This window comes from Pseudopodoces humilis, chromosome 11 (assembly GCF_049639895.1).
Source record: "Pseudopodoces humilis isolate 2021_Gansu_Grassland_sample_001 chromosome 11, ASM4963989v1, whole genome shotgun sequence".
NCBI lineage: Eukaryota > Metazoa > Chordata > Aves > Passeriformes > Paridae > Pseudopodoces > Pseudopodoces humilis.
This window is the reverse complement of record NC_142210.1, coordinates 5,392,588-5,672,749: the sequence shown is the minus strand read 5'-3', so window position 1 is coordinate 5,672,749 and position 280,162 is coordinate 5,392,588. Positions and strand designations below refer to the sequence as shown.

General features: G+C 48.1%; 9 protein-coding genes across 22 annotated transcripts in view; 3 read left to right on the top strand and 6 right to left on the bottom strand.

The window, feature by feature from the left end:
• The window catches only part of C11H3orf70 (chromosome 11 C3orf70 homolog), a 20,453-nt gene extending 19,466 nt beyond the window's left edge, over nt 1-987 (bottom strand). The window contains exon 1 of the mRNA XM_005529545.3: nt 670-987. Within this exon, the coding sequence (XP_005529602.2) occupies nt 670-847 (178 nt within the window). The 5' untranslated portion in view covers nt 848-987. The remainder of the gene's footprint in view (nt 1-669) is intronic.
• Nucleotides 988-4,951: 3,964 nt separating this feature from the next.
• EHHADH (enoyl-CoA hydratase and 3-hydroxyacyl CoA dehydrogenase) lies at nt 4,952-30,509 on the bottom strand. Its single transcript, XM_005529544.3, has 7 exons — nt 30,404-30,509; nt 23,919-24,022; nt 23,003-23,175; nt 21,290-21,401; nt 20,965-21,069; nt 14,524-14,865; nt 4,952-7,405 (listed from the first exon to the last, which is right to left on the bottom strand). The coding sequence occupies exons 1-7, from the start codon at nt 30,472-30,474 to the stop codon at nt 6,135-6,137; spliced, it is 2,178 nt and encodes a 725-aa protein (XP_005529601.1). The 5' UTR covers nt 30,475-30,509; the 3' UTR covers nt 4,952-6,134.
• Nucleotides 30,510-36,784: 6,275 nt separating this feature from the next.
• Nucleotides 36,785-107,572, top strand: MAP3K13 (mitogen-activated protein kinase kinase kinase 13). Of its 3 annotated transcripts, XM_014258305.2 has the most exons (17): nt 36,785-36,888; nt 45,535-45,649; nt 61,977-62,123; nt 82,154-82,728; nt 88,933-89,116; nt 89,265-89,456; nt 90,296-90,454; nt 93,264-93,422; nt 94,743-94,851; nt 95,434-95,543; nt 96,684-96,800; nt 97,274-97,411; nt 98,387-99,116; nt 100,264-100,334; nt 103,053-103,350; nt 104,002-104,099; nt 104,188-107,572. In XM_014258305.2, exons 4-17 carry the CDS (start codon nt 82,227-82,229, stop codon nt 104,222-104,224), a joined length of 2,904 nt encoding a protein of 967 aa, XP_014113780.1. In that variant the 5' UTR covers nt 36,785-36,888; nt 45,535-45,649; nt 61,977-62,123; nt 82,154-82,226; the 3' UTR covers nt 104,225-107,572. The 3 variants fall into 3 exon arrangements, with proteins under 3 accessions (XP_014113780.1, XP_087917053.1, XP_087917052.1); XM_088060927.1 differs by lacking the exon at nt 61,977-62,123; XM_088060926.1 differs by lacking the exon at nt 45,535-45,649 and having other exon boundaries at nt 36,831-36,888.
• A 916-nt stretch (nt 107,573-108,488) lies between these two features.
• TMEM41A (transmembrane protein 41A) lies at nt 108,489-111,425 on the bottom strand. Its single transcript, XM_005529541.3, has 5 exons — nt 111,260-111,425; nt 111,030-111,183; nt 110,067-110,228; nt 109,413-109,551; nt 108,489-108,916 (listed from the first exon to the last, which is right to left on the bottom strand). The coding sequence occupies exons 1-5, from the start codon at nt 111,355-111,357 to the stop codon at nt 108,696-108,698; spliced, it is 774 nt and encodes a 257-aa protein (XP_005529598.1). The 5' UTR covers nt 111,358-111,425; the 3' UTR covers nt 108,489-108,695.
• A 286-nt stretch (nt 111,426-111,711) lies between these two features.
• LIPH (lipase H) lies at nt 111,712-124,153 on the bottom strand. 3 transcript variants are annotated; one of them, XM_014258302.2, is made up of 10 exons: nt 124,036-124,153; nt 119,727-120,094; nt 118,957-119,065; nt 118,770-118,871; nt 117,730-117,819; nt 116,453-116,620; nt 115,578-115,673; nt 114,574-114,685; nt 113,452-113,625; nt 111,712-111,862 (listed from the first exon to the last, which is right to left on the bottom strand). In XM_014258302.2, exons 1-10 carry the CDS (start codon nt 124,100-124,102, stop codon nt 111,790-111,792), a joined length of 1,359 nt encoding a protein of 452 aa, XP_014113777.1. In that variant the 5' UTR covers nt 124,103-124,153; the 3' UTR covers nt 111,712-111,789. The 3 variants fall into 3 exon arrangements, with proteins under 3 accessions (XP_014113777.1, XP_087917217.1, XP_087917216.1); XM_088061091.1 differs by lacking the exon at nt 116,453-116,620; XM_088061090.1 differs by lacking the exon at nt 118,770-118,871.
• Nucleotides 124,154-126,224: 2,071 nt separating this feature from the next.
• On the bottom strand, nt 126,225-129,819 carry ANAPC13 (anaphase promoting complex subunit 13). 2 transcript variants are annotated; one of them, XM_005529540.3, is made up of 3 exons: nt 129,731-129,819; nt 128,782-128,907; nt 126,225-126,678 (listed from the first exon to the last, which is right to left on the bottom strand). In XM_005529540.3, the coding sequence occupies exons 2-3, from the start codon at nt 128,878-128,880 to the stop codon at nt 126,553-126,555; spliced, it is 225 nt and encodes a 74-aa protein (XP_005529597.1). In that variant the 5' UTR covers nt 128,881-128,907; nt 129,731-129,819; the 3' UTR covers nt 126,225-126,552. The 2 variants fall into 2 exon arrangements, with proteins under 2 accessions (XP_005529597.1, XP_014113751.1); XM_014258276.2 differs by lacking the exon at nt 129,731-129,819 and adding an exon at nt 129,464-129,609.
• A 24-nt stretch (nt 129,820-129,843) lies between these two features.
• On the top strand, nt 129,844-151,438 carry CEP63 (centrosomal protein 63). Of its 9 annotated transcripts, none has more exons than XM_014258265.2 (16): nt 129,850-130,047; nt 130,801-130,931; nt 132,580-132,713; nt 134,277-134,457; nt 135,662-135,757; nt 137,883-137,999; nt 138,816-138,929; nt 141,287-141,520; nt 141,777-141,922; nt 142,650-142,784; nt 143,566-143,680; nt 145,536-145,733; nt 146,158-146,244; nt 147,754-147,953; nt 148,479-148,776; nt 150,926-151,438. In XM_014258265.2, exons 3-16 carry the CDS (start codon nt 132,670-132,672, stop codon nt 151,082-151,084), a joined length of 2,124 nt encoding a protein of 707 aa, XP_014113740.2. In that variant the 5' UTR covers nt 129,850-130,047; nt 130,801-130,931; nt 132,580-132,669; the 3' UTR covers nt 151,085-151,438. The 9 variants fall into 9 exon arrangements, with proteins under 9 accessions (XP_087917255.1, XP_014113740.2, XP_087917250.1 ...); XM_088061124.1 differs by lacking the exon at nt 130,801-130,931 and adding an exon at nt 130,433-130,566; XM_088061125.1 differs by lacking the exon at nt 130,801-130,931 and adding an exon at nt 130,394-130,542 and having other exon boundaries at nt 132,646-132,713.
• A 4,348-nt stretch (nt 151,439-155,786) lies between these two features.
• On the bottom strand, nt 155,787-186,217 carry KY (kyphoscoliosis peptidase). Its single transcript, XM_088061134.1, has 14 exons — nt 186,177-186,217; nt 180,498-180,547; nt 179,436-179,492; nt 170,926-170,988; nt 168,905-168,967; nt 167,260-167,334; nt 167,108-167,140; nt 166,456-166,506; nt 165,260-165,342; nt 164,791-164,899; nt 162,597-162,714; nt 158,292-158,480; nt 157,553-157,743; nt 155,787-156,694 (listed from the first exon to the last, which is right to left on the bottom strand). Exons 1-14 carry the CDS (start codon nt 186,215-186,217, stop codon nt 155,787-155,789), a joined length of 2,031 nt encoding a protein of 676 aa, XP_087917260.1.
• Nucleotides 186,218-202,467: 16,250 nt separating this feature from the next.
• On the top strand, nt 202,468-279,880 carry EPHB1 (EPH receptor B1). The gene is made up of 17 exons (XM_014258300.2): nt 202,468-202,600; nt 227,380-227,444; nt 231,312-231,993; nt 250,493-250,648; nt 253,235-253,570; nt 255,872-256,053; nt 257,679-257,841; nt 259,845-259,953; nt 260,161-260,225; nt 264,049-264,171; nt 265,263-265,510; nt 265,770-265,985; nt 268,083-268,232; nt 268,738-268,931; nt 269,380-269,535; nt 269,858-271,218; nt 279,546-279,880. Exons 1-16 carry the CDS (start codon nt 202,543-202,545, stop codon nt 269,964-269,966), a joined length of 3,012 nt encoding a protein of 1,003 aa, XP_014113775.1. The 5' UTR covers nt 202,468-202,542; the 3' UTR covers nt 269,967-271,218; nt 279,546-279,880.
• Nucleotides 279,881-280,162: the final 282 nt, after the last annotated feature.

The window sequence follows — 280,162 nt, the reverse complement described above, 5'->3', positions numbered from 1 at the left end:
CTGACCTCGCATCAACACGCTGCTGGGAAAGCCTGCTCTTCAAGGCTCTACATGATTAATTATTCATCAAACTATGTTTGGACATTCACAGTTCAATCTCAGCCTCCATGATTAGATACATCAGGATTGTGAATACCAATATTAAAGTAATTGGGCGCCTTTTCACCAGAGTTGGCTCAATACTAGATTTTGAAGCTATCTGCTATATATAGCCTAAAGCAGCTACCTCTCTGCTCAAAGGGGTTTATGCCTGTAAAAAGAAAACCATTAGCACCGAGAATGAAGTGGCTGATGCGAAGGACAGCGGTGCCCAGCCAATGCCACAGCCCATCCTTCGGCCGGCTCACAGGGGCGAGGGGCACTGGGACTCCAGGCCCCAAGAGAACTCTCTGGGCAGCATCTCTGGGCATCATCTGATGCCCCTACGGGAGCAGCGCCCGAGGTCCGGGTCCCACTGGGGCAGCCTCGGCACGGACAGCTCCGGGAGCGGGCTGCTCCCGGCCGCGGGACAGGACGGGACGGACAGGACAGGACGGGACGGGACACGACAGGACAGGACGGGACGGGACGGGATGGGACGGGCGGTGAAGCAGTGCGCGGGGACCGACAGGACATTCGGGACGGACAGGATCGCTCGCCCCCCGCCCGCTCCCTCGCCCCCTCACTCACAGTGGCACCATCCCAGGTGGCAGCACCAGTGCAGGCGGAAGCAGCGGCCGTGGCTGTGGGTGGCGCAGAGCGAGAGCCCGTCGCAGGGCTGGAAGTCGGGTCTGCCCGCGCAGCTGCGGGCGAGCGCCTGAGCCTCGTCCAGCTTCTCGCTCTTCGCCGCCGCCGCCGCCCCGCTCATGGCGCCGCCGCTCCGCCCGCAGCCCCCGCGCCGCAGCGGCCAGAGGAGGAGGAGGAGGAGAAGAAGGAGGAGGAGGAGGTTGAGGACGAGGAGGAGGAGAAGGAGGAGGAGAAGGCGCCGAGCCGCAGCGGGGACCGCCCGCTCGCCCAGCGCCGCGGGGGCAGCGCCGCGGGCAGGGCCCGGCCGCCCGCCCCGCCCCGCCCCGGCCCCGCAGCACCGCCCGCGGTACCCCGGTGGCTGCAGCGCCCGGTGGCGCTGTCCCGCGATGGCCGTACCTTCCGATGCCTCTGTCCCTCGATGACCATGCCCACGATGGCAGTGCCCTGCGGTGACCGTGGCCCCTTATAGCCGTGTCCACGACGGTCGTGCCCTCGATGGCAGTGTGCCTTGGCGGCCGTGTCCCCTCGATGGCTGTGCCCCCCATGGCTGTGGCCCCCGGCTGGGTGGGAGGGTGACCCGCGGGCTGCCCTGCGCGGCGGGGTGAGCCCGGCACGGTGCCCGAGGGCGCTGCCGGTAGCTGTGGGCCGCTGTGAGATTTCACTGCTTTCCCAAGGCACGGGCGGGAGCGGCCACCAGCCCCGGGCGAGTCAGCCCGGCTCCCAGCAGGGCTGGGGCCGGCTGTCAGGCTCCCCCGAGCACTCCCTCGGCCATGTGCAGCTCCTCTCCAGACACCACCGAGCTTGTTAAATGGGATCCGGTCACCCTGGCACCGGACAGCAGCCTCCGGGGAGTGTGGGCAGCAGGCAAGCAGCCTCGGTTACAAGCCATCTGGGGCGCTCCAAGCGTGCAGCTCTTTGCAAGTCTGTGAGACAGGTGGACACAGATCACCCCTGCAATGCCAGAGACAATTGAGCAGGGCACTGAGCTGCTTGCACACGTGGTCCACAGCTCATGCAGGTTTTAGTTGTTTATTTTTTTAATCATACTACTTAATCTAATTCAGAAACCCATTTATTTCTAAGCACACAGTGATTTAAAAAAACCCTGATAAACTTGTCTTTCATTTTGTAAAATAATCAGCAGACATACTTTTGATTAATAAACATATGAAAGTGTATTGTTATTTTCCAACAGTCATATCTTTAGGCCAAATTCAAGTTTGGATTTATCTTGAGCTGTGGCTACATTATTTGTTTCCTAAGTGTGGTGGTAGACTTGTTTCCCTGCTATGTTTGAAAGAAAACTGCAGTTTTATTGCTGCTCTGCTCAGCACTGGGAGTTGAAGTTAGCTTTCTGTTAGAACAGAAATCAAATGGTCATTTTCATAGTCCCTTATCTTTGTACAATACCCAATAGCTCTGTGTCAGAAACAGTCAAAACATTATTTTTCTGTGTTCTCCAGAATATTCCAAGACAGTTCATATGGGGGTCTGTCCTTGGATAGGTCCCAGAGATGTCCCCATCCTGTACACCCTCCTGAAGGCACGCTGAGAGAACCATTTGCTTCTTGCCAATAAGAAGGACTTAAGAACAGCCAAGTTGCTGGTATCTGGCTATAATCACACTTTATGGGTCAGATCAAGGGATGTGGGTCATAATGGCAGAGCACAGAGTTGCACTGAGGCTTCGAACCACCTCTATGATCCCTGACTTACAGTGCAGACCTGGTCTCTGCAGTGCTGCTGACCCTTCCTGCTCATCAACAGTCCCTTCCTGCAGCACCTCCTGACTTTGTCCCAGCTGTGCCCTCACCTCCTCGGATCTGGAATGGCTACACCATTAGACTCAGCCTATCTTGGAGGAGATGGGTGCCCAGTTGCACTGAGCAGGGGCTTTGGGCCTCCTTTGGCACTGGTCACCAGGTGTGGGACATCTTTACAGGTCTGCACATTTTAAATGTCTGCAGTGTTTATTAAAATGGAGAGTATTCTGACACTCCTGGAGGCTTATCTGCCTTTGTTTTGCCAAAATCCCACTGAAATCTGCAAACCTTTAGGACCTTGCTCAGCTGTTTGCAAACAGAGGAGAAACTGATTGCAAATCCAGGTGTTTCTTTGACACTGTCCTGATGTCCCCCTGTTCCCTGGAGCCTGCCAGCAGCAAACAAGGGATGCAGCTCAGCTCCCATGAGAGCCCTGGCCCAAGGAGGAATGACACTTCTACCTGCTGTCATGAAGTCCTTCCTCTCCAGCACTGTCTCACCTCCAGAAGTGCTCTCAGACCAGCCTGGACTGTCAGATCACTTTCTGTTCAAGAGAAATAAAGAAGGAAGGTGAAGTGTAGGTTATAGAAAGAGGGGTAGGTGTTTCTGGCAAGACCCAAGCACCGCATCCAATTTGGGTGTGCACTGCAGGACAGCACTTCTGAACAGCCTAAAGCAGGGAGCTCTCTGCCTCCCTTTGAAGGGCCAGTGCTGCAGGGGACTCTGATCAAAGCTAAGGCAATCCTCCCCTTTGGTGCACTCCCATTCGCTACTGTTTTGCACAATGCCTGTGGCTGATCAGAAAGTGGAGGCATCTGCTGCACTGGCAGAGTTCACCGACTTAATTAAAGATATCTAACAATCCTGCAGCTGCATGAGAGAGGCCACGGGTGCTCGCAGGGCTGACACTCAATCTCCTCGGACTGAAAGCAAGCATCATGCTGTTCAGAAAGCACAGACGTGCAGCCAGACACCACAAGAAAGCAAAAGCAGGGCCCAAAGATTAAGGATGGACTGGAGCCAGCTTGCACTGTGTGTCACCACAGCTTCACCATGCCAGAGAACTGTATAACCTCAGTTCATGGATACCTTGGAATAGTCAGACACACAGCAAGTGTGCAGAGCTGGGGACATTCCTCACTTGTAGGGATGATTTTACCTGGAAAACATTTTTAACAGATATTTCCCTAATAAATAAAAATGGTTAACTGGTTTTAAAAAGACAGGTGGGAAAACTAATCCTGTACCAAGTGGTTATCAAGTTCTCCTCTGCGCGAGGCTGTGTTCTCTCCTGATAAATGAAGAAACATTTCACTCACGGGTATATTTCTGGCATCACTGCACATTTGAGCTGATGGGGACTGTGCAAGGCTGTTAACAATTTACCGAAGAAGCTCACGGAACAGGCAGGTGGTTGCTGCTTGGGCTACTTGTCAGCAGGCACCAAGGGCTTTGGATCAGGCTGCCCTGCAGGGCTGAGGGCCAAGGAGCTGTGGTTGCCCCCCGGCGCGCTCTGCCCTGCCGGGAGCGGGGCAGGCCAGAGGCCAGGGCTCCCCGCACCGCCCCCGCCCTGCCGGGGCTGGCAATGTGGCCTGGCAGCTGCAGCAATGTCACCGCTGCTGCTGGGACGTCAGGCAGACAGAACGATCGATGCTGGGCTGCTTTGGTCGATGCGAATTTACAAATGAACTTCTGTCAGGAGAGACATTACTGGTGTGAACAACCTCTGTTCTCAGCAATTCCTGACGAGGGAAACGGACCCATCAAAGGCACCAGCACACAGGTGCTACAGGTGATGAGAAACATTTTCACCCCAGGGTAGAAGCTGGTGTTATCCTGGGATAACATTACTGCTCCAGAGGAAGGGCACGTCCTCTGCTCTGCAGCCTCCTGCTGCAAGAGAATTGCCGTTTTCCAAGTAATCCCCAGTGCAGGTGAACACCACAGCACAAGGCACAGGAGAAGGGAGATTAGCGTGGGTAGGGCATAGTGTCGGAGCTGTCCTGGGACGACAGACCAGCCATCAGCACAGCCAGGGATGTCGTGTAATGTGTCATGCAGAGCCTGCTTGTGTGGAAGTAGTGCTTCACCTCTGAGCCAAGAGGATCTCAGCTGTGGCACACGAGTGATTTGGGGCAAACTGCCAGGCCTAGAGTGACTCCTTCTCCAGTCCTGGAGAAAAGTCCTCCCAGGAACCAGGCACTTGGGTTGGCTTGTAACTCCTGATTGCTTTCCTGCCCTCAATTTTGCTCTCTCACCCACTGGTGGACAGGAGTAGACAAAGGGCAAAATAAAACATATTTAGACAAAAGAAGCATGCAGTCTTTTCAGACACAAACTCCTCCAGAAACAGGAAAATTGTCTAGTTCCACCATGCAGAGAAGGGATGGTGAAAAAACAAAAATCAAGCACGTTTGCTTTTTTTCCACCATCTCACATGATACCATATAATCCATCATTAGATAATCAAAGCAATTTTATTAAATTAAAATCAAAAGTTAAACATTCAATATTCCTGAGAAGGGAATACAGACCAACCTATTCCTCACACCAGACTGAAAGATACATTCACTAGACATGTGAAATGGGAGACTTTGTCCCAAAGCATCAAGTCTGGAGCTGGTTTGGCTCCCTCTCACTCTGCTCTGCCCTTTGCTAGAGATCTGCCACCTCCCTGCCTGCCTGCAAGCAGTGTCCCTGCCTGCACAGCTCTTGTGCTGTGCCCTTCCCAGTGCACTCTCTGATCATGTGACAACCTAGTCAGTGCCAGGCTGTGTTTCAAGCTGCTCAATTAGAGCCTGTTGAGCCCCAAGATCTGGTAGCTGTAGTCAAGCAAGATGAGAGGAGTGATGGCAACACATTTCCACACTGAAGAGATGCCAGAAGATGTTTCTGCTTGGACAAAGCTAGGTGGGGATAATGGCAACAGAGGATGGAGTCTGTATGCAGAAGGCCGGTCATGAGCCAACACCACAGGGTAGGCTAGTCAGGCTGATGGATTTGTGGCTTTCCTGGCATTTATTAGAGCCTCCTCTGCAGCAGAAAGAAGAGACAATACCAGGGGGCAGCAAGGGACTGCCCAGACCTGCTCTCTCCACTTCATTTGACTTTACCTCTGAAAGCTGCTACACCCTTGTGCCATCTGTCCCCCAGCAGCAGGAAGGGAGCAGGTTCCAGTTGGCTGGCTGCAGAAGAGCCACGGAATTGACGGGAGGTGGCTGCACAGGAAAGAACTGAAACAAACCAGGAAATAGGTTGAAGACAGGATTTGGTAGATCCAGCAGGTCTTGGTTGAACTGTGATGGTAATTTTCTTGTCTCCAGCCATTATTCGCATTGTGGGCTGTAAATGCTGTTCCCTGCCTTTCCCGAAGACAGACAGCAAGCAGTGCAAAGTGAGATGGGCCTTTACACAGCAGTGTGTGAAACAGTGGGTGAGGTTGGGCCTGATACAAAAGGATGGATTAAGGCAGTTGTGACCTACAGCAGGTGGGGGACTGAGATCAATTATTGGCCAAAATTATTCCCTGCAAAGGTCTCTGAAGGCCCGTGACTTTGTTTATGGGCCTGTAGCACTCTGGGTTTTATTGGAAGAGGCAGTGCAATTGAAGCACTGGTTTCATGAGATCAGCCTCCATCAGAGGAATCACAGCTTGGGGCTCTGCCGACTGAGGTAGGACATCCACTCCTTGAGGGGTGGATTCCCCACAGCCACCAGCTTTTTCAGAAAGGCACTGGGCCGTAGCCCAGGCACATCAGGGTGGGCCTCAGAGTATTTCTGCAGTTTAGCCAGCACGCGGGGAAGCCCCACAGTGGAGGCGTAGAACATGGGGCCACCCCTGTGCTTCGGCCACCCGTAGCCATTGATGTAAATGACATCCAGGTGCTCTGGGCCTGATGCTATTCCCTCAGCCAGGATGGCAAACCCCTCGTTGATGAGGGAAAACAGACACCGCTCCAGGATTTCCTCCTGGTCTATAAAGCGGGTCTTGATGTGATGGGTGTCTCTGTACTGAGACAGGAAGTTGTGGAGCCATGGGTCTGGCGTGGCTGTCCTGCCCCCAGCCTTCTCGTACTGGTACCAGCCTTTGCCGGTTTTCTGGCCGAAGCGGCCCTGCTCACACAGGAGGTCTGGCAGGGGGCTGTAGCGCTGGCCATGCCGCTGCCGGGCTGGTGTGCCTGCAGCGAGGGACGGCCCAGTCAGGCCCTGGTCCTTCCGAGACCTCCAGCCCACATCCAGCCCGGCAAGGTCAGACATGCGGAAAGGGCCTATCTTAAACCCAAAATCTTCAAGAACCTGATCTACTGCTTCTGGTCTGCTTCCTTCCTCTAAAAGGAAAACTGCTTGCTGTACGTATGGAAACATCATGCGATTCCCTACAAACCCAAAACAGTTCCCTACCACCACTCCAACTTTTTTCAGGGCTTTGGCCAGCTGCATAGCAGTGGCGATGGCAGTGGGGGACGTGTGGCGGCCATAGATGATTTCCAGCAGCCTCATCACATGGGCAGGGGAGAAGAAGTGGGTGCCAATGACCTGCTGTGGGCGGCTCGTGGCAGAAGCTATTTCGTCGATGTTCAGGGCTGATGTGTTTGTGCACAGCAAGGCTCCCGGCTTGCAGATCTTTGACAGCTTGTGGAATATTTCCTTCTTTAGTGCCATGTTCTCAAACACAGCCTCGATGACGAGGTCTACATCACGCATCAGATCAAAGTCCACAGTGAACTGGAGACGTGCAGGGTTATGGAAATCCAGGCTCTGGGCACCCCCCTCCATTTTCATAGCCTCCCGTTCCAAAAGGAGCATCACAGCTTTTCTTCCCTTGTTCAGATACTCCAGATTCTGCTCCATGGCTACCACAGGTATGTTGGCCTTAACCAGAGAAGTCACAATGCCTTGGCCCATTGTCCCCAGCCCTAGGGATAAAAGCAAGATAGAATCAAAGACTATGAACAGAAAATTAATCTCTTGACAGTAGCATTTCCTTTGTATCTCCAGGATAAAAAGTGGAGGCCTCTGGAAAACAAGTAGTGTAGACATAGAAAACAGATATTGAGGACTGGGAAAAAGTAGGGTGAATTTGCTCTTTCAGTGAGCATAAATGTTTGAAAAGAGGTAGCACAAAGGCAAGTTAGTACCCTCACAAGCTTATAAAATGCCAGTGGGATTCACCCAGTGTGCACTACCATGTAATTCATGTCTTATCTCTGCAAAGTTTTATACCTATGGAAACCAGGGTCATTGAGGAGTGAGAACCTGGGGATCAGAGAGAGAAGCTCTGAGTTACAGCTGAAACCCTGTTACTGCCTTCCGCAGGCAGGTTCAAAGCAAGATACCACCCTGAGGGTATCAGTGCCTCACTGTTCCTGTGAGAGGGTCTGTTATGGGCATTGGGCAGATATACCCCCCCAGAGAGTTTGACACCAGCAAAGTTCAAAGAGTTCGTTTCTCCCTCGTGCTCCCAAGCTTCCTCTTTGTCTCCCTCCTTTTCTCCCTCTGCGCTTCATTGAGTGATCTTTGAAGCAAAAAAAATTTTGGCTGCTATTTCTGTGAAGACTTGGATGCTGAACTGCTCTAAACTTTGTCTCTAATGTCTCACGTGTCTCTCAGTGCCTGGTCAAACTAGAACTAACACAGCATTCTTAATCTAGTTCCAACATCTTCTCTCTTCTTTTAAACCATGCTGCCACATCAGTAGCCTTTTGCCTGCTGTTCACTTTCTGTCAGGTATCTCTGCCCACCAGGAACTCTTCAAGTCCTCCAACACAGGCCATTCCTAACTTCTGAAGATTCTCAAAGTCAGTCTTTCTTGTCCAACCACACAGTTAAAACTCTTGCCAAGAATTCCCGTAACTGAGAATCCATTCATACTGTAATTTTTTCCTCCAGGATGCGTAAATGTGCTACCCCCAGCTCCATACCCCCAGGAATATCAGTGTAGAGATTACTGCCTTGATCCCTTGGACCAGTTCTATCCTCTGTGACATTAAATGAAGCTGCACTTTCCTGTGACACACAACCCACACCACTGATCCTGCTCTCCCACAGTGGAGGCTTTTCCAACTAAATTAATACAAACTAGTGAGGGAAGGTCAGCACAATTTTACCAGCTTTGAAAGCGCGAAGCTTCTGAATGGGAGGATTATTAATATCCTAAATAAAGCAGCAACCAAAGTATAGGTTTGTTATAATTCTGTAAAAATGATTTTTTTAATCTCAGGTTTACAAATGGATGTCAGCTCAACAAATAAACAGAAACAAGGGGATTAAAAATTTTGTCTAAATCAGCTTTGTAAAGAAGAGCTGAAATTATGTCATCATTTAAACAAATTCCAGCAGCCAAGGTCAGACAAGGTAGCATGTTTTTCCTGCATGCTGCACACTCTTGGTTTAGTTTTGCCCACCTTCAGCTTGTATGCACACAAGACATTTCAAACATTCCCTGCTTAGCCACCAGAAAATAGTTTTTACTGGCATCACTAGCTGGCAGCCTGCTTACAAACCATCATTACACTCCCAAGCAAGTGCTGAAGTTCCTTTCTAGGAAATTAGATTTTCTACTTCATAATCAAGTTCTGCTGAAAACTAATTTGAAAATAAATCTAGAATAGCATGAATCAACTCTTAGTAATTCAGTGTCTATGGTTTGCTGACTGAAAAAATGTGAACATGAGTAGCTGCTCCCACTGTGCTCACTCTCCAGAGCCTTTGATGTGGGACCAGGTATAATTAGGGACAAGTTTTCCCTGGCTTTGTTGAGCCACACGAGGTGCTTTCTTCCTGCAATGCAGGAGGGTAACTCACCCCCCAAACCCAGCTCTATCTGTCAGACTCTCTTTAGACATCAAGCTGAAGTGTTTGTGGTTCCACATAGCTCCCTCTTCAAGTCTCTTCCTTCCCACCATGGAGGCCAAGGGTTTCTCTCTAGAATTTCCAAGTTCTCCACACGTCCTAGGTCTTAGGCACTCCTGATCCTCCCAGCTTCAGTTTTGTGACTGAAATCTCAGTGATTCTCTTGCCATATGAACACACTGCCTTTTCCTAAATCGAAACCTCTTTTGAGAGCAGATGATCCCAAAGCTTGTTTCCCAGGGAAGCTCTGCAGTGGTGCCAGGTGATTCCCCTGGTTGCTTTCATCATGAGTACTCCATGTAGGTTTTAGCCATCCCATGAGAGACAGGCACACATGCTTGTAGTACTACGCTTTCTAGGCCACGGGAACAGGTTTATAGATAAGATATGAGCTTGCCAAGCTTGTTTCTGACCTAGAAAAGCTGTCTCTCAACTTCCTACAGAACTCTGCAATGGCCTGTATGAAATGATGTTTAATGAAGCTGGCAGAGAGAGTAATGAAAGCCCCAAGGGGTTTGTTACATTAGAGCTCGCACAGCATGATTCCCCTGGAAATATCTTCTAAAAGTGGACTATAAAACTAAGGAGAGCTTTGGCTATCTAGCAGCAAAAAAGGCATTTCTGAGGACTCCTCTTTTGCAACTCAGAAAGCCAAGTGATCTTGGGAAGATTATGGAATATGTTAGAGCAGAATAAAATGGCAGGGGATCATTAGGCCTTATATGTGTAAAAGGCTGTGGAAGAAAGAAGAAGGGAGATGTCTCATGCTCAGCTCAGATCACACAGACTGAAACATGGCGAGGAACTGCTCCAGAATTTCTGCTGTATGTTCCATTTTCTTACCCAATAGTGTTCTCCCTTCCCCCAAACCAGGAAAATCCCTATATTCTCATCTTCAATGCAGGGGACTATTTTCATGTGCAAGGCACATTTTTTCCAAAAAAGACTGAAAACTGCTTCAGGAGGCAAGAACAGTGCCCAGCCATCCTGGTCCTGGTCTTTTATTGTGAAATGAAGCTTTGACATATAATTAAAACTATACTTGTGCATATGTAATTTCAGGCCAAATATGGATATGACAAATCCATTTGCTGGGCAAGTTGAGTGAATAATGATGGTTAATTATTTATCTGTCATGTGAAGTACTTAGAATATGAAAAACCATACAAAACTAATTAAAGGACTTTAAAATACAAATTTCAAAACAAAAGAACTTGAAATATGTACAAGGCAGCTCATGTACTGTCACACATTACAGAAATACTGATCAGTGGAAAACACTCTGAACTATAATGAATATTTGGACGTTAAAATGCCTGGCTATTGAAATAATCCTTTATAGATTGGTAAAAATATGCAAGGACTATTCCTGTTTTCCTGATAAAAACAACAATAAGCACTTGGCAGTGATGGGCTGCTGCAGGCTGGGGCTGCTGCTTTCTCTGTTTCAGGGTATTGGTTTCAAGCAGAAATAATGTGATACTCCAGGCAAGCAGGGAACTGTGGGGAGATGTAGTTGCAAGGGACAGAGAGAAAAGAACCTTCTTTCTGGGTGCTGAGGAACCAGAGAAAGTAAAAAGAGGTGGGAGCTGAGAGTTCAGAACAACAAAAGCCAAGGAAACAAAAAGTCGACATGAAAAAGTCAACATGATCTGTCGCCGCGGCAATGATCTTCTCAGTTGATTCTCCCCGTGCAGCAATAAAAGATGGAAGCGGCAGCATAATGCAATATAGGTTTAGTGTGTGAAACTGCTCAGCTCTGTCTGTGGGAATGTGGGGCCTGCATGATTTCTGAAGAGCCTAAATTGAGGCAGCATCTTTCTCTGACTGCCCTCCTCTCTGCAGTCTCTCTCTGCAGAACAGAGACCCTGGGTCACCCAGGTAGACTCAATACTTGCATGGATGAGCAGCACTATTTTAAAAGTCCCTCAAAAATCATCCCTAGGATTTTGATTTTGGTGCTGCAGGGATGTACTTCAGATCAAAAATACGAAGTTACAAAACACTGTAGAGCATTGTATTGTGTGGAGAATGACTTTTTGTTAAAGTAGCCTGAAAGAAAAAATACAATTGTGTTGGCATGTTCTCTGCCTGTCTCTAACGGACTTACAATTTCACTTACATGAAAAGGCAAAATAGGAGGGAAACCTTCCAGAGGAAGGAAAAAAAGTACAACAAGATGCAGAAAGAAGTGATAGAAAGCAGTGACACTTTGGTGTGGGATTCAGGGTTAAAAGGAGGTCAATATCAAGAACCTCCAAGATAAGATATGTCACATGAAATGAAGTATGGCATAAACAAGAGCATAAGAAAAGCAAGCTCTACTGGTGGGATACAGGGGCTATGTAATGGGAGCAGTGATTCAGCAAGGACTGGAGTCTGGGTGAGTGTCAAGGCCCTGAGTGCACTGATGGAATTTAATGTGTCCCTGACCAGCCACACCTGGAGCCTCCACCCACCTGCACTGCCCATTGCCTCTGAGCCCTGTTTAAGCTCAGACCTGGGCTTGTACCCACTTCTTAAGCTTCCTTGGAGGAGTTCTGGTGGCTTGCTGTGGCTATGACCACTGTTGATCCAGACCTCAGCCTGCCTTCCTATCTTTACCTTGGACCTGCATTATTCTGGGAACTTTGCTTGATCACTTGTATTCCCAGTAGGTCCTGGCCATGACCTCTGGGCCTGCCCTACCTGCCTTGCCCAGGTACTGTAAATGTTGATGCAGCAGTAGATTGTGCTGCCATCCAGAGGGAGAAATGAGTGGACAGGACCTTCAGGAACAGGGAAGTGTAAAGGCCTGTATGTGGCGAGGAATGGTACATAGTGGGGGCTGGCTGCTGGGAAGCAGCTCCCCAGAAGAGGGTTTGGGAGTGCTGGTGGACTCCAGGTTGACTCTGAGCAGCAGTATGACCTTGTGGCAGAGAAGATCAATGGTATGTGGAGCTATGTCAGGAGGGGTCTTGCTGGAAGCTTGAGGGAAGTGATCCTGCCCCTCTACGTGGTAAGACCACAGCTGGAGTGCTGGGTCCACTTCTGGGCTCCCCAGTACAAGAGTGATATGGAATGATTGGGGTGAGTTCAGTGAAGGGCAAATATGATTAAGGGACTGGAGTATGTCTCATGAGGAAGGGCTAAGTGAGCCATGACTTCAGCACTGAGAAGGCTTGGGGGATCTCACCCATGTATATATAAACACCTCAGAGAATGGTATCTGGTAAAGGAGATGACACCAGACTCAAGTGGCCTCTGGTGATAAAACAAGAGGTTATGGGCACAAACTGAAACATGGGAGTTACATCTGAACAAAAGGAAACCATTATTTTTAGTGTGGGGCTGATTGAGCACTGGCACAAGTTGCCCAAAAAAGTTGTGGAGTCCTCCTCCTTGGAGATGTTCAAGAGCTGTCTGGACATAGTCCTGAGAAAGTGGCTCTAGGTGACCCCATGTGAGTAGAGATGTTGAACAAGATGCCATTTAGAGGTGCCTTCTTGTCTCAAGGATTCTGTTGTTCTGCCCCCATTATTGCCACTGGCTCCCCATCCTGGGGTGCAGCTGCTCCCTGCCAGGAGATAATTTACTGGCTGTGTTGGACCTGGCTAGTATCAAGGTTGGCAGTTACCCTGGGGATACTAAGCAGGAGCAAGGAAGAAACATCTTGGTACCTGATCTTGGTGTAATTACTCCTGGAATGCTGTTCTGACTTTGGCTATGCACATTTTATGAAGTGTTGAAAAATTTGGGAAAGTTCAGGGTGTGAAGACCAGAGAGTGACAGATTGTGCTTTGCAGTAGAAGTATCAAGGCACTTAGTTTATTTTATCTGAAGAAGGAGGAGTTAAATTGAGCATGGTCTGTAATCAGCTATGAAAACACTAAAATCTGGGGGTGAGGTTGGGGCAATCTCAGACTGTAATTCAGAAATCTGTCCAGAGATGAGTGGCAAATACTTAATTCAATGGAATAGACATGCAGCCCTGCCAATTCTGCCTGGATACAAAGTACAGATTATGTTTCTAGTAGAAACTTTCTAATAGAGGTTGCATTTGTCCTCAGAATTCCTTCTAGCTCAGTTACAGCCCCAAAATAGGCAGCTCAGCTCTAACAGCCCTTCTGGCTAAACTGTCACTGTGATTAGATCTTTGCAAGTGTGTTGTTCTGGCATGGTTTAGCAGCACAGAGCAGAGAATGTCCCTCCTGGTCACCTGGTCATTCCCCCAAACTCCACAGGAGCCCTCCTGTCAAAGCACACACTGCAGGACTGACCTGTCTGGGACTGACAAAAGTGCATGTCCAAACTTCTATGCTCTTCAAGTCACAGAATAAATTTGGTAATAATGAATGCCTCTTTACCTGAATGCTTTAACAGCCACAGATCCTTCTCACAGGGTTTGTGGACCAATGTTTAAAAAGCCATTTCTATTAAAAATATGGCATAGCAGCTAATGAAGAGAACTTTCAAAAAAATCTCTATGGCCTGAAATGAGTTGTCAGACAGCTCGAGAGCCCTGAGAAACACTCAGAAAAAAGAAAAAACAAAACAGTGTTGATCTGGTGAGATTTCCTTGAAACAGAATGGATGTTTTCCAAGTGCTCCATTACTTGTCTAACCATTTTTGAGTGCTACTATCAACAGCAAGAGCGGAAATATATATTTTTTTTAATCTCAGCAGTGCATTGAAGGTTTTATTTAAATTGCTCTTATAAAAAATTAATGAAGGCATTATCTTGCTGGGCTACAAAATGGCAGGAGTGGATCCCAGTGAGATGAAATCTTCTTAAAATACAGCTGTCAAAACATTTTTGTATTAATATATCCCTGAGTGACTCTGAGCACATGCACTTGCAGTACAAAACTAGACCAGGAGGAGGAGAATTTCCTACAGACCTGCTTCTAGAACGAAGCAAAGCCAGGTCTCGGTGTTTAAAAGGGAGCAGACTGCTTATGGTCCGCACACGAAGCTGACTCTGAAATAAAACAAAGCTATTCTTCCAAAGGAAGAGGCGACATCAGGCGCTAATCTAGCGGCATGCGAGCTGCCATCTGAATTTGGAGCTTCCCAGTGTAGTGACAACTTCAGCAGTGGGTGTGAAGTATCTGTGGCTGCGATGGGTGTGAGTGACTGCTGGGGACTCCCGGCTGAGCTGTTGGCTGCGGCACTCCCACCCCGGCAGCTCCCTGTCCTTACCTATGACGGCTGCCTGGCGCACGGGCTGCGGGGCAGCGCTGCTCCAGGAGGCTCCGCTGGGAGTTGCCCACCTGTGCACGGCTCTCTCGGCGAAGAAGGCGTACTGCAGCGCCTGGGCCTGCCCCGAGGTCAGCAGCACCCCGAACAGCTCCCGCTCCCGCCGCACCCCCTCGGCAAAGGGCCTCTCGGTGGCGGCTCGCACGGCCTGGAAGCACAGCTCCGGAGCCAGGCACCCCCGCGCCTGTTTCTTCACCTTCACGACAGCCTCCCGCAGAAACGCTTCCATGTTGGGCAGTCTGGGAACTGGCTTAAGGCTGAGCCTGCGGGGTCCCAGGGGCTGACCTGGTGGGAGAGAAATGGAGTTACAGAACAAAGCACCAGCATCTTTTCAGATGTAGCCTTTTCAGACTTCCAGACCCTTTTCTACGGGTTGGGAAGGCAGTCTGTCTCTTCTCCAACTTGCACTGCGTTAGGGCTTGCATGGCACAGTGAGCTGGGTCTAGAACTAAAGCTTCTGACATTTCTCCTTATTTCTGTTTGCTCTGACAATTACGATTTTTCAAGTCCCTTCTCAGACTTCAAAAAAAGTAAGGCTTTATTTTCAAAGTAATTCTCTCCTTCCTTTTCTCAGCTTCAGAGTGCCCTGACTTTCCAGTTCTCTCCCTCTACAGTCCCAGCTGCTACATTCATATGGAGCTTTCTATAGGCTTCATTAACAAAGCTTTCCTCCAGTATTGTTTAGTATTCAGGACCCAGTTGACACTAGCCAGAGGCATTCCAGCCACAGGCCTGACCCAGACATTGACAAGAGAGTGGAAAACACACCCTGACTTCTTCCCTGACTGAAGGAGCCCCTCAAGTCACTTTGGAACTAACCAAAAGGAGATCTCACTCAGCATGAGTTGGGCAGCAAATGAATAACAAGGGAAAGTTCATGTTTGTGTCAGCAAGGGATGAATCAAGCAGACACACAAATATGTGAAATTCATTACAGAGAGAGGTTGCTATGGTGATACCTAGAAAGGATCTTAATTGAGAGAACTTAGTTACATTTCAGATGCCAAAATCCTCTGTCTTCTTTGTAAGTACAGGCCTGGCCATACTCAGGAGTTCCTCTGCTCTTAATGGCAGCTTGCTCAATAAAGACCAGGGAGGATCAAGATCAGCAATTTGGAATGGATCCCCTTGATACTGCAAAGTTCTCACAAAGACCCTGCTGTCATCCCGACATATCCAGATAATTAACTGTAGCATGGCACTGCATGGATTGCTAGTGCTGTTCCCAGAAGCAGCCAGGACTGCCAGCAAAGTCAGGTGGTGGACTGAGAACCTTGTGCTGAAGCTCTCTGGGGACAATGTCTCATTGCTGTGGGCTCTTAGATGAACTCTGCCAGGGGGGCACACTTCCTTCCAAGGTGGCATATTGCATGCAGCAAGTCTTCCTGTTGTCTGAGCTAGGGCAGTGTCAATGCACCAGCAGAAGACTCAGGAAATCCTGCAGGGGATACTGAAGAGCAGGAATAATGACAGCATAGTTGCCTGAGGAACATGTCCTGACTCTAGCTCTTCCTCAAAGACTGAGCAATGCTTAGGAGAAACAGAAATACAAGTTTCCAGGATGAGTTATTAAACTGATTTCTTGTAATAAAAGGTCTTCAGAGCTCAGGTTTTTTAATTAAGCCTCTTAGTGAGCAAAAAAAGATGATCACTCACTGTGTAAGTAGCTTCTCTTGTAATCAGAGTTCATAAAAATGTTTTCACATTGACAGTGGATATATTTTGTATCAGCCAGTATTGCAGGATTTAGTCAGGATAATGTTTCTTTATTTTGGAATATTTTTTTTGCCTCTAAGTTTTTAACCCAGAAATGCTCTTTATCTGCAGCTCTTTATTTAGCATTTAAATAGTGGGTTATATTCCATCACAAGAGGAAAGCTTAGGCTTGTCCCAGAAAACTGATCTGATGGCTGGAAGATTGGGCAGATCAAGGGACTTCATATGACATCCAGTGGAAAGGGCTGGTAAAAATGGAATACCATTGGGAGCCTTTAAGCTTGGTCTTCAGACAGCAAATAATACTGTAAGCACAAATACTGATGGGGGGACAGAAGACAGTTCCTCAGACTGAAAAAAATAACTCAGGGTCCTGAAATAAAACTCCCATTTTAGCTGCAAACTAAATAGGTTTTCCACACCACCTCTATGCAGTATCATAGCTTCTGCAATGCCAATAAGAATACATGACATGTTTGTGATCAGGAAAGAATTATCAGAATCTAAATCTGGGAAGAAGAGATCAGTGTGGGACACCTGCAGCTTGATTTCTGAAAGCAAAGCAGCAGGGAGATGATGAACAGTGTCAGACATCAGTGCTGCAGGAAAAGCACTATCCACACATGAGATAACACAGACTCCTGCTTTGTTTGCAAGGTTTTTAGTCCAGGTGACACAAAGGACAGATTGAGTCTATAAAATTTCTGTCAGCAAATGCACCACATATGCATACAGTATCAAATATTATGTTATTTAAAGAAAGAAATATCATCCCAGAGTTGTAAACCCTTGGGATATTATGGGATGGCACATGCAAGAGAAAGGGCCAGCCTAATGTTCTTCCTTGTGCAGGGAACTGCTTGTGAATTTTTGAGGAATAAAGCTGAGCCTGGCCACTGCCCCTCAGGCTATCAGAGACAAGTCCAGGCCATATCAGACCTTTCACAAACTCAGTTTGTGTCCAAAGGACACTTGGCTAGGCCTCTGTCTAAGGAAGGTGTCAGCCAGAACCTTGAGCCCTGGGGAGAGATTAAAATGTTTTTTGATATTGTGCATCTTGGCAGAGATGATTCACAGAAAGGCTTTGCAGCTCTAAAGGAAAGCCTTTCCTCCAGCCTCCATTTCAAGGATGCAATTACCCACCAGCGGCATCTGTTCCGCCCCTGGCTTTGATGTGCCTCAGAAGGAACAACTGCTTCCTCTGCAGCAGCTCCCAATAGCTTACAGGCAGAAACTCATCTTTCCACACAGATTAATACCTGGGGGACTTGAGCTACTCCAAATTGCTCTGGTTTTCCTTGGCTCTTTGGTGCAAGGCATTGGTACTGCTTTGCTCTGAGGTCAATCAGCAGATGGGGTCAGAAAAACAAGGGGTGTATATGGAGAGTTTCAAAGTCTGCTCTGTAGAGGCCAAAAGCCAATTTCTCCTCCAGTTGAGGAAGACCAGAGCAGTCCAACAAGAAGTGGGCAGGATGAGCTGCAAGTTGCTGACTGCCACCAGCAGTTCCAGCCATTTGTCAATTTTGTGATGCCATCAGCTGGGAAAAGCCTGAAATGCAGCTTTGGATTACTGCAGTGATCATCAAGCACATTTAATGAAAGGACATTCTCCTTGTCCCCAAGGATTTAATTCCTGTCTATTCCTTTTTAAAAATGCCTTCAGAAGTGAAGATGTTTTCTTTAGCCTGGAGAAGCCAGTTTGCCTAGAGAGGTCAGGGAATTATTCTCACTTCCTATCTGCAATATATAAATACTGGCTTTCAATAAAAAATCTAACTCTGAATCAGTAATTGCCTCTGTGTATTCGTACACCCACTTACTGTTTCAGAGCATCTTTTGAAGGTGTTCTTCATTAGGAACAATCCATAAGAATGTATGGATGAGAATGCTCTCCCAACATGCCATAAAAGTAGCTCTGTCAGCTGTGTATCACAACACTAATCAAAGACCCCTGATACAGTAAGGCAGTCATTTGAGACTGATCTCTTGCCATGAGATACTGCAGCCCCAGCACTGAGAAAGCTTTAGAAGAAAATTATTTCTGAATTGATTCTTTGAGAGTTATCTTGCAGTACAGCCTTCCTAGGAATAGAAATTCCAGTGGTGACAACACTAGTTATTTAGCCAGACTGCTCTGTAAGAAGTCTGCAATTGTAGCTTCATGTTTAAAAAAAAATCTCATCAGAAACAAAATGCTGCATGCCACACAAAGCCAGCAGAATTTTGTGATGACATTTTTTTGGTACATTCACTTTGGTTTTATTATCTGAAAAACATTCACTGAAAACAGAACTCCATGTGAACAAACTCCAGACCAGCTATATAAGACTCTCATCTCTTCTGCAGCCCTGTTAGTGCTTGATGAATAAAGATGAAGGTGCTGCCTTGCCTTTGTGTGACAGGAAAATTACTAACTTTAGGCAAAGACCAAAGCAAGGAATGGCTCAAAAGGAGCATACAGGCCCTGGGTACACCAATCTTTCAAATTATTAGATAACCTGAGGGTAAATGGTGCATCAAAACTTGTCATGGTCTTCTGCTGGGTCTAATGAGAAATTTTTCAAGCAGGAAAGAAATAGATGAGCTGGCTCACCAGTGTTTTCACTGTTAAAACATGTATTTTAAATGCCAGTAAAGCTGTTGGAAAGAGTCTGAAAGCATTTTTAAAGTCCTGTGGGAGCTGATATATAGCATGATGTGAAACACCATCAATGATATTACTAATTTTTGTTGGGATAACTCAAACCAGCAATAAACAGATTGAAAACCTAATAATGAGTAAGACTGGGACAGGCTACCCTCTGGACATTCAGCCAGGATCCTTGTATGCTTATACAACTCAAAAAAAAATTTAAAATATTATTATTATTATTATTATTATTATTATTATTATTATTAATAATAATAATAATAATAATAATAATAATAATAATAATAATAATAATAATAATAATAATAATAATAATAATAATAATAATTGGTAGCTGCAATTTCCAAAGAAGAGGATGCTAAAGAACAGGATTTTGCTAGTATTGGTAGTGGATATAAGCTCCAGAAAGCAATTTACCCTGAGAAATACTGTGGTCAATGCTTCCTTCCTGAGGGTCTCCTCTAAGGCCAAGCTGGCTTTCACAACTGTCAGCCACTGCACAATGTCTGTCACGGAAGAAACAAACATGCAAATATCTAAACTTCACCCACTTGCACATAGCATTTGTTGAAATCCAGAATGTTTTCTGGTTTGCCAGTTCCAGCAATGTATCCATTACTCATTCATGACACACTGCTGCTGCTGCTGCCATCAGTACTGCCATAGATCTTGTGCAAAACATCATTCAGAGCCCAGAGGGTACATCACAGGGAGCACTGTTTGTTGGGTTAATTTGCCTAGAAGAGTGGTAATATTTCACTGCTCTCCCATCAGATGGAGAATTCTCATTCAAAACAGACAAACCCAGCAAACCAAAGTACCTTTGTTTTTCTTAGAAGCAGCAGTGAAATACATCACCCATCTCTTGCTAAGGAATTATATTTAGTCTGATGACATACAGGAAAAAGAAAAGAGGACTGCTTATGTCATTGATTCTGCACTAGAAAATGAAGCCCTAACATACTGTGGTATGAATACTGTGAGAAGGATGGGCATCTGCTATAGAAAACCCAGCCAAAGAATACCTTGGCAGCTCTCTGGTACATCTCAAGGTATGAGGAAGTATACAAGACACAGATATTTAAGAAGAGTCCATTCTTCGAAGTACCTTAAAATATAGTGCACTGTCATCTAGGACAAAGCTTAGGCTGCCTCAGCTTCTAGCATGGAGAAGGGGCCTTGTCTGTAGTGAAGTGAAGGAGCAAAACCAACACCCCAGCTTGGAAGAGCATTGCCTGTAAACGCCATGTGGTCAGAGCAGAAAGGCTATTTCACTTTCCTGCATTCATCTCATTGTGACAGAGCTCCAGATGAAATTCAGTGGTCTGGTTCCAGAGGTACAAGGAGGTCAGTAGTGGGAAAATGCCCTGTTTTCTTTCAAGGCAACATTCCTCATGCTGCACAAGTAATGTTCCTCTTCCTAAGTTAACTCCAGTGAATTTGATTCTGTTATTTCTAAGATGGGGAAAAAAATATCTCCCTATTCCTCCTATCTGCATTGGCCATTTTTTTTTTTACATGACACCCAAAGGATTAGGGACAGAGTCACTTGCAGACCATGGATCATTAAATTGAGCAGAGGATGTGCCAGCCCCTCCACTACAGGGAGAAAGTTATTTTTGCTCTGCCATTATGGATGGTGCAACCAGAATGTGCACAATGCCAGCTGGGATCCAGAACTATATATGGATAGAGCACTTATTCCCCAAAACCTGGAGAGTGCAGCATCCCAGAGGAGAATGTGAGTTTGGATATACAATTAAAAAGCAGGAGGACTTGATATGTATCTGTTCTCTGAATCTCACATGAACTTCTGCAGCTTTCGAGCATTTGATTTTTTTCACTTCAGATAACAGGAAGCAATTCTGCAATTCTGCAATTAATTCTATCTTACACGGATGCCAAAACTCAAGAATGGAGCATATAAATTGGAACAAACTGGCGGGTTTTGTTTTGACTCTTTTCAGCCCTGAAACATCACCAGTTATTTCCTGGCACTGCTACAATTTGTTCCTCACCAATCACTTTGTTTGCCAAATGGATTGCTGCCTCAATGGTGTTTTCTTCCACAATTTCATCAACCAAGCCCAGCTTCAGTGCTTCAGTTGCTGGAATGTGTTTTCCTGCCATAAAAAGAGAAATAAGGTGACTGCAGTGGAGCCTGATGTGCAATTTTGTTCTTTTCCATCTGAGCAAATAACTTGTGCAGTTGGTAATTAGCCCCTCATGGGTGGAAGGAAGTAGAATTACAATCCAAGCAGCTACACAGGTAAGAGATTCCTGGTTTTTAGACCAAGCTGGTATAATTCAATGCCATGTTCTTCTTACAGACACAGCACTCACCTGTAGTGATCATATCCAGAGCAGCTGGTACTCCAATCAGTCTGGGGAGTCGCTGGGTGCCTTCAGCACCTGGAAGTAACCCTATGGTGACCTCTGGCAATCCCATCCGAGCCTAAAATGAAGTAAAATTAAACAAAAAAAACGATTAGAAAGAGTGACAATTGCAAACTGAGCAACACAGAGGAAAGCCAAGCAGATGTGAGTCACATTGCTCCTCTAGGAAGACTCAGAATTTCTACATTGAAACTGTATCCTTGCTTTTTGCTACATTAAATATATAAGAAAAAAAGCACTTGACCATTTCAAGGATTTCTGTGTAAATGCACATTGAAAACATGACCTGTCAGAGGATTTCTGTGTTAGTGCAGCACTGGGGAAGAGCTGTAGGGCCAATAGCATTCCCTAGATTGACACGTGTCAATAATGCTTTCAAGTAGTTGTTACCAACTGTTGGAGGGCATGCTGGCTTAACTTTCATCTCCCTACTCTAGTTCTTGCAAGTTTAGTAAAGAGTTGGAAGGAACCTTAAAACCATCTTGTTTCACTACTTGCTATGGGCAGGGACACCTTCCATTACATGAGACTGCTCAGAGCCCCATCTAACCTGGCTTTGAACACCACTGAACTCTTTGCTAATCTTCCTTCAAACGTCTCTTGGTGAATTTGACATCTGGTAGTCACGGCAGATAAGCCAGGGACAGCAGGAAGTGTATGGAGGTCTTCTCTTAAAAAATTGTATCTAGATTTTTTTGCCTTTAAACAATAGTTTGCACATTTTCTATTAAGCTTTTAAGAGATTTTGAGTTACTTTAAGACCACTACTTATAGTTCCAGTAGTCATGGCACTTTATCATGTGGTTTAGTGGGCATGGTGGTAATTGGTCAAAGGTTAGACTTAGTGATCTTGAACGGCCTCTAAAAGAGGCGTCCAAATCCTCTTGGAGGTCTTTTCCAACCTTAATGATTCTGTGATTCCATGGCCCTCACCTTAGGTGGCACAGAGCATGATGTGGATTATCTCTTTATGCTGTTACAGCAACCCACACTGCCACAGAGAATGAGTCACTGCAGAAGTGAGGGGAGTGGCCCTGTCAGTGAGGAGTCTATTCAAGAAGACAGGTACTGCTCAAGGTGGTTCAGCATTCCTGAACCTTGAAGGAGGGGATTGAAGAAAAAAACCCAGATCATTGCTGAAGAGTCTTCAAGTTGTCTTTTGGTCAAAGTGGTCCTTGGGGACCCAGAGCTCACGAGGAATCCAACCATAAATGCTCCACGCTAGCTGAGATTCAACTACCTATAGAAACTAGGCCATGAGCAGAAAAGTGCAAAATTCACAGGGCGGGGGAAAAAAATAAATAAGAGAAAGTCACGCTGCATGAGTCAGTAAGATGCAGCTGTCTGCATCAGAATATAGATAATGAGACCTAGGGCAAATTAACATTTGGTTACTGAAGTTTCTATGCAGCCGTCTTATCATACTAGTTGCTTTATATTTAGAAATGACTTGAAATTAGTTAGTTAGTAAGACTTAGGAAAGATGTCAAGGGTGATGGCGTAGGTGAAGAACGTCTGAGTGCACAGCCTTGTATCCTACTGCTATAAAGCTGCTCTCCTCTGGGCAGTGTCCCAGGAAAGGCACCCTGTCCCTCTGCTCGTGCCATCTCTACCTGGCTCAGGGATGCCTTCAGCGGCCCCTCTGGCCCGCAGTATTACCTTCACGTGTGCAATGCGGTAGTGACAGCCCAGCGCCACCTCCAGGCCTCCTCCCAAAGCGACGCCTTCGATGGCCGCCACCACCGGCTTCTCAATGCTTTCGATGAGAGCCACGATGGGGCCCAGGGCAACTCCATGTCTCTTCGGAGAGGAAAATCCTCGGATGTCAGCTCCTGAGAGAGCACCAAGAGATTAGGAGGAATTAGTAGGCGAGGCGGTGACTGGAACAATCCTTCCCTCTGTGCTACTGGACACAGCTGCTCACAGATGCCCAAGTCCTTGCAGAGCATGCTGCTGGCAGGAGAGTGTTTAACAGGAATCAACCTGTTTTGGGACCATCTTCAAGGAACCCTGGATCCTTGATCCTGTTCACAGAGCTCCAAGGAAGGCTTAGTACAAAAATACAGAGTAACTGTAAGGATCATGAGGTCACTGCAGAAATTTGCAAACATTCTTGGTGTAATATTGAGCCTGCAATAGTTAAGTGGAAGTTACTAATAACAAGCAATGTAGAACTCCACAGAAATCCCCTAGCTTTTCAGACTTCTTCAGCTGGAGATCTGTTATTCACCACTGCCCAACCCCAGGCACATTCCATACACCAGAGCAGTGTGGTCCAGAGATTTTACATAAACAAAGCTATGGAGACTGAGGAAACACCAGGATGTTATGGAGTGGAGCAGCTGTCCCTCATTTCAGTAATTACAGACCAGCTCACTTCCGGCCTATTTCAAGGTCCAGCTTGTCATGTACCCCATGTCAATTCTGGCATAGCAAAATAGACAAAGCACCCTGTCTTGTGGCCATTTCCAGCCAAATCAGGACTTTTGTCAGCAATGTTACAAGGCAGAGAATCTTCAGATATGATGGGTAGAGATAGTTTAATCTTTTGCTCAGCCTGTGTTTGATGTCTTACCTGCACTGAATTTCCCATTTTCACCACAAATCATAACAGCTTTCACTGAGGGATCTGAATCTGCTTTCTTCAGTCCATCCTCTAAAGCCTGGAGAACTGCCAGACTGAAATAAAATGGAGATTCAGTGAGTAGCCATCAAATATATCCACCTTCTGAGAGGTTTATGTTATGAACACCGAGCAGCCCAGTGAAAATGAGCACCATGTCCAACAGGCCGTCCCCATGCCTGGCTGCTGCCATGGCTTCTCCAGGTGAATCTTGTCCTTAGTCTCCCTCTTACTCCAAGGACAAGCACCCAAACCCAACAGGCTGACTGCCAACCTGTCAGTCACTGCCTGGAGACTCATCTTCAGGCTATGACACTGCTGTTTCCACAATAAGCAGCACAGGGAAATGTTCTTTTGAAGATATCTTTATGAATTAAACATTCAGATTTTCAAGAAAACAGTTTAGCATAATTTAGAAGTAATTAATGCTAAACCACTGACAATCTAAGAACTTTTTGAAAGGAGCTCTAGGGATAAAAAAGTTACCTTTCAAACACCTGACACAGGCTCTGCTGATGTTAATAATGCTTTCACCTTGTGAAAATCTGCACCCAGGTCCAGACTTAAACTGGTGTGGGGTCCTGTCAAAGGGAATTTGAGCACGAAACACTACACAGAACATGTCTGGACTCATCTGAACAGGTAGCTCTGCAGACACCAGCAGTAAATGCAGCCAGCAAAGAATTAATGAAGAATTTAAAAATGGATCTGTAGAAACATAAATAGTGTTTTTTTTCAAATCAGATATTTAAAAAGTCTGACCCAACTGTATGTCCATTTCTCATTTGCCTCTTTAAAGCTAATTCATGTGTTTGTATGGATGGACTTGGAGAACCTAGTCTGTTTTAAAAGGTGGTAACAATAGTGATAGTAGGTAAAAATAGAAGCATTTACACTTTAATAATAGAAATATTAATACAAATTTTATGTGTATACAATTTAGATACTAAAATGTACTGATATACACATATACTCATAGAGTTTGTGAGAGACTGTTCTGTGTGCATGTGTAGAGATGCCTCTGATAAGAAAATCTGAGCCACAAGCAGTTGGAGGCTGGAGGAATATCCAAGTATCATCCACACTTGCCCAGACCTTTATAAAACCAGCTTTCCTTCCTAGACCTTCTCCAACCCTGAGCCCAGCTCCACATGTAAGCTTGGTGCTGAGGAAAAGGGAGAAGAGCTCTGTTGATGCCCATTGGAGAGGAGCAGTATTAATTACACAGAACTAATAAAAAGCCCTGAGGCACACTCAGCTTGTGCATGTTGCTCTGTGTATTAGAGGGTGTTTAGTCTAAAAAGGAAGTCATGAAGTAGATGAAAAACACATCATTGTACTCTTGTGTACAGACATTTTTACAGAGCAGTGCTTTCAGAAGTCACGTGGGGATCCATAGTCTGCAAAGGGAAACCTGTGAGCCCAGAGAGCTCCCAGTAAGCCAGATGTATGAAGGAATCCCAGCCAACCTCTGCATATTCCTCCTTCAAAATCAAAAATTAAAGACAAACCATAGGCAAAGTCTAACAATCAGGGCTGTTGACAGAGGAGGGTTTTCTAGGAGGGTCTCCAGTACCACTTGCTGCCTGTATAAGGCCTTGTTACAAGAAGGGTCAGTGGGAGCCCTGAGACCTGACAGCCAGAGACTGGGAGAAGTGTTATTTTTTGGAGAGAGAACAGTTATGTACCAATTGCCCAATCCAGACATCCAAGACAACTCTGATGTTAGTACTGGTTCTGAAGGCTGAAATTTAAAATGAGAATAATTTGGTAATGCCAAAGTAAAACTATGTGGTGAGCCAGTAAAGGTCCCTCCACTGCATGTAGGTCCACATAGCAGAACATGAAAACCTTTCCAAATTATATACACTAAATGTGTTTTAATAGGTTAAAAATTTGTGGTTTATCTCCCTCCTTCTGGCATACCTGTGGTTTCTGCTATTTGAGGAGCACTCACAGGCTGCACCCACTGCTTGCTGCTCTTTGAGTTCTGCTTGTGCATCAGTGATGAGCCAGGCCACAGCAATACCAAAATCACCCAGGGGCTGGCAGATAGCAGGGAAAGCCATTAGGAAATGTCATTACACACTACAAACCATGGTGCAAAGAGGGAGAAAAAACATGTTCCATGATCCAAACAAATGTGAAGTTACTAATTTGCAACTATTGTGTAGACAAATGGCACAATTCCATCAGGGACAGACAAGAAGCAATCAGTATTTCTGTGTCTGTTCCAGGCATGTGACCAACAGATGCAAAATGCCCATCTAGAAGGGTTGTCTGCAGCAAATGGAAAGGTTCAATGTTCTATGGAAGAAATCAGTTACAAGTCCTCAGTACTTACAACAACGTCTTACTACCAAAATAAAAACTAGTCATCAAGGCTGCCACAAAATCAGTTTGATACCTGCCTCACCTTCATTAACCTAACAGGACTGTTTATGGCAGTGAATAATTTGGTACTTGTGTAAATATCTCTTCTATTTCCATATAACTTTTTCCCAATGGGAATTTTTGTGGGATAAGCAGGAAGAAAGATCAGACTTTTTGAAGTTTCTTGTTTTCCTAAGATGGAGTGATAAGTTTGCCTTGGATATGTCACAGTCCAACACACAGACTGCACTGCTTTGTCACTCACATATTATAACTGGCAGTAAAAGATGTAATTTTCAATTAAAGCATCATAGTAAAATATATGACAGTAGAGTTATAAAAATGCTCAGGAGAATCCCATCTTCAAACTGCTAGAGCATTGAAGAAACAAAAAGTCACAGTAATTTTCATAAGTATTTCATTACTGTGACACTGTCATTCATTTAGCAGTAACAATGCAAAAATTCCCTCCATGCTTTCCAAGGTTGCATCCCATGCCATATAGTCAGTTCTACCATGGGTACTATTGTGACTGCAAAAAAAGTGATTCTGCCAAGGTGATTCCGTGTTCCAGGTTTCAGGAACTCAAAACAGGTGCTGTTAAAAAGTAGGGGCATACTAGAGCAAAAGAATATTCTTGGAGGTTACCATACCAGGTTGTTTTTCTTTTATGGAACTCATTGCAGTGATTCTGATGTGCTAGATTTGTAACAGGGTTTTATAATTTACCTTAATTATTTCACATTTTAGCTGGAGTTTGTGAATGTGAATTTCTTTCATTTTTTTTAAAAAAAGCAGTATAAGGCAATCCTGAAAATTGACTTAGTCATATTCAAAGAAGTGAGACTCAAATCCAACAGTGGAAAATGTCTACGTAAAACATGCAGGTCTGATCCTTTCCCTTTGTATTTTTCTTAGCTTCTAATATACTTTAAAAACCTGGAAATCCCAAACCTGGACAACAGTCCAGGCTCTCCCATTGTCACAGGCTTCCTTTCCTTTGGATAGCTTCCTGCAGTGTTTTTCTTTGAACTACCTGCTGGGTATTACATAATCTCCTACTTGGAACTGAGGATTTGTGTGCTGGAATTACCTGCTCTGTTCTCCCTTGCTTCAGTGTCAGATCCAGCTGTGTAGTAGCTCCTGTCACACATTGTTGTGACAGGTTGCTAATACAGCTTGTACGGTCCTGCACATAAATTAAGGCCAGAGCCAGAATGGCATCTTTTGGGTGGAATTTTAGTTGTTTTAGGGAGCAGATGCTTATTCATCCCAGATTTTTCTCTCTGTATCTCATCCTGATGAGGTGCTGATCACATGTAATCACATTCTCCCCGCGTTGCTACCTGTCTGAAACTGCAGCTTCTCTCATCTCCTTTACATTTCCTGATTTTTATGGTGATCAGGGTTAGAAGGACAATGCTGGCAGCCATGGAGAGCCTTTCCCAATCAAACCTGTTATGCTGTCACATTTCATAGCTCCACACGTAAGCTCCCCTATTGCACGGCCTCTCCTGTCCTCCCTGGAGCTTTTCTGTCCTTGTCAGCTCAAATGTTGAAATACTCCTTTAAGTCCTTCTAATTCCCAGTGCCAGCAGCCTGCCCCTGCTGAGAAGGGGTAGTCACTCCTTCCTTTTCCAAGTCTTGTCTTTCTGTTCCCCCAGACTCACAGACTTTGCATATGTAAATCCCTTCTCTCAATGCCACAATCTCGTAAATGTAGATCTCTAAATACTAAACTTCTGCAAGCCAGGAAAAAAGCCTCCAAACAAATCAAATCTGGCACATACCACCTCTGCTGGTGAAGAAAGCACTGAGCTTAAAGGGGAGTCTGTGTGGGAACCAAATTTGCTGCCAGAATCTCAAGTCAGCACACATTTCTCAGGAAAGCACTGCCCTGCAGGTATGAAGCAGAGGATGGTGTCAGACAGGAGAAAGCAAATTCCTGCCCACCAGTGGCTTCTAAAGTGCTAATGGCCAGTGTGATGGCCCAGGAGGGGGGAAATGGATAATGGGGAGAGGTAGGGGAGGCTGGAGCACAGCAGCAAAAACTCACCAGTCTTAAAAAAGCATTTGTGCCTGCTGTGAAATAAAATTTTCAGGATTGCAGGACGTGTCTCCTGTCTGTAACTTTCACTGCCTGCTATCACCTGTGCAGTCAAACGTTTCCAACAGCACTAATAAACCTGCTCCCTGTGGTCCAGTACAGAAATGTGCAGAAGCAGGAGGAGCACCCAGGGATCAGAGTGTGCTCTACCTTTCCTAGCTGCAGACAGATCTCAGCTAACACCTACCCGATGGCAAAGGTGTGAGAATTATGGGTCTCTTTTAAAACAGGTGTTACCCTAGCAGGCCACCAAAGACCACAGACATGTCTCAAGTTGTAATCTAATGGATCTGATCTGTCAGGGTCTTCCTTTACTGTGGGGCTGAGGGGCAGGACCACAACCACACTATCTGTCACCCTTGGTGTATCAGAACTGCACCTTGCTGTGAGGGCACTGCATGGCCAGGAGGAAAGGGCAGTAAAGGCAGAGATCTGTCCTGAAGAATTTCTTGTGCTGTTGCTGTTCAAAGGCAGAGGTGACTTTGGGTTTTCTTCAGGACTTCTCAAAAGAGGGGAGTTAATGTTCCTTAAGCACATATCTGTTACTGCTGATAGTTGGACTCAGTGATTTTAAAGGTCTTTTCATCCTCAGTGATACTATGATTCTTTAGGTCTGTATTTTGTATTTTTCATGGTAAGGATTGAAAATTTATTGTGAACACAGCCTGGAGATCATCTTAGACTGGTCTTGGGCACAGGAGGTCCAAAGGATGTCTTACACTGTACAGTTCTGGGAGTCCTACATGTCTGGTTCATCTAAACTCATCAAGTTACTCCCAGTTTCTCATGGTAATTACCTGAGCATGTGAAAATGTTCTTAGTGTACATCTAAACAAGCTGCAACAAAAAAGTGAGCACTGCCAGCTATTAATGTAGCCTTGTTACAGAAAAGCATTAGGTTTCATCTCCTTTTCATGTTCTTCCTTATCTCAGTGAGCTTCTTTCAAACAAATTTTCTCATTTATAAGTCAAGCACAGCTGCAGTGGGTTGTTTTTTGGCTTGTGAATACAGACTGAATATACACTGTGGTCACTGTTACTGAACAAATACAGCTGCTTAAAAAGGGTTTATGTGCTACTCAGAACTAAAAGAACTAAAACCCACAACTAATGTAAAGCCAAAAGCACATAAGTCCTTTTCAAGACACATGAAAAACTAAAATTTCTGAGGCTCCTACAGACTGGTGTTTGACCTTGTTTTTCACTGGCTCATGTTTGAGACTGCATGGGGCCCTTCTTGACCATGATCAGTATTTAGAGGTCAATTCCTTAATCGTTTTTAAAGGCCAAACAAACTGCTTTCTGATAGCCCTGGCTGGGTTTAATCCTGGTGCCAGCTCCTCTTGCTGAACCACGCCTGATATCCACAGAGCCCTTTGCCCTCTGCCCTGCACACACTTGGATAGTGCAGGGATTTGCCAGGCAAGCATTGAGCAGTGTGTGGGGCAGGCAATCAAACCAGGGAATCTGCCAATTGACTTGTACCAAACAGCGCTGAAGGCACCCCAGACTGAGTTAGCGCTGCTGTGCTGTCTTGCTGAAGCAGTGTCTTGATGTTTAAAGACTGGAAGGTGATGAGAAATAGGCAAAGTTTTTAAACATCCTCCAGGGGAGATGACAGAAAGTACGGTTTGCTGAGCCTGGCACCCCTCCTTCTGAAACCCCCCAACTAGAAATTATAAGAAGGAGCAGAAGTTATGGCAAAGTTCAGCATTTTTGCAAAGCGAGATCCAAGCTACCTCTGAAGGAGCTGCCCGGGCCCCTGAGAATACGGAGCGGTGTAGAAATCCCGGCTGAGGCTCTCTGGGGCCGCCCCCGCTCCGGGACCGGGCGGAGCCTCGCTCGGGCACGGAGAGAGGGAATGAGGTGAAAAGGAAGGAAATCGGAGAATCCCCCACCCGCTCACAAGGGTGTCCCCAGCCCCGGGCCGGCGCTTCCCGCGGGCTGCCGGCGGTACCTGAGAGCGTTGACCGGCGGGTTGCGGAGCCGGATGACGGCCACGGCCGAGCCCCTAGCGTAGTGCGCCATGCCGAGCGCTCCCGCTGTGTCCCCGTGTCCCCGGGCCAGCCCCCGGCGCGCCCCGCCCGCAGCCCGCCCTCAGTGCCCGGTCACCGCGGGGCTGGCCCCGGCCCCGGCCTGCAGAGAGCTGCCTCCGCTGGGCTTGCAAAATGCGGAATACGGAAATATTTCTTAAGAAAGGATGTTCATTAATGTTTGATCTTTGTAACTTTCAAGCCTAATCAACTAGGAAGGAGATTTGACCCGTGAAACAGGAGCTCGCAAGCTCTAAGTGATGTCCAGGTGTTGAAAAGAGAAATTCCATTTTGGTAGAATTGCCTTGTTAAGGTGTAGGGCTCCACATGCTTCAATGATCTCAGTCCTAGGGGGAAAGGTTGACAACATTTGGGAAGAAGGATGTGTGTGATGTGGCACTGAGAGTGGGCACACAGAATGCAGAGCTTAGCGGCCGCAAGGACATTTGCCAGAACCCCCAGAATAAGGAAGAAGCCAATAGAGCCACCCCAACAGTTGTACCGAAATCAGCTCTGATGGGTAAATGGTAATTTTGGCAGGGGCAGATCATGACCAGCGACTCACAGACCACTGACCCAAGAAACAGTGACCCAAAAGAAGAGGAATACTGGGCTAATTAGAATGAGAAATGAGGGAATCATTAATCAATAGAAGATAAACTACTAATTAATGAGAGAACAGTGTAACTTGCAGCCAATGAACATCAATACCTTCATTTGCTAAAATGTATAAGAAGTGAGAAGTTTTGATAGTTGTTGTGCTGGCTTTGTGGATTTGCCACCTAGCCTCCTTTCCGTATAGAAACGTAAATAAATCAAATACCTCAACTCAGTGTTGGATTGGAATCTTGTATGCTGGGTGAAAGAACCTATTCTGGGACAACACTGGGATTTAATGTGTGCTCCCAGTCAGGCTCTGTCCCCCTGGTCCCCTTGGGCACCACTTCACACCAGCCCCTCAGTTCTGTGCAGTGATGCTACTGTAAAACAAGCTGAGGGGTGGGGAGGAAACATAGTTTCTAATGTTACAACATGTATCTGTTGCTCTAAAATGTTATTTAAGGGAAAGAGAGGATTCTTGTCTACATATTATTATATTCTTATTTATATTTCTAAAATCTCCCCTTTATGTCTCTTGGCTTTTAAAAGTCAGTCCCTGGGCAGAATGGCTACAGCTCCTTCCCTGGTCTGGAACAGGTGTACACAATTTTAGAAATTGATTTACATGTACAGAAAGGTCCTTCACTCAAAGCAACCTTTATTGCTGCTTTTATATAACCTTTATTGTTATAGCTGTTGTGGTGTAGCACTCCAGCTCTTCTGGCATTTATTATATAATGTTACAATCCCCTACAAACTAGCAGTAATACTCTGGCATTTGCTTGTAAAGCTCCATGTTCTGGGAGTTAATAAAAATGGTCCAAGTGATGCCTTGGAGAGCTAGCTGGTCTGCTGAATTTTTATTAACCAGAATGAAACCAAAGATCACTCTAACTTGTACTTTGTGTTTATAATTTACAGGTCTGATCTACTTGTCCTTTAATAATATAACTGCTCTAGTTGTGATAAAACAACCCCATTTCAAGCCCTAATAAAATCAGAAGAAAGCAGTGTTTGGGAAGAGAGCTCATAGGAAAGAAACCCCAAAACAAATTTCTACATTGTCATGGAAAAGTTCAAGTAATATTTAAGGTTGTAGGCCTTGTGCCTGTCTTCTTTTCCCTTTTCCCTTCAAGATGAATGGAGTTTGGTAGTGAGAAGAAGAAAAGCATTTCAGTGTATACAGCAGAGAAATACTAAGCCTTGGAAGTTGTGCAATGACCAAGGGCAAAGGCCTGAGCTTAAATCCAGCTCCCAAACCAATGGGGAAAGATAAGTGCATGACATAGGCCCCAGTTATGCTTCTGCCTGTGTTTTCCTCTCCCAGCATTGCTTTTTTCACATAAATCAGACCCAAGGCTGTGCAGTTCTGCTACATCTGAGCCGATCTTGCACATGGGAAGGGTACAGGTTGCAGAGCCTGTCAGTGCACCTCATCTTGGCAAAATGTTATCAGGATGGTCCAGTTTGTTCCTGTAGCTTTTGTGTGGTTCCCCAAGAGGTTGTGCAGGTCTCTGTCAGCCCTGCTGTTCTAAAGCTGTGCAGGGGCTGCCTGGCAGTTTGTGCTTCACTGGAAAGCAGCTGTGGGCCATGGAACCACAGGACAAGGTGGCAGCTTTCTCTAGCCCTAGGCCTGCCAAAAGAAAAGAGATCTCACTATTCCAGATCCCTCTGGTTACTGGTCTTTTCACCATACATTAGAGAATAATGCCCAGAAAATACACCTAGCACCCACCTCTAGAAAAAGGCTTCTAAGACAGGAATAGCAAACCCTTAGAAACTCCAATACTAGAAGTGGGAATGAGAGTATTCACCAAAGGACAGATTTTAATGGATGTGAATGTTGTGCTTTGTCTTCCAAACCCTTCAGAAAGCATCACAGTAGAGGAAAGACTCCTGCTTCTTTCTGAACTGGAGCAACACAAATTCCTACAGCCCCCCGTGATCATCAGCTTGTGCAAGAAGTGCTGAATGATAAAAACAAGTGCTTTATTTCTAGGAGCCTCAGCTTAATTTTTCTTCCAGTGTATCAGTGCTGCAAGGTACTCCAGAAGAGGCAGCTTGATTTGCTCTAATCTTATTTACAATGAATAAAAAAATCCTGGAAAATGCTTTTTTTGGCAGCTGGACAAACCCTGTCCATTTCTGCACCCAGAGACACTGGAAAAGGTGAGTGCAGTAATGTCCCAGCTGGAGGAGTAGAGTATTTCTGTGGGAACAGCCTCTGAAGAACATGGACAGTTGTACTGTGCAATCTGAGAGGAGATTTGTGGTAAAGCTCACAGCCACAGTGCTGAGAGGGGCAGGAACTCTGAAAATTTACTGGTTCTTGTCATCAGCTAGTCTAAACTTCAGGCCTGAATTACACCTTGCTGTTGAAATGACAGCTTGGATGGCCAGCTAAATCCAACAAACACCATTTTCTGCTTTCTCTTTTACAGCTACGGTTTTTAATTTTTAGTTTTTCTCCCCTTAAGAATTATCTGTTGTAAAAATTGCTGTTGAACCTTTGTAACCTTTGTCTGGTCCTTTCATGTGTGGTAAAAGCCAATACTGGTAAACATTTGATCACAAAATAGTTTTCCAAGTCTCCTTTGGTTATCACACCCTTAGGAGGTGTCCTCTGATAACTTTAAGTTCCTTTTCCAAACTGTCCCCAAAACCCAGTCTCCCAGAGCCTCAGTGAGCTGGAGTTCAGTGCCTCAGGGCTGGCACAGGGAGCTCTCACAAAGGCACAGCTGGAGCAAGTGTGATAACTACAATGACACAGCAAGGCACATTGTGGGCCATGGAATATCATCCTATTTCAGAGTTTAAATTTCTGCTGAAGAGCCACAGCTTCTTTCAGCCGTGAAGGTTGTTTCAGCTTGATGTGATAAAGACATATTTAAAAACCTTTTTGTCCTAGCTGGGTATCCTTTGAGGGTACCTTTTTTTTTCTGTAGTAAAAAATAGGTTTTAAATGTCTTGGATTCTCTGCTTCCTGTTTTGTCTTGGGAAGTTAGGCTGGGCATAATTAAACGCATAGTTAACTTTGCCCCTGTTAATATATTCAATAACTTAAAACCTAGTATGCAGGTGGATAACAGCTGTATATCCAACTCTGCATTCCCCCTTAGAAATAAACAGCTCATTTTTGTTTAAAATACGTGTGTGCAGGTGTGGAGAGCAATGACAAAGCCCTGTGAGCACGACTTTAGCATGGAATCACAGACTGGTTTGGGTTGAAAGGGACCTTAGAGCTCATCTCATTCCATACCCTGACATGGCCAGGGACACCTTCCACCAGATTGCTCCAAGCCCTGTCCAACTGGGCTTGAAGGACTTTTGTCTTACTGAGGCTTTATTCTGCTCCTTGGCTTCTTGAAACCCAGGATTATCCCTCTAAAGCTCCCCATTGCATCAAACCTGGTCTGTATTTATGTATATTATAGCATCCAGCCCTGCAACAGCAAAGCCATGAGCAATTTTGCACACAAAGCTGGTCTGACAGATATGTTAGCAATGTACAAACTCCCAGCAATTCCCACCAAATGGATTGTCTGTTCTGTATTTATCTCACTCTGTATCACACTCGGCATTTAAGATCTAAATTGTCTTAAACAAAAATCGCCATTTCAAAGGTAGGACCTTGGTTTTTCCCTGACAGAACAAAGTGTGTTGGTTACTTTTAAAAATACAAGCCTATCTCATGACTTTTGAGCTCTGATATTTGCGTGGTTTCAAAGCAACACCTCCTGGCAAGCCGTGGTATTGCTTGTACAGGGAGAAACCTTCCTTGGGAAGGAATCATCGTGGGATGATACATGACAAACCAGGAATGCTGTGGAGTGGTAGAATCACAGGATGGTTTGAGCTGGAAGAGACTTTAAAACCCATGTCATTCCAACCTCCAGCCATGGGCAGGGACACCTTCCACTATCCCAGGTTATCCATGTGGCTCCATGCCCCATCCAACCTGGCCTTGGACATTTCCAGGGATGGGGCAGCCACAGCTTCTCTGAGAAACTGTTCCCGGACTATCAGTGACCTGTAGCAAAAACCTTTCCCTGCTTAGTGTGCACATCAGGGTGTGATGGATGTGGCTGTTCCAGGTTCCACTGGGGGAGAATAAAAGTTGGGAGCACGGTCCAGAATTCTTTAAAATGAGAGCACATATAAGCACTTAGTGCTGTCTGACAGGTATTGCTGTGCTTTTCCTTTGTGTGTGTGTGTGTGTGTATTTATATCACAGGTGCTGGTTTACAATGGGCAATATCACCACAACCATGCTCCTTATCCATAAAAGAGCAAAGCCAGCAAAGGATGCTTGCTGTCATCTCTATAAATAGTGAATGGATGTTAGTGCTCATCTTTGCCCTCTTAACTTCCTGTCTTTTCCCTGGCCCACCATAAAACTGACTGTAGAAGCAAGAAACAGAACCATGAAGTGAAATTTGGAGCAGTTTCAGAAAAATTCCTTAGTGCTCCAAGAATCCCATTCCTTGAGCACTAAATCAACGCGGGTGTCCTTAGGAGCAAACAAGAATACTACAGAAGACTTGGGAATGCCACAGGACAAAGAACAAGGTGACAGTGCCCTCGCTCACAGCATTACACATGGTTCAAGGTGCTGTTGTGCTGCACTGGCATCCCGTGGAACAATCCAACATGCTGGAACAAAGCGAGGAGTCAGGCTGAAAAACAGCAGGCGATGGCTGCAGAAGGCTGAGTCACAATAAAACAAACACAAGTCGCCGTAGGAGGAAATTTCTTGAAGGAGACTAACATTGCAATGAAGGTGATGAAAAGACACATGTAACCAATATGTTTTTCTGTTCTCCATTCCAGACTCGTTTGTGTCCAGTAGTAAACTACAGTGTTAAAAGTGTCTGCCAAAGCTTGGCACCTTAATATCTAGTTTGGCCACGCAAGGCTATAACCTAGTGTTGTGAGAACTGGCAGGTAATATCAGAATACTGAGGCTGCTGTCATCAAGTACTAGAAAACAGGGTAAACCTCAGGTAGCAAGTCGTAGTTTGGCCTCCCTTACCGCACTCAGCCACAAGTCTGGTGCTTGCCTGTCCGTACCGGCCCACACAGGTGATGCTGTAGTAATTCTCGGCAGCCCTGTCCGGGCCAGCTGGGATTCCTGCACACATCCCGCCCGGCCCAGGGCTGGTCGGGAGCACCTCAGGACGGCTCGAGGTGCCCGCCTCGACCAGGCCCTCGCGGTTCCGGCTCGAGGTTCTGCAGGTCCGGCCGTACTCGCCATACCCGGCCCCTCACGGGCTCCGCCCGCGGCTGCCTCACGCGTTCTCGCCCACCGCCTCAGGCCCCACAGAGCATTACACCACATCCACATGCACAGATCCCCCCAGCCCACAGATCCCCCCAGCTCAGAGATCCCTCCAGCCCTCAGACCCACCCCCCCCAGCCCTCAGACCCGCCCCCCCAGCCCTCAGACCCGCCCCCCCAGCCCACAGACCCCCCCCCAGCCCACAGAGACCCCGCCCGCTCCCCTGAGACATCCCCGCCTATGTCCCGAGGCCCCGCCTACACATTATTGACCCGCTCACGCTCCATCAGACCACGCCCTCGCCTTAAACCCCGCCCACGCCCCTCAGACCCCCACGCCCCATCTATCCACCCACACCCGCAGGCCCCGCCCACAATCTCAGCCCCGCCCACACACCTCATGCCTCACCCACACCCTCAGGCCCCGCCCCTGCTTTAAATCCCGCCTGCAGCTGGCGCGCGCCCGGAGGTGACGTTACGGGACCGGCGTGAGGCGGAGCGGTGGCACCAGTCGGGGACGCGGGGTGTGCAGGTAACGGGGAATTCGGGGGTACGGGCTGCGCAGGTAACGGGGAGCTCGGGGGTACGGGCTGCACAGGTATCGGGGAGCTCGGGGGTACGGGCTGCACAGGTAACGGGGAGCTCGGAGGTACGGGCTGCACAGGTAACGGGGAGCTCGGGGGTACGGGCTGCACAGGTAACGGGGAGCTCGGGGGTACGGGCTGCACAGGTAACGGGGAGCTCGGGGAGCGCGATGCTTAGGGAGCGCAGTGTCCGAATGACGGAGTGCTGAGGGAATGATGTGCCCCGGGAACGCGGTTCTCGGGGGTACGGAATGCTCGGGGAATGCTCCGGGAAGCGCGGGGTGCTGAGCGACACGGGATGCTCGGGGAATGGAGTGCCTGGCTTTCGGGGTGCTCAGGAAACCCCGCTCCTGCTTGCAGGCGCGGAGCTGTCGCGCTTGTATATTTGATATTACGAAGGGATTTTTTCCATTTTAAGAGAGCGGTCAGAGGTGCAGCCGTGGCCCCGGCCGCCGCTGAGGTGCTGGCGGTGCCTGTTGTGAGGCAGGTGAGCAGTCCCGGGGTGCTAGCGCTGCTTTCCGGGCAGCAGGAAGCGTTCCAGTCAGTCTCCAGACAACCTGGAGCAAATCCCGCCGGAGCTAAGCCTCTGATGTCTGTCCTAATCCTGTCTGGGGGCTGTTGACAATGGCAAAGACCAACACAGGCTCCAATGGTTTTGTGCCCTCTCCAGTAAACAAAAAAAAGTGTAGGAATTTTGATGCTTCTCGCATCAAAAGTGGCAGAAGTTTGGGAGAGTGGATGGGATAAGTTTAATGGCTGCTTCTCTTGGGCTATGTGGCTTAGCCCTGAGAAGTAGAGCTCTTAAACTAATGAGGGAAAGCAGGAACTGTAGTGCAGGACAAAGGAAATAGCTTCCCACTACTAAAGGGCGGGGATGGATGGGATATTGGGAAGAAATTCCTCCTTGTGAGGGAGGTGAGGCCTTGGCACAGGCTGCTCAGAGAAGCTGTGGCTGCTCCATCCATGGAAGTGTCCAAGGCCGGGTTGGACAGGGCTTGGAACAACCTGGGATAGTGGAAGGTGTCCCTGCTCGTGGCAGGAATGGGGAGAGCTTTAAAATTCCTTCCAATCCAAACCATTCCTCTTTTCTCTTTGTAGGGCAGGGCGCTTCACCAGGCACAATCTTGTACTGTGCCTCATTTTTGCTAAATGGATAGCGATTGGGTGTAAGTAACACCTCTATGAAAGTAACATGAAAATAAAACCTTTAGATAAAACGGACAGGATCCTGCTTCCTCTCTCATTTCAGCTCTATGAGAATTTTGCTACTGGAAAGTGCTGAGGCCTTGCTGTGAATTCACTGACAGTTGTTCGTTTGACCTGTAGTTTTACTGCTTCAGAGGTAGGCTGCTCTTAATATACTGATCTCATTCTCAAAGCAGAGCAGAAAAAATAAAGGTAAATATTCACTTCATTCACTCCATTCACTCCAAGATGGAGTGAAGTTGTGATCTTATTGCTCCAAGGAGGCATTTGAGCCGTGAAAACTTGAATTTTTGTGGTAACTTTATGGATCTGGAAGTGTGGAATTTCAGGAATGGGTTTGATATTACTGCTGGAAAGGGGAGCCCTGTGCACCTCTTTTCCATCCCTTTGCTTGTCTATTTTCTTTGCTCCTCAAATGCAGGTGTAAGTGGTGTGGTGGGCTGGACCCAGTGCCAAACCGGCAATTAGCACCATATGGGAGTTGAATCCATGGAGCTCTGTGCCTGTACATCCAACAGGGAGAGGCAGGCCCGCCCATTAGGCAGTGACAGGGATCCAAATCAGTTAAGCTGCTCCTGAAGGTGTTCCCCAAGGCTACACTTTGCTGGACTGTCCTGGTGTGTGTGGTTTGTCTTTTTGGTGGTTGTTGTTTTGTTTTGGATTTTTTTGGGGATGAAAGCTGTGCACTACTCCTTATTTCCAGATGTTCCTAATTTCCTCAGCCTCTTCATTCTACTCTTTCCCAGGAGAAATATTTTTGTTTCCTGAAAAAGTTTCCTTTTGGGTGCTGACCAAACTTCTGCCTGTGAAAGGTTAGAAATAGAAGAACTGGGGAATTTTTATAATGCTATCTGTGGTGGTTTTCACCCATAACTACATGGGAATCATTGCTTTAACAGATGTTCTGGTTTAAAGAGCAAAACCAGTTTTTGCTAAATGTAAAGGTGGGAGTGCTAACAACAAATAAAGAAATCACAGAGAACAGGTGGATAAAGAATAGAAACAGATGTAGGAAAGAAGGAATTACTCTCAGTTGCTCACTTTTGGCCTGAATTGTATTTTAACAGCTGTTTCTCACAGCAGAAGGCTCTCCATCCAAAAAGATAAAAGGTGAGACTATTGGCAAAAAATTATATCAGGTACATGCAGAGAATTTTTTTTTTTTTTTGTATAAACAGTTTTTTTACCCTCACTAAGACCAGGAGCAGTTAACCTGGAAAAAAATTACTTTTGTTTATTGTGTTATTTTAAAGTCTGTGTTAGTATAGCAGTTCATGCTTAGTGGCAATTAGTGAAGAAGAAATGCTTCTCCTTGTAATGTGCAAGACTTATATAAGCCTTTGTGACATAGATTAATTGCAATGTTAAAATACAACTTGTGGGACAAATGCTGAGTTTCCAGACCTTGGTGTGGTTTGTTTTTAAGTGCTTTTTGTCATGTGGCTCTTGCCCCTGCCCTGAACCTGGTCTGCAGTGTACACATCCCATTGTTTACATCTGCTTTGCTGGAAGCATTTTCCTTTAGTTCCCTTATTGAAATCACTTATGCTGGCTCTAACTGCTGTCCCTATAGAATTTTTCTTCACAAGTTCTCATGAAGAAGAGAGCTTGCCTGTTATTATTTTTTGTTAGAAATGGCTGCATAACCTTTTGCAAGTGACTATATCCAGTATTCCAGGTGGGTCTCAGCAGTGCCGAGGTCAAGTTAAATATTGACTTGTGTAGGACTTTGGTCTTGGGTAATCCCTGCTGAAGCTGCAGCCAGGAGAAAGGTGTTGTGGCAAAGATAGTCACTTTAAGCCACCCCCTCCCAAACTGAAGCCAGTCTGACTGTGGGGAATGGTCCTAGAGGAGACTCAAAATCCCCTAGAGTGTCCCCATGTCCAGGGCTGGGAGTCTGCATGATGTGAGGAGACAACCACATCTGTACCTGGCAGCAGTGACAGCCCCAGTCTGTCTCTGTACTGAAAAGGCTGGAATTTGGGGTCTCTCTGATGGTGCCACGTCTGGTGGTTTGTTCTAATCTTGCTCTTATTTGTATTTAACTGTCCCTCGAGCTGGAGGGAATTGTGTGTGCCAGGAGCCCAGCTGGCAGGAGGTCTCTGCTCTGGGACCATGGCTCCTACTACAGAAGGCTCTTTGTCCTTTATAGACACGTGATCCCTAGAAAAAAATAAACATTTCTCATTCTTGCAGAGATTTGCTCTCAGATATGAACTAAGCAATAACTGTTTCAGCACTTTCAGCCTGCTCCATCCTTCCTTGTGTTGTGGGCTGTTTTACAAAAGTCTAAAATCTGCTTGCTAAACTTTATTAGAAATAGAATTCCTCTGGGACTGACAAGATAAATTTTGTTCTTGGTGATGTAGCCTGTATCGTTCTTGACTGCTTTGCTGTGGAGAGCTCAGCAAGCAACATAGAGCTATATATTAAAGAAAACTAATTTTTCTCTAGCTAAGAGGCTTTCGAAGAGGTGGGAGACATCTTCGACTTTATTTGCTTGTGGGGAGCAGGAATTTCAAACTAATCAGAAAGTTTTAGCAAGAAAAAGAATATCCAGTCATATATGGTGCTTTAGGTAAAATAATTTTGCCATCCTTTAATAGTAAAATATTTTGAGCTGTTTATACCTGGGGGAATAAGTTATTTTATATCTGTGGTAAGTCTGTTTTCTGTCAGAATCTGGTTCTAGGAAGATTTTCATCCTGTGTTATTGGAAGAAGGTTGGGTCGGTCATGTGTCAACTTTGTTTACTATAAACTGAGGTTTCGATGGAAGAAACATTTTGTTTTAGACGCTGGATTGGGTTGCTGACTCCTGCTTTTTAACTTTCTATTTTTGAAACCATTTCCTTAAGTGTGATGGGTGTGAACTGAAGAACCTGTTGAGTTCTACGGTTGGCTCGAGTTTTTAGCATTCCTGTCAACTTTCTCCACTTTGTGAATGCAGTGTAGCAGTGTGACTCACTGTCAGGTGTGTGTCACGGATGTGTGGCTGTCTGGTGTGACTGAGGTCAAGGTTTAGGCTGAGCTCCAGATGGTGGCCAGAGGATTACTTTGAGAGCTAATTACAAGGCTTCTTTGTGTAAGTCTGAATAGTTACGTCACAAAGATATTCTTTAATGATTCATCAGGCAATTTAGTGGGGGAAATAGCCCACAAGTTTTTAACTCTCTGATGAGGTGTGTTTTGTCCTTAGCCTGCCTGGCTTGTGTTGAGCCGTACCCCAGCACTTGCAGGCTGATTTAATGGGCTTTCACTTCCTGACTCTGCCAATGGGTTCTCTGGCATCTCTGAACTCTGGATGTCTCTTTTTGTCTGCATGTGTGGCCTACATTTCTCCTTGCACCCACCTCTGGAGCAGGCAAGCTGCCGTGGTGTGGGCTGTGAACAAAGGCCTCTGCCTGTGGTTAGTTCAGGCGTGGACTCCCTTGAGTGAGCAAAGGCTATTTCTGGAGTTCCCTCGGGGAGAAGGTGATCAGGAATCCAATCTTGGAGCTGAGCAGAGGGGAGCACAGCAGTGTCAGCCTTGGTCAGTGAGCTGGGTCAGCTGCTGGTGGTAGTTCTGTCAGAGAGGATCCTGTCTCCTGCAGAAGGGCATTGGCAAGGTCACCTGACAGCAAAGTGCTGAGAAAACATTAATTTTACTCCATTGGTTTGTTACAGTCACCAAGAAACGCCTTGTCCACATTTCAGAGACTTGTGAGTTTTGGTTGCTCCTATCTTAGCTCAACAGATTTGCCCAACTCATGGATAAAGAACTTTGTCCCCAGCATCCATATCTCTGGATCAGTGTGCCAGCCTTTCTTGTGAGGTTTACATTGTCACTCTCTTGGTGCCACTACAGTTGTGACCTTTGGCTTGTGGCAGGATGGCTCAGTGCTAAGGGGGATGAAATTTCCTTGCAATGTTATCCTTCCCTGTGTCTTGGCTGCTCAGGTATCCCTCAAAGAGGAGTTTCCCACTGATGCTGTGTATCCAGCACTGCTGGTGGCTTCAGGTCAGCCTGACACCTACATGTTGGTGGAGCAAACAGAGTGCTGGGCTCTCATGCTGGTGGTGCCATGGACCTCAGCAGATGGCAGCTGGATGGTGGAGTTTTCATAGAATCATTTGTTTTCTACCTGTTTTCCTTGCAATCTGAACACTAAAGTTCACCATGTTGCTTGGCGGCATTGGGACACCGCTTTGGGAATAAGAATGTTTAGGAGTTGCTTTAGCTGTAGGGTTGCTGGAAGGATTCCTGTGTTCCTGGGCACAGGTCAGTGTGTCACATACCTGACACAGAGCACTGTGACCTCCCTGGTTCCCTTATAAACAGAGCTGTCCTTTAATGGGGTATTTACATTCCCCAAGGCACAGTGTCCTGGAGTTTCAGTGTGCTTGTCTGTCTGTACTGGGAGGAAATACCAGTGCTGGTTAACGGATTTAGTGTGTTCTCGTGGGTAGGGGCCCCTCCTGCAGCCTGGTGGGCAGAACAAGGGTTCTGTCTGTAAGCTACAAGTATTATTTTTGTGTTCAGTCATCCATTGCATGTTCCTGTGGGCAGGAGCTCTCTGGGCAGAGATAATCCAAACTGTTGATGTGCTCTGTGTAGTGCAGTCAAGAAGAGGAGCTCAGTGGACTGATGGGCAGTTGGCAGAGCACATACCTGTATAGAAGCCTCCTAGTGCTGAGGGCCTTAGGGAATGTTTGCACAGTCATTTTTCCCTGTGTCTAGGGCCGGAATGTACTGTCTGCAACAGAAAGTCACCATGATATCTCTTAAGAGGTAAACGGATTTGTATGGGTTTTCCTTTGCTTTGTCAGGGAATAGCTGGCCTTGGGGCCAGCCATGAGCTGACTGCTTTTCTGTGTTTCTGAACATACTGAAGCAGCAAAGATCAGTCCCCAGAATCCATGTGAGATTGAGTCAGGACCCTTTTCAGAACCCAGATTACCTTGAAGTCTCTGCTTTAATTTCCAAAGTAATTCAGTTCTCCTTTAAAAGATCTAAACCTAAGCCCTGGCTTCCTGGTTCATGGAGTGGGAGGCTATTGTGTACCTGACCTCAAACTGGCTGCTGCTCAAGGTTCTGCAACATGTGATGCCTGGCGTTGCATCAGGTGATGGATGGGGGATTTTGTTGATTCCCTCTTGGCCAAGGCATCCTTGAACCTTCTATTTTGAGACGCCCATATGGTTGCAGGACTGAAAGAAACACAAACTTCAGTGTTGCATCCCATGGGCTGGTTCTGGGAAGCTGTTGGCAATTACAGCAACAGCCCTTGCTTCTCCAGACTGTCACTAGAACCAGGAAAGGTGGTGGTAAAGAACCTGCTCAGCCTCTTTGTGCTCAATGAGCTCAGTGTTTTCTTTGGGGGTCACTTCATACTCCTTCATTTCCCTTCTTCCCCTGTAAGGCATGCTTTTTCCAAGGTTGTGCCCTAAGATTTCATTTAATTTTTGCTGAAACCTCACACCTCTGAGAAGGTGGTGCTAGACCACACCTGTTTTTCCATAATTAGAGGATTGAATCTTCCAGACATTCTCTGAAGCCACTGAGAGAGCAAGGCTATTGCCAGAATCACCTGGAAGTGCATTAGGGACTCTTAGGGGCTTCTTTATTCTCTGTGTGATGAGAGATATTCCTTGTCCTCCTTTCTCTCAGAGAAAGGGCTAACTCAGATTATGCTGATAGCATTAGCGAAGAACAATTCCAAGTCCGATATCACTCTACAGCAAAAACTTGGAGGTTTGTTGAGACACTCACCAGGCACTGGGACTTTGCAGGGTATCCCAGGAGTGAAACTGCATTTTGTGGAGCAAAATGTACTAAGAGTGAGGTTTGCAGGGGGGACTGATGCTTGTGTTTGAGAGAGCTGAAAGAAGGATCTCAAAGGCAGAGCTCTACACACACGTGCATGTGTGCAGTTACCTGAAGTTCAGGAGAGCTGCTTTTTAAACACTTTTCTTTAATCCCTCTTGTCTGTATGACACTCTGCTCTTTCTTTTGTAATTCTTGCAGCAAGCTGACAAGGACTGTGAATTTGGGATATGTGTAAAACCACTATACCTGTGAGCTTGCAAAGAGGTGTGGGACTTGTCCTGCAGATATTCCTAAAAAAGGAAACCCTTGGAGATACTTTGCATCTCCAGCAGTGAAGCATAAAAGTGGAAATGGACAGTAGATGCTGAGCTGTAATTATTGGGAAGCAGGAGTCTTTTCTAGGCTAGTGGGAATGTTCAGAGTGTGACCTGAGTAATCTGAAAGAGTCGAAGGGTTTCACTGCCTTGAGCAACTTTGTGACTCTTTAACAGATGTTTCCAAAAGGACACAACATTGATAACGGGAACTGCGGGATGCGCCACGTTGCAATTTTATCTGCCTAAGTAGCTGCTCATCCAATTCCATTAATGTTTGCATATTTAATAAACTTCTAATGTGGGATTTTAATGAGTTGGCAGTTATCTCTGAACACCCAGCAGCAGCAGCAGTCTCAAAGTTTAGGTGGCTCTCAAATGGAGATTTCTCTCACTTAGAAGGCATGTGGCCTTTCCTTGGGCAGTCAACACTTGGCAGGCTGTGGAATACTTTGATTTGGTTTGTATTGATGTACATCAACACTGAATTTTTAATTTGGATGGAGCCCTAGGGTTAAGTTTTTGGGGGAGGCATCTTTTTAGAAAGCCGGATGTAAGAGAAGTGACCTTGGTTAATCTTGTAACACACCATTTATCTTCTTGGGATGTTTCTTGCTAGTGATCTAGTTATTTTGGCTGCAAAATGGGACTGCCAGGGAAATTGCTTCTAACGTGGCGTTTGCTCATTTACACTCCCAGTGCTTTTGCTTTGCCTTTTCAGCCTAATTTTGCAAACGTATGTCCAGCTCCTCATAGTCCCAAGCAGGGCAAGAGGTGCCCTGGTTGTGCTGCACAGTTGGACCCAAGTGTCTCTGGTGAGGAGAAGGAAGGTAATCTGTCGTCAAGGGAACTGCAGCAAAATTCAGCAGAACAGTTCAGTGTTTATGCTTTTGAGATAAACTTGAGTGTAGTAAGTGTATGTCAGTATGTCAAATGTAGCAGGCAAGGTGAAAAGGGACTTTTGATAACACAGTGCAATTCTCAGTTCTGGCACCAGTATGACTTTAAGTAAGTCCCTTGCATGTTCCCAATCTTCAGGATGAATTCTCAGTATGCTGCTATGGATGGTAGATGTGTAAGCTGTGAGGGTGGCAAGGGTAAGGAAATAACTCCTTACAGCCTCCTTTGAGATAAGACAGCAGTAATTCAGTGACTGGACTATCAGATAGGTTTCAGGCATCCTTTCAGTGGGCCTGGTAGAAAGCAGGAAAAATTTAGTGTTTATCTGAGCTGTATTTTAAATTGAAGTTCTTTTTATATCTCCAGAACACCAGTTTGGGAGGAACAGCAAAGAGAGTTAAGGACAAAAGCTGATGGACCATTACATCTTCCAAAATGAGCCTTTTCACACTTTCCTACTGGAAAATAACATGTCCTGAAGGTGAGTAGGTTTTGTATGTGACAGATAAGCTGCCCGATGTCTTGGGCCTTGACCAAAGGCAGATCCACCCTCATCCCAGCTTGGCCTGACACTGCCTCTCTGGCTGGCACAACCCATGGAAACTTGCTTGTGAAAATGTGTATTTTATCACCAGGAGAAATAAGGAGAAATATTTTCCACTAATTAATTTTCATTGATTTAGAAGTCTTTGAAAAAGATGAAGTGCTTAGTGAAAGAGGTGAGCCATTGGGAACACAGATATTTTCTGGTGAGTGGAGAAAATGGTGTAATTGTTTTATTTGCATGTAAGACGAACTTTGGTTTAGTTTGGCGAGTGTATTAAATTACATAAGGCATTTTCAAGTTTTGTTTCAGTTGTACCTCAAATGATATTTTCAGTGTTCAGAAGAGCTGAAGAAGAGTTCTTGCTATCAAAGATGATAAAGTAATTTCCCCAAAGTAAAGAACATAATGCTTGAATGAAATTAAATCAGAATTGTATTTTGTAGAGTTTGTGGTATCTTTTATGTTATTTTTGTACTCAGCCCCTTGGGGCTGTAGGCAGTGACCGTACAGTTTTGTTTTAAAATCCTTTAGTAACAGAAATCAAAATGGGAAATGTTACATAAGTCCTGAACTCGACATAGAAATAAAACCAGCATTTCTGAGACAGTTAAGGTTTAAAATGTCTTGGTTTAGACTTTACTCTCACTTTAATAAATAACATAAAAGGAAGCCATGAGGTATGTAGGCCGAAGTTTGCCTGCTAAGCAGCATTAATTGATTTTTTTTTTTTTTTTTAATTAGGCTAATAAATTTGCCTTTCTGATGGCTTCTTCATTAATAATTATTTTTTCTTTTTTTTGTCATGAGCCAACTTGCAGCTCTGAGCTCAAAGACAGTAGTGGAGTGTAAATGGTGAAAAATAGGTGGTTATCAGTAGGCATTCTGCCTGCACAGAAATCGCTTGAAAATGTTCAGCACTGGTGTCATATGCCTTTTGTACATAAATGTGTACATAAATGTGATTTGTACATAAATTTGTGCACAAATGTGAGGAGAAAATCCCAGTAGAAGTTCAGCCTGGAGTGAACTCTTCATGTGCTTTTATAGATTTGAAGCCATGTGAGTTCCTTGAACATTTGTATATTTGGTAGCAGGGAGAGCCTCTCAGGAATGTAGGACTTGACAGGTACAAGAGGATGCAGTGTCAGGGGATTTTACTTGTTGAGGAAGAAAAGTCTTGTAGCTGGAGAGAAAAATACTGTTCACATTCATTGGTGCTCTTTGGTGTCTGCTATGATCTGCACAGTTCTGCATAAAAGGATGGAAGCTTGAAAGCCCCAAAGCAAAAGGTGTGACTGAGTTCTAAAAGCTCTCTTTCCTAAGTGCCTGTGTTTTCCAAGTGTCCTCTTCAGATGTTATCTGTGAACCTTTTGCCAAAAACCCCATAAAGCTGAGGAATCTCACTGTGAAATACCTTTTCTGGTGTAGTCTGTGTTTTGCTGTTGTGTGGATGTTCTCTGCCTTTTGCTTTCTCGTTTCCCGGTCAGTAAAAATCGTGACTTTACTGTGTGGAGAAAGATTGTGCAACAGAGTGAAGAGAGAGAGTGAAAAGAGGATATTTTTGCTGTTCTAAGGCTCCTTTGTTCTCAGAGGTCAGGAGGAGCTGAGCTCCAGTGATTTCATGCACTCTCCTATTACCTGTTCTCATGCTGGCCATAAGCCTAAAGGGACAGATCCTCCTCTGGATGAGTCATTAAATAAATATCAGGCTGTGCTGGTATTCCTGCTCTGAGTACTTGTGTGTTGTTTACTTGCTGTTTTCTTAGCTGCTATCACAACCCCAGCAGATTTTGTCAGTACAGGGACTTCTCACGGTGTGCAGCTGGGGAGAGGCACCTGCACTGGAGCCAGGAGCTGTTCCAGCCTTGTTCAAGGAGGGATTTTCAACAGTAGCTGGGAAACACTTGGAGATATTTCCAGTAAAACCGTTCTGGTTCTTGGCTCTTGATCAGAGGCGTCTTGCCAGATGTCCTGTGGGCTGGATGTGGTGCCTGCTCTGGCTGCATCCCTCCTGCAGGACAGGGCATGGGAAGAAAGTGCATCCCGTGGGAGCACTGGAGCACAGAGTGTTCAGAGCTGTCACTGGAGTGACAGTGTTTGTCAGCACTTGTCTCTTGGTTTGTTTCAGCAGTTTGTTCCTGCTGGGCTGCTGCAGGGAGGGCTGGAGCTCTGTCAGCTGTGCTTCTCCAGCAGCTGCTGCAGCCAGAGGTGGCTCAGGAATGATTGTAGAATCCTAGAACCATGAAATGGTTTGTGTTGGAAGGGACCTTAAAGCTCATCTAGCTCCAGCCCTCGTCACTCACTAGATCAGGTTGCTCAGGGCCCCATCCAGCCTGACCTTGAACAATTCCAGGGGTGTGGAAGCCACAACCTCTCTGGGTAACATTTGATGACATGGTGCATCTCTTGGCGGAGATTTGCAGCTTCCACGGGGACAGGTACACGGTGCTTCATGTGTTTGTGCTCACTGGGAAGCTCTACTAGCAAGGGATAAGTTATGCTATCCACTGGCCCACCCATCCACCATAAGACTGACTTGCAGTGTGCACACATTCTGATATTGGATAACCACTGGGTTTTGTCTGGAGTCTGGATTTGGGTCCATTTTTCATGTGAAAATTTGATTGTATCAGGCTTCCATCCTAACTCTAAAACCTTGACTAGGTGTAGAGGTCCCTGGTAGGTTCTTTCCTTGCCTGTCTGCCCCAGCTGAAAAAAACTGTAGATGTTGTGTGGATGCATTTAGAAAAATGTTTGATTATGTTCTGGTCATGTGTAACTTTTGGATACTGATTAGTAGATACAGGTGCAGCAATAAAGAAACTGTAAATTTGCTAGGTAGCATTGCAGGTAGTCTGCAGGTCCCTGTATCAAATAGGATTATATTGTTTCTCAAGCACATTGCACTTGTCATCTTGAAGCAGAATTACATTTCTATTAAAATAATGTTTGCTCAGTGCTTCCAGGTAAAGGAGAATTCAGCATTACTGATAAAGACCACAATCCACTTTTATTTAATTCATTTACTACTTGGCTTGGTCTCCATTCTCTGGTGCCTGAGCATTGCATTGTCTGCTATTTTGGAGTAGCTGTGTTTGGAAAGCTGCTCAGTTTTTTGTGTTCTGTTACCACAATTTTTTTTTGCATTGAAACCTAGCTACTGTCTTTGAGGTGATGCATCTTTTTTAATCTCTAATCTCTGCTTTCTCTTTTTCGGTTTATACAACCATGATAAAAGTTTATGCTGGGGTCAGTTTATGATAATACATTCCTTTTCTCCTTCCTTCAAGCCCCAGTGCAAATGAGGAAAGCTAAATTTACTGTCTGTTCTTCATGCCTTTTTGTCCAGCGCAGAAGAAAATTAAGCTATTTTGACCTTTCTTTGACACTTGTAGTCAGCAAAGATGAGGGCAAAGGCTTTGTAAAAGTAAATGAAATCAGTATTGTTTTCTTCTAAAATTGTTATTAATGTGCTATAGTGTGCTCCACTTAAAGTCCCAGCCTATGAAGGCGAATGCAGGCAATCCCAGCTGCTATTTCATCCACCTTCAAGGGTTTGTCGATCTTTGAAGTGCCCTGTGGCAGAGGTTTGAGTGAGTACCACACACCTCTGGTGAGCTCTGTCCTGTCTTTCTCCTGGCATTGCTGGTACTGCCAGAGCATCACCTGGGTGGAGCCTGAGCAGGGCTGGCTGAAATCAAGGGCCCTGCCACTGGTACACGGCATGGAGCAATTAACTGGATGGTTTCACAGAATCCCAGAATGGTTTGGAAGGGACTTTAAAAATCATCTCATCTTACCCCCTGCCATGGGCTGGGACACTTTACATTATCCCAGGTTACTCCAAGCCTTGTCCAGCCTGGCCTTGGGCACTTCCAGGGATCCAGGGGCAGCCGCAGCTTCTCTGGGCACCCTGTGCCAGGGCCTGCTACCCTCACAGGGAAGGATTTCTTCCTAACATCCTATCTAAATCTCTTGTCTTTTAGTTTGAAACCATTCCCCCTTGTCCTTGCATTCTCCATTGCAGCTGTAATTTAGGAGGAAAAAGACTGTGCATAGTTTACTACCCAAAACCTGATTGTGTGCTGCTACTTTGTATTTTTCTGTTGTACTTGAAAAATGGAGCTATGCACTATTAAATGGTTGTGCTCTGTCCTGAGAGGGAAGGTAAGAAGGGGAAAACTTAATTACTTGACAGAATGTTGCAGCAGTAGCAGAGGATGTTGTGTCTCAGTCCAGGTGATTTTCAGGTCTAATAGATCTCCTGCTTACATTTTGCATTTCTGCTTCTCTGCTGTTTATTTCCTAGACAGCTGTGCTTGCACTGGCTGCCTTATCTCAAGGGTGATTACACTGGTATCTTTATTTGCTCTGCCCTGCGCTGACACCAGCCCTCAGCCAACCCTCTCTGTTTCCAGCCTTAGGATGGGCAGAGTGGAAGCTGCAGAATCAGCTGGTACTCAATGCCTTGCTCATGGATGGGAGAATTTTGTTCACTGAGAAACTGGACAGCGTAACTTGGTGGTGAACTCAAACTGTGGTTGCTTGTCTCAGGCACAGGAAATGGAAACCAGCCCTTTTTCCTGATAGAAGAGTAGTTTCCAAACAGGTGGTGGCCCCAAGTAAAGGCTTTTCTGGATACACTCCTCTAGAAAGTCATAATACATTTATGCAGTGTGCTGTCTCTTGCAGTTAAAGTGATTGGCAGTTTTCGGGAATCTGAAAAATGCAAGGGATTTGCTTTATCACGGTACAGTACAGAAAATTTCCCTTTGCTGTTTCCCCACCAGAAATGGCACAGCTCTGTAACAGAGTAAGGTATAGGTCACTGCTCTGAAAAGAGCTTATCGCTTCAGAGATGCACATGGTGTTGCTCAAAAACTGCTGCTGCCATCAGCCAAACCAAATTTGTAGTTACATTGCTGTGAAAAATGGGGTTGTGCAGAAACAAATTTGCATCCCTTAAAGAAATTAATGGTGCCATGGTTTTGATATTGGACAATAGGTGATACAAAGTAAAGGTCAGAGTTTGAGATGAGTGCACCTAAAAATTCATTTCCTTTGGCATAGGTGGATGAATGTGATAGTTTAGATTAAAACAGAACAAGGGGGCTGTTGTGTAGCCAGTGTTTGAAAACCAGGCCTTTCAGCTCCATGCCTAAACTAGTGGATGCAATTATGCATTTCATTGGTCTGTAATATTTATTGAAGTTTCTGTTCTTTAGTGTGATAAATACTTTTGTATATTGCTTAAAAAGATGGGCAAAAAATACATCTTGTATAAGGAGTAACTCTGTTTTAAGGTTGGATAGAAATTTAGCTTACTGTGAGCTCTTGGAATGAATGCTGTTAAATGAGCTTTTCTGAATTTTCTTAACACTGAAGGATTTTTATACAGAAAGTTCTCATATATGTATGTATATATATGGCTAGAGACATGTCCAGTAAAAATGGGCAATTTGATTAAACCAGGAATTTAAGGAAGCATTAGAATGGTTGCCTGGGGCTTTAGTATGATTTTGCAGTGCTCTGGATGGTTAATACAGAATAGAGTAACTGCTAGGACAGAGAAGCCCAGAATAATTTTCCTTGTCCCAGTTAAGTCAAGAACTATTAGAGCAGTGGAAATTAGGTTTCAGCAAGAGGGGAAGAAAGGGTGAGGGACATGTCAGCTCTCAGTCTTGGTGGTGAGAAGGGATAGTACCAGAATTTGGAATGGAAGAAGGATGAATAACAGTTACTAGTGAAACAGACTAATGTTGTGTGTAAGTGCATTATAAGTGTTTTTCATTCTTTCTGGTGCTTTTTTTTTTAAAAAAAAAAGTCCCAAACTGAATATTTGCAGTAAGACATGGATGCTAAAGGAATATGGGATTTTCTTTGACATGCATGTTTGTCAGGAAAGGCTTTTTCTTGGCTTTCAAACCTGATGTTTGAGCCATTTTGAGTCATTTCTCTCCAATCAAGTCCCACTAAACTGTCCTACACTGGCCATGCTGGAGTTTGACCCTCATCCCAATGCTTTGCTTCCCTGGTGCTGGAAGCAGGGAGGGCACAGCAGCTCAGAGGCTCCAGTAAACCACTTTAACTGTCTAGCTTATACTTAAATGTTTGGAGGAGTGGCATCAAGTACTTTTTAGTACCTTTCCCACATTTTCCTAAGGTATATTTCTCTCCTGTCATGTCTTGAGGTGTTGGATTGTGACACTGTAGTAGAGGTAACATTTCTGAGCAGCATATTGAAGTACCAGGACCTTGACAAGGATTGTGTGAGAGGAATCTTTAACCTTCTCCCTGCAGCACCCTGTGGCTGTTCACTGGGAATTACTTAGGAAGCAGAATTTCTAGTCTCTTTTGGAAGTGCAAGTGTAACAAGACAACTGGGAAGAATGAGAAGGTGTTGTGGTGTTAGACAACAGTCCCATATGCAGCTGTGAAGGCTGCAACCAGGAACCATGATGTTTTCTGGCTGATAGCCTTCTAGTCCAAGGTGACCATCAATAAGAGACCTGTGAGAAGAAATGGGCTCCTTCCTAAAGGAGATGTTCTGCTCTGCTCTTCTTTGCAAGGAGCTAACTCAGCATGGTGCTTGAGGATTGATCTTCAGGACTAATTTCTGATAGTGCTTTATCTTTATTCTCCTATCAGCAGTCAGACTTCATAACCCTCCATACCTCATTCCATTATTCCCTTGGCCAAGGGAATGTTGGATGCAATACTCCTGAGCAGTTAATTTGATTGTTCTGCCCTGTCCTTTGCCTGTCTTTGGGGTGACCACAAGAACATGCATCAGTGTGTTCAAGCTTCCAGGAGATACTGCAGGGCCTAGAGAACATACTTCTACCCATTCTGAGCTGATGTGTCTGGAGCAAGAGGAGCTGTTCTCACACTTGGATAAAAATACAATCCCTTCTCTCACTCTCCCTGGTCATTATTTTGCAACATCAGGGTTAGTTTCTATGGTTTTCAGGTTAAAATACTTATGTTCCTGTGTAGTTGAGATTCATTATCTGTGCAATACATTGCTTTTAAACTACTGAGAGCAACGGCCCTGTGTCTGCAGGTCCTCCCTCCCCATGGAGTGGGAAGGAAGAACTTTGATCAGCCTGTTTGTTACAGAGGAGAGTAAAAGCAAACCCAGAGGGGAGGGCAAAAGGGACCATTAAATGTTATTTTCTTCTCTGCAAGATCCTCTCATGTGCGAAAGGAAATTGTTCTTGTCATCTCAGATGATTATATTCACAAAATCCAACCCCGAAATATCATCCCTGTATTAGACACTGACCATCTACAGTCAGAATCTTATTTTGTGCCTTTATTTTGATTACCTTTGTTACCTTAGGCACTTGGCAGGAGCAAAAAGCCTCATCATTCTGATTGCTTCAGTTTCCCAAGATGTCCTTTGAGAGAAAATGTTTCCTGAGCTTTGTTGCAACCTCTTAAGTAGAATTTGGTCTTTCTGGGAAATCATGTGAGATCAAGTGATTGCCTGGAGCAAGAGAAGGTACTGAAGCTGCAGTAGCAAAGACCTTGATATCAAAGGCCACCTGCTATTGCTCTCCATCTCTTCAGCCTTATGTTACCAAGTTATAAATTCACCCTGCCTTCCTACAGAATGGCTGGCAGCTACTCAGCAGGTGAACTGGGCTGTTTCTCAGGCAATTGTTCACATTTGTATCCCAGCCAGAAATTTCTTCCTGCATGAACTTTTGTCTAGTCTTCACAAGGCATACTGAGTTGTCTTTTGGCCTTCTTTCTGTGTGCTCCTTTTACTGTTTTCTTGGTTTTCCTGGTGTCAGTCAACAAATCCATATCAGTGTGTAGCTTTGACGTTCAGGTTTGCAGCCCAGCTTACACAGACACCTGGTAGGAGTAGAAAATACTGTACCACAGTAGAATTCTAATAGTTTTCTGTTTTTTCCCAAACCTTGGTTTATTGATCAGCTTGTATAAAGAATTTCTTATGAAAAACTTAAATGAACTCCTGAACACTTTCTTGTTGAAGAAAATAGAGAAAAATATCTTACTGTATATACTGATGTGGCTGAACTATACAGACACAGAGTATTGATTAACCTGGGTATTCTGCTCACAGTGTATATTTTCTTTACTGTGCTCAGTCAGAAATGCATTTCTAGCAAGCTGAGGTTGTATTTATGGAATAAACTGTGTCAGTGTTGTAATAGTAATGGAAAAATTTCTACTAGGATCACTGTCCACATCCAGGCCTGCAGTCCTGCGATCCATCTCTGTTGGTCTGGTCGCATACCCTTGTGGCCTTTCCTCACCTTGGATCTACAGCATGAAGGGCAGAGCATCTTTTCAGTAATTTTGTTTATAAGCAGCTTTTGTAGTTCAGTTTAGCATAGCTGTTCTAAAATGCTTTCTTTTCAGCCTGAACACAGATGTAGTGGCCCCGTCAATGCTGTGTAGGTTCAGCTATTGTGGTATATGCATGTGGCATTTTTTTCTTTGGTTTGTTTTATCTGCTTTTTGGCACAAGAGGGACTCCCCAGGTCCCCCTGCTGCCAGCGATTACAGACAGTTGCCAGTCCCCAGTGGGAATACATATTTCCAGCCAATATTTACAGCTGGTTCTGTCCTGGAGGGATGGAGCTGCTGCTGTCAGCTGGAGGTGAGGGAGGTTTCCTTTTGGCTCTCCAGTGAGAAGGGAGATGTAAAATGCAGCTCTGGTGATGGCTAGAAGGTGGTTTTGATGTTTTTTTGTTTTTTTTTTTATGGCTCAAGCTATTTAATGTGTCTGTGCTTTCCTCTGAGGCAGAGGGTCTTGGTTTGGGGAGTAACTGTGTCACCTCTGTCCTGTTAAGGAGGGAGCCTCCCTGTCACAAAGCGTGACTGGCCGAGTCTCCTGAGGTGTTCAGTGAGTCTGTCCAAGAGCTGCTTCCCTGGAGTGTTCTCCCTTCTGCAGCCTTGCCACGATACAAGGGTGAGGTCACCAGCCAGTGTTTGCTAAGAGATGGGACTGCTTCCCTTTCTTAGTGCCATCTATCTTGTAGATTCAGAGTGAGTTTCTCAGAAGAAAAAATGACATGGTTGTGTCACAGGAGATTGCAGTTACAGTAGAATCATATCGTAATGTGTCAGTGTAAGTTTTTAATGCTTTCTGTCATTTGAGTAGCAGCACAAACCAGCATTTCTCCTTGTCATCTGTATCTTTTTACTGTTGGACTTGGCTTATTTCTCCAGAGGCCTGCAAAGGTCATTGTTTTGCAAGGAGAAATGCCATGACATCAGCTTTTGGGAAGCTGAAAATCCAGAGCAGCCAGCAGTGACAGTTGAGGTCCTGCTTTATCTGAGGTGATACCTTCCTATGTCAGGTGTGTGTGTAAGAGTCCAGGGTGCTGTCCTGGCATTGCAAGGTTTTCCTCAGCAGCTTAATGCAGTGAAAAAGGGACTTCTGATGTGTCTGTACTTACAATGAGTAGTTATATCCTTGGAGGTTAATGGAGCTGTGCTATGAGTTTGCTTCCTCCTAATTTCTTTTCACATGCAGAAAACTACCTGTTGGTGTTTCATCTCATGGTCACTTCCTCAGATACAATCCCAGCTTTGAGAACAGTGCAAAATATAAGAATACTACTGTGTATGTTTTCAGATCTGTTTGTGCTTTTAAAAGAGAAAATCTGTACTGATGGATGACCTTCACTTGTTGTGGGGAGGTTTTCCAGAGGCTGGGCAGATTTCGGTAGCATTCGTCCTGCACTGTTCCCTGCCTTACCAGTGTGGATGAGGCTCTCCTACTGGGAGTGAGGAAGGCCTAAACCAAAGGGCTTCCTGCTCTCATTCCAAGCTTGTCCAGTCAGTTCTTAGGCATAGCTGGCTTTGGGATAAGTGTCATAATTCTAGTAAAACAGACTGCTGGGGTAAAATCTATGTCTAATCGAACTTTTGTGCTTGGATTTAGTGAAGCCACATTTCTCTTTAGGAGACTGGGAGGAAGACTAGATATGCTGGTGGAGACAGCAGAGGAGTTGTCTGAATTTCAGCAAGTAGATACAGATGCAGAAAAAAGAGTGAAGTTTGAGATGAGAAAGATATAAATAGGGAAAGGAAATAGGCTCCTCTCCGATTTTGAAGGGGAAAGAAGCAGGTAATGGTGATCAAGTCACAATCTAAGGGAAGTAAAGAGCAGGAAAGGGAAGAAGACTGGAACTGGAGATCTCTCAGGGGTCATAGAATGCATTAATTACTTTTTCAGACTCTTCTTGCTTTTTAGGCAGGAAGAAACACTAATTAGCAACTTTTTTTCAGGATTTATTTAACCAATTTGAGCTTACTGTTTTAAGTGGGATAGGAATAACTCAAGGAAGTGATGGGGAAAGAATGATCCTTAATGATAAATTTTATTCGTTGGGAAAGGAGCACAGGAAGAGAGTCAGTCCTTGTAAGACAGTTTTGCAAGAGGAACAGTTCCAGGTGGGTTCTTTTTCTGCTCCTAGGACTTGGAGGATCCATTTTCTTCTGTGTTTCCATGTGCCTCTTCCCTCTGTAGTTCTCCAGTTTCACAGTGTTCTTAGCAGGCAGCATTGCCTTTTATCAGTGATCTGCAGCCCTGGCTGCTTCCTCAGGTGTGGTGCAGTAGTTCTTGTTATCCCCTGCACTGTGCTGGGCTGACAGAGCTGTGAAATTGAGGGCTGGGAACACTCCAGAGCTCCATGTGTGCTGCTCACCCTCCTGCTACTGGCCCAAGCACAGAGAAGGAAGGGAGCTGAGTGTGTTGCTGGCTTGTGCAGCTCTGTCTGTAGTGTCAGGTATGAAAATCTCCCTGGTGCTTTTCTCCTATTTTATTTTTATACTTACATTCTCACTGTGTGTCATCTAGAAGTCAAAGCAGGAGTGTGCAGTTCAGCAACAGCAGCAGAACTGTGCTTACTACTTATCTGCTGCTTTGTTCAAATTAAACATTTATGGGGCCAGAGGCTCCTCACTGCTCCATCTCAAATCTTTCAGCCTCCAACACTATGATGACCTTTCTCTTTGGATTTTGACACAGCTCCTCTAAGAAATACGGTGAAATCAAATTATCCTCCACTGGCCTCTCTCCCCATCTTTCCTTTGTGTACCCAGTTTGCTTTTTTCCCTTGACCATGACATATGGGGGACAGCTGTTGGTAGAATCAATGCTTTTCTGTTCCCTGTGAGTTGAAGTTTCCCCTCCAGTCTGATGGGCAGAGATGTGCCCTCAGTTATTGGTACCTGTTTCTGTTCCCTGCTGTGTTCCAAGGTGGTGTGATTGGGTAGGAGGTCCTCACTCCTGGAAGCAGGGAATTACCCGATGCTGCAGCACATTGCCTGTTGATGCTCCAAGCTGTGTTGGCTGACTTGGTCTCCATGGAGAGCAGTGGATACTTTCCAAGGCCTGGATCTCATCTGCCCCTCCTTTGTGGTCTGGAGTGAAACCTGGGCAATAGTTCTGTTCCTTGGGCACACTGGAGTGGAGATAACTTTTGCAAAAAAAGAGTCCAGAGACTTTTACAGGACCTAGTGCTCAATTTTCCCTGCCAGAGCATGGTCTGCTTATTTGATTTAAGTCTTCTAGCTTAAAGCAGTGTTGCATGGATGCTGAAAGCCCACGCTCCTAAAATAGATCGAGTAGAACAAGCACTTTAGTGCTGACTCCTCTTCAGGAAAGGAGAGGGAAGGTAGCAATGAGCAGATGGCAGGTATTAGTCATATCACCTGATATATCTGAGCACCTCAGACCCCATGGGCACAAAGGTGATGGGGGAACCTAGAGGGAAGGAATCCTCCCAGCAAACCAGGCTGGCTGTTGGAGTTGCACAGGATACAAGCAGAGGGACCTGAGAAAATGAGGGGACTTGCAGCCAGGTGCTAACCTGAGGAAAGTAAGTTCACAGAGAGCCCTGGCCAGAGCCTGGGCCTACATTTACCTGCCCAGTTTTCCAAGCCATTCCCTCATGTATTTGACAAGCCCTCAGAGCACCACTCCTTGGGGCTTTGCTCCCTCTGCAGGGGGGGTAGAAAAAAGGTCCAGCTACCTCAGAAATAACTGAATTCCCCAATTTCAGGATCAGCTGGAATGACATTATCCTATCTTGTACATTCTAAATGCAGTACAGAAGCTGCTTGATCTTTTCCCATAATATCTAAACTGCCAGTGTGCACCTTGCAGTTGAGTTGGGCTGGCCCATCATCCCCTCCCTTCTCCAGGTCTTTGGTATCCACGTGTTGGCCCTGGCCCAGCTGGCAGTGGGCTCATAGGAGAGCCTGGAGATGTTCCCTCCTGCTGATGTGCTGGGAACACAGCGTGGAAATGAAATGTAGAATCTGTACAGTCCCTTATGAAGCAGTGGCTTCCAGCAAACCTGACACCATGGAGCAAGTGGGGCACAGAAGTGCCTGTGGAGGCAGCGTGGAAGTGCTGCACTTCCAGTTGCTTGCTCTGGCTGCAGTTTGTATAATCATTTACTTCAAACCCAGCCTGGTAAAAGGGCAGCTGTGGGCACAGTAATGGGAAGGGAGGTCCAAATTTGGGCTCTTTTGACTCCCCTGTGCAGAGATGGGGTCATCAGGAATCATAGCACTGGTATGTTCTCCCTGAAGAATGGCTGTATCTTTATTTTTTTACCCAGTTTGTTTTGGGTTTTTGTTCTAAATTTTCAACAGCAGAGGCTGAATGTGTGGTCTCCTTTTTTTTCTCTTTTGTTTCAACTTTTTGGCAATAATTCCTAAAGAGCTGTTCTGCTGGAGTTACTCCCATCATTTTTCACACTTGTGCTCAGCCCTCTGTGGAAGCCAAGCACCCTTGTGGGCCTCTGAACTACAAATCCCATTTTGGTGGCACCTTGCATCCTTGGGCTTCAGCTTCTGCCAAGCACCTAATGAATGTAGGAAGCGAGTAAAACACTTCTGCTATGATACATAAAGGGTTAAACTAAGTTCTGTTTATTAGTGTTGATGCTTTAAATTGTGCCAGAGCATTTGAAAATGCGGCAGTGGACAGGGCAGCAGGCAGTAAACACCGTTAAATGACAATACTGTTCAATATTTGCTGTTAATTGAGAGAGGCAGCAGCTGCTGGTATGCAGCTTCAGCCAGGATGAATTAGTAATGAGTCTGTAACTGGGCTTTTTTTTTTTTTCTGGTTTAAGGTTGCATCAGCCCTTTACAGTTCAGTAACATGGTTGGTTGGGATAGAAATAAAAATCATAGCATGCCCTAAACTGAAGATTTTGTTTTGTTTTTGTTTTCCAGTGAGTTGTCATGGAGCTTGGTGTCAGTGATAAATTTGGCAGCAGTAATAAAACTGCCTTGTATTTAAGGACCAAACTTAAAGATTTTGGTTAGCTTTTCCATCCCGTGTGGCAGCCTGTGGGAATGCAGCAGGCAAAGCAAGCACCTCCTTTGAAAGCAAGGGGCTCTCAGATGTTTTCAGTTCAAACAGGAGTTTTGGTGGAAGTTTCTTTGCTGGCACTGCTGCAGGTCATGGGGTATGAGAGAGTTCTCTCCCTTGCTGCAGGGGCAGGAGGAGAGGGAGCACTAATTCAACATTTCCCTTATTCTTTCCTTGCACTTTTGCCATGCATGTGTACTGAGATTAACCTTTGAAAACTTTGTGATAAGCTGTTATCAGCCAACAGTTATAACAGCAAACCTTCCTACCTTGCTGAGTTGGAATAGGGACTTCCTAAGGCTTCAGAGCCTGGGTTTGGAACAGGAACATCATTAATCCAGAGCAGCCAGGCTGGGGGCAAAGTTTTCTCTCTGAAGAAACCAGCCACAGCTGCTGCTTTCATGCTGTTTATGTAACCTGCCCTGTAAGTATTTATTTTGCACAAAACGCTTTATTTTGAGCTGTAGATGTTGTTGTGAAAGGTCAAAACTCTGTTCTAGTGGTTTTTAGCAGATCTGAAGTGGGGTACAGGAAATGAAATTCCAGCTCAGTTGAAAACAATGCCGACAGTCCTATTGATTTCAGCACAGCTCGGCTTTCACCACAAGTAGAAGAATTTCGAAGCAAATAATGTTTTGTTTGTTCAGTTCTTTAAACAAAAATCCATCTGCAGTGGTTTGCACTTGAATCCAAATAACTCGGAATTCTGCTGGTATTTCTGCGGGATGAAAGATAGGAGATTGAAAGAATTCTTTGGGTCCATGATTATTATGTTAAAAAATAAGAAGAAAATTAAATCAGCAGATGTGTTTGTACCCTTGTTCCCAGCTAGGGTGATATCTGTGTTGCACACCTTTGGCTTTTGGGTCTGTCCTGTTCACATGGGCAGTTTTTACCTAGTAAGTGCTTTTATGCATTCTTAAGAGCTTGAAGCTGCCACACACCATGCTGGCTTCTGGACTGGATTATAGAGGCATGAAATCTTTCAGGTTGGATGTGGGAAGCAAATGTTAAAAGCCAATTGAAGGCTATAAAAGGTGGTGGTAAATGGAACTTCAGGAAGAACTGAACTCATCTGGTGCTGAAAGTCCTCCAGTCCCACAAGTCCCTTCCCATTTAGGCACTGACCATTCCCGCCTTGGCTGCCAGTTATCAAATGGTGGTTTCAAACCTGTCCTTAAAAGCTGTATTTTTTTCATGTGAAATGCAGTAATTTATTCCAGTGGCATTTGGCCAACTTTGGGCATCTGGTGTCTCATGTTTTTTATGAACATCTCTCCAGTTTTCTCTGCTGTCTCCTATACACGTATATGATTTGTGCTTGCAAGGATAAGGTATTCCAATGCATTTTTTCCTATTTTGTGTGGTTTTGATTCTTTCAATCTTACTATTGTTTCATCTGTAGTATTGCTTACAGTGTTTATTTTCATAAGCAAGAAAATAAACCTTATGTTTACATGTACCATTTCCTGTCTTAAAATAGTGGTAAAAATTATAATTACTGGCTTTTGAGGCTTTCGTCATTGATTTAGTAGAACCATGTAATTTTCTTGTGAACAAATGTAAATATTTACATTTTAATACATAAAGTATAAACTCTAAAGTTTGTCTAATAAAACTGTTAAGATACTTGTAAGTTTACTCTAGGTTTTATTTGGAAATTGTTCTGTAATGAAAATAGTTTGTGCAGGCCTGGTATGGGGCCATAGATGCTACAAATTGGTACTTTCCAATGTGAGAATATTGTTATATCATCATCCTCCTGTTGTCCAAATGGAGCCTCTGAATGTAGCCTAACCCGAACCTCACAAGCTTTTCCTTATTGGGAATGTGGAATTACCTGTCCTGTTTTTGTGGCAAACCAGCAAAGATAAGGAGACATAAAAAATGAAATGACAGTGGTCACAAAACTTAGTGTTTTTCTCAAATACAATTGGCCCTTGCTTCTACCTAGCAAAAAATTAGGAATGTGCTGAGCTTCCCAAACTTTGGGAGTGGCCTTGAGAGCAGCTGAACTGTGGTGAGGAACGTGAGGCAGGTGGTGCCACATGGATTTTTTGTCTTAAGTCTCCTAATTCTGGCAATACACTGGTGCTGGTATTTCTAACCCTCCCCCTCAGTGTTGTAGTAGCTTGGTTGTGTCTGAAGGATGCTGAAGGATATGAGGAAAACCATACATGTGGGTAGAGAGAAACTCTTTTTAGACCAGGTAGTTCAGTGTCTGCATTAAAGTTCTGTAAGTTCAAGGTGTTGATTTCTCTTTAATTTTATGAAGGGCTGGGCTAAGTCTTGCAGCCTGTTAAATTTTGGGGGGGAGAGGGGCAGGGGGGTGGAAAAAAGGTGCAGAGGGCTCAAGACTGGGAGTCTCAGTAGTTGTCTCTCTCCTTGCATGTTTCTGGTGGTAACAGGAATAATATTTTGAGTTGTATGTAGGAGGACTGTAGTAAGTTATGCTTTTCTTAAAATTAGCTTAAAGTTAGGAAAACAAATAGGTTGGAGTTTGAGTATAGAATTAAGTGTAAAATATCATTAATAGATTACCTTGAAGTATGTTATTTTACAGTCTAATCCAATCCTGATGTAATTTTGTAATGTGGTAAGCTCTGAGCTCTTTTACTGGAGCTACTTGCTTAATTTAGATTAAAATTGTACCATAAAAGGATTATAGAGTGTGTGCCTGTGCTAAGAAAGGATGTACTAAATATGTTGAGGTATTTTTCTACTCCAGCTCCTTTTTGAAAGTGCATACTTAATTTTGGATGTTCTTTGCTGTCTTTGAATGTGCCACGTCACATCACGATGTGCTGAGGGGATGTGTTGGGTTGATCTTGGGAGCTTTTTTTCAATACACTTCAGCAGGGTTCTGAGCTTTCTTGTTCTTTCTAGAGAGAAGAATTCAGTACCAGACTGTCTTAAGCACTACCCATGGTGCAGCTTCTGAGGACAGCTTGATTTCTGTGACTTGAAGAAGGAGGCACATGTGCAGTGAGCCAAGAGGACATGGGCTTCCAGTGCTTCTGGAACAATGATCAGGTACAAGAATTGTTGAGATTTGAATTGTAGTAACTAGTCAGAAACTCAAAAAGATATCAAATTATAATGTGCTCACTCCTGCAGTTGTCCTTAAATTCTAAATAGACTTCCCTTTCTAAGGTAGGGATGAGCTGAGTTCACCTTCTTGCTATAAGTTGTGTCCAAAGCCATTTCCCTGCTGAGATTGCAGAGACCTGATGGGATCCAGCTCCCATGGGAGTAATAGGAAGGGATAAGTGCCAAAGGGGTGGGTGCATAGATGGAGGTGAAGTTAATCCTAGTGTTTACATTTTTCCAATAGAACTTGGAGTCTGAAAGCATTTGAATCTATTAATTCAGGTGTATTGATTTTGTGAGGGGATAGCTTTAGCATATCATTTCCCATTGTTGTAAGTACTTTTACATGGTATTTCCCTGGTGATTGGCTGGGGAAAGCAGATTCTCAGAGGAATCCAGCCTTTTGTAGCTGGAGTAGACACCAGCAAAGTTCCAGAAACGCAGAAATTCATGTTTTATTTGGGGTATTGCTTTCCTAAGAATATATTGTCTCTTGATTCTGTTTCATATATGCAGTTTTTCAGTTTAACCACATCTATTTTATATATTAAAAGTTAAGTGGTAAAACTTGCATGTTAGCAAACCACTTAGATCTGTCTGGATAAGAACTGAAAAGAAGCTAATTCTCTAAAAACTGTGTAAGCTTTGGGGAATTAGGTTTAGAAGACTATGTAAAAAATAGTTGCTTGTTTCTTTGTAGATGCTGCTTGAAAAATCATTTATTCTTTTCTATAAAACTAGCTAGAGTTTTCTTCAGTTAGTGGCTGGCTATCTGTGTAATGCTAGAAAATGTAGTTGTTTCGCTCAAGGAGACTGAAAATGGGCTTGTTCTACACATTTTCTTTACGTTTGTGAGATCTTTGTTGTATAGAGATGCTTCATGCAGAGAAAGCTACAGATACATAATTTTAGGATGTGCCTGAGCCATCTCTGAGTGGGATTGCAGGAAGATGTGAGATGGAGCTACATTTTGGGATTTGTTTCTTAATATAAAAGCTGTCAATTTTTACCCATTCTGTGAGGAGTGGTGGGTGCTGTAGAGGCAGAGCATCCATATATTTAGATTCTGGCTGTCTCTTGTTACGAGCTATAATTAAGGTGAAGTATTTTGCTGAAGAATTGAATTCTCCCTTGATTTGAACCTGGTTCCATCTCAGTGAAAGCAATTAGTTGCTTGAACCACCCTTGTCCTTGCTTCATCAGTGACAATTCATCAGTTGCTTCATCGACACTGTTGCTTCTAATTTATCTGATTTTTGTGGTTAATAGACAAGGCACTCTATATGGGAGTGCTCTGTATGACTGTGGTGAGTAGAGGAGGCTTGAGGATGGGAGGTCTGGCCCTAAGGGGGACTGTGGCATTTATAGAGGACTGGAGGTTATAAAACACTCCCGCAAAGCCTTGGAAGGTCCCAGGGTTAATGCTTCAGCTGATGTGCTTTTGAACATGGCTCTCAGTCAGCCTCTCTTAGCCATGACTTGATTTACTAATGTGGTGCTGGTTTTCCCTGGATAGGCAAATCCTGTGCAATGCAAAGCTGGTGGTTTGAGCTGGAGTATTAGGACATTGGTGAAGTTTGAGGAACCCCTTGGGTGAAGTCTGTTTAACTTTTGGTTGTCCCTTAAGATCAGTTCTGTGATTTAATTCAGAAAATATTTGGGGCGCTGTGCACTGACCCCTTTGGGGTGCTTTCTCCATCCTACTGCAGTGTCCAATATTATGCTTGAAAATAAGGACCAAACCCCACTGCTGACAAATTCAGTGTTCTAAACTCCAATATTCTGCTAATCATGACAGTAACTATTTAAAGTGCTGTCAGAACTCATGAACTCTGAGTAATTCTGCGTCGTGATACCTCACACAGATCAAGAGGACTCTTACGGGGTCTGCAGTGAGCACTGGGGGAGAAGAAGTCTCTTGGGAGGGAGGGGGAAAAAAAAGCAGTGAGCTCTGAAGCAAAACCTACTGAAAGCTTCATGAGAGACATGGGTCTGGGAGGAAGATGCTGAGCAGGTTTTGTTTGCCTTGAGAATATTTACATAGAGCTGATCCACTCTTCTTGAAGGAACTTTATCACAGTACTACAGAGAAAACTGTTGGTACTAAATATAGAGCCTTATTCTGGCAGTCTCATGACTTGAGTTCTGCTATCTTAATGGGCTTTCAGCAGTTTCTGTAGGTTTTTTGGTAGAAAATCTGAATATTACTCCTCAAAAGGGTTGTGTAACAGTAGCAAGGACGGAATGTTTTAATTTGATGAGACCTTGCACTGCAAAAGATCAGAGGAATTTTTCAGCTTGTGCTGTTGCTGAAAAGCTTTCAGTGCTTCCATATCTTCACAGAAGATCCCTCAGAAGTTCCCAAAGTTCATCTTTTGCATCAAAGCAATATCACTATTGCTGTACAGTTTTTGTGAAATTAGTTGTTTCCTTTTTAATAGAGGAAACAAGTTCCTTACGCTGGTGCTTCCCTGGTTACCATTTAGAAAAGTTCTTCTCACAGCCAGAGTAATTTTTTCTTGTTGCACTTTGAGTCCATTGTTTTTCCTGTTCACTGTAGAATGTGGAATATGACTTCTCTCTTTCTTTGAAGAAACTGTTTCTGTATTTAGTTGAAACATATCATATCTCATTCTTAGCTTCTCATTTCACTCTGTCCAGACTGAGCCACCTCACTGAGTTACCTCCCCCATCCCTCAGAGCTCACCTGATGACCTCTTTGCCTTTGCTTGTCATTCTGGGGTGTCATTTCTCACATTCCCAGCAAGCCTTTCCCAAAAGTGGACTTTCCCAAAGGCTTCATCAAAACTGAGAGGATCAGGAATTTGTATTCCTGTCAATGGATAGAAGTTGCCTTGTTTGTGACAACTGGATATTTATAATTTGTGCTCAGTCTCTGATCCTCTCCATCCCCAATCCTTATCTACAGTGCAGCTGCTCAGCAGTTGTTTCTATATTTATGCAGGTGATTTTTTTTTTCTCTGAACAACACTTGACCTTGGGGAATTGGACTGAATTTTTTAATCACTTCTTCAGTTTCATTAATTCCTCCCTGCAATAGCTTCCCATTTATGCATGTCTTTTTGTGGCAATAACATAAGTTATAGGACTTTTCTTTCCACATGGCACTAATACTAAGGCTTTATCGTCAAGGTCTTGTTGCTTTTTGCAGGTTCCTCATCTGGTAGAGGAAAAGTGACAGTGGCTCAGCTGGCTTTACAAGTGCCCCTTATAACTGCTGTTGATGAATACTTATTTTTAAAATTCTTTTCTTCAGTATTTCTCACTGCTGGTAACCCTATTTGAGTTAATTACTGTTATGGAAGACGTGATTTCAGCCTGTTCTCTGGGAGGAACATTATTTTGTGCCTGTTTCCCTGAAGAAATAATCTGGTTTTCTCAAATGGCCTCTCCTCAGCTGGCCACCACCACTGTCACTGTGGGGAGGCTGTTGTTCACTTGCTTTCACTTCAGCAGCTATAATGTCTCTTATGTAGCACCGTTTTCCTTCCTGATGGAATTCCAGAGCTTCTCTTTATGCCTCAGGAGCTGGACTGCCATCCTTCACAAGAAGGTAGACTGAAAATGTAGTTTTTTGAACTTTCCCAGCCTCACCAGTGCATATTCTTAACATTACAGTGTTATGTCTCCTCCAAAAACTGCTGACTTGAACCACAAAGGCAGGGCTCACCTGGAAAAAAGAGGGGAAACCACTCAGAAACTCCTTAAAAAGGGAATCCTTACTAACCTCATGCCTAATCACATAATGCTTTTTGTCTTGTCATTGTCTTTTAGTGCCTTTAGTGTCTTTATTTTACTTTATTGTTAGCTCCTGGAGTGTTGCTGAGGGCAGTACAAGGTTAAAGAAAGCCCCCTTTTGGGGCTTTTTCTCTTTTCCTTTGGTCATGCTTCTCAGGTCTCAGTGCTGGTCCTGTTTTGTTCACCTGCCTCTGCAGGGAGGATTTCTCAGAGTCCCAGGTCTGGGCATATTCTAGATAAAATCCTAGATGATAAATGCATGCATTTAATTTCTGGTCTTAGTAAAATGCCATTGAGTTGATTTAAAATTGTGTTGTATTTTCCCTATTGAGTGTGTAAGAGAAATACAAAATCACACAGAAAAGAGAAAAGAATAAAACAAATTGGTCTGTACTACTGTGTTACATGTTCAATTTTTTTACAATATTCCAGTCTCCTGTAACTGATATTTCTGGAATGTGTGGGGCATCAAATAAGGTCTAGTCATAAATCTCTGTAAATAGCAAGTTTGGAAGGATGTGAAGTAGAAGCTTTGCTCCTTAAACAAGAGAAAGGTGAGTTGCACCAGGTCAGGTATGGACATAATGACAGCATGAACAAGAGTCTGATTCCATGATTCTGATTCCATGATTCTGATTCCTTCCTTCCTTCCTTCCTGGACACTCACAGCAGGGATGTGTGTCTAGGGCTGGGAAGAGTGGATTCAAAAGTTCATGGGTGTTTAGAACTTGACAATGAAATGTCCCTCTCAGCACCTTATCCATGCAAATATTTACCCAAACATTTGCCTGTTGGAGAATCATTTGCTGTCTCACTTCACTTATTTACTCATCCAGGTAGGAAGTTTTCACAGAGCAGTCCCTCTTGTGTCTCCAAGTGTGTGCTGAGTAGGTTTATTAACAGCCTTAGTGCTGCATAATTATGAAATTAACCTTTGAGTCACTCCCATCTCTTTTCTAATTTTCTGCTGTTGTCAGTGGAATATACCAGGGGAAGCGTTAAAGGTTTGCTTTGGGTTTGTGCTTCCCTGTGTTGCTGTTATGAGCCACTGTCAGAGCAGGGTCCTTGGATAACTCAGCCTTTGGTCCAAGGCAACAGAACCATCCCTTCTTGTCAAAGGTTGGCTTAGGATTTTTTCTCCAAATTGCCAAGGCCTATAAATAACAACGTATGCTATTTTTGAATATTGGCATAATATTGGTATTCTAAGTCTTCTGCAATTTTCGTTGTTCACCAGTTTATTAAAATTGAAGGTCACAGGATTGGAGAACTTGTTAAATGATTATTTTAGGACGAGGCTCAAATCAGTAGGATGTGCCAACTAGAAATGTTATGCCTAGTAGATGCTGTATAACATTCCTATTAGTTATTAATTGGCTTGGAAATACTTAATTATCTTGTATTTTTCAAATATGGTGAATAGTTAATTTTTAAAAATACTTTTAGCTTTCCTTTTTGCCCCATTGCCATCAGTTTGGCCTGTTACTTCTCTTACTGGCCTAGTTACTTGGTTGCCCATAGTTCCTTTCAGAAATCCTGCTGCCTGTCAACTTTTCACTGGCACTCTTGTGGTCCCTGAAGAACTTTGGATTTTTAGTATATTATACCCTTGTTGTATATAGCACATTTTCCTCTCTATTGTCACATTAATGATGAGCCAATAAATTGTATTTGGCATCTGATACTTGAGTTCCCTGCTTTTACCAATGATTTTGTCTGAGCGAGAGAGAGGAGAATAATTTCTTTCTTAATATTGATCAACTTATTTACTGATCAAAGGAGCTGTGTAATGTGTACTATGAAAATACTTATCTGGTTGCAACACAACATAATTGTGTAGCAGCCATCAATTTTAGGACAATATATGTGTTTTTTTTTATTTCACAATGAATTAAGATATTACCTTGTATTAAATTCATAACCTGTGTGTTTAAAAATTTTAACCTGAGCCATTGAGGTGTAGGTGACATCGAGTGTTGGGATACTGAGCCAAGCCACCATGGACAAGAAAATCTGAAATTCTATGCACAAGCTCTTTTCTTCTCCTGGAGTCTTCCTGGGGTTTTGTTCCCACTTATTTTCTCTGCTGGGTATTCTTTTTTTTTTTTAAATGTCACTGCAATTAACCCTTGGAAACCTCTGAAAATTATTTTCCTTTCTATTTTTATGCTGACTTTTCTTATTCTATAGCAATATTTCTTCTCTTCCGCTTCTTGCATGTGCTGCTGTGCTCCCCCTTCTAGTTCCTGAATTGATCCCTTTAGGGTAAGAGAGCAGATTAACATTTTTGCCTGTTTTGAAAATGTCAGGGAAATCTGGAAGCTGTTTCTATCTCGTGGTGGCGTAAAGCCGAGTGCTGGGCTCTGGAGGGCAGGTCAGGGAGTTAAAGCAGGTGCAGCTGGGATTTGAAATGGAGGCACCAAGTGATCCCTCTGGAGAAGAGGTATCTCTCCCTATCCCTCCACTCCTGGTTCCCCTTGGGTACAGGAGTGGTCAGGCTGCAGCAGTGGCATTGTCTGGGCAGAAATCTTACGCTTTGGTGACTTTTAGCTCTTAAAGAAAGAGATATTTCTAAAGCAAAATTAATTTGTGGTTTCTTTGATCTTGAAAGTAATAAGACATTTGCATTCCTTTTCATTTTCCCTAGCCAGATTTATAAGTCTCAATTCAGAAACCACAGCCCAAAATCCAAGCCCTGCTCCTCCTTGTGCAGAAGCTGGTATCAGTGGTGCTGGCTCACACGAGATCAAGTAGGCACAAAATCCCTGGTTTTTCGGCCCAGATCTGTGGTGTTGTTACATCCAGTCCTGGTTTATTTTGGGATGTTACCCACTTTCCATAAGGAAAGGTAGGATTGTCTCAGACATTCTTTTCAGATGTGCCCCACCAGAGTAAGTTTGGGGACTCCCTGCTTTGGCATAATTGGGTTTTCCTGCTGGTTAGGAAAAAGCATGGTGAAATATGGAAATTCTGTCTCTTAATAATTTTGAGGCTACAAATTGTTCAGAAGGAGTTTGAGGCCAAATTGATGAGTTTTGGTCACCCCTGAGATGGTGTAAGTGCAAAGCTTGCAACCCAGGTTATCCTTCAAACTTTGACCTTCATTCCTTGTCCTGCTCATCCCTCCATTCAATTTCAAAGATACAAAAAGAAGGCAGAACTTGTGCTCTTTCCCTGTCCACATCCAAGTGGATCACAGCTGCTCTTGCAGGCGGTCACCGGGACTCTGCCAAAGATTTGGGTGTCCTTGCCTCTGGTCTGCAGGGTAAAGTGTATTCCACTGGCTTGGGATTGGAGCTGGAGTGGAAATGGAAATGTGTGATGTGCCCATCATTCCTTAGCCCCGAATGTGAAACTCTGCCTGCCCTGATCTTTGTTCCTGGACGCTACCGAGGTTGTGAGCTTGTTCTCCCGCTGCCGGGAATGTTTGACTGGAGCTGAATGTGGGATTTTGTTAACGCTCCTATTTTTATTTTACTGGTGCTTTTGCATCGCTAATCAAACGCAAGCCTCCTATTGTTCTCCCGGCTTCTTCGTCGAGCTACATGTTTATATTTAGTTATTTTAATAATAATACGCAGGGTTTGTAATCCCGCAAGAAGCCGGGGCGGCGATGAACTGCTTTTCTGTTTGCCGAATGCATTGGGTTCCCGTGGCAGATGGCTGTTATTTGATCCGCCGCTGCTCGGGAGCGGCGGGGACTGGGGCTGCGGCGGGGACCGGGGCTGCGGAGATGCCCTGGGCCGGCGCCGCTCCCGGGGGGCTCGGGCCGCGGGTGCCCGGGGCGGGCGGGGACTGGCGGCCGCGCTCCCGGTGCGCAGCCCCCGCCGGGCTCCATCCAGCCCCATTTCCATCCATTCATGAATCCGTGACGTCAGCACGCTCGGTGCTTCTTTGCAGCAGGCTGCAGGATTGTGTGGGTGGAATTTCCTTTTATTTTGCAACACTTCCTTCTTTTTTTTTTTTCTTTTTTTTTCTTTTTTTTTTCTTTTTTTTTTTTTTTTTGCCTTCCATCTTTTTAAAACAAGAAAATGGAGCATCACATAGGGATTCTTCATCCTTGTGAGTATTTGGGGGGGAATGTGTTTCTGTGAGGGGTGTGTGTGTTTGTGTGTGGTGTTTCATGGTCAGCATTCCCCTTTCGCCATTTATTTCGGAAGGACAGATGGATGTTGCATTTGTGATGGGAAAGGGCTGAAAAAATGATGCTGAGGAAGGGAAGAGGAAACATGAAACCTTAATTTATCCATCACTGCATATGAATCCAAGAGCTGGCCTGGCCTTTGCCTGTCGATGTGCTGGACATTTTTCACTTGCAATTTTGCACGTTATCTTCTTGTGCCCCCCTTTTAAAGGGGAACGGAATAGCAATGGAGAATGGATATAAAGGGAATATACAGGCAATGACATAGGAATTACTAGATAGTGTAAAGAGGCAGAATTGTAATATTTGCTTTTTAGGGAATTGTAATTTTTTTTTTTCCTTGTGGGCTAATCAATTCGTCTTGTGCATTACACTGTTAAATAATTGAATTTTATTTCTGAGATGAAGGAGGTGCATTTTTCTTTCAATCAGCCGGGTAGGGATTTGCTCCTGTATTATTGAAAATAGCAGTTTGAGCTGTCTCTGATGTGCTGAACACATTTTTCACCCCTCATTTTCCTAATAAATGAGGGAGCTGGGAGTACCTGTGCAGTTAACGATACTGTTCACTGGGGCAAGATTTGTCATATTCCTGCTCACCTGAATGGGCATGATGTCATGTTTTCTCCCAATGAAAAGAGGAGCTGCTCTTTATTTTTGTTTTGGGGGGTGGTTTAGGTGCTGCAGTAGCTTAATCATATCCCTTAAGTAAATGAAAAATGGGATATTTTAAGTAGATCTGGAGAAAGATGACATCAGGCCCATGTGTTTGGATATACTGATTTTAGCAGTAGGCAATCTGTTCAGTAGAAGAAGATGAAGGAATGTATTTGGATCAATAATTTTGAGGGAAAAATATGAAAATGTTTCAAAGGAGAGAGATGCAGTCAGTCTGGCTGAGAAGTGTGGGCACTTTCCACGGTACCTGCTGTATGGGTAGTCACAGACACCTTAGGATACCCTAGAATGGGGAGGCTGGAGTTGTCATGGGTTTAAAAGTTTTTGTCACTATCCTTTTTGTTGTGCTCCTGAATGTATACGGGTTTTGTTTCTAGAGAGAGGCAGTCCTTTGAACCCTCTGTCTGTGACAGCCTTCCACTGAGAAACACAAATAAATTCAGATTTTGATGTAGTGGGGGGTTTGTTTGTTTGTTTGTTTTGCTCTAACACCAGTTTTGTTTCCGGTCTTTGGGGCCTGCAGTCTGAGTCTTTGATCTAGAACGGTCCTGTCATTCAGATTTGTCTTTGTCCCCTGCTGCCCGAGAGTTAAATTTATAGCTGGCATTCATTTTGACCCTAGTGCCTGGAATTAGCAAGTAACTTCTAGCACAGAATATATGGTGTGGACTCCCACTGTTCCCCAGCTATAGGTGAACTTGGGTTTAATCATTTTTGGGGTTTTTTTGGTTGCATTTTTAACCTCCCTTTTTCATCTCCTATTGTAAAGACTAGGTAAGTGGCTTATCTCCAGTGGATCAGAAAATTGAGTAATGGTTTATTTGAAAATCTCTTCCTAGGTAAGACCTTTCACAATTAGGAGTTATTTAAACATGGGTCTGCTCTAAGTAGTGGCAGGATAAGAAAAGTTTTAAGCATTTCCTGTTTGTTAGGACTTTATTTTTCATAGCAAATGTGAGATGGTGGCTGATTAGGCTTGAGTTGTTCCCACCTTGTACCTGTTCCAGGCTGTCTGCAGTTGAGATGTGGGGGGTGGATTTTCAAGAGTTTCAAGAGGCTTCTCAAAATGGCAGAGTTATTAAATAAAACTTTTTTTTTTTTTTAATATAAAAATAAAAGAAATCTGGCATGGCTTGTGTGAACAGATTTTAAATCAGTGCCGGTTGTCCTTCGGCTCTGGTCTTTGGGGCCAGGGCAGGCAGGGGAAAGTGCATTGAGCCTTCTAGCCAAGCTCTGACCTGAGATCCCAGTGGAGGAAGGGAGCAGCAGGTTGACTGCTTGTACAACTTCCAGTGAGTTCTCAGCCACAACTGAATCCAAATGAGTCAACTGAGGCAAATGTTACCTCTGAAGCTTTCAGGAGCTTGGCACTTCACCAAGCCCTGTCCAGCTTATGGGACTTTGCTTTTTATCCCTCCTTGGCAAATACATCCCGTGCAGGGGCTTAGGCTTTTGTAGGTTCCTGTTTTGTGACATTGGAGCAAATCAGTCTCATCTCCTGGGGAGTGGGGGGTAAATATTTCACCCAAAACACAGACTACTTAGGGCTGAATACCAAGTTGGCAGCTGGGCCAGGAGCAGCAGCTCTGTGTGTAGTTACTCCCACCCTTATAAATACTCAGTGTGTGCTTTGACCTTTGTGCTCTCTCCCTGCTACAACTTCAACTGAGAAGTTGGTGGTTGGAGGGAGTTCAAAGGCTTTGGCAACAGTTGGGTGTAGGCCAGGAGGAAGAGCAGATTTGTCTGTGTAAAGTCTGTGATTTATAACCCTGTGGTGAAGCTGTGATTGTTGGTGCTGTTCCCTCTGGAGCTGCTGGTAACATAGCACTGAGGTGCTGTGAGGGAAGGAAGGAGAAAGTCCTGGCAGGGGTGAGAGGCTGGAATTTTTCCAGCATGGTGGGCTGGAGGAATGGAGGTCTCTGTGCAGACATTCTGTTCATTCCAAGGATGCTTGTCCTTTCCTGAGCCCCATCTCTGTTGCCTTCTGGAGGTCACCAAAATCAGTGATGCAACTGTACAGCTGTGACTCTCCTGCTGAAACATGGGAGGTCCAGGCCTCACCATCCTCTGTGCCTGGAGAGATCCTCAGGTGTTGAGCTATCAGCTGCAGCCCAAGCGGTCTGGTTGGGGAGTGCTGAGTGCTGCTCTCTGCAGGGTTGGACGGCATGAGCCAGGCCTCAGAGCTCCTCTGGGCCACACCCCAGGGCGCACTGTTTGTGAGTTACCAGCGCGTAAAGCTGTAGTGGAGCAGGCTCACACCTCGAGCCCTGCGCTGTCTCTAATACAGGCTTACGAGAGGCTCCTGAGCAGGGCATTGTGCTGCCTCTGTCGAGGAGTAATCCTCTTTGCTCGTGTATGGTGCTTGCTAAATACAACTCAGTACTGCTGTCATTTCCCATCCGAGATCTGCCAGCTGGATTTCCAGCGTCCTTCCCCTGCCCAGCAGGTGCACCCAGGCATGGACCTGCTGTGGGACACAGGGGCCGGAGCACTGCACCTACCCCAGGAATTGTTCTACTTTCATGGAGAGCTGTTGAGTTACTTTAATACTGGGTATGAAGCACATAAGCTCTTAGTGCTGAGAGAAGTTTGTGTGAGTAGCATTTACATGTCAAATGTGCTTTGCAAATGTTGAATAATTCATATCTACTATAAAAATAAAAACAAGCGTGGGAGTGAGCGAGTTTACCTGAGACCAGTCTGACACCTCACGTGAATTAAAGTGAGACTTTGATTCATTCACTGGATTCCTGAAAGCGGCACTGCGATACTGATCTTCATCCTCAAAGATCTTTCTGATATTAATTAGTTTTAGTGCTACTCTTTGGAGGAAAATAGGGTGTTTCAGTTCTGTAAGGGGGGGAAATTGCAAAGTGTTGTTCATTGGTAGGACTGGAACGTTTGGTGCCTTCATGTGGCAATGTCAGTGGGGCTGTAAGGCCTCTGAGAACTAAACTGGAAATTTTTCTGGTGTTTGTTGTTGTAAAATATTTCAGTTTGAATGCTTAAATCTGTTGTTATTGTATAGTAATATAATATGTTGTATTAGTAATATAAAATATTGTATTAGTAATATAAAATATTATAATTATAATATGTTGTATAGTAATATAAAATGTTGTATAGTAATATAATAACATATAGTAACTGTATAGTAATATAATAACATATTGATCAATAATAATATGGGGATTGTCAATAAGGTAAAAGTGCAGAACTGGGCAGGATGAAGAGAAGAGGAACAGAGCCTGAAGCCTGTGACTGGGTTTGAAAAATTGTTTCCTGCTATGGAGACAGCTGGAAAGGCAGAAGAGAAGAGTGTAACTTAAGGTCATTTCTACATTTTAATCTGAGACAGATTTCAATAGTAATTCTGTAGTATAAAAGGCTAATCAGCATTTAGTCTGTCTTTATCCCAGCTGAATGTTTTCCAGTGCATTGATGGGCCTGTGATGAGGGTGTCAGTGATGAGACGGTGTGTGGAGCTGCTGGTGTTCCCTGGGTGCACGTAGCTCACGATGTGAAGCAGCCATGGGGAGGGGAGCAACGAGCAAATGGGTGACTTAGTTACGCTGATTTTTGTGAAGTGACTGCGTGGTCCTTGGTTTGTTTCCCTGCTCCCCAGAGGCAGGTGCTGGTGGGTTCCCCTTTCTCCCAGAACCGAGCACCTGGGCTTGGAGCCGGGCTGCTCTCCAGCAGGAACGTGCCGTCCCTGGTCCCTGCAGCCAATATGAGAGTCATTATGCAACACCACTTATTTCCTATGGCATCAGATTATGCAATTTCTGAGCAGAAGAATGCAAAGCCCTGGAAGAACACAGTAGCATTTTAGCAGATCCAAAAATACCTTCTGCAGGATAGAGGCAGCATTTCTGTGTGTAGTGCTGAAAATACGCTGTTACGTAAGGTGCTTATTTCCCAGCCGGTGCTTGGCAGGGCTGCCAGGTGAAGCAGGCCGTGCTCTCCCTGCCACTGGAAAGGTCTTCCTGCACTCAGAGGTGGCTGGATGGGCTCTTTGTCTCTCTTCTTCATCAAGATGAATTTTTATTGCTTTTTTTTTCTTCTCTTCCTTTTGAAAAAAAAAAAAATAAAAATAAGTGGATGCTTGATTTCTCTTTCCAAATCAAGCACTGCTTCACCACACCCTGCAAATTTGTGACCTTATGCTGAAGGAGGTTCTAGTGAAACATTTGTCTCATGGTGTCGGAGGTAGAAATTCATTCCCATGCTGAGAGCCAGGCAGATGCACACATTGCATGTGGGGATAAGAGTCACCAGTTCTTTTAAGGTGAAGTCTGCCTTGGAAATCTATTAAATTATTTTTGTAGGAGACAAGAGCATGCTAGGAAGGGGGATCTGGTTGATACAATCTGTTGGGATTTGGCAGGAATACTTACCAGAGACTCTTAAAGAGGCTAAACACCTATTAAATAACTGAGACACCAGGCTGGCAGACAGATTACTAGTTAATGATATGGAGTAAGAGTAGGGGTAAAAGGATGGTAGTGCTGAAACATTTTTCTCTGCTTTGGAGATGGCACTACTCATATTCTTCCCACCTTTTCTTCCCTTATTCAGATATTTTAGGAATATTCTGTTTAGGCTGTGAGACTGCACAAGGAAGATGTTTAGGGTAATGACTATGGAGGCCACCTGCAGGGAGTACTGGAAGGCTCCAGCAGACTTGGGTGATAAAATACCAGTTCAATTTAGTGTTGATTAAACACAATTCAATCTTAACATCCAGTCAGAATTGGGCTCTGATGGAGCTTTTCCTGCTCAAGAATGAGATCTTAGGTTGTAAGAGATCCATGGAAGTTAGCTCAGCATCCTGAAGAACCAGAATGATCATTGTGCCTTTGTGCATTTCTGTGGCATTCTGTCCTTTTTGGGAATCCTGGCTGTGGTCTGACTTCTTCAACTTTCCAGAGAAGCTGCCCCATCCCTGGAAGTGTTCAAGGCCAGGTTGGGTGGGGCTTGGAACAACCAGTCTGGGTTAGTAGAAGGTGTCCCTGCCATGAATTTTAAGGTTTTAATAGCTTTTTTCAACCCAGAGTACTCTGTGATTGTATGTTCTGTAACTCTAAGGTGATACAGGAAAAATGAAAAAAGAGGTGATCAAAAGCTCAGGGGAAGTTTCATATGGTGAGTGAGAAGGTCAAATGAGAATTGTTAGACTTGAGAAAAAGGAGTGGAGGATGGGATAATTTTTAAAATCACAGCTGGAATTAAAGAGATAATATATTCAGGTGTGACTGAAGCAGGGAACAACTGGCTGTTTGAAGAAAGAAAGGAATTAAGGGTATGCAGAGTGAAGAGCAGCTGGTGTTACCTTGTACAACACAGGGTTAAGCTACAAAACTCCCTGCCCCATAGCACAGTGTTTGTGGAAGTGCTCTGGTTAATAAAATTCCTTGACACATCTGCACAGGACCAGTTCTTTGTGTGCTGAGGCACAGACACCAGCACAGTGTGCTGTGAGCAGGGGGGAGCTCTGGCTGCCTGCACACCCTTCCCTTGGCTTTGCAGCAGGATGGGGGGGATGGATGAGCCTCCTGAGCTTCTGTGGCTTCATCCCACTGCTGCAGCCCAGGTGCCACTTCTTTCTCCTCAGCCAGGCTTGCTTGGGACGTGCAAGGTGCCAAGCAAACCTGCAGCTGGCTCTGCACAGAGCCGGAATTCAGCCGTTACGGATATTTCTTGGCTGGTACGTGGTGCTATTTTTGTCATTGTCAGAAAGGGTTCAGGCACAGAGATAGACAGGGTTCTCTTTCTCACTGGTACAACCACAGACAAAAGGATATCACAACTAAAATCACTTTTCCAGAAATTATGTGTCCCTGTTTTTGGATAGATGGAATATATTGAGTAAAGGCTAAATTAAATCATCACGAACTCAGGCTTTTGTTGTGATAACACAGATTACATTCAACATAGTTACATGTCTGTGGTCTCATGTGCTTAATGCCCATGACTATCTTAATATTCTATTAACATTTTAAATTTATGATGATTATGATAGTCATGAGCCCTAAGCAGTTGCTACCACATCACTCAGGTGAGAATTATAGTGTCTGCAAAAGAAAGTTGTCTTATGTTGAGTTGGCATCCAAATATTTATTGGAGAGAGGAAGTAAAAGTATGTGTTCAAGTCAGGATTCTTCAGGAGGTGCAGGAGTACTGTAGTGTTTATCTGACAACCTGAAGGAGCAGTGTAAAGCACAAAAAAGCCAGTGTGATAAGACTTCACTTTCCCAGGTCAATGTGCTGTTTGTTTATATGCAAAAATATAAACAGAGCTATGGTAGTGACAGAAAATCTCAGCTGGGTCAGATGAAGAATTTTCACTAGTTTTATCAGCAATTGATTATGTTCTGGTAATTTAATTGTAATATTTAAAGATAAGCTGGGGTGTGGCTTTCATGTGGGTATGAGATGGGAAGAAATGTTCTTCCTTGAAGGAGCAATGTGTCTTGAGAAGATTGATGGCTTAAAATCACCCAGGCTTTTGCCTTGGGGTACTCCATAGTTGACTTAGATGTTTGCCCATAGCCTGGGCTGGGTTATACCAAATTAATGTGAGCAAGCTTCATAGTGTAGTTTCTTATTTTTACAACCTAACAAAACAGATAATGTAACTTAAAAAAATGTAGTGTAATTAATTAATGTAATAATGTAATTTAAAAAAAAAAAAATTAATGCTCCTGAAAACAGTTTGCCTTTTGGTGATGTGTAACCCATTCTCCATTAATGAATCTACTTTTACTTGTTTGTTTTCAAAGCAACCATGCAAAGCAACCATACAAGCCTGTATTCCAAGTAATGTAAAAAGTGTGGCAGAAGAGGAGTATCTGATCCACTCATGTAGCATTTTCTTCATCAGGAGAACAGGAAAAGAAAGTCTGTTGTAATCCTGTGTAGTAAAACCACATGGTTCAAACCCCAAAGGTCAGAAGTGACAACAAAAGCTCTGGGACTTGCCAATTCAGCAGCTCTCAGTTGTTCCTGTGCTGGAGTTGTACAGTGATGGGAGAGGACTGTGCATCAATCTGTTGTAAAAATTCCTTGTAGAGTTTGAGAGAGAGAGAGTCACAAAGAGCAGGAGAACGTGATGTCTGTGCTTTATAGACACGCTTTTTGTGGTTTTGTTAGCTTTTAGAACATTTTTAAAGCATTGTCACAAGCCACTAGTCGAGATGATACATACATAAATTCCAGTCATGCTGTCAGTGAGGAAATGTGTAATTACCTTGTGCCTGCTGTAGCCAGGAGGAAATCACACTGAATACCGGGAAAAAGCAAGGGGACTACAGGGTTTGGCTGTAAGTAGTGATCTGGGCAGAAATCTCCTCTGTCCGTGGTAGTTCCATGTACCAGCTGGATAATTTCTGCCAGCAGCTGTGTTTCAGCCCCTAAACATGGATCAGACAATTGCTTTTATCCCCTTTGCATGTTGGAAGTGCAAGCAGAGATTATGCTTCACTGGCTAAGATAGAAATAGCATTCAAGGAAGCAAACTTGGTGTTACTGGAGACTTGGGCTGTCAGGAGACTGAGCGGTGGCCTCTGTGCCTACATCACCTTTCCAGCACACTGACTTTTTGTTTGGTTTGGTTTGTGTGCTGTATCTGGAATGCTGTGTCTGATTTGCCACTCAGTCTTTAGCACAGCTCTTTAATGGAGAAGCTTCAGTAATGGTTCACAGAAGGCATTGTGTTAACTCAGCTGCAAACCTGGCCATTGCTTTGACACTCTTACGAATATTGAACTTGTGTAGGCAGCCATGTGCTTTGGTGGCTCCTGGGGAGTGTGAGGACATTTCCTGGATGGCTGTTTCCAGGGACAGGCACATTACCAGGCAAGGTGAGAGTGTACCTTGGTAGCTGATCCACCCAATTGGTGGTTCAAGTAAACTCTCACTTTTCTATAGTTTCAAACTGAATTTTGGGCTGTCCGACATGTTGAGGTACAGCCTCACTCTTCTGAGAAGAGGTGCATTTCATGCTGCTCTTGTCTGGAGGCGGTGGGATTTTGCCTGGAAAAAATACTTTGCATGGAAATGGAGTCATTTATGAGAAGCTGTGATCGTACAAAATTACACCGAGCCTTGAGTCTCCTTCCAGTCAGAAGAGAAATTTGTTAGTGCAGAGTGCATGAACTCATCAAAACAGTTCAAATCCAAGGGTCTGCCTTCAAGTCTGTGTGTGCAGCAGCACTTTGTGAAGTCTCAATCTCTTAAATATGCACAGTCCTCCCACACATGGAGCTTCCAGCTTTTGACTGGGAGGCTGCTGCAGCAGGAGCATCAATCACTTGGGTAGAAATAGCACCGCCCTTGGCTATGCCTTTCCCTAGAAAAGCTAAAGATGCACATGCAGAGCACAGACATGGGATCCCAGGCTGGCTTGTGTTGGAAGGGACTTTAAAAATCATCCAGTTCCAACCTCCTGCCATGGGCAGGGACACTTTCCACAGTCCCAGGTTGCTCCAAGCCCCATCCAGCCTGGCCTTGGACTCTTTCAGGGATCCAGGGGTGACTTCTGCCGGGGCTTGCCCACTCCCACAGTGAGCAATTTATTATTATATAATAATTATCAATTTATTATCTAAACTAAACATGCCCTCCTTCAGCTGAATTCTGTTCCTCCTTGTCCTGTCACTGCATACCTATGAATGCATCCTGAATGTATGGATGTCTGGATGTCTGGATATAATGAAACCTCAGACTTTCAAGAAAATGTTTTTGTTTGCCTTTTCTTTTATTGGGAAGTGTTCAGCATAAAAATCTCAGTCTTTTGGTACTATGACTAAAAGAATAGTGGCAGCATGACAATAAAACTTGGAAGATGCTCTTCTTCCCTTGTTTCAAGAAGATGGTGAGATCTAAACCAACCTATTTTCATTAGATTGAATCACATTTCGCTAAGGCAAGAGGTTGCACAGTGCAGAATTTACTGCAATAGAAGAAAATTAAAAGAATTAATTTCCCCCAACAAGTCAGCACTGATGTAGTGTGGCAGAAATCACCTTCTACCCCTCTCAGGGTTTCTGCACCATTTTGCTTCAAATTGGCTTGATGGGTAGTTTTTTAAAAGAAGTTCTGTTGTTTCATGCTCTCCAAACAATGAGTTTTGCTACACCTCTGAAAATAAGGCTGCTTATGTAAGGGCTTAAATACGGCGGTATCATGCCAGTTTGAAAGTAATTCCATAACTTCTATGTGCCTTCTCTCCCCATGAAGCACGTACAGGAGCATGTAAAGTGTCAGGACATGGTGCCTAAAGGCTTTTTTTGTTTGAAACATCTCAGTGTTGGAGAAGGCAATTTAATCTGGGAGAACAGACCTGATATCCCCAAGTCTGGAGCTTTGTTCTTGGCTGAGCTGTGTAGTGAGGAGCTGCTCATTCCCTGTTAAATTTCCACGATCAAACATTCTGGAGGCAGAAAACTAAAAATGTGAAAGCAAAGCCTTACACACTCTAGTAGTGTACTCTTGAGAGTCACATAACAGCAAAGTTATTTTATCCTCCAAGTCTGATTTAATCCTTAATGCACTTTCCAATACTTAAATTTGAGATATTTTGGGACACTGTTAACTCAAATTCTAGCCTTTACATTTGGGTTTCTTGCAGGACACATGGCTGATGTTTTATTTGCATTGCTTAATATTCTACATTTAGAATATTAAGCAGACTTTAGATGTTAGAAAAAAGCAGATACCTCTCTAGGAACATTTTGCTCTTGTTTAAACAATCACTTGTCACTCCCTGACTTTAGGTAATGAGCAGAGGCTGTGCCCAGGAACACTGAGTTGAGCTAGGCCTGGTGTTTTTCTAAAATTCTGTTCAGATCTGAAGCATGTTCTTACCAATAACAAAATCTGCAATAATATAACAACTGCTGCTAGTAGTATTTGTACTATGAGGTCACACTGCAGCTTCCCACACTGGTGAATTGGTCATGGTAATGCTGGTCACTGGCAGGTCAGGAATAACCAACTCTCCAGCTTCCCATATGAGTCTGCTTCAGCTCCTGTACTGGTTTGGGCTGTGCTGCGGCCTCTGCCTCACTTGCTGTTTTGCTTTCTTTTAAACAACAAAGTTTTCAGCCTATATAAAGCTTTTCTGCAAACCCCATGTGATCAGGCAGGATACAGGAAGGTAATCCAGGTTCCTGGCTGTTCCTGTTTGTTGCTGGAGAGGGGCTGAAGCCCAGGGCAGGAGCATTTCACCCTGCAGGCTGAAGGGCTTATCTCTCCTCTCTGCAGTGACCTCATCCTGAGGAGCTATGGCACTGAGCTGTTCCCTTGCCATTGGCTGTGTCCTGCCTGGCCACCTCTTTCTCCCTTCCAATGGCTGTTTGCAGAGCCTGGAAATTTGTACCTGCTATAACTGATCTTACTTTTTAACAAAATACTTCCTGTTAAGGCCTTTTTATTTTTACCCCACTCTCAGCGTCTTCTGGGATTTAAAACTGGACTTTGTTCCATGTTGCAGGCTGAATTCACTTAATTACTTGTGGCCCAGCATTAGAGCCTGTTGTTTCAGAAGGGACTATCCCGAAGCTGTTTTAGCAGTGGGCAGCATGACCCCCAGCTGTCAACCTGGCTCTGTGGGAACGTGGCACCAGCATGGGTCATGGAAAAAAGACCTCTCAGTAGAGCATGTAGCGAGAGATGGTGGCACTTCTGAAAAGGGATCTCAGCTCTTGTTTTATCTGCACCCTCCCAGAAGCTCATGCCAGGTTGAAGTGGAGAGCAGTGGTGGGAGATCAGCAAGGAAGGTCTGCTGTTCTGTGAAACTCTCCAAGTTTTACTTGCTTATGAGGGCGATATGGATGTGGTTAGAAAATTGAACATATCTTGCCATAATGGACATGGAGGGTCAGTCAAAGGTCTGGAATGGTCATAACTAGGTGGGACTCTGAGGGAGCAGCCATAAACCATCCCTTGGTGGAATCAAGGTACCTGTATCAAAGGGCTCTGTTTCTCTAACTCTGTCTTGAGGGTTTGCAGAGGGATCCTGAGCTTGTGGGCTGTTCCAGGCCCAGGAACACTGGTGGGACTCAAACCATAGCTAAGTTGGGGCCAGCTTCAGCCTGATAATGCTATAGGAACTCTCTGCAAAGAATCTTTCACGACTTTGACCTTTAGGCTCTTGCTTAAAATTGTGGTGTTTGTTTACTGGGCAATTCCTGCAGTAGGTTACCGAGAGTATTGCCTGAGTGGAGTTTCTGTTGGAACCATTTATATTTTTTTTAGGGCAGTAATTATTTACTAAGTATCAGTGGCTGTCTGGAAAGTCTGGTTAATTATCAGCCCACCTCAGTGAAACTACAGGCAATGAAAATACTTAAATAAAAAATTGAAGTTGTTCTTTTTCCTCTTGTTTCAGGTACTGGGCCCACATGTCACATGTGAGTTGTGTCCTACAAATGCTCTGAGCACCCCTTTGGGCCGTCTCCTTGATGCACACTCACGGCATCATGGCCAGCACTCAGGAGCGCCTGAGCCTGTCTTCCTCTCCCAACTCCATCGGCAAAGCGTTCTGTGAGGACAAAGACTTGGGGAGGTTCCCCGACGAGCACCCCGCAGCCGGGAGCCACGCGTCCCCTGAGCTTCTGGAGGACGTGCGGGAGCGGGGCTCGCTGCCGGCCGAGCTGCTGGAGGGTGTGAGCAGCCCGGGCACGGCGGCCGTGTTGACCAGCATCAGCGAGGACGCCCGCGACCAGTTTGAGAACAGCGTGCTGCAGCTGCGGGAGCAGGACGAGCCCGAGCCGGGGCTGCCGCAGGGCACGCGCAGCCCGGGAGACGGCGACACCGGCGGTGCCACCGATGATGTGAAGGTCCAGTTCAACCGGACGGGCAGCGGCAGCGGCGGCTTCCTCGAGGGGCTCTTCGGGTGCCTGCGGCCCGTGTGGAACATCATAGGCAAGGCCTACTCCACGGACTACAAGCTGCAGCAGCAAGGTAAGAGGGAACGGCCCGCTTTGGGGTGAGGTGAGGCAAGTCACCCAGGGCTCTTCCCCAGCTCTCCACGTGGCCGTTTTGGTCTTGCCCAGCCCTGTCACAGGTTTCCAGGGATAAATCCTGCGCTGTAAGGCCAACAGCCGTCATGTGGCAAAGGTGGCTCATGAGGGAGTCAAAGCTGCCTTTTCAGCCCCGTGGCTTGGACCATAGTGACAAGGCCTGAATCTGAATGGAGCGTGGGGATCAGAAGGAATTGTGTTGAAGTACTTGGTACGGTCCCTGTGTTAATTTCTGGATGTTTTTTATGCCAGATGAAAAATGCAGACATGGGCACTTCCACTTCAGAACCTCGAGGTAAAGGCTGTCCCCAGTTGACCACCAAATAGCAGGAATATCGCTTCTCTTTTAAAAAGACTTCTATTTCTTTTTATTCAGGAGTATTATTCCTCTTTAAAATATCATTTAGTACTCATCTTTCCAGAAATATCTTCTTTAATATTTATACCTTTTCCATTTGGATGTGTAAGCGTAAATGTGTAAGTGTATGTGAGTATAAATACATATAAAATCTGTAGCTTGAGAATAAGTGATGTCCCAGTTGACTGCATATATATCTATATATCTATCTCTATATATATCTTTAGGGGGTATTGAAAGCTAAAGAGCAGAGTATGCTCTGCTGTTGGTGTCTGATTTCTCCCCTAGCACAGGGGGAGGGAGGTGGCAGATGGGAGAAGAACAAGCTGTCATTAGAATTAAGGAGCTGAAATGGTTGAGGCTTATGGAAAATGGGAACAGCCTGGCCACTGCAGTACCATGGGGCAAAGTCTCCTTTGAGCATCACGCAGTGGTAATCAGATGGCTTTTTGGCACTGACAAATTATAAGATACAAGGTCAGAAACCGGTCTGAGTGGTTCAAAACTAAACCCCAGAGGGATGGGGAACAGCTCCTGATACGAGGGAACAGAGCTGTTAAATAACATGTTAGATGAATTTACCGTGAGATCAGCTTTCTAGAGTCAGTTGTTTCAGCGAGCAGGAAGTGTACCTCTGCATTCCAGGTGCCTACTGAGCAGCAGCCCCCTGTGCAAGGGTTTGCTTGGTTTGAAATTCTCTGGCACAGTTGGTTCTGTTTCGTTTGCATGTTGTAAATTTGGTGTGTCACATGTGGTTCAGACTATAAATAAAAACAGTGACAGGAAGTTCCCTAGGGGATTAAGGCTGCTGGGGTGATTGCACAAGGGGTGCACAGTTTTGAAAGGGGCTGTCTCGGTGGGGAGTCTCCCTTGGGAAGGAAAAGGAGGAAAGGAGGTTCTGAGCAGTTGGATGACATTCAGAGCAGGCATTGGGCAGTGTCTGTGTGACAGTGCTTTGGGTTGGATGCTCAGTGTTTGTAAGTGAAGCTAAAAATTTCTGAGGAAAGGCTGTAGATGCAGAGTGGCAGTGGCCGCTCCCAGCAATTCTCTGTGTGTCCCACACCTGTCCCCACTGCTGGCTCTGAGCCATCCTGTGCTGGTGTGTCCCTGTCCCCTCGGAAGGGAGGCTTTGGGAGAGCGGCTTGTGAGACAGAGAGATCCCATTTCCCATATAACTGGGCCAGCAGATGCACTGGAGAGCACAGTGCAGTCTGTGCTTTGGTGGCCCACAGGGGACACTCGCTTTTGTATGGAAGTCATCAAACTAAAAGATTGAAGCAGTAATGAATGAAAAGGAGCAGCTGAGAGCAGTACTGGGGCTGGAGGGTGCACACAGAGCTTGTTCCTGTGCACAGTGTCTAGCTGTTCTCTGTGTTGGGAGCGTGTTCAGAGCCACACATCCAGGGGCACTCTGCTGTTTGCTGCTGGCATCAGGCCCTTCTAAAAGGGCAGATTTGAACTGGCTACAGATGTGGTAAGGCTGAGGATTAACTGGGATCAGCTATATGTAGTCTGTGTGGTTGAGCTGCATTTTCAGTGTCTTCACTGTTGCAAAGGGGAGTGAAAAGAAGATTTTTTTCAAAATGTTATTATTTTTTCTTCTGGAGCTGCTCAGTTGTCTGGCTCTGATGACATCTGTTACTCTGATGACAGTACTACACTTCTATTACTCAAGGACAAACCTTTTCAAACTGCTGAAACTTGAGGATTTTGTGAGAATATTCATGTTCTGTTTTCCAGATGATCTCATTCTTGCTTCTTGCCACCAGAAAATCATCTTTGTGTGCATTTCATCAGCTACATACAAGCCAGCCGTTCAGTAACTGATGTATGTGATTATTTTTATTTTTGCTGTCTTTTAGCAAGAACACAGAGGATGCATGGATTGTGTTTGTGCAAGTGCTGTGTGGCTGAGGAAATGTCTGGGGCTCTTTCAGCAGCAGGGAGAGGATTGTGGTGGCTTTACATTTCCCTGGGAGCTGCTTTACAGCTTTGGGCTGGTGCCATGGGTCTGTGCAGACCATTTCCCCCCTCCCCTTCTTTATCAGACAACTACGTAAAGCCTCATCCAGGAGTAATCCTTTGTGTTGGGCTGAATCAACAACGGGTAGGAGTCCAGAGTGGATCTGGAGCCATGTGGCTTTCCAGTGCTTAAAGAGGGCTTATAAAAAAGAGGGAGAGCAACTTTTTACATGGGGAGGTAGTGATAGGGCAAGAGGGAATGGTTTTAAACGAATAAGAGAGAGATTAAGATTAGATGAGGAAGAAGTTCTTCCCTGTGAGGGTGCTAAGGCCCTGGCACAGGGTGCCCAGAGAAGCTGTGGCTGTCCCTGGATCCCTGTAAGTGTCTTAGGCCAGGCTGGACGGGGCTTGGAGCAACCTGGGATAGTGGAAAGTGTCTCAGCCCATGGCAGGGGGTGGAAGGGGGTGGGCTTTAAGATCCCTTCCAACCCAAACCATTTTATGTTGCCTGCAGGTGCTTCATGGTACTTTTTGCTGCTCCCTGGTATCCCTGCCCACCTGCTTTGGCTGTCCTGCAGGCCCATTCTTTGGGGGCATGGTGGTGGTGTTGTGGTTGCAAGTAGTAAAATACCAATAGGTTTCATGTCCTTGAGCCCATATTGCCTGGGAAGCTTTGGCTTAGTGAAAGAGGGAAAATGTAAGAACAGCTTTTACATGATTCTCCATTATCTTGTTGAAATTATTGCTTGAGTGTCCTTCCTGACACCCGAATGGTCAACAGGAGTGGTGTGCTGCTCTCAGAACACAGGCTGGGCAGAACATTGGTCAGCTGGGAACTGCTGCAGGCTCTCTGCTGGTTGATCAAGTGATGCCAGTCCCTGCTTGGTGAGGAGTCATTCCTTCAGGGAATGTCTGCTTTTGTATTGTTCAGTGCCAGCTGATTATCTGAGGTTTAAGTACTTGGGGCTTGACCATAAAATCCCTCCCTCCTATGATTTTCCAGTTGTTTACCCTGATTTCTAAAGGCTGTTGGGGAGTGCTTTCAGGGACACACACTCAGTTCTTTAATTTACATCTACCAGTTATTTAATTGCGATTGTGGGGACTCCAGCACTTTAAAGCAAGACTTGTTTGTGTTTCCTAGAGACTCATTAGACTTCCCAGCCATTTCCTTTGGATTAGAAGCTGTCTCCAGGAGCTGCTTTCACCTTCCCTTTCACAAGTTGTGTGTTTACCATTATTGTGAGGGTTTTTGTGTGTACCTGGAGAGCAAGGTGCCCACTGGAGGGTGCTTGTGTTGAGGGGGTCTGTGTAAACCAGAGATGCTTCTTGTCACAATGCCAGTGCTGGAGAGCAGCCAGTGCTGGGAAAAACTTCCTCCAAATAGATTGGTTCAATGGCTCAGGCTGCTCCTGCGTTTCTTCCCCATGGGAAATAGATTCTCATCATTCTACTCAAATGGTTCTTAATCACCTCAGAAACGCAAGTTCTTGCGCAATTCCTGCTCCTATTACTTAAATTTATTTAGGGGAAGTATCCCACTGGTTTCTGAAGGCCCAGAAGAGTCTGACTACTGCACTGTATGTTACCTATGGTTTGGCTCTTTGTTCTTCTTGATATTCCCAAAGATGTGGGATATTTCACTGTCACTACATGGAAACCTCTTTCTGGAATTGTGCCCCTGACAATCAGGCTGCAAATGAGATATGAGAGAGCATCTATGCTTCAAAATAAACATGAGATGACTCTGCAGAAAGAACCACATGAACTTTTGCTTACTTTGTTTACAGTCCCTCTAAGCCTTTACCATTGCAGAGGGAATATTAGAGGAAGGTAATATTACATGGTAGGGAGTATTAAGAGCAAACTAAGGTTCCAAGGTGATACAGTTATCCATTACTGCTCACAAACTGTAGATGCTTCATGGAAATGAATGCCAGTGTTGTGTGTGCTGTACAGGAAAGACAGAATTCCCACAGGTAAGGATGGAGAGAGACTTTGGACAACAGGGAATGGCTTCCCACTGCCAGAGGGCAGGATTAGGTGGGATACTGGGGAGAAATTCTTCCCTGTGAGGGTGGGGAGGCCCTGGCACAGGGTGCCCAGAGAAGCTGTGGCTGCCCCATCCCTGGAAGTGTCCAAGGCCAGGTTGGATGGGTCTTGGAGCAACCTGGGATAGTGGAAAGTGTCCCTGCCCATGGCAGGGCAGGAACTGGACAAGCTTTTAGATCCTTCCCACCCCAGTCCATTCTATGAAAGGAACAGCTAGTTCAGTACAACAGGATAGTTTCTATGTTGCCCATATAAAAACACTATTCATCAACATGCACAAAAATCACCTCTATTTGTCACCTCCTTTCAGAAGTGATGCATTTGTGAATTAAATAGAAATACAGATTTTCTTGATTTAAGTATGAATGAATGAATTTTATTAATTATCCAATAATTTTCTTTTTAAAAAATCTTTTAGTGTTTAAATATCCAGAGACTTTAATGCCAGTTTATGTTTAGAGTTGCAAGCAGTTCCATGAGTATGGAAAGTAGCCTTGTATCTGTGAAGGAACATGTGCTGGGGGTTGAACTCTGCCCTGCCAAGACCGAGGGAATTTCTGCTGCGGATTTGTGGTTTTAGTTCAGTGAGCAGAAGGAGTGCTGGGGTCTGGCTCTGGGGGAGAGCTGCTTTCCCATGGCCATGCTGGGGGAGAGCTTGCTCAACAGGAGACAGCAGCCACTGCCTGCCTGTTGCATGAATGATCCCAGGGAAAGCCTGGAAGTGGGATCAGGCCACAGACAGTTGGGATATACAGGTTTCCTCTCAGTGATAACAGTATCTATAACAGACACTGGCATAATCCCAGCTGCAACCCTGGGAACATCCCAAAGGCTCCAAGTCTGGATGAGAGGAGGACACACTTTGTAGTCATGTGAAACAGAGATCTATACAGGTGTGACTTCCTTTTATTTCAGAAATCAGTGGGTTACTTGTTAGGTTTGCAGCTAAATAATTTATTCTCCAAACTTCGATCTTTATTGAACTACAGTAAACAAACAATTGCCTGCCTTTTATCCTGCTGCTCGTGAGTTTTGAGGTAATTTCAAGGTGACTGACAGGGAACAGGGCTTTCTGTTCTGATGGGTGCAGCTCTCTTGAAGCAGCTTATACAGTGCCACTGGACCACTCCAGCATTACCCCTACAAATGTGTGTGGGTACTGAAGAGGAGGAATTACTTAAGGTTGTTTTTCCAGTTTGACATTGATATACACGATGTTGGTGTGGGAAGGACCTATTTCTGTGCCTGCTGCTGTGGTTGATGTGCTTTGTGTTGCCTATCTTGGTGGTTGCTGCTCGGTGTTTTGCAGCCTGCCACCTCTGACTTTTATTTCCTATTTTTGTTTATTTCAGGTAGTGAAAAAGACACTCAGTATTTTTTATATCACTTGTGAATGTTAAATGTTTCCTCTGATCTATGTTTTTCAATGGAGTCATGCACTTTGTTCAGTGTTGGAGTAGATCTCCCAAAATTACCAATCCAGGGTCCCTGTTATGGTCAGTTGCTGCCTGCCAAGCTGGAGTGGCTCACACAAGTGGTTAGCAGGGAGGTGAAAAAGCAGCTGGAAGGATGGGAATGAGAAGGCTGGAGGTGACTGGGATGGCTGAAAGGGTTGTTGGAGCTCATGTGGTGTGTGCCTCAGCTGTACCAGGAGAAGATGTCACCTACTCCCTCCAGAAGAGCTCACGTTGTGGCACAGGAGGTGGCAGGTGTGCTCTGACACTTTCACGATCTTGACCTTTTCCATTATCCCATTTTTTTGCCTGTGCCCAGACACGTGGGAGGTGCCATTCGAGGAGATCTCGGAGCTGCAGTGGCTGGGCAGTGGGGCACAGGGAGCCGTCTTCCTGGGGAAATTCCGAGCAGAGGAGGTGGCCATCAAGAAAGTGAGGGATCAGAACGAGACAGACATCAAGCACCTGCGGAAGCTCAAGCATCCCAACATTATCGCCTTCAAGTAGGTTGTGACCCTTGTCAGCTTTATCCAGGCAAGAGCCATTTGCTCAAGTTCTTTGGGAAGGTTTTTCCATCCAGGAGCTAAGCTGTGTCTTAGTGGTGGTCCAGCTGTCTGCCTGCTGCTCCTCACTGTGTGTTCTCTTTGACAGGGGAGTTTGCACCCAGGCCCCATGCTACTGCATCATCATGGAATACTGTGCCCACGGGCAGCTCTATGAGGTCCTGCGGGCTGGCAGGAAGGTCACCCCACGGCTGCTAGTGGACTGGTCCACGGGAATTGCCAGTGGCATGAACTACCTGCACCTCCACAAAATCATCCACCGAGACCTCAAGTCACCAAAGTGAGTATCAGCTGATTAAACATCCCTTAGTTTGGGTTCCTCAAGTCACCAAAGTTACACATCCCCCAGATGTGGTTCTTCACGTCATCAAAGTGACTCTCAGATGCTTAAACATCCCCCAGATGGGGCTATTTTTAATTTTTCTTGAGAAATAATTAAAAGTTTGGTCAAGAGGCTCTACTATTTTTCCGCAATATTGATTCAAAACTAATGAGAGTAAAACTGTTGCAGCTTGTTGACACTCAACAAGAGTGGAAATTTTACCAGTATCTTTCATGATAAATAGCAGTCAGGAAATATTTAATGATTTGATGATACCTGGTCTTTTTAAAAAGTGGGATATTCTGTTGCCTTCTGCCTTTTTATTTTTCCTTTTTATTCTACTGTTAATTCCCTGGCTTTCTAGAGTGTGTCTTCCTCATTTCTAGGTTGCTTTCTGACTAAAATGTTTTGGCTTCTTTATATTCTTATCCCCTAGATGTTTATTAATTCTTTAGTCTGTGACAGTGCATTAAGATAATGCTTTTAGATTATTTACAGCACAGTTTAGGGTACAGCTTTGCCTCTGGATCCTCAGTTACTTGTTAATTTGCAGTTTTATTGAGATTGATTTTTGAACTCATAGCATTAAGAAATGCATTTAAGGCACAAAACACAACCACCTAAAAGAGAGTGGGAGCTTTTACTGGGGAAAACACAAAAACCTTTCTTTTGTACTGCACTTGTGAGCAGTGTGGCTTCATCAACAGGTTGTGTTGCTTAAGAAGGGATTACTCCAGTGGCTGTTGTGGTGCAAGAAAAATCACAAAATGCTGACTTCTTTTTTTTCCCCTCTCCAGTGTTTTGGTTACACACACAGATGCAGTAAAGATTTCAGATTTTGGTACATCTAAAGAGCTCAGCGATAAAAGTACCAAAATGTCCTTTGCGGGGACAGTGGCGTGGATGGCCCCGGAGGTGATACGGAACGAGCCTGTCTCCGAGAAGGTGGACATCTGGTGAGTCGTGTTCATGGGCAAGAACCTTCACCTTCTGTTCAGTCCCTTGGTTTCCCAACACTTCTTTCCTCGTCCTGTGCCTGAGCATGGTTTGCTCTGTGGTGGGCTATTCCTTTTTCCTTCTGCCTGGTGCCCTGAGCTTTGGTGGGCTCTGGTGGAAAGGGAAATGACACAGGTGTGCTGGCTGGGTGCTGACCTGCAGCTTCCAGCTAAAGATCAGTTCAGACAGTCTGTGTCTGGCAGGAAGCAAATGCAGAAATTGTTCTCTGTGTCGTTATTCAGCTGAGAATTTTCTCCTAGTGCTGTGCTCAGGGCCCCCTCAGCAGCCTCCACAGCCAGGGTGGTTTTCCATCACTTCTGGCCCTCTTCAGGGCCATGCTGGGCCTGTGAGGAGTTCCCTGCTCTGCTCCCCACACCCTTGTGCTTCCTGCACACCAGGCTGGTTGTTGTAGGGGCAGCCCCAGGATTACAGTCCAGTGAATCCAGTCCCAGATCCAAGAGGGAGGAAACCAGGATAGGTTGTAAGAGTTTTGGAACCGGTTTCTATCGATGTGGAACATCTCTGTGTCCAAAGGAACACAAGGAATGGTTCAGTCTCTGTACTTTTAAAAATGCTTGAGAGGGCTCGGCCTTGGAGTTCCTTTGGGAAGCCTCTCCACAGGTTTCAGAGCCCTCAAGGGAATTGCATCTCTGTTTCTGCCTCATTATTTCTGCATATTCAATGTCAGTAGCCAGGACAAATGCCCTTGTCCTTGCTTTACAGACAGGAGGGATCTTGCTTCCTGTGGTTTTTCAGCTTCAGATGCTGTCCCTTCCCTGGCAGGGCAGGGAGCTGCCGGACAAAGCCGCGGGTGGTCCAGGGTGCAGTGGAGTCAGGAGCTGCTGCTGGAGGTCTGGCTCGGGCCTGGGCTTGGCCTGAAGGGCAAGATTTCCTGCAGGGAAGGTGGTGTTATCTGTGGTGTCCAGCTGCTCTTGTGCCTGTGGTGTCCTCTGTGTTTATTTTAGGTGTCCAGGTCACAGCACAGCCAGCTCCTCTGGGAGGAGCACTTGGGGTTTTTTGGAAAGGGAACACACCCAGCATTTGTCTGCTGAACCCCTCCCTTTGAATCGCAGGACTGTGAGGACGAGTGGTGCTGGATTTCCACCCTTGGCTTTCTGTCCTTTAGAGTGGTTTATGTTCAGGGATATTTCACAGAATGTCCTGTCCAATGAACCCTTTGCTCCTTCCCTCAGTGACTTGGAGGTCTTGCTTTTTAGTGTCAGTTCCTCTGGAGTTCATAACAGTGGTGATTGCTCAGACTCTCCCTTGCCATCCATTCCTCCTTCAAGATGAATAAAAATGATGTTCATGAATGCTGCCAACAAATGAGAACAGTTCCTGAGCTGCTTATATGTCTGCTCTCTCTCACCCTAACAGCATGCAGAAAAATAAATCTATAATCTTATCAGGAGTCTTGGAAATCCTTTGTCAGTTCTTAGTCACAACAAATATGAAACCAGATGAGCTTTCCATGGTAGTTTGTCCAACCTTCTGGATCCCTGCTTTCCTGCAGCCCACAAAAAAGGATTTTGAGGCAAGAAATATTCAAATTCTGCTTGTTTGTTGCTTTTTTTTTTCTTTGCACATGACTTGAAGTCAATGGGCTTTAGAAGTGAAGTGTTTTTCACATGAAGTTGTTTCCTGACTGATGGTTGTTCAGACCTGGTAGTTTGTCCCTTAGAAATTCTTCTGTACTGAATAAAAGCACTGGATTACTGGTACAAGCCAGAGGGACCCTTCTCCCTTTCACCTGGCTGTAGTCTCCAGCTTAGGAGGGTCGGTGTCCCACAGGAGAATGGGACAGTGGGGGTAAGGTGGTGTGTATGGCTTGGAAATGGAGATGGTTGTGGGCTGTGTCACAGCCCAGTTGTTGATGTGCAGTAACACTGGTGGTGGTTCTCAGCAGCATTTTGTTTACCTCTGTACTGACTGGTTTGGTGTTTCTTTGGTGCTTTATCAGGTGATGATTGTATACAAAACAAATGTTTGCTGTTAAAAATTAAGGTTTTGGCTCTTTCTGGTAACTTCACTAAGGACGAGAAGCAAAGTGAGTTTTCTTACCTACATCTTTTGGATCCTGTAGGAGGTTCTTTCCCTGACTGAGTTCTCTTAATTAATTATTTTTTGCTCTATTCTTCCTTTCTTCAGAACAAAAGGAATATCAGATGAGACCTCATGTGCTTTTGGTACTGACAGTTATGCAAGTAGCATTTGTTTCCTAATTTCTGTGTTGCAGTAGTTGTAGTGCTGAGTCTCAAACCTTGAAACTCCTACCTGGGACTACAGGTAACAGCAGAGGGAGCCTTTGGTTAGGGAAAAGAAAAGAAAACCAGTTAAATGAAATGTAAAAAAGCCACAAAACCTTTGTTGTGTTGTCCCTGTAAGACACTTGTCAGTCTGTGCAGTTGTCAATCATCTGTTCTTACCAGCAAGAACAGTCCAAAGTCTATCTGAGAGTAGACTTCGGAGTCTTTTCATTTAACAGGAGCAAGACTTAATCTGTACAGAAAATGTGCTTTCAGGATCTTTAAAATCTCACCAAGAAGCAGGAAAGGGTGGGTGAAAACCAGTGTGGTTTTGTGCTCAGCTCAGTGCTGGAGCAGAGGAGTTACCTGGTGTGTTAAAAAACACTGTTGCACCTACTTGCAGTTTTGGACCAGACATTCCTATTTCCCTGTTTTGCCCAACAAACTGTTTTTTGAAGCCCCAGATGTTTCTGTTAGCAGCTTCTGTGTGAACTCGATTTCTCCTGGTTTATTTCTTCATCAGGTCATTTGGGGTGGTTTTGTGGGAACTGCTCACGGGAGAGATTCCTTACAAGGACGTGGACTCTTCGGCCATCATTTGGGGAGTGGGCAGCAACAGCCTCCACCTTCCTGTCCCTTCCACCTGCCCAGATGGCTTCAAAATCCTCATGAAGCAAACCTGGTAAGAGCCTGCACCCAATACAGCATAAATCTAGGGCTGGCTCCCAGCAAAACCCATGAAAGTCAGGGTGGGAATTTGGAGCCCAGAGCAGAGGGCTCTTAGATACTCTCACACTTGTCCTGAGAACAAGTTTTAACATTTTGGATTCTGCTTCCTTGTGGCAGCAGGCCTGGACCCCAGGACATCTTCAGGAGCCTTCACAGAGGGTGTTGGTTTGCTGTAGCAAAGTAGGGGATAAAAAGTGGCTCTGTGGGAAGAGGAAAGGAGCTGGAAAGAAAATAGGGGTAAAATTCCTTGAGGCCACATCCAGAGTGAAGGAAACTGATTTTTTCACTCAGAAAAACGCTTGTAAGCAACTGGCTTTTGGACTGGACGAAGAGAAAAACGACCTTTCTGTCTGGAGCACAGATTTTCCAGGTTCAGATATGGAAAATGCTTTCAGCTTCCTCTGTGTACCAGATTAGAATTGAAATTCTTTGTCTTGGGTTTCACATTGATGCTTTGTCTTTGTAATTACATCTTGACACAGTGTAAAGGATCTTCCAGCATTTTCCCACTCCGTGGGTTTTACCAGCCATCCTCCCCATGGCACAAAGGAGACAACAGGCCAGAGCACATGTGGATCTTTCCCAGTGGCTGTTTACCCTGAGCTGCAGCAGGAGGGCTGTGGCAGCTTGTGCACCTCGGTACAACAGAGCACCTGCAAACACTTGTATCCCCACCTAGTGGAAGGAGGTGGTTGTCAGGGGAGAGGAAGCTCAAGAAGCTGCTCTTGCTCTCTGCAAGATGGATTCAGTCCTGAAACTCAAGTGCTGGTCCTTTTTCTCAAAAATGCAAACGTTTTTGTATTTTTCTGTGATCTTTGGGGCTGTTCAGTGCATTGCAGTACTCAGGCATGTGCTGTGTGACAACTCAGACCTTTTGTGCTTAGAAGCACCCTGAATGCATGTTTTCATTTCTACTAGATCTAGTCTTCCCATTACAAAATTTGGAAATTAATGGGACAACAAACCAAAGTATGTTTCTTCTTGACAAGTTAGGATAGAAACTGACACTGTTGCTATCTTTCACCTTGTAGTTACATTTTCTGGTCTTAAACATTTTGCACCTCTTTTGTTTCTTCAGAGTGGGTCACCACAAACCGCTTCTAGCACAATTAAATTGTATTCAGCAAAAGAGAAAACGAGAAAAGCTCCTTTGCTCTAACCTGTCAGCTGCTTGTTTCAGAGAATAGGATCTAGTAAAACCTTTCAGAAGGGCAGGAGAGGCTGGCAGTGCCCATCCCTCACCTCACCCCTGGCTGTTTCTGTTTCATTTCAGGCAGAGCAAGCCCCGGAACCGCCCGTCCTTCCGCCAGACACTGATGCACTTGGACATCGCCTCTGCTGATGTGCTGGCTACTCCTCAGGAAACCTACTTCAAATCCCAGGTAACTGGGGAAAGGCTGTAGCCTGTGAGTGCTGGAATTAGCTACAAGGATTTGATTTTGGAGGGCACATTGAGTAGAGAAAATCTGGATCCATGATTTCAGTTTTATTCTTGGGGAGGAGCAACCTGATGGATATTTGAAAATGTTTTACCCAAACTTTTCCAAGCTGAGACTTCTGGTGCAGGAACCAGGGCTTCAAGGGGCAAATAGAGTATCACTCTAGCCAGGCATCATCATGGAGCTTACAAAATGATTAGTCTTTCTACTTATTTTCACCACCAAAATGAAAGAAAATGTTCTCTTAGGACAAGAAGAGCTCTAGGAATTAAAAAAATTATTTCTTAGAAAATGCAGATATGTTTTAAATTCTCTGGAGCACAAAATTGTAAATACCATTTGAAAATGCTGGCACTACATGTGCTGCAGTGTTGTTACCCAAAATAATTCAGCTAACAAAAATACATTCTCAACCCAAAGCTGTAATTTTCTGCAGACTTGAAGAACATTGCCCAAGAGTTTTTCTGTGGTGCACCTACAGATCCCAATTCTTTGTAAATAGCTAAAAGTAAATTGCTTTCCTAGGCTGAATGGAGAGAAGAAGTGAAGAAACATTTTGAGAAAATTAAAAGTGAAGGAACTTGTATCCACCGGCTGGATGAAGAATTGATTCGCCGTCGAAGAGAAGAGCTGAGGTGTGTTCACAGTCTTCTGTGTTTACGGTTCACTTTTCCCATCCAGCCTTCCCTTCCCAGCTAAATGAGCCCTCAGCTTCTCCTCACAGGGCCTCCTGCTCCAGGCCCTGACGCTTTTTATTCTCCTCTTGTACTGAGGTTCCCAAAACAGGACCCAGTATTCCTGGTGGTATAAATTTGGGCAGCCTAAATTTCGTGTGAACCCAGAAACCAAAATTCCCATGGGCATGGCCTAGGCCATGAGCACTGCTCAGCTGATGGGAAGCTGGAAAGAAGCAGTGAGAACTGTCGCTGTTCTTGGGCAGTCTCAACAGTTTGCTCCAGACAAGGTGGCAGAGGCTTGTGTGTTTCCCAGGGAATATTTGTGCCTGAGAGTTGGTGTTTGTGATAACTGCACTGAAGCAGATACATTCATCTCTGTGGGAAATCCATCCTGGGGTTGGCTGTGAGCTTTCTCTGCCCTGATACTTTCTTTGGGTTAGTTATTCCAGAGGAGTGAACATACTTCATATGAACAGCCCACTGAAATGCATTTTGAACATTAAACCAATTTAAAAATGAAAGCAGAAGGTTTATTTAAAGAAGGAAAAGTGTTTCCTCTGGTGATACAGATTTGCAAATACGGTTGACAGAGAAACATAAAACTCTAAGAAGCAGTTCTGTATCAAACCAATTACCTTGGCTGGGTAATTTGATGCAGTAGTTGTTCAGTGTTCCCTGTCTCCAGGGAGCTTTGGGTGGCCATGTCTTTCAGCTGGAGCTGTGGGGACACCCTGCTGATAATGAAATGCAGACACATGACTTTCCTGTTTCTGTAGAGGCTGGTTTAGCCCCTTCTCTGTGCAAACAGGCTGATCAGGGCTTGGCCAGAGGGCTTCTGGGTGTGTGTGAGGCATTAGCAGCTCTTCTAGGGAGGAGTGTTGCCACTCTTTCAGGGCTGTTGAACGCTTTCTAAACCATTTATTGCTGTGTCAGGCTCTAATCAATCATCATTCACTGTTAGCTGTATCTGGGATTCTGTGCGGCACAGCTGACAAATTTGACTTTCAAAAGGCCTTTTCCTAAAGCACCTGTACTTTGCCTTTCTCTTCTCTTGGTCCATGGAAGTCAGACTGCAATAAAGCCTTTTCTGCCTTTCAGACATGCATTAGATATCCGTGAGCACTATGAGAGGAAGCTGGAGCGAGCCAATAACCTGTACATGGAGCTCAGTGCTATCATGCTGCAGCTGGAGGTGCGGGAGAAGGAGCTCATCAAGTACGTGTCTGGGATTGGTGATATGCATGTGTCAGTTTGCACACAGCAGAGCACAAACAGTGCTTCATTTCTAAACTGGATAGTGGCACTTGTAGATTTAGTGTCCCCTGACAAACTACAAAGGTTAGGTAATTGCTGTTGAGCAGGGAGAGAGGTCCCTTCAGAGTGAATTCCTGCAGACCACTGTCAGTGGTTACTGACTTGGAGAAAGGCACCTTCCCATTTGGTGCTGGCATCCTTTGGCCCATGTGTGAAGGGAATGGCAGTGCTGCTCGTGGACTGTTTGCCAGGGCCTTGTCCCTGCTGCATGATGGCTGCAGAAGGAATTTAGAAGTGTCTGTGCCCTTTCCCAGCAGAGCAGTTGGGCATGCAGCGTTTTCCTTGTAGAGCCAGTTCCTGTCCAGTGAGAGCAGCACGTGGAGAGACAAACAATTGATGTGGTTTTCTTTTTTTGTCTTTCCCTGATGTTTCAGGAGGGAACAAGCGGTGGAAAAGAAATACCCTGGGACTTACAAACGCCACCCAGTCAGACCAATAATCCACCCCAACACAGTGGAGAAGTTGATGAAGAGGAAAGGGGTCTCCCATAAACCAGGCAGCCAGACCAAACGGTGAGAAGTAACAACCCAGTCCTGTGCCAGAGCCAGTGGTAGATCCCCACTGGGCAGTTCCTTCCCTTTGAGCCTGATGAAATGCAGGGTACAAAGGGGTTTCTTGAGCCTGGTCTGATCCTCAGAACCATAATTGTTTAATTATCTTAAGGTGAAAGGGATGAATTCTGCCATCCCTACCACCTGGGCAGCTCTCTGGAACTACAGAATCACGGAAAGTGTTGGTTGAATGAATGAATTGTTGGTCCATGTGATTTTTGAGCAGATGATGGTGCTTGGACAGGAGGTATCTCTTGTGTTTTCTCAAATTCCTAACTGTCCAAGATCATCCTTTACTTGTATGGGAATAAGCAGGGCAAGGGATTGTGGAAATCAGGCAGGCCTCAGGAAGGATGTATTCATTGTTGAGGAATTAATTTGGGATTTGAGATTTGGGAATTCATGCTGTCCTTTCAGTTATTTCTCTTCTGCATGACTTTGAGATAGGGAGATTATTTTTTTTCTAGAGGAGTTGTCTTAGTCTTTACATTTTTGGGGATTTCCAGGAGTTAGTCCTGATTACCAGTGAATAATCACTTCTGAATTAATATCCCCACATGGCTCTTAGATGAGCAGCCTGATCACCACCATTGTACATGCACAGAGTGAGAGCCATGCTCTACCTCAAGGTCCTGTGAGGGAGCTATTTTGGGAGAGAACATCAAAATAAGAGCGGAAAAAGAGAGCGTGTGACAGCTCTTGGAAAAAGCAGCAAGATGGGAGTGTAGAGCAGGGTGGGCTGAATGGAAATGGCATTGAGTAGAGAGAATCACAGGGACCAAAATGCAGGAGTCAAGCAGCTGAAGGGGAGGGCAGCCTGTAGATTTTAGGAAGCAAGCGAATGTGGTTTTGGCTCCAGCTGCCTCTTCATCCTGGCCCTGGGCTGGTGTCACTTCTTTGTGGCTTGACATATAGCTTCTTCTCCCTGTCACCCAGGCCAGATCTGCTGAAGTCAGAGGGCATACCCAGCACAGAAGCAGCATCCAATGGTTCCCCAGTCTCAGGAAGTCCCAAGATGTCAACCCTGAGTGGTAAAAGCCGGTACCGCAGCAAGCCCCGGCACCGCCGGGGGAACAGCAAAGGCAGCTACAATGAATTTGCAGGGATCTTGAAGAACCAGCCAGTGCAAGACGATGCCCCCCAGCCTGGTCCTCCCCACCCTCCCCACACCCCCGGAGTGCCACAGCAGCCCAGCCACGGGCCCCACGGGCAGCACTCGCGGCTGCACGCCCACGGGCAGGACATCGCCACCTGCGCCAACAACCTGCGGTACTTCGGCCCCGCGGCCGCGCTGCGCAGCCCCCTCAGCAACCACTCCCAGCGCCGCATGTCCGGCTCCAGCCCCGACCTCATCTCCACCGCCATGGAGGCTGACTGCCGCCGCGGCCTGGACAGCAAGGACAGCACGGCCGAGCGCTGGGAGTGCTGCCAGGCCGATGCCTACGACCCCTGCCTGCAGTGCAGGGATGAGGACAGTGGCCAGGCACAGATGGCGTCTGTGGAACCAGGGGGGAGCCGCCCCCACTCCCCAGCATCCGCGTCCCTCTACGAGAGTGCGCAGTTCATGGAGAAGCTGGAGGAGCAGGGCACGGCGGCGTCCACCCTGGGCACTCCCCAGCACTTGGCTTCCTCAGGGCTGCCCTGCAAAGCAAGATCCCTCCAAAAGGTAAGGACAGAGCACTGGGCTTTGAAGATGTGGTTTTGGTAGGGCCTGGTTCTGTTATGTGCAGTTTCGCATTGGTTTGAATTGCAACTTGTTCTGCTGAATTTTTGATGTTGAAACAGTCTCAAAATGCTTTGAAGCCTTTCTCCAAAGGAAGGGATAAATGTGTTATTTAAATTGTTCTGTAATATTGCGTGAGAGTTTCCTTGAGAATCTGTGGTGCTGCTGTGTCTCAGGGCAAAGATGCAACATTTGCCGTGGTCTTGAGGACATCCCTTTTGCTGCACTTGCTGGAAATTGTTCCCCTGCACTGAAAGTCATAGCTCTCCCGTATTTTGTGAAGATTTTGCGAGAGTAAAAACGAGGTTATGGCACAGTTGTACAGAAGTAGCTCTTTGTTCCTCCTGCTTCCATCCAAGTGGTGAGAGAAGTCTGAGTTTAAAGAGCATGAAAACTGGGCCTGGCTGGAAAAGTCAAGGAGAATAGCATAATTACCAGACCAAGAGTGTGGTTTGGCCCCAGCGTGAAGGCAGTAGGACCTTGTAAAACAAGGGGATGGGATGAGATAAAGGCTTAATCTGAATGAGGGGCTCACAGGTTGGATAGGATAGAAGGAGGCTGTAAAAAAAAACAGTGTGGGGGTAGATTTGAATGGGAAAAGGAAAATAAAAGGCTCTGTGCTCACTGAGGTATGAAACAAATCCCAAGTTCTCCTAGCTAGTGAAACCCATGGCAAAGGCTGTGTCATCCTCCATCCTGCTCTATTGATGGGCTGTGGTAGAAGAGGGTAAACCCAAGAGCACCAAATCTGCTCCATAATTTATGTGGCTTTCTATGTGATGCTAATTACTTTATTTGCTTCAATGAGAATCTGGAATGTTCTGTACTCCATACCTGCTAAAATACTCCAGTGTATTTCCTAGTCAGTCACGCCAGATTTGGGAATAGCAGCCTTGAGGCTGCCTGAAACAGCCCCTGGTAGACAATATCTGAGTCAGCATTCCTGACACATAGACTATTTTCTGGTCTAGATTCTTGCATCCTGTAGATTTTTGCACTGTTTTGCAGTGACTTTGTCCTGGAAGACCAAAGGTCAGCCGTGTTTGAACTTCCCCAGACATTACACCTTTTTGTCCTTGTTTTCTGCCAGAGCGGGGATGAGTCGTCAGAAGAGGAGGAGGGCGAAGTTGACAGTGAAGTGGAGTTTCCTCGTAGACAAAGGTAAAAGGTGAATTCACTCTAATCTCTCTTTGGTGGGACAAAACTGAGAATTCTCATAACAGCTGCACACCAGCATTGAAACTGGTGAAGGTGCTGGCAAAAGAACGGAATTCGGTGTGTCCCATCCACCCTCAGCTGATCCCTCATGTCCACTTGCTGTTTCAGCCCATCCTGAGATGTTCTCTCTGGCACAGCTTTCCTGCTGCAGGCTGTTTGCACTTGATAACATTATTCTGCCTCTAAATGAGCTGCTGCATCTGTTTCACCAGGATCAGACTTGGTGGATATGGGAACCCTTTGTGGGCTACTCCCAGTGTTGCTTATTGATTGTTTCTACAGTGGGGAAAACTCCAGCCCAGCACCTTTGTAGCTGGATTCAGATAAGATTGCAGAGCTAAGTGACAACAGCAGATCAAATTTGATGGTGCTGCCTGTAAAATAAGACTTAGGGGGAGTGTTCCTACTAAAGCCTGGGGAACAGCAGGATTTGCAGTCCTGTGCTCAGGAAAGACATCATGGACTTGGTGCTGTAGCTTCATGAAAGTGGCTGCTTGAAGTGCAGGAGTGATCCGGTAGGCAAACAGGTTGAAGGTTTGATTCAAAGGAGCAGAGAAGAAGATAAAATCTTGTCTCCTGTTGTGTGCATCCACAGCACACCTGAAGTTTAAATCCTAATGCCCCCTTCATTGCCTCAGCACAAAAACCACAGTAAAGTTTGGAAGTTTGGAAAGGTACTGACAAGTGTGACAAGAGTAGTTAGGGATGGTTTCTGTAGAAGAAGAGATTAAACATGTGAAATGTTTCTCTAGCAGGAGGAGAGGCAACACCAGAGGTGCATGAAATTCTAATTTATGTGGAGAAAATAGACAAGGAATGATTCTTCACATTCATGTTAGGGGCAGCCAGTGAAGCAAATGGGACTTTAAAATGAACAAAAGGAAGCACTTTTTCCATCCAGAACATTTTCAGATGTGGAGCTCATTGTCAAGGTGTGCTGTGGAAATCAGACCATGAAGAGCTGTAAGTGCAGAATTTCTGGAGTGTGGATCCGTAAGCAACTGTTAGCATTGTGTTCTGGGTTTGAGCTTCTGCTTGGAAGTCAGATCTGCTGAATGGTACAAGCCAGGAAGAGGTGCCAGGAGAAAGCAGGCTCTGTCTGTATACCCTGTTCTTATACTTCTCCCAGATTATACCTTCCTGTCTGGGTTTGCAGGCAGAATGCTGGGCTGGATGTGTTATGTGATTCATACAGTTCCTGTGTGATGTTGTTTCCTCTGTGATTTACTAACTTGGAAGAATAGGAGGACAAATTGCCTGTTTCATGTGATGCCCAGTTGTGGGTCTCCTGGCATGTTCCCTCAACTGATGTGTTGCCTCATTGGTGTTGAATTCTGGCACAAGGCCATTTCCATGGTCAAGTAACCATGAGCTTATTTCTTGAGTGGATGGTCTTAAACCCTGCCTGGCTTTTGAGATGGCTGCCAGGTGATGCAGGTATTCCCAGGAGGGTTAGCTTGAACTCACAGAATCACTGGGTTGGAGGAGACCTTTAAGATCATGGAGTCCAACTCATGCCCTAACACCTCAACTAAACCATGGCACTGAGTGCCACATCCAGTCTTTTCTTAAACACATCCAGGGATGATGACAACCACCTCCCTGGGCACACAATTCCAGTTCTTTATCAATCTTTCCATAAAAAACTTTTTCCTAACATCCAACCTAAATTTCCCTTTGCGCAGCTTAAGACTGTGTCCTCTTGTTTCTGTCAGTTGCTGCCTGCAGAAAGAGACCAAACCCACCTGACTACAAACACCTTTCAGGGAGCTGTAGAGTGATAAGGTCACCTCTCAGTCTCCTTTTCTCCAGGCTAAACAACCCCAGCTCCCTCAGTTGTTCCTCACAGGGCTCATATTCCAAGCCCCTCACCAGCCTTGTTGCCTTCTCTGGATGTGCTCAAGCATCTCAAGGTGCTTCTTATACTGAGGGTCCAGAACTGGACACAGCACTCCAGGTGTGGCCTCACCAGTGCTGAGTACATGGAAAGAATGACCTCCCTGCTCCTGCTGGCCACACTACTCCTGATCCAGGCCAGGGGTCATTGGCCTTCTTGGCACTGCTGGCTCATGTTCAGCTGCTGTCACCAGTACCCCCAGGTCCCTTTCTGCCTGGGCACTGTCCAGCCACACCATCCCCAGCCTATAACATTGCAGGGGGTTATTGTGGCCAAAATGCAGGACTTGGCACCTGGACTTATTAAACTTCATCCTATTGGACTCTGCCCATCCATCCAACTGTTCAAGGTCTCTTTGCAGAGCCCTCCTACCTTCCAGCATATCGACACACCCTCCCAGCTTAATGTCATCCACAAATTTACTAATGATAGACTCAGTACCCTCATCCATGTCATAAATAAAAATAATAAACAGAACTCCACAGTACAGCCTTGCTTTCCTTTAGGAAAATGCACTGTCAAAGAAAAAAATGCTCCAGGGCAGATCAACTAATATAGACATATCAGACAGGGCCAAATAAGAACAGATTAATTTAAAGATGCAGGTCTTGAACTGAATCATTCAGAAGGGGTAGAATTCTGTAGCTCTGGGATGTGAAAGGCACTCCACAAGGCCTGGCGCAGTAGAGCAGTGAACACAGCATCCATGAAGTTCCTGTGGCTGTCATCCAAGATGAACACTGAACTTCTCTCCTTATTTGCAGACCCCACCGCTGCATCAGTAGCTGCCAGTCCTACTCAACCTTCAGCTCTGAGAACTTCTCCGTGTCGGATGGAGAGGAGGGGAACACAAGCGACCACTCGAACAGCCCGGATGAGCTGGCCACCAAGTTGGAGGATGAGCTGGCTGAGAAGCTGGAGGACATGTTGTCCCAGACTCCAGAGATCCCCATTGAAATCTCCACGCAGTCAGATGGGCTTTCGGACAAAGAATGTGCTGTGCGGAGGGTCAAGACTCAGATGTCTCTGGGCAAACTTTGTGCAGATGAACACAGCTGTGAGGTGAGTTGGTTATCCCCTTGTCCTTCCACTCAGTGGAAAAAAACGACATAAATGTTATGGAAAAGAATCCAAGGGCCACAAAGTTGGAACGCTGCCTAGAAAATGATGTGGTAGGTGTACTATGGCAAGGCAACTGCTGCAATACCCCATCTTCCTCCTGCTTGGCAAAAGAGTGGTTGGGGGAGAGTAGCACAAACAAAGCTGAACATAATGTGCTCTTCCAGATGAGTGTGATCTTGGGAGGCCATCAGATTTGCAGTTGCATTAAGTGGGATAAAAATAGATAATGAAATGGAATAGATATAAGCTGCCTCAGACATATCCATCAGCAGCCTTGCTGACAAAGCCAGGATGACTTTCTTCCTTTCTCTGCCTTTCAAGTCTTCAGAAGGGGTAGGGCAGAGCCTGCTGCATGATCTCCTCATAACCCTGTGTTTAAGAGTGCTCTGACCAGGTATTTCTGTCCCCTCTCTTAGGGGAGACAAGTGACCTTTGGTGGGGCAGTTGTGTGCTGTGCCCTCTCCCATGTGTGCCACTCACCTCCTCTGCAGGTGGTGACCTTTGCCTGGCTGCTGTGACAGACTGGGATGTGTGGGTGATGTGCAGTACAGGAATGGTGCTCAAATCTCCCCCTTTCCTTTTGTCTTGCAGAACCCACCACAGTTTGGAGAATCAGACTGTGACTCTTCTGAAGGGGAGTGTTCTGATGCCACAGTCAGGACCAATAAGCCCTGCAGCTCTGCTACTTGGTAATACAGATTTCCCCCAAAGCTTCCTGGTACTGGCATTTTGATTTCCCTGAGATTCCACTTCATTCCCCTTCATCACACTTTACAGGAAGAGAAGATGCTTCTCCTTCCCACCCCAGGAGTGATTTGCAATAACCCGAATCTCTGGAAAATGTCCAAATGAAATTAATTCTCTTTGAGCATTTCAATCAAGAATGGCAGGGATGTATTTTATTGAATAATCTAGTTACTGTAACATGGATATTTATTTTTTTGACATTTTAACACTTTTTACTGTAAAGAGTGGATTGTATTTATAGACACACAGACTCGTTGCAAAAAAAAAAAAATCAGAAAGCAAGCACACTACGGAGAAACATCCTGGGAGTCCTGCCTGGACAGCTTTGTGTACAGACGCGGGGGATTCTCTTGCTGCTTGCACAGGGGACCAGGCCTCGTGGCCCTGAAGATTGGAGAACAGATAAGAAAACGAAACCACTTAGTCTTATCAAATGAGGAAAAGCAGAAAAAGACCTGACTGTAGAGTCACCTGTGAACAAAGTGTTTTCAGTATAACCAGCTGGGTCATTTTTAATCAGAAGGTGGACATGTTCCTGGAGAAAACTCGTACTGAGGTGCTAACATCCAGGGTCTTCTGAGTCGATACATCCCCAGGAATGTAATGATGGGTTTTATTTTAAGGATTTTTAGTTTCTTTTTTTAATCAGCATTTTGTTGTGAGATCCTGCAAATGTATTCTAACCTCGTCCTCTTGAGAATTAGTATCAGAGCACTTCTTACCACTGTCCTTGCTTCACTCTGGGAGTGTCAACCTCCAGCTGAGCAGGGAAACCTCTCTCAGATGCAGTGTGCCGTTTCCCAGTTTACTTCCTCCTCTTACCTCCTGTCTGTTTCAGTCAGTCAAAGAAATCAATCAACTCAGTGTTGGCCGAGCAAGGACTTGAAAAGCGTGGAAAGCACATTCCACAGAGCCTGAGCACTTCTGGGGAGGACGCTGGAGACGCCTGGACTGGACCGGGAGAAGCAGCCTCTCACCTAGAGCAGCATCGAGAACCAGCAGAGGGCTGTGTGTTGAGGGGGAAGACTGGGAATCACTGGCCTGGCTTAGAGCATCAGCCCTGCTCTGTCTCCTTATTCACTGAACATTCTTGGAAGTATTAGCAGCTTCCTGCCCTTCATGGCAGGCCTTGTGCAGGGAATCCTGACACGGCCGTGGCACGGCCGTGTCTTGAGTGTGCCCCGAGGCCTCTGTGTCTCCTCTAAGCTGAAACTCTGCAGGTGCAAGTGAGGATAGTATTGGTATATGACAGGCCGAGGCATTGGCAGATGAGAAAAATTTGTTTTCTGATAGAACTCATAGTGCCTTCCCTTCAAACACTACTCTTCTAAAACAATATTGAAAGAGAACAAAACGATAGAGCACGTTCCCCCCCCTTTCCTTAGTTGATGTCCCCCTGCAAGAGCTCTCCCTCTGCCCTTCCCAGTGTGCTGGCTGGCATGGCCAGCAGAGGTGAACGGCAGGAATGGACCATGGACAGGTACTTCTGTTGCTTTGTTTGTTTACATTTTTATGTTGAAATATTGGTTTGAACTTAACTGTGGTAATTTATAGCCTCATGGCAAAGTGAAGGAAAATGTCTTACTTATACAGAGAGCAGTATTGTATGAGTTAAATTATCCCATATTTTTAAATTTTTGTAGCTGGACTACAGACAGATCTTAAGTTATGATGTTATTTTATTATTTATTATCATTTCTGTAGATCAGAAGGTTGGCTTCACCGCTAGCACAATTGTAATCTCTGTGTGTGATGTTACCTTCTCCCTGCTCGCCAGAGGGGTGGGAGCAGAGCTGGGCTCAGTGGCTGTCAGGAGTTGCTGCCTCTAGTGATCTCCAGGGCAGAGAACAGGGAGGGGTGGATGGCTGCAGTCAGGTTCCTCGTGGGCAGAGCTGCAGTTTGCTCACGCTGCTGATGGTCACCAGCCAATGGGTGGGAATGTGGGAAGGATGGTCAGGGGGTGAGGGGCTTTTGAATTGATCACAAAGCGAATAACTGTGACAAGATTCCCTGGACAGAGCATCCAAAACAACATCAGGGAGGAGGGCAGCTGCCCTGGGCAATGGGTCCATGTAGTGGATCACCCTGGCAGGACCAAACAGACTCCTGGAGAGGGAGTGACCTGCTCACCCTGCTCTGGGTAGAGGCAGAACCCTGTGAGGAGTGGAGTTTTTTCCTGGCTCCTTCCCCCTCTCTTCCCACCTTTCATTTCTCCTCCCCAATATTCTTGGTCTCTCGGCCACTGGCAGGAAGAGCTGGCAGGGCACAGATGGCTTTGCTGTTGTGGTGTGAGAGGGGGTTTGGTGCAGATGGTTACTCAGGAGGCTGGAGGTCAAGGTGTGGGAATTTAGCAGTGGAGAACTGTGTGCACATAGCACACTGTGGTGTAAAGAGAGGTGGAGAACTGCCATTGGGTGTCCTCAGCAAAGGATGCCAAGCTCTGTGCCCCTGGGGAGACTCTGCTCAGACCTGGCAGGCTCTGGGAGACCCATGGACAGCACTGGTATCCTTGGGCAGTCCCACAAACAGCCCCAAAGCAGAGCTGCCTCCAGCACAGGCGTGTCACTGTCCTCAGGGCCTCCAGCCTGTGGTGATCCAGTCCCTGACAAACAGGTTCCAGAGGGGTTTGGGTACCTGTGGTCTCTGCATAGGCTCCACCATGGGATGAAGCTCCACTGGGCTCATAGAGCTTTGGTGTTTGGGATTTTGAGACGCTTCTGGGCCAGTTGTCCTGGGTGTGTGCTGATCCCTCCCCATGCTTGCCTGGGGACATGCTGGCCTGTTCTGCAGCCTGGGCAAGCAAAGCTGCCCCCTCCAGGCTGCCACATTTAAGTCACCCCAGCCTCCCCTGCACACACGTCCCATGGCCTCGCTGTGTGTGGGCAGAGCTGGCTCAGCACCCCCACATTCCCGGGATGGTTGCTGTCAGTTCTGGGGGGGTTATGTAGGATTTTCCTTAGTGACACCTCCCTGGGATTGCACAGACACAGTCCCCACATCGCTGTATGGGCACCTCTGCTGTGGTTCCTCACACTTCCTCTCCTGGCAGGGTCTGGGGTTGAGAGGTGTAGGTGAGCCTGCTTACTCCTTGTAGTAATACCGCATTCCAGGGCCGGAGTAAACTGTGGGTTCCCTTTCCAGCATCCCGAGTACCCTGATCCAGTTCTTGTGGCTGCTGACAGCTCCTGAACACTAGCCTAGATTTTCTCCCAGAGCTGAATGTTGCCCTCCCCACTGTCGTGTTAAGTACCCATTTCATCTTGGCCCTGTCCAGTAGTGTTCATCCCCTCCTCCCTGCTCTGTGGATTCCTGAGACAAACTTGATTTTTTTTTGTATTGACCAGTGTACAGTGATGGAAACAAGAATGACTATCAAAGCAAACAATGCATGGAATAAAAAGCCAGTGTACTTCAATGCTGCAGACTGGTCTTGTGATCTGGGAATGGGTTCTCATGGACTTTGGGATGATGTCATGAGGCCTTGCTCTGGGGTCTCCCATCTGCCCCCTTCCATACCAGGAAGGTTACTTTATCCTTCAAATAGATCTCCTCATGGAGAGCAAATACCAAAATCCCAAGAGCAGTGTCATCCTGGGGTGAGGAGGGTGGTGAGGCCCTGGCACAAGTTGTTCAGAGAAGCTGTGACTACCCCTGGACCCCTGGAAGTGTCCAAGGCCAGGATGGATGGGGCTTAAAGCAATCTGGGACAGTGGCCATGACAGGGGCGAGGATGGGCTTTAGGATCCCTTCCAACCCAAACCATTCTGCGATCTTATGTTCTCCATAACTGGGACAGAGCCCACCTCTTTATTTGGAATCCTCCTAGTTATGCAGGAGCAAATGTGTGGCTTTCAAGGTGCTTTTCAAGGACAAATCTCTGCCAGTCAGGCACATTCATTCCCGTTCTTTTCCCTTTTAGTCTTTACGGGGTGTAGCAGCCACTGGCAGACCAGAGAAGCAATCTCAAGTGTTCTGACATGACTGATTCTGGCAGCTCAAATTCAGAGCATTTTGCTGCAGCGTGTGCTGGTTTTACACGGGAATCAAAGAAGAATCTTCTACAGCTCCACACTGAAACACCATTATTTTCTCAACTTGGTGCTTTTACAGCTGCACAGGAGCACATGGCTCATCATTTGAGGCCAAAAATGCTAAATCTGTCTGGAGCTGGAGGGAGCAGGGCCTGCCTGCTGCCCACAGGGTTGTGCTTGGCCAGTGATCCACAGCTGGGTTCTGGTTTGCCTTCCTTACAGGATGCCAGTACTCTTCCTTTTGCTCCCCACAGCCTCAGGCACACAGGAGACTGATTTAAATGAAACAGGCAAATTAACTGAATGTTCACAAAGCCCCTGTATCTCTCTCTCCGTGCAGGTACATGCACAGGTAAACATTCATTAAAAGTAAGAACAGACACCTCCTCTGAGGTGAGAAGAATGATTAAAAATTGCCACTGTCCTTAGTGGCACAGAGCATGCAGAATATAACCCCTGGGAACAGAGTCCTGCAGCTTTTACCCCAAAACTGGGGCACCTAAGCCATCACAAGCTCTTCCTGCCATTGAGTGTCTGAGCTTGCTTGTCCCCATCCAGCTTCAGGTGTTTCTTGCTGTATCTCTTGATAAGGGTCCCTGGAATCAGCGCTGCCACAGCCATGGCCAGCAGCTTGAGCAGTGTGTCCCAGGAGAAGATGGCATCCAGAGAGGTGATTTGGGACAGAATGGCCCCTGTCTGCACACAGATGAAATTATATGGTGTAAGGCCTGAAGGAATCAGAGCAGAAAAAAGCAGTTAGTATCCCCCATGGGAAAATTAGCTCAAATATGCCCAACACCAGACACAGAAATCACAGAATTGTAAGGGATGGAAGGACCTCTGGAGATCATCCAGTCCAACCCCCTTTGCTAAGGCAGGGTTACTCAGAGCAGGTGACACAGGAATGTGTCCAGGGGAATTTGGAATGTTTCCAGAGAAGACTCCATGCCCTCCCTCAGCAGCTGTTCCAGTGCTCTGCCACCCTCCATGGAAAATTCTTCCTCATGTTGAGGTGGAACTCAGTGTTTTAATTTACAGCCATTACACAGACACAGGGGACAGAAAGAACCAAGTGTAAAGCAGAATGTGCAGCACTGGGGACTTCTGTTTACAGAATGCTCAAGGGCAGCACAGAGGAAACAGACCAAGGGTAGAGTCCCAGCTCTGCCCTCCCTGGCTCAGAGATAGCAAGAGCACCAGTGTCACACTGTCCCCAGGCCTTACCAATAAGGACGGAGAGAAAGAATTGGGATATGGGGATGTTTAAAATGGGAGCCGAGAGGTTCAGAAACCAGTTTGGTGTCATGGGGAACAGCCTCAGGAACAACAAGAAGAAAAATAAGCAGCTCCTGTTCTCTTCTACCTGCCAAAAGAAACGTTCCACATCATTCCTGCTCCTCAAATGGCAGTAACATTCAAATGGCCAAGATACTGGAGTGAATTTTCCTTCTAACATCCCACAGCATAACATCAGTTCAGAATTGAGGGAGAGCAGCAATATTATGTATGTATGGGAGCCCAGTGGTGAGCCAGCCCTCTTCCAAGAAGGGATGGAAATGGGATCTCACCTGAACAAAAGAACAGGAAGTCAAGAGCAGAACCACCTCCAGTGTACAACACAGCATGGATGGATAGAGGCAGTTCTGGAGTACAGGGGCTTCCCAAACACTCCTTTATTTCGTATCTGCTTTTCCTTAAGATCCAGGATTTTCCTGGCAGCCCCTTTGCTAACAGGGTTGCTCCAAGAGAGCAGCCTGCTCCTAGACTGTGCCCTCAGCAGGCCTGATGCATCTCCTGCACACACTCATTTTCACTGCCACCCCAACAGCAGCCTGGCCCAGGGCCATCGCGGGTGTCAGCAGAACTGCCAGTTCTTACCTTCCCTTGCAGCAGAACCACCTTCTCAGGGAAGAAGTGGACAATGAGCTGCTTGCCAAAAGCTGCAGAGAGCAGGTAGCAGAGGGTGGCTCCCACAGATGTGAGCACTGAGCACAGCACCAGCCCCATCCATGGTCCAAAGAGTGCTCCAGCCAGGACATTCTGTGGGGACAAGACGGAGTGAGGCCTGGGGGGAACAGTGTGTCATAGAACCACAGAACTGTCAGGGTTGGAAAGGACCTCTGCAGATTATCCAGTCCAAACATCCTGCCAAGGCTGGGTCACCCAGAGCAGGTGACACAGGAACAGGTGGGTTTGGGATGTCTCCAGAGAAGGAGACTCTGTGCCCTCCCTTGGGCAGCTGTTCACAGTGCTCTGCCACCCTCTGTGGAATGAAGTTCTTACTCATATTGAGATGAAACTCGTGTGCTTTAGTTTATGGCCATTGCTCCTTGTCCTGTTGCTGGGCACCACTGAACAGAGTGGCACCATCCTCTGACACTCCTTGGAGACATTTATATGCATTAATGAGATCCCCTCTCAGTATTCTCCAGACTAACCAGGCCCAGCTCCCAGTCTCTCCTCATCAGATCTGCACCTCTTTGTGGCCTCCGCTAGACCCTCTCCTTCTTTCTCTTTTCCTGAGGAGCCCAGATCTGGACCTGGCACTCCAGCTATGCCTCACCAGGGCTGAGCAGAGGGGCAGGATCACTCCCTAACCTGCTGGGAACTCTCTTCCCGGTGCACTCCAGGATCCCACTGACCTTCCTGGCCCTCAGGGCACATCATCCACCAACACTCCCCGGTCCTTCCCAGCAGAGCTGCTCTCCAGCAGGTCAGCCCCGACCCGTACTGGTACTAAGGGTTACTTCTGCTCAGGCGGGGGCCCGGTCGGGTCCCTCCGGCTCCTCCTGCCCGATCCGTGAGTCCCCGGCCCCTCGCCCCCCCCCGCCCTCCCCGTACCAGGAGGCTGGAGCCGGGGATGGCGAAACTCTGCTTGTACAGGTACGCGCCGCAGAACAGGGCCAGCGCCGCGCCCCGGTGCTGCCGCTCGTAGTCCCGCAGCGCCTCGGCCAGATCCCGCAGCTCGTCCAGGTCCGCCGGGAACCGCAGCACCCTGCGAGGGGAGAGACACACGGGCAACGCCGGGGGAAGGGAGCGACACACGGGCAGCGCCGGCCCCCCACACCCACCTGCGCGTCTGCCCCGCACTCAGCCGCACCGACAGCAGCCACAGCGCGGCCGTGGCGGCCACGAAGACGAGCAGGAGACCAGCCGGGCGCCGCCACATCCCGGCTCAGGGCCGCCGCCGCTGCCGGACCGAGCCGAGCGAACCCGGCCCGGCCCTGCCGCCCTCAGCGCCCCGAGCCGGGTGCGCAGGCGCGGGGCGGGGCCGGGGCCGCCGTGAGGGCCGTGATGGCGGGCGTGGCCCCGAGGGATCTGCTAGGAGCTGCTGCTCCTGAGGGCTCCGAGCCGGCTCAGCCGCGCATACGCGCTTTCAACTCCCGTTTTAAACCCTCGCTTTAAGCCCTCCTTTTAAAGCCACGCTTTAAAGCCATGTGCCACCATGGTTTATTGTCGCTCCCCCAGCCCGCGTATACACTGTGCGTGGAGAGCGGGTCCCGCTGCTCGGTGCCCTCAGAAGGTGCCCGGGGCCCCCAGGTGAGGCCCCACCCGGCGGTGAAATGTCTGTCCAGGCACAGCATCCTCGGGGCATCCTGCTTCAGCATGGGATGGGCTTGAAGGTTTTCTGGATGTTCTCAGTCAGGACCAGGTCGTATCGGCACAACTGGGGTCTGTGTGAAAACGGCCAAAAGTGAGAAAACGGCACTTTTTTCCTGTCATCTCCCCACCTGCTGGAGGCTTACAAAAAGTAAGTCATCATCTCAAGGAAGCTGCCTCAAAGTCCACCTGAAGTGAGGTTGTCTTAAAACCAGGGATACCTTGAACATTTTGCCATTCTGTTCTACATTATCTTTTGCTTGTGGAAAAAAACCACAAAAAAATCCAGCAAACAAACAGGCACTGGCTGCAGAGTCTGTAGTTCCCTTTAAGTCAGTCCACACCTGTGTCCACCAAACAAGGTGGTCCTTCCACCTCACCTGCCTGTCCCTGCCCCTTCTCCCAGCATGAGAAAGTCTGCCATGGCTCTGACCTGGGTCCAAACATAGATCTGGTCTGGAGCCAAAAAAATTGAGGAAATACTTGGGCTTTCACTGGGGAAATATGAGCATTAGCACTGAGTGGTGGGTTGAGCAACAGGGAAGGGGAGAGGGCAAGTCCTCCCTCCCTGGGGCAATGACTGATTAGTTGGTATGTTCAAAGTCCTAAATTGTGCTTATGGCCTGTGGCAGCCCCTCCTCAGGGAGAGACGGCATCCTCTGATTAAATATTAGGACATTTGTGTCTGCTTTTTAAAAGACTACATGGGTATCTGGGACTGGAAGTGACTGTGGAGGTGTGAGAGAGGAGACAAGGAGTGGCAGCAAGGGAGAACTGCAAGATTTTGTTTAGTAGATGCACACAATCTTTTCCTTGTTCCAAGGCTAGGATAAGGGTAGCAGACTTCATGAAATACAAAGAAACATGTTCTGCAGTTCTGTATGTCTTCTTGCATCACCCTCCTGACCCTATGATCTTCCAGCCTTGTTTTAACCCAAACTGAAAGCACGGTGTGGTGTCCACATAGTGACCTTGCACACAAGGTCAGCATACGAGATTCTGTGCTTGCTGGGCTCAGGCAGAGCCCCCAACCTCCACAGGTGGGAAGCTTAAGGGTAGGACAGCAGAGCAGACAGTTTAATGAGGTGGTAGAAATCTCATCAGCAATGTCTTGAGAGGTACCTCAAGTCAGGGCTTTGGGACAGAGCAGCCAGCAGCTCCCACTTGCTGGAATTTCAGGAGTAAATTAATCTCCCTGCTTTACTAGCCATACAAATTGACTGGGATATAAAATGTGTATTTGGGGCTGAACATCTATTCTTCCCAGAAAGCTGCATTTCCCTTCATTCTACAGTTCAGGCTTGGGCAGCTTCTCAAAGGTCATTTTCCTGACCAAAGGTTAAGGTGTCAGGCCACGTCAGAGTCACATCACATGGGACATGTTCCCAGTACAATAAGACAGCCTCTGTGTTCAAGTAGGTATTCAGCTGTGGGATTCCATTAAAGAGGAACTTATTCCCAAGACATGTGCATGAGAAATAAATGTATATTTAATATATTTATATTCATATATTTATATTTACTAAATGTAAAATAAATCTAATTCTTCTGCACAAACTCAGCCAGGCCAGGAGTTTCCTAGAACAACAAAGCAAAGAGAGATTCCTTTACTTCTGTCCAGTCTGCTCCAACAGAAATTATTTGTTTGTAAACATCTGCTCACCTTTCTGGGTTTGTCAGTGGGCGGAACCTCATTTGGAGAATCCTGAGTTTGAATTTTGGGCCAATGATAGATCCCGTGGAAAACGTCAAGGAAATTCTTTCCACATTTTCAAGATCCTGGTCAAACCCAATGAGCAAAGTGATTTGTTTGTACTGCTGGAAGGTGGCAGCTTCTCTAAAGGTAAAGCAGACAAGAGAGTGTCAGAATCACCAAGGGAATAGCACTGGGTTTAATGTAGCCACTGTAATATTAGAAACAGGGCTGGGGGAGGAGGCCTGAGCTTGTGACTAGTTTCTGATTTACAGGAAATGGGTATGGATTCAGGTCTCCAGGTGTCAACCTGCTCAGCCACTTCTGCCCTCAGTTTTTTGGGGTGGAAATGGGGACACAGAGGTTGGATGCCATTGGTTCCAAACCAGAATTTTCACTGTGATTCTGCTTTGATCCCAAGTGGTCTAGACCCAAGTGATATTTGTACCTGGCTGTCTGTGCAGGCCTGAACACTGAGTCACCTTGAGATATGCATGAAATCTGCACTGGCCTTGGTGTGGGAGTGATGCTGATCGCTCCAGTGCAAGCAGATACCAGATATGCCTGAGGGAATATGCACTTAGAGAAACTTGGGGAAACGAGTTGTGCAGGTTTGTTTGGCTGAAGAGTAGTTAAGATCACTCAGGAATTTGCATGTCACATAAACACCATTAATTTGTCTCTCTGAGTGGAATGAATTGATTTTGGATGTGACATATTCAGGCCTAGGTTAATCCCCAGCTGTCTTGGGCACTGGGAACTACAACAGAACATTCCCTGAAAGGGGAAGGAAAAAGGGGGAGGTCTTTTTTCTTCCTGCTTTAGTGGAAGCCTAGGGCAGCTGTGCTGCTGGTTGAGATTGTCCACTTCAGTCCTTAAGATGACAGAGAAGGGCATGAACCAAAAGACTGGGATGTCAGGGCTGTGTGCTGGGGGAAGCTATGGGAATTCCATAGGACCAGGAAATCTACAGTCATGTGCACTAGCAAGTATCAGCAGAGAAACTGGGGGACGATATGTCACCTCCTCCCAGATGCAGTTGTACCAAGGGGTGCACTAACACTTAGAAATGCTCAGACCAGTAAGACTTACGGATTAACTTTTGATTCTGCCTTCCTCCCAGCTTCATCAGCTAGCATGACGCTGAAGGTGCCTCTCCTGGTATCTTTGTTCCATGTGATAATATCCACCAAGTAGTGATAGACTGAAGGGAGAGAGTGAGTGGGGTTAGACCTGTGGGCTCACTCTGCTGTCCAGGCTGTGCACTGTCTGGGAGCAGAGCTGTGGGTAGAGGATGGACACAGCCCCTGCAGTTTATCTCAAAAATCCCTCTCTCCTCCCTGCTCTCCGTTTCCCTTTGCAGAGATTTCAACCAGAAACACTAGGAGGTGTCAGGAGAGCACTACAGCATGGGTTATCCACGCAGGATGGCCTCTCTGTATGGTTCCCAGCACACTGCCTTTCACTATCTGCTTTCCCCTTCTCTTCCAGATTGTATTTTCTTTCTTCTGAGCCCCTCCATTTTTGTTCTTCATATCTGTCATTGGTCATCTCTGTCATGGAGCAGAATTGTCTGATCTGTGAGTCTGAATTCACTTGCTAACCAGCACTGGAGCTCAGGCCATAATCCCAGCCCATGCTCTGGTATGTTGGTAATCACAGGCATGAGATTAAACCTTTCACCTTGGCAAAACCTTTTCTTTCTACAGATTCTCTTCCTTTCCCTGTACCTCTCACTTTTCTCCAAGGTAGCTTGTTCAGCCTGTCTTTCTCTCTTCTCATTCCCACACATTTCTTACTTTCACAAAAGAATATTCTGTTGCTTTGAAACATGACTTGGGAACTTTTATAATTAATTTGAAAGCTCTCAATCACTTTCCTAGAACAACAGAGCAAGTTTGTTTTCCCAGCACTGGACAGGTTGGTAGATAAGGAAGGTCATGGCAAACCACAGATGGACACAATTCCATCCAGCAGCCACTGGAGTTTCTGAAATGCTGGCTATAACACCACCAGCAAATAACCATCTCTGCTTGGCTGCTGCTGACACAGGCAATGCACAGAGAAAAATAATCTCAGAAATCTCAGTCACTTACTGCAAAATGGCTCTTTGTCCGCTGTGTCGAAAAACATACTTGTCACTGGATGGCTCTGTTGTGTTAAATAGCTTTTCCACTCATGGGCATAATAACCTGCAGGTGACAGTTTGAAAATTAAACCAAGTTACTGCACAGGTAGATGAGCCACTAAATGGCTGAAAATAAGCAAGTATTTAAGAAATAGTGCATTGTGTGCCAGCTGCCAAGTAGCACTGTGACACACATCCTCCTGTACTACAAAGGCGTAGGAGTGAATATGCCTGGTTTCCATTCAGCACTTTCTGCACGCTGATCTTTTTCCACATCTGTTATCCATGGTCAAGAAGGATTTCATTTTACAGTGCAGAATGAAAATCATCCCCTTGGCTTTGCCAGTTCCTTTCTGGAAGTATCAGGTGTTTTAGCATGAACATTTCAGAGCTGTCACACCCAGGCTGGGGCAGACAAGTCCAGAATTCCCTTTGTTCACCCATTTGCCATTCCCTTTAGAGCACAAAAGGGTTTGTGGTGCTGGGAATTTACTTGTAAATTTTATTTTAGCAAGAACAGGCCCCTGTCCCTCAAACTCTGCAACTGAGGGTTTAATTTACTTTAATTCACTGTTTCTCTGACTTTATTGTAAAGATCCCAAGTCTAGTTTTGGCTTTTCTAGCTCTGGATCCTTTACCTGTGGATTTCTGTTCTAGATCATGACATGATGTGATATTACAAGGAGCAGGCCTGAGAGACCTCAAAGACCTGAGTGGAAATAACTTCAGTGCTTTTGCAAACACCATGTTGTGTGAGTCCTCCAGCAAAACATCACCCTCCAAACTACAGTAATGACAGGCAGCTCAGTATTCAGGATGGACTGACATTCCCTGGATCCTTACCTAGGATGGGGCATGGCATGGGCCAGAAGGGTTCACAGCTGGTGCATTTGCCATTCCTGTAATTCCTGTATGAGTTGCACGGGTATGTGGTGATATTGCAGCTCTGTGTCAGGGAGGACAGGAACAGGAAAACAGACCTCTGGTGGTCACATTTAAAATACTGCAATCCTTAATCATGTACAGGGAAGAAATATTTCATTAGCAATCCTCATGCCTCAGGGAAACATGATTAATGCCACAGGACACACCAGTGGACAGTCACTGACCATTCTGAACCCAACAAATTGCACTGGGGAGCACTGGCTTGTGGCAGAACAGTAAGTGGACAGCAGCCTCTCTTTTTGAATGCACTCAGCTCTGCCTATGTTTGCTTTGCTTTTCTTGTCTTTTTGGTTTTAAAAACATTTGTTTGTGTGGTTGCTGCAGTTCCATTGGATCCAGCTATGGATCAAGTTCTGTCTCTGGTGCTCTCCTCTCCTCTCTGAGCTCAGGCCTGACAGCCGGATATTGCTTTTAGCTTTGCACATGGCCTTCCATTTTGGTGTAAAAAACCCTTTAAAAAGACATAACTAATAGAATGAATTGTTGCATGAGTAGCAAAATGAGCAAAATCCTCATTTCCTAGGGATTTTTGGCTGAGGCTGCTGTCCTATGTAGATTCTCTTGGGTCTGATAAGGGTTGAGTTCACAATACTGCATTTCCTTCCGTAAGGTATTTTCTTTCACCCAGCTTTCATCAAACCAGTTCTGCTGCCAGGCTGAAAGGAAAAAACTTTCTTTTGTTCAAGGCTAGGGCTGTGCTTTCCAGACTGCACTGGCTGTCACTGCTAAGGAAAGTGCCTTTGCTTTGGGATAACTGCCCGCTCCACATTCATCTTGAACCTGTTTTCTGAACAGGTCCTTGTCACTACTCGTCCTTGGGCTTTTGTGTGTTAAAAGTAATTAGAAACAAAAAATCTCACAGATCTCCTGGACATAGTCATAAAACGAAGGCACACATCTAACTGATGACTTTTTGCACAGAGGATTAGTCCCACTTGCACTGTGGCAGAGGGAGGCGCAGAGAGGTCACCCTGAGTTTCACCTCTGCCTGGTGCACATCGCTAAACTCCTGTCACTTCAGTGCTGAGAAGAAGTTGCTGCCATGGCTTTCCCAGAATATGGATTTCATGTATTTTCTAAGCAGTGATGATGATGATGATTCTCTGGCTTTCTCCTCTTTTTCTGATTGGAAACATTTTGTCAGAGTTTGTGCAATTGAGGGCAGGATTAATTACCAGAAAATATTGTCAGTGGACAGCCTGGTTGGTCAGTCCCGCCGTTGGGATAGAAGTCGACATGGCCCAGTGCTTCTTCATAACCCAGTCCTAACAAAAGGGAATACCAGGGCTCAGGGAGGGAATATTAAATTGTTAAACGCACAGGAAGGAAATATAGCAACCTAACAGGAAAAAATAGTAGTTACTTAGCTCATGGATGCCTGCTTGTACAGGAATACTAAAGTCATCCGTCTGTTTAGGCAGCAGGCAAAAAGTTGTTACCCAGCTGTGTCATTTTAACAATGGTATCAAGTACCTAAAATAAGTGCATGCAACAGTACAAAATGTGGGGGGTTGTGTCACTTGTGTGCAGGAGAGGAGAAGGGATGTGAAACCTGGCTGTTGCTGTGCTGCTCTAATCTGACTTCCTGGAAAGGCTGGGAGAAGAGAGGCAGCAGTCAGGTGGGAAAGCCAAGCGTTAAGGGTAGGATGGGCATGGGAGCAGCATGGGGGGCTTGGAATTGCACTGCTGGCCTGGCTGGTGGGTCTAGAAAAGACAGGGCTGAGGAGAGTCCAGATTTGCCCTGGAGGAAGGTTTAGCTCTTAGGAGGTGTGATGGAGACTGGAAGCATCATGCAGGGAACCGTGGGGTGAGGATAACTGATCTGCTGTGCAAGCTGTGGGACCAGCTCTGGAAATGCTGTGTGCTCCGATGCAGCCTGACCCCGTGGTGGGATGTTGGTGTGTCCTGCTCTGGCAGGATTGTACTGCAGGACCTCCTCCACCGGTTCCTAAGTCTTTGTAAATCATGGGCCAGGTTATAACTGCAGTCATCAGCAGCGTGTTTTGAAATGCAAATAAAGCAGCAGCTCCTGAGGGAGTGCTGGGGACAGCGTGGGCAGCACAGCGCCCCAGAGGCTCAGTGGGCGAGTCTGCTGTGCTCCTGGGCCAAAGGAGCGAGGACCCCCGCACCGCTGTCCACCAGCAGCCCCCCTTCCCCGTTCTCCCGCTCAGTCTCGGGGTTTCCGTGCAAAGGAAGGAGGTGGAATGTCACGTACCGTCGGTGTCGGAGTGAATGACATCCACAAACTGCGCGTCCGTGGGGTCCAGCCTCTCGCTCGGCGCCGTCCCCCTGTACAAGGGGCCCGCAGGGTCAAGGCCTGCAGCACAAAGCCATGGGCGTGGCATCGCCTCGCTCCGGGCTGTCCTTCCCTGAGGCGACAGGACTGCTGGAGGAAGGCTTACCTGTGATTCTTCCCAGCGTGCCATCAAACATCTGTCCCACAAAGCCGGAGATGTGTGCTCCCAGACTCACTCCTATCATGTGCATGGAGTCAAGGGACGCTCCATCAATCTGAGATTTAAAAGTACTCATGGTCATGTGTTTTTGAAAAACAAAAAAAAAATTAGGAGGAAGAATGTAACATCTCCCAGGGTGTTCTACTCTGTGTAGGTATTTCCCATTTGACAGTCCCACAGAGCAGCCAGCATCCCTGTCTGAGGCCTATACCTCAGAGAGCTGTGATGAGAACAGTTCAGGCAATGGTTGTATTTTCCTGGGGCAGTGACTACCAGTGTGGACAGGAACCACTGATGGGCCCCAGGAGTAAAATTCCAGTTGCCCCACATGTGGTTCCTGCAAGGAATTAGCAGACACTATGATCCTAAGGATCCAGCATCATCATTGCCATTAGAAGAGCTGTGAACTGTAGCTGATCCCCTTAAGCTGCCTTTGGATATACAGAAAGTGGAAGTAGGGTTTCTATGTATGGAGAAACATGTCTGGAGAATTTTGTACCCAGAAATGTAGAGACTTAGAGTGTAAACTGAATATTGCACCAAAAGGAATCCAAGGGTAGGATTTGGCACTGCAGTACACATCCACTTCCAAAAATTAATGTATTCCTTTTTTAGGAGTTTCTATTCCCAGACATCCTGCTGGTTTAAGCACTTCCTTTGTGCCCTTTACATACTGTGCCTTAATGACTGTATCGTAGTGTGAGCGTCCAACTTACCAACATTTCATCTATAAGTTTCTTCAGAATCTCAGCAACTCTTTTGCACTTCCTGGAAGCATAGCTGTAGATGAGAGTTGTTGCCCCCTGGTTCCAGTCCACAACGATGATGTTCATGTCCTCTACAGAAAGCAGGAGATGCACCAGGTCAGGGATCCAGACCGGGGCAGAGCCTGTGAGTCGGTACCCGTGGATGATGAAGGTTGTTTTCTTAGTCACATCAAGGTACTTGGAGGCTGTTGAGTGGAGCTCCTCGGGACAGGTTGGGTTCTGCCGGGTGTGGAGCAGCAGCTTCACTTTCAGCTCTGTCCCTATCAAAGCATTCCCAAAGCCAAGGGCTGTGAATGCAGGACATGTCTCCTGAGGATCTGAAAGCAGCAGAGTGGCAATTGGAGTTTGGCACCAAGGCATTTTCTTTAGCCTGTTGTACCTGCCAACCCTGCACAACACTGCAGGAAGGTGTGTTGCGAGTTATCTGAGCACAGGAGCTGCTCCTATCTCCCTCTCCTCTCTGTCATGATCATGACTGAAGTTACCTTGAAACTTAGATTTTCTTGCTGTGTTGGAACAAAGAAAAAAAGACCTTTTTGGAGCAGCATTCCCTGAAACACCACAGCTCTGCTTCCTTTGGCAGCTGGGAGTTGGCAGGGACTCTGTCCCAAAGGTATTAGAGACCAACAGGCAGGATGGTTGCTGTACTGGTTTTCGAGCAGTGCTCTGGACAGGTTCTCAGATAAACAGGTGTCTTTGGGGTTGGTTTGTACCTCCAGCCTGGAGCTGCCAAGCTGCAGAGAGTCTTGCTATGGTGAGGGGCAGCTCAATGCTTCATTTGTATGTGCAGATGCAGTCTAGTATTCCAGACTGCAAAATAGGGCACCCTTGAGTCTCTGAGATGGTAACTGTGCTTTATACACAGCTGAAGTGTAACTGAATTTGATGTAAGTACTGCTCAATGGGATGGTCTGTGCCATTGGAAAGCCCATCTTTGTTCTTGCTTTTCCAGCAGAACACCAGCTGAGCCTTCAGAGCCCAATACAGTCTCCAACAGGGCACTGGCGGGAACGGAATAACTGTCTCCAGACAGATACTGCTTATGAGGGACCTCCCAGGTTTTGTAGCCTCTTCCTGGCTCACAATCCTTTCCCTCAAATCCTCACAATCTCATTGAAGAACCTTGTGGGGGAGAGTCTCTCTCGCACATATGTCCTGAGCTACAGTAATTGTTCAGGCTACAGTTCCCAGAGGAATCTTCCTGATCTTTGTTGCTTAAAGGACTCTGCAGTAGGTAGCAGGGTTTAGAAAACCTGCAGCTGTAAGTTAATTATGCTCTAGCAAGTCTCCAATGCTCTGTGCATTTTAATTTCTGAATGATGAAACTCTCACAGTTTCTATGAGCAACTTTCCCTTTTCTCCTCCTCAGGAAATCAGGAGCATGAGAGTGATATAAATGCTATGTGCCCAGCACATAAAACAATCTGCTCAGTTGCCACAGTTCTGCTAATTACTTTGTAGAAGCCCCAGGAGCTCCAGAAATAAAAGTTAATAGGCTAAAAGGATGTTGCAGTTAAGTCCAACTGAATATTTTAAATTGCTACAATAAATTCAGAAATAAATTTTAACATCTGAAATCCATGGAGTCCTTCCTGTACAAAGCCTATGGTAATATACGAATGGTGTGATAGGAGTGGTGGGAAATGTGCCCTCATCCAGGCCCAATGAAATCAGGGGCCTTTGAATGGAGGGTGTCCTGGCTCTGAAATGCTTTGCTCAGAGCTCCCAGGAGCAGTGTGACTCTGGGCCCTGCTCCCAGGAGGAAAGGTGACCTTGTTGGCTGCCTCCTGGCCAGCCTGCTCTCAGCTCATTCGTACAGTGACAAGATGCTCCAGGGGAACAGCAGCAAGAGTGTTGTGACACTGCTCTTGTGGAGATCCCAAAGTAACTAGCAGAGAAAAATTAACATTTTTTGTTCATGCACACCAGCTCACACCGTGAGACTCTGTGGCTGTCCTCTAGGTGCTACTGCAGCATAAAAATATAGAGCTGTGTGTTTTACTAATAACTAGGCATTGTTTCAGTTATTGTATAGTAGCACTATATAGTGTTGTTAATTATCTTTACTGCCACTGAAGCTGTAGCAATACAGGCAGAAATGCCAGGCAAGAATTACTTCTATATGGTGCAAGATTGCACTGATTGCTTAATTTGTTTCTGTATCTCCTGCACTGTGCTGAGGCTTGCCCAGAGGAGCACTATGTTTGTCATCAGAACAGCCTAAACCTTCTGGTACAGAAGTGCTTTCTAAGAGCTGGTCAGCATTTGCTGATACCTAACACAGGGACTGTATAAAGAGCCTTATTAGATCTGCACCAGGTCTGTTAGATTGGTTCTGGTTTGAATAACAAACTCAAATCAGCGCTAATAAGGAGAGGAAACCTGCCAGCTTCTCTTCTGGCCAAGCTGGTGCCAATGCCAGCCTCATCCACCATGTGTTTAAAAAGTGACACGAGGATGGCCAGTTATCCTGGCTTTGCTCTTCTGCTAAGCACAGTCACTCCTACCCAAATGGCTGGAAGTGTCTTTGAAACTCCAGGATGACTGGGGCAAGTGGCTTACTGAGATTTATTCTGCAAGCAAATAAATGAGGTAGAAACTTATCCTCTAGCACTGTACTTAATCCATGTCCAACAGATCACTTCCTCCAGTAAAGGGAAACGAACATGGCCATTAACCCAGCATCCCAGTAACTCTTTCCCAGCCCTTCCTTAGCTTGCTAGATAGCCTCTGGCAATTCCCATTCTCCTTCTGCTCTGTTTTCTGATATATAAAATTGGAGACAAACACTGTTTTGCTGGGCAAGGTGCTCTGATCTCCCATAACCTGTAGCAGGGAGCATAAAAATGTGTTAAATCCATGTACCTGCCAGGGACCTGGACACAAGTCTGAGATCAGCCTCTAAGGTGCTATTACAGCAGTGGTGGCATCTTCAGAATAACTTAGTTCTGAAATTTTATATATATACACATATATATTTTCTGAAGTTATATACTGCTAGGTGTTGCAGGGAGTGGAACAGTCCCAGGCAGACTCCTGGTATTTACTGCAGTCAGTGCTCTTAAGGCCTGCATTCTCCTGGTGTTTCTCATTCCTTTCTAGGAGATGGTGTTTGGAGGCTTTTTCTTTGATGTTGACCATATGGACAGAAAGGGTTTGCCACAGTGGCTTTTTGGGGCTGTGGTACTGAGATGTCTGCATGAATAAAATAGCAGCTGAAGTTTTTTCCAGCCTGTCCTTTTGAAAAGGGAAGTTCCAACAGATTTTTCACCTCAGTGGTCACTTGGCCAGATGTGTGGCTGTCCCAGCTGTGGTCCTTGGGACACAGAGCTGCTTGCCCAGTGAGCACCTCAGGTGAGCGTGTTGCTGCTGCTTCTCTGTCTGCAGGAGCCCTGGCCCTCCAGCCCCTGCCACCTTGCCTGGGCTTTGTACAATGTCATCAGACCGGTCCTAACCATCAACAATATCTTTGCCCGTTTAAGCACATTTCACTGCCACAGCACGAATCTCAAGAGCGTTAGTGGTGCAGATTTCCATCACTTTTCCACAGAGATGTTGTGCCCTCCACTCCTAACCTGGTCCTCAATAGCTCACTGCATTTCATCGGTGCCTTTTCACACAATTCTCTTTTCCCACTTCTAGTGGCTGCATTTCCTATAGAGTATTAAACAAACCAAGCAGAAGGCAACCCTGAGATTACTCCAGAGTACCCGATGAAACACACGTTAGTATTTATAAGAGCGCTGCTTTTTTTTAACTCTGTTTGTTTTCCCTACAAAGCAGAGAGCTGTAACTTGCCTTGCTCTCATGTGTATGCTAACACAAGGCAGTACATTTGTTTATTGCTACACAGGTTTGTTCTTGTAGAGCTGTGAGGCTATCAAATGGAGCTTGCTGTTCACAAATGGTAATTCATCCTTCGCCTCTGTCATACCTGACACCCCTGAGAAGAAATCATTATTCTCTGAAGATTTCAAATGACATTTTCAGTGTCGATGGATTGTACTTATATAAGAGAAATGTTTGCAAAGGGAGGAAAAGATAATAAAAAAATACTTCTGGTTTTCCATTTGGAACTCTTAGAACTGACTACTTTCATGTAACCAGTATAATTTGCTTTGCTAAAATAAATAATGCTAGTGAGAAACCCTGTTTAGTAACTGTAAATGCAGAGGGTAGGCACATTCATGTTGCTGTAAAGCACAGAAAATGTGTTATATTTGACAAAAACATTCAAAACAAATGATTGAGTTCTTACCTGTTTTCACCCCATACAAAAGGTGGATGAACACAACACACAGCCTCAAGCATATGGACTTCCACATGGAACTTCTACAGGTAAGAGATTTGAAGGATCCCACAATTTCTCTGGCATGTGTCTGCTAGCTCTGACAGCAGTTTGCTTGCTTTTTTTTCTGCCAGTAACAGTAGGTGTGGTGAAAAGAGGAAGTTACCAGCCAAGAAATGAAGACCAGTCAAATGAAACTTCTTAAGAAGGTGGGGCACCTTCTATTCTAGCAGGTTTCCTTAATTTAAATATAGTTTGCTTCAAGGGATGACTAATCAAAGACAAATGGGTTGGTGCTGTAAGCAGCAATTTGACTACACCTGTTGAAACTAAGGAAATTATTTATTGCCTGTCTATTTGTCTTTTGCAAAGAATGTCAGGAAGATTGTAGATGTCACTGCAAGTCTGATAAGCATCTGGGCGGGGTTGGCGCTTGGTTTCACAGTGCCCTGCCTTTGGAGAGCTCGTGATGATCCCTAATATCTCCCATGTCCTTCCTGCTCTCCTGAGTGCCATAGCCCAGAGTCCCTTCTACAGATCCTGTCACCACCTCAGGCAGGAGACAGGTGCACAGCACTTGCTGTGACAAAGGGAAAGTACCACTTCAAGGTGTCTGGTTCTCCACTGCTGTCTTGGATGACACTCATGCAACTGGAATTCCCACATTTTCTCACAGACCTGCTGGAACCTCATAAATTCAGCTCTAATTCAAGTAAGGAAGCCTTTTTCTTTCCTTGATGGATGGGAGGAAGGAGATTGCCAAGGAAAGCCAAATGTCAGGGGCAGGAAAGGAAGTCTGTAATTGGAGCTGGAAGGTATAGCGGCAAAATTAGGAAAATGAGGGTGGTGGGGAGTTGTAAGGGGATGAGAAGGGTGGGAACAGGGATGGCTGCTGGATAGAAGTTTGGTGGTAGACTTGCCTGGCATTTTCTTAGCAAATTCTTCTAACATTGGCCAGGGAAAGGGAATGTGGGGTGGATTAGAAATACGTCTTTAAACCCAGGCTCTGCTTTCTTTCCCCTGGTGATGATCCAATGAGGAGCTGAACTATTACAGCTCCCAGTGGCATAGCTGGTTCTTTGGCCCATGCTGTACTTATTAAGCTTTTTGACTTTGCTAATTCTCAAGTTAATTCTTAACTCTTCCTGCTGTCTGCAGCTCCTTTTCCATTCAGACAAGTGTGTGCTGCTCCTCTGGTGCAGGCATGGATCACACTTGAGGCAGAGCATGTGCCTAGCATGATTCTTTCACAAGCACCTTGGGCTCTTCAGCATCAAGCAGCTAAGCAATCTGAGTCTCACTGAACACGTGCTATGCTGTGATCCCATTTGATAATCACCCAGGCAAAAGCTGGGGCTCATTATTTTGAAGGTGATGAATAGACACCAAATAACATCTGTGGATCTGGAAGCTCCAGGACAGTGCTTTTTCTGCTGCACTGGCAAAAGAATATAATTTAAACATTGTTTTCCTTCCAGCTCCTTTCTCACCTCCACCAGTAATCCTAAACTCTGTCAAAATATTTTCCCTTAGCAAGAAGTTCTGCCAATGGTGAGACAGAATTGGTCCAACAGTGAAACATGAAGAACAGAAGGCTTTTACCTGTTGCAAAAGATATCTGAGAACCAGAGATAAAATAAGGAAAATCAAGGGGGCCTTCCTTTTCATCTCAACACAAAAAGAGTTAACGATTTGTTCCCTGAAGCTAAGCCCTACTCATTTCTTTTCCCCATCACTTTTTTTGGATTTTCATTTCCCATTTGAGGTTGCTCATCCGAGTGGCTCTCACTTCAAGAGGCCCTACACTGGGACTGGCAGATTCTTCCTTGGAACTCTCAACCATCCCTCGGCAGACCATGATTTTGAGTAACCACCATTTCAGCATAAATTAGACTGTTCACTGTACACATTGGCAAACATTCCCAGGATGTCAGCACTGGAAATGCTGTCCACTACCACCATCAGATCCTGAGAGCAGGAATTCAAGTGCTTACAGGTTACTCCACACTCTTGATTCTGCTGACCAACCTTTTAAAACTGCCCAACATATCCTACCTCAGCCACACACTTGTTAAAATAGAAACAACTCACAGCTATGTGGGTTTTGTACACTGAATTTTAGACAGTAATCCCACTGTGATCTTTGAAATCAACTGCAATTCGAGACAGTAAAAACTTTTTAATCATGTGCAGAAAACATTTAAGATCAGAATTGGCACCAACTTAAGAACAATTTAACAGAAAACATTAAATAATCTTATAAGCATGAAACATTTTGCGCTTGGCTCTGAGATATCAGAGCCTCTGCTATTTCACATTCAAGAAAGAAGCATTTTAAACTCTTCATTGTGAGCAGTACCACTGCTGGAATCTGAAAGTTTCCGTAATATTGTTTCGTTCTCAGGGCAGCTTAGGACAGCAGTGGTCAGCTAAAAAATATTTTTACGTTGCATTCATGCATCCACTGTATGAAATTCCACTGATTCACTAATTTCCCGTGGGTGGAACGTTTTCATGGAGATACTGGAGAGCCAAATCTGTCCACTTCATTTCTTGCTCTTTCACAGACTCAGTGGTACCACCGTTGTCTTGCTCCGGTTCAGGGAGCTCATTCTGAGAACAAAACACAGGTACAATGCATTCCACACTTAATACACTTCCTGCAAGGTTGTTATGATTTGTATGGATAGCTACAAAAACCCATAAACGAGACCAGAGGGTGCATCTGAACAATAAATATCATACATACTGATGCACTTAAAAATATTGCTGAGCCCAGTCATGAACAGTATTCTTTTCATTTGAATATGGTGCTTAATCTGAAAGGTAAATTGTTTTCCAGGACCCTGGGGCCTTGCTATACATTCAGACTGCACATGCAGTGAAGGAGAATATACAGCAAATGCAAAGTAAGTAAATAATAACAGTACAGTGCATTTATTTAATTCCTTGTTTGCAATTCACTGTTTCTGCTGTTGCCAAGAATACAAATACTGCAGACAACTGGTTCTGTAAAATGTTATTTTCCTATGGCAGGTGAGAAGTCCTTCCTGTCCATATGCTGGACTCAGGTGTAGCTGTGCTGGATCAACAGCAGAAGTTGGAACCCCCTGCCAGGTGTGCCACAGAGCTGCTCATGGCATAGTAAGGGAAAGGAAAGTTTAACTGAGATTTCATTTTCCTTCCTTCTATTATTTGTTCTCTGTCTTGTTGTATTGGTGTTGTCACACTGAGTGTGTGCTGGTACGGCAGATACCATTTGGGCAGGAATTCTGAGTTCTAGACCTCTGGAAATCCCAGCATGAGCTAAATGTTTCAGCTTTCAAAACAGTGAATGATTGAACCCATTTGTTCCCATTTGAGTTCCCAGAAATGTCTTGAGTGAGCACTGGAACAGATTCACAGGACAGGCTCAAATACCACTTTCACAGCCATTCTGGTTGCTCCTTTGCAATGTCTCTGAGTAAGTTCCCTGTGAATTCATGCTGGTTTTTCTATGTGATCAGCACCAATCCCATCTCTGGGGATCTTTATATTCACAGCCAGGCCTTTCTTTCTATTGTTAGTTGGTAAGGCTTCCTTCTCTGAGGCTGTCATCTGTATGTGACTGTAAGCCAGCACAAGATGGCTCTGAGGGAAGAAACAGTAATGTTTGGACTCGGGGTGAAGACAATTGTCAATAAGGAACCTGTTAATGATACTCAGCTTGCCTAATAAAGGTTATCCCAAGCAAAGGAGGGTTTGGGCTCTTTTAGCTGGGAATCATGCTTCTGCAAGACTCTTCCCTCAAGCCCAGATCTTGGCAGGAAAATGTGTGCTGTACATATGGATTTTGAGTTGTGCAGTTGCTCCTTGCCCTCTCTGAAAAGCCAGTGGTGGCAGGGCTAAAGCTTGAGCCGCATCATAAATTTGGAAATGTCTCTGTTCTGAAATAAACCAGCACCCCACAATCCCTGTGGCTGCTTTATCTGTGCTAGCTGGGATAAAGCTCACGTACCAGAGAGAAAAAGGGAAAGGAAAAATCCTCAGCTAACTCTCACTTCCCTGGAAGTTTCAAAATACCTAAGGAAATGTGTCAGTGTGGGATCAGCAGTAGCTTTTACCCTGCTGCCCCTCTCCAGCCTTGCAGCTGTACCCTGGATGAAAGAAGAGGCGCCATGCCTTGGAGACAACACTGCAGCAAGAATCCCGCTGCACCTGCCAGTCCTTCACTGCGGTCCTGGAACTGCCAACAGCAACACTGTATCTGGAAAAGACTGCTTTGACACATGTATGAAAATGTCTCATCTTATTTAAATGGCATTGTAGGAAGTGGAAATAAAGAGTAACCAAGACTGGAACAGTCAGTGTGAGACTGATCCTCTGCTCTCTAAACCAACCAGGAAAGTACCTCAAACACCAGGAACAAGAAAGGGAGGCAGAGAGAAAGGATGACTCTACTTCTCCCTGCCAAACCCAGGACAGTGCAATGGGAAGGGCACTCCAGTTCTGAGAAGATTCAGCAGCTGGTCAGAGGACAAGGGACAGAAACATCCATGCACATGGATGCATGCCCTCATGCACACAGGAATGACTGGCATATAAGGAAGGAGTCAGATCCAGGAGCCTTTTGTACAAACGAGCTGCAGCATGAGCAACACTCTGTGCCTTTTCTTGGAAGGGGCTGTGAAGAACACAGCAGCCTTAACTCAGATTGATAAGTAGCAATTCACCTACCAGAGGGATGGCCACATCCTCGTAGGGCAATTTATCTTCCCTCCACGCATCATCGATCAGATCCAGGATCCTGCCATCCCTCTGCACCTCGCTGTCCATCGTCGCAGCAGGCGAGAGCAGCTAAATCTGTGACACAAAGCAGATGCTGTTTTAACAACATCCCCAGCCAAGGAGCTGGAGTCTGGACTGTGTAATCCATATGAAGTTTAAACTTGCAAGGAAAACCTTGATTTCCCTAATCAACTCAAAAAGGGGTTATAACCACAGGAGAACAACTTCATCTGAGAAGAACTCTATCAAAGTGAATTGCAGATTGATATGCATAAGAGATAAATATATAAAACCAGCTGGTTATTATTAATGATATATACATGTGTTTGTATCTACTGACTGACTTTTAGAAGTGTAATTTGAGTATGAGCACCTAGAACAGCCCAGAACCCTTTGCTGCCTGCTGGCATACAGCCCCTGACCAGTGCCGTGCCTCACCAACTCCTTCACATGTCTGGGAGAGTCACAACAAAGGACTTCAAGGTACCCAGAATTCTGCACAAACCTGAAGTCCGGGAAACTGGTGAAACAGAAGCAAAACGATACCTATATTTCACCCCCAGCTACTGTAATTACGCCAGAGTATTTCATTGTACTCTGCCCTCCTTAAAGGGTCACCTCAGGCCCTCACCCCGGTGTGTCCCTACAGCAGCAGCAGCAGGCAGCTCGATCCTGGGGGATACGAGAGAACTGACACTCATTCAAAACCAAGCCAGGCCCTGCGCTCGCCGGCTGCCGGAGCCGCCATGTGGGCCTGAGCGCATCCCAGCCCCTGAGCGATGCGACCCCTGCCTCTCCCGACCAACACGGCTCCGTGACCGTTCCGTGACCGCCCCGCGTCCCGCGGTGTCCCCGCGGTGTCCCCAGCCCGTCCCCGCTGTCCCCCTTCCCGCCCTACCCTGCCCATCTCCGGGGCCGGCGCTGCGCAGGCGCCGCCCCAGCGCATGCGCAGCGCTGCCGCCGCGGGGCCGTGCCGTGCCAGGGTGGGAAAGGCGGAAAGGCGGCAAGGAAGGGGAAAGGAAGGAAGGAGGGCAGGCAGGCAGGAAGGAAACAAACTAACAAACAAACAAACGAGGGAGGAAGGCGGGTCGGCCAGCCAGCCAGAGCTGGGGTGTCGGCAGCCCGGAGCGGAGCTCGGCCCGCGGGCTCAGAGCTGCTCCCCAGGGCGCGGCGCTGGAAGGGCCCCGGGCAGCGGAACTCCGCGGCGGGTGCGGGGTAAACGCCGTGAGGGCTCGGCCGGCGGGGAGGCTCCGGCTGGGGAGGAGCTGCAGTGGCAGGAGTGGGGAATGCCTGCCCGAGGGCAGCTCCGCTGGCTGTGCCGGGGAGCACTGCCCGGGCACGCTGGCCCCGGTCACTTCACAGGCTTAACCTGCAGCAGGGCAGCTTTGGGTTGGACATTAGGAGGAATTCCTTCATAGAAGGGGTCATTAGAAATTGGAAGGGGCTGCCCAGGGTGGCGGTGGTGGGGTTCCCATCCCTGGAGGTGTTTTAAGGAAAGACCGGGCGCGGCACTCAGTGCTCTGTGCTGGTGGGCTGGGTGACAAAGTGGGGTCTGTCACAGGTTGGACTCGGTGGTCTCAGAGGACTTTTCCAACCTCAGTGATTCTGGGATTCTTGCTCTGGCGAGAGCTTTGTCGCTCCGGGCTCCTGCCGCATGTGCCTTTCCTGCCGCTGGCAAGTGGTGCTCGCCTGTGGTACTGCTTTTGGGAGGTTGTTGCTCCTTTTGTGTTCATTGTAAGCATGCTTCCAGCAACGCCTTACGATTGCATCTTTCTGTGTTTTTAAATGCGAAGTAATCCCAGTCTTTTCTCATGAGCACTAGTCTTAATCCTCCTGGGTATTGTAAAGTTCTCTTTACTTGGCTACTACAATTCTGCCTTGAGCTGGGATGCTAAATGTGTTGTCCTGTTTTGGGCTTTTTTTTTTTTTTTTCTTTTTGGCAAATACTTCAATTTTCTTCACTTTCAGAAGTGACCAGCTAGTTCTCCATGCTTCAGCTGTAGTTAATGAAGGAGATTGTTTCCTCTTGTGGGTCTTTACTCAGGTGCCTGTAACTTGCACATTTGCAACTTTCAAGCATAAGAGGCCAAAATTTAATAGTAAGTCAGCAAAGCTTATGTAGCATAAAACTGGCTAGATGTGTCTGATTTTAAGGCTTTTCCCCAAAATCTGGATATGCTGGCAAAGTAAGCAAAGCTGTCAGGCTGTGGGGGTGGTAAGGCAGTGGCACAGAGAAGCCATGGCTGTCCCTTCCCTGGAAGTGTCCAAGACCAGGTTGGATAGGGTTTGGAGCAACCTGGGATAGTGAAAGGTGCCCCTGCCCATGGCAGGGGGTTGGCAGGAGATGGCTTTAAGATCCCTTCCAACCCAAACTGTTCTGGAATTCTATACTGTCTGTCTCCTCATCTCTCTGCCCACTGAAAATTGATTCCGTGTAGGTGTGATTAGAATGAAAGAGGAGAGCTGCTACTGTCTAATGTCTGCTGTTGCCACCTGGAGAACTCTTGGAATGCTGTCAGCAGCTCAGGGGATCTGCTCATCTGCTCTCCTCAGCACCCTGCCCTCAGCAGAACCACAAAGTTGTTCTGCATACTGATTGAGTTTTGTTAAGCACAAACAGGATCAAAGACAGACAAAACACTGTCAGAATAGGGATAGGATTTTTTCTTTGCTTGTGGTTTAAAACACAGCTCTCAAGGACATGTTTTAATCCCTGAGTTGTGTTTTAAAGTGCTGTAGGAGCACAGTAGAAGATTCTTTGGGAAAGAGAGCAAAGCTGAGCCTGCATTTGTGAAAGTCTCCCTTGCTGTGACTGGCTCCCCTTTTGCTGATTGCTTAATAATGCCATATTAATCTTTGAGGAAATATGTTGGAAGGATCTATCTTCAGTACTTGGAAAGTGTGTAGATTTTGGAAGCATAAGTTTGTGTTAATAGCTCTGGATGAATTTAACCATTTTTGTGTTAGATGCAGTTTCATTGAAGAGACATTGAAATAAATTTTGGCTTCCTGGCTATGGTTTCATGACAACTTTTTATTCCCCATTTTTAGCTTTAGTGTAAACCCTTCTTGCTTTCACCAAGATGTGAAATTTCTTCGGGTATGCACATGTTTGTGACTTAAAAGGTGTAGTTTTTACCTGAAGCAATGTACTGCTCCTGCAGTACAAATGTAAAATAAGCTATTCAACTTATTTTCATAATTTAAGGCATAATTTAAGAGGAATTTTTCAGAAGTTTGTGTTTTCTTGAAATTCCCACAACCATATAAATATCCAGTGTGTTCTGAGTGTGGTGGTAAACTGCATGGTCCCTTTAACATAGTCTGTAATAGAGGCTTGGAAAATACTTAATTTATGGATGAGTTCTTACTGCTACTTGCTTGTGTTTTCTCTCTGAAGGGACAAACTTCCCTGTTGGGGGTGGATCTTGGGCTGGCCCCTTTCAAGCCCAAATGTTCCTGTTCCTCCACAGGCTGGTGCTCTCAGATCTGCAGTCCCTTTGTGTTGAGTTGACACAATTGCAGATTCTTGTTGCTCCTCTCTGAATTTATTAGATCACATGATTATATCACTGCAATTTGGTAGTGCTGGATGATAGCATTGGGTACATTTTTCTGGGAAAAATCTGCTTTCCTCTATTTGGCTTGTAAGTTCATGAAGGTGCCATTATTTTCCTTACCTGTAATTGCATGCTCCTTGTATGTTTTTTAACTTCTTTGCTTTGTGGGCTTTTGCTTGTCTTGCAGTTGTATGGAGAAGCACCTGGTTAGTGCATTGTCATGGGTGACCATTGCTTTCCTGTACTTCCCTAGTACTGAAGCCACCAGGATTCAGTGATGGAGGCCTTGCTGGAAGGAATGCAAAGAAATGGGCAGGGGAGGTATGTATGCAACTGTACACAGCAGTCATTCCAAATGATTTAAGTATTAACCTTGCTTCTTACTGAAAATAAATCCTCTGGTACCAGTGTGCAGTGGCCTTCAGCTGCTACAGGAACAAAGTCACTGGGGCAGCTGGCTCTGCACTAATCCCTGCTCAGGTATTATAGTCCTAATTGTCAGAAATTTAGTTCTATGTCTTCCTGAAAACCTTGGCGTCCTTTTTTTTCAATTGTTGTAAACTCTTCTTACTGTCCAACATCAGGAGCAGTAGTAAATAAAGCTGTGAATAAATATTTATTTTGTAACAGCCTTGCAAGGCTAATGAGATGTGACTTTGTTATCTGATTTCACTGAAAACATCTGGTTATTTCCTGCTTGTGTTGAAACTGCAGAGTCCCACTCTGCTCTGAGGAATCCTTAATGCTCTGTCTGAGGTGAGAGCCTCTAGACTTTTTAAACCCTGAGAGAGACTGTAGTGACAATAACAGAACAAAATGTTTTATGTGTTAAACAACCGTGAAGCAAAAGTCACTGATGCCATTTTCCTAGTCATCCCTGAGAATGTGACACAAATTTATTTGATACTGTATCTTCTTCAGAGAGCTGGTTGCAGAAATCAAGTTTAGAATTTGCTACATATTAGCAGATGCTGTGAAGGAAATGTTCCTGCTCTGCATAATAGCTGCTAATTTTTGGTTAACTCACAGGACAGGGTGAACTTCAAATGTGACTGATTTTGGCTCCTTTAAGAAGTATTTCTTTTCCTATAGAAAACGTGCCAAGTCCTGAAGTGTGCATATGCCCTGGGGGAACAGAGAAATTTCCATCCCTTAACCTATTGATTTCCATTTCTTTTCAGTTCTTCCCTTTGACAGGCAAATTAAAGGGGTAGAGATCATTATGGAGTTCACCACCCTCTAGGGCTGTGTCTGGCAAACCTTAATATTGTCCCTGTCTTGGCAGCTGGGAAGTTTTAGAAGAGTTACTTGAATTGACTTCAATAATTACTGCACCAAATTAGAAATCTGGGCATCGCTAGGGAGCTTGTGCTCCCCGATGGATTGCGAGGGTTTGATTCTTCATTATCATGTTGTCATCCAGCCCCCTCTGCTTCAGGGTTTGTCTGCATTTGTGATAAACTTCTGTTTTTGGGAGCTCATAGCTTGGCTGTAAGATTCCTCTGGTGACTGAAACCTGCTATAAAATGCCACTGCCTGGAGAGCAATTAAGGCAATACAAAATATGAATTAAACACACTTTGGTTTCCTTACATAATGCATAGTACCCAAGGCAATAGGCTGAATGCCTAAGTGTGAAGAGATGTGGTTTAGTGGGCATGGATGGTATTGGCTAAAAGGTTGATGATCTTGGAGGTCTTTTCTGACCTTAATGATTCTGTGATTCTGTGTCTGTACAAGCTGATTTGAAGCGAGTTCAAAGCACTGCATGTGCAGAGTTGGTGTTCTGGTGCCAGTCAGTGCGTTCTGCTGCCTTGGTTGGTTTGGGACATGGGATGTGTTGGGTGGGACCTGCTTTGTGACTCCAGACTCTCTCCCCTCCAGCGGTGGGTTCTTGACCTCCTGTGAGGCTGAGCTGCAGGAGCTGATGAAGCAGATTGACATCATGGTGGCTCACAAGAAATCTGAATGGGAAGGGCAGACACAGGCTTTGGAAGCTTGTCTGCGTGCTCGGGAGCAGGAACTCTCCTCTACCAAGGCAGCTTTGCAGGAAAAACAAAAGGAGGTACCTTTGTTTCATACTATTTTTTGTTTGGAGTCAGCAGTGCATTTTACCTGTTAGAAACATGAAATCAGGAATAGAATTTTTTAAGGACCTGTTGGAACAAAGTGTCTGGTTCATAATTCAATCCAATTCAAGTGATCAGCTCCCCTAGGGTTGGTGGAAGTCCTCATATTGAACTGTTAGAGTTATTAGAGAGAACCCAGAGACACTGGTTCTGGCTACAGCAGTAATGGACAGCCCAGCAACCTGCAGTCATTGCTAGAAAAAACCCATTTCCTACAATATAAACTGCATCAAGAAAACCATTTCTTACTATGAACTACACCAAGACATTGCTGGGAAACTCTCCATGGGCTGCTTTTCAGAGAAGAGCTCTGCTTTTGTGGTCTTTAAATAAAAGCCTGAGGGAAGTGCAAAAAAATTGTGTTGGTGGAAAATTATTAATAAGTGAAGTTTTTGTGCAGGATGTGGACCATAAGATGCAGTTGAGCCACAGTATTTTCGTTAGCAAGAATGATGGCTTTTATCATCTAGGTTATTGTTGTTATTATCAATTATGTTTTCTCAAGACACTTGAAATGTTTCTTACCACCAAAAGTAAACATGGATTTCAAACTGAACTGTAAAGTATGTTTGAAGTCTCTGCTGGAGTATATTCATGCTTTTGGTTTAGTCATATGAATTTTCTGTTGGTTTTCTTTTAATTTGTTGGCTTGTGACCACTCAGGTTGTGGATGGGAAAAGATAGGAGGAAAAAAAAAGGGAGAAAAATGAGTCACAGGAGCAGTTGAAACAGTGTCAGGGAAGTCTTTTCTGTGAGCTTCAAAACCCCATTTATTTTTTTCGTTGCTGTTAAGAATCTCTCTTTTGTCTGAACATAGTAAGCTAATGATATGGGCAACTTCTCTCTTGGTAGATAGCTTGAAATCATAATGCATATTTGTGAAGAGTTTGATGAAAATACTGGATAGAAATGGGCTTTTGGCACAAAACAAATATGTCAGCTTTGTCCCCAGAAGTGAAATCCAGAAACTGGCTCAAAACAAGAGGCCACAACAGAAACAGGTGTGGCCCAAGCCTACCAAAGATTTAGGCACAGCCTCCATCTATTTCATATTGAGGGACCCCAGTGAAATGTCCATGTATCTAATGGCAACAGAGCCTTCTTCTGTTGTATTTATTTGCATTTTATCCCTTTGTTCAGATTGGCATGTTGCGTTGCCAGGTCGAAGATGTGGAAAAATCCAAGCAGGACATGGTTAGAGAGTATGAACAACAGCTGAAGAAATTCCAGGAGGAAGTGAGTTGCAAAGAGAAAAGTTTGGTTTCTAGTTCTCAGATAATGATGGACCAATTACTTTGTGTCATTGTTTTTGTTTCAATGCTGTGGTTTTAAAACTCCCCACTCCGTTAGTGTTTGTGTGCTTACAGAAAACAGCATTGAGCATAGATAAGGTAGCATCTTTTTTTTGTGATTTAGAGGAACTTGGTGACAGACAGAGAACTGTTGAAGTAGAAATGTTTTTGTATGTTGGACATCTGCAGAAGTTTACTGCAAGAATGTGCTGTGTTTGCCTATCCCAGTCACCACAGTGCTGCTTCTGGAGCTGCCACAGGTACAGGCAGCAGCAGTTTGCTCTTTCAGCATTTCTGAAATTCAGAAGGGGTGGAGATGTGACTGGCCTGGCTTGTTTGACATCAGGAAATAGCAATGGCATTTCTCATCTTTTTGCCTCTGTTAACACTGATGAATTTAGAAGGGATTTTGTACTCTCAAGGAATATTAGTCTTAATACCCTTTATAAAAACCAAGTGTACATAGAAAATGCTGTTTGACATTAATATCAGAACTTTAATCTCAAAGTCTCTTGCTCAGTGCAAGATGATACCTGTCCTGCAGGTGGTATAACAGCATTCCAGGTTTATGCCTGAACTCTTTGCCTGTCTCCACTTGCTGGTAGCAGGGAGTGAACTGGCATGAGCAGCTCATAGAGCACTGACCTATTTTCTCTGGAGGGCTGGGCCTAGTTTCTGCTCACTGTAAGCCATAAGTGAAATTAATTTGGTAGTCTCTGCTCTGATGACAGAAGGCATCTTTTCTCATTTAAAAGTACCTCACTATTCCATATGACTAAGTGTCTTCATTTGCTGGGTGTTCTCACTGGAATTGTGGATAAGCTGCAAAGAAAAGCTAAGGTACATTGGCAGATCAGCCTAAATTGCTAAAGCTGAAATACAGCCTGTGTGTTGTGGCCTAAATTGCAGTTTGTGGGTATTTTACCTACACAGTATTAATGCTGATGGCATCGAGCTCCAGTATTCCTCAGTCTTCTGTTCTTAGTACTGTTTGGGGAAATTATTTCTGTCCCTGTTTACCACAATTTCCAGTGCAATTACAGGTACAGTGTCTAACTTACTGAGACTGTTGAAAGAATAAACCTCTTATCTCCTGATACGTTTGGCAAAAGCATCGATGGTATTAACTCTAGGCCTGAACATCTGTCCCCACTGAACACACCGAAGTACGGAATGTATCGGGTCTTGAATCAGATATTTTTTCTTCTCATGGTCCTTCTGTTCATCCATGGGCTTAGCTTTGTCCATCAGTAAAACAGCAATGATGGCTTCTCAAATTCATGTGGCTATTTGGAAGCCTTTCATTTAATAGTTGAGTAGGGGGAGCTCATCATATGAAAAATTCTCTGCAAGTTGAAAGTGATTATTTGCACAGGGGGTCATTTAAATGTCAAGAGTTTTTTCCTCATTCCTGCTTCTGATACAACTTCAGCATCCTAGCAGCAGGCGTAGGAGTGATATTTTCTGTTGGCATTCTCGACTCATTGTGAAATACACAGTGTATCTAAGCAGAAAATGACAGATGAAGTGGTGTTGATATTATGGGTAATGGCAATTCTCAAACCTTCCTTCTCCCACTAAGCAGGAGAGTTCCAGTTCCCACCTGAGCTGTACAAGTGTATTTTGATCACACAAGAATTACCTGCGTATGCTGTGGTGGGTGTGTTCCTGTGGGTGAGCAGAACAGCCACAGGCACTGCCGGCTCTTCCTGGGGCTGGGAAGCACCTGTAGAGGGGGGGATACTGTGCTCTTGCTGCATTGACAGCTGCATGTAAATCTCCATCTTATCAATATTTCAGTCATGCTTTAATTATGGTAAGACAGGGCTTTAATTAAAGCTGCTGATGTCATGACTTCAGTGGCATCTTTCTACTCATACAACTCATGTGTTTTGCAGTGGTGTTGATACGAAAGACTCATTATCCAAATGGAAGCCTTCACTTGGGAGCTGTGTGGCCTTGATGAGGGCATTGTTTGTTTGAACCACTTTGTGTGTCTTCTTTCAAAGGGCTATGTAATTCTTGCCTTGGGACCTTGAGCAAAGCTCTCTCTTCTCTGTATCCTGCAGTTGTCCCGGCTGAGGAGGAGCTATGAGAAGCTGCAGAAGAAAAAAAGCAGAGGAGAAGCTAACAAGGGACAAGAGGAGGACAAGTTTGAATTGAGCCGACTGACCAGGAAGCTGGAGGTATGTGGTGAAAAAGCAAATGCTGACTAGCTTGTATGTATTAACTGCCTTACTGAGCTTCACTGGTGACTGACCAGTCCACTAGGAATGGACTGTGAATCCTGCTTAAGGGGCACTGCCCATCCACTCTCCAGGTGTGGCTTTTCTCAACTGCGTGTGTGATAAAGGCAGTTTCATGTGCTAGGGCCCCTGACTGCACAGTGTAAACCTTAATGCTGTTCTTACCCCAGACTAAATAAGAGGAAAAAGGTGCTGGAAGAGTAACTAAGTATGTGAATGGAATGAATTCCAGTGTGGGGGGGATTGTATTCTGACTCCTTTGAGGAGGAGGGAGCTACATGTGAAACTTCTCAACCCTGTCTCCTAATCTTTCTGCTCTGTTGAACTCAACCCCACTCAGTTTTCTCCTTCTGAGAGATGTGGTAACAACACACATCTGATGATGTAGTGCCCAATTTCTGGAGCAGCAATTAGCAGTCAAATTCGGTATTTAATTCTTGTAATCTTAGTGATTTTGACAGCAACGTGTTTTGGACTCTAAAGCTAGTCTGAATTGTTAAACCCCTGACAGCAAACCCATGAAACCATGAATGTGCTGGCACTTAACATTTGTGAGCAGCTTTACCTTGGGAGGGGACGGAATGCAGCGAGCACGGTGTGTGAGGGCTCTGCGCTGCTGAGCTGCTGCATCAGGTGACTGGCTAATGGTTTCCCTGCTGGGGGAAAGGTGTGAGGATATGGTGGGCAGAGAAGGCAAACATGGATATGAACTGGAGGGGGATGTACTGCTCCAAGCCACCCCTGCTGTCCTTGCAGGAGTTCCGTCAAAAATCACTTGACTGGGAGAAGCAGCGCCTGCAGTACCAGCAGCAGGTGGCATCGCTGGAGGCACAGCGCAAGGCTCTGGCAGAGCACTCCGAGCTCGTGCAGGTACAGTTAACCTCTGCTGAAAGTTTCTGCTTTGTTTGTGGCAGGGAGGGAGAGGCTAATGAAATCTCTCAGGCTCCCATCCAGTTCAGATTGCCATTGAAGTGACTTCTAATGTTCCAGCAGAATAAGGTTTGCTTGTACAAGTGCTGTATGGAAAAAAGATGTAGAGTCTGTCATCAGAGATTAGATAATCCTTGTGCAGCTCCCCCTGCCATTGCTCTGGTTAGCAGAGAAGGCAGTAGGATGTAGATTTACCTGGGAGGCAGAGACCACAGCATATGAGACTTTAAAATATGTTACATCATGTTGTCTAGTTGAAAGCTGTGTACCTGCCAGCAGCTAAATACGAACCCTGTGGGTCCAGCTCAGAGGGTATTGTTGGCAAACAGTCTTCCTCTACAACAGAGACTTGCATAAAATACTGAAGCAACAGCAGTTTTCAGCCCCCCACCCCCTTTTTATTTTAGTTCTCTCAAAGGCAAGAAGTAGTAGGGCTGCTGTTCTGCAAAGCTGATGGCTCAGTGAATTAGTGGTGCTGCATCAGAGTGAGATGAATTGACCTAGAGCACAGCTGTGAAGTCACACAGACACAATCACAGCAGACACTGATAAGAAGCTCTTGCTGGGGACGTTGCACTTAATGGGCTCCTGAGTTGCTCTTGAGTGGAAGCTCCTGCAAGGAGGGAGACTGTGATGACAGGATTGAAGCTGGCTCTGACAGGGGCTTTGTGAGAGGCTGACACCAGGAGATCTACAAATGCAGAGAGTCCTTGAGCAGAAGGTCTTGCTGCTCTGCTGTCTGTGTGTCGTTGATAGCTCAATTGTTTGGGAACAGATGTGTCCTTGGAGCTCAGGCTGGGACACTGGGGCACAGAGGAACTTGTCTTATTGTGCAACAGAAAACCAGGAGGTTTGGGAGGTTTTCCCGAAGCGACATAGGTGCCTTAGGTGCACAGGTACTGTGAACAGACTTCCTGAACCCTCAGTCGCTTTGAGAAGCGCAGCATGGAAGTGCTAAATTTATTGTCTTGGATGTTTCTGTATATTTTATGCACTTAGTTGTCTTTCTAGCGTGAGGTCAAGCTGAGATCCATGGCCATGGAGTACTTCCCCTCTCTCTCCTTTCATCTGGCTTCCCCTCATCTCTTCCAGAGCAGCTTAGGGAAGCCTGGAATTCTTCCCCAGTACAGGCTACCTTCTGGAACACCTGCAGCCTTTAAAGTCAGCCTTTCCTAAAAACCTGGAATTCTCTGCTGGCCTGGATGTTGTGTGGCTGGAAATAAGAGATGGCTTAAATGTTTTCTTAATGCAGAAATAAATATTCAGGCAGTCTGATACTCTGGCAACTTTGGTGAAGAAAGGCTGTGCTTTAAACTCTCAGCCCTCTGGATTACCTTTTCTGTCATGACTATTTAAATAATAATAAAAGGCTGTAATCAAAACTATACCATAGCCTTGCAAATGAGCAGTTCTTAGAGTTTGTGTAAATCTGGGCATGTGGTGATTCTGACAGGCATTGCTGCTCTTTGAAACTGGGAGTATAGGAGTGCTCAGATATTTTGTTTCAGCCTTTAAAAATTCAATGATTGTGTACAAAAAGGGAATATATGAAGCGAATGTTCCTAGAAGTTTATGAGAGAGCTGGCTTGTTAAATTTCACCAGCTAGCTGTGTGGAAAGAAATGCTATGAAATAAAGTATTGTGCCTATAAATTATAGAGCAGGTATTGTCTGCTACCTGTACATTCCTTGTAACTTTTTTGTCTGCCATTAAAACACTGAAAAATTCAAAGTGAACATTCCCCCAAGCTGCTGGAACAAGCTATTTACTGCAGAGAGCAAAGCAAATTGGCTGTTACACCTGGTTTGTTTTGGGGCTGTTTGGTGGTTGTGGTTTTGCAATTGTGCACCCTGAGTTGCTTTCTCTCCTGGTGTGGAATTCATGGTTGGGTAATCTCTGCTTTGTTTGGTTTACAAACTTTCTTACCTGCAGCCATTAGTCCTGGTCTAGCCTTGGGCTCATGAGCAAAAAATAGCAGGTGGCTTTGTTGTTAGACAAATCATACTCAGGCAGCTGGAGTGATTTGAGATTCTCATTTTCCAGATTCTCTTTGAACTGCCTTTGGAATCAAAGGCCCTCTTTTTTTCATTTTGTTTTTTACTTATTCCGTTTGCCTTTGGAAGTTTTATCCATCATGTAACCTGGAACAATACTCTCCCTAATTCCCTGGAAGGTATTGCTTACTTTTAGAGTGTGGCTCATTACACCAAGAAATGAGTAGTTGTGTTGAATTTAGCTTTGGTACAACTTTTGTGCTTTTGCAATTCAGCTTTAATGCAGATGATTGCTGTTGGCAGAGCCAGCTGGCCAATCGGAAGCAGATCCTGGACTCGGTGGAGCTGGCGAGCCGCTCAGAAATCCAGCACTTAGCGAGCAGGCTGGAGAGGGCCAACGACACCATCTGTGCCAATGAGATGGAGGTGGAGAGACTCAGCATGAGGGTGGATGACCTGAGTGAGGACAATCGCCTGATTCTGGAGGATCAGCAGAGAGTTCAAGAAGAATTAAGGCAGTCAAAGAAAATGTTAGAGGTGGGAATGTTAGAGTGGAAGAACTCTTTAAGAAACAGGGTCTAAAGAACTGCTGGTGGGAAGGCTTTTCATCCTGGAGTTTTTGTCTCTTTCTAGAGCCTTTGTAAAGTTCCTGATTGGCATAAAATTTTTTGCAGCCATATGCTGCTCTGCAGTATTTCCAAGGGTCCTAAAAAATCTGATGTACTTCTCATCACATTGCAACAGACTGGTTTGGTCCATCTTGCAGCAGTCATTCCTTCTGCCTCCTGTGCAGGTGCTGCAGGATGAGAAGATGGAGCTGAGAGCTACCTTGCAGTCCCAAGAAGATTTCATTGACAGCTCCAAGCTGTACCAGGAACAGTTACAGAAGGAGCTGGCTAAGATGACTGAAACTCTTCACACAAAAGAATTCCTCATCAGGTAGCATCTGTGCCTTGCTGGTACTTTGGCTCTTCAATCCAGATCTATGCTCCAGGTTCCCTCTCTGAGGACGGTAGCAGCATTTTCATGCAGCTGGATCTGTGTTGGTTGTATTTAACATTGTGCACTGCAGTTTCTCACAAGCGCGGTGCTGCCTTGCAATGTTTTTCAGTTTGCGTTGCTTTTGAAATTAGCAGATAATCAGTAAAGAACATGGAAGGAATCCACTTTCCTCAGCTGGGTTTCTGGAGGCAGTGCAGGGCTTTTGAGGGTGTTTCTCCCAGGCATTTTCAGCTGAGTGCTGGAGGCCTTTCAAGGTTTGATAATGTGCTTATGAACCTAGGTGAAAGTTCACACTGGTTGGGTCTGGGTGAGGTGATTACATCTGTGACAAAATCATCTTGGCTTCCCCTTCTGCCCTGGCAATGTGCAGAGGCTGTTGGATTTTGGTGGCTGTGTCAGAAGGTTTGGGTGTTGGTCACCTACCAGCCTCTGTCAGGGAGGCCAACATCAAAATAAAATGTAGTCTTTTTCAATCAGCCTTAACTCAAGCAGGGCCTGTCATCCAGCTGCTGTGTTTGCTTATTCACACTGCACACAGTGGTCACCTGCTTTTAGGTGCTGTGCATTTTTCAGAGAATTCCAAGAAAAAGTAGTTATGTTCTCTGTACCAGTGAACTCAGACATGATGTTTCTGTGCTGGGATTAAGCTGCTGTTTCTGTGTAGGGCCTTGGAGGAGCGCTTGCAGGGGAAGCCACTGTCCTCTGCAGGGCTGGAGCTGGAGCAGGTGCTGCTGCAGCTGGATGTTGCCCAGAAGAAGGAACAACACTTGCAGACAGAGGTGACTCGTCTTGAGAACAGGTAGCCCATGGCTTGCTCCCTCTGGAAGTGCAATTAGTCTTGGATAATAATACAACACCTAATTGGGTTCATCAAGTTAACCAGTGATTTTTGTCAGCTTGTTTTAAATATCAAAGGGCTAAAGAAATCAAGTGCTATTCATTTTTCAGTGTGATAGTGGCTGCTTTGGTAATTTGTTGGCTGCCTTTCACTGCATCTGGTGGGTGTTCTCAGTGTTCCAGCTTGCTTAGGCTGAGCACCTTCACTCATAATAGGCTAAGGAGTCTTTGTTAGGCAGCTGGTAAGAACCAGATTCAGACCTTCCTGTGAAGTGAGGATTATAAACAAATCTGTCCAGAGAGACTGTGGACTCCCCATCTTGAGAGGTGTTCAAGACCAGGCTGGATGGAGGTTGAGGCAGCCTGGTCTAGCTGAAGGTCTCCTTGCCCATGGCAGGGGGTGGAACAACTTGAGCTTTAGGATCCCTCCCAACCCAAAGCATTTTGTGATTCTGTGATTCCTCTCCAAGTTTGTGGTTTTCAGACTTGTGTTTACATAGAAATTTTGTAATCTTAGTTTGTAAAGAAACAAGCAAAAACCAGCTGTTATCTGTTAGATGAACTTCCTGATCTCATGTGAAATGATTTTGGAAAACAAACCCAAAGGATTGGTAAGGAACTTGTAGGCTGAGTTCAGTTTCTGTTGTAATGGACATAAAAGACTGCCTGGAAGATCAAAGTTTCTCTGACCATTTCCTCCATCTTGGGTTATTCTAATCTATACTTTTGCATTTGGCACCCAGCCTGGTGTCTTCAAATGCCAGGTGTGTGCAGCTGAGCGAGGAGCTGGGTGAGAATATCAAAGAGCTGCAGTCCCTGGAAGAAGACCAGACTGAGTCGAGGGCAGAGATTAAAAAGGTAACGTGGCTTTGTTCCCAGGGAGTGGGATGGCACTGGTGAAGTGATCCCCGTGTGCCACGTGCCTCAGCAGTAGGCAGAGCAGGGCTGCTGTGCAGGCAGGGATCTGCTGGAGGTAAGGAACACACCTGGCAGAGGAAGGGTTGAGAGGACACCTGTTTGCAGGTGTCTGAACTGGCTTTGTGAGCATCTCCTGGGCCTTCCCCAGTACTTCTGTACACTGGAGATACTTGAATTACTGCTGGAGGGGCAAATACGCAAAGAAATTAGGGTCTGCAATCCTGAGTTTAAGCCAAGTACAGGCTCCCAGCAGGATGAAGAGTAGAGAAGGAGTGAATTTGCTGTAATACATCCTGTTATACTTGAGGCAGGACTTCCAATGTGTCCTGGTCCCTGTGTGAATAAGGGAGTCTGTTTCAGGCTTGGTAGCTGGACATGAGGGCAGGGGCTGGGAGAGATGGAGCAGCTCACCTGCCACAAGGGGCTCACCCCAGAGCTCTGAGCACCCAAGGGGGGCAAGCCCTCCACTAGCTTGGCTCTTTATAATGGTCTGCATCAGCTTGTATGAGAGCTTACACTGGAGCCTGGTAGAGGGGAAGCCTCATTGAACCTGAGAGAAAAACCTCACTTGTGTGGAAATCTTTCATCCTTTATTCTGAACATACAGAGGTGCAGATCTTGCCAGAGATGTGTGCTTGGTTACACATCTAAACAGCCACACAGTAAATGAATCTCCCACAGGCTGCTGGGGAGGAGGGAGAGATTTATGAAGGCTGTTTCTGTTTTATATACTTGGGAGGCATTGAGGTGACATGGAGATAAATCACCGTATGTACAGTATTTACATGGGTAGGCAGAGATCATCTGGTTCAATTTTCTAAAATGCTTGTAATTCTCAGAAAAATCCTGGGTGTTTGGGTGGTTAATATTTCTGACTAATGAAATGGAGTCCTGGGGAAGAAATTATGCTGCTGTTCTGTTGTGCCACTGAGTAAATATACAGTGTGCCTACCGAAATATTGTATGTGGTGCAGGTCTGCAACCTCACAAAGCATTGAATAAACCAAGATAAGGTATGGAAAAAGATGACCAAAAGGATGGAGTGTTTTTTATACAAGCAACAGCTGAATGGAATAGGACTTACCAAACTGGAAAAGAGATAAATGAGATTGAATGGACTAAAAATAAAATCATGCCTGTCATGTGGAAAATAAATAGGGATTGATTATTCTCTCATAATGCAAGGACTAGTGGTCATCACACAGAGTTACAAAAACAAAGAGATGTATTTTTACCCTGTGCATAGCTGGCTGGTGGAAGCTTGCCATGGGAAGCTTTAGTTGCTACAAGCTAACATTGATTCAACTCTAATATCAATTCAAAAGACTTAGGGCAAATTAATTCCTGGAAGGAAAATCCAGCTTGAGCTATTTAAAGTTACCATCTTTAAATGGTATCTTCAAATACTTCAGGAAGGCAGAGTGGCAAATTGCAGGGTTATATTTTCCAAGAGTTACTGTGCTTCCCCAGTCACGGTGAACCTTTGGCTCTCTGGTTTTGGCTACAGAGGTTGAATGATGAGCTGAAGAGGCTGTTGCTTTGATAAATTGTGGGTCTTCTCAAGTACTTCACATGGCATGAAACTTCTTTCCAGTTGGCAGTGTGTGGTGTGGGAAAGGATTGGGATGAGGTGGCTTACAATCAGGAAGGACAAGCATGTGCAGAGGGTTTGTTATTTAGAGCTTTTTTGTTTTCCAGAGCTGAAATTTCATATTACCATGTGCAATACTTTTGGTTTTTTTGCTGAAACGTGTTTGAAAACTCGTGGGTGGTGTGTGTGTATGTCTTGCTCCAGCTGAAGGACCAGCTCTCTCAGGCTGAACAAATGCACAGCAGTGAGCTAGAAGGGATGAAAAGGGAGATCTCCAGGCTGACGCAGGAGCTGCACCAGCGGGACATCACCATTGCATCAGCGAGTGGCTCCACCTCAGACCTGGAGCAGCAGCTCAGAGCTGAGATTGAAAGAGCAGAGAGGAAAGCAGTGGAGCACAGGGTAAAAAAGGCACAAGACTCTTATGCTATCTGTTTAAGGCATCTGAAGGCTTGGACCACCATCCTGGTTTTTAGCTACATTAGTACTTTCCTTCTGTCTTTAGCCTCTGTACAAAAATTGAGACCTTCTGAAGGAATCTTCTAATGGTGGTGTTCACTGAATCTGTCTTGCTGCTTCTTTTCAAACCAGCAGCCTACAGTCCCACAGAATTCTTTGGGATCACTCATGCTATATAGGCCAGGATGGATACCATCTTTGAAAACTGTGCATGGTTATTTTTGTAGCCTTCTCTGTAGGGTCCCAGTACAACACTGAGCCCAAATCTTCCTTAGTACTTGAGTTTGAGGGTGAGAAATGCTTGGAGGGTGTTGTGGGCATGCATTGTGTTCTTTTTCTAGCTTGTTGTTTGCCTCTGTTTCCTCAGGTAATTCTGGTCCAGCTGGAAACCTTGAGGCTGGAAAACCGTCATCTCTCAGAAATTCTGGAAAAAACAGAGTGTGGTAAGCTGAAGGTATGCACTGAGGATCAGGAGCTGGGAAAGGGGCTAGCACTGTGTTCCTTCCTGGGTCAGAGTCTTTGCCCAGGCCTCTCAAAATGGGGAATAGAGCTCAGTGAACTTAAAACCCAAGCAAAAGAGGCAATTTGAGAGGAAACAAGGTGCACAAATATCAAGCATTTGTTCAGTCAGAGAGTGGTGAAGAGAACTGCAGAAGCAGCCATCATTTCCATGTCTTCTCCATGGGCTTTGGACCACGTTTTTTAGCACATTTCATTACACTTCCATTTTAAGCCAGTTTACCTCAAACCTTTGCTTCTCAACCTGTGACATCCTTTTGACCTGTCCTAGAGCTGTAACTGCTCTGGTCCATTGAAATACTTGAGGTGAGAGCGTGTTCTCCCCTGGTGAGGAGCCATTCAGCAGGGCTCTCCTTTGCTCTCCATGAGCAGGGTGCAGACTGGGAATATGGGCTGGATGTGTTGGGGCAGTGTTCTTGGAAAAGGCCCTGTGGTGGGCTCCTGCAGCTGAACAGAACCTCCACAGCTCTTGAGGCAGAGGGGAGACGAGGAACCTGCATGGAAGAGGTACAACAATGAGTTGGCTCATTTTGTGAAGGAAGAAGTGACTGGTTTGCAAGTTCTGTCTCAACTTAAGCAGAATGGCTGCTTCCCAGGGGATAAAGGCTGGATTCAGACAGCTGACAACCTCATGAGAGTATGTCAGAGCTTTTATGCTGTTAGATCTGTGAGAAGGAAATAGTCAGTTCTTAGTATTAGTTTGGGGTGATTGTCAAATGTGCCAAGTTCCTGGGAAAGTGCTGAACAGAAGCTTGTGGCTGGTGTGATGGATTAGAAACAGCTTTCTGGAGGGCTGTTTTGAAACTGAAATAACCTAAGGCCCATTACTTTCTGCTTGAAAAGTGCCTGGTGGCTTTTGCCTGTGTGAGCTCCCAAAAATGTGGTAGCAGTGTGTGAAGCAGGAAATCTGCCTTTAAATAAAGCCCCACAGCACTAAGGCACAGGAGCTGGATCTTGGCCTGGCAGTCTTAATGGACATTCAGAAAGACTTTAGATACAGAGGTGATGAGAGGTAATTAAGCATCTAAGTTTAATAGAATTGGCAAAAAACAAGTGGGACTGTCACAGGAGTAGAAGCAGTGGAAATTTTATCCACCTGGCCTGGTATAAAGAAGATGATGTGAAGAAGCAAGTTGTTCAGAGTTTCAGAAAGGTCAGAGGCAGGTACATCTAGGTCCATGTTTTCCTGTTTTAAAAGGAATCCACTGGTGACAGAGGCTGACCTTCCCAGGCAGATCAGCAGATCAGCACACTGAGTCTGGATGCAAGCCCAATAAGGCATATATGTAATTAATTTTCTCCTAGGAAAATCTTGAAGGTTTTGCTAGTCAAAATGAGATTAGGGGATATGCCCTAAGGAATCTCTTGCTGGCCTTTGCTCTGCATGTGACTGTGGTGTCTTGCAAACCAGAACTTCTGACTTCTGCCCTTCTTTGTCTGTTAGGGGCACGATGGCACCCTGAGAGCACTCAGGGAGGACTATGCTGTTGAGCTCCAGAAATTAATATCTGAGAACCAGCAGCTGCGGAAGGACCTCGCAGAGACCAGGGCGAAACTGGAGGTCACTGCACAGGTGTGCCCAGATGAACCCGAGGGCACGGCTCAGCAGGGGCAAGGCAAAGAGCCCAGGGATGTACAGCACAGGTGAGTGACCCCAGGGATGCTGCTTCCTCAAGGTGAAGGAGAGCAGAAGGTGTGGGGATGTGTGGGGTTTAATGGCACGCTCTGTCTCTCTGCAGTGCATCGTGCATCCGGGAGAGCACAAGGACTGTTTGGGAATCTGCCTTTATGTCTTAAGCAGTGCAGTAGCTTTGAGTTCCAGCTGGTTTGTGTTCTGCAAAGCCAGCAGTGTTTGTCTTTTGTCTGCTTTTGCTTCTCTCTGGAGCAGCAGTCTGTGCTGTTTTTGGTGACAAGATTAGATGTGGCCCAGGCGGCTGTGCTCCCTTCTGTTACTGTGCTAGGATGTGCAGGCTGTGGTTTTTGGTATCGACAGTAGCAGAAGAGAGAGAGAATTCCACAGGGACTGGATGTGTGTTTGGAAGTGCTATGGAAACAAGTTTGGATTGCCAGGGTTGTTAGTAACATCTATGTTAATTGTTGCCTCTGTGTGAGTTTTTGCTGGAGTTGAGCTGCTAAGAGACAAACTCAGTGCTCAAACCTGCCTTCCAGGACAGCTCAGGAAACACAGCACGAGCACGATGAACACACAGCAAGGACACATCTCCAGCCTGACAGGACTGCTCAGCATCATAACAGGGACTCCCAGAGGTGTGGGGCTGCTGAAACAGGAGCTGTGAGCCCCGAGATGGGTGAGCCACCCTCCCAGAGCAGCAGCAAGAACTGCAAGGAGTCACGTGCCCGGCTGGGAGCAGAGTCTGTGCTCCATGTGGTGGATGAAAACAAAGATTTTGCAGATGAAGCATCTAAGCAGCCTGCCTCAAATCATCACAGAGAATCTGTGTTTTTGGTAAGCAGTTGTACAGGGGCTAGTTGTTGCTCAACAGCTGAAAATAGAGCTGGGTTCTAATCTGGTGAAAGGAGACAGGCTTATGAGTGCATGACCTAACTGCATGTTGTGTGTGATCTTGTAAGTAAATGAAAAGTTAAATGAGGAAGGAAAGCCACTGCTGGATGGTTAAGATTTGGCCAGGAGGATCCATATGGTGGCTCTTTCAGAAGTCCTTGGAGAAGAGCTTTGTGTTTGTGGGCTTGCTGAGTTAATTTCAGGAGCTCATGGTTCTCTCTGTGCTGGTGCTGTACCTCATTGTGTACCAGGACCTGACTGTGTCCCCTCAGAATTCTGCTTTAGCTTTTGGCTTGGGTCTATAGTAGGGGCTCAGAGTGAATGTGGAGTGCTGAGTATGTCAGTATTTCACAGTCTCTGGGTGACTAGTTGCTGCATATCTGTAAAGCACAGGGTGAGTTTTACCCCTTTTCAAAGGGGCTGCAGCAGTCAGCACACTGAACTTAAAGCTGCTTATGCTTGCTGATGACAAAGCCTGAAATCTCTGCTTCACTGCACAAAGGGAGCCTGCTCTTTTTTTCCCAGTTGCTGATCATACTTTTTTCACAGGGAGCAGTGTTAGCACTTTCTCTGTCTTACCTCAGCTCAGTTGCTGAAGCACTTGACCAAGATACAGAAAATTTGTACTGAATCACTTCTTCCTGTCATGTTTAGGGAGGGGAGAATGCTGAGTGCTGGTCCTTGCTCCTGATGTGTTGCCCCAGCAATGTTCAGAGCCATTTCTCCTTTGTTTGTGTGTTGGTAGCAGTGACAACTATTAAACTAATAGCCGTCTTTTTGTGGGAGTCCAGAGAAGAGGCTCTAAGGCTAATGCACAGATAAGTGGAGGCTTGTCAGGTTTGTAGATGTTGATGAAGTTTACTACCAAGAATAGGCCTTGATTTTTCAAGACTAAAGTAGCTTGTGCACATACCCAGACAGCACTGTTGGAAACTCAGGGAGCTGCAGTATTGTAAATGGAAACTCTTCAGGTTGCAAGATTGGACCTAAAGTGTGAACAGTTCCACTTCAGGGTCTGAGAAGCTCTAGGGCTTGATGTTTAATAGAAGAGAATGGGCTGGTTTTTATTCTGAGAGGTCGAAATAAGGTTTCTAAGGAAATGCAGATATTTCTCCTCATGTTGACTGGGTCTCCCTGTTCATGGTCAGGCTCCAGTGTCTTTAAATCAATTCCTTTAGCGCTAAGAGAGGACTCTCATCAGAAGACAGTAGTGGGGTGGGAGAGATTTGCTTGTTGTCTGTAGGCTTTTCTGTTTCCCTTTGTTCCTGGCTGTTGATAAGACCTGAAAAACGAGACTCCAGGATTTGGAAATAACCAGTTATTATCTCTTGCCAAGACACTGAGACAACTTGTCTGTAATGGAAAGCAGCCCCTTAGTAACCTTAATATTTCCCGTGCCAGCCCCTGTGCACGAGGCTTCTCTTCATCAACTTGTACATTAAGCCTGGTTTACAGTGTTGTTTTTGTAAGTTAATAACTTGTGGCTAAGTGATGTGAGGAGCAGGAATAGTTCTTGACTGTAAAGGAAAGAATCTGGAGTAGTTTGTTGACCATTGCTGGCTGGACTGAAGTGCTGTTCCGTGAGCTGCAACGGGAGTTTGGCCTGTGGGATTGTATCAGGAGCCCATTACTTTGGGGAAGAAGAGGAGGTATATGAAAGAAAGCAGATATTCCCAGTGTGGAATATCTGGTAAAATAATTACCAGTCTGGCTGTGCTTTCCCTTCCCTGGACCCAAACTCTGAGGTGCTCCCACGTGCTGGGATTTTTATGGAGACAAGGAGCAGAATATAGACCTTGAGTTGCACTGACACCCAGGGTAAATTCATTCTGTAGTGACCTTCTCTAGCCCTGATTTTTTAGTAGTGATTTTTTGGCAGTGCTGGCTTGTTGCATCAATCATTGCTGGCTAGAGGCTGTTGGGAGGGACATGACCTGTGATACAAGTGTGAGATCTGAGTGCTTAGTCTGGTCACTAAGATGGAAACGAGCCCTCTAGGAGCATGTTCAATTGTGTGGTGTGCAGATCAGTGGTGTTTCTGGGCAAAACTTGGCATGAGGGAATGTCTGATAATTCCTTTGTTTCCCTTTAGTGCCCCTTGCCTACAGCTTCTGTCGGATCCATTGCTGCACGATACCTGGAAGATGAAGAAGTGAGATCCCAGCACATCCTGGAGTGCCTAAATGCTCACATTGAGGAACTGAAAAAAGAGAGTGCAAAGATAGTGAGACGATTTGAACACCAGGAGTAACGTTTCTTGTGGAACTGGAATGCTGGTTTCCTTACGTGGTTCCACACCGTGACTGGGAAGGTGCCTACATCCAGTTGGGATTGGAGCCTGAGTGAGAGGCCACGTGTTCCCCTTGGAGCTGAATCAGCAGGGTGGGAGTTGAGGAAAAGGAACTCCTGTCTATCTGCTTGCTCTGATGAGAGGTGTTATACCACAAACATTTTAGTCAGCTTGCCATAGGTCAGAGACCTGCATCAGAGCTATGTGCTCACTCACAAAGATTATGGTGTTTTTTAAAAGCAAACTGTTTTCTAGTTTTTATGTGAACTATTTAAAGTATATTTTATACTTGTAAAAACACTGAAATAAATCAGAATGGCAAACGCCTATTTTCTTATTCATACAAATACACAAAATGACTCTTGTGGGTTATCTTCCCTTCTCATCAGGAGCTTGGATCAACACCTTTTCCATCACAGCATAGCTGTGTTCTTCACAAAACAAGGAATGAAATTCCTCATTCTTTTAGGCTATCTGCATTTTTTCCAGTTAATTTTCCCTTAGTGGAATTTCTTATTTCCTGGTTCTTGCAGCTTCTGCCCTTTATAATTTGTGTAGTATCTAGTGTCTTTATCTTGAGGTGCTTGAAGTACTGCAGAATATCTGAGGAATGAGTGCCTGAATTCTGGATGTGGTCATGGCTCTTGGAGAAGAGAACTGGGAATGAGAAATGGCACTGGATGGGCGGAGAACCCACAAGCAGGTGAGGTTCATCCACATGTCATTGCAGCTGCCATGTGAGCTGGTGCCAGCCTGAATCTGGACAGTCCAGGGGAACTGCTGCATCAAAATGCATCTGTGACCACTTTTGGGGAAAATATTCAGTCTTTTCTCAAGGAAAGGAAGTTGTTACTTAGTGAATTATTAGTAATTAGGACTTATTTCCTATGGACTTGTTTTCTTTTGGGGGTCTCTGCAGTTCACCTGTGACTGAGTCTTCATGGCCATTGTACAGACAAACCTTGGGATGAGGGCATTCCATGTCCACAAGTTTCCTGTTCCTTTCCATCAGCTTCACACTGTATTAGAGCAGCTTAATTCTGTGCAGGGACAGGAAATCAAAAGCACCACATGTACTGGGAGCCCAACCATTGTGTCAGACAGGTGAGTTCAGCCAAGGGGATGCATGGCTGCAGACTGGGCCTGCACTTGGGCATGGACCTCTGCATCCCAGAGTTTAGAAATGTTCCAATCCAAAAAGTCCTTGTATTTTTGCTTTCTTGTGGAGCTCTTTGCACAAAGATAAAACCTTCAAATCCATTCTGGGTTCTCATTGTGCAGCCTTCATAATGTGCTGAACTGGCCCCACCTGGGGCTGGACTGTGGTTGTGTTCTGCACAAAGTCATCACTGGCCTTGGATCCTCTGTGGGGCTGTCTATGGGGTTTCTGGAACATCCACCATGTCTGTCCAGATCTCAAATAAGGACTTGTTGGGTGTGGAGCATTTTGATAAAATCTGAACAGCAGAATACACCAAACTCTTTCCTCTTTACAGATGAACCTATAGGTGCACTGAGTGTTTGATATGCCAGAACCCTAAGGGATCCCTTACAACCTCCAGTGAGGCTGCCGATTTAGTTTTTGAAATGATACCTTGCAAATAGTATTGTATTTCCTGAAGATTTGTTAAGTTAGGTACTGGGTGTTGCATCGTGCTGTTGCTGTTTTCAGAAGTTCAGGAGACATTTTGCCTTGTTTCTGATGTGCTCTTCCGTATCCCTGCAGAGATACTTGCCAGTTCATGTTGGCAGAAGGGAAGAGTGAACTGAAGATGATCCATTTGTTTAATTAGCAGGTATAATCCTACAGTTTTATCAATTACTAATACCTGTAATAAGCAGCTTCATTCAGGGAGTAGACTTTGAACTAACTTTAGATAAAGTAGCATCTGCAGCAGGAGAACTGCTGAGTTACTTCCCTGTGTTGGTGTGTGTGTGCTCTGCCTTTCCCACCTTCTCTCATTGCAGATGCCCCGAGATAACTGAAAAGTCTGTTCCAGAGCTGTTCTCCTGGTGTTGGAACCTTGTTTGTGCTGAAGAATGTGCATTTTTTGTGAGGGGGAGGAGAAGAAACCATTTTTATCCTGGAGGGAGATGTCACAGCAAGTGCAGACTTCTGAGGTGCTTTTATCTGGGGCTGCAGGGTTTCTCAGGCCTTCTCTGCCTTTGCAGCGTCAAATCTCCCTTGGAATAATCATCTGGCCCTGGAAGCTTTATAATTAATGTAGCTGGAGAGGGGGGTTTGTGTCTATGAACTTATGCCTTCGATAGCACTAAAGAATTTCTTGCACACTTGCAGGGCAGAACCAATATTTGTTTTCTGTTTGAGACAAAAGTGTGGAACTTTATTTGCAGCGCTTCCTTCATCTGTAGAGTGAGAAGCTGTGCAAGCTTCATCTGTCTTTAGTGTGTTACAGATGTACTGCTGTGGGTGTGACAGTGCTTGGGGTCACTCTTGAGGGGTTAAAGAATGTAGATGTGTGGAATTGCAGGTGCCTGGGTTTTGCAGAGTTGGGTTGCAGGAACAGGGAATACTGAGGTTGTGCTAAGTATGGGGCAATAGTACATAAATTGTCCTCTCTCTTGGGATAAGTGTTCTCCCTGCCATCTTGAGACAGAAATAGAGCATATGGGCTTAGAGAGAGCGCTTGTGGAAGTGAGTCTTTGATACAAGGAGCAGGGACTGCATTCATAGCGGAGAGGCTTTACCAAAGAGTCTGTTTGTGTGCTTGTGCCTATTTGTGTACATATAAGTGAACATCAAATGTGTGGTTCCATGAAGAGTGTCTGTACTTTGGTATCCTTGACCCCATTCTGTGGAAGAAGTTGTTTTCTTTAGTCACTAAGCTCTCCGGGATGCTTCCTTATCCTGCCATTGTAAGAAGTGACGTATTTGACTGGATCAGCTTGACCTGTGAAATGAAAACTACTGCAGTGTGTCCTCCTTGATCTGAAAAGTGGGATCTGAGAAAAAAGAACCCTTCTGCCAGGCACCAAAATAAACCAGGGCTGTCTGTGCTGACAGACAATACTTACTTTAGCCTTCAAGGTCCTTAGGCAAACAAAAGATCCCGGAGTCTGCCTTGCATCTGTGCTGCTCAGTCTGTGCTGATGCCCAGGGAGCGGGTGCCTGCTGGGCTCCATGGCTTGTTAGTGTTCCTGCAGGGAGGAGCTGCTGCCACCAGTTTTTGAGGGCAAAGACACTGAGCTGTTTAGGGAAGGACTTAAAACCTGCTTTTATGTTGCATATGGTGCCTCTTGTCACCAAGTACAAAAAGATCCCAAAGCTTTGCTCACTCCCAGCTTACCCTGGGGTAAGCCCTGTTAGCTTACATGTTGCGTTTATGCTTGCAAGCTCCTGTCTGCAGCAGCCTGCATCCTCACAGAGGCTGCTGATCCTGGAATCCAGCTGCAGGTATGTAACCTGCTTAAATGGGAGCTCTGCCGTGGGTGCTGGGGTCAAAGGAGTAAGGTAGGAGTAGGCCTGCTACAGGTGGGCAGCCCTGTGAGTAATTCCTGCCACTCAGTCACTGAGGAGGGAATGTAGGAATAACCCACCTCTTTTGTGTGGAAAATACAGCAGCTTTGGGAAGAGAATTCATATTGTTTGGTCAATGAAACAGAGTGCAAAAACATAACAGGTTTATTTTCAATTCAAACTCAAACAAAATACCTCTTGGATCATGCTAACGCTCACAGGCATCTGAATCAGTTATGAAAATGTTGCTCCATCTCAGGATGTGCAGTTGTGGTGGGATTCAGTAGAAGCCTCCTTTGCCTCGTGCATGGAGATGTTTTCCAAGAGTACAGCACCAAATGGTTTGTTACATGATAATAATGTCACTCATCCTGTTGTCCCACGTAACCTCGTCAGTTTATAGTTGCAGTATCGCGTAGACAGGTTGCAGGAAGGAGTGATTTCTGAAAACTTTATTCTCATTTTTACTGTCATTTTGGTTATGGAAACACCCATAGGCTTCAGATATAATTACAGCAGAAAAAGTGTCTACAATACTCTAATATAAAAAGGTAAAAATGATTTTGTTTATTGTATTTAAGAGTCAGTGTAAAAAGTATTTTCCAGTATTATTGAAATCTGTAAGACAGTGAAGTGCACAAGGAAACTTCATGTTGTATCTTTTTCCTAAGTCTTCTCTCTCCTTGGATGTATTTCTCACTTGACTACAGTTATACAGAAACTTGGTTTAAATCTCCTGAAGTTCCTCATGTCCAATGCTGCTGCTCAAAACCAGGGTGCACTTTCTTTATCCTGCCTGCCCCATCACTAGGTGAATTCTTGGAGTAGCCCTCATAAGACTTTTCTTATGGTCCATAACTTGGAAACCAGCAATCCCTGCTGGCACAGAATGCCCTGCAGACAGTCAGTTGTTTTCTTCTAAATATTTGTCTGGACAGTGTTACTGAAATGTAGGTGAGGGTTTTATCTCATGTCTTCCACTGCTGCTCCTTTTTTAAACAGGATTTTCTGCTTCCTTGACCATCTTTGAGCCCGTGGTCTGGCAAAAGCCTGCAAGTGTTGTCCTGCATTTGTTGAAAGAACAGATTTGGTTGAGAGAATGAGCAATCTCCTAAAGCTGTGCTGGTTTGGGGCACATTGGGGAGGTTGGTTCATGCAGGTGAGTGAAAGAACAAGGAGTGGGTGTTACTGGGTCTCAACTTCATATTTGAGGACCTGAGAGTAGAAGCTGTGGTTGGCATTCTCATGCACCATCACAAACACCTCTCTGCACCCCGAGGTGTTGCAGGTTCCCTCCCAGCAGCCCTTCTTCTGGGTGAGAGGGTAGGTGTTCTCAGCCTGGACCAGCACCTTGGCAACGCCGTGCATTTTGAGTTTGAACTGGACGTTGCGGTTGGCGGGCAGTAGGCCCGAGAGCGGCTCCAGGATCTCGTAGTCTTGCAGCCACTTGCTGTAGCTCCGGGGAAAGGCTGGCCACTTCACCTCCGTGTTTAGGCACCTGATGAGGTAGTTGAAGATGTAGTCGTAATTACCAGGGTCCAACTTCTTCTTGGAGTAGATTTTGAGAACGAAGTTCCCCGCGTGCGGGAGATGGACCTTCAGCTCGATCTGGTTTCCGCGGTGGATCTGCAGCACGTGCCGCCTGCCCATGTCCTCCGTGAGGCTGCTGCCGTCGGTGTGCAGTGAGGTCAGGACGCTGATGTCCTTGCCCAGGGTGAAGGTGAGGGAGCAGCGCCCGTCGTTGGTGTGCAGGATGGGCTCGCGGTGTGACGGCTGCAGGAAGCCCTGGCGCTCTGAGAACCAGCTGGGCCCAACGGGCTGGTGCAGGTCCTTGGGGAAGCGCATGGCCTTGTCCACAGACTCGCACTCCACCACGTACTCCACCACGCACTTGTAGACATCATCCAGAGCCTCAGCCTTAGAGGGCTTGGCAAAGATCTCCAGCTTGTGTCTCCCTGTCTTCTGTGGGTAGACATCCAGCTTCATCCCGCGTTTTTTCAAAGTCATCAAACCGTGTTCATCTGTTCCCTTCAGCTTAAACATAAATAACGTGCCAGGACGGCAGTCCACGGATACAGAGGCTTTTCCATTTACTGGGAAATACAAAAGAAAAGAGGCTGCCTAGGAGTGTCAGTGCACTTTTTGCATTCACCCCCTGTTCTGGGAAGGCTAATCTGGCTCAATAAGTTGCTGTTTTTCTAGAAGGAAAACCAAGAGCTGCAACTGGCAGGTCATGGCTTGTCAGCTGTCTGCTTAGACCAGTGTCCCTCTGGAAGAATGAGAGTGGCCTTTGTTTGGGAGATGTGCATTTATCCTGTTCTCATATACCCTGATGTGGAGCTGTGGTTTGATAAAATGTGAAAGCCTGTGTGAAATATAACTGAAAGTACCATCAGGCCAGATTGGACAGGGTTTGGGGCAACCTGGTCTAGTAGAAGATGTCCCTGCCCATGATGGTGGGGGTCGGAATGAGATAGGCTTTAAGGTCCCTTCCAACTCAAACCATTATGGAATTCTGTAATTCTGTGATGATGAAGGGCTGAATTAGAGGTGATTAGACCAAATTGCCAGCCCAGTAGCTGCTCCCAGGAGCTTCAAATTGAAGGAACTCTCCAGTATGTAGCTATGAGATTAATCTACCTCCCTGTGAGCCTGTTCCCAAAGCAGCTTGAAGTCTTCATTATGTCCTAAAATGTTGATGGCCATAGGTTAAGAACTCTGTTCTTAACATTCACAAATTAGCCATCCAGTTAAATTCCTGCAGCTCTTGGAAAATCCAAGGGAGAGGGTCTTAAAAGTGGGCCTTGTTCAGTTGTGGCACCTGAGTTGGTTTTATGTTAAAAGAGCTGCTGGACTCGCTCAGGTTGCTCAGGATTGCCTGAAGAGGTGCATGGTGGTGTGTGTTGGATGTGGGATGCATGAGGGAAGATGCTCCATGGCTTCTCCCTTACCTGTTTGGATGATGGGAGTCTCTGGGTGTGCGGCCAGCAGCCCCAGCATGTAGAAGTTGCTGCTGTGCAGCATGTTGTTCTCAAACTCCTTCAGCGTCAGCGTGGGCTTAAGAAGCTGCCAGTTACTGTTATCTGGGAAGTGATTGTTAATGAACAGGGCCGGGTGAGTCAGAAAGTAAAACTCATTGTACCTGGGAGAAGGGAGAAATTAGGGAAAATGAGTAATTACGAATAGTGAATTCTTCCCCCGCAGTGGTGGTGGTTTCAGCAGGAGGATGTTGGAGCGGTTTGAGCTGCGGATAAACTGAGATCCGTGGGTTTGAAATTCCCCAGGCGGAAAAGAAACCTGAGCTTTGGTCTTCTGTTTCCAGGGCAAATGCTGAGCTTTGGGATAAACCCTGGTATTTGCACTATTCCCTTACACACACAGGCTCCTGGAAAGAGAGGGAGGCGCTGGGTATTGACTGCAATCACAAAAGCTGTGGCTCGAGTGCCACAGACTATTGCCTAAGCTGAAGATGTGACAAGCAAACCCAGTTGGCTTTTAGCAGTTTGTGACTTGCTGCTCAGGGCTATTACCTCTCTACAGGCTATGCTCCATGCCTTGTACAGGCAGCCTGGGTACCTTGCTTTGGGTCTTCCTGTGACACCAAATGTGTTTGTTTGGTTTGCCAATCCTATCAGCTTTCCTTCTGCCTTTGTGGAGGGTTTATGTACTAGGATAACAGGGGTTCTTTACCTGTAGGTGAACTTGGTGAAGGAATCATCCACAGAACCGCTGCCCCAGGTGCTGTCCAGTAAATGCCACCTTCCCTCAAGGTAGACAGCGTTCCAGGCATGGTCAGAGTCCCCTGTAAAGGTCTGCCCTGTCTTGTACCCGTGTCCCTTGGCATGTCCTGATAGCTTCTTGCACTGAATTCCTGCAAGACTGAAAGGAAATGATAAGCTACAACAGAAGAGTTCTGTTTTAAAACTGTCAGGTACTTCTGGGGAAAGAGAAAAGGTGATGATGCCTGAGTTGTTGAGTGGGGCTGTTTGTTTTTGTAGTCTTTGCACAGAGACTCAGCATCCTGCTGGAGGAAGGTCCTTTAACAATTTTGCACATTCCCTGTCTTTTTGCCTGATGCACTATCAATTCAGCACTGTTATAGGATGACAAGATAAAGTGTGCTTAATTGCTCTCTGTCTTGTTACTCAGTGGAATCCCTTTGCTGCTGTCCACAATTAGCCCATGTAATTACAAATTAAAAGCACAGGCTGTTCTCTCCCCGTGATGGTGGGCCTGGTGTTTGACACCAGCTAAGGTATCTCAGACCTCACGGGATTGTGGATGCTGATTTAGTTTCCTGAAAGAATGAGCTTGTGCTTGCCCAGGGTAGAAATGATTAAACAGTCTCTTTCTAAAAACATGATGAATACCTGTGTGGATCTGTAAATAAGATTTAAATAAGCACTGTGTTAATAAGCTCTCTGCTGATGGATTCTAACATTGGCATCTTATTTCACCATTAATCTAAAATTGCTTCAGTTGGAGCGTTGTCTTTTGTGTAGGACAGCATTGACATTTTTCTTCTTCATTGAGAAGTGTGTTAAATGGAACAACTACCTTAAGTAATAAAGTGTGCAGGCTTCCAGAGCGAGATTGTCTGCATAATGTGGGTTTAGCTCAGGAGAAAAGTGATATTTATGGGCAAGATAATTAGCATGGTTGTTAAGAAGTTGAGGCCTGATAACAGATACTGGCTGGCAATTGGCAGTGCAGTGGAGCTTGTAGGGAGAGCTGCTTTTTCCATGCTGGTTTCCAGGGGAGGTGGGCACTTCAGCAAAGGAGAGGATGGAGCAGTGACAGCAGGCACTGCCTGTTCCATGAGTATCCAGAATAAACAGGCCAGGCTGGAAGGAATGCCATGGAGAAACCTGGTGCTGCAGGTGGTCTGGAAAGCCCTTTCTAGCCCGCAGGCCTCTGAGTCAAATTCTAACATGGAGCTGGGCAGTAAATCTGGAACAACTCCACTGACAAGACTGGTGAGAGCTTGGATTTGCATGATGTAACTGAGACTAGGAGCTGGCCTGGGAGACGTAGTGAAGATTTAATCCTAGGAGTTTCAAGGGGCTAAGTACCAAATTCCCACTAATTTCATGGGGATTGGTGTCTAATCCTTCCAGGCTTCTCTAGACATTCTTGTTAGCTGGGGTTCAGAGGGAACATTAAGGGACAAGTTCTGCTCTCACGGTGCTCTCAATTACAGTGAGCATTGGCAAAACAGCAAGAAGAGTTTATGCTTGGATGTGTTCAAAGTTCTCAAAATAAAGACCAGAGCATTTAAACTGGTCTCTCCAGTAGTGGACAGACAAAAATCCAAGCTAAAACATCCTGTAAAGGAGCAATTCTGTATTGGTGAAAAGGGTGCTCATGTCTCTTGTGTCAATGACTTCATACAGATAAATTAAGCAGGCAGAGAGAAGATTGGGAAGATCTCCAGAATTGATTGAAGTGGCAGTGTGAGATTGAAGATGACCTAGATACAAAATGGACTGGAAGAACTGAATTAAGAAACAGTTGGCAACATTTGCTTGGAGCAAAGAGATTAAACACAAAGTTGCTTTTCTGCCTCAAGAACAGCAGGAAACAGTCTGGCTCTTACTACAGGCGTCACTGGAATTCAATGGCATCTTCTTCCCTTTGATTTTAGGTTGACTTTGATAATTTCATCTAAAAAAGGAGCAAATCTGACTTCTCCAGAAGGAGACAGAATGGTCTGTGCTTGTGGTTGGTAGGTGTACGCCTCTGAGCCTGAAAAGATGGAAAGCTACTGTCTGCAGGAAACGGGGGAAGCAAGAGGATGTGAAATCTGGAATATTTACAGACTGGGTAGGAAGAAGGAGCAGCTAGCTAACTGGTCAGATCCCCTTTAGGCAGTGAGGCCACCTCTCCTGGGAAAAATAATTGTTGTGCCTGGTGAGTGAGTGTCTCCCTAATCCCAGGCTGCAAGGTTTGCCCTAAACTGGATTCATGAATTTGCACTGCTTCACTCAGCCATGCTACCTCCTTGAGTCTGCTTGTCAGCTGAGAAGCCAGTTCTTGATAAGTGCTGTGAAATACTGGTCAGGAACCAGTGTTTGCATTCATTGCTATCACACCTGATGTATGGGAAGTGATGCCTTATGGCCAGCTTCCCACTGTCTGTGCCCACCTTTCCTCTGTGACAGGAATCTCAGCAAATGGGAGGACGTTTGGCTGCCAGAGCTGTGGTCGGAGGTGACTGTGTTGTGTCTGCAGCAGGAATTGTTCCCTCTGGCACTGGGACAAGTAGGACTCAATCAATGTCAGCTGTTGCCTTCAGCAGGACTTTTGGGGGGACTCCTGGTGACTGGCAAATAGGTTTGTTTGTTCAAGTTCCCTCACAAGAGCTAGGAAAAAAAGGCATCTTAAAACACCCTTTTCCCCCCAAAACCTGGCTCTGAAAAGCCTTTCCATAAGCCGAGCACTCTTTGCCTCCTGCCTTTCTGCTTAGACTCAGCGTAAGAGCAGCACAGAGCACGGGGAGAAGGGATGGGGAGATCTCTCTGCAAGAAAGAGGTATTGTCTTCAAGTACAGTTTTTCAGGACAGGAGCTAAACATTTTGCTAATATTTGACAATATAATAGTCTTGATGACTGGGAGATTTCCTGAATCACATAGTGACTAATCAGCCTGGAACTGAGGAATTGTGAGTAAATCAACAGAGCCTTTAAATAGTCAGAGATATCCTTGGAAAGATTAATGCTTTTAATGAACTAAGCATATGCTTTTTAACGAACAGATGAAAATTCCCCCCTTCTACTGCTAATAACTATTCCATAGGATGCAGCTATAAATGCATACTTCACCATCCTATTTCTTTACTCTTTAGAAAACAAGATCCAATGTCATAGAATAATTTGGGTTGAATGGACCAAATGTATATTTTGGGATATGTTGTTGGCTGGAAGCATTTACCACTTCAGCATGTGGCACAGCATGCTGGGTTTTTTTTTTTTTAATCTCTCCTTTTCCCTGTAGATTTTCTGTTCCATTGTGAAAACCTTATCAAATCCTTTTGGATGGTGTGGAAAGCCAATTGTCACTTACACGTGCTATTAATAACTAGTCTGTGATTTTTCCAAGGGAATGGAAGCCCACCCTCTTAGGATTACTATAGGAATTCCCTTCCAGTCTCCTCTCCCTGAGCTGTCAGGTCCAGTTTTCTCCTTTTTGGCAACCCTTCCACCCAAGACTGATCCCCAAACCTCCAAGCACCTTCACTGCTTTCTTTGCTGTGGATTTCTGGGGCTCTCCTTAGGGACTGGGGCTGCATCCCTGTGCTCCTTTCCAAGGAAGGGGCTGCCTCTTAGAAATGGCTTTGTGACTATAAAGCCCTGCTCTGTGGGGAAGTTCAGGTGACTCATCCCCAGTGAAGTCCACGAGATTTTGTTGGCAGAAGAAAGGATTTTAAGTCGTTAAATGCCAACGGTTGCTACAAAATGGGAGTTGCAGTATTGGCCTCAACAGTGCTGCACCTTGATATGGGGCAGAGAACGGAAAGGTAAGTGCAAGGCAGCATCCCTGGGGTGTTCCTGGAGGGGACAGGGCATCTCCAGAGGGGTTAGGGAAAGTTCCTCCTGGGACTCTGCTTACCTCTTGCAAGGGAGCATATTGGAGACGGCACTCCTTGTTCAAGTCTTGTGATGCTTTTAACCTTCACATCCAGATACCCCAAGGAAAATCCTACTTCTTCTAATCAAATTATCTCCGTGTTTTCATCTGCCATTATGTTAATGCAATGCGAAGCTCAGCAGATGGCACCAAGTAAATTATGCTGGGGAGGGGGGTGGAGGGAGTGGAGGAGAGAGCAAAATTGACCTTTCTAGGACTTGCTGTTTTTCCACAGCATGGTTGGAAAGCTTAAGTTCCATGTCCTGCTTAAAGTCACATCAGTCAATGCAAAGGCAGACAGGATAGGCATGGAGATGACAAGGAATGTTAACTCTCCCTGGCATTGAATGCTTCTGAACTTAATTTACCTGCACATATGTTCAAAGAGCTCGGCATAGCCCTCACAAATGCTCTTGCCCATCTGAAGCACATCTCTGGGCTTGCTCGACAGCTGGCTTTTGTTGTGGTAGCCCACGACGTCGTATTCTGGGGGAAGGAACACAGACAAAAGTTCATCCAAAAGCCTGAGGCAATGGGACCGATGGGCAGCAGGAGCAGCGCTCGGGTTGCTTTGAGCAGAGGGGAACGAGCCGTGGCTGTGCTGGGGAGGGTGGCCTGGACACTGCTGGGGCAGAGGAACAGCTCTGTCCCTCATCACCCTTTGCTCCAAGCTTGGGCTGGGGTTCAGCAGTTGATTTTTGAACCAAATAGGTGTCCTCAGGAATTGCCCTCAAGTGGAAGATCTACAGTCTGAAGAGCTGCCAGTGTAAACCTGAACATGCTGCATTTGAAGGAGTCGGATTGATGTTACCTCAAAAGAAGCCGCTGAGACTTTTGCTCTCTTTGTAGAGAGAAAATTTGTATTAAAAGCAATTTGTATTTGTATTATAAAAGCAATTTGTATTAAAAATATTTGAAAAGCAGCTTGTTGGGAAACACTTGTAGAATTTTGTTGCAAGTGGGAATGGTTTGGGTTGGAAGGGGCATTAAAGCTAATCTCATTACAATCCCCTGCCAGGGGTAGGAACACCTTCCATCAGACCAGGTTGCTCCAAGCCCTGTCAAGTCTGATCATATCAATACCAGGAAATCTTGATTTGTTGGAATGAGTACACAAGAGCAGCACAGCAGGACTCCTTCAGACTGAGCTTGTAGAACTGGTCTGGGAAGGTTAATTCAATACCACCAACCTTGGCCCTGTCCACAGCCTCTTTCTTAAAATACAGGTGTGGTTTTCTGACAGGACTCTCAGGAATGCTGCATCAGCTGGTTCCCCCTCCTCTTGGTGCTGGGGCAGAGGAAGAAAAGTGGCAGTAGGCTGTGTGCGCTTTGATGAAATGCTGCCACTGCTTGTCTTTTATCCGAGGGCTCAGCCAATGCTGCCTTGGTGTTGGCTCCAGGCACTGGGAAAGGCTGGCTGCTCCACCCTGGCTGTTCACTGACCACCAGCAAAGCTACAGGGCCCTTTGAGGGGTGCTGGCTCCATGGCTTTCTATTTGTGCCCCAAATGACAGCTAAAATAATTATTTCCTTTAATGCTGATGCTGCATGGGCATAGAAGCCCATCACAGGCAGGAATTGAACAGGGTGGGGAGAGATGCCCAGAGAGCAGTGTTCTCACTTAAAATCCATCCAAGGAAGGAGTTTATGTCATCAATGCAATCCCAGGATAGATACACTGCATTTTTGCCCGCAGTTTTAAATTCCCAACTCTGTTTCTTTTCTGTGTGTGTAAATAGGGGTCAGTCTCACAGGAAGGGATGACAGCCAGGGCCAAGGTGGTATAAAAGATCTTGTGAGGAGATCTCAGCATAGCTGTCAGGCCCAGAGACATCCCCTGAATGTTGAGGAGTATGGACTGACTCCAAAAAGGCCTGGCTCAGGTACTGTGGGCCCAAATGGGTTAAAAGTGGAAAGGTAGAATAACCAGTGCTGGGTGAGTCAAAGCCTGGGCTTCAGGACATGCAGTGAAATCACCACTCTCCACATTTCAGGGCAAGACTAAAGCAGTTTGGGACTGACGTAACCATGATAACCCTGTAGTTGCTGATCTCAGTGGGTGTGAGATGAGGCCAGTGCTGCCCAAACTGCTGTTTTCCTCACGATCACTTGGCCTGCACTGCAGCAGGGCCCCATCAGGATATGTAGGAGGTGAGGGAAAGGACAGCTCTGCCTCTCTGCCCCCAAGACTTAATGGGAAAGAGACATTTTGGCTTATGTTATATACAAAATGCCATCATGATGCATATCCAGTTCCCCCCCATCAAGGCACTGGGTGGCAAGAAGCCCCCTTTGATGTGCCAGATGGGAGAGGCTACAAATGCTGCCTATTTCTCCTCTTCCCATCTCCTGGTTATTGTGTAACTGGGGCCTTGGGACTGAGTAGGAAATGGCAGGGGAGCCTGTGTGGTTGCAGCTCTCTGGATGCATTTCTGGATAAAAACCTCCAGAAAGCCTTCATTCCCCATATGGAAATAACCCACAAACACTGAGTAAACTGCCATGGCAGTGGGACAGGGGTGACAGTGACAGCTTTATCTTCAGCTGGAGGCCTCAGCCTACCTATGTGATGGCATATCCACATCCATATGGCTCGGACCTTTTCCAGGTCAGTCCGGGCTTGTTTCAGCAGGGCTTTGACCAGTTCCTCCACGCTGTTCTTGACATTCACCTGTGTGTAGGGAGGAAGCATTGCAAGGTCATGGTGAAGAAATCCCTGTAGTAGATCTCCTGTCCTCCCCATCTCTTGTTCTTCTGAAGCCAGTGAGACCCCACCTGCCAGAGACTGCTCTGCCTCCGGCTTCCTTAAAAACAGAGCTGCAGTGCTGTAGGCCCATTTATTTTTGTTTATAGTTCCCAGAGTGGACTTTCTTCACTAATGTTGAAAAAAAAAGTTTTTTCACTTGTTTGGGAGATTTTAATGCCATTGCCCCATAGCTCAGCCTAAGCTGGTGTCGGTGCTGGGAGCCAGGTTCATGGAACGTCACCACGGGGGAGCTGGGAGGAGGACAGAGGCAAAAGCAAGACTTACTTTTAATGCGTAGGCATCCAGCTTCTCAAATTGCTGCAGATCTACTGGCATGGATTTCAAAGAGGATTTGTCCCATGGATATGCTGGGAAGAAACGAGTTGTCATTGTTTTGGGAAGGGAGGGAGTGTTTTTCCTGGCAGTAGGGTGGAACAAGGGGACAGAGCTCCTGCCTGGCCCATGGAGACATCCATCACTGGGTGCTTAGGGAGCAGAGGACATGAGGGCACCCACAGGAGGTCCCTGCCAGCTGCATGGAAAGCAGGAGCCATCCTGTCTAGGCTGCTAGGATTTGTGCAGTGCTGGACCACGAGCTGCCCCTGCAACTTTGGCACTGCATAACAGCATGGAAAATCCTGGGATACTGAATGGAGACGCAGGAGATCAATGCAGAAGTATCAGTGCAAGCCTTAGAAAACACATGACTTCTTAAAAAAACCCCAGCAATAAAGAGCTGGGTTTCTCTAGGAGTTTTGCATGGTAAAGGGCCACAATTCTGCAGGAATTCAGGCACATGAGGAATGTAACACTGGGAGCAGTTGGACTGAACCTGCCATGCCAACCCTCCCCTCCGCATCTTTGCAGGTTCTGAGCTTCTGGTTCTATTCAGTGTGAACAAAGCTTTAACTCGCCCTAATTAACCAGATAACTGATTTTTTTTTAACAGCCTTGGAATGAGCTGACACTGCTGTCTCCCATCAGTGAGCCATGGGGAATGGATGGACATAGTCCCTGTGCTGGGCAGGCACCTGTCTGCCAAAATCAGCATGTAGGCACACGACACCTATTTCTTATCAGGCTGCTTTGTTTATCTGTATTTTCCCTGAAAAGAGGTGTTACACTGACCTAAAGTTGTTACACTGACCTAAAGAGAGAGAAAGCAGATTTACACTTTTAAACGTTCCCACTCTGCAGCTCTAAAAATTACTTTTTGCCCCTTGGTAAGGGGATGGTTTGTTTTTTCTTTTATGTGGTTATCAGGTTTTGTCTTTGGCAGGTTCTGTCTGCAGAGGCTCTGTGCAGGAGTGGGATCCACAGTACCTCGGACAGTCCTGTACCTTGTGCCCATTTGCCTTCCCTGGTACAGAGCCCTGGGCATGGCTTGGGCACCTGTGATGTTCCCAAAGCCACTTCCCTCTGCCATCCCAATGAATAGGGGCTTGGGGAGCTGGACACAGGTCGTGCTAAGGGATAGTTACCATGGAGGTCCTTTGCTCCTGGTGGCCGTGGGGCCTCAGTCTTATGGAAACCTGCAAAGCAGAGAAGGGAGAGGGAGGGAGGAGGTTGTTGCCCGCAGAAAAAAGACAACTAGAAATAAATTATTGTGGGGAGCAGGATTGGGTGGGAAAAGCTGGAACTGAGGCTGTTCTTTGCCCATTCCCTTCCATTTGGACGTGGATGTCAGCACCCTGTGGAGTGTGCTCTGCATCCCCTCCCTGCCATCCCACAGAGCCCACCTTCCCCAGCAGACAGGCATCTCCTGTTCTAGCCTGAGGGCTGGGGACACCAAACCCCATCCCACCATGGCTGAACCTCCCCAGGTGTGGAAGAAGGGAGCACTGAGCTCCAGAGCTGTTAGATAACCCCAGTGGGAGCTCTGCAGCATCTGGGGGACAGCTGAGTGACACTGGAGTGTCACCACTTGCCTTATCCCAGGACCAGAGGAGGAGGAGACACCCACACCCCAACAGCAGAAGGATTTTGCTCCTCAAGCCCCAGTCATGGGCAGGGTCCAGCCTCATGTGCTCTTTAGCAGCCTCCCCACGGGAGGAATGAGGCTCTCCTCCTGGGAGCAGCCTCCCGTGGGAGGGAGAGCTTGGAGACACTGTGATAGAGCAGAGCCTCACTCACCTTTGTTGTCGTGTCCTCTCAGCCTCTGGGAACCTGCAACACACCAGGCAGGGTTAGTGGGATCCCCTCAGCCCCGCCCGGGCTCCCCGGCTCTGGAGAAGGGAAGGGAGGATGGGCTGAGCCTCTATTGGGGTTTAAAGCTGGGGCTGTACCTTTTCCCAGGGAGAGTCTTTTGATGAGCTGGGGGCTGGTATCCTCATGGTGAATCTCCACTGTCACTTGGGTTCCTGCAAGAAACAATGATAAACTCCCTAAAAAGGGAAAACTAACCAGGATATGGAGGAGAGGGCAGGAGTGCCTGCTGAGGCAGCTCTTTAGACAAAGCAGCAGCTCTGGTGATAGCCAAGGTTTATCACCATATTAAAGACTCTTGATGGAGCTACAACAAGCAGAGAATCAATGTATTTCATTGATTTTTCTTGGAATTAAACAGAGGAAGGCTTGAAGTGATGAAAATGGTTGGACTTGTGATACTAAAATATCTGGCAAAGGCCATTGCCTGTAAGAGACGGCATCCTGGCAGAGCCAGCTGTGGTCCAGACGTACCTTGATGCTCCAGAAAAACCTCCCCTGGAAACTTGGGCTCTGCTCTTTAAAGTTTCAGAAAGGGAAAGACCAGAAAAAGAGTGACGGAATCTCTTACAAAAACTACCTGAACTTTTTGACAGAGACTACATTTTTTTGGCAGGTATTTCAGAAGGGTTGGCAGCTCTGGAGGTTCCCTGGAGGGGCTCCATGTGGTCCTGGGCTTTTGTTTTGGATCAGGCAGAAGTTACTCAGGAGGCTGAAGGTCAGGATGTTAATGGACCTCGGGGCTGCCATCCAGTCACACCTCCTACACGTTTATCGAGAGCCTCCTGACATTTGGGATTTTCTTTTAAAGTCAGCTCTTGGAACTGACTAATTAGGTGGGAATCTGCATTTTCTTCAAATAATAAGTTTTTCTGCAGCATTTACCCCTAAAAAAGTGAAGTTTCTCCTATGATTATGCAGAGAGATTCAATTTCCTTCAAACCCCAAAACCAGCAAGAAAGAAAAACTGTATAAGCTGTAAAAACTTAAATCTTAGGGCTTTACTCCAGCTCTAGGATGGTTGCAGATATCAGGATGTCAGAACAGAGCTGGCTGGTGTATTTTGTCAGTTAATTCAAAGATAAAATGAAGTTGTTTCTCAAAGAGAAGACTTTATGCAAATGGTTTGGTTTCCTTAAAGTTTTTATATTTCCAGGGGTCCTTTTTTATTGCTCAAGATTATTTTTACTTTGCTTTTTTGTGGGTTTTCTCCCCAACTTTCTAAGTTTCCCCCCATAAATAAAAATTCTTTGTTTTTAAAAAACAAACTTACTGGTGCTGAGTGCCTTTTGCTGATGAGTTTAAAATACATTTAACAAATGAAAAATGCAGTTCCACAGGAATTTTTCAATGTGCTATATCATTACTTTAAAAACTGGTGGTATGAGCTGGTTGCTGGTGCTTTTATGGTTGTTTATTTAATTATTTCTGATCGAGATACCTTCATAAAGAATCATAGAATGGTTTGGGTTGGAAGGGACCTTAAAGATCCTCTTGCTCCAACTCCCTGCCACTAGACCAGGTTGCTCCAAGCTCAGAGAAGCCCTTGCTGTTCTCCTTGTGTTTTGTGGCCAGACAAGTCCTTGGCCAGCAAGTGCTTTGAGGGGCAGCTGTCCCAGGGTGGGATATTTTCTCTCTTTTGGGATGCTCTGAGGTTATTTTATTGGAGAAAAAGCTTGTTGGGAGCTGAGTGAAGCCCTGCTCTGTCTTTTGGTCACCACTTACCTTTGTCAGGGCCCAAAGTGATGGGTGGTGTCTGCTCACAGCAGTCTGTGGGGCCATGCCGGCCTGGGGGCACAAAAGGAAACATCTCAGTGCCTTGGAGAGAGGGGAACAGTCAGCAAGGATGGGGTTAAATCAGCCCTGCTCGGCAGTGAGGTAGGGAAAGACTCAGGAAGCTCAACCCTGTTCTTCAGATTCAAAGCTCAACTGGTCCGGGGTGCCTGCCCGCTCTCCAGAGGGATGCTCCAGCCCAGCCTGCTGCTGCTCAGGGCAGGGGTGCTTGGACCAGGGGGCGTCTGGAGAGCTGGGTGGGACAGAAGGGCAGAACTTTGTGTGGTTGTCAGCAGCTGATCCTCACCTCTCCCTTCTGGGAGACGCTGGCTGTCTTGGACCTGGAGTCCTCGGGGCAGCCCTTGATGTGCTCAGGGTTCGCACAGGTGGAAGCAGCACAAGTCCCGGGGAGGGAGCAAATGCCAGGGGACACGGAGCCCTCGCTCCGGGCTCTGCTGCGTGTTGGCCAAGGTGATTTCTCGCTCTTTTTCAAAGCGTCCTGCGATCCCCATCGCACCAACCACCAGAGGCCGGGGGAACCCGGATCTGACGGCTTGCCCGAGTCCATTCGTGCAGTGTGGCCGTGACGGGGACCAGCCCCAGAGCAACGGGATCTTGTGGAGTGGGGCCACAGCCTCTGACACAGTGGGGCTGGGGATTATATAAGCTTGAAAATATTGTTGCAGCACCAGGGGTGTCAGAGGCCTCATAGGGACACGAACAAGACTGGTGAAAGGGAATTCATTAACCCTTGTGGTGCCAGAGGAGCCAAAGCTTTGCCTGCTCCTCTGGTGTCTGAATTCCCCCCTCCCAGGGGTTTAAATTGTGCCTAAGGTAGAGCTGCAAGGGAAGGATTCCCATGTGTGTGCTAAATACTCCTGCCATTAATTCATGGTGGGAAATGATCAATATCAGCCTCTTACTCACTCGTAGAGGAGGCTGACTCTGCAGCTCTGGTTGCAGAACCTCTTGAGCATGACAGAAGGAGAGAATGCAGGATATTTATCTGCTTCCTAGAGTGGAGGCTTTTGTTATCTGCTTTTTAAAAAAAGCCCCAAAGTAGTGCCTTGCCATGAAATACTGTTTGCTCCCAGACTGTGTGCAGCCTCCAGCCACCACAGATTACAGAGGAGCTTGGATCAGGGCTCCTTCCAGGCATCCTGCCGGGAGCAGCCGTGGCTTTTGCACACTGCTATTACTTGACCTGTGGAAACAAAGTTCCTCCTTGGTGTAACTAAAATCCACTGTCTGGTAGCATGAGAGTTACCTGTGTCTTGCTCTACCTTTGCCCCCTGCCTTTCTCTGCTAAGCCATGGTAGGCTTAGACTGCCAGGAAAGCAAGTGGGATGGTCTAAGTCCCTTCCCTGGGAGCTGCTCCATAGTTCCAGGATCACCTCCTCAGATATTCCTCCTCAACTATTTTAGGGCAGAAGTCTGGGAATTGGCAGCAGAACACTGAGAACTAGAATCCACATCATTCCTGGTCAGCAATCTCACCTGCCTTGTGCTTGGTCTCTGAGGGGTGGAAATGAAGAAATGACTGGTGGAGAGATGGTTGAAAAGGTTCTTCGCATCCCCCAGACCCTACTTTAAGCTGTGTGAGTTCTGGGGAAGTCTCTGGAAGCTCTAGCTGCAACCTGAGCAATTGGGGTCACTGAATTTCCCCTGCCATCAGCTGGCTGTGAAATGTAAGAGCTCTGTGTGCTTGTAATCCGAGTGAGCTCCATGGCAGGAGAATCCCTGCAGATGGATGTGCAGGGGCTCGGCAGTGCCACCCCTGTGCATCCTGTCCATGGGGCATGGAGAGCATGGAGGGAAGGCTTCCCAGGGCCCTCTGTGTGCCTCCACTGGAACCCCTGAAAGTGCTGGAAAGGGATGGGTTGTGTGAAGCACATTTATGCTCAAGGGGCACAGCTTGGAGCTTTGGGCTGTGTGCTGGGGTTGCTTTCTCACAGAGGGAGAGGGTGACATACCATTCAGATCTGGGCCCTGAGGTGGCTGTGATCTGCTGTTTCCATTGCCATCACCGTCCGAACCTGTAAGATAGAAATGAGAGATTGGCAGGGTCCTCCTGGACTGAAGTGTTGCCTCTGCCTGAAGGCCAAGCACCCCAAACCCTTTCATGCAACCCATTATCCCAGCTGATGCCAGGTGTCATCAGGATCCACCTTCTGTCTCATCTGCAGCCTTGGCTTGCAGTTCTTGTTGCTAAAGTATGGAATACCAGGGGGCAGAAAGTGCAATAGTCCAGGCCTAAGCTGCTTTGGTAGGATTTGCTCTTATTTGAGCAGGTGCTGAATGCTGTGCTTGATGGAGCATGCACATGACGTTGTGATAGCTCTGCCTATAGTTGTTAGCCTGGGACTGGTTGTCTGAAAATTCAGCTTCTCTCCCAGGTTTTGGAGCAGAAACACTCATTCTCCACCCTTTACTTCTGCAGGGACGCTCCCCTTGCAATTGCAGAGCACAGCGGTAGCTTTTTGGAAGACCCTCCACAGGACAGGGAGCTGGGCCAGGGACACTGTCCCAAACTGTAGCTATAAATGGCTCAGGACAGTGAGCCTCGGAGACAAAGCCTGGGCACGTTGCAAACAAAACAGTTCTGCTCCTGTACTCCAGGGCAGAGAGTGCTGCTGTGGGGTGAACCTGCCGAGCCCTCTCCCTGCTCCCCTCGCAAGGCGCAGAGAGCCCGTGGGGGCACCTCGGGGCCAGCAGAGCACACAGCAGGGTGCGAACACAGAGTTCGGATTAGTGTCCCTGCGTGTCCCTGCTCCGTGCGCACTGCAGCTGGCCAGGGCGCAGCTCCCAGCCTGCCTCCAGCGAGGCTCTGCTGCAGCAGCGGAGACGCGCCGGACTGCCACAAAGAAGTTGGCATTTTGGAGTTTGGCAGCATGTGTGCAAAGAGGAGGAAGAGGAGAGGAAGCCCAAATCCTGCTCCAAAGCTGCCGCTTCTCTTCTCCGTGTGCAGCTGCAGCCCTGCCCTCCCTCGCCCGGTGCAGGCGTGATGTTACCTGCGCCTCGGCCGCCTTCCGTCTGCCCCTCTCGCTGCCCCTTCTCCTTGCTCGCCGCCTCCTCGGGGCGCACAATAAGCAGCAGATTGATGGTGACTGCACTGGCATCTGTCTTAAAGTCCATGGTACCCATCAGCTCATGGCCGGGGCGCCGGTGCTGCCGCCGAGCCTCCGCCGCGCCCCGCAGCCGCGAGTGCTGCCCAGCCTTGGCAAGGCGAGCGCGCTCCCGCCCAGCGCAGCCCATCAGGGCTCTGCCAAAGCCGACCCTAATGAAGAGGTTACAAGTCACCTTTGAAAGGAAATCGCAGGAGGGATCCGTTTCCTAAAGCAGAGGAAGGAGCTGCGTTTCGGGCGGGGGAGGGGGTCTGGTTTCAGAGCGTGCCCCCGGCTCCCTCCCCTCTCTTTGCCCTTTTCAGCTTTAAGCACTTGTCTACACTCAAATCCCCCAACACCACTGTTCGCTGGGGGGGATTCGCTTCCCGGCGCTGGCACAAATCCTTAAAAGGCTTTCTATTTGGATCCTGTCCTCCGGCAGAACTCAAAGGATGCTTAGGAGCGTAAATAATAACAATAACTGCTGCAGGAGGAGGGCAGCTGTGAGGAGAAGGGGCTGGAAAGGGGACATGAGCCTTCAGAAACCTTCAGGTTTCTGCAGGACTGCCTGTCATGGAAAGGGACAGAAGAGAAGGGAATTGCAGGCTGCAATCCCGACTGTCCCAAAGGATCCAAAAAACCCCATCTCTCTGCCCCATCAGCCCTTGAGCTCGGCTGTCTGGGGTAGCTGCACACAGCTGATCAAAAAGGAAAGCCCTGCAAATCCCTGGCTTTCTAGTAACTGTCCCAGCCCACAATGCGGGGGACATGAAGGGTTACAGTGCGGGTTAGACGGGCTCAGCTGGTCCCTGCAGCTCACAGAAGGGGCTGGCAGGGACACGCGTTCTAATTTTACCACTGGCCCGTGTCCCGGCCGTGCTGCCAGCCCCCGCCTTGGCCGGGGGTCCCGGGGGAGCGACAGCACCTGTGGGCTGAAGGGCTCTCCGGCAGCCTTGGGAAAGGTTGTGAGAGGCACCCGCTGGCAAAGAGGGAGTTCAGGAGCTTGGCATGAGCAGGGTGCCTTTCAGGCTTTTCAGGCAGGAGTGTGGGAGCAATGGGCTCCTCTGCCTGCAGGTGGGGAAATTTGTTGTCCTAGATCCACGGGCAGGAACTGGTACTACCACCTGGTGTTAGGTTACTGTGTTTGGAGACACGGGTTTTCCCGTGGATCTCTATATAAAACCTGTCCCCTCCCAATCTCCTGCCCCTTTTCTGATCCTGAGTCCCTTCCAGAGCATGGACAGCTGATACGCCCCCGTGCTCGCCTGCAAATCCAGCCCTAAGCAGCTCCCCAGCACATCCAGAAATAGCCGCAGGGAACCTGCATCCATCCAGCTCTGCTGGTGCACCATGGTACAGTCCTGAGCACCCCGTGCCACCCTGGATGGTGCCACAGCATTCTTGCCAGGAAGGGAGCACCAGGGATGGGACCTGTAACCCCCAGTAATGCTGCCAGGGTCCTTTGTCAGGACGGATGACAATGTTGTTTTTGTTTCAGGGGTCCCGAGTTCAGCTCTGGCTGTGAGGAGCTGGCTGGAGGTGGTTAAACCTGGTGAGGAGGAGAAGGAGGAAGAAGGGCCAGATGCACGCTGAGCCGTGCTGGACTCTGCCAAGCAGATTTCCAAGCCATCTGGGGCTTGCCCATCTCCATTTCAGGTCCCTGAGATTTATGGCTGGAGTGACTTTCTAATCACAGTTTCACCATCTGCCTGTTGGCCTTTAGCACCCCCCTGTCACCTGTCACTGAGCCCCACAGATCCTGCCTGGTCCAGAGCACCCTTTCCTCCCTGGCCGCTCACCTGGGGTGCAGCCCCTGTTCCTGCTGTCCCTTCTCCCTCACATCCCAGGTGGGACAGTCTGCTCTCCTCAGCTATTCATTGGCACAGCTGAATCCTAAGGCTGGTGTCACCCAGGTCCTGCACCAAAATCTTCTCCAACCCTCTCCACTCTGCTCCTGCCTCCCATCCACAGGGATTTCCCTGTGTGTCCCGGCCTCTCTGCTCCTCCAGATCTGCTCTTGTCCTTGCTCCTCTCCAGCTCCAAAGAGGTGATGTGATGGCTCACATCTGGAGATGTTGGGAAGGGCCAGTTCCAGTGGTGCAGCCAGGCCATGCTGGGATCTGAGCTTACCTCGGTGTGGATGCTCTGGTTATGTTGTTGAGCTCGGATGTTTCTTCCCTGGCAGCTCTGAGCTGGAGCCTCCGCAGCCGAGCACATGGAGGTTGCTGCCTTGGGGGCTGCTGCAGTGCCCTTCCTGCCAGGCTGTACAAATCACTTGAGTCTCCTTTTCTCTCTCTCAGTGATGAGGTGGCTGCTCCCAGCCTGGCTGCCCAGGGGCTGAGAACCCCCTGCTTCCCTCCTGCACCAGCCTCACCTGTGTCATGCCACAAGGTGCTTCCAGCACACTGAAAGCATCTACAGCTCCTGCTTTCCTAAAAATGCCAGTCTTCAGGGAGAAGGTGGCTGGGTTTGAAAGGCTCTTTTGCATTATCCCTTTTCCTATTTTATCCTCTATTTTCTCCTGGAGAGGGGAAAGGGAAGGTTTCTGATGGTGAATTGTGGTGTGTGCCATGAGGAAGGCACATCTGTGCCTGAGGTGGGTACTGCTGCCTCCCATGCAGCAGTGAGCCCTCTGCTCCATGAGTTTTCCATGGAAAACAGTAACATCCTTATTGGCCTGAGCTAAGGACATGACCAGCAATATCTGTCCATGGGTCAGGATATTTTTGGAGCTAAAAATATTTACATTTTGAGGAGGGAAAGGAGAAAGCCTTTTACGCCATGTTGATTTTCAAATAAGGGCAGCTCACTGGATTTGCTGCAGGATTTTAAACACTCACCAAGGCCCCAGGGAGAAGAATTAATGGCCAGAGAGCAAAAGCTGCAATCAGAGTGCCATGATTACATGTATTTACCACATGGCTGGCATTTCTCTGGGGGGATCTAGGGGAGAGAGGGAGTGTAAGAATGTAGAGCAAGAATTAGGTTATCTGAATCCCATTGGGTGGAAAGGGAAATTGTAGGCTGCATTCCTAGGAAAGGGTTTTGACTCTTGTGCAGGTGTTTTGCCTTCACAAAGGTCCCTAAAGGCTCTAGCAGAAGGTGTGCTGGGAAGATATTCCACCTCTGCTTGTTGCAGGGAGGCTGCTGGGAATCTTGGTTCTGCCAGGGCCATGGGTGAGGGTGTCCAAATGTTTTTCCAAGACTGGAAAGAACAGTTGTAGATGCATGTATTGGAAAAAGTGCTAGGGCTGCTCTTCCTCTTGGTGTGGTGACCTGCCCTGGCTGCCCACCTTGGGACATGTTACACCCTGGTGTTTCAGAGCCTTCTCCACTGTCTTGAGAGAAAGCCTGGGCCTGTAACCACACTGGAGGCAGCACCAAAGTCATCTAAAGGTGAACCCCCCCTTAAATGTAATTTGGAACTAACATATCCTGATCCCTTTGATCGATGGCTGATACCCACTGTTTGAAACTTTTGCCTTTCATTGTGTCACACTCCTTGTGACACAACAAAGTGTCCCTGTTTTTGCCAGCTGTACTGTCCATGAAGCAGTTCCAGCGTCACCTCCGAGCTGCAGAGCCTTCCTGCAGGAGTTGTTCCCTGTTGCTGCTCCTCCTCCTCTGAGCCCTGCAAGCTTTGCTGCGTCCCTTTTGAGATGGGAGACCAAGACCAGCTGTGCTCCATGTGCAGAGGTGCCAGTGGCTCCTGTCCTGTTCTTCACGCCCTCCCTGCCCAAGCCATCCCAGCCTTAGGCTGGCTTTGTTCACCACCCAGGAGCTGGGTGCTTTCACTCACCACCCAGACTCCCAAGATCCCTCTCCTCCTCAGAATGTCTCATTCAGAGCTCATTATCCTGTGTGTGTTTGCAGATATATTTGAAGTCTGGGGTTTGTTTTGTTTGTTCCCAGCCATTACTTTGCATTTGCAGACATTGAATCTCAGCTCCTTTTTCCTCTCCCAACTGCAAATGAGCTGTGGAGGGCTGGGACACATCCATGGTGGATAACACGTTACAGCTGCACTCTGGTGAGTTTTAATCTGCTCTCCTGGCCTCCCTGTCCTTTCTCCCTCCCTGCCCTTATTCTCCTGCCAGCGTTTTCCAAGCCCAGGCTGCTCAGATGCCTCATTCTGCAGTTCTGCTGTGTCAGCAGCTGTGCTTTATGATTTAAGACGGCAGCAGAACTTTCCACTGAACTATAAGCCCATGTATTCAGTTTCCTGGTATCCACACAAGCTAACTGATGGCAGGGGCAGCCCTGCCAGGGAGGTCAAGGACGTGTTTAGATGTCAGGGAGACAATGAGGGCTGGTTCAGAACTGAGCCAATGCTGTGACCCCTGAGAGGCACAGCGGGAGCGATGCTTTGGAGGCAAATTCTGCCTCCCATGGGGAAATACCTGTCCACAGGTGGGCGAGCCTCTGGCAGAAGGCCCTGCATTTTGAGTGGGATTGCTGGGGATAAAAGGCAAGCCTGGCTGTTCCCTGGCTCATGACACTGCCCAGCACTCCTTCCATGAGGAATCTGAGGACACCCTGCCTGCACAGGGTTGTGAGAAGAGCTGTGTGAGCAGCGGGGTGTGGCTCGGGGTGTGTCGCAGCTCAGTGCTCCGAGAGAGAACTGCAAATATTTCTGCTGGTTTTTTCTACTCTCCCTTTCTTCAGTGACAAAAGACATTGCTGTGAACATAGCTGCTCTTTGTTCCTCCAAGAACAAGTTCTCGAAGCAGCTGTGGATTCAGCAGATGTTTTGCTATGGTTTCTTAAAAACAAAAAATACCACATGGATGTCCCGGGTGTCCCTGCAGGAGTGGCCGTGTGTCCTTGGGCACCTCGGGTGGCGCTGGCAGGGAGCTCCTCGTTCCCTGGCAGCTGCATGGGGCTCTGCCTGTGACACCTGGAGGCACTGCCCCTGTCCCCAGCACTGCCAGAGGCAGGGAGAGAGGAGGGGGCTGCTGGCAGGACTTCAGCCACCGAAGGCTGTGAGGCTCTCCAGAGCTATCCTGACTTGTCTGTCCGAGCATGGATCACTGACCTTAAGCCTCCATGTTGGGGTTTGCTGCTGGCCTTTCTGGATGAGGGGAGTGGTCCTGGCCGGGCTGCATGCAGTCATTAGACATTAATCCTTGTATAATCTTCAAATAACTTATCCTTTGAAGGCAGTGGGGGCCTGTGTGACCCTGGAGAGGGTTTAGGGTGCTTTTGTTAAGGTATTCTGGTAACCTGAATTATCCATTAGCTGTGCCCTTGGAGGTGAGCTTTATTGTCAAGCACTCCCCACAAAGCTTCTCCCTGACATGTGGGGGATGACATGTGACACCAAATGCATCCAAGATGGGCAGATGAAAACACACAGGACAGAGGAAATTACACTCTATTTCCTTTTACCAGCATTAAAGGTGAAGGAAGTTTCTCTCCCAGAGCAGATTGGCTTTCTGGACATACTCCTCCAAAATTCTGGCTCTTGTACTGTGCAAGACTGGGGGAGATGTATAGCTGTTCTTTCCAAGAATCCCCCAGAATACCCAGGCAGGGTTATTTTTTTCCCTGGAAGGCTATTTCTGGTTTATTCAGGAGGGAGCTTTGCCCCTTCTAATTAAACCAGCAGCATGGCATATCCTGGGAGATGCAGAAAGTCCTTTTTTTGCATTTTATCAACATCTCTCTGCTGCAGGGATGAGCAAAGGGTCACCTTCTTGGTGACCCAGTAGACAAAAGAGTTGTCTCAATTGCCCAGCCAGCCTGATATTCTCTAATACAATGGCAAAGGTAAATGTAAATGGAAGGCAAGTTTGGAAAAAATACCTGGAGCTCAGTGTGAGTCGAGGTGTTTGAAGGGATGTGGACATGGTAAGAATCAACCCTTCTGGAGTGACGGTGACCTTGGGGTGCTGAACCTCCAAACCTTCCTTCCTGAGACACCCTAAGAGTGGTGCTGCTGTTCCTTGGGAGCTTGGCCTGAAGAAGGACAGGCTCCAAGTGGTGTTTACCTGGGCTAGAGCTGAAGGACCTGAGTGGTCATTTGGGGGCAAGGTCATAGAATGGCCCTCACTGGAGTTATTCTTAACCCAAGGTGCCAGGATGCTGTGGAAGAGCTGGATGCTCTCATGGTGATCTTGAACACCTGAGCTATTGGATGAGCTGAGGACACAACACTGGCAACAGAAGCAAGTCCACCACTGCCTTGGAGAAGTGTAGAGGTAACTGGCTCTTGTTTTTGAGAAGCTCTGTCCATATTTGCTGCGTCAGGAGCAAAGTGTCAGGAGTAAGAGTTGAATAGTTGGAATTTGCTGCAAGGCTTCTGTTTGAAGAAGTACCCCTGTTGTTTCTGTGGGCATCCCTCTGAGCTATGGCTACCAAAACACCATCTCAGGTGCTCTTGAGTGAAGAATCTTGTGCTTGTCAGGATGGGGTGACGTGTGACAGTACCAAAAGGAGATGTATGTATTTCATTCAGGGTGTGTCAGGCTGGGTTTTGCTGCCTTTGTGCATCCTTGGACCTGGAATCCTGCTGATTCTGTGTGTTCTCAGGACTGGAGTGACATGAAGGAGGTCTGTTGTGTCCCTCACAACATGTGAAGCTGCTGGCAGGAAGAACGTGTCCCCAGGGAAGGCTGTACTGTTTCTTCTGCACATAAACTCATTTTTTTTTGGCTAAAGCCCTGGAAGCATGGATGAAATCCTCCTTTTATGCATCTCCTGCCTTCCTTGAGGGCCACACTTTCTCTCAGGTTGGCTGTTCCTGCCATTCCCATCCAAAATCCCAACACCACAGTGGTGTCCTGTACTCCTGCTGCCCTGCCATGGGGATGCTAGGCTGTTTGACATGGACTGGAATATGAAACACCTACCAGGTAAGGGCTGCTTGCACCTCCAGGTTGTGGGAGAAGCCTGAAACACCAAATCATTTTGTACCAGCCAAACCTTCCAAAAATTCTTTTACCAGGTAGCAATACCTTCCAAAAAATAAAAAAAAAGCCAAAAATACCTTTGCCAGGAATTTTGCTACCAGCTGGGAAGAGCCATTTGGCTCGTTCCACAGGTCAAAGCCCCGTGGTGTCTAATGTGCTGCTCCTCCAGCAGCCTGGGAGTGCATCAAGAGGAACCAGAGCTCCTCTCAGTTCCTTCTGCCCTTCCAAAAGACAGGGGAAGATGAACCTGGCAGCCTGCTGTTCCGACATGGACATTGTGTCCAGCTGGGATCAGCATCCCAGAGTTGCCATGGAGATGGCTGAGGGGCATCTCGAACTTTTCAGAAACGTGGCAGGATGCCAGGGCATCCTAAGCAATATTAACAATGCTGAAATAGATTCCTTCTGCCCCAGGAGGCCCAAAAGCAGTCAGGGAAGTCTTCTCCCCTTGGGAGGGAATGAGCTCACCTGTGGGGCTGGGCTGTCTGTCTTGTCCAGTCACTGCTCCCATCTCCATTTGAGCTGCTGGGCATAAGAGAAAATATTATTGGACTCTTTTCTGGACCAGCTGCCCAGAAACCCCACTATGCTTCCTGCTCTTCAGTCCCAGGAAGCTGAATGCCAAATGGCATGGTGTGTCTGTGCTGTGGTGTGCACTGCACTCTGTGTGGGGAAAGGGTAAGTTGTTTTCATAAAGAAATGGGAGAAAAAGAGGAGGAAAGCACAGACAGCAGCACAGCACATTGGCCTGAGTACCAGAGCCTCGCCCAAAGGGTTAAAGCAGCCCAGGAAGCCTAAGGGGATCCCTCAGGATGCCTCCCGAGCATCTCCAGTAATGAGTTTTCACTCCTGTACTTTCATTATCATCATCCCCTTGTTCCCCTTAGCTCTGCAGCACATTATTCCTGTCATTGAGGCAGCTGCAAGGACAGTGTTGTTCCCTCAGCACTCTTCTTGGAAACATGATGGGCTCAGCCTCAGGGCAGGAGTGTGCATTGGCTGTTACTCTAGGAGTGATACTCAGCTTTGCCTCTCTCTCCCTGGCCCACAGAAATCTCAGGTTTGCCATGGTGTCCAGCAGAGCCTGGCATTTGGTTCTTTTCTGTCTTTCTAGAAATATTTTATAACTTCATGGAACTGGTTGCCCAAAGAGGCTGTGGCTGTCCCATCACTGGAAGTGTTCAAAGCCAGGTTGGAGAGTGGTCTACTGGAAGATGTCCCTGCCCATGGCACCACAAACCATGCCCTGATTCTATGAAAATTTATTAGTTCCCTGGAAACTGGGGAACTGGGGTGGTGCCAGTGGCAATTTGATATTGCTTCTACCATACAACACCACTTGGAGTTTATCCCTCCTGATTGGTAGGATCAGAGAAAGATCTTTTTTCCCAAGATCCCTCAAAAGTGGAAAAGCAGGAGAGGTAAGGTCATATCCTTCATGAATACTAGGGTGCTGTACTTAAGGTCGCATTTTTAAGTACCAGTGTCACCTGGTCTATCTCTGCAGTGCTGGTCTCACAACTGACTTACTGAGGTCGTTGGGTTTGTCGTCATCCTCACTTGCACAGCCTGGGCAAAGCCTGCAAGGAAAACATGACAGTCACTTCTCAGCCCTTGAGTGACCGAGCTGCAGACCTGCAAGGGAGTGGTTCTCCCTTAAATCTCTGTTTTGCTTCTTCCACTGGATAACTCAAGTGTGACAAGGGGACATTGGTGACATGCACATGGCAGCTGCTTCTTCCTCCTCCCTGCCCATGGCTCAGGGTTGTGTTTGGAGCTGGTGCCCTTGGGCTGAGGGCATATCTTGCTCTCCTGCTCTGTGTCCCTTTCTGCTCTAGGCTTATTCAAGCTCAAAAGATGAGCCTAAAAGAGCCAAGGAAAGGTGGATCAGTCCTCATGCTGTGAGGGAATACCCAGCAGAAGAAAAACATCTTTACCTAAAGTACTAAAAAAGCTAAAAAAGTACTAAAAAGCTCTAAAAGTACTTTTTAAATAAGCAGCCCTAAAAAAGGTGAGAGAAGAGCTCCTGGATGTTAAGTGTGGGGGGTTGTGCTTGGTGCATTTGGTGTTTGGACATGCCAGTAAAGCCTGGAGTTGTGTGGATGCTGCTCCCCTCCAAACAGCCCTCCTGTCAGCCCTTCCCGCTGGTGACCAAATGCCAGCGCATTCACAGTGCTGGGGGCAAACTCAGGCACTCGCTCTTTGCTCTTTCCATCGGTGGTGCTGGGTCAGATGACAGCCCCCCTACCACCCTCAGAGCATTGTTGTTGTTATTTATTTGTGCCGTGGCAGTGCCTGGGAACATCCCCCGGGGCAGGGAGCGTTTCGCGCTAATGCAGCTCATGTCAGGACATGCAGAGCCAAAGGAGTAAATGCTGAGTGTCACTGCAGTGACACCATTGTCCTCGGCCGTGCCAGCCTGGAGGCAGCACCCAGCCAGCACGGTTAATGCCTGCCTGCCTTCTGGTTCCTTTGGTCACCCAAAATGGCAGAATCACAGAATCCTTTATGTTGGAAAAGATCTTCAGGATTGTCGAGTCCAACTTCTGTCTGACGCACACCTTGTCAACCAGACCAGAGCACTGAGTGCCACCTTCAGTCATTCCTTGAACAACTCCAGGGATGGTGACTCCACCACCATCCCACCGACAGCGGAACTGGCAGTTCCTCGGGAGTAAGTTGTGGAACAACACAGAGCTTTGGTGGGCAGCATGGTCCCACTGCCTCTGACTGCAGGGGCCTCTCGGCAAAGCAGGGCTGTACAAACAGTGCGGTTTGCTGAAAGCAACAGGGCTCCAATTTAGAAGGAATTGGTTCCCTGGGTTTTGCTTCTCAACCTCAGCTGTCCTAATTATCTGGCTCCCCTTACAGTGTTTTTCAACTGTACAGAGATGAGCCAAGGACACATGAACGTAAAGTGATCCAGGAAGATTCCCTGAGTGCCAGGAAGTTGGAGCGCTGCTGCCTCTGCTCTTTATGGCCGTGCTCGCTGCTCGGGGCTCCTGGAGCAGAGTTTGGAGCTGTTTGGCTCTCACGTGCTCAGGGCTATGTTGGTGCTGCGGTAACTCCCTGGTGCACCCCGATGCACTCCTGAACCCCGCTGAGCCCTGCCATGGGGGCTCTCAGGCCACTGCCCAGAGTGACCACTGCCCTTGGCCAGAACACCCCCAGTTTACTGGTGAGGGTGCAAAGCCCCTAACGGGGAGGGCAGGGAAGCACCAAGCGATGCACGCAGCCAATACCTGCACATGGCTTCTTTCCCGGCAGCCCGGCTGCAGGATCTCACTCCCCGCCGGTATCCCCAGCCCAGGGACTGGTGGCCAGGCACAGGACCTGCTTCCAGCCATTGCCACCCCTTCTCTGCTCTTCCTGCAGCCCAGGACACGTATCCTGCTGTGCCCCATCTGCTCCTTGTGCCCTCCTTGTCCGAGGAGCAAACGGAGCAGCGGATCCTTCCTGGGAGCTCTGGGCAGCAGGACAAGCCTGCATCAACAAGAGCCACCACGGGCAGGTCATTATTACTGGGTGGTTGTGGCTTTTGAGGATTTGCCTGAAGTGCTGTGATCCCTCTGCCATCCAGCTTTACTTTAGAGCGTTTTTTCTTGCCCAAATCTGCCCACGGCTACCCCAGTCTGCCGCTCACACGGGAGCAGGATCCTCCACAGCAGATGGTGATGCTGGGAGGAGCGCTGTGATTTTGGCCACCCCAGTTCAGTGCTGACCCCTGCCACGCCAGCAACTGCTCCGGCTTTGACCCCGGTGGCTCTGTGTCCTGCCCGGCCCGCGGGAGGCCCAGGTGGCCTCGGTGAGCATCGTGAGAGGCGAGGAGCCGGGGGCTGGCGGCGGCCGCGGGCCAAGCGACTCTGACCATCTGCTCCGTGCCGTGCCAGGCTGGCGGCTGCTCCAGGGAGCGTCCGTGCCACGGGGCGCGGGCAACGCCGTAACCGGAGCCGTAGGCTCGGAGAGGAGCTGACTCTGGCTTTTCGCCTCTGCCTCATGTATATTTATCTGTACTTGCAGACAGAGCCGGCGGCTGAGCTGGGTGCCTGTTCCAGGCTGAGCCGATGTCCCTCGTCGCCGTGCCTGCGGCTCCATCGGCCCCGAGGCCGTGGGGAGCGGCCGGCAGGGCAGCGAGGAGGGGAGTGGGGGCTGCTGAACGTGGGCAGCGAATCTGGGGGGTTTCTAGGCCTCTTTGCAGTCCTGAGAGGCGGTATTTGGGGTCTCTGCCTGCTAGTGGGAGCAAATAATTCCAAGGGCAAGGAGCCAAGAGGCGCCTTGGGATGGCGGTAAGGATGGGGGAGAGCAGGAGCAGAGCCTATCCTCTCCCTCTTGGGAGCAGCAGCGAGTGCCTCGGCCAGAAACAGGACTTTTATCTAAAGTACACACCTTGGCCAAGCAGAGGAAAAGCAGGAGAGGGCTTTTTTCAGCACTATAGAGCAGCTGACAAACACCTGACGCTACATTTTTCATTTGGGCCAACCAAACGAATGCAGCCCAAGGAATGGCTTTCTCTGAGCTGGGGTTTGGTTTTTCGGGGGAGTGTGTTATCAAAGGGAGAAATGTGTCAAGAGGATTGAATGAGGACTGTTGGGGTATTGTGTGCCCAGGCACAAGGCACAGCATGGGGCTGTGCTTTAGGAACTCAGAACTCGGGAATTTTCTAATATTCTGTCTTTGAACTTCAGTCCTTGTCTTTCCTTGTAACCTATAAAATGCCACTCCTAACTCCTTGTTAGCCAACCTGGACAAACCATTAACGCTAGTTTGGGTCAGAGTGAACCTCAAAGGAACATTCATTTAATCTCAGCCTAAAAGTGTGTCAAGAATTGCCTTAAAAGCAAGTCATCAAAATGCAGCAACATGAAAAAGAAGTGCTTGAAAATAAACCAGCACTTATAATAACTGAATTTAGGGGACCAGAAATGTAAATGGGGGAAGAAATGGGTGGTGGAGGCTCCCTGTAACGTTCCCTAAACTTAAAAAGGTCTTTTATTTCCATCCCAAAAGTGCAGCAAGAGTCAAAGAAAAAGAAACCTGAATCTAGTTGACTTAAAGGTCATGAGACTTAGCATTGGGATATTTGAGGTCTCGTGATTTTTTAAATGTTAATACTGCAATGCCTGCAGTGGGAGATTCACTGCCACAGTCATCAGCTCCGACCCAGGGATTTGAGCTGCTTCTGCCCTGCTTTAGTGGGGGTTTGATGGTGGAGTTACCAAATTACCTGTAGGAAAGGTCTTTTATACAATGTCAGTGAGAAAATAGCAAATGGGATTTTTTTCCCCTAATTCCTATAACTTTTCTGCTGTTTCTGCTGGACACAGCCCCAAAAGTATTTAGTTATTTAAGACTTTGGCAGCTGAAGTCATCATTGCACCTTTTTTTTTGTCCTCAGGGATCTCAGCACACTTGATGAAGTCACCTGAGCCCCTGCCCAAGTCTTGGAGAGTGAGGACCGAGGTCTGAGGGTGCAGAGCTGAGGTTGGAGTCACTTTTCTCTGCAGCACATGACTTTCTGAGGCTGCCTCTCATCTCCTTTCCCCAACCCTGAATTTTACCCACACATCATCTGGAAGCTGTTGGTTGAAATATTTCATGCTTGGTTTATATGTAACGCTCAGCAAGTGCACAAGGCAGCTCTTAAAAGGTCAAGTTTATATAAATCTATAATGCATGTGTATAAAATAGATAATGAATTCTGAACCCCTGTAAAACATGGGAAGGTTTTTTTAGGGTAACCCATTTTAATGCTAAGTCAGGGGAGGCCTGCACCTCACCACCCTCATTGGGAAGAATTCCTTCCCAATATCCCATCTAACCCTGCCCTCTGGCAGTGGGGAGCCATTCCCTGTGTCCTGTAACTCCATCCCTTGTCCGAAGTCCCTCTCCAACTCTTTTGGAACCCCTTTAGTCACTGGAAGGGACTCTAAGATGTCCCTGGAGACTTCTCTTCTCTGGGTGAACACCCCTAGCTCTCCCAGCCTGGCTCCAAAGCACAGGGGCTCCAGCTTCCACCGGACCCTTTCTGATATTGTGGACATCAAAGCTGGACACACACTGCAGGTGGGGTCTCACCTGAGTGGAATAGAGTGGCTGAATCACTCTCCTCAACCTATTGGCCTCAAGCCCTCTCCCATCTCTCCTTTTCCTGGGAATGGCTCCAGTATGCACCAGCCACCAACCTCCACCAGCAGATTGTCCCCTTGGCAGCTCTTCCCCTGGGCTAGATCCCTGCCGAGGGATGGGGGTTTTCCCTCCTGGAGTTCCTCAGTGTACACAAGATAAGGAGGTGAAGTACAATTATGGCATGAGCAGAAGGGCTGTGATTCACAGGGCCAGTGACATCCCAGGGCCAGTGACACCCTTGGGCTGGATGGTTCCTGATTGACTTTCTTCTGGGAAAAGACATCACCAGTAACTCAGTTACTGAGAAACAAAATGATGATGATTCAGTGTTGCTGTACATTACTTTAAGTGAGGTGAATTCTTGTTCTGCACTTAAATACAGCGGGGCAGGTGTTCAGCTGCTGGAATCACGTCTGCCTCAGAGCAGATTAATCCCTGTAGGGCAGCAGAGCTGAGGTATTTACACCCTGGTTTACAAACCCTGGTGCCTCCGCGCAGCCAGGAAGCCTCTCTGGTGATTGCCCACATTATGCTCGGTGCCTGCCAATCCCTTTCCAACGCAAACACCTCATTAATTCCCATGCTTTTAAGGAAATGAAGCCATACAGAAATATGCCACCGGTAACAAATTACGTGGTACTGATGCCACCGATTAATGCTGCAGGAAATAATACTCTATTTCAGATGCTGGTTTTATCTTCCTCCTAAATTAATTTGCCACTGTACAATAAATCATAAAATGAATCACAAAATTGTTTGGATTGGAAGGGACCTTAAAGATCATCCATTTCCAACCCCCCCTGCCATGGGCAGGGACAAAAGTGCTGTCCTGCTTGGAAGATGTTAAAATAACATGCTGACATTGCCTGAAGGGCTAGAAAGAAACTTCATCTTTTCCCCTCTAGTTTTCACTATCTGAGAGCAAATAAGTGGGTAAGTCTGCAGTACCAGGGGTGTCCCAGTGCTTCCAGCCTCCAGCACACCTCCTATCCCAGTGCTCCCATCTCACCTGTGGATACTGCAATATTTCTAAAATCCAGCAGCTGCCAAGACACCACCAGTCTCTGCTGCGTTTGTCATTACCTCTTTGCCCAGATGATGCAGAAGCTGTGGAAGTTTCCCATGCTGGTAAGGATGCAAACAAGACCTTCTGGGACTCTGTCAAACTGGTTACAGCTTCGCTTTCTGTGGAGTAGATAAGATGAGTTATGGGAAAAGGAGGAAGTGAGATGAAATATATAGTGCTGGCAGAACTGATCTTTGCACCTGCCAGCCAAAGTGAGTTTCATAGGTGTACCTTGCTCCTCCATTCCTTATTTCTTGTCCTGAGCATAATACTGGACATCTGAATCCCCAACATCCCAAATACCTGCTTCAAGATAAGGTTTTCAGAAAATAAAGCCCAATGAGTTGACCTCTGACTTCAGGACTGCAGTAAACACAATGGAAATCTATTAGACACCCTGCAAGGGAATGATTTCCCAGCTTGTACTGGACTGATCAAAGATGAAGTCCGAATTTGAGCTAGGGATATAAAAAATACACAAATTAAGCTGGTTTTTTGCACATGGCAAGAGATGAGTATCTGAAAGTTAAACTGGCCTTGGCTCGTGTTGAGTGGGGTTATCTGTGCCGGCCATAAATTGAACTGGGATGGCTTAATTGCTCCTTCACAGTAAATAAAGCTCTAACTGAGATGTCTGCTCTATAATATAGAGGGGATCTCCTGGGCTATGGAGGATGATAGCTAGCCAGAGAAATCCATTTGGAGGCTCTTTGGGATCGATAAGCAGTTAAGGGAGCAGCGGGAGGATGACATTGCCTGTCTTTGTGCGCGGGCACCGCAGAGGGCCCGGGCTGTTAAATGTGCGAAGGGCAGCACTTGGGCTTGGAGCCATTTGATTTATGGTGGTTCCAGGTGTGATTTTGGACACCTGATGTTTGAATACAGAGAGGTAAGAGCAGCCTGTACACCGGAGTAAAAGGTTCCTGATGCCAGGGTGATGGGCTGAGCCACCAGGTTCATTAATATTGTGAGGGCTCTGTGGCTCAGAGGGCTCTCAGGGCCAGGCCAGTTTGCAGGTAACCAGCCCTGGGGCTGCCTTATTCAGGCTGGAGCAAATCCACTGTCACAGTGGAGGGAGCTCAGAGGCTCAGAGCTGGTTTCATCTGAAGGCTCTGAAGAGGTGCTCTGGTGGGCAGCTCCATCCAGCTCTGTTGGAAGAATCCCTTCCACTCAGTCACTGCTGGTGGAATGGTGTGTGTTCTTGGAGTTTTCCTATGCTGTTTCCCCCATTCCTGGGACAGTCGGAATGGGCCATTTTATCCATGGGAAATGTAAATGGCAACGAACAGCTCCTCCCTAATAATTTACCTTGGAATGCTGTTGTGCAGAAGGGAGATGAATTGGCACTTGGCTTCCAGCTCCCACCCTCCTGCCTTTTAAAATGGAAATATTTCAGCTGCCTGCAAGACCCAGTACTCCTCACCTGGCCTGTGTTTAATTACTAATTCTTCTGTGACGGGGGACTGCAACAGGGGCTGGCCTAGGCTGCTGCCCCTCTAGCCCAAATCTGACTGGGGTTCAGAACAGACCAGGAAAACCCAAATCCTGAAGTGATTTCTGCAGTGGTTCTGTTTAGTGACCCATAGGTGTTTCATCTGGCATTGCTCCCCTTGGGCACACACACCTTCCTCACTCCAGGAATGCAAAATGCTGGAATTTGCGGGTGATACCAAACTCCCACCAGCCCCAGGAGGAGTTAGAAACCCTTCTATCCTCTGAACTTACCTTTTGGAAAGAGGAAACTTCTCCCTGATGGTTTTGGAGCAGATGCACCCAGCTCCATGATTTGCCAGCAAATGCTTGGGAAGGGTTGGGGACAGATCATGGTGTGCAAAGTGATATATTACATTTTCCCTTGTAAGTAAATGAGCAAATGGCCTGGCTCACAATCACTTTGGAAGGACATGAGGATGTGAGGCTCTCCAGAGCTGATTTTCTTGGCCTTGTTTAATTTGCTGTCCTTGAGCCAATCTGCTTAAGTGGCACTGAATGTACTCATGCAAAGCCCAGACTCATAAAGATGGAGTTGGATGAGATGTCCAGTGAACCAAGGCACCACCACCTTCTGCCTTGATTTTTTCCAGCAGATAGCTGTGTGATCTGGTCGCAGGAATGCTAATTATAATGATTTTGGGGGAGAGAAGGTAGGGTAAACCCCTGCTAAGAGTTTGTACATCCATATGTTCAAGCTGGGCAAGCCTAATGGGACAGTTTGACATATGAGTCTGAACTTGGCTGGGTATTTTATGTGTTTGAGCAAGTAGTGCCATGATTCTTCAAAAGATGTGGAAGTGTGGAGAAACCCACAAAGTGTAGGAGCAGAAATTCCCTCAGACATCCCTGCCCACTCTGACCTGGCTAAAATAAACCAATAGGTTCTAAAATTGTGGGGTAAGGAGTGGGGCTGGATGCAAACGGGCTTCATTTCTTCAGGGAGGCCAGCTGTGAAAACTGTCCTTGGAAAAAGAAGGTACCTGTTTTGCTCTTTACCAATGGGAATGTTTTCCCCCTTGTGGTATCTATTAAAATGAAACTTTAATTGTTTAAAGTGATCCTGCCCTTACCTCTGTGGCCTTATTTAGATGTGCCTGCTGCCTTGCATCCCATCCTCGCTCCCTCCCTGTTCCAGCCCTGTCACATTGGCATGGAGCATTGGGATGTTGCACATGTACAGGTGGTGCTTCCAAAGGCATCTGTGGGGACAGACACTTGGATCCAAGCTGTCAACATAGACAGCACTGTCTGTCCCATGGGGGCATCAGGCTGCCTTCCCTGGAATAGAACCCTTTCACAGCATCATCTTCCAGCCCTCTCCTGCCAAAATCCCTTCTTTGCTCTCATTCCTTTTCTGCTCTGGCCTCAGGTTTATGTTGTTGTTTTTTTTGTTTTGTTTGTTTGTTTGGTTTCATTTTCCCCCCAGAAATAACAAATCCCTAAGCTTGGAAGCATTGCGTGGACACATGTGAGCTGGGAGAGGGATGGCAGCTTTGTCCCTCCTTTTGGTCACACCATCAGATGTGTGGTGCTGTGGGCACAGAAAAGCCTGTGCAGGGACATTGCTGAGCCTTGCAGCCATGCAGGAACCACTCTCCAAATTCAAGATGTTCTCTATATTTATTTTTCCGTCAGCCGGAAAATATATTTATATTTTTCGACAGCAAACGACCCGTGGCTTTGGGCAGCCGGGGTCTGTGCTACATATTTTTGTTCATCCATCCCTCCCTGCCAAGTGCTGAAGTCAGACAAGTGGCCCCGGCTGGTGCCAGCTCTGGTTGCTCACACTGGGATTAGCACGTAAACTGGTTTGCTCCCCCTGTGGAGGCCAAGCAGGGCCTTCTCTGTTACCCTCCTGCTGCAGTGAAAGATGTCTGTGACTTTGCTTTTGACTTTCTTCAAGAGCTTGTTGTAAGAAAAGGCTTCTTCCCAGTTTTTACAGGTGTCTCTGCACCCTGGGTGAATGCGGAAGAGCATGAATGCCTCGTGGTCCTGCCTGTCTCAGCTTGGTCTTGTGCTTGACTCTTAAGCTGGACACCAAGAGGGATTAAGGGGAACTGTCAGACATGGGGATCTCCAGGAAACCAAGGAGTAATCTCCAAGTGCTGGGAGACCAAAGATAGCAAATCCTCCCTGAGATGGTGAACACAACTGGACTGCTCACTTACAAGTGAAGCTCTTGTGGTTGGTTGCTCTTTGCTTGCAGCTTTTGCCCAGGACTCCACAAGTAAAACTAAAATCAGCTGAAAAAATACAGGAGATGGGAACTGGGCAGATGATGAAGGAAGACAGTAAAACCAGTACAGAGATTCTGGGCCACCTCATCAAATAGCAGGAGCTGGCGTAGGGGTATTGATTTCAGTAGAGCTGTGCCAGTTTATGCAAGTTAGGGCTTTGACCTAACTCACCGTAATAAAGATATCCAAACGCTGGAAAACTTCCAGGGAAACTGTCTCCTTGGAACACATTGGTTATTGATGTATATGCATATCGATACGCACACATTAACACCGTGTGGGGCTGTAAAATCCCACATTTTAGGCAAGTCACAGCTCAATTTCACCGTGCCAGGTGGTTACCTGAACAACCTGCCAGAGCGAGGTGCTGTCCTTGGCAGGACCAAACGTTATTCCTGTTCTCTGGTGCACAGAGAAACTTGATCTTTGCTCTTCCCGTCACTCGGAGCGTGACTGGGAGGTGGCTGGGGGGGTTGAGATGTGGGATTTCTGCGAACCCGCTGGGGAACAGGCGTGAGGGGATCGCCAGGGTGGGCGCGTGGCTGCGGGGGGAATGTGCAGACTCAGTCCTTCCTTGGAGAAGGCAGGGCAGTGCTGCTGGCAGCGGGGGCTCCTTTTGGGGTCCCTGGGCTGTAACCCTGCTTACCTGCTGCTCAGCAGTGCTGGATCTCATTGCAGGGAGCAGTGCTGGGCTGGGCCTGCCTGTGGCTTGCTGAGGGATCCCAGTGTGGAGATACTGCTTGTGTTGGTCCTGTCTGGGGGCCCGTGGGTGCTGTGTCCTTCATCCATGTCCCATCTGCTTCCTCAGGGCATCCCAGGAGGTGCTCTCCTGCACTTAGGACCTGGGAGCCACCTGCACATTCCAGGACTGTCCTCTGAATCCTACTCAGGTTTGGCTGCCAAAAAAATAAAGTGAGGTCTAAAGCTCTAGGTTTCCCATGCTTCCGACAGGTCCTTGTGAGTGCTGAGCAAGATGCTTGGAAGCCACTCAAGTGGGAATGGCTTGCTTCCATACGCTGTTACACCTGTTTTGAACAGCCTTCTTGTGACTTTTTACACAAAGCCCTCTCACCTTGGAGCAAAGTGTCTGCTTAGGTCTAATTTCTTTCAATGGGACTTCAGCATGTGCTCAAGTACTTTGCTGATTTGGTGCCCCAGTCATTAGCTTGACAGTTGATTACTCAAGTGGATTTTAGGTGAGGGAATGGGAATGCTAAGATCCAGTGGGAAGAGTTGAGCCAGCACTCAGGTTTAAATTGAAACCAGCCTCAAGGTGTTAGTGAGGGCCCGTCAGGATTGTTGGTCAGCTCTGAGTTCCAATGTTGTTCCCATGTTTCCCTGCATCACCCAGGTGTCCTCTGGCCCAAGGGAGCACCTGGGCAGTGCCTGGTCCTGGCAGCATCCTCCCACTGCTTCACTGAACAGTTTAATGGTGTTTGGCACCTCTGAAATCACAGTCTGAGCAGCTTCCCCCACACCAGAGAGGAGAACACCACGGAGCTGATTGTGTGCACTGGAGGAGCTGATTAACTTTTGGCATCGCAGATCATCAGAAATGCAAACAACCTGCACTGTAAATATATATTTAGGGCAGCAGTGCATGCACGCACTCAGGCCCTCACCAATTACCCAAATTGGTACATTCTGCTCATCGCACCGGCGGATTCAGGTGTACTATATCATAGAAAAATCAGTGGCTCACAGCTAAGGTTGGGCCGTGCCTCTCAACTTTTGTTTCTTTTTTTAGAAGAAAGGTAAATAGACTATTTGATATATATATATTTATGAAGTTTGTAAAATTGCAGGTACAGGTAGGGGTGGAATGTGTCAGCCTCCAGGTGCTGCCTGGCCTTGAGGTAGTGGCATTATCCCCATTCCCAGGCTCTGGCATGTGTTGTCCTGGCTCACTGGTGCTGAGGTGGAGCAAAGGATTTTTTTCTTTCTTTGATGGATGATTTGCAACCAACTGTGGGGGCTTGGATTCTGGCAAAATGACAACATTCAGTGCAAATGGGGAAAAAGAGTATTTTTGTCCCAGCACCCCCAGTTCAGCCTGATCTGTGTACTGCAGCCTGCGGCCGCCAGCCACATGGCCTGGAGCAGCAAAACTGAAGCAAACTCTGTGTTGTATCCCTCTGAAGGGGCTTGGCCACACTCAGCAAGATTTTTCCAAATGGTTTTGAGAGAAATGAAGAGAACAAGCTAAATGTAACACGGAATAGCCTCAAAAGGGGTCAGTGTTCTGCTTCAAACATACACACACAAACCTGCATGGTTTTGCTGACATTCAAAAAAAGCAAATGCATGTGAAAATCAGCTAATCTGAAATGAAGGCACGATTTTGTTGTTGCCAAAGAGGCTGAAAAGTGTTGCTTTTCTCAGGTTTATCTCTTCTCCCTCTCCCAGGTCTTGCTCTCATGTTGTACCGTCTCCACACCCTGCTGGTGGGAGCATCACACCTGCAATCTGGAGATAACCTTTGTGCCTCCAGCTGTGTCTGCCCATCCAGCCCGGGGGATCTTCTTCCCTGGTTCTTTCTTTAGCATTCAGGATCACTGCTGTCTGTGCTGGCATGACCTGAGCACGCCTGGGGGCGTGGAGACTCCCACAGACTAAACACCGTGTTTTGAGCCCGTGCTAAACACATTTCATTATATGCCTCCATTTTCTGGGGATGTGCTTGTCTGATAGACAAAGATGTGCACCTCATCCCATGGAGCTCTGTTGTAACTCTGTGGGTTTTGTAAGGAGCTTGTGAGATTTGGGGGAGAGGGAGGTGCGCTTTGAGATGCTCTGATGCCGTGTTTGCTCCGCCTGGGAGGGCTCCCACCTCCACACCGGGTGCAGAACCCTTCCCAGCACAGCGGCTCAGCTCTGCGGGCAGCGAGAGGTGAACAAAACACCCCAGAGCAAGGAGGTGGGAGATGAAAAGAATCTTCGATGAAAGAAAGAGCAGGGAAGGGGGTGTAGCATGATGTCATCAGGATATGCTTGAAGTTCTTGGAGAGAAATTGGGAGCAATACTGTGGGAGAGTGGAAGTTGCTGATTTGAAGGAGATGCTGATGAATGGGGACAGTGAAGGTGCTAGTGGCAGCCCTGTGGCTGGCTGCCTGACCACAGCTACATTGTGGAGCAGTTTGGGTTGGGAGCATGTCATGATCCATCAACCCAACCCACTCAGAGACTCACAGGATGGTTTGGATTGGGAAGGACCTTAAAAATCATCTCAGACTACCTTGCCATGGGCAGGGACACGTTCCACTAGATCAGGTTGCTCCAAGCCCTGTCCAACCTGACCTTCAACACTTCCAGGGATGGGGCAACCACAGTCTCCCCTCCTACGGATTTTGAAGGATCTTCCTCAGCTCAGAAAGCCCAGGAACTCCTCCTGATGCAGCAGGAGGAGAGCTTTCACCTGGTGTATGAGAGCTGTCACCTGGTGAGGAAGAGCTGGAAGTGGGACAATAGGGAGAGATGGTGCCCACTGCCTGTGGGTACTCCCCAGCAGGGCTCTCCACCTGCAGAGGAGCCCTGCTAGGAAGAAATGAGTATCAGCTGATATGTGGCTGCAGGATAAAGAGGGACCTAGATGTGCTGGAGGAGGTTCTGAGTAGCTGAAGTGATGTTTATTGTCCCCTCTGGAAAAGGAGGGACTTTTTGTTCCTTCCACCAGAGCAGTGGTTGGAGTTGGCCATCTGCTCCACTGCCCTGAGCCTGAGTGATGTGGCTGAGCTGTCAGTGAGCTCCTGGGACATCATAGCCAGCCCTTGATGGGACATGTCCTCTGCCAGGTATCCTCCATTTGTCCTCTTTGACCACCACAATTCCAGACTTGTTACCTGCCCTCTGCTTCAATCCATTTTGGGGAGTGATCTTCTATCAGTGCACAATGGACCCATCCACTTGTCTGTGCTTGTGCTGTGAGCCTGGAGCTCTGAGAACACACCTAGAAATGTCATCTAAAAATAATGAGATTAATGATCCTCACCGAAAGTCAGACTTTTGCTTTCTTAGAGAGTAGGATGGAAACAGTAATGGGAAGTCTTTTCCAGTGGGTAGGAATACTTGTTTCTAGCTAGCCCAGAGCGAGCTGTAACCCAGCCTGGAGGCAGCTTGCCACAGCCTTGTTTGTGGAGAAAATCCACCTTTTTAGTCAATATTTAGACAGTGCATAGCAGAGCAGTGTCTCTGAGGGATGCTGACCCATGATATCCTGGTGATGCTCAAGGAAGCATGTGCCTGGGAAGAGGTGGCTACCTTGTACTGGCAGACCTGCTGCCTTTCCTTGCCCGTCTGGGGAAAGCAGAAGGATTTCTCCTGCTTTCCTCTTCTGATTTTTACCTTTTTGGACCAGGTGAAGGTTAGGACTCCCTTTTCTGCACCAGTGGGTCTAGATGTGCTTACTTCCATACCTCCAGTTCACTTGCCTAGGTTCTTTCTGGTGTTTCACATTGTCTAGAAATCTCTGTTATTTACCAGGAACATGGAGATTTATGCAGGACAATGTCAGATTCTGTGTAATAAATTTACCAAGAGTTTTTTTTTACGTTACCAGCAACTTGTAACCTCTGTAAAATCAGTAATGATTTAGCTGTAAAGGGTTTGCTGTAGCGTCCTTCAGACATGAAATGAGCAAATGACATTGGAGGCTGGCAAAGTGAAATGGGAATTCATTTCTTTTCCCAGAACAGGGCTCACTTGTGGACAAACTGACACGAGACCTGAAGATATTAAATGGCTGAAGCAGGCTTTGGAAATTAATCATTTCCTATTAATGAGGAAGGTCCTGCCCTCCTGCATTCCTGCAGGGAAGGAGAATAGTGCAGGAAGGATGTGTGCCAGCCCCTTCAAACGTTTGGGATTACCTGTGGTGTGTAGAGAGCATTTTGTGTCCAAGCCATTGGGTCTTTACCTGAGTTCCATTGCTTTCCTGGGTCGGGCTTTATTCTTTCCAGCGGCAGCCGCCAGTGCAGAGCCCCAGTGCTGCCGGCTGCTGACCTCCAGAGGTTGGTGCGGGAAAACCTCGGCCACCTGCGCGGCCCGAGAGCACACGGAGCGCTGGTCCCCAGCCCGTGCAGCAGCAAAATGGGGTGTCTGCCCCCAGCCCTGGTTGATGAGTAAGTGGGGAGAGGAGATGGCTGATCTGGGTCTTGAGCATCTCTCCTCACTCGGGTGCTCACCGAATTTGTACCAGCCAGGAGCCCGTTCCTCACTCTGAGGGATCCACGCAGATCCATGGCTGGATCTGGCCACTGTTGCTCAGGCTTGGTGATCTCGGGGTGTGCTGATACCGTAGGAGCGGGGACAGACCGTCCCAGGGACACGTGTTGGGGTGTGGAGCTTGAGACTGCCTCAAGTGCTGCTCTGTGAGATGGCCCTGCTGAGCTGCTTCTTCCTCAGACCATGTCCTGGAGCCAGGGATGTGTGGCCTGGAAAGAGGGTTGGGATGAACTGTGGCATACACGGGAGAAATGCCTGCAGAGAGGCAGCATATGCGTTCAGGCTTCATTAGGACAATTCCTCTGTAACTGAAGAGCTGCCTTGCTGCTGTATTGCCTGTTCCTGGTGAGGACTGTCACTGTCCCCAGCTGGCTGCAGCCACCCCAAGTGAAAAGCTGGCAGAGAGATGGAGAGCACAGGATGCTGCTCAGGTGGGGATTGTCCTTATACCCACAATGAAACTACCTGGTCTTACCTCAAATGATGGTCTTACACAAACAGTTGTAACACATGACAGTTAATTTTCAGAATTACCTCTGAATAAGTTTCAAGTTTTGACTGAAAGGTCTCTTTTAGCTTTTTTTTTTTTTTTAAATCCAAATTCAGATTTTCGTGTTGGTTTTCTATAATGGGCTATTTCTAAATGGAAATAATTTGATGTCCTTATTGGCTTTTTAAGAATAGAAATACAGGTAACAATTAAAAGCTTTGTTTGCAGACCCTGATCAAAAGTCTTTGCAGGTTTTGATCAAAAAGGTCTGATTTTGGTAAAAAAAAAAAAAGCTGTTGCTGTGTTTCTTCTTCCCCCACCTGCATCGCCCCCTCTGTTCTCCTCCTGCTTCCACTTAGACAAAAAGAAATAACATTTCCACTGGCTCAGTCAGCATCAAAGAGTCACTTATTTAAAGGGAGGAAGAATATTGTGATGTTTCACTGCCTGTTTTGGATTCTGTGAAGGAATTTCATCCTTTCCCAGTTGCCACATCTCTGGCATCCCTCCCAGATCCAAACTCTCTGGAGGACGGAGGCAGAATTATCTCTGAGCTTTGCAGCTGCCAGATGTTAACCGATGAAACAGCAGCCTCGCTGCTTCCCTCTTCACTCTGGGTAAACCTCTGCCTGCCTGCCGTGTTTGAAATGCAAAACTCCCTCAAATCCCCTCTTGAAGGGTTCTTGATGTCTCCTGCCAATCAAGCCTGGCGAGGACTCCCTTTTTCCCTCTTCCAGCAGCCTGCTTTCAGAATTGCAATTGTGTGTGGCTCTGTGGAGCGCCTGGACATCCTGAGCTGTGGGGTGGAGGGGTGGGATCTGAGGCTGAGGCACTTATCCTATCCCTGGAAGAAAACAGTCTTCCTCCCCTCCCTAGATGGAGAATCATGGAACAGAGATAGGGATGTGCAGGTCACTGGCATGCTCATCACAGAAATCACTGAGGCTGGAAAACACCTCCAAGACCATTGAGTCCAATCTGTGATGGATCCCCACCTTGTCACCCAGCCCAGAACTGTGGGTGCCATGTCCAGGAGTTCCTTGGACACCTCCAGGGATGGGGACTCCACCACCTCCCTGCACAGCCCTTTCTGATGCCTAACAACCCTTATTGTGAAGAAATTCCTCCTGATGTCCAGCCTGAGCTTTCCCTGGCACAACTTGAGGCCATTTCCTCTTGTCCTGTCCCTGTTCCCTGGGAGTGGAGTCTGGCTCCACCCTGCTGAGTTGCAGAGAGTGAGAAGGGCCCCCCTGAGCCTCCTCTTCTCCAGGCTGAGCCCCCTCAGCTCCCTCAGCTGCTCCTCATAGGACTGTGAACCTCTGCCTGAGCAGGGGGATGTGCATGATGGGAGCCAGGATCTGGCATCTTGTGGTCTTGGCAGCTGATCCTTTGGGAGTGACTTAGGGAAGGGCTGCCTGGATATTGCCAACTGCCCTTTGGTACCCATGATCCCTGTTCAGAGGGGCACGGCTGGGGCAGTTCAAATGTGTCCCTGGGCTATCAAAGCAGTAGCTTGGTAAATACCTGGTTGGGAGGCAGGTTTCTCATGCAGGCAGTGGAATGACCAAGGCAGAACTCTCGGCATGAGGTTTGGTGTGTGCAGGGAGGACAGGGGGCTGCAGCAGGTCCTTCTGGCCTTCACCTCCTGTGGTCTGTGAGACTGATGATCCAAACAGCAGGGAGCCTGCAATGCTTGCAGAGACATTCACTGGCTTGTATGTGTGACTAGTGGGTTTTGGGCCTTGAATATTCCTGGTTTTGTTCCTTTTACCTGGGAAAAACTCCTCTTAGTGTCCTGGTGATGCCAGCAGTACCAGGAACTTGTGTGCACTGTGTAAGGGTGCAGGACACAAGCTCTTGCCCTTGAGTGCAATCATCCATGTAATTACCCTATGAGTGATAGGATCGGGGGGAAAAATCATATTATCCTTATGATAGTGTTCATGGGACCATTGATCAAGGTGACAATTGGAAATTAATCACGATAAAGCAGGAAAAAATGGCAAGTTTTCTGTGCATGAGGTGAGCACCTGATCCAAGCCAGCTTTTAACAGCCTGGTGTGTGATTTCAGTTGGAAAATATCTGAATGGGACCCTGAAGCAGCAGATATGGAGTGGGCTGGACCATTCTCCCTCCTCCCTCCTTCTTTGGATGGACTTGCACCTTAAAAACTTCCCACCCTTTGTGTGCTTCCAGATATGGGAACATGGCTCAGACTGGAACAAACCAAACGCTGTGATAAAATGAAACTCTTATGGCAGGTTCCCCTCCCTGCTACTTTTTTTTTTTTTTAAAGCTTCCAAAGATAAATTGCATTTCGCTTCAAGATAATGAAATTTCCTTGGAGGAGCGACATATTTTTCTGTAGCTTTTGCATTTGGAACATGAGGAGAGTTTTTATTTTAAATCTCCATTGAAAGTGTTTGTCTGTCTATATTTTGCTTTCTTCCTTGTGAGAGTTCTGACTTCACAGAGCTAGCAGGGACCTGGAGATGGAGTGTTTCTGTCACTTATTATAGCTTGCCTTGGCATAAAATTTAATATTTGGATTTTTTTTCCCTCCTAAAGAAATGAAAGTTGAAGCCAGATTAGAAACAGATAAAAAGATGTCATCCATCCTCAGACAAAGGAGTTTTTGTTTTTCTCTTTTGCATTTGCCTTTGTTAGTCCTCTGCCTTCAAAGGGAACAAAGAGATCCTTCCACCTGGAGATGCTAGCAAGAAAAGGAAAATGAGAAAGTGGCATGGCTGATCTGTCCCATGGCTGGCAACTCTGCTGGGACTTGCAACTGCCCTGAAAAACCCAGTTAAGATGAAAAGCCAAGTAGCAGAAATTGCACCATCTATGAAACAAAGTGAATTCTTTTGCTCCTAAAGGAACTTGCTGATCTTTATCTGTCTTTGCTGTCCATTGCTAGAGGAGCAGGTGTCTCTGTGGCAGTGTGGAGGGGAGAATGTGGCGTGCCCATCCTGTTACATGATGCCTGGTGTCACACCAGAGCTGCCTGAACACTGCTCCCACCAGTGATTAATATGTTCTCAGGCACCGAGAAGCTCAAGGCACTTGGCACTTGACTGTCTCCTATTTTGGAACTTAATAAACAGAATATTCCACCAGCAGAACCTGCAATTTATCTTTCTGTACTGTGTGAGGAGTTACTCCGTGGCCTGGCTCAGGCTGTGTCTCTTGCCTAGGGAATTAATAGACTCTTCCATACCCCAGCTCCCTCTGTTCTCACTCTGGTTGCCAAATTAACCTTCATCTCACCTACTTTTTCTTCACGTCTTGCTTCAATTTAGTCCACAAATTGTTCACATGACAAAGGAGTTGTCCTTCCTACAGCTTCTTCTGCTCTGATAAGACACCTGAATTTTCTTTAAATGCCTGGAGAGGACAATAACTTCTCTCCCTTCCTCTGTCCCTTCAGCTTCCCAATGGTATTTAAGCCCAGAAGTCTCCCTGAGGTAATTTCCCCTGGGAGAACTGTAAGCAGTTTGGGCTGCACTGTGCCAAGTGGCTGAGTTGTGCCTTGAATACACTGAGCATTTAATGCTGCTAATTAATGTTATTACATCATATTACATTTATTTGGACTCGCAGGAAGGGGTTGAACTGTACAGGAGGTGCTGCAGGGGCTGGATGCTGCTTGCCAGCATTGCCCTTGTTACCTGTCTCACCTGATTCTTGTTATGTGGTGCACACCAGACAAATCTGGAATGCTGGAATATTGAAGGGATCTGCCTCTCTTATTAGGGAGAGGATTTACCAGCTCCTCAGGCTTTGACTCTTGGGAGGATGCTGTAGGTGCAGGCTTTTCCTCTACAATTAATGCACATGCAAGCTGCTGGGAGCAGTCTGTGCTGCCTTGGCAGGATTAGGGATTCAGGAGCAGCGCTCCTGCGCTGTGTGAAAAGCTTTCTGCCCTCCCTGCAGGCCTGGTCTCATCTTGGAAAATAAACCGGAAGTGTCAGGGATGCTTTAGCTCTGTGTTTGTCCTGGCTGGGGAGGCTCCTGTGTCCTCTGCCAGCTCTGCTGCTCCGTGAGGCTGATGCAGGGGAGGTTTGTCTGACCTTTATCGTGTTTTGAGCCGCTCCTGCGTTAGTGAGCGGCTCACAGGATTCTCCTGCCACCAAGAGCACCATCCCAGTGAGCTCCCAGTCTGAGCTGGGTGGTAGCTCTGGTGCAGGGCAGGAACCTTGGGCACCCCTCACCTACTGTCACAGGAGATGTCAGGCTCCCAGAGCATGGGTTTGCTGCTTCCCAGCTCGAAGAGGTTAGGGTGACCCCCCCAGAGCCTCCCTTGTAGCATGGTTGCTGGCACCAGATACACAAGGATGGCCTGATGGGATTCATGTTTGTGCTTCAGCTGGTCCTGTTACAGCCAGTGTGGTGGGGATGAACAGGGACTGGCACAGGCTGTGACCCCTCTGCTCTCAAAGGTGGTTACAAGGGTGTTTTGAGAAGGAGATCTGTGCCTCACCATATGATAAGTCTTGACGCTTCCTTTCACTGGGATCCCAGATCTTCATCTTCCACAAAGGCTTTGGCATCGCCTGAAGCAGCATCTGAGAACAAAGGCAAAGCTGTTAATTAAGACAGAGCTAATTCTGGCAGCTGACTGCTGCCATCTCAATGCGCTGCGGGCTGTGAGCACAGAGGGACTGGCCGTGCACCCCGGGCACAGCTCCACCGCAAGGCTTCCCTCTGGGGGGCTGCTCATGCTCTGAGCAGGTCTGTGCCCCCTGTCCTTCTTGCACAGGGGCTTGGTGGGCAGAACTGGAGGTTGCTGGTAGCCCAGAGGGTGGTTTTGCCGTCCATGGGGTGTTTGCCTCCCACACATGGCTGGCTCAGAGAGGAAAATAGAACAAAATTGTGCCCCAAAAACCCATCAGGCTTTAATGCCCTTGATGTGCCCTCCAAGGGGACACTGACGGGCACTGTCTCTGGGGCAGATGGTGACAATCTCACTGGGTGTGCAGGGAAGAGTGGCCCTGTGACAGGATGCTGCCACCTTCCCACTTCCACCCCCAGATGGTACACGGCTTTTTCGGAGATGTGTCCTCCAGGAGAATCACAGCCTTGCTGTTGGGAGACTTGGAGCAAAGCTCACAGAACAGAAAACATTTTGAACAAACACAGCTGGCTTTCACCCAGCGCAGCCAATTCTTTGGCCAGCTGAAAAGAAATCAGAAGAATATTGATGTATTATTCTTTTTTTTACCCTACAGAAATTGTCAGGCTTTTTTTGGTCAACTGTTAGTTTCTGAATGCAAGGTTTTCAGTTGCTAACTATTATTTGGGAGGAAACCCCCTTCCCACTCGCCCCCCCCCCCCCCAAAAAAAATGAGGCACTTCTCTGGATAACTTACAGGCTCAGCTTTTTGCCTCTTGCCTCTTGTATTCTCAAACGATTAACATTTTTTTGCTTTGCACATCATGAATATTCTATACTTGAGCTGTTACTGAGTTGTGCTAGATCAGATAAATAACATGGTGTTGCTTTTATGGCAGACTGGATAAAGATGCAAATAATACTGACATTTACTTCACAGTTTTCTTTCTGTGATCCTCTGAGTGAGTAAACTGGATTGCTGAGATATTCATGGGAAGGAAATGAAGAAGGGTTGTCAAGATGAAAGCAAATTTCCTTAAAACTTAGCCAGAAGGTTCTTGGCAATTTTTTTCTGTTATTTGCTCAGCTGAATAGGAGCTGCTTGAAAATATATTTTGCACAACCGCAAAAGGAAAACTCTTGTTCCCGTGGCACCGCTGACTGTTTTTTGCACGCTCCCTCCCTGAAAAGCTGACGACTTTCCAGCGTTCGGCGTCTCTGCAGAGTTTCTGGTCCCACCGTGGCGGCCGTGACCGGAATGAGCCCTCGCTGCCTGCCCTGCCCGCGCTGTTTCCCGTAACCCGCGTGTGCTCGGCTGCGCGGATCCCTGAGGAGGAGGGCCGGGGTCAGCTTTGCTGTCGGGTGGGGAACGGAGACGTGGCGGGATGCTGAGCCCTGCCAAGGCTGACCAGGGAGAGCGGGACGGGGCGAGCGTCCTTCTGGATGGTTCTTTTTGGAGGCCGTGGACGTAGATCGCTTCTGGCTGGACTTGTGGGTACCAGGGCACGGCCCTGGGCTGGCAGTGACGGGGCTGCTGCTGAGGGGTGCTGAGCGTCCCGGTGTTCCCCGAGCGAGGCCGCCGCTCCCCGGTGCCCATCTGGCCGCGGCGCCCGGAGCGATACCCAGCGAAGGGTGAGCGCGGTGGAGGAGAAGGCAGGAGGCTGAGGGGGCCCCGCGTTGTGTCCGACCCCTGCGGCGGCAGTGTCTGAGCGTGAGGGGAGCGGACATGCTGGGGGCGGCTGGGCAGAGGGGCCACGTCTCTGTAGGGCTGACCGTTCGCTCCAGATTCCTTTCGGGGGTGAGAGAGGGGAGCGGGACTGCGGCAATGAGATCCCGCTGCCGCGTCCCCGCCGCTGTCCCCGCCCGTCCCCCGCCGCGTCTCGGCTCTGCGGGGCCGGGTCCGCCCCGTCGCGGGTCCCGCTGAGGGGAGATACGGCGTGAGGGGGCGTCTTTGGGCCGCCAGGGGGCGCCGTCCCCCTTCGTAAGGGCGCGCGCGGCGGGCGGGGGCGTGGCCGAGGCGGGGAGCGGCGCGGGGATTGGTGAGGCTGCGGCGGGGGCGTGGCCAGGCGGGCGCGGGGATTGGTGGGGCGGCGGCGGGGGCGGGGCCGGGCGGCGGCGGGGGCCGGCGGCGGCGTGGCCGCGCGCGCCACTCGCGGCGGCGATGTGACCCGGGCGGGCGGGCAGCGGCACCGGCACTGCCACCGGCCCGTCCCGTCCGCGGCCCCGGCCCGCCCTGCCCCGGAGCCGCCCGGCCCGCGGACTCACCCCCCATGCCCGCTCACGGCCGCCCGCCGGTAGCGGCTGACGCCTGCGGGGCCCGAGGAGGCGATGGCTGCGGATCTGGTGGTGCTGCTCTGCCTGGCCGCCGCCGCGGCCGCCGTGGAAGGTGAGCGGCGACCGGGACTACCGGGAGCGGGTGGGATGCTGAGCCGAGGGTCCCCGCGCCACCCGCGGCGTCTGCAGCTGGGGAGCAGGCGAGGAGCGACTCCCCCGCCGTAAGGCACCGGCACGGGGCTGGGATCCCGGCCCGGTGGCCCCGGCCTCTTGTGCCAGCCCGGGTTACCTGGCCCGCGGGCGGTGCTGGCAGCCCGTGCCCTCGGGAGGGGGCCGGGGCTGGAGGAGGGAACCCGCCCTCATCCCCTCCCCTTCCTTGCGGAGCCCAGCACGGGGCCGCGGTGGGGTCACCTCCGAGGTCCCCTCTGATCCCCGGGACCGAGGTAGGGCCATTTTCGGAGCCCCGTCTAGGTCCCCTCTGGTCCCCGGGGCCGTGGTGGGGCCGCCTCCGGGGGCCGTGGCGGTTCGCGGAGCCGCCTCTGCCAACCCTCCTCCTCCCAGCCCCGGCGGAGGATGGATGCGCCAGGAGCCGTGGGCAGGTGGTCTCTGTTTCTGGGGATGAACTGAGCCGGGGGACGCTTGGTCGGGCCATGGTGCCACGGAGCAGGTGCGTGCTCGTCCTCTCAGCACGGTTCGTGCCAGTGGGCTGGGATCTTTTCCCCGTCTCCCGCTTGGTCGTGGAATTGGCTGGGCAGCGGGAAGATGCCTGCAGCCGAGACCCGGGCTCCGGGCGGTGGGCCTGGTGGGACAGCCAGCTCACCCCAGCCTTGGTGCTGTGTCGCTGCTCCGTGCCCGGCATGGCTCCTGAAGTATTGCTTCGATTATTTTTTCTCTTTATTTTGCCACTGCCACCTTTCTTGGCGGTACAGCAGCAGCTCGTGGCAGGGGCTGCCGAGCGCTGGAGCGGTGGCTGCGCGCAGGGGATGAGGTGCAGCCCCTCGGTTGTGAGCAGCGAGAGGCGCGCAGGTGGGGGAGATGATGCTCAGGGTTAGTCGTGGGGCTGGCCCTCCTCGGTGGGTTTTCATATGAGTACGGTTGTGGCTGAACTGGAAGCTGTCAGAGATGGCAGGAGACTGGCTCAGCTTCGGGCAGCGAGGAGCTGGTTCAGGAGCTGGAATGCTGCTCCGGTGGGATTTGGCCGCAGCTCCGCTCTGCTCTCAAGCACGGCTGCTGGACCGTGGCGGGCAGGCCCGCTTGATGCAGCATCCCCTTTCCGCTGGCTTTTGGCTGACACGCGTGTTTGCTTTTCGTATTTCTTGGGCTGCCTCATGACATCTCTGTAGGAATACCTGGAGGTGGGAGTGCTGGTGCCACGCGTGATGCACCGAGCGCGCGTTTGCTCGGTGGCGAAGCCGCGCACGAAAAGACGAGACCTGTTAGCAGCGCTTCGCTCGCCGGCGTTTGCAGCGTCAGCGGCTTGAGGCACTGCTGGAATTGCGGCTGGATGGGAGACTTCGGCTCCCTTCTGGTCTGAAGGCACTCCTGGGTGTCACTCAGGGTGTTCCCCAGCTCTCCCCGGGAGCGCTGGCAGAGTCGGTGTCCCTGCCCAGGACCGAACCTGTTGAGGAGTGGTGATAATTTCTACTCTGCTGAGGAAGTTGCTTGGATAGTAAAGTAGTATCGTAGGAGAGATTTCAGGTTTCAGGGGAAATTTTGGATGGGGAATTTCTGAGGTAGAGCAATCAAATCTGATTTGGAGTCAAGGTGAGAGTCTGATTATGTGGTCATATAAAGAAAATGCCTTTTTATGTGGTTTATTTAAATCTTACTGAATCTTTTGATACAGAGGTTGAATTTGCTAGATTGAAACATGGTTTTCTCTAATGGATCTGGAGCATCTCCTAGGACCTGCCTTGCCCTGGGGTCTGGCTTTTCCCCTGGAACATCGGCGAGGCTGGATTAATCGGCAGCCCTCTGACAGCACGGCAAAGCCACGGCTGGCGCTTTGCTCTGCCCTGGGCTGCAGGAGCAGCTGAGCCAGGGATGGCTCCCTGCATCCCAAATCAGCCAACGAGACAAAAAGTCTTTTTTCCGTGATGTTGGGGGAGGCGTCTGGGGGCCTGGGCCCGGCTGGAGTGGGAGGAGGATGCAGCTGGGGTCAGGGTGCAGGCTGCCTCCAAACCACCCTCGTTATTCTCCATGAAACCTTGCTAACTCATTGCCTGCAGCACGCAGACCTGGATGTAATATAGTCACTTATCTGACTTTTTTAATGGTTCCTTAATTTTTTACTAAATCCTGTGGCTTAGCTGACCCCTTTTTGCTGGACACCTGTACGTTTGTAGTAATTTAATTTTTTTTTTTTGTGGCTTGTGAAGAGGAGGAAGGATGTGAGAAGATGACAGCACCAAATACTCTGTCTCTCCCACACCCTGCAATCACTCAGGAGCTGCTGGTGTGTTCTCTCTCTGTTAGCTGAACCAAATACAATCCACTTAGCATATAGAGAGGGTGGTAATGGACTGATGTTATGTGTTTTAACTCGGGTTGGAGCTGTTGGTAGGTCAGATGAGGCTGATGACCATTTTGGTGCAGCTTCTCCACGTACTCTGTTTCTCCTGCGTGGCCTGCTTGCATCTCCCTGCCTCGCACCTGCTCTTTTAAAATCCAGGTTTTTCTCTCTCTGCTTGCAGCATCACGATAAGCAGAGCACAGGAGGGAAGTGGAAAGCCCTGCTTGGGGCAGGTGAATCCAGCTTAGTTTTTCTTCCCCTGCTTATCCACCGGCTTCAGAACTGTCACCTGGGAGAGGAGCAGGGATGGGGTTTGACTGGAGATCGACATCCCTGGCTCCTGCTCCGTCCCTGGCTGCCCGCTCTCCTCCCTCTTGGCTCGGGATGCACACATCTGTTGCAGGCATGCTTCGGGCTTCCTGCGCTTCCGCCAGGCGCCGGAGCGGTGCCTGTGCCGAGCAGGCTGAGAGCCTCCCTTCCCTCAGCCCTGTGGGCTCCCAGCTCTTGCCCAGCTGCTCCGCCCCGAGCTCAGCCCTTCTCAAGGAGAAGCTAGAAATAAGTCCTCAGGAGGGAATTTGTAAGTGCAGATGGTAACCTTCATGGGAATTTGCAAGTGCTACTATTCAGCTGTCCGTTTACTCTTGCTTTCTTTGCTCAAACTAACTGAGGGGAAAAAAGAAAGCCCTAAGGGGAAAACCCTTATTCTTGGCATGATGAGTGAATCCAGATCCTGTCAGCCTGAAGGGAAAGTGTTTTGTCAAGTCATAGAAAAGGGGCCTGACATTGCAGGTGCTTATGTTGCTATTTTTTATTTTTTATTTTTTGTTACTAATTCCTGGTAGCTCTGCTCATGGAGAAGGTGGGAATTGTGTTTTCCTGTTCTTTTGGATATTGGAGTGCTGCATGTTCTCCCATGTGTTAAGTGGTCCTGTCTATTGTGGCATGAGCTGTCAGAGGGTTTGCAAGGTGTCCTCTCACCCATCCTGGGTGAAGTTCCTGACACCACAATAGGACAGTATAAAACCCTTCCATTGGTCTTAGAAATCAGGAGAAAATAGGATGTTTGATGATGAAAGAGGCCAAAAATGTTTGTCTGGATCTGGATCCAGGCTACGGTGCTGAATAATAGATGTTTCTAGCAGAGATGGGTTCTGTAAGCTAAAGAAATGTTCAGATTTGATGAAAAAGGGGAAATGATGCTTTTGGGCAGTGGGTAACTCGATGCTAGTCAGGTCAGCAAAGTCTCGGAGACCCAGTCCTGGTGCAGTGGGAGTGGTGTGGGATGAGGCTGGTGGAAGTGGTGCTCAGAGCGAGGCTGAGGCTCTTGTGGTGTGTGTGCACTGCGCTGGCTGAGTCCAGCCAGCTTTCCCAGCTGTGGGTACCCTGAGCTCAGCACACATGGAAAGGGCATCCTGCAGGAACTCCCAAAACTGTGATGCTGTCCAAAGGTGGTGCTTTGCTCCCTCTAAACAGTGTTGGTATGAGGAGTCATTTAACAGCACAGCAAGGCTGGGTAAATACTTGGGGTTGTGGGAGGGAACGCTTCCCCCAAATATTCATTAAGATTTGAAAGCACATTTCAATTTGACCTTGTTCTGCTGCAAACAGAGCTCTCAAGGGTTGCACGCATCAATACTTGGCCAGGGCAAATATTAAGATTGGATGTTGGCTGGGTGCAATTTGGGAAGGCATCTTCTCAGCTGGAATGGTAGGAGGTTGGAATGAGTGTTGCTTACAGGCGTCCCAGGTTAGTGTGGGAGCAGAAGGGTGCAGAAGGGGATGGAGTGATGGCAGAGTAGTTGCAGGAGAGTGCTGTGGCCTTGGGTGGCCCCTGGACCCTGAGCTGGTTATTGCATTGTTCAGCTTTTAGGGGTAAACCCACAGTCATTCCAGAAGTGAGCAGCTTGAGAGGCTGCCTGGGAGTGTGCAGGGAAGGGAATGGGCGCAGAGTGGATGCAGACAGCAGGTAAAGACAGCACAGCCCTTTCCTTGGGGAAAGTGGGAGCAAATTCTTGCCCAGATTAGCTCCATGGCTTTGCAGATAAGTGGAGAGTGTGGACGGGCTCCCTCCTTCTCTGTAAATGTTGCTCACAGTCACAGCTGAGGTTTTGGAGCTCTTTTATTTTGGTGACCATCCATTTTCCCACCAAGTCACATCATGGGAAATAGTGAGAATAACAGGACATGTGTTTTGCAGGCACAAAAGGATCTGTGCTCTATTTATTTATTTCTCACAACTTTTGAATTATTAAAGTGCGTTCAGGGGAGATTAACTTTCCCTGCTCAGTATTTATTATTGTTTCATTTCCCTGAAAGTTGGAGCTACAAGAGCTTTGATGAATGGGCTGGAAGATTCTGTAGTTTCTCTATTGCTAATCTAAATATGTCCGTATCCTTTGCTGAAAAGCTAATTTGTAATTTCCTATGGTAATGCTGCTTAGTGAATTATAATGATACACCAGGGCCTGCTTTTCATCCCAGCCCTCTGTCAGGGGAATAAAGCTACCACTGGAAAACGGTGTGAAACCTGGAAACTGGCCATTAGTCCCCTAAATTTTTGGTCTAATAACAGGAATCCAGAAAGCCTGTGCACCATCTGGTCTGTTTTCATCCGTCTGCCCCCAGGTTGTTTCCAGGCATGGGAGGGGTGCCCTGTGCTGATGCCACAACCCGTGGGTTTGCGTCAGCGACCAGAGCTGGATGGTGCACGCAGTCGCTGCTTCTGGAAACCTCTCCCACCACCCCAATTAGAACCAAGTGTTACCAGTCTTTTGAATAATTGAAGAGGCTTTCTGTTGAATATTTAATTACAATAATATTTGGTTAGCAGGGGTTGTTGGGCTCAGTTTGTGCAATTGAGAATTGCTGCAAGAAAGGCTGTTAAAAGAAAATGTTGTTGTCTATGATTATTGATTTATCTTTTTTTTCTTTTTAAGCTAATCAGTTACTTAGTTGAAATTGGTTAATTAGCTCAGCTCCATTAAGATTCTTCGGCATTTAAACTTGATGTTTCTAAATAATTATAGTTTTGCCTGCTAAGCCCACAACCCAGGGTGACCTAATTACTATTAAAGCAAGACATGCTTTGGTCTGGCTTTAATAAGTTCCTGCTGGGAGCCCCACGGTGAAAAATCAGAGGCAGCAGTTCAAAGGGGAAGGGGCTTGTGCTGAGACCTGGACAAGGAAGATGAGTGTCCTTCAGCCTCACTTATTCCAACTTAAACCAAGGATGCTCTTGGTTTGGGAGGAGGAGAGTCCCAGAGCCATCCCATGGTTGACATCTCTGTACTGTGCGCTTACGTCACAAGCAGTTGTTTGGAAGAGGTGAGGGTTAAGATTGGTTTTAGTTAATTGATAAGTGTTAATTTGCTTTTTTTCTTTTCTCAGTCTTAATAAGCAGGATGAGTCCTTTCCAGTTCTTTCTGGGTGGGGGGAGAAAAAAAATGTGGTATTAAGTTAATCTTGGTGATTTTTAACAATATTAAGGTTATTTAGGTTATTACTAAGATCTAGTGGAAGTTGTCCCTGCCCGTGGCAAGGCAGGGGAGGGACAAAATGATCTTGTGGGTCTCTCCCAACCCAAACCATTCTGGGATTCTAGAATTTCATTTATTTATTTATTTATTTATTTATTTATTATTTGGCAATATCCAGGCCAAATAATTTGACATTAGTAAATGCCCCAGGTATGTGCTCATTAGTTAGTGAAGGAAATGTTTCTTATCTGGGGAGGCATCCAGTCAGGGTTACTGGTGGCTGGAGCTTATGAAGCTTTAATTTGTTATGCAATGAGTAAAAGTGGAGGGTGGGAATAGGTAAGAGGCTGTGGAAATCTTCACTTGCAAGCTGTTTCCTGCCATCCTTGATGGGGGTTTAATCATGACTTCAAAGGATTGTTTTATGATGATTTCTCCTCAAAAGCCCTCCTCTCATCCCACCTGCTTCTCCAATGCACTGGTACCCATTGTGCCGCATCCCAGCAGCAATTGGGAGCCAAGCTTTGGATAATTCAAACCATTTTTATAATTTTGATAATTTTGATAATTCAAAGCATTTTCCTTGGATTGCTCCAAGCATGGCTGGGTTTTGGTGTCTTGGCCTGACTATATATTATTTTTATGAGAGGATGGGCAGCTTAGCCCACTGGATGCTCCGTGCTCCTGGCTCTGCTGTCTCCCAGGAAGCCTCTGAAGTCCTGCAAAGCCCAAGACCTGTTGCATGTCCAAGTCTTTCCCTCCCTTTCTCTATTTTCTTCGCAGGGTGGAGCAGTGGGATGCTTTTATTTGTGTGTCCTGGGGCAGGGCAAGTCACCTTCAACTCAGGGTTGTGGGCTGCTTCTCCTTGAGCCCCAAAACCTGGGCAAACAGGGCTGCTGTGTCTGCTTGGATCAGCAGGTCAGTGTCCCCATGCTCTCTCTCTGCCGTGGGGTGACCTGGCAGGTGACACCCAAAATGCAGCTGGGTGTGATGAATTTGGGGGTACCTTCAGCTGGTGTTGGTTCTTCCTCTCCTGGTGCTAAAACCCACACCACGGGTGGAGGGATGGAGCAGGGAACGGCAGTGTTTGAAGTTTTATGGAGGTTTCTCATTTCTTTTCCAGCAATCAGAGGCCAGGGACAGGCCTTTGATTACTCGAGGCCTCTGCTTGCTTCAGCCACTTCCGTAGCTGCGGGGTTGGAGCCGGCTCATTATCATCCTCACTAGGGCCCTGTTGATATGAGGATAATTGCATTTTGCTCAAAAGACATTAAATCACCGCGGAACAGGCAGAGGGGTGTGAATTACATCTTCCCCGGGAAAACTGGGAACTCAGCAGTGGAGTTAAAAGGGAAACCCTGTTCTCAGGGGGTTGGAGGAGAATGGGGCTGGCTGTGGAGGGCTGCTCTGGGCTCACTGGGCATTCCCTGCCCTCTGAACGGGGGGAACTGAGAGGGACACAGCCTGATGTACTGGAGACAGTCTGGGGCTGACCTTGGTATTTTCACCAAAGTTCTGTAGCTTCTCATTTCCAAATGCCCAAGGAACGGGGTGAACATGCAGGGAGAGAGCATGAGTGGGATGCTCTTGGGGTGCTCTGTTTGGCGCTGAGTTTGCTTTTCATTTGAAACAAATGTGTTTGGAAGTAACAAAATTGTCACAATTGTACTATCAGAAGTGTTTCCTGTGATGGTTTTGACTAGTCCAGGACCTTTCTCTCCCATGATGTACCCATGGAGCTGGAGAGGCTGCTCCATAGCTGTGTTTGCCCTTACCATGTGGCCACTCCATCCCTGCTCTTCTGCTGTGATTATTTTTTAAGCAGTTTTTATTTAGTCCTGGAAATTATGAGCATAACCTGGCTGCAGGTGAACTTGGAGCACAGATCTCTTCCCCAGCTTGTGGAGTTTGGCTGAAGCTTTCCAGAGTGAAGCTCTACACAAGTGGGTGGATCTCCTGGAGATCTGTGGCCTTTACTGCCTGTGCTTTGCTCCTTGAGCTGAAATTGCTGGCGGGGGTCTAAGACGTATGAGCCCATCAGGCTCTCAACAGAGTCACTGTGAAGTCACATACAATGATGTTATTGTGACCAGAGATGGACTGTAAAGTGGTCATTTCTGCTTTAATGAAATAAAAGAGGGTCAGTTCTGTACTGTGTTTCCTGGGGGGGATGTGTGGCTCCTTGAGCCATGCACATTGTGCCAGGCAGCCTCCCTGTTGCTCAGTCAAGTGGAGAAAAGCAGGAATTGAAGGCATTAAAGTGTCTTTTTCTTTGGACCCAGCTCAGGTCGAGCCCTGCCAAGCTCTGTCCATGGGCTGGCAGTGCCTCCCGACCCCTGGATGCTGCAGCCGACTTGGTGGAGGAGAGGAGGTGGCTGCTGGGAGCTGTAAGGACACGAGTTAAGGGTGTTCTGTATCCTTCTAAACTCAGCTTTTATTCTCAATCCGTGCGTGGGTTTTTGCCGCGCTGGCGGCGCTGCTGCGCGCCCGCGGGAGGGAGGCTGCTCAGAGCCATGGAAAGCTGCTCTTAACTTCAGTGGGCTGTGGCTGAGGAAAAGGAGCTGCTTTGAGAGAGGTGCTGCTGCTTCCAGCCCTCTCCAGCTCTGCTTTGGTTTTTTTGTTTTCTTTGCTGGGCTGTGCTTGCCAGGGCTGATCAGGGATGAGGAAATCCCTGCTTTTTGCATGGTTGGGTCCTAACTTGTGGAAAGATGGTCTGGCTGCCTCCCACCAGTGGAAACCACTTGGCAGCATCCCTGAAAACAGTCCAGCTGCCTCCCACCAGTGGAAACCACTTGGCAGCATCCCTGAAAACAGTCCAGCTGCCTCCCACCAGTGGGAACCAATCGGCAGCATCCCCAAAAATGGTCTGGCTGCCTCCTACCAGTGGGATGCACTCACATCATTCCCAAGATAATATTTTGTTAATAAATCTCTCTAGCTCCCTATTGAGGGGGCTTGGGGAGTGATGGGTGGGTGCCCACCTTACCCTGTGCCGTGATAACTCCTCTGTTTTCCCACTTTGGGCCCCTCCTCTCTGGCCTGCATGGTCACTCTCACCTCCTGAGTCACCAGCCCAGCAGATTTTTGGAGGTGGTTTGCAGCAAGGCACGTTTTTATTTTGTTCTTTAAAGCTTTGTGGCGTTCAGGGGAAACTGGGATGTCTTTGAACCATTTAAGGTATTCCTAATAGGTTACCTTGAAAGCTTTCTGCAGTCTTGAATGAATCAAAGTGCAAATGTTTATAATGCAACACCCACACAGGCTGGGAGAGGAATTTTATTAAGGCAGGAGAGTCAGAAAACAATAATAATAAAACATGTTTTATGAAGTTGGTGAGAAACTTATAAACTAGGTGGAGTTTTACAGCAGATGAATTTGATACAAGTTGTAAATTTGAATTCCCAGGCTGGTCCTCAGGTCCTGCTCTTTATTACCTGAAATAACATTCTCCACTTTTAATAGCTGGCTGCGGCAGAGTGAGCGTGGTTTTATCTTTCTAAATGATCCACCATGCGTGTCTTATAATCAAACTTCTGCCCATCCTCAGGTTTCCAGCCCTTTCCTTGAGCAGCATAGTGGCTGTTGCCAGTTAGCAAATTGCTGCTCTTTGCTTTGCTGTTACAAGGGGAACTTTGAGAATCCTTCAATACATCCACATGTCTGGATTACTGACATTTTTTTTCCAGCAGAAACCACTTTATTTTCTGATAAGAGAATGTTTTGTTAATACATCAGCAAAAAGGGACTGAAAGATGCTCTTGATAAATCAGTATTTTGCAGTATCAACCTGCTGTGTTTCCCTGCTCCTGGCACTGCTGGGAGGCATGGGGATGTTTGTCAGAGCATTGTTATGAGGAGATCAATTGCCTTTTGAGGTGTTTGGGGTCTGTTCCCATTTTTCTTTCCCGTGTTGCCTTGAGAGCCCCCCTCTTTCCCCAACAAAGTTTCCTTGTGGTGCAATCCAGGGACTGGTGAGGTATCAGAGCATGAGGTGGCTCTGTCCATGTTCCAGGGGTGGCTTCCCAAGGGTGGCATGTGTTGACTTCCTGACTGCCCTCAGTTCCTTCAACCCCTCTGTGCCACTTGGCTGTCAGCAGCTGTACCTGAGGAAAGGGTATAAAAATGGTGTCTCAGTCCCCTGTCCCATCTGTGCACACACCAGCAGATTATTCCTCTTGAAAAATAAGTGATTACTTAAGTAAAGCATTTGAGCTAATGGCCAGATTATTCTCTTTAAAATGGGAAAGTAATTAGGGATGTTTTTTAAATAGGCTTCCCACCCTTGGATCTGCTGGGATTAGCCTGTGTGGGTGTGTAAATATTTAGTTTCCAAGCGCTGGGTTTTTTTTTTTTTCCTTTTTCCCCCCTCCCCTTCCTTGAAGTAACAGTGGCGATAAGTGACAGAAATGAGGCAGCAGCTGTTCTTGGACACTTTCCCCAGCATCCAAAATATATTTGGAATTAAAGATGACCCTCAAAGGAAAATGAAATTGAGGTTCTGCTAGTGTGATGTACCAGGGGTTTCCTCTGTGTGTGTGTGTTTGTGTGAAATTGAAGAGAAGTCATTGAGTGCTGGGGTGTTTGGGGTGATGGAGAACAAGTCCAGCTCTGAGTAAGAGCTGTGGTTGAGCATGGTGGGCTTGGTTTGATCTTCTGCCCATGGCTGCCTGCTAGCTGGAGGGGATTTTTGAGCTTGTTTCCCTGCGTGGAGGTCTGTCTTTAACATCCAAACAATTTAGACTTCGTGCACCAAGGCACTTTGATGTTTGACTTCAAAACCGTGTCTTGTTTTGAAACTTGTTGCAGTGCTTGCAATGTGTTGGTGAAGCTGGGAAGGCGAGCAAAAAGAAGCTGAAAGCAGAAGCAAAATACGCAATTAGATGCAAAAGTGGTTTTAAGTGAGTGATGTGATGGAGTTGCAGATTAAAGGAATGGTTGGAAGCAGTCATTCATGCAGCTCTCTTCAAGGTCTGCATCCCTGGAGACTCCTGCAGCTGAGGAGCATCTTGCCAAGCCAGAGGAGGCCAGATCTTGCATTTCCCCCATCCATCCAATGGATAAATCCCAAGCCCTAGCGAGCCACCAGAAGAAAACCTGGTTCAGAAGCAAACCTGCAGAGCCCTAAGGTTGGAGCTGTCATTGATATGCCATGTGTCTTTGGTCCCATCCTGCTTCTGGGAGGTACTTAGGAGACACTTCTGGGCCATTGGTGCTTCAAATCTTCATGCACCCATCATTTTTCTTCTGTCAGGGATTATTTATTGCAAGCATTAACCTGGAGCTGCTTTCAGGTGCCTCAGTCATTTTTTAAAGGCTTCATTTGTGCTGTTCAGCTGTTTTTGGCAACTTGGGACTTTTTGTTTGCTTGCCTGCCTGCTGGAAAGCCTTCAGAGGTTGTTTAGGAGGCAAGGGGAGCCTGTAGATCCAGATTTTTTTTTTTTTTGTTATTATTATTATTATATATTATTATAATTAAAACATATTTTTAGCAGCTGAAATTCAAACCCGTCTGGGTATTTATACAGCAAGATGTTTTGGATGAGGAATAGGCCAAGAGAGTCATGTGATTGGGGCCAACGTGAAACAAAAGAATCCATTTATTATCCAGGCAGGAAATTTGTTCCTCGGGATGTTGTAGCTGCAGACATAATGATTTCATTTCCTCTGGTTCACCCAGATTAATGGCTTGTGCTCTTTTGTTTGTGTGCCTGTGTTATTCCTGCAGCCTGGCTTCCCCTCCCACTCCGTCCCGGCGTGTGTGAACATGTGTGTGAGTGCCCTGGGCGAGGAGGGGGCACAGGGGTCTCCAGGCTGCAGCAGGATGCTTGGGATGGTGGGGTGGGATGCTGGGAGAGCTGAGCAGAGCCCCAGGGACCACCTGGGGAATCCTTCCTGGCAGTGATGGATGATGTGTCTGGGGGTCTTCTCCTGTGTCTCTAGGGATCTTCTGCATCTCTGGGGTTTTTTCTCCTATTTATATTTCTGGGGTTCTTCTCTTGCTGTGGTCACCAGAGCAGTGAGGGGTGTTTTCCTGTGAAGGTGTGATGGGATGAGTGAAGTGTAGTGTTTTAGACAAGTGTGAATGTTGTGGCAGGTGTGACAGCAGTGTGTCTTCTCCACAGCTGTGCTCCAGGATTTCTGTAGGTGTTGAGTACCTGGTGGGAAACCCAAAGCTTTGCACCCTCCCAAACATCAGGCCACAAAACAGCCTCTTTCCCCAGGGAGCTGTGCTGATGCACAGTGATGCAGGCATTGGCAGCATGGCTATGGGTGAGCAGCACCTTCCTGGCTGTGTGAGTTGGCCTTTCACTCCAGGCTGGTCCCAGCTCTCATGGGACCACTGGAGGCCGGTAGTACCTACACTCTGTCGTTGATAAAAGCCCAACAGACCCATCTTTGTGAGCACTCCAAGATTAGCAGCAGCCTTAATCACTCCCTTTCTCTCTTTCTGAGTGTTTGCCTTTCAAAAGTGATGTGGCAGGAAACTGGTGTCTTTGTGTTGCTGTTGCCTGGTGGGTCCTTTTGGGGTTTTGGCGAGGAGCTTTTAATTTACTGTGTGCAGGATGACCCAGTCTTCTCTTCTGGATTAATCTGGAGCAACCTCACGGAGCTGGGAGCACCCATCCTCAAATGATGAGGACTTCAGTGTGGTGCTGCCCGGAGAAGGATTGGTGACCATCTTGCTGCTCCCATGCCTGGCTCTTCCTCCTTCTTTAGATGTTTCTACTCCAAGCTGGGGGAAGAGAGTTTCTTCCACTTCTTCTGGAGGAGGCTTTTTTGCAGGGACAAAACTCACTGAAGGAAGACCCTCTTAGCCGTCAAGGTGCGTGTGCCACTCCTGCTACCATCTGTCTGGGACCTTGGTGTACTAACTCCATCTTGGACACGTGTTGCTCCTTCTTGGTTTTATGCCATGAGGGGTGCAAGCCCACTATTCAAACGCTGCAGACGAGAGGAATGGGAAGCTGGTACCCTGTCAAGCCCTGGGCGCTTTCTTCCCACCTGCCTGCCCTCCCAAATGGCTCCTGTGTCGCCCAGGTGACAGAGTTTGCGAGGATATGACAGCTCCGTTGCACAGAAGATGATGAACAGTAATGAGACCCAAAGCACAATGTGCACTTAAAGTGATTTATTTCAGCAAGGAAACCACAATCAGGGAGGATGGGTCACCGTCATCAGGAGAAGAGGTGGGTATGGAGATGAGCTTCAGGGGAACTTTATCATCAACCAGCAGTGCTTTAAAAATGAGCAGAGCTGGTGTTGCATGAAATGGAGCTGTTCTGGTTGTGCCGGGACCATCCCTCACCTGCAGCAGATGGCAGGCACTTCCTGGGCTTTGGTCAGTGACTGGGCTGGCTGACTGGGGGACTTCTCCTTGGTTACCTCCTGCAACTGTGCTGAAGATTTTTGGTGAAGTGTCACCCTTGTGTAAAGTCAGCATTTGGGAAAGGAGCCTGTCCTGAGGAGGAGGGGGAAAAATACTCCCTGAACCCGCCTTGGCGCGGATCCCGGCACGCAGATGGCCGTCCTCATGCTGGAGCCTTTTCCCAGCTTGCGCAGGCGCTGGGACTGGAGGCAGGGGTGTGCCAGGCAGGCTGGCTGCCAAGTGGCACCTCCTGCCAGCATCCTCCTCTTCCTCCTCCCCTTCCTCCCCTTCCGTGGGAGCTGTGGCTGTGCAGCAGCTCAGCTGGGCACTTCAGCTTGCCCAAAAAACTCGGCCTAAGAATGGCGCTGAGCAAAATCTTGTGGTTTAAGGTTGGCTTAGAGTAGTGCTCGTGTTTCCTCCCTCCTCACAGAAAAGGCTCCTGGCCTGGGGGGGATCCCTGGTGCTGCCTCTGTGCTGGCATGAGCTGGGAAGGCAGGCAGCTGTTCCCCGCTGCTTCTGGCATCATTTGGATGATGCACCATGAGGGGTCCTGACCCCTGTTGATGAAGAGCATCGTCCAAGGTGGTTCCAGTTGCTGGTTGTTGTTGGGGAATTTGGGCAAGGATTTAAACCAGCCCCAATGGCCCGTCATTTGAATGGGTGTTTAGAAATCTCAGCAAGCACTCACCAGGCCAGCTGTGTGTGTACATTCCTAAAGGCGGCCCAGACTGATAGGAAAGCTTTTTGGATAGGTTGCAGGATAGTTACAGATCTGGCTGCTGATTATTTTGTCCAAATCTAAAAGTGGAGAAGAAAAAAAAAAAAAAAAGGCAAAGCTGGGAGAGCCCAGGATGAGTTTCTAGGGCATTTTGGGAATTCCAGAGCATTTGGATGTGGAACATCCAGAGCTAAGAACCCAGCAGGGTCTGCTGATGGGGCGCTTTGCCCTTTCCAATGTGCCTGTTGGCTTTGCCATGTCCATTTCTGATGGTGATGGGGACTGGATGGGTGATGGGCTTCTCCGCCAAGGCATTCTCAGGGATGCAGGCAGAGCTTTCCGCCATCCCACCCGTGTCCTGACGGAGGCTTCCCTGTGCTGCCGGCAGCCCCATGTGCTGCTGTGGTGGCACAGATTTATTGCTCTTTGCCTCGTTTGCACTCGCGAGCTGACTCCATATGGTGCAGAAGCCAGAGAGACGATGCTCGGCACGGCCGGCGCCGGGCTGGGGGGCGGCACAGGAGCTGATGCTTTTGCAGCTTGCTCCGTTTGAGGTTCAATATTTCCACCTCCTCCCCTTGACGACTGTGCTCCCACAGCTGCGGATCGCTCGTCATCTCCAGCGCAGCCAGAGCATCCCTGTGTGATTCCACTCTCACCCTGCTGCTTTCCCACTTCTCCCCCTGAGATCCCCTGTGCATGGGTGGACCAGAAATGCTATTTTTTTTAGTTCTTAGTTACTCATGAAATTTTTGGCTGGCCCTCCAGAAGGCTTTAGTGTGTGTCAGAAGCTGCATTAAAAAATAGAAGATCAATGTGGCTGCAGCTGGTCTGTGGTGGGGTGAAAAGTGTTGGTGACTGGGGGAACACCAAGCCCTTGGCTGCACTGGGAACAGTTGTGCCTGGGCTAAGCTTGAGTCCCCTGGCAGTGCTTGCTCTGAGCAGTCTGTCATGTTTGTGGCTCATGCAGAATCCCTCTGACATTTTAAAATAAGATCTAGTAAACAGGAGCCGGATGGTGCCAGGTGCAGCTCTAGGCGCAAGGGCTCTCTGACAGCAGGGCTGGCATTTCAGATTTAGGGCTCCATGAGACGCCTGTTTTTGTAGCAAACGTGAAGCTTTCCGGGAGAACATGGTCCAAGACAGTGACTCATTCTGAATCTCTAAAGATGTGATGGCGTGTAGGGAAACGCAGGATAAATGTTTTGATTTTTAGAGTTTTCCTCACAGGCGGTGCTACCCTGGAGTAAGGCAAAATAAATCCAGTGGGGAAGGAGAGCTGTGGGGAAAGGGGGGGACAGGTCTGGCGCATGAATTCATCAAAGCTTGGTGCACCCACTGTACTCCAGCACTGGAAGCTGGCTTTGGAGCCAAGCATATGGCCCCTGTAAGACATATGGGAGCGCACTTGGGAGATACCCTGCAATTCCATGGGTCTCGTGGATCCAGGCATGAAGACTGTGTATCCTTGTAATTCATCCTAACACGTGTAATTGCAGATGCTATTGATGTTTATGGCAGCTCTATCTTCTCAGACTAGTTCTGTATTTAGAGGCTCTCATTTCCAAGGGAATCCCAGCTGATAAGGAGCCCACTTCCATGGAACTCATTAGGCTTCAATGGCCCTTGTCTGCAAAATCTCACATGCTGCTTGTATTTATTATTTTTTATCTCTTTTTGGAGTTCCTTGCTTTCTGATAGTGTGATGAAAGTTCCCTTTTCCCTAGAGAGGAGCTCCTGGCAGAATGTCCTTGTGGGTGAGCTTACTTGCTTCCACTGAACCTGGCTGGACCACATGCAGCCCACGTGGGCACCTGGAAGTTGACCAAGATGTGAGCTACGGAAAAGTAGTGGAAAATAGGAAGTTGTTGGCATCATTACCCAACAATGTTTGGATTATTCTCAAGACTCTGTGCTGCCCCAGGATGTATGATGGGCTGGGGTTCTGGATCCTCCTTGTTCTCTCGGCTGGTGAGATGGGTGTCCAAGCCAGCTGGTCTACACCCAAAGAGTCCAGTGATGTGAGGCCGCTGTGCCCAGCCTGTGCTGGAACCACCTGACTACATGGACTTGGGACAGAGTATCCTCAGGCTCCTGACCTTCAGCCTTCATGCTCCTGAGGGGTGATCTCGTGGATGCTGAAAACCAGATGAGTGTTCTGCCCACCCTGAGTAATCTTCAAACCAGACCTTCTCCACCACTTAGCCGGACCTTATCCGAGGCAGTCTCGCAAAGATTTTTGGAGGTTAAGGTTTCAGGGAGAGCCTCTGCCCATCCCTGGTTGGCTGAGTTCCTCTTCCACATCTTGTGGAGGATGAAGTGAGTTACATGCCAAGCCTACATATGGTGATTTCTGGGGCAGGCTGCAGCATTCTGAGAGGTTTGCTGGCATCCCAGCCTCGAGAAAGCAGGGATGGGGATTTAAATGCATAGTGACATTGTTCTGGAAAAATGTTCTCTTGAAAGACAGCCACATCATCTGCCTACCCCCACTGGGCCCTTGGCATGGCTGGGTCTGTCTTGGGTGGGGGGCAGGGTGTTCATTAAAGTGCTCTCTCAGCCCTCGTTGCTGCTTGACTTTGAGTTGCCAAGCCATAAATGATGATGTATGGACGGTGACCTGTGTGTATGGTGTGTGTGGCTTTTGGGTATCCAGGGCCTGTGTGCAATTATAAAAAGTATGGTATCAGCAACTGATTCTGTCCTGACAGGAGCAAATGAGTTCCTGATAGTTGAAAACTTGTTTCCAAATTTTCTAAAATAGGTTTGCAATTTAGAAAACAAAAGGTATTGAAAGCCCTATCTTTTTTTCTCTTATCTTTCCATTTGATTTGATCCCCTTTGTTTGTTTTTTTCCTGTGATGTGTGCATTTTTGGGTAATTCTCTGTCATTTCCTTCCCTTTCCCTTATCTCTCCCTCTGCAGTTCTCTCTCTCTTCCTTTCTATCCCTCTCCCCCTCTCCCTCCCCTCAGTAATTTATTTGCAAGCGAGTTGTCTCTTTGATTTACTGTCTCTCTCTTCGGTAGGATTATGATAAATGGATTGTATGGCTTCGTCTGAGCTTGCCCAACATCACGTACCCACGCTGGGTCAGGTCCCTTCAGAGGCTGGAAACCGAGGGAAGATGCTGGGGCTGGAGGTGGAGTGAGAGTTGTGAACAGGACTTGGTCCATATGGTCCTGACATGGCATCACCTCCTGAACTTTTTTGGCTGGGGTTTTGGTTTGGGTTTTTCTCTTGCCACACATGTGTGTATGAATGCTTGCAAAAATGGAAGCAGGTATTTGATTGGGTGCTTTCAGGCACATCAAGCAGCATATTTCAATTGACTGTATCCTGATGTGGGGAGTGTTTGCCACTTGCAATTAGAACATTTCATCCCGCGGCACAGCAGGCAGCGCTTTATTGATAAAGTTGTTCTGTAGTTGCTGAGCAAACACCCCCAAATCTGAGCTTCATTAAGTTATCGCCTGCCCTGCTGTGATGCATCTTCATTGTGCGCTGAAATCCATGGCACTGACGGGGGATCCTGGAGGAGGCCAGGACTGTGCTGTGCAGCCACAGCTTAATGCATCCCATCACAAATTGACAGAGCACACTTGTCCTCGCCTGATATATAGAAATTCCTTCCTTTACCAGCTGGAAGCGAGGGGTATTTTGGCCACCACAGGTCTCCTCATGCTGGCAATGGCTGGGATGTCTTTGTAGAGCAGACTTGGCTGCTCCTCTCTCCTGAGAGGTTCGCACAGACCTTTAAAATACAGGAAGGTAATATTTTGTGTTGACTTGTTGTTGTTTAGCGCATCCTCCCCCTCCGTGTCTGGGTTTGTTACTTGGTGGGTAATCCTTCATAACGAACCCGCGGGAGATTGATGGGGAGAGCTCGTTATGCACTTCCAGAGCCGTTCCACCGTCGTTCTGTAGCAGCAAAATGCACCATTAAAGGCAGAGAGCCCTGGGAATGATGGGACGTAATTAGTTGTTGCTGTAATATTTTTGATTGAAAGCGCAGAGATGCTGGAAGCGGCTTGGGGAAGTCAGTGCTCTCAGGAAGCTGTGAAGAACAGCAGCTCTTGTCGGAGGGGAGAGGCTGATCCTGCTCTTACCTTTGCTGCTGCTCCAGTGCTGTAATTAAACCATCTGGGAGATGCCACAGCGTTCCTGCTGTGCAGCCGCTGGCTCCGGCATGGCAGCGCTCCCCTCGCAGTTCCAAGCAGGAACCAAATGGGGAGTCCTGCAGCAGAAGAGACATTTTGGGTGGGATGTGCCTCCAGCAGCTCACTGCCTTAATCCCTGTGGCAGAGCTGTATGGATTTCGTGTTCCTGCTTTTTCCTAGCCTTGTCTAAATTTCAGGTTGTATAAAAAACTTGCACAGGCAGCCCTGGGTTTGTGGTTAAAAGTGTGGTCATGAAGAGGAACCTGGAATTACTCAGGCAACTTCCTGGTGTGTGCTTGAATGCTTTCATGGAACCACAGAATCCCAGAATGGTTTGGGTTGGAAGAACCCTAAAGCTCCTACTGTTCCACCCCCTGCCAAGGTCAGGGGTACCTTCCACTATTCCAGGTTTCTCCTAGCCCCAACCAGCCTGGCCTTGGACACTTTCAGGGATGGGGCAGCCACAGCTTCCCTGGGCAACTTGTGCCAGGGTCTCAGCACCCTCACAGGGAAGAATTTCTTCCCAATATCCAACAGAAATGTACTGTCTGTCAGTGGGAAGCCATTCCCCCTTGTGCTGTAACTCCATGCCCTTTTCCACAGTTTCTCTTCAGCTCTCTTGGAGCCATTTTATCTACTGGAACACCAATATATGAGAGCCATCTCTTCTCCAGGCTGAACAGTCCCAATTCTCTCAGATTTACTTCATAGCAGAGCTGCTCCATCTCTCTAGGTGTCTTCTTGGCCTCCTCTGGACTCCCTCCAACAGCCCCATGTCCTTCCAGGGCTGGACACAGTGCTGCAGGTGAGACCACACCAGAGTGGACTGGAGGATAAATTAACCTATGGTAGCAGAGAGAATTCAATTCTGATTATTCCACCAGCACTTGTGGGACTTTCCTTCCATTGGATGCACACCACGAGTGTTTGGAGTGGTGATGATGGAAGCCATGGTGCCACCTGCACGTGGACATGGCTTAAAGTCACGACAGCCCCGGGAAGGCAAGGCTTGCAGTACCGTAGCAGTTAATGTTATTTAGTACTAAGCTTGAGAATAAAGCATCTTGGCTCTGTTTCCCTGTCATTCCCTTTCCCTGGTAATGTCACCAAACTTGGACAGAAGCTTCCAAAGCTGTGCATTTGCCTTGGGCTGATTTTGCTGAAGCTCTCGGAAGGGAAGGAAGAGGTAGGAAGCAGGCTTGGCATTTATGAGTGTGAAATAGAGGGGAAAATATAGAGCTTTCCTTATGGAAAAGAAATCTTGCTATTGTTCCCCTTCAGAAAACCACTCTGGGGGCTGGGCGTGCCCAGGGATGTGCTCTTGTGTGGACCCATTGACACTTATTGAGGCACATCAGGAAGAGTCTCTGAGGATCCCACCTGTGGAGCATCCTCTGCCCCCTGGACCTGAGCCCTGAGTGCCCTGCCCCACCCCTCACTCACTTGCTCTCCCATCTCCCCTCCCTCCAAAGGCTCAGTTATCAGCACCCACCTCCCTGCTCCCCACGTATCTTGGGGGGCTTATTTCCAGCAGCTGGCATCCTTTCCAAATCTCCCTCTCCCCATCTGTTGTTATCAAGCCTCCTCTCTCCTTATTTTGCTTAATTTCTATCTTTTTCCTCTTGGTTGTCTTAGACAAGCCTGTGTCTCTCTACATATGCCCAAGCATTTGCTTTCGAGTGCCTTAGGCTGGTTCCTGCCGTTATCTTCTTGCAGGAGGGAGAGAGCTGCTGTTCCTTGCTTCGGGAGAGGGACCCGAGGCAGTTACTGAGGAGTGATACACTTGGAGAAGTGTCTTTGTGGTCTCTCTGAGCAGAAAATTTGTTGCTGTTTCTCTTTCTTTCCAGATAACAGCGTCAAAACGTGATCAGGTTGGGTTAGTTTGGGCGTGTCTCTGCCTGCGGCCAGACCCCGCACCCTTCTAGGGAAAAGTGACTCCTTCTCCTGGTGTGATGGGCTAGAACCTGCCATTGGGAGGTCTGAAATATGGGTTTCAGGCTGGGAGTTTCGGGAAATAAGTTCTGCTTCATTTTGGGCAGTTCAGAAGGGTTTTTCTGGAAGAGGCTTCAATCCTGCGGGAAGAGTGGTTGGCAAGACAGCGTCAGCTGGTGTGAGATGAAGGCTATTCTCGCCCAAATAACTTATTTTTTCCTTGCTGTTGGAAGGATGCCAGCCCATCCTTCGCTCCTCTGAGGCGCAGCTTATCCTGCCGCAGGCATCATCTCTGACCAGGTTTGCCCAGGAGGGTGTGGGGAGCCCGGGACAGCAGCGAGTCCTCCCTGCCTGGATCACACAAGTGCCATCCCAGATGGATGCGCTGCTCGGCACAGGGAAGCTGGTGCATTCTAATTGCTGGCATCTTTACTTGTTACGAGTGTAATTGTGAGAAGACGTTTGTTTTTGTATTGATAATTAGGGACTGGAACAGATGGCGAAGGCTTAGTTTAAAGTAATGTGTCCATTAAAGAAAATCTACTGTATACAGCTGAAGATTCTTCACTCCAAGAGAGCTCAGCTCTCAGTAGCAGAGCTCCTCTATTCCTAATGAGAGGTTGGGCTGTCATAGCCTGGCCAGCGCAGCCTCTGATCCCAGAGACTTCTCCCAGTGAATGTGCTGAGCTCCCTCCTGACAACCGAGCATCCCCATGTACCTGCTGTGCCCACGTGCAGGTGGGCAGGTGTGGAGGGAAATGCTGGAGGAGCGTGCCTGGGGCAGAGGAGGGGGTGGCAGTGTCTTGGGCACTGAGCCTGACATGGTGGGACTTCTTGATCCAGCTGACAGGTGACATGGTTCACTCGATGTGGTCTGCGATGCTGTGCTGGATGTCAGAGGCACAGGGGAAAGGATGTTCCCCAGGGGGTTTAATTAATACCCTGTGCCAATTAACGAGGACTGGTCCTCGCAGAAGGGCAAGGCAGTGGGAGGGGAGGTGCAGTGTGTCCATGTGGCTTCTCTACTCATTAGGGCTGCTCAGGCACTGATCTGCACTAATCCTCTCGTTAGCATCGTTCCCTGCCTGTCCTCCTTGCCCAATCCCAAGTGATGGATAGGTGGGGGGGTTGATCCTGTGTCCCCTGACCTCTTGGGATATTTTACAGATGTGGGTGCTGGGATCTCTTTCTTGTTCCCCATTTCTCTGTGAGGATTTGGGATCTGTGAGCCCTTTCCTGTTGAAAGAGGGTGCTCAGCAGCCATAGCCCCAAGCAGCCTGGCCATAAATGCTCCACCAAGGTCACAGGGTCACTTTTTCATCCCAGAAAATGAAGTAAAACCAAGATTTCCTCCAAGAGGAAATAGGAGAGGTCAATAGGAAGTTGCTGAGCCATGTCCTTCTGATGCCATTGCCTCTGCAGTCACAGGGTTGGGTGAACTCAGCAGGAATTTGAACTCAAAGCGGGGATTTAACCATCTTATTGTATTTAACAAAAAACTCCCAAATTAACCATTTTGCCAGTTTATGTATCTTCTTGTCTATGGCAGTGCCCTTGGGAGATAGGACAGGATCTGTACAGGAGATGGTCTCTAGGGGGTCAAGAACTCAGCCTTCTTTTTCCTTTGCTTTGCAAATTACTTTGGAAACATGGAGCCATGGAAGTGCAAGTGTTGTTCACAAATATGGGATCCAGTATGCATCAAGCCAATAATTACACACTTGAGAGAGACATTGATTGTTTATTTCAGAGTTGCCCAAGCCTGGGTTCTTGGTGGTGTTCAAGCACCCCAACTACCAAAGCTTTTTACTGTTTATACATTTTAGCAATCAAAAGAATTAGCATTTATTGACTACAATCTTGTCTCATCAATTAATATTCTATCTTCTGTTTGTTAATGACTATCTTATTTCTCATGCTAATTAGAGCTAATTAGCTCGGTCTTCCTCTTCTTTTGGGTCAGTGTTTCTTGGGTCAGTGGTCTGTGAGTCTCTGGTCATGATCCGCCCCTGCTAAAATTACCTTTTACCCATCAGAGCTGATTTCAGCACAATTGCTGGGTTGGATTTATTACTTTCTTCCTTGGCTTGGGGATTCTGCTAAATGTCCTTGTGGCCTCTAAGCTCTGCATTCTGTGTGCCCACTCTCAGTGCCACATCACACACATCCTTCTTCCCAAGCATTATCAACCTCCTTTAGGACTGAGATCATTGAAACATGTGGAGTCCTAAGCCTTAACGAGGCAGTTCATCACTGGACATCACTTAAAGCTTGTGAGCTTCACAGATTAAATCTCCTTTCTTGTTGATCAGCCTTGAAAGTTACAAAGATCAAACATTAATGAGCATCCTTTCTTAAGAAAATTTTACATATTCCACATTTTACATCACAAGTTCTGCATCTGTGGTGGAAACTTCTTGAATGTGATCTCCTTGGCCACAGGATTACCTAGGGACTCCAGAAACATCCAAAGTGAAAGCTTCTCTGTGGTTCCTTTCCGTTTATTCATTTATTGTTAATTAATTTTTCCATTTACTTAGCTATTTTGAGGTCTTCTTCAGCATTGCTGCTATGCCTTCCTGCTTTCCTTCCAGAATGTGGAGCCTTTAGGGAGGAACTCAAGAGGAGGGAAGGGGTGAGACTTTGGAAGGGGTCCTGGTGAGTGTCGTCTCGGAGCAGAGCTGGTCCTCGCGTGCTGCCGTCCCACAGGGCGGCTGTGCTTTATCAAAAGTACATTCCTCTGTCAAAGGGAAGGAAGCTGTAAGTGTGTGCAACAGGAAGGGAGATGATGGAGTGAAAAGCCTTTCTGAATAAACCTTTGGAAGAAGTGCCTTTCCTGTAATGGAGCCTGTCCTTATTTATCACAGAGGGTGGATGAGTCAGCTTGGGTCCCAGCCTGGCCATGGTCCCCGTGTCTCCCTGTTCGCCACTGCCTCAGTTTCCCCTGCATGGCACAGGGACACCCTGTTTGCTTTGGAGGAGAGCACCAAGTGTTTCAGGGGCTCTCAGAGTATCCCTGACAGTGCAGCCCACTGACAGGGGGCACTGGGAGATGTTTGCATGGCCTGTCACTTGCACCTCTACACCCATTTATGCCTGTACACATCTTCCTGCTCATTTGAAGGGCTGTTGCAAGGATTAATGGCTGTTTAATTAGGGGCTGGGCTGTTTGGAAGGGAAGGAAGGCATGGAGGTGGTGGGAAGGTGAAGGGTGGTGAGAGTAGAAACTTGCTGGAGGTCTGGAGCACAAGCCCCTGGCCCCATTTTGACAAGGGCCTGGAGTGACAGGACCAGGGGGAATGGCTTCCCAATGCCAGAGGGCAGGGTTAGATGGGATGTTGGGAAGAAATCCTTCCCTGTGAGGGTGGTGAGGCCCTGGCACAGCTTTCCAGAGAAGCTGTGGCTGCCCTTGGATCCCTGGAAGTGTCCAAGGCCAGATTGGATGGCACTTAGAGCAACCTGGGATAGTGGAAGGTGTCCCTGCCCCTGGCAGCAGGTGGAACTGGATTTAAGGTCCTTTCCAACCCAAAATGTTCCTTGATTCCATGATTCAAGACTGGAGAGTAATTGCAGCTGGGATACTTAATTTTTTTCTGCCAAATGGAAAATGACTGAAAACTACGAAGTGATGTGTGACAGTGTGAAAATCACCACACTCTACTGTTTCCCACGGGGAACAGGAGTGAAACATCTCCTCTCTGAGGGCACTGTGAGCAGAAACAGCTGGCACCTTGCAAAGCAGGGGGCTGTGGCCTTTGAGCACCCCTGGCAGTGCCACCGCAGCAGCCTGGGGCCTGTTTGGGGTGCAGAAGCTTTGCCAGCTCCCATCTCCTTTTCACTCCATGCCTTGGGAGTGCTTTGCTCTCCCTGCCCCAGGGCCCTGGGAGGGATTTCAGGAGCGGCTATCGCTGGTGTCAGGGTGGGGAGTTCCTGGTCCCGCTTGTCCAGCTTCGCATCCTGGAGCGGCTGGCAAAGGGAGGGGTTGGAAGATTAATCGGAGTCTTGTTTCCCGCCTCTGATTGCTGGAGTAGCCGTGGACAGATTAAAAGCAGCAGCCTGGTAGCAGCACAGATTCCTGCGCTGATTTTTATTTACTGACCTTTATTTCTCTGGTTGCACCCCTTTTCCTGGCACTGCTGTGAGTACCTGGGACCATGCAGGAAAGGGGAGGGATTGGGGATGCTCAGCTCTGCCAGTTGCCAGCGGCACATCTCCTCCTGTTTGGTCAGGATGCAGGAATTGAGGCAATTAATCTGCATGTCTGCTTGCTGCAAACAAATAAATAAAACCTGGAGGGTTTTCCCCATCTGTTTCTTTATGGTGTTGCTCTCGCTATTATTCTTGCTATATTTTGTTGGTTCTTTTTTTTTATGTCTAAAAGTAGGGAATGATGTGACTCTGTGAAATATAGCATCATTTGATTTTTAATTTTTCTTTTTTTGTGTTGGTGATAGTATTTTCTTTTCCTGGGCAGGGAAGGGTCAGGGCTGGCAGTGTGAGCTGGGTTCAGGCCATGACTCCTTGCAAAGAGTCTTGTCCCCCACTGTTTGCTCCAGAGCAAAACTGCCTTGAGTCTGTTGGGGCAGCTGTTGTTGATTCCTGAGTTCTCCAAGGGTCAGGTGCATGCCCTGGGAGAGCAGCTGAGTGTTTTCCCATGTCTCTGTGCTCAGAAACTAATGGAAAACTTAGGGAATAACTAGTTTACTTTCCTTTTCTTCTGTTTCCTCAGAAACTTTGATGGATACGCGGACGGCGACGGCCGAGCTGGGCTGGACCGCCAACCCACCTTCAGGGGTAAGTTCCACTTGTCCAGCTGACCTTTTTGTGATCATGGGGGGTCCATGCCTTTAACCCCACTATTTATAGGGGTAAAATGCTCTTGGGAAGCCAGAGGAGTCACAGTGGGAACAGCAGTGCCCCATAGGGCTAGTGTGGGGTGCCAGGGCATTGCTGTCTGGCTGAGCCAGGCTGAGCATCCTTCCCTGAGCCAAGCCTGGCGCCTTAGTGAAGATGGAGCATGTCTCCATCTCCATGCTCTTTCTTCCCCTTCCTGTCCTCCTTCCTCATGAAGGGTTCAGCCCCATCACTGCTCTCCATCCCCCTGCTCGTGCCTTCCCTCTCCCTGTGCCAAAAGGCTTGTAATTAGGAAACATTAGCAGGCTCCAAACAGCTTTCATACCTGGAACATCATCCATAATTGCACTCGGCAGTGCTCTTCCTTGGCTATTAATGTCACTTTTATGAAGTAATGAGGAACCAAACACCCTGAGGCACTTAAAACATCTTTTTTATATAATATGAGCCTTTGAGGAATGGAAGCATAAAATAACCTGACTCACATTCTCCTGGCAGAAAAAGTGAGAGATGGAGCTGCGGGTGGGAGGGGATGTGAGCTGATAGATGGGCACCACAGTGGGACAGGCAGGTTGGGAGCAGCAGCAGGGCCTCTCCCTGGTGACTCCAGGATGTGGCACCAGAGGGGAAAGGATGCCAGGCTGCATCTTTGGGTGTCACTGGCTTGGCCAAGTCTTTGAAAGAAATTATTTTGCACACCATCACCAAAGCTGAGCCACACCTGCAGCAGACATGAAATCCACTCCAGACATGTCAGAGCCCCTTGAATTGGGGTATTTTGCTACTGAATGGCTTTGGAAAAATTCTGGGCCCAGATAAATTGCTGGAAAAATGCAGGAGGGGCATGTGCAGGTGATGGAGACAGGATATAAATAGCTGCCTGCAGCTGCTGTCACTGAAAGCCTGTGTGAGGCAGGCAGGGAGCTTGTGTTGTAAGGCATGGTGGTCTTAAACTCTGCAGAGCAGCAGAGTAAAGCCTCTCCCCAGACCTATCCCTGCATCCCACTGTGTGCATCTCTCCATCCCTCTGTGCCTCCCTGCAGCCATCCAATTCTCACTCCTCTGAGAGCTCCTGGGGAGGCTTCTACTTTACAGGAGCATGTATTATTAAATCTCTCACAAAGTATTTAAAATGCCAAGTCTTTTATCTAAAATCATAGGATCACAGAATCCTTTAGGTTGGAAAAACCCTCTCACACCATCAAGTCCAACCATTAACCCAGCACTGCCAAGGCCACCACTGACCCATATTCCCAAGTGCCACAAAAGCTCTATGGACAGCTTTTATGGCCCTCCAGAAATGGGGACTCCACCACTGCCCTGGGCAGCTGTGACAGTGCTGGACAACCCTTTCTGGGAAGGAATTTTCCCTAATATCCAATCTCAACCTCCCCTGGCACAGCTTGAGGCCATTTCTACTTGTCCTGTTCCCTGGGAGCAGAGCCTGACTTCCCCCTGCCTGGCCCCTCCTGTCAGGGAGTTGTGCAGAGCCAGAAGGTCCCCCCTGAGCCTCCTTTTCTCCAGGCTGAGCCCCTTTCCCAGCTCCCTCAGCCTCTCCTGGTGCTCCAGCCCCTTCCCCAGCTTCATTCCCTTCCCTGGACACACTCCAGCCCCTCAATTTCCTTCTTGTCATGAGGGGCCCAGAACTGGATGCAGGATTGGAGGTGCCCCAGCAGTGCCCAGCACAGGGGATGGTCACTGCCCTGGTCCTGCTGGTCACGCTATTCCCGAGAGGATGAGAGGCTCCTGGCGGCTGCTGGGTGTCAGCTCCTTCTCTGAGGCTGCTCTCATCTCTCTTGGGGCTGGAGGCACAGGGATTTGATGACCCACCTTTCCTGTCCCTGGATTGCCATTGGCATGGGCTCTGTGCAGGCTTTGGGTCCCTTTGGGTGGTTGCTTCTCCCCATGGCATGCTGAGCTCCCAGAGGGGCTGTTGACCCCAGCTCACAGACCTGGCCCAGGCTCGGAGAGGGGGCTGTTGATGTTCATGCTGGGGCCTGATGCCAGCCAGGCTGCAGGGGCTGTGGTCTCCCAGGATGGGCTGTGGCAGGATGTGGGCTCTCCTCCTTCTCTTCCTGATGGACGTGCTTTAAATCTTGGTGGAGACAGAGAACAACATTGACATAATCCCCAGCTCCCTGTGAATTATTTAGTAGTATCTCATCGAAATGATGTATTTGTCACTGTTAAAACATTGGTGGCAGCAGCTGCTGGCACTGTGGGTCCTTCCAGCCACAGGGACCTGCTGCTCCCTGGAGTACTCAACCCAAGGGATGCACAAGGCAGTGCCAGGGTCTGGCCCTTGGAAAATGCATTTCACGCTGTTCCTAAATGCAGGAAAACTTGAAGTGAGGCAGTGGTTGTTGGCAGGTTTTGGTTCTGAGTTTTGAGGCTCTGAGGTTTTTGAGGACGAAGAGGAGGATTCCTGCCATGAAGACGGAGGTGCCATGGGGCTGGTGTTAAAGCTGGAGGAGAGCTTGTTGTTTGGCCTTAATTGGAGGCTGGGCTGTAATGCAAAGCCCAGGTGGGAACAGCAAACAATTGCAACCCCCTTGGTTGGGGAGAATTGTACAGCTCCTGCTCTGAAAAGGTGTCTGGTAATGAAGGGGCACTGAATCCCCACTCCTTGTGCACAGGGGAGGGGGGATTTTGCAGCGCTTTCCTGGCATGGGATGAGAAGGAAGAGCACTGGGCTGGATGGGGGCGGCTTTTATGCTGGTTTGGTAACCATGGCTAAACAACAATGCACAACCTTGGGTTCTGATCTTGGCTTAAGTGTAGCAGAGCTGAGTAGGTGGGCCTGGGAATGAATGTTCTGCTGCACTTGTTGGCAGCCTGAGGAGGACCCTGCTTTGAAAACAAAGCAAAAACCTGTGTTCTGTTACATCAAGGCTGTTCTTCACAGGAGGAAAGCTTGGGGATGAGTTGAGAAATGTGGTTGTTCAATGGAAAAGGGAAGAGGGGAAAAATCTGTGAGGTTTCAGGGTTGGCTGTGGTGCATCAGCTTGTCAGGACTCAGTGTGACAAGGCAGGGTGGCATCACCCGTTGTGCCCTGTGTAAACACAGGCGTGAACGCTGCTGCAGCATCGCTCCTGGAAATTATCCCTGATACTGAGGGAGCTGCTTAAAGATTGCCATATGAATAATGCTGTTATGAGGAGACTGTAAACATGGATTAGTTAAAATGAATGGATTATGAGGTTGTAAATCTGTCTGTAGGACTCTAATGCCATCATAGACTATTCACAGTTTGCCGCTGTCCCTTAATTGAAATTGTAGCCTGGATTATATTAATGCCCTTCTATAAATCGAATTGCGAATCTATATTCCCTCTCTCCACAGCAGTAATGTTTTATTTAGTTGGTTTTCTTTGCCGGGGGAAATGATCCCGTTGTGCCAGGAGCTCGGGGTCAGGCTTGCTCTCCAGCCCACGTACTGGCTCGGGCTTTAATGAAGCTGTAGCCTCATGTGCTGCCTTTCCTCCTGCCTCCAGATGCCGGGGCCATCTTTCTTCCCATTTTTACATCCTCTCAGTGTAGATAAGGGAGTTGTCCACATGAAAAGACATTTTAACATCAATTGGGAGAAATGGGGAGAGGCATGGAGGGGTAAGAGGGTGGGGATTTCTTGTGGTCCTAGTCTGGTTGGTGTTCCTGCATATGCATCACATTGCGTGCCCATAACCACATTCCTCGTCCCCTTTGGAGCTTTGGGATTGTCCTTCCAGCCCTGGCCTGTGCAGGCTGAGCGGCCATGGCAGTTCCCTCTTCCTCCTTCTCACCACTTCTCCCTGCTCCTTTCTGCAGTGGGAAGAAGTCAGTGGCTACGACGAGAACCTCAACACCATCCGTACGTACCAGGTGTGCAACGTCTTCGAGCCCAACCAGAACAACTGGCTCCTCACCACCTTCATCAACCGGCGCGGGGCTCACCGCATCTACACCGAGATGCGCTTCACTGTGCGGGACTGCAGCAGCCTCCCCAACGTCCCTGGCTCCTGCAAGGAGACCTTCAACCTCTATTACTACGAGACAGACTCTGTCATTGCCACCAAGAAGTCTGCCTTCTGGACGGAGGCGCCCTACCTCAAAGTGGACACCATTGCTGCTGACGAGAGCTTCTCCCAGGTGGACTTTGGGGGCCGGCTGATGAAGGTGAACACGGAAGTGAGAAGTTTCGGGCCCCTGACCCGCAATGGCTTTTACCTGGCTTTCCAGGACTATGGGGCTTGCATGTCTCTGCTGTCTGTCAGGGTCTTCTTCAAGAAGTGCCCCAGCGTGGTGCAGAACTTCGCCATCTTCCCAGAGACGATGACAGGTGCCGAGAGCACCTCTCTGGTGACGGCACGTGGCACCTGCATCCCCAATGCCGAGGAGGTGGACGTCCCCATCAAGCTGTACTGCAATGGCGACGGCGAGTGGATGGTGCCCATCGGCCGCTGCACCTGCAAGGCTGGCTATGAGCCCGAGAACAACGTGGCTTGCAAAGGTAAGGTTGGCTTTGGACAACAAGCCCTTTGTGTTTGTTTTAGTGCAAATCGTTTGTCCCCAAACAAACTGTTTTGTGCAGTGGGCAGTACTTCCCCTGATGTGATTTTGCCCCAGGGAGCAGGTAGAAATTTGGGAGCAGCGGTCACTGTGGTTTCTCAATGTGCTCTGGTCAGTGGCCAGACCTGGTGAGCAGTGTGGTGATGGCGCAGGTGGTGGTGCTGGTGCTGTTCCTACCCTGCTGGAAGTCATCTCTGTGATGTGGTGCCTTCAAAGTGCTGCGCTCGCTGGACAGACTCTTTCATCTGCCTCGTTATTTCCATGGCAGAGCCAGGCAGCTGCCATGAGGCCCGGCTGCCGTGGGGCTGCTCTGATTCTCGGTGTTAATTGGAATTGTTCTGCTGGTTTTTGGGTTCCCCAGCCATGCTGCCAGCATGCTGCTGCCTGCTGGAGTCCTGCAGTGTGAGGTTATAAATATGGAAACAGTGCTCACTGCTTTTCACCTCCTTTTACCCTTGTGGTGAATATTTCTCAAATACCATTGGAATGTTGGTCTTTTTTTTCTGTTGGCCGCCCTTTCCTTCTCTCCCAAATTAAGGTATTGGTTTTGCACACTGCTTGGAAGGAGGTGAGAGGGCTTTGTGCCCACCCTATTTTATTAGTTCCAAATAGCTTCAAGAAGGTCAACAGCACCAGGACAAGGAAGGGTTGGGAAGAAGGAGAAGGTCAAAGTGCTTAAGGGCTGCTTTGGCATGTCGTGATGGGAAGAGGTCCAACTTGGATCTCTTTTGGTGCAGATGGGGGAATGTGTGTACCACCAGGCTTGGCTGTGATGCTCCCTGGGGAGTCCCTCAAGGTGTTTCTTCTCCACCTGTAACACACTGGATATGTGAAAATAGCAAATCTGGGATTCAGGCTGTGGAGAAGCTTGTTTGATGGTTTGCTCTAAACCTGGGAACTTGTGTAGGTTTTCACCACGCAAAGCCTCATTCCTACCTGGCCAAGATGGGGGTGGTGACAGCTTCCTGTGCCAGGGCTCCAGCAATCAGAAAGCCCCCAGAATCCTTTCTCAAACAGCATGGCTGAGGGATTTCTGTGAGTTTTGTGGCTGAGCCTTCGTGTGGTTTTGTTCCCACCAGGAGATTCCTGTGAGGAGCCGAAGCACTCAGTTGGAGGGAGGGCTCCCTGCAAACCAAGCGTTTCTGGTGGGGCGTTCCTCTGCTGTTGAACAAACACACAGAAAGCACACGTGGTTATGTGGCAAAATGACATTTATCATCATGGCAAAACAAATACTAATTTTAGCTAAACACTGGTATTGGGAAGTAATGTCACTGCCAGAAATGGAGGAAAACAGTGACAGTGTAAAACCGTGGATTTTGGTGGTGTTGACCTTTCTGTCAGCTGGAGGAAGGTGGGGTCTTGAGTGCTCTTGACCCCTGGGAAGACTGTGATGCACCTTCTCATGGGAAGGGGAGAGGATTGACAACAGCAGGACGAGAAGCATGGGAGCAAATCTGCTGAGGGTGGGTGTCAGACCCATCTCCATGGCTTTTCTTGTTTCCTTTTCTTGTGCAAACTCCACAAGGATTGTGAAGTGTTCGTGCTGTCCAAGCTACACCAGGCAGACCCCACTTGGGGTCTTGGGGATTTGCTGGGTTTTCTGTGCCCTGGTGCCTGTGTCTAGCTGTGTTCCTGCTCCTCAGCACTGATCCCTGAGGAGAAACTGCTGAGCTCCTGGTGAGTGTTTTGCCTTTGCACGGGAGTGTGCTTTGTATTCAGACTCCTTGAGGCAAAGATTAGGGATCCTGGCAGCTCCAAGGAGTAGAAATATCCTTTATAGATTGACTGGCAGTATGTATGATCCTGAAAGGCACCAGAGTACACTGTGGGTGCAGGGAAAGTGGGTGTTAAATGGTGCCAGGCTTGTCTGTGATGACAGGAATTTGCTGTTTGATGATTCCATGGGTGCTGGTAAGACGTTGTCTGTGGAGGAGAGCTCTGATGTCTGCCCTTTGCCAGTCCTGTTGAGTATTTTCCAGTTCCTGTGTTAGGAGGACAGAGAAAAGGCTGGGATTGCATGAGACCTGTGTGTCTGAAGGCCCTGCTCAGTGCTGCTGAGGAACCCAAATCCAATCTATCCCCCATCCCTTTGAAGTTCACTAAAACCCCTCCAAAAAGCTTGATCTGGGGTTAACATCAGGAATTTTGGAAAATTACCTTTGTTTGAATAAAAATCTGACCTTGGGTTGGACTCTGGCTCTGTGGTAGTTCATTGGCCATCAAGCTCCTTCTCGTATCCCCATGGACCTTGGAGCTGGCCAGGGAAGACCTAAGCCCACTGCTGCCCTTCATGAAGGTTGTTGGGCAGGAGGTGGAACATTGCAAAGTTTAGAAATAAATATTCCTTGATTTTCTATATGACTTTGTTTTCTCTGAAAGGTTGTATTCCTCTGCCTGGTTTGCCTGGCAGGGAAGGTGCTGGGATTGCACCCTGGCTGCTGGGAAGCACACACTCCTGACATCTGCTCCAAGCCTTCATCAGCCTGAGATGAGACACTTAACAAGCCTGTGGGAATTGTCACCAAGGAAAAAAAACCAAAAAAAGAAAATCCCTCAGTATTTGAAAGCTCAAAAAATAGGCTTAATTCCTGCGTGGTGGGGAAAAAGATAGGTTTGGATTGTTTAGCTCCCCCAGCTCCGTCTCATCCTCGCTCCCCTGGGAAGGAGGCTGTGCCTGTCAGGGGGCCATTAGACCAGAGTGGGTTCCTGCTGACAGTGGAGCTCGGACCACTCAGGGATTCATTAACCCCGGCTTTTAGCGGCACTTATGGCTCGAGGGACACACAGGCACAACGTCGTCTTCATTGGGGTACTCAGAGCCCTGAGGAGATTATCCTCGTGTTTTGGGGGTCATCAGAAGGATGGGGGCTGCTACCACTGCCGTGCCAGGATGGGCGTGGGAGGGAGGGGAATTGTCTTTGTGGATCAGCCACAAAGTGGATTATTTGTTCCCATCCCAGGCTGCTTTGGCACCGACTCCCTGGCGCAGCTCTCAGCCCAGTGGGCTGCCCAGCCCGTCCTCTTGGACACCCCATGCCCGTGGGGGCGGTGGGTCAGTGTGAGATGGAGGCTCTGCCTGAATCCCAAATGAATAATTCACTCGGTGTGCGAGAGAGCCCACGCTCTCCTCGGGCTGATATTAAATCCATTCGTCTTGCTCTGCCCTGTCCCTCAGCCCTGCTTTACGGCTTCCTGGTGTGGTCAAGGGGCAATGCATCATCGTGCTGGGGAGGAGGTGGGAGGGAAGGTGGCAGCAGGGATCACTGGGAGGGGGGGGAAACCTTGGATGAGCGTGCTGGGTGGATTTCGCTTTTTCTCCTCAAGGAAGATTGTTAAACCCTTTCTCTCCTGGTGTTTGAAACCTGATGATGGCAAAGGAACCCCTCACTAGAATGTTGGCAGTTGTGTCTCTTGGCTTTTATCCCTATTGACTTTGAGGACTGGGCACTGCATTTCTGCCTGCTGGAATTGTGCTGGCTTTCTCTCTGACCTTCCCAGGGCCGGGCACTAACTCGGGTGCACAGAGAAGGAAAAAGTCTGGGACTGAACTCACTTTGTGCTGAATTTCTGTGTTGTATTTATAAACCCAGGAAGAAGGGGTGAGAGAGCAGTCCTGCTGCTTCCCGGCCTTGTCTCACTTTCAGTTTTCCCCTCCTGGCAAATTCCTGTGCTGGCGCGTTCGGGAGCCTCCAATCTGCTGCTGCCGGCCTGTCTGCTACAGCCGCTGGAAATCTGACCTGGCAGGGGGGAAAAATCAAAATAAACCCCACAAAACAAGAGCAAAGCTGGGCTGTGTTGCCTGCAATACAAAGGCTCCTCATCAAGCAGCCTTGCTTCCAGGCATCCCTGGCTTTCCACACAGCAGCCGCTCCTCCATCCCATCTCCAGCCCGGTCCCCCCATCCTTCCTCACCTGCTGACCGATCTGCTGGGCTCTGCCCAGCCTTTGCCAAAGCTCTGTGTGGGTTTATCCTGATCTCCTTCATCCCTTTGATTTCTCTGTCTCCTTTCTGTGTTTGTCCTTCTCTTCTGCCTTTTGTGTGGAGGAATGGATTGGGGAAAGGAGCAGTGGGAGTGGCACGTCCGACCTTGAATGTTGAGGAGTGAGCAGCTCCATGCTGGTTCCCCTTTTATCCGCCGCCCCTGCTGAGCAGCCCTGGTGATAATTATTGATTTCCTCTACTTATCCATCACAGAAGATTGGAAACAATGTGATTTATAAAGTGATTTTTTAAATAATTGCGAACATTTTGCAATTAGTAGTAGAACAATTTGCTATCACTGAGAACAAGGGAATTGTCAGGTTTTCCCAATTAAATTGTTGCTTGTGTTGAGAAACGGGAATTTTTGGTCTCTGGCTGTGCCCTTGCCTGCCTTTTCCCTGCTCCATGGTCCAGCCTGTGCTCCTGCACCATTTTGGGGCACTCAGGAGAGGTTTTCTTGGGTGATACTGGTTTTGTCCCATGGTTGAATGGCAGCAAGGGAGGTCATGGTAACACAGGACTCTGCTCCCTGTGCCTTTAGCTGTATCTATCCCATCCCAGTGTTCTGCAGCTCCATGCCCAGCTGCCTGGATGCTTGGGGCAGGGTGAGCACACCAGGGATTGGCAGGGGCTTCAGAAAAGCCTTTTTTTTTTTTTAGCTTTTAAGGATGACTTAATTTTTTATTTTTAATCCAATCTGCTGGTCCATACAGTTTCCCATGATGGAAAATCATCATCTTTCCAGCCTCTGTGCTGACCTCTCCTCCCCACCACTCCAGCATCTCATTCCAGCATACCTTGCCTATAAGTGATTTTTTTTTTTTGAGATTTTATCCTCTAAGACAGGAGGGGAAGAACAAAGAGGTAAAAAGAACGTGCTTGCCCTGCCCTTCTCTCCTTCCACCTGCCCTTGGATTTGGTTTTGCAGGGCACGGGATAGGGCCATCAGCATCCCAAAGTGGGCCAGATAGAACAAGGGCTGGGAACAAAGAAAAATGTTTGGGCTTCAAAACCATGAGCATTTCCTCATCAAGCTCTTTCCTGGGGACCAGGTTTAGGTCAACCAGTTTGTTCCCAAACCTTTCCAAACCTGTGACAAGCAGCTGATGCACACTGGGGTCTCTGCGTGGCAGCTGGGTGGAAAGGAGCGTCTGCAACTGATGCTCATGATGATTTAAGCATTTTTCCAGGGAAAATATTTCCCTGTGGGTTGGAATTGGGATTTCAAGCTTTCTTCCTGCCTAGCATCCCATGACTAGGCAATGTCAGCACGCTGGTGCTGTGGATCTCCTCCTCCCTGTGCATTGCTGTGCCTCTGCTCCCTGGGGCTTGGGCACCTGTGACACACTACCCACTAACCATCCCAAAAGCTGATTTTAGACCCAAATCAGAGCAGCCGAGGCACTTTCCACCCTGAACGGCAACAAAGGTGTCCAGGGGGTGTTTTATTTCAGGCTTAGCTGAGCCACAGACCTCTGACTGCTCAAAATAGGCTGGGTTTTTTTTGGGTTTTTTTTGGGGTTTTTTTGTTGTTGTTTTTTTTTTTTTTTTCCGTTTCTGTTTTTTTTGTCACAATATCAAATTTCCTGCCCCTCTCCCATCAGCCCAAGCCTCTCTCCCTGCTCGGGCTGTGTTGGGGAGTGGCAGCTCTTGCCAGCTCCTGCCGAATCCTGGCAGCGGTGCCGGAGGGAGAGAGGGATGCTCCCCTTTGTTGGAGGGGCTTTGCCTTTGCCTGGAAGCGATCTCCCGGCTTCCACCACTGGGTGGAACAGGCAGCCCAGTTTTACCACGGCCACACTGTGGAGGAGAAACAGTGAAATCACAAAAAAAATAAAAAAATAAAAAAAATAAAGGAGCAAGAAAAAGAAAAAAAGTGTGATTTTTCCTAAATTATGCCTTAGTGAAGGCATCCATTAACCTCTGTAATAATTTTGTAAGGAAAATGTCCAGGAAAACCTTGTTAACTTTTTTTCCTAATGAGTGTGATGGGTTTTAATGAAACTCTTAATTAGACATTATTAGCCCAAATGTGCCTCTGATGGATTCAGGCCCTTTTCCTTCCCCCAGCACAGGGATGGGGGGGGTCCATGAGTCCTGGCTGCTGTCAGGGAGGAGGCTTGGGCACCACAGCCACCACTCCCTGTCCCCCAATCATCCCTGTGATCCAGACCAAGGAGAAAAAAGGATGAAACACTGAAAATACTCCAGGCAAGGTGTGAGTGGGGGCCAAGCGAGCATTGCAGGGTTGGGATTCCCAAGCTGGGATTGTCACAGCAGTGACCTCAGAGGGATTAGGGAATGGTCCACAAGCTTCCATGTATGGCTTTATTTTTCTGCTTATCATTTTTTTTCCACCGTAAATTGTTCCATGGGCTGTTTCTGTATTTCCCTTCCCTACCATGAGAACTTCTGAGTGTTTATAACATTGATTCCAGCCTTAGAACAGGAAGAAAAATCCTCCTTTGATTTTCCCACTCACCCAAGGGTCATTCCTTGTGACTGTTTGCAAATGGAGGCATAAAACTGCTTCCAAACCTTGTTCTGTTAATGATCCATCCTTTTGGGAAACTTTCTGTGGTAGCTGAAGAGCCTGAGGAAATGTTGGGGAATTCTGGGGTGCAGAGCTCCATGTGTGCGTATTCATGAGCATCCCTGCAGCAGTGGGCTGTGAAACCCACCCATTTTTCCCAACCTTCTCCACACACCCAGCCCAGGAGAGCTGGCTCTCACCCTGCTGCCAGCAGGTCGGAGGCCTTTGCTGTGCGACAGGAGCAGGGATTGTTCTCCTGGACAATGGGAGAGCCGCAAGGAAGCGCCAGATCCGGCCCATGTCCGGCACCCGCATTGTTCCACCCTTGTTTGCAAACAGCCAGCACCTGGCAAACCCAGTGACTCAGCCAGGGTCTTTTAAAACCTTTCTATAACGTTTTCCTTTTTTTTTATTTTTTTTTTAGGTTGGTTGTTCTGGTTTTTTTTTACAGTCACGAGAGAACTCCTTTGGGAATGGCTCTTCTTGCTGCGGTTTGCTTGCCAACGGGTGGGAATCTCATCCATGTTTGGGGCTGTGCTGCACCCTACAGCCCATGGCGCGCTCCAGGCACCAGTGTCTCTGCCAGTAGGATAACTGTAATAATTTAAAACATAAAAAAGAGTTTTTACCCTGGCTGGGGAAGGGGCTGGAGCACCAGGAGAGGCTGAGGGAGCTGCGGGGGCTCATCTTGGAGAAGAGGAGGCTCAGGGGGGACCTTGTGGCTCTGCACAACTCCCTGACAGGAGAGGGCAGCCAGATGGGGTCAGGCTCTGCTCCCAGGGAACAGGGACAGGAGGAGGGCAAATGGCCTCAACAGGTTTAGATTGGGAATTAGGAAAAAATTCTTCATCAAAAGAGCTGCCAAGCCCTGAAACAGGCTGCCCAGGGAAGTGCTGGAATAACTATCCCTGGAAGTGTTTGAAAGCTGTGTGGATGTGGCACTTGGGGACATGGTTTAGTGGTGGCCTTGGCAGTGCTGGGTTAATGTTTGGAGTCAATGACCTTGGAGGGCTGTTCCAACCTAATGATTCTGTGATATTCTATAATAGTAAAATGAATTTTCCCCCTCAAGCCATGAGATAACTAATCACCACTCCCCTGTGCAAGGCATCATTTGGAAGCTGAGTTGTGCTGTAGTTGGGCTTTGTGGTCTCCTGCAACCCCTGCTTGTGGAAACAGCCCTTCACAGATGATACTTTAGTAAGTGAGAGACCCAGAGTGGTGAAAAATCCATTGGCCAGGTGGAATGAGTTGCCCTGCTTTCCCCTGGCTGTCTAAGGAGGTTTGTGTGGGTTGGATGTGCCAGCTGGGACACTGCTGAGGAAGGACGGAGCCCGCTAGGATGAGGAAAAGCAATCAGTGCAGAGAGCGAGGTTTTAATTTGCTCCCCTCTCCGAGCCCCGCCGTGCGCTCGGGTGGTGACAAATGGAGCGGTGCCGTGGGTGTCAGCTCCGAGTGTGTTACAAGTGGTCATTTGTCACGCCTGCTGCCTCGGATCGCAGAGGATGCGTGGAGAGAGGAGCGGGGTGATTAAATCAAAGCTCTCAAACAGGCCTTTGGAGGAGCCATGGGAAAACCCATCCGTCTTCAGCCAGTGCAGTACTCATGGGCAGGGAACCTCCGTGACTTCGCTGTGAGAGCATCAAACCAGAGCTGTGGGCACCCCAAATTAAGTTCTGCACCCACCCCAGGGGGAAATTACTGTTCTCCCCCCCTAGGCTCCAGTAGCAGCCATGAAAATGTCATTAATGGCATGGAGGGAGCTGCATCCCTTAGTTTTTGTGTTCAGCCCAGGACTCATCTGCTTGTGTCACATTTATTGTATGAAATGGATTTGAGGCAGGAGAGCTGTGGACTGGAGTAGGAGCTGGTCACCTTGATGCTCTCAGTGTGACTGCATCCTGCCTGAGCATAGCTGGGCTCCCAGCAGCAGCACCCCTGTGAGCAGGGAGCAATTCCTGGGATAACGCTGTCCTTCTCTTGTCTCATCCCTCCTTGCCCTGGGGGCTCTCTGGGGTGATGCTCTGGTCGGTGCAGGCAGAGCTCTGCCATCTCCTCACTCTTCTTGGGGAGAGCTGTGGAGTGTGGGGCACAGAACTGTGTGCCAAGCTAGAGGTGGAGAGCTCCAGCCTCAGGTCTGGTCTCTGGACTTTGCTGCCTAAAACTTGTCTGTAAATGCAGGGGCATCCTGGAAAATTATATACAGGGGGAATAATGAATTGAATTTCCATCCTGTCTCAAGTGGCTTTGCCAGGTCTGCAGCCCAGAGAGGAAATTGCCCTTGAGAAGAGACACAATACTGACTTATGCTTTTAATTTTTATTTTGTACTTTATTATAATACATACTACATCCAGGCTCAACAGATCTGCCCTGGCCTTGGACATAGCTTTGGTGGGGGTTGGTGCACGCTGGCATGTGTCCCCTCCATGGTGCAGAGGGTCCTGGTCACCCTCCTCACAAGTAGGGTTTACTTTGATGTTTATGGGTTTTGCACTGATGCAAAACAGGGAATTTGAAACAGTTCTGGGCATGGCAGAAAGGTTCTCTGGCTGTCTCAGTGTTTTCAGGGACTGTCATTCTGTGTGTAAACCCAAATCTCCTGGTTCTGCCGTGGACATCTGTTTCAGCACACCAGGCAAGCGAGGGTGGCAGTGCTGGAGGAAGGGGACAGGAGAGACCTGGGATTATCACAGATCTCCTGCTTCACATTGGATCTGCTCCTGAGCTCTTAATCATGTGTTATTATTGAAGACAACTTATTCTTAGAGAGCCCAAGGTGCAAATTATGTTTCACAGCTAAGAAAAGCTTCCAGAGCTGCCTACGTACAGTAAATCCCTGCAATCTCGGGTGGCTTTGACTTATGTGTACCAGATGTTGAGGATGGAGGAGACCACTCCCTTGTGCCTGCTTCTTCTATCACCAGCATAGACACAGGTGGAAATTTAGGCAGGGAGAAGCTGTCTGGGCTCAGAGGTGGGAGTCAGTGAATGTTCTTCCACCCTGCAGCTCTGGGCATCTGTCCTGTCCCCAGTGGTGGCACCAAAATGGACAGTGCCAGAGTGTTCACACTGCTTGCAGGAGGTCCTTGCCCTGTCTAGAGCAGCTAGCCTGCCCTCCCCACTGTGGCACTGGGGTGAGTCAGTGGAGGAATCATGGAAGCATCAGTGGAGGAATCATGGAAGAATGGAAGGGCTTGGCTGGAAGGGCTTTTCAAAGGTGTCACCCTTGCTGGTGCTGTGTGTCCTCTCTCATCTCTGCAGCTGGATAGGAAGGTGCCTTTCCTCCCAGGAATAGTAATTGTGGCTTGTTCTACTATAAATATTCATTGGGAAGCTCTCTTAATTGTTTTTCTAATTAATTCCATGCATGGCACTCTTGGGGCGGATGAGGAATACGCCTTGGTTGGGAGGTCCTCCCATGGCAAATCTATTCCTGGGCCTAGTCCTTAAGCAGTCAGCCAAACCACAGCCCCCCACGGTTCAGCTCCACCAGGATGGCAGTGTCCTCCTGCTCCATGTTGGGACATCTCAGCACTCCAGTGGGACCCAAGGCACCATGTCCTGCAGTGCTGTGGCAGGGACACAGGGAGGCTGTGTCCCCCCATGTCCCTGCCTGTGCCGGCAGTGCCAGCCTGGCCCTGTGGCTGAAATTCTCCCCAGCCCCATCCTGGGGTGACTCTTCCTTCACGGTGTCAGCACTAACAAGGAACCACTTCAGATGTAATTAATGAGCACTTGATGTTCTCTAGGTCGAGGGGACACTGCATGGCATGAGCTGAAGAAGGACGAAGAGGTGCTTAATTAGTTCCTATTAGGGATGGGAGATATTTGCTTCCCAGCCAGGAGGGGACTGTGCTTTGGGGAGCCCCATGGTGATGCCACCCCGATTTCCCAATTAGAAAAGGGGCTGGAATTATGGAGTGACATCAGTGGTTCCCAAAATCCCTAGCCGCAGAGGAAAGATGCATCTTCTTCAGGGGGCTTCTAACCACAGCCCCTGCCAGCGGCTCTGTACCTGGGGGAAGAGCTTCTCCTGGAGATCCTCCAGGAATTTTGGTGCCTGTTTGAGCTCTGTTGATGAAGTGGCTCCATGGCTCATGCAGGCACTGAGGGGTGAACATGATGTGCTGGGTGAGGTGGCACATGGAAGTATCAGCTCTTCCAGTCTGTGTCTGTCAGCTCTGGAGTTCCACATTGCTGCAGTTCATGAGAGAAAAAAATAATTCTCCATGGAGCCTGATGGCAGGAGTGGGGGAAGAACATCTCTGGGGGTTGTGTTTTTGGGATGCAAGTCCTGGCCTGAATCTCACTCCCCCATTTTTTTTACTCCAAACTTATTGTGAGGTTCATTGTGGATGACAGATGGTGGTGAGGCACTGGCTTTAGACACTTCCAGGGATGGGGCAGCCTCAGCTTCTCTGGGCAATCTGTACCAGGGCCTCACCACCCAAGAATGTCTTTCCAATATCCAATCTAACCTTCCCCTCTGTCCATGTAAAGCCCTTTCTCCTTGTCCTGTCCCTCCAGGCCCTTGGAGCCCCTTTAGGCACTGGAAGCTCCTGCTTGCAGGGACGGCAGCCCTGGCAGAGGGAAGAGCCTGTGCCAGGCTGCAGCTGCTAAATCTGTTTTTAGAGAAGACTATAAGGAGGTTAAATAGCATGAAATCCTAGATGACAGCTTCATCCCTTTTTCATTTGTTGATTCAGAATAATGAGCTGGGGCAGTGAGGATGGTGAAGAGCAGCCTGTGCCTGATACTTCCATGGCCATGTGTCTGCTGCTCTCTCTGCTCTGAACCTCCCTGTGTATGTGTATGAATTGTCTGGAGTTTAATTTATTCAGTTTGATCACTCAAAGTGGCTGGTTTATGGCAAGGAAGTGGAGCTGTGGTGAGGGAGCTGTGGCATGGGACTGGGCAGTGAGCCTGGAGCCCAGTGGAAACTAAAACAGAACAAAACCTGAGTGGGAGAACTGTGATTTGGAAAAGTGACCATGACAAGTGTTGGTTTTTTTACCCCCCTTCTGGCTGTTCTGGAGAGAGAAGTGAGTTCCCTGCTCCGTGGCAAGCTGGCAGCCCCGCTGCACCGTCTGCCCAGGGCGTGCCTGCTCTTCTCTTTGCATCCATCTGGGACAGATTTTCTCTTCAGACCTTCAAAATTCCCCCAACCATGAAAAACAGAGAGAGTGAAGCCCAGAGTGGTGGTTAAATGGGTGAGCATAGACCTGTTGGGAAGCTGCAGGCGGTGAGCACATGAGAGCCTGAACCAGCTGCTTCCATGCCCTGCTTAAACTCCTTGTTTAGGGCCATGATGTCACCTAAATAGTTGGTGTTGAAGCTCCTTTGCATCCAGAGACCCTTAATTTTTCCAAGCAAGCCTTTCTGTAGGAAGACTGCTTCTGGGTGAGCATTGACTGCATTTTGCTTCCAGTGAAGCACGCGGGGCTTACTCTGGTGAGTATTTCAGTCTGTGAGCACCTCGCTCCATCAACCAGGTATTTGCTCCTCTGGGGCGAGGGCTGGGTTTTTTGGGAGGGGTGAACAGGGATGCATCCAATCCTGTTGCCTCTAATATGCTTTGCACAGCTCCCTACTCTGCAAGCACCTTTGAAATCCTGCCCTGCTCCAATTGATTTCTCATCCATGAGAAGAAAAGCAGAAAGAAAAAAAAAACTCTGAGAAAGGTAAAACCACATTGAGTTTTACTTCCCTCCATGAATAAACCATGGCAGGCCAGCTCTGACTTTAATTTACATGTGTCCCAAGGCAGATCTAAGCCTATTCCTCCCGAGGTGGAGGGCTGGTTTAATTAAGCGGCTGCTTCACGCGGAGCAGGGGCCGCATTCCTCCGTGCAGCGGGAGAGACGGAGCCTGTGCGCACAGGATGCCAGCCCGGATGCTGGGAAGCTCATGTTTATCTCATGAGTTTATCTCATGAGTTTCTGCCTATACAGTGCTGAAAGAAGGGAACACAATGGGGTGGGTGCTGTTTGTAATTTGGATGGCCTCGAGGCAGGAGCATCTCTGGGTGATCCAAGATTTGTGCGTTTGGCTGCAAAATGGTCAAGTTAGCACCGAAATGAGGTTTTGGGGCAAGGATCTGGGGACAAGGCTCTGCAGGGATGTCCTGTTCCCATGTGATGCCATTTCTGGCATGGCTTGGGGTCCTGTGCAGAGCTCCCTCCTTGGGAGCAGGAGGATATTTCAGGGCTGGAATGCTCGGATTTCCCTGTTCTTCCACCTGGGTCGCACTCTTCTTCCTACACTGGGGCCTGGATGCTGGGGTCTGGCAGCTGACAGGTGCTTAAGGGCTGAGTCTCCTTTCTTGGCATGGTCAGGAAGGTGGGACACAGGTCCCCTCCCAGCTCTCCTGGCTTGGCATTGCTCCCAGTATGGAAAGCTCTCTGGATTAATTTGTGGATGCCTGGTGGAGGGCAGCATGGCAAAGCACCCCCGGCGCTGCTGGCTGCCTGCTGGGCTCCCCGTGGCCGTGCCAGGCTGAGATGTCTTTGAGAAACACTTGGCTTAATAGAAAAGACAATCAGATCATTAAAAAGTAGGTATGGGGGCAAAATCCTCACAAAACAATCTGCCAGCCCCCTCCCCAGCAGAGAGGCAGGAGGGAAGAGATGACAGGAAAGCCCCATGTAGGGATGCAATTAAAGCTCCAGCACCATGTGCCTGCTCCCTGCTTGGATGCGTGCAGGGAGGATAACGAGGGAGATGAAAGCAGGGTGGGAAAGCAGTGCCCTTGTCACCCTTTGAAGGTGGGAGATGACAACGCCTGCCTGTGGGTGACAACCTGCCCAATTCTGCTGCTTTTCCCCCCAACTTGCTGCCTGTGTCATCGTCATATCAAAGGCATTGAAGCCCAAATGCATGGACTGGGGGTCTGTGTGTCCCCAGGGAACAGGGTGGCAGCAGTGCCCCGGCACTGCCCCGGAGGGCAAGCAGGAGCCCTGGGGAGCCGTGCCAAGTGCCTGCCCCTGTCGTCACAGCATCCTTGCAATGACACTTTCCTGTAGCACACAATTTCATGTGGGTGTTTATATGCCTGGGTGGTGTCTCTCGGCTGAAAGTGTCTGGGAGGGTGTTCTAGCCGGCATCTCGGCCGCTCAGGGTGACAGCAGGATGGCAAGGAGAGAATTTTAAAACACTCAGCTCTGGGGCTAACCAGTTTGAAGGCTCAAAAACTGATGTTTTTTTCCCTTATTTTATTTTTTAATTTATTTAAATATAGATTCTGTGTCAATAGTGTCTACAAAATGCGCAAGGAGTTTCTAGCAAGCATCTTCTCCCTTTTCTGGGGGGATTTATCAGAAAATTATGAGCCTCATGCACAAGGCTCATAAGGCAAGGTGTTGGGTTGAGGAGCCAGTATTTTTTCTTAAAGATAAATTACTGTTTGCAGAATGGGGGGGCCTTGAATCTCTTTCTGGCAGGCTGCAAATGCAGTGAGCCACAGTTTCTCCTTTTTTTCCTGACCTGTGCTGTCCTCTAACCCTGCTGCCCATCTCCCAGGGGTGCTGGTAGGTGCTTCCACATATCTTTTTGGAGCAAGGCTGGATCATCCAGGCTCTTTAGTGCCTTTACACCTGACAGTGCTCTCCACACCTCCAGTTTGCTTGAGGGCATCATCTTGTGCAGCGCTGCTGCTTCTAACACAGCTTTTCATCACCTGCTGCTCCAGAGTGCCACAGGAGTGCTTAAAGACACTGGGATTGCTCTGGAAAGGTGACGGACCCAGAAGGGAACCCAAAAAAAAGTGTGGATTTGGGGATACCCAGAAAATGGGGTTAGCTATGCCACAACAGGGACAGAGGGGCATGGGACTGATGAGGCTGACTTGGTTTGCAGGGTGCCTGTGAGGGTGCAGGTCAGGGCTCTCTGAATCGCTGCTGAGTCTGCAATTCCTTGGAGAAGCTCCTATTTTAAAATCTGAGAAGGAAAAATGCCACTCTGCATCCCCAGGGAGCTCTAGAGCAAGTTAATGTAGATGCGGTGTCTCCTTTCTTTCTTCTTTTCTTCTTTCTTTTACTCTTCTGACTTAAGATTCCCTGAGAGAGTAATTAAAAATTGCAAGTTCCAGGTGCTGAGAGGATTTAGTTTGAGAGTGAAATGCTTGGATACCCCCGTGCTTGAATATCCCCACACTTGCACCCTTTCCACAGAGGCTGTGAGAGTGGCTTGCCTCAGGCAGGAGCAGGGATGCATGAGCTGGGAGATCCTGCTTATCTCTGGCTCTTTCTAGGACTCCTGGCACCTGAAGTACAATGATGCAGGATACAGGAGAGTGTTAAGCAGTAAAAAGTCCCCATAGTTCTGCTGTGTGCTACATGTGCTTCCATAATCCATCCTGCTGAACAGGCTCCCCAAGGAATGGACACAGCCCCACAGCTGCCAGAGCTCCAGGAGCATTTGGACACTGCTCTCAGGGATGCACAGGGTGGGATTGTTGGGGTGTCTGTGCAGGGCCAGGAGCTGGACTAGATGATCCTTGGGGATCCCTTCTAACTCAGCATATTTTGTGGTTCTGTGATTCTGTGGTTTTGGCATTCTCAGATTCTGAGGTTCTGTGGTTCTGTGGTTCTGTGATTCCCAGATTCTGTGATTCTGGGAGCTGCAGAGGGAGGTGGCAGTGGGGACACAGCTTTGTGGTGCCTTCACTGGGTGTTTGCCTTGTGTGAGACGTGACACATCCCTCCTCCGAGCCTTTGAGGATGGGTAGGAGAGGTTCAGCTCTGGCTGAGAGTTCCTATTTGTATCCAGCCCTGTGGCCACATCCTTACAATCACCCCTTGGACATGACGGCAACTCACAGCTCTTTTCCCCCAAACTTCCACTGATGATGTCTTGCTGCAAGAAGCCTGAGTTTCACCAGCCTCTCAATGATGTTCTCTCCCACCCCCAGACATGTCAGCCCTGGAAAAGGGGTCCTGCTGGCAAACTGACACCTGGGATGTGCTGCATTCCTGGTGTGCAGGCAGGATGATGGATCCGTGGGCAGCTTTGAGTTGTGAGGGGGGTTAAGTGCTGAGCATCCTCCCTGCTGAGCAGCACGGAGGAGTTCTGTGCCTCAGCGTTTACAAACACACCCCTGGTGCCTAAATGTGAGGAAATGGATAGTTAAGCACATCATTAATCTTATCCAGCCCCCATAATCAACAATCAATTAATTCTCCTCCGGGCTGAAGAGATGTGGGTTGTGCTATAGCCTGGGCACTGCAGAAAAAGCCCTTTCCCAAGGGAAAGCTGAGGCAGAGCCTCATCCTCCACTTGTCCAGCACACTATCATGGATGCAAGTCTTGCCAGCTCTGGGAAACTCTTGGAGCAGCCCTTAAATTAGGGCAAATGTTGTACTGGCATTAGTGAGGTGATTTATTGCTCCCTCCTGGGCTTGAGTCCTCCATCTGAGCCTTGCACTTGGACTACAGGTTTGCCATGTGAAGGATTATGGATCCCACCATGGCATTGCAGGGCCCTGGGGGTTTGTGCTGTGTTTGCAGTATGAGGTTCATGGTTCAGCTCCCCCAGAAAGAGGGGAAACACGGGCAGCAGCCAGAGGGGACTGCTACACCTACAACATATTTGGGAGGGAGGAAAAGGCATCCTCCTCCCTGAAACTGTGGGAGGCTTTAGGCAAGCACAGTGTAATTACAGGAGAGTGAAGCTAATTGGTAATAATAGCAATTAAGAGCCATGTGTCTGCAGATTACAGGAATTTGTGGATAAGCCTGTGATAACGTGGTGATAACGGAAACCTGTGGACACTGGGGTGCAGGGTGCCATGTTCAGGTGTTTTGACAAAGCATCACTTGGATTAATTGTAATTAAATATTAACAAACCTCTTCAACAACCCAACAACATGCCTTCAAACTTAAAACTGAGGCTTGTTTATAGCACCGCAATCCTCTCATCATCTTCATTCCCTCCTCCATCCTCTCCCATTAAAACACAACTGGATGTTCCCTGGTACCACTGCCCTCCCCTTCCTGCATCTCCAAAGAATCCGGTGTGTTTCAGGTGTGTTCTGACACATCCCCAGCTCCAGAGCCCACTTTGCATGTCTCACAGATGCTCACCCTTCCTGTGGGAGCACAAGGCTGCTGGGACATGGTGGGGAGGGAGAGGTGAGGAGCTGGAGATACACTCGAAGCCTTGGTGTCCATTTGTGGCTTTGTCTCCTGCCTTGTGTGTCTGTGTAACTCTATGCCTCCATGTGCTGTTATGGGAATAGGGCTGTGTGTGTATTGAGGAAGGTTCTGCATCCCTCTGCCTTCTGCTGTGGAGCATCCTGAAAATGTCCCCCTCAGACCCTCTGGACTGCACGGTGACCCTGTGTGTCTCACTGCCCATTGGCCCTGAGTGCTTCCTTAAAATGCCACAGGCATTTGGCTGTGGTGGGATGTGGAGGACTTGGCAGCCCTCCCGTGATGGGGAAGAGGAAGGGCAGTGGGTGATGGTGTCTGGTTCCTCTGGAATGCCATGTCCTCATCCAGCTCTGAGGGCCACTGGAAAAAGACAGTTCATTGCAGCCAGCTGTGTGCCTCAGGCTGGGGTGGGGGGGAATCTAATGAATAATAAAATTGTAAAATATTGTTTTGATTTATTCTTTTCTATCATCTATTAATATCTGGAAAGGCTGTGTGAGCAGGAGGCCTTCATGAGTTTTGAATGACAGGTTAAAGGGCTCCAATAAAGATTAGATGGTCCACTATCTCCCAAGGAAATTGCATCAAAGTGGTTACTCCTGCTTGCTCCTATTAATTTCCTCTTCATGGCTGCCAGGAGATGCCTCATATCCTGATGCAGCAGACAGGGGCTAAGAGGCACTTTCCATTATCTCAATCATCACCGTGTTTATGAGACACGTCGGGTGTTTCTCTGCAGACCTGTGCCTTGGGGGGATGGCACCACAGGGCCAGAGTCGGGAGCCAAACGGGGCTGGGACTATCCTGGTGTGAGGCCAGGAACAGTCTCTTCTGGGCTGGATGGAAGTCTGATCCCTTGGGTACATGTGCTAAAATACAGATATTCCCTTCTGCAGCTTTTGGTTCTGTCAGATTTTGTTAGATGTCAGGGATGGATGAGCATCATTGCTGAGGATGGGTGGGGTGGGGCGGAGATGAGGGACCCCATCCCTGTCTCTCCCTCTCACCCTCTCTCCACAGAGCAGCGAGATGGTTGATTAATGGAACCTCCCCTGTGGCTGATTAAACCCTCACTGTAACTGGAACATCTCCGTTATGAATTAGTTGCCATTTCCTGCTTGAATGAACTCAGAGGCTGGGAAGCTCCAGCCCCAGGCTGTGGGGGATTAACAGGATGGACCCATAACACACTGTCATGGGAGTCACACTGACTTTTTAATTAAATATTTAAATTTTGCATGGAAAAGAGCTATAGGACCTGAGCCAGGCTGTTGGGGTTGGTGGAAAGGGACCCATCAGCAGAAGAGGAGCACTGTCCTGCCCCTTCTTGTCCATGTCCCCAAGGGTGCTGCTGGGGACAGGGGTCCCACAGCCCCCTGCCATGCCCTTGCCTGGGTACGAGCAGTGGGGAGCAAAGCAGCTACTGCAGCCCCCTTGCTCTACCTGGCTAAAGATTGTTGCCATGTGGTTGCAGTGTTTGTCTAGTGGCTTTAGGAATAATCCATAGCCAACATGGAAAATTCTGGCCATCCTACATTCATGGGAAGATGCTACCCCGTTTAGCACTGATACATGTGTGAAGCTTTTCTGTGTCTGCTCTTCCTCTCCCTCTTTCTTTCACTCTCCTCTCCCTCTTTCTTCTCCTCTTTCCTTTCCTCTTCCTTCTCTCCCTCTCCCTCTCCTCTCCCTTTCCACCCCATTTCAAAGACAGGACCTGTTTGCTCCTGCATCCTGGAACAGCTCAGGACCCACGTGCTGTGCTCTCTCTTGCAGCCTGCCCTGCAGGGACATTCAAGGCCAGCCAGGGTGCGGGGCTGTGCGTGCCGTGCCCCCCGAACAGCCGCTCCACAGCCGAGGCCTCGCCGGTCTGCGCCTGCCGCAATGGCTACTACCGGGCAGACTTCGACCCGCCGGCCGCCGCCTGCACCAGTGAGTACGGGATCGGGGCTGGGGGGCTCTGCAGGGTCTGGCTCCCCTCTCTTCTGGGGCAGCAGCAGGGGTAAAGTCTCAATCCATGTGGAGTTTATTTTATTTTCTCCCCCTGTAACACTGTGGATGGGAGCAAGAGTGCGGCTGGGTGGGGTGGTGAGGGATGGGATGGCCCCACATCCCACCTGACTGGCAGCCTCTGGAGTTTATACATCACCCAGGCAGCGGTGGTGATGGCAGGGAGATAGTCCCCAGGATAAAGTAGGATTTAAAGTTACCTGCTCTGGCTGTCTTGTTCATAGTCTTGCAGATGGAATATTTTTTAACAGGGGGAAGGCTGCATTAAGCATTGGTATTCAGCAATGCGTCGCTGCTCGGCTGCCTGCCCGAGCTGCCTGGCATGGCAGCAGTGTCCTCAAGCCTGTCTTTTGGTGGGAAAAGAGCCCAGGAGAGAGGAAAGAGCTGCTGTGCTCTTCATCCTGCTGGAAACCTAGGCCTCAACTCACCCCCAGATACGCTGCAGGCCCTTGAACCAGCCTATCATGGAGCTTTAGCACATGGATGCTCTGGGACTCTCCATGCTGGGAAGTGCCCAAAGCACACAGCAAGGAAACAAGGAAAGGATTTGTGTGTTTTGCTGGATCACCTGAGCTCTCATACAGGTATTCAGCAGGTTGCACAACTACAGATAATCTACAGATCTTTATTATGCCTCGTTACATAACTGATTTACAGCAGTGCTGCGCTATAGGAATACAGGGAAAAAAGTCTCTTTGCTGATTTTTATTTCTTCTCACCAGTGCTTGATTTTGCAGTGCTCCAATCAGAGATGCAAGCTGTTCATCCACAAAGTTCTCTGTGTCAGAGGAGTACATAACATTGTGGAGCTGCAGGCAGTGCCCTGGACTGGAACCCTTCCAAGGGTGATCCCTGCAGTTCCTGGGCTCCTGCAGAGGAGGGAAGGGGCTGCAATTAAAGTGGGAAGAATTTGGGGAGGTAGCAATTTGCTGCTGGGAAATGAAAGAAATATGTGTTTTTCCCTTTTTCTTGAAAAGATATTAACTGCTTAAGGTATGGAGGGAAGATTTGGACTAAGGCTTAGAGACAGGCTGCAGATTTTTGGGGTAACTCACTAATATTGATCCTGCAGTCTTGTTCCCCTGGGGAATCAAGGTCCTTCTCCCTGCTCCTGCTCCTGCTGTGGCCCCTACAGTTCACCTGTAACTCTCTTTGATACCTCCACCATGGGGGAGCCTGGCAGTTCTGCGGTGCCTCAGATACAGGAAAGCCCTTTCCAGCAAGGATGTTGCACTGGTGGCTGCTCCATAACAGACACTTTTACTCCTAAAGAGGAAAAGAGTTAAAGGGAATGGAATTCCATTATCTTAATTTTTTTTTTTTTTTTAAGGCTATAATTTCTCCAGACATTTGAACAAAATCTTTCATCCGCATTATCCACGGCAGCAGCTTAGAGAGGCTCCTAGGGTGTCTCCATGCAGAATGACCTCTCCATCCCACCAGCCACATCACCATGGTGCTGATGAATCTGTCCCTGTCCAGCCTGTCCCTGGCCACTAACGAGGCTGATTTATCTGCAGCCCTAACGATGTTCCCTGGCACACACACATGTGAGGAGGCCTCCCGTGGGATGGGTTTCCCCAAGACAGAGTGTGCTTCTCTCTCTTAACCTTTCCTTGCAGGTCAAGTCCTCCATCATTTTTATTGCCCTCTGTATCATGGCAAAATCCTTTTTCTTTCTTGGAAGTGCAACCCCCAGCCCAGACAGCATGAGGAATTCCTTTCTTCCCTTAGTTAGTATAACCAAGCAGCTGAATGTTGTGGTCTCGGCTCTGGAGCCATCCTGGCTGACCCCACATCCTTCCCTGAATCTGTGCAGACATATATTTGTACCTCAGTGATGCTCTCCTGGGTTCCTCCTGAACTGACTGCAGCCCAAATCCAGCAGTGCTTGCATTCAGTTCCCACCCTCTGAAGCATTTGTGATGGCTCCTGATGGCTTTGATCAATGCAGTTTTCATCTCTTGTCCAACATGGGAGCTGCTTGCAAACCATGGAGTGGTGCTGGCTTTCCTCCATGCTGGGAAATTCCCGGGTTTCCAACTTGGGATATTGAACTCTTAATAACCACTTTCCATTTTTGACTCTCTTCTCTCCTGCTTTTTCTCTGGTTCTCTATGGTGCTGGCTAAGTGATTTTTCTCTTGCTGGGTTAATCTGCTCGAGGTGTTTCTCCACGTGAGCACTGCCGTTATCTCAGCATCTCCTGATGGGATTAAAATGGGTCCAGCTTCATAGATGGATCTGTGTGCGTTCCACAGGGAGGTTTTTTGGAGACTTAAGTGGGTTTGTGGCGTGGGAGTTGTCATCTCCATCTGGGAAACTTGTTTGCAGTGCAGGTGGTTGGTGTTGCCAGTGTGGAAAGTCTGACCCTGAGCTCAGCAAAGCTGTGGACGCCAAATCCCTCCTGAAGGAGGAGGTGATGGATAGTGCAGAGCCCTGGGGTGTCCTCTGCTGGAGCCTCCACAGGAGGGCAAGGACCTGTCTGAATGCCTCTTCTTTCCCTCAGGTGTCCCATCCGGCCCCCGCAACGTCATCTCCATTGTCAACGAGACGTCCATCATCCTGGAGTGGCACCCGCCGCGGGAGACGGGCGGCCGGGACGACGTCACCTACAACATCGTGTGCAAGAAGTGCCGCTCGGACCGGCGCGCCTGCTCCCGCTGCGACGACAACGTGGACTTCGTCCCCCGCCAGCTGGGGCTCACTGACACCCGTGTCTTCATCAGCAACCTGTGGGCTCACACCCCCTACACGTTCGAGATCCAGGCGGTCAATGGAGTGTCCAACAAGAGCCCCTTCCCACAGCAGCACGTCTCCGTCAACATCACCACCAACCAGGCTGGTGAGAGCCGGGTGATGCCAGGGGGTTTGGCTGTCCCGCTGCCGGCTCCCTGTGGAGTCGAGCTGTGTGTCCAAAAGGAAAAGCTCCCGGGGTGTGAGGGTGTGTGATGGCTGTGGTGCCCCCAGGCCTGAGTGGGGAGAAAGGCCTGGAGAAGAGGGGGTGAGGGGAATGGGGATAGGGAAAGTTTGCCTGTGCCCTGGGCAGTGGTGAGTGGCTTGTGGAAGGGTCACTTGATACCTGCTTTTATCCCACTCTGTATTGCTTGGGGAGGACAAGGCATCACCACCTTTCCCCTTTTCCCAGTTGGGAGAAGGGAGATGGGGTGAATCCAGCCTTGAAACACAGCCTGACTGTTACAGCACAGAGGGAGCAGCATCCTGGGGCTGAACCCAGGCTCTGTCCCTTCTGGCACGTCCCTCTCCCATCATTTTCCTCTTGTCTCCTTTTCCAGGCTCCCCTGCTCCCTTTCCTGTCCCCAGTCAGGCATCAGGAGCTGAATGAGCAGCTCTGGGTCAAACAGGGATGCTGGTGGGGTGGGTGTGCAGATGGCAAGGGGGCAACTGGTCCTGGGCTGTGCTGAGGATCTGAGGGGATGGAAACCCATGTGCTCGGGGTTTAAAAGGGGAATGGGAATTCCTGCTTTGTGCCAGGGCAGACAGCCTTCGCCATCCTGCTCCCTCTGGGTAGCACAGTGGAGAAACCTGGTGTAAATATTTCAGTGTAAATATTTCAGTGTAAACCAGTGTAAATATTTCAGGCTTCTGGCTCCAGGGAATACAAATCTACACTTGTGCCCGGCTGGCATCACTGTCTGCTGAACCACTTGCAGCCAAACCTGCCTCTTGTTTCCAGGCCTTTTCTTTTTCTGGGGTGGATTTTTGGGGTGTTTCTTAGCTCTTCTCCCACCACGGGGAGCTGGGAACAGCCAGGTCACCCTCTTCTGTCTGTCTGTACCCCAGTGGTCCCTGTTTGTCTTGCAGAGGCTGATTACAAACAAGAAAATGCTGGGCTGTGGGGTAACCCGATGGAAATTCACCAGGGATATCCATGGCATTGATGCTCTCCCTCTAAAATCTCTTTGGCTTTGCAGTGGGTTTTTCCAAATGTTTTCCCAGCCCCATCCAAGCTAGTGGGAGTTAATAAAATAGCAATCAGAGTGCTTAATTTCAGCCCTTGAGCATCTTCCTGGAGCAGATGTGGAGAGATTAAAAAAAAAAAAATAGGATTATATATTCTGGGTAAACAAAGGTAGTGCTGAACTACCCACATCTTTCATTGGAACCATGAGAAACAGGGCTCCTGCCACCCCCAGATTCCCTTCATGGCATGATCCCATGCCCAGGTTGGTTGTGCTGGGTTCAGGCAGATTCCCTAGATTCACATAGGGCAGCATTTTCCCTGCCCAGCACTGCCCATACTCCAGGCATGGTGAGGAGGAGGGGGAGGGCAGAGATGGCTGGATTGGGAGCTGACTGTGGACAGGACATGCCAGTGCCCCTTTGGGTGTGAACAGATACCTTGGATACCTTTCTTTTGATAGGATTAAGTGCAGGATTAGGGCTGTATTGGCTGGCTCTGCCCCTTATAGTATAGCTTGGAGGGCACAAAGCATTTGGAAAAGGGTCTCCTGACTTAGTGCCTCAGTGTCCCTAATGGTGGAAGGACAGTGTTGCTGTTTTCCTGGGAGAAGCACTTTGGGGTGCTGGGGATGAGCATCCCCTGAGAGCCCCTAAGAGCAGCCCCAGCAGCTTCTCTGGAGTCAAGGCTGGGCTGGGATGTCCCTGCCCTGGTTCCCTGTCACTGTCCTCAGGGTGGGCAGATTTTTGCTCCCACATCCCATTTCTGAGAGCACTGCAGGGAGCAGTTGTGGCACAGCTCCCTGCGTGCTGAGTGCTGGCTCCCCAGAGAGGCTGTTACAGCAAAAGATGTCACACAGAGCTGGACCCTGTCACCAAACCTTGGTTTGCCCTGCTGGGGAGAGCTCTGCTGCATCTCTCCCACCATGGGAGACATCATTGGAGTAAGCAGTCCCAGGGAGAAAGAACACCAAGGATTTCCAAGCCCCTAATTAAACGGAGAAGTTGGTTTAAATAGCAGAATTCCCTGTGTGGCTTGCTGCTCTGCTTCCATGTAAAGCTGCTGAGATGTCGGTCTTCCCACTGCTAATGAGTGAGCTGGTCCCATGGGGAAGCCAACCACAGGCATGGGAGATTTGGGATGCCGTGAGGATTCCCCTTCTCCTCAGAGCCATTCTTCCTACCCCTCTCCATTAATTTTCCCTCGCTCCCTGCTTCCTTGCAGCCCCCTCCACCGTGCCCATCATGCACCAGGTGAGTGCCACCATGAGGAGCATCACGCTGTCCTGGCCCCAGCCCGAGCAGCCCAACGGGATCATCCTGGACTACGAGATCCGCTACTACGAGAAGCTGAGCCGCATCTGCACGCCTGATGTCGGCAGCACCGTGGGCTCCAGGCCGGCCCCGGTGAGCCCAGGGGGAGCCCTGCCCTGGGGGCTGGGCTGGGGGCATGGGGGGCAGGGGCAACATGGATGGGCTCTGGGACAGGCTGTGCTGGGAATGGTCAGGTAGGACAGGTACCAGGTCACCCGAGCTGCCTCCAGAAGGTGGGAGTGAGTTGTGACTGCAGATGCTAAATCACAGAGTCCAAATCACAGAGCAGTTTGAGTTGGAAAGGACCTTAAAGCTCTTCGAGTTCCAACCCCCTCCCACGGGACACCTCTCATATGATCAGGTTGCTCAGAGCTCTGTCCAACCTGAGCCAGTCCTTGCCCGTGGCAGCGTTTGTCCAGCACATCAGTGCCCATGGCTGCCTTGGCTCTGGTATTTGCTAGGATGAGCAGGGACCTGAATCATGGGGATGGCATCAGGAGGAGGGGGAGGGGGTTAGAGAGGACCAGGGAAGGTTATGGAGGTTGTCCCTGCCCCAGGTCACTGCTTGCCACTGGTCCTGTCCCTGGCAGCTGTCCTGTCCTGCAGGGGACACGCTCCCGACCGCTGCGATGAACCGTGCCCGGCCCAAGCTGTTCCATCCCTCCTGTGTCTTGCCAGCTCTAATGAATTCCTCTAAGTAGGAATAATTAGATGATCTCACCAGTGGCCTCTTACCAGCAAAGCACTGGGGAATGTGGTAAAAAATGAGAGTGGAGACACATGAGTTTCCCACCAAGGTTTAGGCCAAGGACCTGTGCCAGCAGAGCAGGACTGCAGGGGCTGGGGATCTCAGCAGAGTGTTGCCCTTGATCCTGCTTGAGCAGGGTCTCATAGGGCACATTATGGTGTTTAGTGGAATCACAAAATGGTTTGGGTTGGAAGAGACCTTAAAGATCATCCAGTTCCAACCCCCGTGCTGTGGGCAGGGACACTGGGTTTCCATAACTGTGGGATGTTTCTGAAATGCACAAGGACGTCAATCACTTGAAGAGGAGGAATCTGTTGTTCATAAATTATTTTTGCTCTGGATGATCTTATTGTTTCCCTCTGCTACTCCATTCTGCCTGCTCTGGTGGGACCAGGGGGCTGCTTGGGAGGCACATGCTGCAAGGGCCTCCCCTGTTCCTTCTGGGGATGTTTCATAAAATGTCCTGGGTTGAAGGGACCTTGAAGCACATCTTGTTCCACCCCCTTCCATAGGCAGGGACACCTTCCACTAGACCAGGTTGCTCCAAGCCCCATCCAGCCTGGCTTTGGACACTTCCAGGGATGCAGGGGCAGCCACAGCTTCTTTGGGCACCCTGTGCCAGGGCCTCAGCGCCCTCACAGGGGAGAATCTCTTCCGAATATCCAACCTAAATGTACTCTTTGTCAGTGGGAAGCCATTACGCCTTGTCCTGTGACTCCAGGCTCTTATAAACAGTCCATCCTTATCTTTCCTGTAGCTCCCTTCAGGCACTGGAAGGCCACAATTAGGTCACCCCAAAGCCTTATCCAGGCTTAACAATCCCAGCTCCTGAAGCAGAACCAGAGCCTTTCCTTTATCCCCCTGCAGCCGAGCCCCATCCCTGCCCTGAGCAGATGGGCTGCAGCCCCACCATCCTCCCGCTGCCCCCCGTCCCTGTTGCACTGACCGTGGCTCTCTCGGGTGCCCGCAGGACCACAACGAGTACAACTCGTCCATGGCGCGCAGCCAGACGAACACGGCGCGGCTGGAGGGGCTGCGGCCCGGCATGGTGTACGTGGTGCAGGTGCGTGCCCGCACCGTGGCCGGCTACGGCAAGTACAGCGGCAAGATGTGCTTCCAGACCCTCACGGACGGTGAGTCCCGCCGGGCCTCGTGCTCTCGCTGGGTTAAAGGAGCTCGTCTGCGCAAACCTCGGTCCCGGTGGGCAGCGTGGCGGGGGCCGGGGGATTTACGGCCGTGTCTCGTTAGCCGCCGGCGGGAGGAGTGATCCACCCTCCATCTCCCAGCGCCGGGTTTCCCCCCGCTGTTTATTTCTGTCTCTGCTGCCTTGAGCTGTGGGGGCAGAGGCCCTGGCAGCAGCTGTGGGTCTGGCACAGTGTGATGGGGTGGGAGGAGGGTTGTAGACCCTTGGAGGAAGGACTCTGGGATGCTTTCCTGGGATAGTTGGAGTCCGTCTGAGCCGTCAGGGCAAAGCCGGGATGGTCAGACCCATCTGAAAGCTGATTTCCCATGCCAAAGGGGTGTGTTGGGCCAGCTCCTCTCCTTTGTGACTTCTTCTGGCCCCAGCCCTTCCCTGCACTCACAAACACTGGCTTCCTTTAGAAACTGCTAATTCATGGGAGTGTTTTCCATTAATCCCAGCTTCAGCACTTATCCAGAAGTTGGTGAGTGAAGCAGGTCCTCCTACCCCTGGGGCAGCTGAGAGTCCATTCCCTGTTGCTGCTGGTGTGGTTCCTTCTTTGCTTAGGTGACATCCATGGCTCCCAGCCTCACTGCCTGTCTTTCCTAAAGCTTTTCTTCTTTCCAAAAGCTTTTCTTCTTCCCTAAAATGGGTCACCCCTTGCTTGCATTCATGTCAAGTGCCAGCTGGGGTGGGAAGAGGAAAGCCATGCTGGGTGACCAAAGGGAAGGAAATGGTAATAAACCCCCCTCCAATGCCTCAAATATTCAGGATTAGAGAAGCGAGAAGAAAAATCCTGCCTCAAATAAGCAATTAATTGAAATTTAATAAGAATGGATTGTGTAGCTTATTAAATAATAATTGATTGTTAGATGAGAATTTCTCAGGATTTAAGCAGCATGCAAGAGATAAATCTAGTTGCCAGTAATTAACTGCAGAGTAGAAAATACAGATAAAAGGGTGCTAAATGCTTTTTTTGGATGAGTTTTATTTTAACCCTTGCATGTGGTTGCTGGCACAGCCTGGCAGATTTTGATGGGGCAATTGGAGAGAGGGGTATTTTTGGAATGCTACAGAAGCCTCAGGAATGTGGGATCTGCTGGATATACTGCCTGTTGAGAGTACCCACACCACTGATGGGGCACAGAAAAATGGGGAGACACATGGAGGGTGCCAGTAGCTTTTTGGGGGTCCTCTCAGTGCCACCTTGGCTTTCACCCCAGCCTGCTGCTGAAGGATATGGGGGGTGCTGAGCAGACAAAGGAGGTTCTGAGGGATGCTTGGTGGGAAGGGATGCTGTGGGTGCCATGGCTCTGCAAAAGGACTTGTCTCATGTTGAGATATTAAAACCTACGAGCAGACCTGTGGCAAGGGTTCCCAGGTTCTCCAGAGCCTCACTCCCAAAGTTCACCGTTGTGTGGTGGACTCTGATGTCTGATCTGAGTGAAGTCTTGGCCCAGCATTCTCTGGCTGGCTTGGTTATTAATGGTATTTTCCTCCTTTCCTACAACTTGTAGGAATTTTGTGTCTGTGAGACCCCATGTTAAAATTGGTCAAACTGGCCAACAGGTTGCAGTCATAGAGTCTCAAGAAGGTTTGGGTTGGAAGGGACCCTAAAGCTCATCTCGTTCCAACCCCCTGCCATGTGCAGAGATCTGGTAGATCTTCTGGTAGATCAGGTTGCTCAATAAATTGATTTATTTAAGTGCCAAAGCTATGGACAAAGCCACGTCATTTCCTTTCCCCTGTCTTTAAGCCAAAGGTGTGTGAGCCAAGCATGACAATCCGTACCCAGTGCAACAGGGGTTGCACTCAGCTGAACCCCCTGCCTGGATCCCCCTTGTCCCATCACCTTGGGAACAGCACCCATGGAGTCAGAGGGGATCCCTTCCCAAAGGCTGCTCTCACTCCATGAGCACGCCAGGGAGGATTGACCCCATCCCTCTTCTCTCACAGACGATTACAAGTCAGAGCTGAGAGAGCAGCTGCCTTTGATTGCGGGGTCCGCAGCGGCCGGGGTGGTCTTCATCGTCTCCCTGGTGGCCATTTCCATCGTCTGCAGCAGGTGGGTCCCTGTGGGATCAATGTCCCTGGAAAGTGGAGGTGCTAAGGTGCAGATTAGGGGTGGGAGGGGTGGGATGGGGGACCCATGAGGCCAGAGGGAGCAGCACGATGCCGCTGCTCATGGAGTGTTGCTGGCAGGGGAGCGGGTTGGGGCCACCAGCAGCTGCAGATCCCTGAAGCCTGGCTGTTCTCTCCCCTGTTCTCCCAGGAAGCGCGCCTACAGCAAGGAGGCAGTGTACAGTGATAAACTCCAGCACTACAGCACCGGCAGAGGTGAGCAGGACAAGGGGGAAAAGCAGACAGGGGAGACGCTCCCAAACCTGCACCCAGCATGTGCCCCACTCCTCCCCTTCCATCCATGGTGGATGGACAGGACATGGGGTGGGATTGGAGAGGTCCACACGTGTCTGTCAGGGTGTGGGGGAGGGCGAGCTGCAGTGGTCCAGCACTGTGGGTGGGAAGAGTACCAGGAGGGATTTGGGGAATGATGATGGATTTGGGGGTATGTCAGGGGCAGGGGGCATGTAGGGGACAAGGGATGGGGAGAGGATGCTGTGAAGACTCCCAAAGGAGGAAAGAAGGGAGAGAGGTGGAGGGAGGATGAGCCTCTGATCTCCTGTCAGGCTCTGCCTGGGTCTGGATCAATGCTGAGCTCTTAGAGGGATTCTGGATTTTGGGAGCATGGCTGGGGTGTGGGTGCTGGTGGCTGGCACTGCTGCTGTCCTGGCTGTGTGGCTGATGCTTGCCCTGTACTTTGCTCTGGGAAGGATGTGCAGCCAGTGACTGGGAATTTTTAACTGGTTTTGGGCTGCTGATCCCCTTGGCAAACAACTAGGACAGCCTGAGCTTTTCCTAGGAGACCTCTGCAGCTGGTGGAGCTGTGCACCAGAATTAGTTCCAGGTGTATTTGTGTGTAATGTCTGCTCTGGTGCCCCACCAGCAGCCAGCACTGCAAATGAAAATAAAGCAGCAGCTTTGGGGGCCAGGATTTTCGGTGTCCACCAGTTACATGCAGGATGTAAATCCCATTTGCACTCTCCTGAAGATGCTGCCCAGGTGCAATTTGCTTGTGTTAAGAACTATCTTGATCCTGGGTGCTTCATTGGGGAAAAGAGGTGTGGGATGCAGGGATGGAGGAAGGATGGGTGGGGAAGGCAGGGAGCAGAGGGGAGAAATGGGGATGGAGCAATCTCGGCCTGGCAGAGAAAAACTGGGGGGGCTGGAGAGGGCTAAGGAGGGATTGGAGATAAGCAGGAGAGCCCAGCCAAGAGAGCAGAGGACACTGGATCTCTTTAGACCTTCTTGGCATCACACTGAACCCTCCCAATGTTGTGGCAGCACTGTGGGGAGCCCTGAACCTCCTGGCAAACAATAAACTGTTATCCAAACATCACCGGGTGATGACAGACCTGTGCTTTTCCTCCCTCTTTTCTCCACATTTCTGCACTGTGGGGGGCAGGGCAAGATTACTTTGATGCCTGATGGATAAGATCACATCAGGCAGACTGGTTTTTCGTATTTTCCCCTTGTTTTGAAGCATTCCCTACTACACATGCATCCCTAGCTGGCCCCAAGAGCCATAAAATCCAGGATGCTCAACTGAGGTAGGGAAGCGATGAAGCATGTGCCTGTCTTGGGTTTCTAAACCCGGGGGGCTTTGAGGACTGGTGTCAGAAATCTGGGGTGCCAGCAATACCCTGTCAAGGTTAGTGAGCCTCCGGGCGCTCCCTCAGTGCAGAGGCTGGAGCAAAACAGGTGGGAAATTTGTGGTGAGCAACTAATGGAGTAATGAGAGCATCCTCTGGAACAAATCACCGTGTGTTCAGTGGCACAGCAATTACAGCCTCCCAGCACAGCTCTGCCATCCCTCCAGCAGCCCCTGGGAACACCTGCTGGTGGCAGAATGATCCAAGCGGATTTTGGGATGAGATGGGGGTCTCTCGGGGTGTAATTTTTTGTGGTTTATCCCTTCCATTGCTTCACTGGCAGCTGTGAGATTGGGGAAATAGGAAAAATGCCCTGTTGAAGCACCAACAATTCAGCAGGAAGGGGTTTTCTCTGTCCCCATGATATTTATTGCCAAGGAAACATGATGCCAGAAGGAACTGGCCACTGGAGTCTGGGTCGTGGTGCAGAGTGCTTCAACTTTAGAAGAGTGATAAAACATTTGCCCTTTTTTGCAGTAGTGAAAACTGGCCTAATCCAGTTTTCAGGATTCTTGGGATGATTTTAAGAGCACAAAGCTCTTTGCAGGCAGGCTCACCACGGGTACCTTTGGTGGTGCACTCCAGTACCTGGAATTTCACCCAGCTTCTGCTGGTGTGGGAATGATGAGCCAGGGACTGATGTTGGCAGGGATGAGGAGTGGGTTTAGGTGCCAAATCCCTCATTTGGATGGGATGAGCATGAGAGGGGCTCATCCTGGTGATTACTGAGCCTATGGATAGACCCTGGGGCACATCAGAGGATGTTTGAAAACCAGCCTGTGTTGACAGGGGACAGGGAACCTGGGCATTGTTTTCTCCTCTATTTTTTCAATATTTTGATCAGGGAGCTAGTCTCCGTTATGATCCTGTAAATCCCTTTGTAATCCTGGCTGGAGCATCAGCTGCTCTTGTAAAAGAATTTATGGGGCAGTTAAAGTGTATGAGACAGAGCCATAAAGGGATTTATGAACTGGGAGATGCACAGATGGCTTCATTGCAACCTCCCCTGACTCCGAGGTGCAGAACTTCTGCCCCAAAGGCCCCTTTTGGGGGTGAGGATTCTCCTGCCTGGTCCTTCCTGAGTCCTCGATGCCCCACAAGCAGCTCTCCCCTGGTGGCTGTTTGTCACCAGCAGTACCCCCTGTGAGGCTTTCATGCCTCCTCCTGAGTTGTTTTGCAGCTGGGAGCTGATTTAGATTCCTGGTGCAGAGGTGATGCTGTGGTCCATGCATCCATCTGTATCTGGCTCTGGAGGGACTGTGGGAAGCACCGGTGTGATGGGATCATGGCCTTGGAAAGGTTCTGAACAGTGTAACTGAGGGCTGTTAATCCCTGTGAGGGTGAAGTGCCTTGGGAAGGGGGCCAGGCAGCGATGTCCTTCCTGGTCTCCTCCAGAGATGACCTTGAGGGGCTGCTGTGCCATCCACAGTCCACTTTTTGGGTGAGAAATGGCATGGGAAGCTGACCCCTGGCCCAGGGGGACACCACAGCCCGTTGTAGGTCCCTTTTGAGTGGCGGTGCAGCACTGGGGTCAGGCTGAGCCCCGTGACCTCACTGTGCCTCGCCTCCGTGCCCCTCGGCAACTCCGTAAGCCCCTGACATGTGATATCTGCAAGCCCATTCGGGAAATCTGGGGACCTGTTTTTGTTTTTTCCCCCTTTGAAAAGGGCAAGAGCCCACTCTCTGCGTGTCCCTGCAGCCTGGGCGCGTCCTGCTTCCACGCATTGCCTCGGGCGAGAGGCCACACGTGTGTCCCGGCGTCCAGCCAAGGCGGATTTCACAGATCCATACAGGCTGTTGGTTATAATTGCTGCACTCTGTCAATTTAGTAGTCGCCACAAAGCCATCAAAGGCCTTTTTGGGTAAATAAATATTTCTTCACTAACGTGTGGAGCCTCATAAAGCCTTCACTGTAAAGCCAGCGTGCTGTACTCCAGGTCTGTAACTGCTCCCTTTGCCATGGAGGAGGAAGAGGAAGGATCATGGTACAGGAGAGGAGAGCAGAGAGGGAGAGGAGGAGGTATAAGGGAGAATGGGGTGAATTGGTGGCCCGGAGAGGATGATAAGGGTCTGTGGAGGTGGTATGGGTGAGCACAGCGATAGCAGCCACTTAATGGAAAGTGTGAGCACAGAAGGGTCTCCAGTTGTTGGCCATGGTACAACTGCTCTTGGTTTTCCAGGCTGCACAGAGACTGTGGGGATCCCCTGTACCTGGCATTGTTCAAGGCCAGGTTGGATGGGGCTTGGAGCAAACTGGTTTAGTGGAAGGTGTCCCTGCTCATGGGGGATGGTATGGAATAAACTTTGAGCTCCTTCCAACCCAAACAATCGTATTAACTCTGTTTCTGTAATTCTCTCCCTTTTGCCGTTCCTGTCTTCCCTGTAACAAGGGTCTCCAGGGATGAAGATCTACATCGACCCCTTCACCTACGAGGACCCCAACGAAGCCGTCCGAGAGTTCGCCAAGGAGATCGATGTGTCCTTTGTGAAGATTGAGGAAGTCATTGGGGCAGGTGGGTCTCTCTGTGTCCTGCTGCCCACCCTTCCCTGCCCTCTCTGCTGCTCCTCTGTGGCTGTCCACCCACCTGGAGCAACTTTGTGGGGGAGCACACACGGTCCTTCACCTGGAAGCCCTCAAAGAAGCCTTGAAACATCAGGTTTTCCTGTGTTTGTGATGGGTTAGGGTGGACATGAGGTTTTTTAATGCTCTCAAAGTTCCTCTGAGGTGGGAAAGGCCCCAGGAATGTATTCACTGGCTGACCATGGGGCCTCTTGGGATTTTCCATGTGGCTTTTGCAGGAGATAACAAGAAAAGCCATATCTCACTGTAGTCTGTGCCATATTCCCCTACATATGTATATATACACACATGCATGTGTGTGTGTGTGATCTGTGCTGTTTTATTGCCATTTTTAAATAACTGTGTCATACTCTTAGAGAAGAAAGTGAGAAGCTGGGGAGGGGAAGCTGTGAGGAAGCAATTAGTCAGTTTGTTTGGGATCAAGTTCAGCAATGTATCACCTGCCCTTTGCTGCTCAGCAAGGCAAAGTGACTGCAAACATGGCTTAAATGTAATCCTTCCACAGGCAAATTTTGCTTTGGTGAAGTGAAAGCTCTACCGCTTTCTCTGTATTTTAAATCAGAGGGCAGCAACGTAAACAGCCCAATTATTTCCCACCCCAGGATAAGTGATGTGCAGAAAGGCAGCCAAGATTAACAACACAGACACTTGATATTTGAGGTACTCCTTAAATGTGGATGCACTTTCCCTGCAAATCCTCCTTGTGGGGGTTTGCACATGTGGCTGCAGCCTCTGCCTGTGTCGATGTTGGGCTCTGTCACCTTGGAGAAGGTTGCAAACCTAAACATGTCCCCAGCAGCAGACACTGGCCCTTTTAAAGAGGACAGGTGGGCAGATTTGTAGAGGAAAGCATTGTTGAAGTGTGAATTGGCTGCCATTTCTCAGCTGGGCAAGGACCCCTTGCTCTGTGCAATGTTTAGTGTGGAGGAGGAGGAGGTAGCTCTGGTGTTGATTGATCAAAGGTTGGACTCCGTGATCTCAGGAGTCTTTTCCAACCTAAATGATTCCATCTTGCACACTCAGGGGAGTTTGGAGAGGTGTATAAAGGGCGCCTGAAGTTGCCAGGCAAGCGGGAGATCTACGTGGCCATCAAGACTCTCAAGGCTGGGTACTCGGAGAAGCAGCGCCGGGATTTCCTGAGCGAGGCCAGCATCATGGGGCAGTTTGACCACCCCAACATCATCCGCCTCGAAGGGGTGGTCACCAAGAGCCGACCGGTCATGATCATCACAGAGTTCATGGAGAACGGGGCCTTGGACTCCTTCCTGCGGGTGAGGCGAGGCCGCGTGGGCTGTGGGATTTGGGATGTGATGTTGGTGTCCCGTTTGTAAACCCCAGCCTGTTTGCTTAGTCTGGGAGCTGGCTGGAGCGTGCCACACATCCAAAATGTGTGTTTTGGGGTGCTTACCTTTGCTGTAATCAGGCAGGGCAGCTGGAGTCCTCTGGGGAGGCGCAGCATCCTCCTGAGGTCAGGGTGAGTGGCCCTGGTCCCACTGTGCTCACCCCAGTGCCTGCTCTTTCTGCTTGCAGCAAAACGATGGGCAGTTCACAGTGATCCAGCTGGTGGGAATGCTCAGAGGCATTGCTGCTGGGATGAAGTACCTGGCAGAGATGAATTATGTGCACAGAGATCTGGCTGCCAGGAACATCCTGGTCAACAGCAACCTGGTATGCAAAGTATCTGACTTTGGCCTCTCGCGCTACCTGCAGGACGATACGTCTGACCCCACCTACACCAGCTCCTTGGTAGGTACCTCCCACAGGATGTTCTCCTGCCCAGAGTTCCCTGTGCCCTGCACCTGCTGAGCCTGGGAGAAGGGTTCTGGATGTACAGTCTGGCATGGGTGGGAGCACCTCATGAGTGTTCCCACCACATACGTTCATGGTCCAGAGGTCCTGGCTGTGGTTTCCACAAATTATTCTCTTTCCCCTCCTTTTTCTTCCTCCTTTTTAGAAGTTTTCCACCTCCCTCCTCCCTAAGCACCTTTCTGCCTTCTGCAGTTTCCAGATAAGCCCCTTCCCTTTCCTCTGGGGAGGAAAGGTGAACAGAGGAGTCCCTGGAGAGACAGGAAGGGGAGGCAGGGAGATCACAGCAACTCCTGGCAGCACAGTGATGGTGTTTTGCCTCCCCTTCCCCCAGCACTCCAGGTCTGGTCTGCTTTTCCCTGCTGGAAACTTGTTCCAAGCATAAATTAAAGAACAAGCCTAATGGGGGCTCTGCCATTCCCCAGCCATCCTTCTCCTCCTTAATTAACTCATTTGTAGGTAACAGCAGCTCTCTTCTCCCCCTGCTCCTGGCTACCCCAGGGGACCCCCAGCTCCCCACCATGGCCACTGTCCTGCTTGTGAGCCCCTGAGAGGTGTTAAGGATGATCAGAGGGGAAAGGGATGAGCAACTCACTGACCTTATCTAATGGATTAAACAGAAGAGTGTACGGTGGGTGCCGGCACGAGGCTGCACCAGCTCCTGCCAAAGCAGTTCCTTGGGCTGCTGAGCTGTGCCCAGGTGCCAGGGCTGGCTCCAGCTGCCAAAATGGGAAAGCCAGGGACATGCCTTTAAGGCTGACTCAATGTTTTGGCCCAGTTGCAGCCCCTCACTGTCCCCCTGCTGCTCAGTGGGATGTTCCTGTTCCCCCCAGACCTGCCCCTCTCCCTGCCCAGACCCTTCCTGCAGGCAGCAGCCTTTAAGCAGACACTCAGCTTTTATTTTTCCTTCAAAGACCCCAGTGGTAGCTGCTGAGATGAGGCATGAATTAGTCTTTTCCCCACCTTCAAAGATAAAAAGAGATTATCTCATCTGTGTTTTTATTTAATTTAGTCCATAATAGATCTCCCCGGCAGCTGGGAAGTGATGCTGTGCCTGCGATTGCATCACTCTGCCTCCCACAGCAGGCTTTTCGCTCTGGGGAAAAGGCAGGAAAAACAACCTAGCAGTTAATTTCTCCATTTGTAGTTATTCAAATCAAATTTTTTGCCATTCATCCTTCAAGAGCGGCTGACGCGTCCTCGGAAAGGCTACGGAAGATGATTGTGCTAAACGATTTACAATGCAGTCCTGCCCCCAGACAATTCCTGTGCGCGTCTGTGGTTTTCCTTTTCCCTTGGCTTTTTTTGTGGTTATTTTATGGAGCTTCCCCAGGGAGCAGTCCCTCTGTGCATGCTGCCCCTCCTCACATCCCTGCGCCCTTGGCATGGCCTTTGCCCCTGGGACCTGCCCTGGCTTGGCGGGGTGGCTTGAGATGCTGACCCTGATTTTGAGCCTCTGGGAGAAATGAGGAGCTCTCTGCCGAGGGCACTTTCCTACACTAGTGCTTTCCATTGGGTTTTAAAGGTGTTTTGCTTTTTGCCTTCCACTCCAAATGTAGGGCTGAAAGGACCTGGCAGCTGTGGGAGCCCAGATGAATCTGTACAGGATGCTTTTAATTCAACCTTGTTTCCATTGAAGGCCAAGGGATGGGGATGCCTGTGGCTCCTCACCTGTGAAAAGCACTAGCCCAGTCGTGCTTAGCCTTGTCACCTGGTGACTCCCTGGGAAGGGATCTGGGGACAGGCCACTGATGTGCTGGGTCCTTCAGGCAGCTGGAGTGGCATGGTGTCAGTCAGTGGGGTAAATCCTTGGATAAACCCATTTGTTTTGTTCAGCTAAGCCATTTTAAGGAGGTGCAAGATACAGTCATGCAAGATTCAGTACATGTTTTTGGCTCCTGCCTCCTTGTCCCATCAGGTGGGGTCCACGGGGACCCATGGTTTGGGGTGTGTGGGATGGCCCCAACCCTGGCTTGTGGGCATCCAGCCTCCTCTGCCTAGGGAGATGTTTCTCAGCTGAAATCCTTTCTTCTGTAGGGGGGAAAGATCCCTGTCAGGTGGACGGCACCGGAGGCCATCGCCTACCGCAAATTCACCTCGGCCAGCGACGTCTGGAGCTACGGCATCGTCATGTGGGAGGTGATGTCGTTCGGGGAGAGGCCCTACTGGGACATGTCCAACCAAGATGTAAGCACTGGGGGTCATCCACACTGCTCTGGGACCCAGGGGATGCTCATTCCCAAAAGAAATCACTGTCTGAAGGGCCCTCTGCTCCTTCCTGGAGCCTCAGGAGCGCTCGGTTTGGAGATGAAACAGGCTGGTGAGCGAGAGGATGCAAGGAGGGAAATTGGGAAGAAAAGCCAGTGGGCTGGTAATTGGACTTCAGCAAGCTGCAGGGCCTTTGAAAATGTTCAGAGGGTTTACAAGCAGGGAAGGAGCTTTGGAAGTGTGACTGCTGTACTCCGGCGAGCTCCGCCGAGATAATGAGTGGCAGCTCTCCGCTGGGAGGAACTGCAGCCGCGGAGCATCAGAGTGGAGATTAACCTCGGAGAGCACCGGCTCCTCCCGCTCCCTTGGCTGCTGATCAGCCGGGCTGGCCGTGCCTTCCTGGCTGCCTGCAGCCCCTCTGCCTGCACAAGCAGCTCAGGGAGCCCCCCGAGTCCCTCACTCATCCGTCCTCATCCATCCTCAGGTCATCAACGCCATCGAGCAGGACTACCGGCTCCCGCCGCCCATGGACTGCCCGGCCGCCCTGCACCAGCTGATGCTGGACTGCTGGCAGAAGGACCGCAACACCCGCCCGCGCTTCACCGAGATCGTCAACACCCTCGACAAAATGATCCGCAACCCGGCAAGCCTCAAAACTGTGGCGACCATCACCGCTGTGTGAGTGCCGGGCGCAGGGACGCTCCCTGTCACCATCCCATGCCGTGGGGAAAGGCTCCCCCAGCGGCTCCAGAGTTCATAAATCCTTAGGCGGGGGCAGGGGGTTCTGTCTTCGCTCTGCCTGACAGTCAGACAAAGAACATGCTGTTTTCAGCCAAGCAACAGCAATAATTCTTTGCTATTGATTCTTTATGGTGTGTGACCGTTTGGGTGTGGTGGCTGCTCTGCCGACGCTGCAGCTGGAATACAGCGTGTGAGCTTGCAAAGCCCTGCTCAGCAGCATTCCCATGGGACAGGCCTTCCTCATGGCCTTTAATGTGTGTGTGCTGGGGGGAGCACAGGGGTGTGGGGGTTGGATTGGGAAGCGTGTCCCTGTGCTGGCTGGGCTCAGGCAGGGCAGCCCCTCGGTGCCAGCTGTCCTTGTCCCCAGCGGTGTGTCCTGTTTCAGGCCTTCTCAGCCCCTCCTCGACCGCTCCATCCCCGACTTCACTGCCTTTACCTCAGTAGACGACTGGCTGAGTGCTGTGAAGATGAGCCAGTACCGGGACAGCTTCCTGACCGCTGGCTTCACCTCCCTGCAGCTGGTGGCCCAGATGACGTCTGAGTGAGTTGGCCATGCCAGGGCTGCCCAAAAGCGGGGTGCTGCCCAGTTGGGGCAGTGGGGAGGTCAGTTCAGGGCAAAGGACAGGTGTGAGCATCCCTCACATTGGTCACCCAGAGTCTGGAGGTGACCACATTCACTATTTGGGAGTCAATGTGTGGGTGTCTTCCTGCTTCCAGACCTGGTGATGCTCATGGGGCCGTGCTTGGGTTCTCTGTGGATGTTTCAGCTGAGCTTACCTCCTTCACCTCCCTTAGCAACAGCAAAGCAGGTTCTCCACCCTCAGCTGCCCACTAACCATGTTGTCTGTCCTTCTGTCTTCCAGAGACCTCCTGAGAATAGGGGTGACTTTGGCTGGGCACCAGAAGAAGATCCTGAACAGCGTCCAGTCCATGCGAGTACAGATGAGCCAGTCTCCGACCTCGATGGCATGACGTCCCTTGTTCCATGGGGAGGGGCCGGGGAGGGCGCACAGCGGAGGGCAGAGGTGGGAGGGGAGGAACTGATGCGGGGCAGCACCGGGAGAGGAGCCGCCGCTGCCTGGGGACTGCGACTGCAGCCAAAGGATGTTCCTGGGACTCACCTCTGACTGGTGACTTCAGTTCCCCACCAACAGAAGCACACTTACCAATGTCATGGGGGACAGCGTATAAATACATATAAATATGTACAAATCATATATTTAAAAAGCAAAGCAAAACAAAAAAATCATAAAAGACAATGAAGACAAACCAATGTGCGTTGGGGAAGCAAACCCAAACCCTAGAGACCAGACTCCAATCCTGCCACCAGTGAGCAGTGGTCGAAACTGAGAAGGAGGAAGGAGCTGTTGGGGAAGGGAGAGGCATGAGATGGAGCATCCTGTCCGGAGAAACCACCTTCCTTTTTCTTCTTTTGCCCTTCCTCTCTGTCCCGGCCCTCCTGGCTCACCCCGCTCCCCTCTCTGCTCACGGACTGGGTGGAAGTGTCCTCAGATGTCTCCGCAGCTCCCTGTCATCCCACCTGGGTGCTGCTCCGGCAACTACCAAAGGACTTCGCTGACCACTGCATGGGGGATCCGACTCAATCCAGTTAATGTCTTCATATTGAAGAAGAGATGTACCTTCAATAGAAAACCTTGGGTTTTGGTTTTTTTTTCTCTTTTGCTTGCATTTTTTTGCAAAAAGGAAAAAAAAGGATTAAAAAAAAAAACCAACAAACTCTCCATCTTGGAAAATGGAAAGAGGTGTTCCCGTGTGTGTGTGCGCGCTCGTGCGCCTGTGTATGTTGTCAACCCTCCGTGGACTCACTGCTTGTCCATGACCGAAGACCAGTGCTGACCCTGCAGCTAGCGGCCGGCCGGTCCCCAGCCCGGGGGGCCAGGGGTTGTGCCCACAGCCCCCAGGGGCGGGAGGCAGCCGGGAAGCCCCCGGCGATGAAGGAAGCTCTCGGCATTCTGCACGTGGGGAGGAGGATGCCAAGGGCCGGCTGGCGCGGCGGGGATGGGACAGGACTGGAGGAGCCACCGCGTGGCTGTGACTGGGTTGGTGGCTGCTGGAGGAAGAGAGATGCTCTGGGAAATGGACTGGTCATGCCTCCAGGGCCTCGGTGATGTCTGGAAGATGGCTATGGAGGACTTTTTCCCCCATCTTGTGGACCTAAGGATTTTGATATTGATTTATGGACTTAGGTTTCTTGGCTTCAGAGGTAGGTCCGAGTGTCTCACATGTCTGTCCATCCATCCGTCCTGCTCTGTATTTTTCTGCTCTCCTTTATAGCCTCTCCCAGTGGATGTTTCCCCTTATTTAATTTGATCTTTATTCTTTGTTTTTTGTTCCTCCATTGGTCTCCTAGGCAAATTGATCTGGTTAAAATTGCCCAACACGTGTCAGTGTTTACCCAGAATATTGTAAGGCTGGGCCATCTGACGTCCCCCTGTGGATCAGGAGTTTATAAAACGAATGAACTCTTAATAAGGCTTTTACTTAGAGGGCTGTGTGCGAGTTGCAATGATCCATCACCGCGCTCTCGCCGGCGCTGTGCCGGCACCCGTGTGCCGGGGGAGCAGCGGCACGGGCTGGCTGTGGCTGTGCCTCAGGGGCTGCAGGTCCCAGCTGGGGTTTGGTGGTTCACACATACACAGAGATCCCCCGTTCTCCTCACTCCTCTGTCTCCCTCACTCCATCCCCACTGTGGAAATACTCCACCTCTGCGAGTGCCATGGGGATGTCCTGCATCCAGCCGTGTCCTGGGGGTGTTCCTGAGCCACAGGGGTGCCCCGTGTCCTGCTGTGTTATTGGGGCTGTCTGTACTGCAGTGATGTCCTGTGTCCATCAGTGCTGTGAGCAGGGCTCACACGCTCCTGGGCTGTGGTTTTTCCCCATGTCTGTCCTTGCCATGGGGCTGCCCACATCCAACTACACCATGGGATTGCTCCATGTCCATCTGCCCCGTTGTATTCCCATCTGTGCCTAGAGATGCCTCACCAGATTTGCTTGCTGCCACTGAACACAAGGAGACAAACCTGTGCTCTGCCTGCTGCCAGCACCTGTCCACATCTCCTTATTGGAAACACTGTTCCTCCTGTGTTGGGGCTGTCAGGGTCCTCTGTGGCTGGGTGGACCCCCCAAGTATCCCATGAGGAGCACATGCTCAGTTCATGGTGGTTCATGAGGAACACGTTCATGCTCGTGGTTCATCACCACCAGCGGGTGAAGGACCCTTTGGGGTGCTCTTTACACCTCCAGGTTTTTTTTTTCTCCGTTGCCCAAGGCAGATGACCTGTGCTCTGCTGAAGAACGGGAACTAACAAGATGCAGGAATGAGCTTGTTTCAATTCACTGAACTCCCCCCAGAGAAAGAGGCAGAGAAAAACACCCCTTGTTTACAACAGCAGGGACTGCTCCTCTTCCTGTCTGATAGACGATTGCTAATACCTCTCGGGATGTTGGCGGCCCAAATCTGTATTCTGGGATGTTGTCACACAGAACACAACATGCAGATGGAGCAGGCGCCGCGCATGCTAATGCACTGCCCCACCACATTGGTATTCCCTGGCACTGAAGGGTCCTTTGTGGGGTTTTTTATTATTTCTCTTTTATTAGAAGGAAGCTAAAGGCATTTAAAGGAACGAGTGACAGCTACACAGGCTAAATATCAATACTGCACCTTTATGGCTCCCCTGCTGCTGTCGCTGGCTCTGTGAGCACCTGCGAGGCAGCTGCTGCTGCTGCTCGGTGCTGTCCCTGCCCCAGCACACCACAGCAACCCTGGTTTGATGGAAACCCTTTAATACAGAACCACAGCGTCATAGGGTGAGAATGGATCTCTGAGACCATCGAGTCCAACCTGTGACTGATCCCTACCTTATCGACCAGTCCAGAGAACTGAGTGCCATGTTCACCGTTCCATGAACACCTTGAAGGATGAGCATTCCACCACCTCCTTGAGCAGCCCATTCCAATGTTTGATCACTCCTGCAGTAAAGAAACTCTTCCTGGTGTCCAACTTGAACCTCCCCGGCACAGTTTGAGGCTATTTCATCCTGAATATGAAATGTGAACCTGCCCATCCCACCCAGCAGACCAGGTACCCCTGAGGGATCAAACAGGCTGTCTGGGTGCTCAGGCACTATCAGAGATACCAAAATCTTCTCGGTCCAGTTTTCCAGGGTGGATGATGCTCCTTGGCTCTGGGCCACCAGCAGTGCCCCTGGGCATTGCTGGGGCTGGTGGCCTTTCCATTCTGTTGCCCTTTCCCAGCTGTCCAACATCTGATGTCTCCTGAGCTGTCTCAGAGCAGATGATTCCCATATCCCACTGCTCCTAACCAGCTGTCCCCACATCTTGGCCTTGTGCTGGGATCTGGACATGTCTCCTCCAGGGTCATGCAAGAGCCCAGCAGCACATTGGTGGTGCTTGGGGCTGAGCAAAGAGAGTGCAGGTGTGCTCAAACAAATCCCTGCAGCGAAGAGGCATCATGGGCCAAGGGAGCTGCTCTCAAGGTGATACTTGAGGGAGAGTCACAACTGGCCACTTGTTCTCTTGCCTTTCAACAGAAGTCATTTCATCCAAACCAGAAGGTTTCATGAAATGCCATCAGTCTGTTAGTGGAAAGCAAAGGGGAAAGTCCAAAATGGGCATGTTTGGATTTTGCTTTTTATTGAAAAAAACAACATAAAATTTTCAGACCACTTCTGACAGACCATTTTGTTGTTTTAGAGGCCTTTCTTCCATGTAAAATCAGTTTTCCAAACTGTGAAGCCTTTCTGTCTGGAAGTGACAGTGCTATCCCTTCCTGGCCGTGGCAGCAGCAGCGTTGTGTGTGTTTCTCAGATGCCAAGGAAGAGGTTCTCACCTTGACTTGGGTGGCACCTCGTTGATGCTGCTCTGTTGCCCCTACTCTGGTGAGAGCCTCTTCCTTGGTCTAAAGATGAACACTCCAATTTCACATCTTCTGATCCACGCTGGTTTGCGTTGGATTTCCTTTCTTTGATCAGAGGAGAATGGATGGCTCAGAAGCAGTTTTCTTCCTGCAGAGTTTTAGTTTAAAGGGAAGAAAAAGGAGTTTTGGATCAAAGAGGACCAACTGCACAGGCCTTTCCTCTGGGCTGGGCTCTGTCCATCACACAGGGTCCTGATGGGTTCCTGTGCCATGTGGAAGTGCTGGAGGGGCCCATTGCTGGTGAACCCCACTGGCTTGGATCCTGACCCCTGCCACTGCTCATGAGTGAAGCTCAGTCAGAGTGTCTTGCTCCTTTGGTTGCATCCCACATGAATATCCATGCATGGATGTGGCTGTGTGCCCGGGTGAGCCCGCCTCACCCTCTCCCCTGATCCTGGCCTTTCACTTTGTGCTCTGCAGTCGTCAGCTTCTTCTCTCCATTTCTATGGCAACTGTAAAAACCTCAACCCTTTTGTGTCTTTTTTAGGGTTTTTTTGTGTGTGTGTGTGTCTGGGTTGGCTTTGTCCTTTTTTCATAGAGCATTAAATCAAAAAAGGGACTTTTGGTTACCAAACCCCTGCTCTGAGCTTGGCCCAAGGTCTTGTGTGGGAATCAGTGAGCAAGATCCTCACAGCTGGACTGGGTGTTGCCAAGTGGCTTCACATTTCCAGCCCCACTCTTACTTCCCTCATCCCCCCAAAACCCCCATTTGCAATTCAGCTGCATCATTCTCCCCTGGGGCTTTTCCATGCTTTTTCCGCAGCCCCATCTCTGGGGGCAGGCTTCTCAACAGCAGTAATTAAAAGGAGATGTGGTGACTCTGCCAGGGAAGGTGAACCCAAGCCCCTTGCACATCCGAGGCTTGAATGTGGAAGAAGAGCATGTATTAATGGCATAATTATGTGCCTCTTTCCAGAAAAAAAGGAATGTATTTTATGCCATTTAATGACCTTCAAATTAACAGTTCTTTGAAAGCACTTATGTATATTTAATTTTAAATATTGCTCCAAGTCAGAGCAAGGCTTGCGATGAAAACAGCAGGCAGCTGGTTTTTAAATAAGAGAGATCTCAAGCCATTATTTCTGAGCCCGTTGGCTTTTGGTGCCTCTAATGCTCCTTTGCCAAGGAGAAAACAAGGCTATCCTTCCCCCTGTGTATCAGCCTGAATCCCATGGGATCTTCTCTTTTACTTTTTGCTTTTCCAGGTGTCTGATTCAGAGATAAGGCAGGGTTAGGGCTGGGCTGCAGAATCTCATCAATAAGTTTGCCTGCATCCCAAGGACATCTCTGTGGGCCCGTGGTCTGGGATAAATCATTGGGCATCACCTATGAAAAGTTTTTTGCACTGCCATCAGCCCTTGCCATTGTTCTGAGATGGGGACAGACACGTTTCTCTTCGTTAAGGTCTGAATTAAGGCTTTTGCCTCTGATCCATAAAAACTGCCAATATATCTGAGCCACTCCGTGTTCACTTGGAAATCATTACTCTTAAACATTGAATTCGAGTTTAAAAAAAAAGGATCAATCAGCTTCTGAGACGAGGAATGGATTTACAGACCCAGAAATGTTCTGTAGCTCCAAGGCCACCCGTCCTCCTTGAGCTCCTGGAGTCACATCCAGCTCCAACACTCATCCAAGGTGCTGCTTGTCCCTGCTGCCCCAGTGTCCCCACTGCGTGAGGAGCTGCAGGGGGATTTAATGTTCAGGTCGTTGTCTGCTGTGGTGCCTCCTCTGTGAAGCATCCTGCCAGGGTGGATAGTGATCCAATACTTGGATCATTCCCAGTGAGTCTCCTCAGAATTTTGGAAGTGCCAGAAACTTCTTGAGTGATGATGGCGGAGAAGCCAACTCCACTCTGATGGGACTCCTGCGGCAAGTTATTTCACCCCATCAGTGATTTCTTTGCTGCACCTGTTTTGACTTATATTTTTCATAATTTTGGGGTGTTGGAGGGGTCCTTTAGGATCATCTTGGATCATCATGCTGTGCTGGGAATGGCTGCCATGAGGGAATGGCTCTGACTGTCCCAGCTGAGCTGAGTCTCCTCCAAAGCCTGTCTGGGAGGTGTGAGAGCTGCTGTTGGGTTGTGCTCTCTCATTTTTGATGTCCTCAGGGTTTGTGTCTTGGAGGAGATCTGGCTCATGTCCATCACTGGACCCTGATGGGCTGTGTTGCCTTCCCAGAGTTTGATGTGGAAGGAGGAGCTGCTCTGCTTTGCCTGGCAGGAAGAGATGTGAGGTGGGACCGTGAGCATCCATGGCAATCACTGTGGTGTCTTGGTTCCTGTCAGAGCAGCGAATTGGTGCTGCCGAGGGGAGTGCACCTGTCTTGGTGACCATGGTGCCCTTCACCAGTGCCTTTTGGGGTTGTCAGAGCTGCTGGCACTTGGGATGGTGTCCCAGGGCTGTCACCTTTGGCTGTCCTCCACAGACCTGCACTGTGTGCAGCCCCTCCAGCTCAGGCATAGCTGCCCCCTTTCTCCCAGTCTGTGTCCAAGCATCACTGCTGCTTCTGCTCTCCTTCCTCTGGCCATTGGACTTTAAACTGCCCCGAAGCCCCTGGCTGTCCCACCCTGCTGTAGTGGCTGTTTTGGGGACATCTCCGGGTCCCTGTGGACCCCAGCACATGGACAGCTGCACTGCAGGTGCTGCAGCTGTGGAGGGGGTGGCCCCATCAGTGGCCAAGGCAGGATGGTGTTGAGGTCTCCTGGCCTGTCTGGAGGGAAATGCTGGAGGAGGTTAATCTGAACAAACCAGCCCTGTGAATTTTAAGTGGATTAGCTGAACTCTGCTCCTTCCCAAAACAGACAGTGCCCTTTTGGGGCGGATGTGGAAGTGGATTAGGCAAAAATCTACTTAAGGCTGCATTAATTCTGGATAAGTGTAGGGGGATTAGCGCCCATCCACTTAAAAAAATTAATTGGAGTGAACTTTTCTCTGTGTCCCCAAGTAAACAAGACTCGGCAGCTTTCCCCATCCAGCAGCTGGGCTGTGCCTTTCCCTTCTCTGCTCTCCCATCCCCTCACGTTGTGCAGGAGCTGCCATCGTGGTGGGAGAACCTGCTCCTCTCTGATTATCCTCAGGGGCCTCATTAAGCAATTGAACCCTTGTGTGAAGGTAGGGAGAGAGGGCAGGAAAATTATGGTCACCATCAGTGCAATTATCAATGCTAATTAGTGCCAAGCAGGACTGACAGCGGGAGGTGCAGCCCATGGCAAGAATTGTCTGAGGAGCCAGGTGAGCCTCACATCGCATCCCTGTGGGGGCTGCCGTGGGCAGGCAGATGTGGAACATGCACATATTGCTTGGTTTACTTCTTTTTCCCCACTGTGCTTTGGCTGAACTCTTCAGATTCCCCCGTCTAAATATTTGGGAGCCAGCCAGAGGCTGCCGTGGTCAGGGGCTAAGGCTGGGGTTAGTGCCTGGGTGGCAATGCCATGTCATTGGTGCCTGGATGGGGCTGGGGCTCTGGGAGGCCCCAGGGAAAAGGGGGTGAGGTGTGGCTCCCTTTGCAGGGTTTGGAAATGGGCCGGTGCTCAGCGGGGGCTTGCGGGGATACAGGGACGGCCTTGGGTCACTCCCAGAGTTGCCTCCGTCCTTCCCCGTTCTCAGCAGCTTCTCCCTTTTTCCATGGCACCACACGGGCACAGCAGCTGCGTTTGCAGAGCCACCCATCCTTGATTATTTTGGGTATTTGCAGTTCTGCCCATTCCCATGAGTGTGGAAAGGGAGAGCGCCCCGGGGCTGACCCGGTGCCCGCATCCCAAGCACGCTGCTGGGTTTCCTCACGGAACGCCTTCGCACGGCACAAACGTGGCCTTTTTATCGCTATTTGTGTCACGGCAGCGCTCGGAGGCTGAGATCAGAGCCCTCTGCCCGCCTCGCAGGGGTTCCCACACCGGCACTCCGGGAGGAGGAGGAGGAGGAAGGATGAGGGATGAAGGATGAGGGATGAAGGATGAGGGCGGTGACTCGGTGGCTGCGTACCTGGGGATGAGCTGCGCTGCCCCCAGCCCCCCCATCCTCCTCCAGCTGTTCATGAGCTGTCCCTCGGCTCTCTTGAGATCCATCCTTTGGGATCGGCCCAAATCAGCTTTAGCTGTCCCTGCATCATTTTTATCCGGACCAAGAGAAGGGCTGAGCCTGCAGCCACCCCCCACCCCGGGAGGGCGCGGGTTCCCCAGGGATAACAAACCCCCAAACCCTTCCCCAGCTCTGCCGCTGCCGGGCGGCTCGGGAAAGGACGGCTGGAGGAGCTGGGAATGCCGCGGGGGAAGGCGGTGGTGGAGCCGGGAGCAGCTGGTAATATATCTGGTAATATATCTGGTAATGTATCTGGTAATGTATCTGGTAATGTATCTGGTAATGTATCTGGTAATATCTCCGGGGCCGGAGCCATCGCTCGCGTCCAGCTTTAATGTGGCACAATCCGGAGCCGATACAAATCACCGCAGCCCCCCCTCGATTTGCAGCCGTCCCCCGGACCCGCCCGGCTCGAGCAGCATCGTTACATCCCTTGTGTTTCTGTTACGGCTTTTTTCCGGGTGTTTTGCTGTTCTGATCCCGTTAACGAGAGCTGTGAGACCAAACCTCCAAGCGTGGCACCGAAAATGGCCCCCTGTGCCCAAGAAATATCCAGCAATATATTTTCCCCCAGCTGAAGTTCCCTTTTTAAAAAAGATAATCTCAATTTCTCTTCCCTTCTCTCTGCCCCTTTTTCCACCAAACACTACATTACTAAATAAAACTTTCATTACTACCTGGGTTTGCTAAAGAAAAAAATTATTTCCATTCAGGAGAATGATGAATTTTAATAGGAGTGAAATGTCAGGCACAGCTGGGGTGGGTTTCTGAAGGCATTGGTATGTTTGGAGAGGCACAGGGATGCCCGGCAATAAGTAGCCAGTGAGCCCCGGTTTTTTGTGGCCCAGCAAAGGGACCCAGCAGTCAATTGCTTTGTTATTTAATGTGCTGCCTTTATGTTTCCAAGGTGCAATTGTATATTAAAAGCATCTTTGCCTCTCCAAAGTGGCTAAATAATGGGATTTTGCTGCTGTGTGGTACTTGTTGGTTATAGGGTGTGGAGGTGCTCCTGCTGCTGCTCCTCTGGTTCCCAAACCTTCTGGTTTCCCCCTGGCAGCAGAGAAAATGGGGATATGTGTTTTGTTACATTGAAAAAAGCGATTTGATGGTGGTTGGTGGTTTTGCTCCTGCTTTACACCCAGGGGGGGCTCATTTTGCAGCAGGAGGGGGTGGAAAGGCATCTTGGCTGCTGGGGGACACAGATACCCTCCTGCCCCCAAAATCACATCCCAGCCTCTGCTCCCTAAAGCAAATCAGCTTCACAAAGAATTACATCTCTTCCATTCCTCCCTTTTCCCCCTGAGGAGAAATGGAGAGCTTTCATTGAAATCATCACTTTTCTGACAGCATATTAATTAATCCCTGCTTCCTTTTTTTTTTTTTTTGAGAGGCTGTATGTGCTGTAAGAAGCCTTTGGGTTTCTCTGGCAGCTCGGTGGGGGAAGGACGCGTGGCTCTCCGAGCTCTGTGCCTATTCTCACCCTCTCCTTGTCTTCCTCTTGCCTTGCAGGGGCGTTGAGTGCAGCCTTGCAGCGGGGCAGCAGCGTCGGAGAGGGGGCTCCAGGGGCCGCTTCCCACCGCAGGATGCTCCGGGAGGTCCCGCAGCGCCCCGGTCCCCGTCCCCCCGAGCCGTGGCATGTCCTGGGCCAGCCCTACCCTGTCCTGTACATAACCAGTGAGATGTCTGTAAAAGATTTCAACCCTTGGAATTTTTTTTTAATTTTATTTTTTTTTCTCCACTCTCCCCTCCCCCTCCCCTTCTTCCCCAATTTGTTGATTGTGTTGAAATTGTCGGAGTTTGTAACAGTATCTTTCAGAGAATATTGTACTAAAGAGAAAATTGCACTCAATAAAAAGGATGAAATAAGCCTGGTCCCTCGCCTTTCCCTTCCCAGGGGCGGCCTTCCTGCTGCCGGCTTCTCTTCAGCTCGGAGCTGGGGGAGTGTTTGCCATGAATATTCATTTGGGGAGCTGGCAGCGCTCCACCGCTCCTTGACTTACCTCGAATGTTGATGTCTATCAGATTTGGCTCCCCGGTTTGTAAATGAAGTGACTTTATTCTCGGCGATCCTATCGGAGCTCGCTCGCAGCAGGAAAGCCGGGAGAAGGAGTTTTCCTGGCACGGCT

What these genes read in the sequence shown, in the direction of transcription:
- LIPH (XM_014258302.2), bottom strand. Translation starts at nt 124,102, where the DNA reads ATGTGGAAGTCCATATGCTTGAGGCTGTGTGTTGTGTTCATCCACCTT. An exon ending in TCCACTGACAATATTTTCTG is followed by an intron (nt 116,621 to 117,729) that starts GTAATTAATCCT and finishes TACATGATTAAG; the next exon opens with GATTGCAGTATTTTAAATGT. An exon ending in CATGCCATGCCCCATCCTAG is followed by an intron (nt 115,674 to 116,452) that starts GTAAGGATCCAG and finishes TGTCACCTGCAG; the next exon opens with GTTATTATGCCCATGAGTGG.
- TMEM41A (XM_005529541.3), bottom strand. Translation starts at nt 111,357, where the DNA reads ATGTGGCGGCGCCCGGCTGGTCTCCTGCTCGTCTTCGTGGCCGCCACG. An exon ending in TCCCCGGCTCCAGCCTCCTG is followed by an intron (nt 110,229 to 111,029) that starts GTACGGGGAGGG and finishes TTGTCCCCACAG; the next exon opens with AATGTCCTGGCTGGAGCACT. An exon ending in CTTTCTCTCCGTCCTTATTG is followed by an intron (nt 108,917 to 109,412) that starts GTAAGGCCTGGG and finishes TGATTCCTTCAG; the next exon opens with GCCTTACACCATATAATTTC.
- EHHADH (XM_005529544.3), bottom strand. Translation starts at nt 30,474, where the DNA reads ATGGCGCACTACGCTAGGGGCTCGGCCGTGGCCGTCATCCGGCTCCGC. An exon ending in CCGCCGGTCAACGCTCTCAG is followed by an intron (nt 24,023 to 30,403) that starts GTACCGCCGGCA and finishes ATTTTATTTCAG; the next exon opens with TCTGGCAGTTCTCCAGGCTT. An exon ending in TCTGGATATGATCACTACAG is followed by an intron (nt 21,070 to 21,289) that starts GTGAGTGCTGTG and finishes TTTTTATGGCAG; the next exon opens with GAAAACACATTCCAGCAACT.
- EPHB1 (XM_014258300.2), top strand. Translation starts at nt 202,543, where the DNA reads ATGGCTGCGGATCTGGTGGTGCTGCTCTGCCTGGCCGCCGCCGCGGCC. An exon ending in GCCGGCCGCCGCCTGCACCA is followed by an intron (nt 250,649 to 253,234) that starts GTGAGTACGGGA and finishes TCTTTCCCTCAG; the next exon opens with GTGTCCCATCCGGCCCCCGC. An exon ending in TGGGCTCCAGGCCGGCCCCG is followed by an intron (nt 256,054 to 257,678) that starts GTGAGCCCAGGG and finishes GGGTGCCCGCAG; the next exon opens with GACCACAACGAGTACAACTC.
- ANAPC13 (XM_005529540.3), bottom strand. Translation starts at nt 128,880, where the DNA reads ATGGACAGCGAGGTGCAGAGGGATGGCAGGATCCTGGATCTGATCGAT. An exon ending in AGGATGTGGCCATCCCTCTG is followed by an intron (nt 126,679 to 128,781) that starts GTAGGTGAATTG and finishes TTTTGTTCTCAG; the next exon opens with AATGAGCTCCCTGAACCGGA.
- KY (XM_088061134.1), bottom strand. Translation starts at nt 186,217, where the DNA reads ATGGGAAACTTCCACAGCTTCTGCATCATCTGGGCAAAGAG. An exon ending in GAGAGGACACGACAACAAAG is followed by an intron (nt 166,507 to 167,107) that starts GTGAGTGAGGCT and finishes TCTGCTTTGCAG; the next exon opens with GTTTCCATAAGACTGAGGCC. An exon ending in AGGAGCAAAGGACCTCCATG is followed by an intron (nt 165,343 to 166,455) that starts GTAACTATCCCT and finishes GTTTCTTCCCAG; the next exon opens with CATATCCATGGGACAAATCC.
- MAP3K13 (XM_088060927.1), top strand. Translation starts at nt 82,227, where the DNA reads ATGCACACTCACGGCATCATGGCCAGCACTCAGGAGCGCCTGAGCCTG. An exon ending in CGGGAGAAGGAGCTCATCAA is followed by an intron (nt 96,801 to 97,273) that starts GTACGTGTCTGG and finishes CTGATGTTTCAG; the next exon opens with GAGGGAACAAGCGGTGGAAA. An exon ending in GAGTTTCCTCGTAGACAAAG is followed by an intron (nt 100,335 to 103,052) that starts GTAAAAGGTGAA and finishes CCTTATTTGCAG; the next exon opens with ACCCCACCGCTGCATCAGTA.
- CEP63 (XM_014258266.2), top strand. Translation starts at nt 132,670, where the DNA reads ATGGAGGCCTTGCTGGAAGGAATGCAAAGAAATGGGCAGGGGAG. An exon ending in TGCAGGAAAAACAAAAGGAG is followed by an intron (nt 134,458 to 135,661) that starts GTACCTTTGTTT and finishes CCCTTTGTTCAG; the next exon opens with ATTGGCATGTTGCGTTGCCA. An exon ending in CAGAGTGTGGTAAGCTGAAG is followed by an intron (nt 146,245 to 147,753) that starts GTATGCACTGAG and finishes TTTGTCTGTTAG; the next exon opens with GGGCACGATGGCACCCTGAG.